The sequence below is a fragment of the Rhinolophus hipposideros genome, assembly GCF_964194185.1.
Source record: "Rhinolophus hipposideros genome assembly, chromosome: 17".
Lineage (NCBI taxonomy): Eukaryota > Metazoa > Chordata > Mammalia > Chiroptera > Rhinolophidae > Rhinolophus > Rhinolophus hipposideros.
The window spans coordinates 1,547,119-1,820,972 of NC_138063.1; the positions used below are offsets into that span (position 1 = coordinate 1,547,119).

The window sequence follows — 273,854 nt, forward strand, 5'->3', positions numbered from 1 at the left end:
GCTTCAGTGATACCTGTGAGCCCTTTGGAACTCGCAGTAAACTATGGCTCTGGGGGGACGGAGACGGTGCTTAGATGAGTTCTCATCTCCTGCTCAGAACAAACCTGACCTTGGGGTTCAATTAACATATGGGGGTTATTAATGTGCTGTGTCAGTGCATCTGAGACACCCAGCAAATGCAATTGTCTGCTGCGCCACGATTCGGAGTTGAGTCACGGAAGCCTTAGTGGTGATGAGTCATGCAGCTCAGCCATCATCTCTCCCTCCTCCCGCTCTAACCGCTTCTATCTGAGGAGGAGGAGGAATCTTACGGTGGGGACTGCCAGAGCAGGGAGCTCGGGAGAGAAGGGAGTTGGAAGAGACAAGCACAGAGGTTGGAGGCTGGGGCAGGGGTGAAGGAAATGGTGGTTTCCTTCCAATGGGAGCTGGAGAACAAGCTCATCAACAGCAAAAGTTTACCTAAAATGTTCAGAAAATGGCATCATTTCCCACGCTGCTGAGCACAAACAAGTCAGAACAGCAGAGAGAGAATCTCTCTAAGATATCTGCGGGGGAAATAGGAGAAACAGCTTTGCCCACCACATCACTATTTAGCAGTAGGAAATGGAAATCGTTGCTTATACATAAGAAACAGCGAGCATTTAAATATCCCAGAGCCTGTCTCCCTATGTGAAATAAAAAGGCCCAGAAAAATAACAGCTGCCTTGGGGCACCAAGGCAGCCAAATCTGAGTAGAAGGCATTGATTTTCTTTGAAGTTCACTGAAAACCCAGGTTTTCAGGCAGCTTGACTTCAAATGCACATGCAGTGTTTCTCCTGGAGCCTGGCTGCAGGAGGATGACGCATGCGGTGGGGAGAACTTCTGTACTTCCAGCAGGAAGAGAAGGTGCTTCTGGAGTGGTCACATTAATTCTGTACATTATTAATGTGCTGTGTCAATGCGTCTGAGACACCCAGCAAATGCAACTGTCTGCTGTACCACGGTTCCGAGTGGTCAGTATCAGGACATATGGACTCTATACAGTACCAGGAAAGTAGCAACCCAGATTGGCAGGCGTGCCCCAACACTTCTCGGGGTAATGAGTCTGCTATAAGTTCTTCTGGAACTCTGTGTTCAGAAAACTTTACAGGTTGAGATCCTTGCAGGACCTACGTTATCATCATATCAAAACTCACTGTAGAAGAAACAAGTTAAACTCTGATTGAAGCAATGATGGGAAGGAAGGACAACCCACCTGACTATGAAATGAAGCGATTTGCATTGACACTCGGAACACCTGGGGTCGGCAGGTCAGCTATCCCTCCAGTACTGAGCCTCATGCCCACAGCATCCCGGAGGGAGCAGAAGAAAGACATGGGCAAATGCATCCTGGAAGCGCATTTGCAATGCGTCTTAGAAGATAGCAGCATTCTTTTTAATACTTCCATTGGTGTGCGTAGGAATCAGAGAGGCGAACAGGGGACAGCCGCCCAGGGTGCAGGAAGTTATTCTCATCCATGCAAGTCCGGAGGCCACCAGGAGGCCCCTCTGTGCAGCTAAAGAGTCACACACAGCAGCTGCTGTGGCTTTGAAATGACACCTCCAGTTCCGCAAAGCACAGGAGGCTTCGTTGTCAGGAGAAGGTGTATCTGCCGCTGGGTTTGCATGAAGTGCAAAAAATGTTCCACGCGTAGGACTTCTGCTTTTCCTTCAAATACTTAAATAGTCATACACAGCTTCTTTCCCCGGCCACCAAACATGAAAGCTCTTGATTTCCCATCGTCTCTAACAATTTTCTCCTAGCCTAGCCAGAGAACCGTTGCAAACGTAAGCTGTGTTTGCTGCAGGAATATAATCAGTGAAAATAAATTGTTGAGCTACAGACGTCACAGTGCAAAGACTTATAATGAGTTTGTTGAGCTAAAATTTGATGTTTCCTATGGAGTCCTGATTTGACAAGTGTATGTTATACAGTCATTTTTTAAAAATCCTCCTGCTTTTGTATTTTCCTAAAAGATACCACAGTCTTGCAGTCAGCAAATTATTTTCTAATATAGAATAATTTGATCTTTTCATACCATTGTCTCCTTGTAAACATGAATAAACATAAAATTGTCATGAAAACTACATGTGAAACTCAAGTGGTGATAATTTTAACCCCATATTAACATTTCCAGAGGGAGTAATATTTGGGGTAAATGTGCATTAGACATCATTACAAATTAAGAAAAAAGCATTCTTTGTACAAGATAGGATTTCCTAGGTGTATCTATTCACAAGACTCGTCTTCTTCAAATATTCAGTTCACCCTCCTCCCCTAGCATCACTATCTCACGTGACGTACTGAGTTCTGACTCTTCCTAGGCCCCATAAAATTTATGATCCACCATCATCCTCCCTCACATTTTTTCTAATTCTCTCTTTTGGGGTAGGTTTCATTCCAGATGTAGCTAAGGTATCCGCCAAGCATATACCGAGGGTGCCAAAAAAAGGTATACACATGACTTGTATTCATCTTTTGTTATCGGTGTATAATGAGTATAACAATTTTAATAGAGCTTTTTCTTTTTTAAAAAATGTATATACATTTTTGGCACCCTCTGTATATCATTTTAATGCCTAGTTTCATTTTCAAAAGCTTGTTCACAGCTTCCACTATTAGAAAAGTTGTACTTGGCTTTTTTCCTTGTTTTCCAGTCAACTCTATGAAGCTTAAGTTGACAGGGTACGTCTCACAGGGCAGTGCCCTTGAGTAAGGGCCTTGGGTCTCTGCCTTGACCTTGGCTGACCTCCTGAGATGCACTCACTGAAGGACCTCCCGAGCACAGATGGATGCAGCACACCTGCAGCAGCCCGTGCTCTGTTCCGGACCAGAAGCAGGTGTGTGTGTGTGCAAATTAACTTGGCAAAGACCTGTTTCCACTGATTAGATGTCCCTTCATACGAATGACCACAAAAATAAAATTCTAGTAAAATGGTCAGTGGGTGTCCATGATCATGTGTTTAAACGTGGAGTTTATAGTATTACTGCTTTTCTTAAAATTGGAGAGCTGAAGCATAAATTGTTTTTATAAATAAATCTGCTTCTGAGCGTAGATTGTAAATATTCCTGACCATATTTATAGGTCCTTATTCTATGAAGAATTGAACGTATCTATGGAATTCTATTAACCTTTCATTTCTCAAGAGGCATAAAACTATGCAGCATTTCCTTTTTTTAAATAGAATTTTAAAATAATCTTCATGTACCTAGGGGTTTCCTAAATGGATGAACCTACCTTATAAACACAAGTGGAATTTAATTAAAATAACATGAACTGTTGCTAAGATAACAAGGTGCAGCCTTGCGTAATTCCTCACTGTACTTTTCAGTGTCTGGCCCACGTGTACGGAATCTACCATGTGAGTGCTCTGATGTGTCTTTCTTCACACGTGAGTACAATGGGTTGAAGGTGGGGTGTCGATTTGACTTTTATTTTCTTTAGTGTCATTGAGAGGTGACTCATGGCGCAGGTGGCACTTGAACACTTGCTTATAGGCTTTCCTGAAGTTTTCAGAGAGAAATCCGTATATGATAGGATTCACCGAGGAATTGCTGTACGCCAGGCAGTGGGCCAGGATTCTGAAGAGGAAGGAGGCAGGCGTCAGTGGGAACACTCCAAACTCAGCCCAGAGATGGATGATGTGGTGGGGCAGCCAGGAGATCCCAAAAACCACGACCACCACCAGGACCGTCTGTGCTGTCTGGGAGGGGGAGGGGCGAAGAGGGTGGGGAGGAGGGGAAAGAGAAGTCAGTCAGGACAGGAAAAGAATGCAGCATCCTAAGGCACCTCCTAACACATTCTGTGTATATTTTCATGGGATCAAACAGATTGTATATCTGTATTAAGTGTTGGTTTTCCTGTCGCATAATAGTTTTGTTCAAACTTCTTTGGGACCTGCCAGGACCTTCCACAGGAAAATCTGTCACGTGTGTGAAATGCGTGTGGATGACGGGAATGTGCTTTGCATCACAGAAATGGGAACATCTGGCGTTAACACTGTCACATACAACCCCGAGCTCTGACACTGGACACCCCTGAGAAGCCTTCCCCAGGGAGGCAGCTCCCAAGAGCCTTTGAATCCTGCTTCAAGCAGTCACCTCAGCAGACCTGTTCACATTTAATTTCTCCTCCTTAACCTTTGGCAAGTTATAGACAGGAGAGCCACTTCTGCTTCTGCCTGCAGACCAACGAGCCAGTGTGCTTGCATCTTAACCCTCTGTCAGAAACTCCTGGAAAGCAGAGGCAGGGCTGTGTGTACGTGTGAGGGTCCGTGCTGAGCAGGTGACGGGACGAAGTCTCCCCTAATAAGGACCCTACCCTGTGCCCCAGGCGCCCTCCTGCTTCCTCTGCCCCCAGCATCATGAACAGGCACGTTACCTCCTGTGGGGCTGCAAAGCCCAAGAGCTGGAGTCAAGCCTTACGCCACTCGCTTTCGCCTGTTTTCTCACTGCCTGTTTGGTACATGTGAAAGGAAGCAACTAGGGAGCTAACGTGATTCCCTGAAAACTCCGTCTCTGTGGATTCGGTCCAAAGATGGTTGTCTGTTCATATTTTCAAACAATAAAATGCAAAGCAATTAGCTGCTTCCTTCCTTCAAAGATTGCCCCCACCCCGTTCCCCCCAGCAAGTGCAGCTCAGGAACCAACAGGGCCTGGATGGCCGGTGATGAGGCAGAACCAGGACGCAGTGCAGCAGTAACAGTGGACAGTGGGTGACCCGGGCTTCCCGTTCTTCACTCAGTCCCCCGACACCCCATGGAGAGGACCTGCAAGTGATCCGTGGGTTGTCGATGAGGAAGCCGAGACTCAGAAAGGTGAAGACAAGTGCCTACTGTCCCACAGTTTCAACGCAAAGCTAGAGATGGAAGCCAGTTCTGCGTGATCCCAAAGCCAGGATCCCAACAGATCCGACCAAGGGCAAGAATGGCCGCAATCTTGGTAGCCCCTGACCTCCATCCCACTCTGCCTCTTACCCAGTGCTGTCCGTGGAACAAGCGTTGTGCTGGCCATGTGAGCAGTAAACGCCCACAGAGGACCAAAGGCGTGCAGCACATTTCCCCAGCCCCCACAGACGCTTCAGCTCCCCACTTCTCCTCCTCAGGGGGTCTCCTCCTTGTGGGAGGAAGCACCTGGCCATGAGACATACTTCACCTTGCCTGAAGGCTAGGAAGCAAGTGACCCCTCTTTTTTCTCAGATTTAGTCCAGGTTGTACTGTTTTAAGAGTGCGCTTGGATTTGTGGGGTGGACGCACGAATGTTTGAACCACGGCCTTACTGCACATCTCAGACAGGAAAGCGTAGGCTGTAGCTTTCCCCCATCTTCCGGCCATAGCCCGAGAGTGGAGTGTAAGATTTACCTGCCAGCTATCAGTCTATTTCCCTTCTATCCAGAAATAATCCTGACCATAATCCAGGAATCGAGGGAAGCAAAGTTGGGAGGAAAGAAGAGAAACGGAAGGAAGAAGATGAACACAAGTTCTTGAGGCTCATTTCCCAATGACTTCACACTGAAGGAAGAAGACACTAGAAGGGCATTTCAGGACGGAGAAATCACGGCTACACCACAATTCCCTGTGAAAAACGGGGCCCTTCCACTGTGCTGCATGTCAGGTGGGCAGACAGCGTCCCACCTCCACACAGCTATGGGGACATTCCCACGCGAGAAATGACCTTTCTAGTACTTGTGATGAATTAGACTCTTCCTGTGACAGAAAAGAACACCCAGGATACCACGAGTAGGACCCAGCTCTGGAAGGCTCGATGCTGGGTAGCAAACTGAGATGTGGGTGCAAGTCTAGCAGAGAGGGTGGGAAGGCAGGAAGTGTGTACCAGGCTGCAGTACACCTGGTGGAAGAGACAGTCAGACTTCAGGTCAAAGCCAGCACCAACGCACTGGTCAGAGGGCAGGACACGAGAGTTCAGCTCACTACCGAAAGGCACTGGGGGTTGTGCAGAAGCCTGGCTGACATCAACCATAAGCTGGTTGCACGACCTTCGAGAAATGGTGTAACCCCCTGAGCCCTGACTTCCTTGTCTGTGAAGACAATGACCCCCAAACTTTGCCCACCCCACTTAAACATGTAAAAAACCCCGGCGTCACCTGACAACAAGGTGGCAGGGTCACATATCATAGCTGCTTACTACATGACGCACAAAGGAAACAAGTCATCGGCTCACACATGTTACGGGGTGTCTGCTATCAATCCATTTCTCCATCAGTGCAGGTTGCTGAACCAAAACCATCCAGAGGTAATTATACCCACAAATCGAACAGAAAATCACCGTTTTCCGAAGACAATAAGACCATCTCTCCGCTTCACAAAATGAATACTCTCTGTGTTCAAAAGAAAACAGCTTCTTGTAGGACGCTCTCACCAAGTACCCAGCTTAAGGCAGAAATAGAGCCCAGCTTATTGATGAGATCCCTGTGGTATCTGGACGCAGAGGAAACGGCAGCGTTCTGTAAATGTGGGGCGTTGTCTCGGGAGTGTCTGCTGCTGCGGGTTTGCAGTTCATTAAATCTTCACACTTTTATTTTTCTTAATCCCACGGTCTTCTCAGAGGTATAAACAACATTATTTTTCTTGGTCTACCTGTAGCTTTGAAATGTGACTAGATTACAATTTACAATATAAATATGAAGAAAGAATGCTTACATAAACCCTGCTATTTATCTAGGGCTGTTCCCAAAAGAATTAAACAGAGCGCTGATCTGGGAGCCTGTGCCCCTAGCCAGGTGTCTGCAGGGCCCCTCTCTTTCCCGTCTCACAGGGGCTCAGCCCCACACAGGGCATTTCTGTTGGGCAGTACACGCTCAGCGCCCACACGCGGGCCCTGGCGTCTGCCCTCCATCCGTGGGCAGTCTCGGGGGTGGGCACAGTTCCTGCGTCCATGGGCCAGCCACACACAGTAGGTGATGTTCTTCATGTCTCCTCCAGGCCCAGGAACTGAAAAGCCAGGGGGGAGGGTAAGAGCAGAACACCATCCATCGTTGCTCGTGTGTCGGGTCCAACGTAAAGGTTTTGGTCAAAAGAACACGTCGTACAAACCCCAACTATGGGATTGAAGCAGATCCATGCTCATCACGGCCCAGGGCACCGTGTTTCAGAATTCAGGTATCTAGACCTCACCCCCACTCAGATGGTGATAGTGACCCCAGAATTGGCCTTTGTGAAAAGCTCAGGTGTTTGGAGAACCACTGAGAAAAGCCCCAACAAAAGCAAAGGAACTTGCCCTCCTCAAGTTACAGACAAATGTGTCCCCTCACTATCAATAACCCTTGAGGCTGATCCAGGCATGGTCCTCAGAAAGCCTTGGAAAATCCGTTCCCTGTCTTTCTGTCTGAAATGTTAGGTCAGCAAAGAAACCTCCTTTGCAGAGAACAAGGCTGACTTTCTAATTTCTTACAGATTTTGTGTCATTTCCTACAGTAGCATTGGCCCCAATCAGAGATGGAATTATCTGCAGAGTATCTGCTACTGTCCTCAGCTGTCCACGTGGAGAATCACGGTATCTTCTGACAGAGAAAAGCCATCATCTCAGTTACATACTGAATCTCTTCCCTTCATTAGCTTGCTTTCAGCTCCTTATGCCAGCAGTATCTGAATAATATCCATCTCCCTTTATCCTGTGAGATGCTCTTTTTCAAGTCATCTGACACACCTGGATTTTTCTTTAAAGACCTTATCTCACAATATGTCTAATGGAACGTGGCTAGAAAGAGAAAAAGCGACTGAAAGATGAGAGTGATGAAAAACACTGTAAATTGTATAAATGACAGCCAAAAAGCTTGCTGGATTACTCCAAGCCAGAGGGAAAGCGGCTGTTGAAAGAGCCCAGTGGTTAATAGGGTACCAAGAGGGCCTGTCTCTAGTTTCCCCATGGAAGGGACCATCCAGTACAGATGTGTGTCCCATTCTGAAGTCATCCAGAGATTATATAAGCACGTTGTTTTGGCACCGGGTCAGCCTTGGGCCAGCAAACATCCCTTTGTGTCTGTCAGGACTTGAGCAAAGCTCTTAATCAAGCATAGGGCTCTACACTGTGGTCACTGCTGTTTCTGCAGTAGAAATGGCCTTCTTCTGTAAGTCCCCAACGTGCAGGATGACAGCTCAGCTCGTTTGTCACCGCGGGGTACTACGGTAAGAGCCTGTTTTGGGAGCCCTTACATGGATGGACCCTGAGGGCCACTGCAGGGAGGAGCGGAAACAAGTGAAGCTGAAACGAGGGAACTGTCACCATCTGTGTCACATGGAGCCACTAACCAGCAAACAGCGACCCTGTCTGTGCAGCAGGTTCTAGGCTGAGACGGTACCAGGGCATTGAGCCGCCCATCCTGTGCCTTCAGGCTCACTCTACCACCTGCCCTGGCTCGCTGGTCCCCACCCCCACTCACTCCCTCACGCCCTCTGAGGCCTCTTTTCTCCTCTTCTCTCTCTTCCCATTCCCTCGCCTTACCCCTCCCCTGCACCTGACAGCTGTCTTTCTTACACATGTACACACACACACCAGCACCGCACTTTATTTGTTCTATGCAAACAAGGAGGCAATAAAAATATATGAAAAGAGGTCTGACATCTGTCCAGTGGCCATGAAGGGTCAGAGGCTGTGAGAATGCAAGAGAAACTCCACTTCCTGCCTCCAAATGCCGAAACCTTCTCCTAGGGTAAGAAGTACATTTGCACACACACGTATATATCCACGCATGTGCACACATATATGCACACACATACATATGCACACCTATAAAACTCATCACTAATCTCCACTCCGCACCTTTGTTGTAAAACAAAATAGAGGCTTTTCTCGTCCCTTCTTATGAGACTTATTTTCATTCTCTTCACCACTGCGTTCCTCTCTGAGACTTGCACAATTTCTGTCCAACACTTTTCAAACGTAGCGACTAAAAGTAGTCACGGCATACAAATAAGATCCATCTATTGTTAAAGACATGTTTTCTTCCATGCCTCTTGGTAAGCATGCAGTCTTTTGCAGCCATCATAAGTTGTGTCATGTATTAATGGCGTCACTTCCGTCACCTCCTCAAAACTCAGCCAGCCCCTCGCTCCCCACGGACGTTAACCTCTCCCTTTGCGTGACTAGCACGCTTCCTCGCTTCTGCGGTGTCGGTTGCTCCCAGAGCCCCAGGGTCATGAGCCCTGCGGAGGGCGCGTGTCCAAGCAGAGAGTGTAAGCAATCCCTAATTGTTTCCCATGAGACATTTTCTTGGAGACGACAAGTGTGGCTCAGGCGGCAAACTAAGAGATAGACTAAAACTGGAAAAACTCCAGGATAACTACACGTCATTGAAAACTGGCGGGAAACACCAGCTGTCACACCGCCTCGCACTTTGTCAGCTGCCGTGAAGAGGGATCGGTAGGCTAGAAATAAAACCTACGTGGTGTTGTTTATGTGGCGCCGTTTGTTTTTAGTCAGTTGTCCCCAAAACTGACTGTATTCCAAATACCAGCTAACTGGTGTGCTTTTTAACCAACTCTCTACGTTTCTTCTCATCGACTCTGGGAACTGGTGTGTTTTCAGCCACATCACTGTTTATAAATGAAGAAAGTCAGGAAGAGCTGTGCTTTGTTTAAGTGTTAAACTATAATTTCTGCAAATCGTATCATTCATCATAATAAATATTTAGAAGGAAAAACAATGTATTTTAAGATGTTATATCTAATATTTGTGGGTAGCAATGTCTGCTTATCCTGTCTTCCTCCCTAATCTCATTCTACTTTCGAAACTCCGCAATTATACAGATATTGTCTGAATAAGAGCTAAACTCATCCTCATTTATGAACAGGCTTTTCCTCAGACTGTGAAATGCGATCAATAGCAGGCCATCGGCTGCTTTAACATTACTCAGGAGAAGCGTGTCTAAATCAGGATATGTGTGATGAGAAAGACAATTACAGACAGTAGAATTCGCCTTGGAGCTGCCTCCCGTCTGTAATTGTCTCCCCTCTGAGCCGACACCAGTTCAAGTCTAGGAGGAAGAGAGGACAGTGTGTCTGCTTCCGGAGCATAAAGGAAAGATCTCCACAGTGTTCTCTCAAAAGACAGTTGAGCCAGGGCCTTCTGGAATCACATCAGAGATGGTAAATACACAATAAAATGAGTATAGTTTCATGCAAATTATGGTGTCAGCAACTCTACACTCTGTCTCAACCAACCTACACCCTCCTAAAGCAGCTCGGAACCCAAACACACGTTTCCTCACCTCCCCAAACCTCCACGTAAATGTTAACGCACAAATGGTGCCCTGCATTGCCCTCCAGAGCTGGCTGTCTGTCCCTTCCCTGTGCCTGAGGGTAAGAGGTCACTTCAAACATTGGTACCAAGGAACTGAAACTTCACAAGCATTGGATGGATATGAGGACAATTAAAAATAAAAGTAATCTAAACTGCAAACTGTGCCATAGATAATATATATACGTGAATATTACCTTTTTCTTGGATGCTTCTGACTTCTTGGACATGTTCTTCAACTTTTTATGCAAATAATTAAGGACCTGAAAAACACAGACTAATAAAACCAGTTTGCCTCATATCCCACAATTCATTGTCTACTTTGCATTGACAGTTCTTGACATTCTGAAATGGGAATACTGTTCTTTACAAAATCATTCAAATTGAAGTTTACCTAAAGTTATAAAATAACAAGTATGAATTGCCAACCACGTCTGTACCCAGGGGCAGTTTGCAGTCAGAGCTTCTGTATGCAGAGCATTCTGGGATGGGCACCTGTGGGCTTTCGTCCAGAAGGAGCCACACCGATACCTACCCTTGTTGGTCTTCTTCTCGCTTGACTTCTCCCGAGATTCTACATCTTAACAATCAGCAAGTCCCTATATGTGCTGGACACAATGTTAAATCCTAGGTACATGCAGAAGCTAGAGGCCTCCCTCCCTGCCTGATGGGGAAAGGAGGCAGGTGGGCAAACAAGGCCGATATAACCAGATAGATAGTTCCCCCATGGCCAGCGTTTGCTTTAGTTTGATCCTTCTGTTTTCCCTTTGGGGGCTATCTCTGCTGTACGTGTCCTTAAGGCAAATTTCTACCCATCAGGCCTCTTTCTTTCTTCAAACCCTACCCAGTAAGCTGTGCTCTCAGACAGCCTGCACTTGGGGAAATCAGCCTCACTTCTGATCTATAGACTGTTTAGCAAGGTGGACAGTCAGTATCCCTGTCAGGGAGTCTCCTGGAAAGACACTGGCTCCATTCATCAGAGACACGACTTTTGTGTCCTCTGGCCAGTGTATAGTCAGGAGAAATGATGTGGGATCTGGTTATATAGCATAGGAAATCACAACAGTCCAAGACGATTGATTGCATATACAGCACACTGGTATCTGATTTCATTTTTATATCCCACTGAGTGAAAATCGGAGGAAAATCCACCTCTCAATGACCAAGAATTTGGATTGTCCACCAATTGCTGAGCAAATCTCGCCAAGAATTTGAAGCCCCATTCCAGCCCCATCTTTGTTTCCCACTAGCAGGCACATGGACATAATTTCATAGAAGTGGGCTTATTTCAGAAACCTGTTCCATGTAGCACTTCCCAGTCACACTAATCTGGGAAACCCAGATTAAGCGGACATCACTGCAGTGGGAATTCCTGACTCCAGTTCCCAACTTTACTAAATACTTTTCATTTCCCACGGGGCTTAGCGTTGTCTAGAAGACGTGCTTTCACTTGCTACAGCAGCATTTGGGATCACCCTCAATACACCGACAATGGCTTAGGTTACTGTTTTGCCAACAGAAATTGGGGTACCATAAATTGGATGGAAGGCAAAGATAAAAGAGGAGCTTTTGCAGGCGTAAATGAGAAAGTCTTTCAAAGGGGAACAAAAGAGCTGGAAACAGGACCCTGCCTGGAGAGGACAGGCCTGGCGAGGCTCCTTGGTGGCAGGCTTCCCAGGAGACCATAGCTCACTGGCCACTGAGAGTAATGGACAGAGGAGAAAACAAGGGAGAGGCAGCCAAACAAAATCCAAGAGGGACTCCTGGAGATGAAGTAAAAGCAGAAAAATGAAACATCATCTGCTTCCTCATGTGTCCAGGGGGTCTCTTCATTCCTTCAGCAAACTGTTGGATCATATCTAGTCACTTCAAAACACCTACAGAATGTTGAGTGGTTAATGGAGAAAATAACCCAAGTGTATTGTTCTTAGCTCTCTTTTATTTAATAGCCCACGTATTGCACACATATTAATATATTATGGTGCATCCCAGAGGTTTGTCATCAAAGGGAGAAAGAAAGTAGTGTCGTGATGGGTCATGACTGCGTTTCTTTAGAAGGCAATGATGATGACACGGTGACATTTCTGCACTGTTGTGTGCATTAGGACTGCGTGTAGGAAGCCTGTACTCACACCTGGGATGAGCTCACCAGGACCATCAGAATCCCTGGGGATGTGGGGGAACTTGGCGGTGGGGGGGGGGAGGCATGCCACCTATGCTTAATGGCTGAACTAAACAAAAGCAACTTGAAATCAATTTTTATCTCCACTCTTCAAACCCTGAAATGGATTTGCATACATTACTTTGAATTCCAAAGAAATTTCCAGTTATGCTTAATAGCAAACTATTTCCATGTAAAAATATCCCAGTGATCACGTATTCATTGAATTTAAAAATAAAAAACACTTTTGAACTTTGTTCTCTGAGTGACTTATAAATTCTCAAATGATAGAAATGTAGCCTGATTTATTCCTAAAACTTGACCTTGTCATTTCCATTAAGAAGACTGAAAGACTTTTGGGGAAATGAAGGAAGGGTATGCTTTGGTTCTAATTTATGTAATTTTGAATTAAGAGGCACTATTTTAAGAATCCCTCTTGTTCCAAGCTGCATGTCCCTAAGGCCTTCACCAACTTCCCCCTCCCTCAGGAGGCGGGGGTCCCTGCAGTGAAACCCTTCCTGAACCATGTCCAGCGTCCTCATCTGACTCAGTTGTTTCACTCCTCCACACCCTGTTTTCTTCTCAATAAAACAGGGACGAGAGCTCCAGCCGCGGGGTTGCTGTGCAGGCTGAACGAGACAGTGCACATACCAGACCACTGTGCAGTGCAGAAAAGCTTGTGCATCAGCAGAGACCAAGTGAACAGACCAGCCATTCCCCACAGACCTAAGGGAGAGTTAGTTTCCAAATTCCCTACCATTGGACACAGGCCATCCTTTCAGATAATATCCAAAACTAGTGTTACCGATCAGCATAGATATAAGTGCATAGGTGATGTGGGGGGTGGGGTGCGCAAACGCCAGGGGCTTCTATTAAACATTTTGCTGGGAAAAATACTTTCTAAATTGAATGTAAGAAACTACTATTCTACATTCGCTGGTTTTTCAGGGCCCCAAGGTCACAGGCTTATCAGAAACAGAACGAGCGACAGAGAGGTGGAGATAAATTGGTGGATATTTCAGAATGTGGTCACAAGGGTGTCTTCCTGACGATGAGGGCACTCCCAGAGAGTGTGCTGGGGACCCCATGGGTCACGGTCACGAGGTTATTAGGCTCTTTATTACTGGATATAAACAAGTGGTGTAACCGTTTAAGGCTTTTTGATCACTAGGAAATCTTCAAACCCACCAGCTATGGGTGAAAGAGAGCATGCACAGTGCTGAGCTCTGCTGGGCGATGTGAAGGGACAGGAAGAAGGATTTCTCAGTAAGTAGGTCCAGGGAGGCTGGACCAGATGTGACAACACTAGGTCTCCCCACAGTCAGGGGTTCAGACGTGCCTACTGTTTACACGACCTCCATAAAGAGGACTGAAAGGGGAAACCCGTCCATCCCAAGTTCTCTGCAGACTCTGGGCAGGACTCTGAAGAAATGCTTTTACCACTGGGTTTATAAAGCTAGACTTGTGTGTGAAATAAAACTGAAGCTCTGTCGCCAGGAGCAGTGGCTTCACAGAGCCTCCTGTGTGCCCCGCGGGAAGGGGACCTCAGCGGAGTGGCCCCCTCAAGTCCCAGCTGAGTGCTGGGCAGAAGGCGATGGGGAACAGCCACCCTGGCAAAGGGCCCGCGCGCTCAGTGACCCGGCCTCCCCGCGACTCAGCTGTCACGCAGCAGGCTGATGGGGGGAGCTGCTAAAACTGAGTGGGGTTCTCCTCTCCCGCCTCCTGCCAGGACAAGCTCGGCTGCAGCTGCTGTGGCCAGCAGGGGGAGGAGAGGCGGGACGTCCGCGAAGGGACCTGCAAAACTTTCCCAGCGTCCCCCAAACTCCAGGTAACTTTCCCGGCAACCTCAAACCCTCAGTCCAAAGGTGAGGCGACCGCACGTTGCAGTGGGACCTTTCTCAACGCGGCGATGGCGAGGGGCGGGGCTGCTGCGGGGCTCCGCAAGGGGCGTGGGGACACACGGGGACGCTGGGGACACACGGGGCCCGCCGCCCGCCGCCCGCGCCCACCTTGGCATAGCAGAAGCAGATGAGCAGAAGCGGCAGCACGTAGCCGAAGACGAACGTGCCCACCACGTAGGCTTTCTTGTGGCGCTGGTTGGGCCAGTCCTCCCAGCAGAAGGTCTGGTTGCTGACGTCCCGGTGGAAGAGGCGCTGGTGGTACGCCACGGGCGAGGCCATGAGGATGGACAGCGCCCAGATGCCGCCCACGCCCAGCAGCGCGTTGCGGGACACCCGCAGGGAGGACGAGCGCCGCGAGTGCACGATGGCCACGTAGCGGTCCACGGACATCGCGGCCAGGGTGAAGATGCTGACGAGCATGGACACCGTGAAGAAGTAGTGGATGAACTTGCAGATGAAGGCGCCCCACACCCAGGTGGGCAGCGCGTACACCGTGGCCTGGAAGGGCACGCAGAACAGCAGGTAGGCCAGGTCGGCGACGCTCAGGTTCAGGATGAACAGGCTGGTGGTGCTGCGCGGCTTGCCCGGCGTGCTGCGCGCCAGCACGGCGATCACCAGGCTGTTGCCCAGCACGCCGAGCGCGAAGATCAGGCCGAACACCACCAGCGTGACCAAGTTCTCCACGCCGGTGCCGAAGAGCGGCGGCGGCTCCGGGGCGCGCGGCGCGGGCCCGCTCGCGTTCCCGTCGCTCAGATTGCCGGCCGCCAGCTCCATGGCCCGGGCGCGCCCGCCTGGGACGGGGGTGCCGGGGGCACCGGGGGCCAGCCCCGAGCCCCGAGCGCCCGCTTCTGAGCGCGAGCCTCCCGCGTGGGCAGGCGCCCGGGCCTAGTGGCACCGTCCTTGCGCGGGGCCCCCGGACAGAGGGCGCGGCGGGAGCCTCGAGCTGGACCTTCGTGGGCGAAGGCGACGGACCCCGGACGCCGAGGCCTCCGCGGGGGCAGGAGGGACCTGGCGCTGCAGCCCTGGAGGGGCGGGAGCCCCCTCTGCGCCTCACCAGCTCCCGACGCCCGCGGCCGGTCCCCTGGCTCCCGCAGTGGCTGCGCGCCGCACCTGTTGCTGTGAGCTGCTCCCTTCCCGCGGCGCAGCCGGGACGTGCGGGGCGCGCACAGCGCGTGGCGCCTGGGTGCGGACGGCGCCCTGTTGCTGCAGGGCTCCAAGTCGTCAACAGGGCGAGCGCTCTTTTCTGTACTTTCCCGGGGGTTGGCGGGGGCGGGGGGGGCTGCCCGAGGCCTCTCTGTGCAACCGAGTCCTAGTGAGCGCACAGCCGCGCTGACACCTGCGCCCCCGGAGCCTCCCGTGTCCCCGGAAGTCGCCGCGCGCCGACACTGGACGAATCCTAACAGTGAGTCGCCGCCCACCTCCTTGCCGGAATCAGCCGCGCGCTCCGCAAGGTGCGACCTGCCTGCGCCCAGCGAAGGCCACGGCTCGGCTGCTGCGCCCGCCAGCGGCCAGGGAAGCCCAGTCTCCACCGCGCGCGGCGGGGAGGCGCAGGGGGCGCCGCTCCCTCAGCCCGCAGCACCCAGCATCTTTCTCCCTCCTGGGGAGGCAGTCAGTGACAGCGACCCCCGCCCCCGTGATAAACCCCAGCACAGCACCCCCCACCCAGCACAACAACCCCAGCACGGCTACCCAGGGTTGCTGAAATCCCGAACCCCCACCCTGCCCACCGCCAGGGAGCAAATCAGCAGGAAAGAGAAATGAATGGCTTGTCTGGGTTTTCTTTCTAATCCTGCCTGAGATGAAAGGGGTGTCCCGTTACCATCACCCAACTTTAGATCGGTTCTGTATCACATACCTCATCTGAGTGAAGTACTGACGGGAAATATTTGCAGAGCGAAAAGAACATGTCCTGTGTCATCACTGCTGCAAAACATGGATCGGCCAACAAGAAACCGAGCTAAGAAGAGTCGTGCTAGTAACCACTGTCGTTGTTTATAATCTTGCTAGTTCCCAACTAGAGAGCCAGAATCGATTCATTTATTTTCAGTGTTTATATGATGTCTACACTGACTTTCAAAAACTCCAGCATGTGTTTTTGCTCCAAATGATGAGTGAGTGTGCACATGAGCCAAACACAGCACCTTTGAAAGGATGGGCACGCACAGGTGAGTAGCTCGGGAGACAAGACAGAGGTGCCACAGGGAGGGCAGGGCCATCGTTGCCTCTGGGAGCTTGGGGAGTAAGCAGTGTCTAGTCGTTTCTCTGTCATGTATCTCACTAGTTCTATTCTGAACTGGTCCATTTTGTCTCAGGAGTTTGTTTCCAGGAGTGTTTTGATGCAGTTGACTGTACACCTACTATGTACCACATGCTTCACCTGCACTCATCGTTTCACATAATACCGCTCCCTTGCAAGGAGCTCGCGGTGTAACAACGTAAGGGGGTTGTTTTAGCCACACATCTCCCATAGGACAAAACTGAGTTGAAGTAACTTGCTTACCCGAGTAGTTTGCTGTGTCCAGAATGTTCTCACCTTCCTCAAGTGGGTGCCTCGAAAGCCCCTGAAACTGCCCTGCCCATCGGTGTTGTTTTTCCAAGAGTCCCTGGGACATGCACTCCCATGGTATCCAATACAACAGCTCTGTTGTATTGACAGTTGTTCGTCATAAGATAGGCGACAGAGTGGGTTTTTTTATTGTTATGAACTCTGTTCAACCTGGAACATATATGAAGAAATTACATCAAATACCCATGTACCCACCACCCAACTTAGGATAATAAAGAATTATCAATAGACTTGAAGCCATTTTTATATATTTTAATATGCTCCCCCAATCACAACCTCCATCCCACCCCCACCATCTACAAGGAAACTTTGTTGTCTATCAGTCATTTCTTTATACATTTATGGCATATGTTCTTAAATAATAAACTGGCTTTTTGCTTTATTTTAATGTTACATGATGGGTCTTACAATCCTTTTTTTCCATTAAGGTATAATTTGTCTGGTTTTACTACAGATGACCAACATTCTTGGCTTTTTACTAGCCTGCTAGGTCGCTTGCAATCTCCCTTTGCCCTGTAATTTAGGGGAATCTCTTGGCAACAGCACATAACTGAATTATTTTAAAATCTAATTTGGCAGTTTCTAATTTTTTAACTGGAGAGTTTAGTACATTTACATTTATTGTTATTTACTGATCTATACGAACTTACTTTTAACATTTTATTCTGTACTTTCTATTTGTTTTCTATGCCCGTGCTTCTTTTTACTCCACTTGTATAGACATCTTTGGATTGCTTTTCAAGGTATTTTCTCACACCTTATAACGGGGGATGGAGGGAGAAAGGAACTTGTTACAGCAGCTTAACCTAGCAAAAGCTGGTTAGAGCATTCCTTTGGCAGGGGAGCTTGTATTGCTGACTCTCCCACTGATGAGGCAACCCTCCAACGTTCCTGGCAATTTATAACATAAGGGCCTCAACTCCATTTCCGCGTCTTGCCTGAATCCAAGACCTTGTCTCTCATAACAGAGTTTTAAAAATAAGTAACAGGTGTTATAGGTGTTCACCAAATGTTCAGTTCTCTCTTTCCAGGTTCATGTGAGATTGCACTTCTCAGCCCCACTGCTCTTGGGGAAGGCCACATGATTAGTCATGTCCATTTAAACATGAAGACACATGTCACTTCCAGGCGGCCACAGTAGAGGACCATTTTAATGACCTCTACAGCTGCCAGACCCAGCCATGTCTGAAGCCATTACTCCTACACCTCCACTCACGTGAAATAATAAACTTCTGTTTTTTCAAATGAACTTTACTTCAGTTTCTGCAGCTTAAGAAAGCCTGATATGCCTCTGTTTCATGGGAAATGTACACCACACATGTTAGTTATCTAGATACTTATGTTCAGCTTGAGAATGCAAATATGTATAAAAGAGAAGAGAATGCAAAATACGATATAAATTAAATGGCCAGACACTTGAAACTTGCTCTTTTTGGTTGGTTCTCCAGATTAAACATTTCCAATATTTAAATGTCTCATCTTTCTGTTTATTTATCTTTATTCAAATGTAAGGTGATCGTTATATTTACACTTAACATCTTAAAACTTCCTCCCCTGGTCTGGAGTTTCCTAAGAAAATAGGGTTCAAAGGACAAAGAGGGGCACACATTGGATAAAATCATCTCTTTGTAAAGAATTTTTCTTCCTCTGATGCATTCATTCATTCATTCATTCACTGCAGGAAACTAGTTAAACCATCACACAATCTTTCCTCTAGGAATGAAAAGCAGTACATTTACATCAAGAAAGGATTACTCTCTGTGCAGCTTTTTCTAAAGAAACATTTTCTACTGAATTGTAATAAATACACAAAAAAGTGTGCAAATTGTAAGTTTATAGATCGACAAATTATCAAGTCACAGAGTGCCTAATGAAAGCTATGTTTCTGTGCCTCCTAGAAAGTGCAAGTCATTTTGTTGGATGCTGCCAGGAAATGGAAGGTGAGAAAGCACGGGCCTTGGAATTAGAGCTATTTTCCCGTGTAGAAAGGGGATGGCGCTCTGAGACTCAAAACGGCTGTGAGGCAGAATACGCAGCATCCTCGAATAATGCCGGCCACTGTCCTGAAGCTCTTCATTAAACTCTTCAGAACTAAGCAAAATATTCTAGCAAGACCTCGCACAACGGACAGCGTCACTGGGGAGCTGGACCACTGATAAACCGGGCAGGTGCCACTGACATGGCCCCAGCCTCACGCACTCGCCCAGGCAGCCTGTTCCCTATTGCAACACACAAAGTTTTCATGGCTAATCGTGCTGGGAGAGGGGCCGGTCTGCATGCACACAGATGGGTTCTATCTGTATCACATTTGACCTTGTTCCTTCTGAATACATATATAACTTCCTTATATTCCTTCTTTAAAGGCAATTTGAATTCCAATACTTTAAAGGAGTCATTGGTTTTATCTATCCAGTATGTTCATAAATTTACTCCTTTTTTGTTTTCCATGAGGAGAAACAAATGTTATCTACAGAAAGTAACATGTACTATGAAACAAAGAGCAAAATACAATACATAGCAAAACTGTTTTTGAATTTTTAGAACATTATGCAATAATATAAAATAGCAGAGCTGGGGGAAATGATACATTTCTTCTTTGGCCCCCTCTGTTCCCTGCCTGCTCTCCCCCGACCAGCACACCTTTCTGCACACACACAGCCGTGGCTGAGTGAGTGGTCCCGGACAGGCTGTCATCTACTTATGACCGATTGGACAAGGTCACATTGCATCAGTGGCAAAGCAAAGGAGCATTACCATTTCCCCCATATTTTATTTCCTATTTTTGTCTCCAATTTGAAATAAAAACAGCTACCTAACTTATCCAGGTTGCTTCTAAACGGGCTTTGGAGAGTCATGATGCTTTTTCCAGCTCATATTCATCTACTGGAAAAAGCACTTCTAGATTAAGAGTCTCCAAAACCCTTTCTGGAAAGTTTAAGCCCTAAAGTCAATCAACCCATCTCCGTCATACGAAATACGACAGGTTAGTATTGGTGATAATTCCCAGTCTGCCCTCACCACGAGGCTCTGCACAGCATGTGACACTCACGAGCCTTTCCAGAAGTTAAGCAGGTACGGTGCTGAGGGTGGACGAGAAGTGCCAGGGGCTGGTAGCAGACAGGAGCAAGGAAGTGGTGGCCCAGAGTTGGGGGGCCAGCTGGAGGACTTGCTAGTTCCTCTGACATGTCAACCCTACAGAACCTGATGTGTGCCTGAGGGTCAACTCCAGGGCTTGTCTCTGTCACCTGCCTCAGGGTCCCCATGGCAAAGGTGGCTTCCTGGGTAGTGGCTGTTGGAAGCATTTAAAGGCAAGACATTACCAATGGCACCTGGGGCAAAGAACAGGGGAGCAGCCCCAAAAGGGAAGAGGCCCGGGCAGGAGGCCTGTGGCAGGAATAGGGCTCTGAAAAGCTCCCCTTCCTACCAGGCATCCAGGAGCCGTGTTCGTGCCCAGAACTGGACACGTGCTCAGAGAAGAACCGAGAAGACCCTGAGTGCTTGTCTGACTGACCACAGCCCCAGTCTGCAGGAAGCCACAGGGAGGTGGGGTCACAGACAGCCTGGCATCAGCCGGCAAGGCCCGTGGGAGGCTCTCTGTTTGTGATGCCAGGTTTGTAGAGAAGCCACTGTCACTCTCTAGCTGCTCACGCATTAAGGAACACAGGTTTGCCGAGCTAATTCACAAGCCAACAACACAACACCGCAGAGCAAGCAGCAGCAGTAAGCCTGGGTGACTTTGGGTGAATCTGAAGCTCTTCTAAAGCATGTTTATTTTTTTAATGTAGGAAAGGGATATGGCTCAGGAGACAGATTTGGCCTGTTCCTGCTCAGTGTTCAAGCTCTGAGCGGCTAACACGAGCCCATCCTGGGCCACAGGAGACAAGACGCTGTAACTCCAGGGACAGTTACTTTATTAGGCAGCTTAGAGGGCACACCTGGGAAGGGGTTACTATTGCATTAATGTGTGATGATTAATTAACTTGAACTTCACATAACTAGCTGATTAGAACATAGGTCATGAACACATGCCAGCTTTATTTTGATGGAATTGCTAAACTGCCTTGATAAATAAAAGCATTTGATGTATTACATTAACAGGAAACGCTAGAACTAGTTTAACTTCTGATGGCGTAATCACCACCACGTCTGCCGCGTATACTGTTTCCTCACGCACGCGAATGTTGAAACACTGAGCCACCAGCACATTCCTTCCAGGGTGTGACATCCCAGTAGGTCATCAGAAAAGGTTTGGACAGCGGGACCACCACGTTCTTGGGCAGTCTGCGCTCCGTCTGCATCTGGGGTGGTCCTGAGTACTACCCAGGGAGTAAGGGACCCTGCTCCAGTACACATCTTGTCACCTGCCCCCTGGGATAGTCTCAGCACCAAGGAAATTGTCTGGGAGCAGAACCTGAGGCAGAGCTTCAGGTGCAACGTGGTGGTCAGTACTGACATTTCTGTAAGGAAGGGCATGAGGCAGGGGTGGAAGAGGCAGACGTCAAACTGCAGGCCTGGCAGAGCCCCCAGCGAGCCCGCAGGAGCCCTGAGGTGGGGAGGACGGCCGTCAGAGCCTCCAGGGGCCCAGTGGCTCCTTGCTCAGCCCCAGGTGTGGACTGCCTCAGGAAGGCTGGCCTCGGGGGCTGGCCGGAAGGGAGCCGAGAGCTGGGAGCTGTGTACTGACCGCCAGGAGGGCCACTGGACAGCACCTGCTCCCCTGATGGATTCAGAGGTGCTTCTCCACCATCCACACCCTCAACTGGGTGCTCGCAGTTCCTGCCAGTCAGATGCCCCGGCACCGCTCTTGGCTCTGGGAGCTGCAAACCCGATGTGGAAGCGGAGGTGTCCTCCACCGGGGTCCAGCAGCGTCCAGACGACGAGGGTGGGGCGTGGCAGCAGCCAGCGACTTCCCGATCTGGATCTGGGATCCTGGGTCCCGGCTGTGATCTCGGGGGGCCGCAGGGGGGGCAATGGGGACCCGCACAGCCTAGCGCAGAGCGGGCCTCGAAGGAGGGTCACTGTTCTGTGGGCTCCAGGCAGGATTCATAGGTGGGCATCTTGGACCTATGGACCTCCTGAAATGCTATTCAAATTCCTGTGCCGCTGACATTCCCGCCCTCATCGGGTTCCCGGTCATGTCAGTGACTTCCGGAAGTTTAAGAACCCCTGAGTTCAGCAGACTCCTTAGTGACGCCCCCAAAGTCCCACATGCAGTTCCCACCCAGTCAGAAGCACCCTGTTTACGGGTAAGCAGCTTCTTTCAATGATGGCAATGATTTCAGCTCGTAATCAAACACCCCTGAAGGGTCTCGTGGGTTTTGTCATAAATCTTTTGTCACTATTTTAAATCATCCAGGAAAGAATGCCCCTAAAATAAGCAATGTGAGAATAAACCAGTCTACCAAAATTCCATCACATGGATTAATAGCTGCTCCAGAAAGGGCTCTGAAGATAAAGTGCTATAATATTTTAAATCTAAGCCTGATAATATGTATAATTGAGCATAAAATAAAATATTCTTAGAGGAAAACTCTGTCTAAATTACATGGTTGAAAGTGATCAATGAACAGTGAAATACCCCAAATAACCAGAACCTGAATAAAAAACAGCTTTCACAATGCGAGAACTACATTTACTTTGATGATCATTCTGTAAATCTTTCACTATCAAAAACCTTATTTGAAGATCTTAAGGTACTTTCATATAAGAAAACTACTACTGTTACATAATTTTCCCAAGTCCACATTTCCTGAGGAGAAAATGCAGGCAGATTACATAAAAGTCTCATTTCCATTCTGTAAGCGTTTCACATGAGATGTGCTATTCAGGCCACAGCAATTTCGTTGCAATGCAGTCCAATTTCCATTGGGAATGCGTCAGGAGAATTCTGTACTGATGCCAGCTCGCAAGACAGGTAAAGCTCGGGCTCCACGGCCGACCCCTTCCGAAGCAGATGCCGATCCAGTGAGAGGTTAACAAAGCTGAGTGGCAGGTAAGCGCTGGACAGGTGTCTCACGCCTGATCTGAAGCCCTCGAGCAAACCTTCCAGGTTCCAAAATGTCCCCATCTCTAAAACGTCTCCAATTTTCTGTCTTGGCAACCTTGTGATTTTCTATTTCAGTGTTTTGCTTCAGTGGTTAGAATATAGTATCCAAAACGTTTAAGTCTCAAAACATCTCAGCAGCTTTATTAAGGCAGAATCGACAGGCAGAATTTGCATATGTTTTCAAAGGGAGTGATTTCATAAGTTTTGACATTTAACTTGAGGTACCAGAGTTGGAGCTTCTAGAAATCCTATCGGATCAAAACATGGGTAACGGTGATTGCTGCACAGTCACAGATCTACACATTCCGTGGACAGTTAGAGCCCAGAAGCACACTAGAAATGCCTGGCCCGCCTGCGTCACACACGGTGGCTACAGCGCGGATGTGTGCTGCGACACACGTTTGCGTGGGGCTGCCAGCTCCGTCTTAGGGCTATGCAAGAAACTCGCCGTGCCACAGCACCCCGGGGGTCAGGTTTTCAGGAAATGATGCTGCCCGAGCCCCACAGCAGAGGCCCTACAATAAATCCTCCAGCGGCAGCCTCCACCCTGTGAGAGACCAGCACTTACACGTTTGTAAAATAGTCACAAACCCATGTAAATACTTCAAGTCCTCGACTGCGCTTTTCCCACTGCCAACCTGTCACCTTAGCCACCATAGTCTCTCACCCAGACCCTGCGACAGCCTCCAAACTAGTGTCCATGGGCCATTTATTCCCTGAAGGCCACTCATCTTCCAGCAGCCAGCGTGCCCTTTCTCATGATATGAACCAGGTCCTGTCATGCCTCTCAGAGCATGGCCACCTTGCACCCTGCCCAGTTCTCAGCCCTCCACCACTGCTTAGCACTTCTAACCACGGGGCCCTCACTCTGGCCACACCAGCCTCGTCCTGCCTTCCCACTGAGTGTCCCATCTTCCGGAAAGATCCACCCAGACTTCATGTGGGTAACGTATGTCATGGCACTCGGTTCTCAGTCCCCTGGGCTCAGGGTGGCTGCCGGTGCTCCCATCACCTCCCCCGTCACTGTCCAGCTGTCCTCCCCATCGTGTCTACCAGCACACGCTGGTACAGTATACTAGTTCCCGGGCCAGACCAGAGCCAAAGGTCTCAGCAAGCATGGGTGACAGGACAAACAGGGGCCTGTGCGCACGAGACGAATCTGACCTATCTTCAGACAGTGTTTTCTGAGCATTCGCTCCCGACATCTGTGTTGAGTGTTTTGTGCAGGCAACAGTTAGTGCTCAAGACTCAGAAGTTAGCAAACTCCTATAGGACTTACATTCTAAGTGAGTGCAATGGGTGTTTTGTAACTTTTTAGCGATAACAGGGAAATTTTCATTTACTCAATACTTATGTTTTAATTCTATACACAAATATAATCACTTGCTGTTCCTTCGTAACTGGGTAACTTTTGCCTGGTCTTCCAAGCAACTCCAGGACTCCACCAGATACCAACCCCCACAGCTACAGCTGCTCAGAATAGCAGAGGGCACTTCCGGTTTTCCAAAGTCCCCTGGCATGCCAACCTGCAAGCCCCGGAGGCTGTTTCAGACCATGGTTCAGTCACGCCCCGGTGAGTTCCTTCTGAAGAACTCTAGAGAGATGCAAGCACTCAGTTACCGACAGGTGGATGGTCCTGAAAACCCAAAGCCAGCCTGGAGCCTGTCCCCAACGTTCAAATAGTATGAAAATTACTTGAGGTTATTCTGTGAAAAGAATTGCACTTGTTTGACTTATTAATACAACAGTAGCAGTGAAACCACGACACTAGTGAGCTGTGGTGATGACAGGGAGGTTTCCTGCAATCGTGTTGTCAGCGGCTGCTGCGTGAGAACAGACACCAGGAACACGGCGGTCCTGCTGAGATGTGGGGAGTGCACAGACGGAAGGGGAAGTACTTTTGCTTTATGCTGTTAGGTCATCCTTGATTCTTCACTTTTAAAAATTCTTTTGTTTCTGGGAGCTGAAGAAAGATTGGGACATGGAAGAAAGATGGCGAATATGAAGAAATATAAATTGGATAGTAGCATCGTTCATTAAAATACTTCTTGTCAAACATCATAAACACTTGGCAAATGGGTGATCCATTAATGCTATTTTGCCGGCTACCAAGAACATATTCAGGGAAATAATAAGGTATTTGCCTGCTACCTACAATTAACACAACGGTGCCAGACTTTCCTGGAAGTGGCCCTTTCCAATATTGCATACGCTCTGATATTCTAATATTATATAAAGTCTAATCTTCCGAGCCCCAGTTTCCTCACACTGCCTGTCACAGCAGGGTCCCACTGTGAGGACAGTGGTCACCCTTCTGCCCTGCTGGGAAGTCTCTGCAGGCACGGTGACAACACCTCGGTAAGCTCCCCGTGACCTTACTCTTTGAAACCCCAGTGATCTACCAGCCCTAGCATAGCTCCTCGAACATCAGACACACTGAGAAGCGGGAGCCTTTGGCCGTGACCGTGGGTGATGAGCGTGGCACCCATCACCCTGACACCTCATTTTCCCACCAAGGCCTGGGCACCCCATTTAGCATCTCCTCCAGCCTGCAAAGGACACCTGACATAGAGGTGTGCCCAGACGCCGCTGCCCCTCAGCTGTTCTCTTCTTAGTGCACCCAGGGACATGGTGAGAAGGCAGCAGAGCCCGTGATACCTAACAGACCACGCGGGCGTCCCCACGTCCAGCCCAGCCTCAGGACTGCTTTCTGCTCACTGGCTCTCAGAGTGTGGCCCCCGACCGACAGCTTCGGCCTCCCCGGAGCTTGTGAGGCAGGTGGGTTCTCAGGCCTCACCCACACCCACTGTATATGCAACTCTGGGGGACACCTGTGGTTTAAGCATGGCTCCAGGTGCCTCTAGAGAACCACCTCCTGCGGCATTCACAGGAGTTCTCCGGCTTCCCGCTCACCGACGCTCCGCCTAAAACTGAGCACAGGCTGCCACCTGCCCCCTCTCCAGCCCACATACCAAAGCCCAGCCCCACGAATGGGCCATGTCAATGCAGCAGGCTCCAGCTCTGCCATTCCATCAGTTTGGGCCCAATCCCTGGACTCCACTGTGGTCACTGCCCGCATCCTGCTGGTAAAGATTGCTGAGGCACGCCTGGGTGAATAAGGGACCTTCTCCTGAGTGGACTTTTCCTGCTCCGAGCAAATCACGTTTGTGTGTCCAGAGGAATACAGGCTGCGGGAGGCAGGTCCTAAGGCTCAGAACTGCCTATGGGAGAATGCCACAGGTGCAGCCATTGGAGAGCTTCCACGCAGGGAAGAAGCTTGCTCAGGTGGGAGGGATCGCTGCCTCCACATTCAGGAAAGGTCCAGGGGCAATGAGAGGCTCAGAGATCTCATGTCCCCAAAGTCTGCCCACATGTCACCTGCCATAACTCAATATCCCCTTTCATGGTCACCGGTTCCTGACCTGAGCCTGAGAAACCTGGCCAGGTAGGGCCCTGGTGCTGCAATGGCGCAACCTACAACCAGGCTCTGGGCTGCCCACTCAGCTCTGTGCCCTGTAACCGTAGTAGATGGGGACTCCTCCAGTTTCCAGTCAGGTTTTCTGGTCGCCTGCACATTCCTGCTTTGAATTTCCTGTGTCTGTGCTCTCTGGAGCAACCAGGAAAATCAGTGGCCTCCCCACCTGTAGGAGGCCGCTGTCGTCATGGCAACCAAGAGCCCAGCCATCAGATCTCCCAACCTCTGACCAGCAATCTATCCAAGTCACCACCAGTGATAAGCTGCCATGGGGTACAGGGCAAGGGGTACAGAGTTTCTTCTGAGATGGGACGGCGGGGTGCACAGCTCAGGGAGTGACCTCCCCAACAGCAACCTCTGAAAGGCTGAATTTTATGGTATGTCAATTACACCTCAATAAAGCTGCCATTTAAAAACCAATTGGGAAAAAAAAAGTGATTGGACATGAAATAATAGTTTAAACATAGTTTATGTGAAAATCTTCATTAATGAAGAAATGTAATCAAAAGAGTGTAAGTGAACAAAATATCCATCTTTCATATCAGAGAATTAATACTGTCTGATGCTACAAATAAAATAATGTACATAGACTACTAGAGTTGCAAAGGTACCTTTCAATATACCTGAAAACAGAAATGGCTGCAAGCAGTGGCGCTGGATAATAGCAGGTTTGTGGGGAGGTGTGTGTGTGACTGTGACTCTTTGTCTTAAGTCCTTTTGTACTGTTTTACTTGTTACCAAGTGCATATTTCTTTGACCAAATATTTTAGTCACAGTAGAGTGAAATAGAATTATAATAACAGCTTGCTACATTTTCCAAGAAATGTGTTAAGAAACCAAGTTGCAGGAACAAAAAACACAAAGCATGATGCCTTGTTTTTAAAAAAAAAAAAAAACCAAAAAAAGAAGAAATTATTACTTAAGCATATTTCACATGACTGGGAGCTGTCTAGAGACACACAGAATGGCCGGTGGTATTTCCCTGGAGAATGGATTGCTTCACAGGACAGTTGGTGTTGCCTGGCAAGGAGCAGGCAGGGACACCCATTTTCACTTTAAACTTCCGGACTTCACACTGACTGTGCTGATTTTTATGCCACTTTAATATTTAAACAGACAATGGAAACAACTCCTTTTTAAGTATTTTAAAGTTCAGTCTGCCTTTCTATTGCCTTAGTAATACTAATCTTCCAATTTGTTTGAAGGGCAAACTTGAAAAGAGCTTGGAGGCAGATAATTGCATCCTTGGCAGGTAAGTCACACGTGAGGAGAGAAAGGAAGGCAAAGAGTTTGTTCTTTTAAGAAGATGGGGGAAAAACACAACAGAACAAGTCCTTGTCTTTGATCTAAATTACACTTGAGATGTGGGCACATTTCCTCAACCCAACCCCCCCTAACAAAATGTACCAAGAACTTGAGTAAAACAAACACTGAAAAACAGGAAACATTCTCTAAGTCAGAGCAAACACTTAGCCAGAGGATCGATGAGGGGGTCCAACCACGCAGCCAGGAGCAAAAGAAAACACAGTCCCTACGGACGAAATCAGACTAAGCAAACAAGCCATCAAATAAAGTACAAGAAAGAGTCAGCTCTTATTAGATTTCTATACAGATTTTAAAGTCTTAAAAAAGAGACCTTTTTCATTATCCAATTTCTGATGCCCATGAAAGATGCAGCACATCTAATTAGATTTCAAATTTGTTAATGAACATAAGATTTTTTAATAAACGACTTAGAAATGTGTAACAATCTCTATCGTCATACTCAACTAGCTCATTCACATCAGTCAACGATGTCCTTTTGTCACCAGTTCAGAGCAACATAGTTAACTGGTAGGGGCAGTTGGGAAGGAAACGTAGGGAGCCCTGACGCATCCAGACTGTTCCGTCGCTGATAGAGGTGACCACTTGATGGATCGAGGTAGAGTTCCACAGAGATCCCCAAGAACAGGAACATTATTTCAGACCCTCCAGAGTGATTGCATGTATCTGCCTTGGCTTTCTCAAAGATCAATCCATCCTTTAGCATTCTCAGGAAGAAAGAAAAGATGGCTGCATCCAGAAACATTTTAATTTGTCTAGCTACAGTAATTGGATTTTTATTCACAAGCCATATGTACAGAATCACAATGGAATGCACTTAAATTAGTTTAAAATATATCTTTGCAATGTCATTTGCAAAATTAGTTTACGATACACAATATTTCCCTGACCTACTGCTAAATGGATTTGGGATGATGTGTTTCAAAGCAATTTTCCATTTGAAATGGAAAGTTTTTAACTCTTGTCGTCCCCTTAGAGTCTCCTTTGGGCATCTTGTCCGGTACATTTTTCTCCGCTTCAGTTTTAATATGGAGTCTTCAATGCAGGACAGAACCCGGAAGGTACAGCTATGGCAAAGCAGGGAGTGACCCCTGAGTGTAGCATGCAGACTGGACGACCTACCTTCAAGGAAGGGTCCTTGATTCCAAGGACAAACCTGTTTATTAACCACTGTATTAGGTTCCCAGAGAAACAACCAAGAGGAGATGCATGTGCATGTATGTGTGTGCGTGTGTGTGTCTGTGTGTGTGCATGTGTGTGTATGTGTATGTGTGTGCATGTGTGTGCATATGTGTGTGTGCATGCGTGCATGTGTGCATGCATGCATGTGTGCGTGTATGTGTGCATGTGTGCGTGCATGTATGCATGTGCGTGTGTGTTTATAAACACATTTATGGTAAGGTATTGGCTCACACCACCTATTACACACGGAGATCTGCGTTTGCAAGCTGGAGGCCCAAGAAATGGGGGCAAAGTTTGAAGGTCTGGAGCCAGAGACAGGGCAGGAGGATAAGTTCCAGCTCCAGCAGTCAGGCAGAGTTCATTCAGCCTTCCTCTGCTTTTTGTTCTATTCATGCTCCTCAGGTTTGATGAGCCGCCCACACTGGGGAGAGCCGTCAGCTTCACCCAACCCACTATTTCCCATGCTAGAAACACACCCAGAAATAATGTTTGACCAGATTTCTAGGTATCCCTTGGTCCAATCAAGTTAACATGTAAAATTAATCATCACAACCATTTTCCATTCCTTAGATTCTAAGACAAAGTACAAGTAAGGAAAGTGTACAACACTGTTCAGAATTACCCAGATAGGACTTTTGTGAGTCCTTTGGGACTAAAATTGATGGGGTTTATACGGGTGATTATTAAATGCTTCTTACAATAACCCACACAGCACAGCCAGTGGAGGCCAATTTCCAGTTAGTGCCACTGGCAAGGAGAGACTCAGCAGCCGTAAGCCGAAATGCTTTCAAGTGTTCTTTTGTCCTCGTGTGGATAGTTGCTGAGCCAGAGACCAAGGACCGCAGGCCACACTGTCACAGAAAGCCCAAGTAGAGATGGGTGAAGAGTCCCCCAAGGAGTTCTCTTTCATCTCAGTTTGTTGAAGAGGAAGCTAGAAAGTCCAGCCACTAGGGAGAATGTGTCCTCGTTGCCTTGGAGTGAGACCCATGTCGGGACCAGAGGGCACGCCAGGGGCCATGAGTGGGGATTCAAGTTACTTTCATCATAATAAAAACAAATTGTTTTTCCAAAAACATTCACATTGGGGAATCACTGTGACGAAGACATTCGAAATTTGAAGAGGATTTGAGACATATTCTACTTTCACTGGATGAAAAAAATGTTCAGAAACATAAGCAGTTACCTCTTTCCCTCACCCCCACCTCCAAGTCCCGTGGATTCCTAAACACATGCAGAACCATTGAAGAATTCCACTCTAGCGTCAGTCACTGAGAGAGGCAAGTTATGAACCAGAAGAAGACGTGGGGGAGAGGCACTGGGAGTGAGGGTGCGGTGCCCGTGTCTTGCTCAGGGTCTGTGTGCTCGGTTCTGTCTGCCAACACCAGCCTCAGATGCCAGGCTGTCTGGGTAAGGACCAGGAGTGCCGGCCACGCAGACCCAGGCCATGGCCCTCCGAGCTCCTCTCTCACCAGGCCTGAGCAAACACCTAGGAGCCCCAGGTTGGGGACTGACCCGACTTGCTCGTGAACGTGCTTTATCTCAAGTTCAGGGTGGTACCGCGGAATGAACCTTGAGCTCAGAACCGAGACACAGTTTGAAGTCCACACAGTGACTATGCCGCGAGCTTGAATAGATATTTGCCTCTCTGAGCCTCAGTTTTCCCAATGTAAACAGACATATTATTACAACCTGTCCAAACTTCAGGGGGACATTTACTGTTACTATTATTAATGGTATAGTATTAACCATTAATTGTTCCTATTATTGATATAATTATGTTAATAAACTTGACGTTTATGGAGAACTTACCATGTGCATTATGTCATTAAATTCTCATCACAATGCTACGAACTAAATATTAGGTCGGTGCAAAAGTAATTGTGGTTTAAAAGGTTAAAAATAATTGCAAAAACCGCAATTGCTTTTGCACCAACCTAATACAATTATGTCCAATTTATAAGCTAATAGAGGTTAAGCGGCCGGTTAAGATAATTATGATGAATTTACCACTAAGTTGAATGTGTTGACTGTAAAGATAAAGGCCGGCCTGGCTTGATAATACTTCCCCTTAACGCCATCTGCCTGCCTGACTTTGGGTGACGTCCTCTGCACAACGCTCTGCTCTCACTGGAACCACCTTGCTCCACGACTGGCTAGCCTTGGCCAGCTGTCACAGGGGCGCTGATTCTCATCTCCATCCAAAGGGCACTCAGGCAGCGTTGCTGTGGCAACAACACATCCTTACGCCCGGAGAATGCAGACTGGAGATGCCTTGTGTGAACCCCACAGACGGCAGCTGTGGCCCCTCTGGCTTCTGAGCTCTACACTGCGTGCACTCACACACCGGGTGGCTTGGTAACAAATGAATCTTTGTGAGTCACAGTCATTCACCAGGATTAGGTCTCCTGTTCGTCAGCTTAGGAAGCCCCTTTTTCACAGCTACAGGACTGAACAAACCTCCTGGTCGTGCCTGAAACAACAACATACCATGCCCAGGGGTGTTCATGCACAGGGGTCCTCAAAGTGGAGGCCAACTTTATCCCCAAGGGACTTTGGTAGTTGTCACAACTGGCATGTGTGTTGCTGACACCCACTGGGTGCAGGCCAGGATGTTGCTAACTTCCTGTAAGTGCAGGATGGCTCACAACAGCGAAGGCCCCGCCCCAGAGGTCAGCAGAGCCTGGCTGAGATGCCCTGCTCTCCACGCATGCCCTCTCTGCAGCCATCTGGTGCATGCCAGAGTGACATCCACCTCAGCTGTCCATCACCGGGTTCCAGGGGGGTGTTTCGGGGGTGCACCCCACCTTGTGGGGGGCCTGTGTAATTCTAAGTCCATAGTGAGCCATCATATAGCACAATGTGTTGTCCAGATTGGTGTCTGAGAATATAAAGTGTGGTAAGAATGACTGTTCTATTACGTGTCCCTCTAATGTCAATACCATTAGGAAGAAATTGACCCACTGGTAAGATGAAGTGTCCATTCCAGGTGTGACTCAGAAGTAGCACACGGGTACAAGGTCAACATTCTACCCAAAGACTTGGAACCCTCACGTAAGGCATCGATTTTTAATTTTAAAAGGAACCTAAAGGATGATTATGAAAATGAAGAAATGGGTTTTAGAAAGGACATGTGAGCACTGCCAAGAATTTCCTCAGTGAGTGTGGGGACCTACAACCACCTCTGGGGCCAGCGTACAATGTGGACGCTGCTGCTGTCACCGACATCTGTGTCTCAGAGGAATGTCCGTGAACGCTCTCACACACAACCATTGTCTCTCCGCTGTGTGACTCTGGGGACTTATACGTCACCCTGTGCCTGCTGCCCACAGGGAGTCACATCGGAAAGCACAAGGCTGACCATTAGAGGACAGGTACATGCCACAGCAGGAGCACAGAGGTGAGTGGACCCCACCTAGGTCACCTGACCCGACCTGATCTCACCTCATCTTTAACGCGTGGGTAAGGCAGAAGCAGGTGGCAAGGAGACCGCTGCCATGCCCCAGGCAGGACATGGACATAGACCAGGCCGTGCCCAGGGGGCGTGCTGAGCAAGGCGCAGAGCCTGGGTCTGGCTCGCAGTCACTGTTGTCATCGGTTGAGCTGCTCTGAGCACAGAACCTTGAGGGGTGGACTCCCAGTGGAAATAGACTGCCCCGAATTGTGAGGCCAACTGCCAGGGTGACACCGCGCTCCGGCACCACAGCCAGCAGCTGTCCCCTGACTCACAACTGTGGCCGCGCATCTTCCCTAGGACAGGGGGACAGTTTCCTCAGGGGCATCCGGTGGGGTCAGATGCTCACGCTGCAGGACATTCTGACAAATACACAGCAGGTCACAATCACGGTGTGTGGTAAGTGCTCAAAGCCAGTAGCCACTTTCTCGTCTCCATGTCTAACCTTGTAACAGAAATCTACAGTGTCCGCCAGAATGGGTGGGGCCAGCACTCGCCCTTTCACTTGGGGCTCCAGGGCCCTGGGCATTCCGTGACAGTCCCCAGATGGACATCGTGATGCCCTCCCATCATGACAATTAAGCAAGGGATGTGTGCAGCCCTGGCACATAGTAGGATTTGACAGTAATGGTTTTAATACCTGTGGACAGGACAGGTCTACTCACCCTGTCACTCAGCAAAGCCAGGTACGTGCGCTCAACCAGCACTTTCCACCTCAAGGCCATGGGCACACGTGATCATACAAACAAGAGCGAACAGGAGTGAATGACCCCTCAGGGGAAGCATGAAATGGTTCAGACATTACACGGATTCTGAAACCAATGCTTACTTGGGCTCTGACCTTGTGTAACTTACCTGACCCCATTTTTCTCATGTGTAAAGCTCGCTTTGAAAATTAAATGAAACCACACTCATAAATCACCAAATACACTGCCTGGTACCCAGTGAGCATTTCGTAGCGTTCCCACAGCTATTACTATCTTTATAATTATTATCACAATTGAGGAATACAGTGATTGTACTAGGTAGGCCCCTTACAATATAACCGATGTCGTAATAGATTAAGCCACAAAGGGAAGGGACTTTCTGGCTTCTTTCAGCTGGTGAGCCCATGGTTGGGACTGGGGGGCTGGGGGGCTTGGCACAGCTGAATCCGGGCACCAAAACCACATCTCTGAGTCTCATTCTTGTTCCATTCATCCCTTTCTCTCTTGGTCTCTGCTTGAAGCAATTCTCTTATATTCAGACATCCTGTCTCTATTTTTAAAGGAAAATGACCTCTAAGAACCTCAGAAGTTTATCTTCCAATTACCATAATGCACACACAAAAATAAGGCTTCTCCCTTCTCCCACAGCCCCAAAAGTAAAGGCCCCGGGAAAGGCCGGGGAAGGGGGCCAGGATTGGACAGGCCCATGTCCTTGTTCTGGGGCCTCCCGGGGATAGAATACCACTATTGACAACCCACTAGAAGAACCTCCAGAATAGGGAGAAAGATCGGCTCCCCAAGGGAATGGGGGCAGCAGAGCAGTGATAGTCAAAAAAAGAGCCCCAATTAGGAAAGGACACAAATCAGCATAAAAACAGAAACTCGTACAGTGAGGTAACAAGCAGCCAAAGCAAAGAGCGGCAGCGTCTCTGAGAGTCTTCTGGAAAAACGATGAAGAGAACTCACCTAACTGCCACCCTTCAGGGCATCTGCCTCTCAACGTTCACAGTTTAATTTGAAAATGACGAGAGCTATCGACACCACTAATTTTACTCCCAAGAATATTATAAAGACTTGAAATCATAAACGTGTGGACAGCTTCTGCGGTCCGTTTCCTGGAAGACACTTTATAAGGGATGGGCCAAAATAAAGTCAATTGAATTCTTACCATTTCACTTAAACTAGTTTTCTATCTCTGTGTTTTAAAGTGTTCTAGTAAGTACGGAGTGGATTTATGAATTATCTGTGTTTTCAGTTCACTAATTTTCCCCAACTGCCCATGGACCATGGATTCTGCAGTGAAAACACTCATCCAACTTGAACTCTTTGGTCATCGCTACACCAGTCAGCTCAGCAGAGAAGAAAAATCAAACTACAATCCCAACACGGGTTTTACAGCTTTTGCAAAGAAATACGAAACATACCATCCCAGATTCTACAAAAGCACATAAGTCTCCAAGGACCTACTGACAGCAGCAAAATTTGGCATCCTGCCCAGTGCCATGATGCTGGTGGTTGAGGATGTCACATATTGGAGTGAGAATAGGGTCTATTTAAAGCAGAGCTCCTTGGTATTGGACATTCCGCTCCCCCGAGTGACAGTTCCAAATCTCTCCTTTGTTCCTGACTTCCGGTATCCATCACAGGGTCTGGATGTCTCCCTCCTGGGATCCTTGGGCACCTTGAATCCCACACGTCTCAATACCTTGGACTCTAGGGCTGGGGAGGGGCTGCCTGACCCCGTCACCTGAATGGGGTGGGACAGGTACCACCATCATTTCACACTGTGCACCATGCTCCAAGTTGTAAAATCACTCCTGTCAGGAAGGTGGGGGACAATTTACCTGTCCTTTGGGTAAGGCCAGCGGGTACACGCAGAGGGCCAGACCTCCACGCCTCCCACCCTTGGATTCCGCAGCGGTGAGCTCAGACTGTGTTCTGCCCATGCCCACCCCCAATAGTCAGATGCAATGTACTCCCTGCGGGTGTCACTTTGTGCAGTGATTTTGCTCTGATGCCTGGATGCACTCACGGTTGGGGGTGAGGAGAGGGTTCTCTGAGGCTTCTCCCGTTGCCTGCTCCAGGATGTTGCCTAAAAGGGCAGCGCACAGTCAGACCTTGCCTTCCCCCACCTCACAGGAGCACCAGGCTGCATCCCAGCAGGTTCTTCCTGCTGCCAGGCTTTCCCACGCCCACCTGTCAGTCACAAAAGCCCTCCTCTGTGGCCTTTGTCCCATTGCTGTTTATGGCAGAAATGTGTGCTCTGAACGTTCATGATGCCCCACCTTTTAAAACAACCCGTTTTCCTCTCCCAAGGCCAGACTGGTACATGGAAACTCCTCTCTCAGACTCTTAGCTCTACTATCAATCTCAAGAATCTATTTTTGAACTCAATTCCAAATTTGACTCTGACCTGAACTGTAGTTAACCCCTTGCAGGAAGTGGCCTCACAGCCTGAATGGTGAGGGAAGGCACAGGCAGAGGGCGTCCGGGAAGAGGCCCACAACCTTCTCCAAGAATGCCCCCCAGCTCAGAAGTGGGCCGGGGGCTGAGTAAGGGGGTGCTGGTCCCCAGCCCCGCCAGGCTGGCTTGTGCAGACACTGGTTGTCTGGCTTGGGGGAGACCCACAGGCTGTGGGACCGAGGCTTGAAAAGTGGGTCCTCTGAAAAGAGAACAGAACCTGTGGGTACCCAATCAAGTGTAGGCTTAGGAAGGGGCTCGGAAATGGAGGGGCCCTAAAACTTCGTTTGCTTTTCAGTAAAGCCACTTCGTGTGATTTCGAGGCAAAGTCACATGAGCCTCCGTGTTTCATCTGTAAGGTAGGAATGATTACACCTTCTTCACAGGGTACTCAAATGTTAAATGTAGTATTAAATGCCCAGCATTTGAAACAGAGTAAGGTGGAAAGTACCATTACAAATACGAAGTAAGCATAAGGAAGTTCATCACACGTTAGCAAGGGCTCACATGGAGAAGAAAAACACAAAATGGGAGTTGGATCAATGTTGGCGGAAACAAAAGACCAATAACAAAAAAAAAAAAACAGTAAACACAGAACAGTGGACAGAGCTGGGAGTGTTAAATCAGTTGAAACTTATGGGTCAGACTTTAGCCGACCAAACAGACAACTGGTGAGCAGGCCCGACAAAGACAAGACGATCTATTCTACTGCCTGTGCCTCAAGTTTCCTAGATCTCCCCAGCATGGGTCCGACCAGTTGTCCAGAGCGTTCCCGATCCTGTGAATCAGCAGAGCCACGGAACGCCACCCAACTGAAATGACATGACTGAAAGGCTAGCAGTAACTTTGGATTTGAAACCAGCTCTGCACCAGGAAGTGGATTTAAAACAGCAAGTGGTAGAGGTCACACACCTCAGGAAAGTACGAGGGGAACGTTCGGTTGGACAGAGGGTACTTCACCATCCACCTGTCCGGTGGGGGAGGGTGATACCTGCTGAGCAGGTGTTTGGCCATGAGGACCGGCTCACAGTCCCAATGCCTCCCCTCACCAAGGGCCCCAAGTCCATGAACTCAGGGAGAGAATCTCTGTTGTGTCTTTAATACTATCTTCTAATCCACCCCACAACACCCCCTTTTAGAGATGAGAGACACTCAGGCAAACAGTGGGTCACATTTGGTTCTGTCATTGCCAAAATATATCTAGAATTGGGTAGAACCAGGCAAGCTAAGTCTTGGGATCTTTAAACAAATGTCATAGAAATTAAGATTGTTTAGGACACCCCTGGGGTGGAAGGAAATGTGTCAGAATTATAAGTTCCCATTAAAACTGGAAATTTGGACTATAAAATCATGATACATAAAATTATAATTTCCTATTACCATTCCCTTAGCAATATAAAAAATTAACTCTTTTAATATCTTTTTTTCAAATTACTTTTGAATTTAAAAGTCTATTCACATTCACAGTCCTATGAAAGCTGAAATAACAGTTTAGGAGGAAGCTAAATTTCAAATATCACAGATACTATAAATTCCCAATCACAACATCAGAAGGACCCTATGTTTCTGAATAGTGTTTTCATTTGGTTCTTACTATGAATGAAAAATATAGATAGACATGACTTTCTATGTTGTATCGGTAGGCTTCAACTAAGCAAAATATTGACAATACTCCCATCTTTGAGAAAATTTTTCTTTATAAAAATATTTCTTCTTAAGGTCCAAGAAAATACATCACAACCTGTATTATTATGCACAAAACAAGAAGCTCTAAGTGGGTATTCATTCATAAATGCCCATTTCTGCCTCTGCCTATCCATATAATGACATTAAGAGAAAATTTCATGGAAGCCATTAAGTCAGAATATTTTTAAAATATTTCTCCCAGACATTTGTAGGGAGAATCTACATTCTGTGTGAGAAAAACATACTATACAACTCTAGCAATTAGCTCACAGATAAATGCAGTTCTTAGAAAAGTATTAAATTGTATTAGTTTGCTTCAGAAATGCAAACTTCTTTTTGCAAATCTCAAAACATCTAAAGTTTTGATGCTGGGCACAAAACATCCTTGAAGCCAAGTCTGTTTCTGTTCTTTAAATCAGGCACAACCCAGAAAAGGTCCATTTGCAAACACCTTTTCACTTATTTACACATCTGCTCTTTCAGAAAAAGCATACTTTGTGATGTCTCACGGTAAAACAAGTATAGAATAAGAAAGCAAAACAAAAAGTTTTAAAGTAAAAACAAGGATAAAATAAAATCATCACCTGTTACCCCTTCTCTCTGAATTTACTGTTAGTTCTCCAGAGGCGAGGTACAATTTTAAAAATGTTAAAAGAATTCCTTCCAAGGTAAATCTAAATTAAGTCAAACTGTAAAACATCCCTCTACTAAAAAGGCAGTAATTTGTTTCAAGAAAAATGCCATTTTAGTGAAAAAATAAAATAATCAACTTAAAAAATACAGTGAAGTTCCATAATCCAGAGGCCCATCTACTGATGAATGTGTAGCCAGGTAGCCAGGCACTGCCAAGAATGGGGGTGCCTGCTGTGGGAGAAAACGGGGTTCTGCAGAAAGTCACCTCCCAGGTGACCTGATCACAACTTCCTGACTGGGGCACGGGGGTGGGGTCACGGTGGGTCTTCATGCCCCATGCCTGTACCGTCTTCAGTAAAAGGCTCATCTTTGCCTTAAGAGGCCCTGTCCATTGTTCTCTGTATCTACATTCACACACCTTTGAAATGCCTCTCGTCAGACCCCTCAGAAGTAAAACCACCCTCAAGGGAGCACAGAATCTTAAGTATCCTGTAATCCCACCTGCCTTGCTTCCTCTCACCTCCATTAAGCTCCCACTGTGGGAAAGGCTGACCAGACATACATTCCAAGGACAGGGGAGGGGTGAGGAAACTCCCATTGTCCTGGACAGCGCTGGAGTCAGCCACGGTCACCTCCTCTCGGCCTCCTCCAACACATACCTCTGACCCCACAACTACCTTTCAAATATATTTACGTGTGTAAAATGACACAGGTATAAGGTATTCCAGCATGATTTGTTATAAAAGATAGGAAATGACCTAAAAGTTTCTCCCTATGGGACTGTATAAATCAAGCATGCATAAAATAAGATTCTATTCAGATGTTGAGAAATGAAAGTCCTCAAGTACTAATAGTTCACTAAGCGTAAAGTTGAAATAACTGTGGAACAGCTTATAGACTTTACATTATGTGCATAAACCTAATATAATATAAGGCATAAGGGCTAAAGGGGGGAAGAGAGAGAGAGAGAGGGAATATATATACTACACCCAGCAGCCATAACCGTGGCATGAAATATCTGGAAGGACAGGCCAGGAACTGACGATACAGTTGTCCTGGGGAACTTAACCTGGGATGGGTAAGGAGAGACTGACTGTGTGTCAGTGTGAGGATCTGATCTGAGAGCCCACGCACACTCAGCCAGCACCATTGGCAGACACACGCTTTGCCAATGACACCTTCTGGGGCCTTGTATTCTATGCCTCAGACCGTATTTTAGGCAGGCTTCCCAAACGATGAGTTATAAAATTATTTCAAACCATTTCACAACTTTTTGAATATTTAAAGCATCTCCCCAGACCTTTCTACACGCTGTAGTTATTCTCTGAATCATTAGCACTTAATGACATAGAAATGATACTGCAGTACTTATTTTTGATTTTTGATTTTTAAGAACATTTTGGTCATGTCTGTTTTGGATAAAGTTGGGAGGTAGGAAAGAGAGACGGCACGCAGTGCCTTGGGTATCCCCTGCACCCCGCCTCCCCGCAGACACACCCACTTGGGTCACTGGTCATCGTTCCTTCATCCTCGTGAAATCAGATCAGGGATGATCCAAGATGAAAACAGTCAATAGCGTCCATTTCATTTACCTGCCCCAATGGCATTTGTATTTTATTGTGAATCAAAGCTCCAAAATAAAGTTAAAGTGTTAGAACTTCCACCATCAGCCAGTAGAAAATTGATATTATTGGGAAGGCAGAGGGGGACATCTCAATGTCTCCTCATTCAAACCACATTCTGCCATGGTATAAGGGGACCTTGGCTGCACTCTTGTTGTCATGAAAGTACACATCTCCTAGATGAGTACACTGAAACTTTCATCAAACCTGTGGCCACATCCGCCAGGGCAGGAAAAGAGGTACTGAGGCCACGCACCTTGTAGGAATTTCCACAATGGGCCAGAGAGGATTAAATAATTTTTGTAGAACAGCATTTGAAATTTTGCTTTTATCTATATTTTTCATAACAGCAGAGAACTGATTGCATCCCTTCCAGGAAAGAGTAATTGGACATTATAAAGAAGTTCAGAGGCACACATTAGCACAAAAAGCCCATCGTGCTCCAGCGTGCGGGGCACACACATCTTAGAGGCCTGTCAAGTACCTTATCTTTCAGCTCTTCCAAATGCCATCTTCTAAAAGCATCCAGATGTCTACCCTAAAGGCAGTGATTTCCTTGAAGTTCAAAACGAGTCGGAAACAGAGGCAAAACTCATTTTAACATTTGTATGTTTGGCCCCCAGCAATATAAGTGAAATATGAAATTGCACTGCAACTCTAAAAGTTGTAAGGAAAAGGGACTCTGTATAATTTTTGTCAGTGACATTAGGAAATCCATGTTAGTCAAGGAAGTCGACACAAATTCCAAAATTTTCTTCTGAAACATAGTCAAAGCCTCTGTGATGGGTGGATTTTGCACGTCTGTGTGGCAAGGCTACATAGTTCCCAGTTGTCAGCCAAATACTAATTACGTGGGTGTCGCTGTAAAGATATTTTGTGGGATGACTGATACCTTCAGTCAGTTGACTTTAAGGGGATTACCCTTGATATTATGGGTGGAACTCATCCACTTGGAAGGCTCAGAGCCACTGCTGACGTTTATTGGAGAAAAAAGAATTCTTCCTCAAGATGGCAGCATCACGTCCAGCCTGAGTCTCCAGCCCCACAATCATGTGACCCAGTTCCTTGAAATAAGTCTCTTTATGGATGACAGACTAGTAGATAGATAAGATCTCTGCATCTCTGATTGGTTCTGCTTCTCTGGAGAGCCCTGATGAATGCTCCTTCCCACACCGGAACAGTAAATCGTTTGTGTACCACCTCGGATAGTTTCTACAAGGACAAAAGCCCTGGGAATGTATTTTGATACATTGTCTTTGAGAGCAGATTCTTTTTGGTGTTCAATCAGCTTTTTTGAGCTGCAATCCTAGTGCCTTAAACATATTGCCTGAGTGACTCATGTGGCCAGAGGAGCAGGCAGCTTCCAAATGGCCCTGTGTTATTCCAGGACTAACTAGCTTTCCCATCTTATTTCTGTTATGAACGCTGTGTGATTTAACTGGAAGAGTTAGAACCATGCAGATGGAATTTACACGCGACAAAACAGCACAAAGCACCAGGTTCATCTTTGTGCTTTCCTGAAGCTCCTGAAGCTCAGGGAGTATTCACTTCGTATTTCATAGCCTTTAATTACGCTTTTCTGCCAACTTGATTATTGCATATTTGTCTCATTTTCTAGTTTAAATCATCGCGGTTACAGTCAGATGCAGCCCAGAGCCGGAGGCTTGACGCAGCCGCAGCAAGGAGTATGGAGGTGGGGGGCGGGGGTGGGGGGGGCTCTCTTTGTAAATTTCTCCTGGGAGACAAACCAGCAGTCCACAGTTAATTTCTCATTATTCACTGGACTCAGTTTACCCAGCCCGGCACCTGCGGTCTCCTCTTTCTGCCCAGAGGTCAGGGTCAGCGGGTGGCCTGCAGTGTGAGCACAGACAAGGGGTGACTGGATCCTCTCCAGGAGCTGTCAAGCTGCGTCTCCTCTCACTACTGCAGCTGCATGCGCACCTTCTCCTGACCTGAGAGACGACATGTTGACAGCAGCGCTGCCGGTGCCAAGGGCAGGCCACCCGTCCCCACCCCACGGGCCCAGGCAGTCAGGCCTGTTTGTAAGACGGCATTGATGGGCAGATAGGCATATACGGGCGCATGCGGAGAGAGACAGATTAAGAGAGAGAGAGAGAGAGAGAGAGAGAGAGAGAAAGAAATGGATCAGAAAATATTTGGAAAGGCAGGGTTGAGCCAGCTAAATTCCCTAAGTGTTCAAAATGTAGCTTCTTTTAAACCAGTGAGTGGCCTTGTCCCATTGGCCTTGGATGTTGTATATGCTTGCAGCAGGTCTGCTCAGGGAAAGGAAAGAGGTGCTGTGAGTTCATTCTTCTCTTCCTCAGCTTCCTGCTGAACTTCTTGGTGACGTAAGAGTGCAGTCCTTTTATTCTCAGTTGCTAGTTGTTTTGGTTTTCTTCTACTTGCACCCAATAAATAATCTGGTCCAGGAGTGTGATGTTATTATGAATGACTTCTAAATGTGGAATTGGCTGAGTTGAAGACAGGGCAGTGATTGGCCATCCCTGACACTTTAAAGGTCGACTTACGGCTAAATTGCTCGGTTGATGTTGGCACTTGGGTGATGTACAGCGGCAGGACTAGGGAATGGCAGGAAAACTCCAAATGCAGGAGAGGTTTAAGGAAAGAGCCACGCTGACTCTGGAGCTGGCCGCCTTCTGAGGGCCGAGGAGAAACCAGCCACGGCTGGGTGAACAGAAGACCATTTTCCCTACAACGTGTGATGCAGGGTGTCTGCCGGTCTGGCTCCTTCGGCTAGTTCGTCACATCAGACCTGAGCACAGGGTCTTAGGGAAATCCATCACTGCTCGCGTCTGGAGTAGTGCACCTGCTTTTGTTTGTGCGCACCGCCCGTGTATGATGACGCCGTACAGATGGAACCGCTGCTGATCCATGCAACCCGCACTCACTCACACCGAGTTTAGCAGCCTGCACCACGCAGCCTTGCCAAACAGAGAAGTGTGCTCTATTTTCCTGACCAAATGAACCTCTGCTTCTGGTTGCCATAGGAACAGGTCTATAGAAATGCTCCATCCCAGAGACAGTGATACAGACGTTCAGAGTCCCTGGCCTGGCTTCTTCCACGGCCTCCCGTCAGATGCTTTACGAGGTAGAACATTAAAAGCCAGGAAGAACACTCACTTCAGTAAAACCTACTGGGTTCCACTTATCTTGTGTAATTTAGCCAGGAGCTCCAACGACAGGATCATTTTCTCATAATTGGTGGTGGCAAGTATATCACAAAACACATTTGGAAGTAGCAGTGCTCCCTGAAGGCTAATGGGCTTTGCAAAGTGTCAACTACTCCTGCTCCCATTTCATGGGGGCTGTGATGCCATGAGGTCAGAGACTCCGACCGCCTGGTCCAAGAAGAGACTCGTGACTATGCAGCCAGGAGAGACGGACAGGAGGCACACGGGTCCTCAGTTTGTACTTTGCGCTCTTACCTGCCACAGAACCACGTGGGCGCTGTTACCTGAGCTTAACCATCAACGTCCTTTTGGTACCACGTGCCTCACTGTGCGTCCAGTTCTTCTGTTCTGCTCCTTAGAAACGGCTCCCAAATGGGAAAGGTTGTGAGCCCCACAAAACTCAGATGCCCATTGTGCTCATAAGCACCAAAGAAGGTGAAAGTGGGGAGTTAATCATAGATATTTCCAGTCCTTAAGCAGCATTTCCAAATGTCACCTTGAAGACTAGGGTCCCTTCTCTCTAGAAGAGACCAGTCACCATTCAGATATGCTGCCCTTTCTGTCATCCTAAAAAATAACCACTTCTGGACTCCGCTAGCTGCCCTCAACCTCGGTTTCTTTTCTGCGTCTCCTCTGTCCGTCTTTCCATCTTCTTATGAGGATACCCATGACAGTGGGTCAGGGCCACCCTAACCATCTCATCTTAGCTTGAGGACATCTGCAGAGTCCTCATTGCCAAACAATGTCCCATTCACAGGGATCTGGTAGGAAGTGGACGTAGCTTTCTGGGGACTTTATTCAACCCACAATGGTGAGCTGTTCTCAGTAGAGGTGAAGCTTCTTCAGCATTTCAGGTGACCCGCAGGAAGAGTAAGCTTGCTGGAAATTATTTGGATTAATTTACTTCCTTCCATTAGTTTGGGGAATTTGGAGTTTAATTCAACTGAACAAAAACTTCCTGAGTGTGTATCACACACAAGACCCTGAACTATTTGCTGCAGTATGACATGCTGAAGGCTCCTGCCGTCATTATCTGCCGTGTGTGAGAGAGGGAGCCAAGAGCAGTACGATTTTCTTAGGAAAGTCCAAGAGACAATGAGGCTTGGATCACTTATCCTTTACTTGTCAAAAGACCCGTCCAGCGTTATTCAGCAAAATGAAATCTGTATTTTGCTAAAGAGTGCGTGCGGAGCCGTCTTCATGTGACTAAGGGGTGACACCCTGGCTCCTGTCCCGAGCCGGGCAGCGGGGCAAATCCCTCGCTAACACTGGACCTTCCATATGCCCTTCCGCTGCTCTTTTAAATAGTGTTCCTGACTCCCTCATGTACAATTTCCTTGGAGTACCCGTGAATTGCGGGGCGTTAAATCCCCATGAAATAGGCATGTGGGATTTTATCAATACTCGAAAAGGAGTTGTAACTGATAAGCCTGACATTTGCAGACAGCTGTTGGCCTAAGTGGAATTTCTATAGAGCCTTGAGAAACCGGCAGCAACACCAGCAGGAAGGAGAAGAGCTGCTCTAAAGGACTCCGATCAGCACCCTCACTGACATCTGTGGGCCAGAAACCCAGTGTCCTCTGTACCCCACTTACCCCGGACTCCAGCACCCTGGCCTGAGCTTTAACGAGTGCATGGGGGCATGGGGGGGGGGAGTAAGAGCTACTTGAGCAGGGGTAGAGTCACTGCCCACTGCGCCCTCAGCCTTTGCCTGGGTCCCTTCCTCCCACCGGGTTTTCCTTTCCTGAAAGTCAGCATGAAAGGACAGGGCATACAGACTGGGGACACATCGCTTTCCACTGCCCTCCTGACGTCTGCGTCAAACTCCAGGAACCCATGTCCTCTCCTCTCCTGAGAAAGGATCAGATTAAATATGTATATGATCATGGATGTATTTCCCTTAGAATCAGCAGCATTTGCATGCAGTTGATGGATTCCTGGGTCCGTGGGGATGGCTGGTTTGGGCAGGGCGCCCTGGAGCTGTCCCTGCACAGCTGGCCCAGGGGTCAGGGCTCACTGAGTCTTGCCAGGCACCAGACTGCCCCCTCCCCTAACAAACCCTGTGTGGGGCCAGGTCTCCTGGGAAGTGTCAGATTCCATCCCAGACCTGGAATCTGAGTCAGGAGGGTTTCCTGGTCTCCTGCGCCCTCCTGCTTGGCTGTCCTCAGGAGGAGGCCAAGGGTCCAGGGAAAGGCTCTCAGACTCCACCAACTCTGTGTGTCCAGATGACTAATGTCCAAACAGCAGCGCCTTCGGACCAAGAGATGACACCGACCACAAGCCAATAAATGCTGCAGAGCTGCGGGCCCCAGGGCCTGTCCCCAGCTCTGGGCACTACCTAGTGTTTCCTGGGTGCCCTCCACCTGCCTCTGTGATGGAACCCTGTGCTCTCCAGCCCAGCTCCTGTTGCTGGACTGGGGTCCCCGCAGAACTAACCCCTGGTGTTCCCCAAGGGCCAGGCTTTGTGGACGGCTGGCCAGTGGAGCACAGAAGACCCGGCACGGAACTGGCGGGCTCCTCGGTCACCGCCCCGAGAAAAGCAGCGTGAGGAGACGCTGTGTCAGGCCCCTGGGGCCTCACCTAGTGGTTTCAGACACTGAGGCAGGAGGATGGGCTCCCGGAGCCGCAGGTCCGCACAGCCGGCTCTGACCCCGCCCTCCTGGGCCGACCCGCGGGGTCCCCGCGGATCCCGGCTCCGCGTGGCCGTCCCCAGGGCCGTCCCCAGGGTCGTCCCCAGGGTCGTCCTGGCCCCGGCGGCGCCGGCGGGGGCGGCAGGTGCGGCTGAGCGCGTTCACCTGGCGCAGGAGGCCCGGGAGGCGGGGAGGGGCGGGGTGCGCGCCCGGCCTCCGAGCGGCGCCGGCGAGAACGAGCCTCCGGCCGGGCGGCCGCGTCTCCTCCCCGGAAGGCGGGGAGGTGAACGGGACCCCGCGGCGCCCTCGGCCCGGGAGCGGCGAGCGCAGCGCGGTGGGTGAGCGTCGCGGGGACGCGGGGGGACCCGGGGGGACCCGGGGGGACCGGGGGGACCCGGGCGCGGGCGCGGGGCCGGAGCAGGCCCGGGAGGGGGCTGAGCCGCGTCGCATCCCGGGACCTCCGCCGCCCTCCCCGCCGGCGGCCCCGGGTGCTGGGCAGGTGGCAGCCCCGTGGCCTCCCCGCGCGTGACGAGGGTCCGCGGCGGCTGCGCCGGCACCGCCGGGGTCCGGGAGGTCTCCGGCTGGGGCGCGGCCAGTGTCGCCGGGGAGCGCGCGGTCTGGGGTGGCGGTGGGGGGAGGGGCCCGGGCAAAGAGGTCGTTCTGGGCGGGGCGGGGGCGCCGCGGTGACCGCCCCCGGAGCCCCGGACCGCCGCCGACTCCCCACCAGACGAAGCCCCGCTTCCCTTGGAGCCCCGAGCTGGCGACACGCGCCTCCCTGGCTTCCGCCTTCGCAGGGCCGGGCCCGCGCCGTCGCCGGCGGCCACCTGTAACCGCCTGTGCCCCCCCGCGCCGCCCGCCCCGGGCAGGAAGGCCCCGGGCCCGCCTCCCCGGCCGTGGGGTCTCGGGGGTGGCGCGCGTGCTCGGCCCTTGCCTGGCGCCCGGGGCTCTGAGGCTCCTGGGCGCTGGCGGAGGCGCCTGGTTTCCGTGACTCGGGCTCCACTGAGCCCCCGTGTCGGGAGGGAGGCGGACGTTTGTGTGGGGATCTCAGTGAGACGCGGGCAGGACGTGGGCGCGCTCAGGTTCCTGGGGGTTCGGCAGTTACTACGAGGTGACAATCAGCACCATGTGTTCAGGGGGTCGCTGCGTCCGCGGAGGGCACTGGCTTCGCTGGCTGTGTCGGGACGGTGTGAACACAGTGCGGGCGCTGCGCGGCAGCCCACTCCCACGCGGCCGGAAAGCGCGGTTCAGACCCGGGAACTTTGGGGGCCGCCCGTTTAAGCCCCGTGGTTTTCGGAGGTGGCAGCCTGCCCAGCTCAGGAAGACACTTTACAGCCGGGGACCACCCTGGGTCCAAGCCAGGTCAGCCCTGTCCCTTAGGCCCACGGCAGGCTCCCTGTACTGAGGGGGCCTCCGCAGACACTGAGACCCCAGGTGTGCAGAGCTGGGGGAGCTGGGGACAGGATGGCTCTTCCAGGAAAGACGGACGAGATGACCTGAGAGAAGCCAGCAGCCTGAGAGCCATATTTCTACCGGCCAAGAAAACTGCTCATCAGTAGTTTTAGTTTTTTAAGTGGGATAAACAGAAACTTGAAGGGAAACAGTCCAGTTAAAAATTATTGTAAAATATTGGTTAACAGTTAACTCCCAAGGATTTAACTGTTCCGCAATGACATTCAAATCGACTTTGGAAATCTTTCTAAAGTATCACATTTCTGCCCAAAGATAAGAGAGTTTGAGAAAAGTGACTTGTTCTGTGACTTGGCGATGAATTACTCTGTCGTGGTTTTGAATGCAATGGCAATGAACTGAGAGAGAGCAGACCAATCTTCCTTGTGATTTTCCTATTTCCGCCTGAAGTTTGAAATATAACGGAAGGTTATCTTGTTTGAATTTTAGTTTAGATGGTTTAAAACTTGGACACAATATGAGCAGCTGCCTCTGTGCCTTTCTTTCCTACCCAGGTATCCAGGGAGTGTTTACTGACCCCTTACAAATTGCCAGGCTGTGTTCAGAGGGCTCCGTGGCACCTCATCAACAGTCATGACTACCCTCATTTGATAGGACGACCCTATTATACCGTCATTCTTCCTGGCGGAGAAACCAAGGCACAGAGACACCACGGGGGCCGCACAGGACTCGGCTCCTGGGGTCGGCCAGCAGCCCCGAGTGGCTGTCCTGCGTGGCCTGAGTAAATAGGACACCTTGCAGACCTGCCATCCTTTCATCCTGTTTAAAAATCCCACCCCAGTGAGAGGCCACCCCCACCAACACTATGCTTCCTCCCCACGATGATTTGACTATAACGGTGCTGTCATGTGTCTTTGTTAGTCACCCTCTCCTTCACTTCCTTAGCTGTCAATAAAGGAGAAAAGAAAGGACTCTGACTACTTAGTATAATTTTTAGTAAGTAATCATAAAGGACACATCTACTGGTCCGGTGGAGCCCCCAAAGGAAGCTGAGCAGGCCTGATTTGGGCGCTCCGGAGTGGCTATTAACACAGCTGTAGATGTCCTCCGAGACCCCATGCTTCCGCCAAACGTAGCCAATGAGCGATGAGCCACTGCGCTTTTCTCCCGATCCCCACCTGAGTGCAGAGCCTGGCTGTAACCAGAGAAGCGGAAACCGTGGGAGCTGCACACCAGAGATGGAGCGCGAGGGGCTGGGGCTGGGGCTGGGGAGGCAAGTGGATCCGCAGCCCAGAGACCAGCAGGGAGCCGGACCTCGCAGGCGTGAGTGGAGGCAGAATCTCCCTCACCTTGCAACCAGGTAACTGGCAACGCATATTCGGAAACTATTAGGAATGCCTCAGACTCGGTAATTGTTCAAAATCACAAAGGTGGATCTGACTGTTGTTTTATCCTGGACTCTGCGACCTCGAGTAGGTGTGAGGCTCTGTTGTCAAAAACAGGTGGCTGCCCAGAGGATGAAGACTCAGGTGACGCATCTGGAACATGTAAAAATCCTGAAACCCAGTAACACAAAACGAGACGCCCAGGAGAAAACTATGTGAGTCAACAGGCTGGTCCGGAAGAGAAAACCTCACTGAACTGATAAAATATGCGAGTTTAACACATTCGTGATCAGGGAATTGAAAATCACAACATCATTAGAGTAATTTTTATACCTATCATACTGGTGAAAAAATTGAAATTCTGATCACACCGAGTGTTGGGGAGATGTAAAGAGGTGAGAACTCACACTATTGTCAGTGGGGTAAAGAGGAGCAGGCCCTTTAGAGAATAATGTGGAAAAGCTGGAGATGAATGATGTGGAAACGCCCTGCGTGGAGCAGAGACAGGCGTACCCTCCCAGCCTGCGGTCTCTCTCGGTCTCACTCCCAAGTGTGTCCTCTGGGGACAACCTGGCCTCTGTGCAGAGGCACGGACACAAGGTGCTCACAGAAGCCATTTTTAAACCCTTTTTATTTTGAGATAATTGTGGATTTACATGCCATTGTAAGAAGTAATACAGAGCAATCCATACACCCTTGGTAACATCTTGCTAAACTGCGCAACAATATTACAACCAGGGAATTAACACTGATACAATCTATTGGCTTTACTGGGATTTCAGATTTCACCAGTGCACTTGCTCTCATGTGTTTGTGTATGTGCGGGTGTGTAATTTTGTCATGTGTGCAGAATTGTGCAACCCCCACCACAGTCACATCTTATCACAGGATCCCTCATGCCACCCTTTAGAGCCACAGCCAACTTCCCTTTTCTCCCTCCCTAAGCCCTTGATCTGTTCCCCATTTTCTATAATGTCATCGTTTCGAGAATGCTATACAAATGGAATCATGCAATGTGTAACCTTTTCAGATTGGCTTTTTTCACTAAGCACAATCCTTCTGAGATGTCTCCTGGTTCTTGAGTGTTGAGCTCATACTTTTTACTTGCTGAGTAGTAGCCCATGGGATGGGTGGGTTCTTTATTTCAATCATTCACTCTTTGAAGGGTACTTGGATTGTTTCCAGTTTGGGGTTATTGTGAATAAAGCTGCTAGGAACAACCATGTGCAGGGTTTTGTATGAACACAGTTTTCATTTCTCTGGGATAAATGCCCAAGAGTGCAGTCACCAAGTCATCCCATATGCACAAGTTCAATTTTATAAGAAATTGCTGTCATGTTCTCTTCCAGAGTGGCTGCACCGTTTTCCATTCCACCAGAAGGCAGGAGTGATCCAGGGTCTCCACAACCTTGACAGCATTTGGTCTGTGACCGTATTTTAGTTTAGCTGGACAGTAGGTCTGCGGTGACATTGCATCATGATTTCCGTTTGCATTTCCCTCCTGGATAATGCTGTGGAGCAGCTTTCCCTGTGTGTCTCTGCCATCTGCATATCCTCTCAGTGAACAACCTGCTCAGGTTTCATGCCCATTTCCTAAATGAATCGTTTGCGTTGATAGTTCTTTGTGTGTTCTAGGTACTAGTCTTGGTGGTTTGTAGTTATTTCCGGCCAGTTTAGCTTGTTTTTTCATCCTCTCCCCAGGGTCTCCTGCAGAGAGAAAGTGTTTCATGTGATCACATCCTTTCCTGAATTGTGATTTTGGTGTGAAGTGCAGAATCTCATCACCTAGCCTGGGGTCTTAAAGACTTTCAACTTGTTGTATTTCATTTTAAAGTTGTATAGTTTTACTTTTCACACTGAAGTCTGTTGTCTATTTTGAGTTAATTTTGGCGAGTTGTGAGATCTAAGTTGGAGGGTTTGTGGTTTGTATTTGCTCTTGCCGGGCAATATCTGATGGCTCCAGGACTGGGTTAAACATAGGACTCTTCCTCCATGGAATTGTTTTTGCACATTCGTCACAAATGGCCCCCACATATTGTATGGGTCTATTTCTGCGTTCTCTGTTCTGTCCCCTCGAGGAGGGGACTGTGGCTGTCCCTCCCCCAGGACTGCACTGCCTGGATTACGGTAGTTTCAGAGAAAACTTTACCATCACGCAGAGTGAGTCTTCCCACTTTGTTGTTCTTTATCAGAATCATGTTTGTCCTGTGCCTTTCCATAAATGTTAGAATAGGCCTGTTTATCTCTAGAAAACCCTTGGTGAGGTTTTGATAGGAATTTCATCAAATCTGTACATAAATTCGGGGAGAATGAATAGTTCTCCTGTGTGGAGTCTTTCACGCTATGATCGCAAGTTTAGACCTTTTTATTTCTGTCATCAGTGGCTTTGTAACTTTCAGCATACAGATCCTGAATCTGTGTTTGTTTGGAGTGTACCTGTTTCATTTTCTTTGGAGAAATTTTTAATCATTTTTAACTTCAGATTTCACAGGATTGTTGCTAGTATTATAAAAATGTGAATCATTTTTGTGTGTTGATCTTATACTCTGCACCCTTGCTGAATTCCCTCACTCAGTCTAGGAAGTTTTTTTGTAGACTCCTTTTGATACGTACTCAGCCCATCATGTCATCTGTAAATGGAGCAGTATAATTTCTTCCCTTCCAATGTCTATCCTTTTGTTTCATTTCCTTGTCTTATTGCACTGGCTGACACTTCTACCACTATGTTGAATAAGAGTTACAGGAATAAACTTCCTTGCCTTGTTCCTGATCTGAGGGTAAAGCATCCACTTTTCACCATTAAGTATGATGTAGCTATAGGGTTTTTTGTAGATGTTCTTTATTGAATTGACGTAGTTCCCCTCTATTCCTAGCTTGCTGAGGGGTTTTATCATGAATGGGTGTTGGAGTTTGTCAGTTTTTTTGTGTGTGTCAATTAAAATATCCATGGGATATTTCCTATTTAACCTGTTAGTATGATGGATTGTATTACTTACTTTTCAAATGTCAAACCACCCTTGCATATCAGGAATAAATTGCACTGGCTCACATGTATGATAGTTTTATATGTTGCTGGGTTCACTTTGCTAATATTCTGTTGAGGATTTTTGCTTCTAAGTTACTGAGCAATATTGGTCAGCGATTTTTCAGTCTCTGTCCAGTCTTTCCTAGTTTGGGATAACACTAGTCTCATAAAATGCATTGGAAATTGTTCCCTCTTATTCTAATTTCTGGAAGACATTGTGTAAAATTGGCATTAATTCTCCTTTAAATGTTTGGTAGAATTTTCCAGTGAAATCATCTGGGCCTGAAGAGTTCTTTTTTGAGAATATTTCAATTACAAATTCAATTTCATTAACAGTTATGGGATTATGTAGGTTATCTATTCTCTCTTGGTTGAATTATGATAGTTGGTGGTTTTAAGGAATTGCCCCATTTCTTGCAAGTTGTAGAATTCATGGATGTATCATGGATGTATCGTTGTTCATAGAACCCCTTATTATCTTTGTAACAACCACAGGATCTGTAGTGTTAGCCCTTATTTCATTCCCAATAGTGGTGATTTGCATCTTCTCTCTCTTTGTGTGTCAGTCTTGCTGCAGAATGATGAATGTTATTGATTTTTTTTCCCCAAAGAACTAGCTTTTTGTTTCATTGATTTTTCTCTGTTGTTTCTCTGTTTTCAATTTCACTGGTTTATACTCACATCGTTACTATTTTCTTCCTTCCTTTTACTGTCTTTGGATGTATTTAACTTTTCTCTTTTAGTTTCTCGAGTTAGAATTTAGATTATTGATTTAAGACCTTTCCTCTTTTCTGATGTCAGCATTCAGGTTATAAATTTCCCTCTCACCATTATTTTAGCTATGCCCACATATTTTAATGAGTAAAAATTTTGATGTTAAAGAAAGAGAGGAACAGACAAGTGGCCCATGAGGAGGGTTATGGGTATATACTATGATGTATTCACTAAAGTTAAGGTAAATTACCTAGAGCTTCAGGTACCAACATAGGTCAAATTTAAAGGAACAATGTGAACAGGAAAGAGCAAGTTTCAAATAAATACGGTATAATTCTATTTCTTAGGGAAAAAAAGGAAGTACACAAAAGAACACTACATGTTGTGCTCACATGCATATGTGATAAATACAGAACCCAGCAAAGTAGGGCTTTCCACCAGCCTGAATTACAGCATAATCTAGAGCAGCGTGCTGTTCAAGCCAGTGCATTTCCTAACACGGAGTAAATAGCTCTTGCAAATATTTTTGCATTTTAGCATTTACCATGCTTACCAAGGAGAAGCATTATGTTTTCAAGAAAAACTGCCCAGGAGCTCTGACTAGATCTCATTTCCTATGAGAAAGCTGTGGCTTCAGGCTGCAGAGAAACTCCCCCAGTGCCCTAAAGGTGTCACCCCTTTTGTCACCACTGATCAGCCACTGACCCCTTTTCAAAATCAGTGCCTGTTGTGATGCGGTGTGTCCTGTCACATTAAAATAAATGCATCCTTCCTCACTTTAAGTGGAGGCTCCTGAGAGCCTTGTTTGCTGCTTGCCCTGCACAAGAGGTGGCCCCACACTTGGGGGCGTCAGGCCACATGGGATCTCCCAGAGGGCAGCGGCCACACATCCTACCCACCCCTGTGGTTAGAACGGTCAGTGCCACCCTGGGGGCAGGAGCAAGGACAGCGCCACCCGGGAGGTCCTGCAGACATAGGAGGCCACCTGCACAGCAGCTACCAACCTAAACAGAGGAAGAAAAGCTCTCTGCTCTAACTCTGCTTCAGCCGAGTCTGATCCTGAAACCCAGAGGCAACACACACACAACAAACGCACCTGAATCTGATCGGAAGTGACGATGGCCAGCTCCCCACCAAAGCACCAGCCATGGCCTCCGCGTGTCCTCACCTGGCTGGGGCACGAGGTTGGCACTGACGTTCCCCTGGGGGGTCTGCCAACCACCTGCATACGTTTCATCCAGAATTCTGACAAGCCTCAGAGCCCTAGGCCCCCGTTTCTGCCTCCCCACACACGGTCATAGTTGTGGAGCTCAGATGTGTATTTTAATGAGCTCCCAAGTACACTCTGAGGACCCGGCTCTGAGTGAAAGAAGGGTGTGGATGAGAGTGCTGGATGTATGCCTCCATCTACACAGACTTTCCAAACGCACGTGCATGTGCTCACACGCGCTGTCTTACAATCGCGAAATTCTTTGCATTTCACTGATAAGCTGACTATGTGAGAGAGAATGGCTCGTGGAGGATACAGTTCCATGCTGACAGTATATTTTAATTTGCACGCTTATTTTTGATACTTTCTCCACCTTTGGAGAACAGCATTTGATTTCCTGCCTTGTGAGTGCCAGCATATCTGACGAGGAATATTTATAGACACTCATATTCCTCATCCGGCTTCTTGCATAGTTGAAACCTAACATGTTTGCTAAACTATGAAAACGAAAAACATGTAGTGCTGTGAGGCAGGCTCCCCCAATCGAGCAAATGCACGGTTGATATTTAAACTTCGCCGAGCACTGTGACGAGCTGCGCCACGCGTTCCCACGGACAGCAGCATGGGACGCGCTCAGTTCCTGCGCTGGATGAGCAGGGAAGGTGCAGGTCCACAGAGAAGTGTTCCCAAACAAAACATTGGCGGACAGCCCTGCGTTGCCACGCCAGAGGCTGCGTGACTTCCGCAGGGGGCACTGTCCCGCTGGTCGGAAGGGGACCCCGCTGCGGTCTCCAGCGCACTCCGGGCTGTAAATCTCTGCCCTCCTAAACCCACTTCATCCTCCCTCTAGGTCACCTCTAGGTCCCCTCCCTGTCCCGTGTTTATTCTCTTCCGAGTCCCAGTTCACGCTGGGCCTGGGCTGTTCCCGCACCGCCTTCCCTAGACGTCAGTCTCCCTGCCGGGCTCTTAGCCAACGGGGTTGGGAGCCTTTGGCCCCCAAGGGCCTTAAACGTCCCAGGACGCACTTCTTTCTGGGAGACAACACCCTGCACTCCTGCTGATGCGCCCGCAGCATCTGTCCGTCCTCCTGGGCCGGGTTCTGCCTCATCCCACAAGGGCTCCCTGCGCTCCGGTCCTTCTCCAGTCAGACCGTGGGCACCCTTACTGTGTTGCCAGAGAAAGCGGAAATTCAACAAAGTAAACCAAGATGAGTCTCACGTTTTAGGAGCTACGTTTCTCTTTGTGTGTGTGTGTGGGGGGGGGCGTTTTTACTCTGTTTTTTCAGATGTCTACAGATGTAATAACCTTGGAATAGCACAGACCAAGGATTTATGAAGTGCACACACCAGCTGCAGTTGTCTTCCTAGAAATATAAAGAGGATAAATTGTGTTTCAGAGACAGCATAATGCATACAGAGCTTCAATACATCATTTAATATTGCTGTGTGAAAGGTGGTGTGGTCTTAAAAGGGAAATGATGATTCTTTTATTTTGTCATTATTTTTCTATGTCAAGATTTATTTTTGAAGAGAGCAGATTTAAACCAGATATTAAAAGCTAACCTTATTCATTTCAGACCAGTGGTTGGAAATTGTTATGTGAAGGGTGGTAGGACACAGAAGTGTGCAAACCTGGCAGACAGCCTTTCTGACAATGCAGTGAAATGTCATGTGATACACACACACACACACACACACACACATTGTGTGTGTGTGTATGTGTGTTTACATAGGATTGGCAACACCAAAATAAAGTGTGCTATAGGAACTTGAAGTAAATTTTAATGTGAAAGTAGATTAAAACTTGGACAAAATTTCACACTATTGAAAAAAACACTGCATTGGTGCATAAAGGTAGAAAAGGTCCTAGGTGGAATTTTTGTGGGGCTAATACCATATAGTCGTCTCACTGAGTCCCGATCTGAGACTTCACTTGCTTTCATGCCACAGTTGAAGAGGAATCTGACCAATGTCCCCTGGACGCCACTCACGGAGATAGTTCCTGACTTCTCTCAGTGGGCCACACTTACTCACCACCATGCCTGAGGTCCTATGGGCCTGACGGGGGATGGTTTGGGTGTTCCAAATCCCAGGCGCTCCCCATCCTTTTCTTAGACCTTCCTAGTCACTTTCCCTAGAGTTCACCCCACAAGGATGACACAGTGGATTTCGTGACTAATTACAGATGTTTGCATAGTATGTTCTGGACACCCAGGGACAGAGTTCTGAAAGTGGGCAGAGAGGAGAGAGGCGGGATGCATTCGTTCCTCAGCAGGTGAAACCCAGACCCACACTGCGCCCTGGGCTTCACGAAAGAAAGAACACACAGGTGGGGTCTCCGTGGGGCGCCACCCTGGGCTTGCCTATGGTGTGTAGCCTGTCGGGGCAGGTGACCAGGCTGCCCTCTCTCCTGGAGGCTGGTGTCTGTACCAGGAGCCACGTGGATCAACCTGGTCTCAATGTTTCTGGTTTAACATTTGGATGAAGTTTACAGTAGAGTGCAGTCTCTGAATTAGCACTTTGAAACTGTAATGGTTCCTGTGAGAGCCCTCCCCACGTGAATGGTGGGTTGGTTCTGCTTATTGTAACTAGTGGTACGTGTGTCGAGCACTGCTGCACACTCATGTGGTCACAAGTGCCCCTTTCCTCTGAAGGGCAGAGTCCCCGCCTGCATGCTGGGTCCCCTTGTCGGCCCAGGTTAGGGTCTGCACTGGCCCTCCACCATGGGAACCTTGCGTGCTCGTGCATGGGGAGGGCTGCTGGTCCAGGCTCCAGTGGACCCCTTGCTTGGAGTCTGCTGCTCCGGCTGTCCCCGCGGCCGACCTTGGAGGTTCTGGTCCAGAGCTGAGGGAGGCAGGTCCGTCTGCAGGGCCAGCACCTCTGGCTTTGCCCACCACCCTCTGAGCTTGGCACCCACCATCTGTGCCAAGCCCCGTTTCCTCTCTGGGAGCAGTGCCCGTGGGCAGGGGTGCCCCGCCACTTCCTTTCTGCGGTGTCCTTTGTTCCTTCTCAACAAGGGCTTCTGTCTTCAGGGGAGATGCTGCCCTAGTTAGGCCTTCGCCCACCTGCTCCTGAGCACTGCTCTTGGGGTGCGAGGCTGCGGAGACCTGGCCCCTCTAACTGGCCTGCTGGCCCTTGCCGCCACGCCTCCACTCTGGCCCCTCCTGTCCACACGTTGTTCTGGTCAGGTGTGATGCCATGATCCAAGGATGGGCCTGGTGGCCTCGAAACATGCGTGTGCTGTGTGTGTGTGTGTGTGGTTTGGGTAGAGGTAATAGCTTCAGTGTTTCATCCCGCACTCCCGCGGTCACTTGGGTACTTATTGAGCACCTGCTATGTGGCAGGCATTGTCGTATGTGCTAGAGACACAGCAGTGGGCAAAGTGAAGGCCGGGCTTCCCCTGAGGACAGACCACAGGCACAGGTCTGCTGGGTTTTGCTTTCTGGTGATGCACTGTCTCCCTGTAAAGCTGTGTGAGGCCAAGGAGCTGAGGCATGTGGACGCTCTCCTGAGAGCAACAGGCCGCCGACGGGTGTTTACTTGTCGTCCCAGGGCCCCGAGGACACAGAAAAGGAATACAGCATGCACGTGTGTGAACGTGTGTGTGTGATCCCCCCTGCTCCTCACTCCTCTATCTGGCACCAAGCACCAGTAGACACTCACATAATGAGTTTTCATCGTCTCTCGTCTTGGCCTGGGCCTCTGGCGTGAGGAGGCAGCTGTCAGCAGTCGGACACTTCACAGATGGCTTTGCTCAACACTGGTCAGGAAATGCTCAGTGTTTGAAGGTCTCAGGTGGCTGGTCAGCAGATGCAGAGCAGGTGGTGGGTCCAGGCCCATCCCTGTGGGAATCAGAGTGCAGTTCCCAGCTACTGGGCCCTAAGCCCCCCAGTACAGACCCCTCCTTTCCCCAGGAGGACAGCACATGGGGGTCGGAGGCCAGGGGACACTTTTGAGGCTGCCGGCTGCTTGGGGCAGTGGGGACCAGAACTCAGACGTCCTCCCGACTGCTCACACGCTTTTGCAGTAAATCCGTCCCATATGGTCTTTGGATGTTGCCACCTGTCATTTGATTTCTGTGATTAGAGTCAAATTAGATAAGGTCAAATAAGAAATGTTGTGATTTAGGGCAGTATAAGTCATGACGATACTTTATTATAACTGTGATGTGTGTCAGGTAGGCACATTGTAGCAACTATACTCGGCAGAGATGTCTGTATTTTTCAAACCATGTTCTCTATTTCCTATAAAAGACATTCCTGAATAATCTTGATTTTGGTGGAGCAGTAAAAGGTCAGGCCTCAACCTATGGTGATAAACCATTGCCTTCTGAGAGGACGCTGGCCTTTTTCCTCCTTAAAGATACCACTTAGAAACTAAATGGCATGCAGAAACCCCTTCAAAAGTTCAAGTTCAAAATGCAAGCTCATCGCCAGCCTTAGGTTCATAATATATGTCATGTGCTCTAGATAGCTGTCATTTAAATATTAGTTTAAATACCATTTTTAATAACAGAGTTTTAAAAGAGACTTAATTTCATGGTATGTTTCTGCAATGCTCATTATTTCCTGTCAGTCCGCAAAAGTTTTCACGTCGGAGGAAAGAGGCATGCAGCCCTGGCCCGTGTTGGCCTGGAGGGTTTAAGTCTTCAGAGCATCCATTAAAAGGTGTGAAATGAAGGGCAAAGTGCCCTCTAACCTTTCCATGGAGCTCTGTTCCTTAATAAATGCAAGACTTAATGCATCGAGAAATCCTTCTTTTGAGGAAATTAAGCGCCTTGCCCAAGTCATCCAGTCAGGTCATGGCCGAACTTGAACCGGAACTCTGGAGACCGCATGTTGTGTTGTAGCCACACACACAGCTCAGACCGAGGCCCTGCCGATAACTGCTGAGTGAGCTCGTGTGACCGAATCTTTCTGACCTAAGCGTTTCGTCACCTGTAAGATGAAGGGCAGAACAGTACCTCAGTGGAGAGTGAAAGGATGAAGAGGACGTACTTCTGAAGCATTCACATAGCGCCTCACAAACTGCCATGGCCGCCATCCAAGATTCCCGACCCCCAATTCAGAGTCCTTCTCATTGCATCATACTCTCTTGGGACCTGTCTCCCTCCCTTTTCATTAAATATAATTGTCCTTTGCTAGCACCCTCTTTCTACTGTGTGTTAAGAAATGAGGACTTGCCTGGTAAGATGTTGCATGCCGTGTAAAGATGTGACACCCAAAAGCGTGGCTCGGAGCCACGCCTCCTGGGGGCCCATGGTGGGATTGATGACCATGCATAGCATTCTTTCTTCTGATTAGAATCTGGAAGGTTCTAGAAGATTCTGGAAGGAAGTCACCCAGTAAAATAGTGCACCCATTAGGAGATGGGCTCTGAGCCACGTCTCCTGCAGGACTGGCAGGATCGGTGATTGTAATTGGAGATGTCAGATCAGCAATTCTTGAATTCAGTGTGCTCCATGTTTTTGGAAAGGTTGGGTTTATTTTAGTCAGCTCTCAGACTGTAGCTCTTTTTGGCCCAGGCCACGTGCAAACCCGTACCTGAGCTGACACATCTCCCTACACACAACTATCAAGCTCCGTCATGCCCGTTGCTAAAGAAGGTATGGGCGGTTCTGGAGGTGGATTAAAACGCGCTGGGTGAAGCAAATGCTCTTGTCCTTTGATCACTGGCTGTGGCCAGAAGCAGTGCCCGAAGTGTCCGTGCGCCCTCTGTTCCCAGTGCCAGTATCCTGGGTCATGGGCTCACACGGGCCTGAGGTGATGACACACGCCTGTCCCCCTGCCTTGACAAAGGAGGGAGATGGGGTACAGGGGCCAGTCACAGAGGGCAAAGTGCCTGCTGGGGTTTATTACTCCTCTGACTAATGGCTTGTGTCCTCAGGTGCCTGTAAAATATTAACTATTTCCACAACTGCTCCAGGAAGTATCATTTACCCTCTGGGTGTATAGATAAGGAGGTGCATGGGCCCAAACCCTCCGAGCAAGCCGAGAGAGCACCTGCCTACAAGAGGGGGCATGCCCTGGGCACTCTTACCCACTCAGGTGCTTCTCTCTGGAGCTAGGGCCTATCTTGTCCCAGCTGCTGGGCCTCTGGGTGGGACAGTGGGAGGGGCACACCTGCTCTGGAGGCTGTGCACAGAGGCCAGGGGTACCCACCCTCACTGGCGATGACTGACAGGCCACCAGGGCTGCCAAGTCTCTAGACTCCCTGCCTGCCCGCCCGGGAAAGGGTGTGCCCTGCCTGCTGGGCCAGCTCCCCTCTCTGAGTCAGAAAGGCCCGTCCCACGTGACTGTAGGCCTGGCTGGCATGCCAGGTGTTCCAGAGCAAGGTCAGTTTCCTGTGACTTCCTATTTTTACACAGAGAATTTGGTCTCTCTCTGTGAGAGCTGAGGAAAGTCAGCACCTTGCCTAACCGTGGACTTGCGACTGTATTGAGACTGTCTACAGGTCAATCTAATGTAAGTGTTATGGAACTCCTGTTTGACCTGCTTCTCTTTTCCTCCAGGAACATGCGTTGTTGTAGTTGGCAGGTGATGTTAGAGCCATGCCGGTAGCTGGGATCTCCAGGACGAAATTTGTTGCCTTGTTTTGATGATGGCTTTATCTACAAAGTCAGCTAGCACGGTGAGGGACGCAGTCAGATTTCCAACCAACTTCATTTTTCTGCAATTCCGTAATTTTCTTTTAAAATGATTTTTGATAACTTTAAGGCAGTGTTCTGTGCTATAAATCTACTTATATCTTATAAGCCTGGAGAAAACAAATGATGGAGATAACTAGCTTATGGATATTATGTGCTACCCCAAAGCAAAAATTCCTATACCCCAAATCTAGCCGCCGGTTCCTTCTCAGACACTTGTTATGTGGTGAGTCCAGGCTGAATTCTGCAACTGCTTCTGTTGATCAGCGCCCTGAGAACTCCCACTGCCTTGAAGAAACTTCTTGGATGGACGGGAACTTCCAAACTGAGCTTTGACCTTGTCCTTCTCGGACCAGTGCAGGCTGTGTGGTCCATTCGGGCTGCTGTAACAGACCACAGTCTGGGGCTGACAAACAACACACATCTATTTCCCACAGTCCTGGAGGCTGGAAGTCCAAGATCAAGGTGCCAGCAGATTCAGTGCCCAGTGAGGACCCGCTCCTTGTTCACAGATGGCGTGTTCTCGCGGGGTCCTCTTATGGCGGAGGGGCGAAGGGGCGCTCTGAGGCCTCCTTAATGGGGGGCACTAATCCCATCATGAGGCCCCGCCCTCATGGCTAATCCCCTCCCAAAGGCCCCGCCTTCCAGTACCGGAGTCTTACTGGTTAGGTTTCAACTCATGGGTTTTGGGAAGATGCAAACCTTTGCTCTACAGCACAGGCTTTCAGAGAATTCTCTGGAGAGCTTGCTCATCACACTAGAGTCAAATCACCACCCCCAAATGGATGGAAGGACATCATTTGTCTCCTGCAGTATGCCATCTGACCTGACAGTATAGCCACCTGGAAGGTCCTGCTCTTTAGCACATTGATAGTACTCAGTCACTTCCACGTCACGCTCACACTCTGCTGATGGCCTCTCTTACTCCAGGGCCTTTGCACAAGCCATACCCTCGCCTGGAGCACTCTTCCCCTCCTATATGTCCCCCTGGTCTCTACCTGTTCCTCTGCTCATCCTGTAGGTCTCCCTGTGTGTGCCATTTTCCCTCTGTAATCGTTTCCCAAGGCTGCTGTAACAAAGGGCCCCACACTGGCTGGCTTAGAAAAGAAATGTGTTTCTCTCAGTTCTGGAGGCCAGAAGTCCAAGAGCGAGGCATAGGCTAGGCTGGGCTTCCTCTGAAAGCTCATGGGGAGGGTCCGTCCTGGCCTCTTCCAGCTTTGGTGGCTGCAGCAATCCCGGGCGTCCCTTTACTTATAGATGAATCACCACCATGGTCTCTCATCAGTTGTCACACAGCCTTTCCCCCCACGCTCCTCGCCCAGCATCAGTGTCCAAATCTCCCTCTTCTTTCTCTTATGAGGACACCAGTTATTGGGTCAGGCCACCCTACTCCAACACAACCACCTCTTCACTTGTCATATCTGCAAAGACCCTGTTCCCTAATAAGGTCATAGTCACAGGGTTAGGACCTTCTGTCATGTCTTTTGGGGGGACACAGTACAACCCACAACAGCCTGGGAAGGGTTCCCGGCTCCCATGGTGAGGGTCATGGCGCCCGTCCGTCCCCAGCACACAGTTGCTGATGAGACAAGTAAGGAGTTCAATGTGTGTTCTGGTCCATCTCCGTATTTGACTGTGCAGTGAAGGCAGTGGACTGGTTTGCACAGAGGGGCAGTCTGTAAAGATTTCATACACTCCACACTGGGAACAGTCAGAGAAAAAAGCTTTATAAAGCTGTCACCATTATGTTGTTTTCTAGTGGCTTCTGAGACAGTGAGAGGGGAAAAAATGTTAAATGACCTTCAAAGTGACAAAACTGTGTGCTGACATTTGCCTGTCATTGCCTTCAAAATGTGAACTTTCATGGGAGATGATATGTGAGTGCCCCTGCTGGGGAGTCAGCGTTTAGGTGTCTGTGGGTGTCTGTGCGCTGGCCTGGTGGTGAGGGGTTTCCTGTCTAAGTGCTTCTTGGGGACCAGGAGTGAGTCAGCAGCCCAGAGGCAGAGGGAGGGGGTCAGGACCAATGAGACTTTCCCTCAACTGATAAGAAACGGTTCTCTGAAAGGGGAGGAAGTGCAGGAAAACCACTGCCTTTCTCCGAGTCAGCGACCATGCTTAGGAAAGCCCCTCTCCTTCCCACCTCTGTTCTTGGGACATAGTTCAGAATCCTTGAAATCTCAGTGTCCTGGCTCCGAGAGCTGTTAGTACTTCATTTGAAAGAGTTAAACGGACCAGTGTGCTCTCGTTGAATGGGGCTCAGTGGTTGGGACCGGAAGGCAGGCTTTCCTGCATGTTCAGTTGGCCATATTGACAAACGGGGATTTGTGACACTTTTCAAACATTTCCAAAGTCGTCCCTGTGAATGTGATGGCAGGAGGGGCTGGGATGCTTGTGGATCTCAGAGATTGGCTGTCACATTCACTCAGAAACTAAACGTGACTTCTTCAGCACTGGCTGCTTGTTCCAGTCTGTGAAGTGGCCTCTTTCCTTTCATCTTGTGTGTGTGTGTGTGTGTGTGTGTGTGTTTGTGTGTGTGTGTGTGTGTGTGTGTGTTTATTTTCTTGGTTGCTGTTTTGGTGATGTTGATAGCTGTTTACTATGTTCTGAAAAAGGATGTTATAAGAAATAAAAATGATTTTCTACAGAAAGCAGGCATAGGCGCCTGGATACTGGTACAGAAAAAGGTAGACAATGGAGGAGGAGGGAGGGAGTGGGAGAGGGAGAGAGGGAGGAAGGGGGGAGGGAGGGAAAAAGGGAAGGAAAGAGGGAAGGAAGAAGAGAGGAAGAGAGGAGGGAGGCAGGAGGCAGGAGGGAGGGCGGAACAAGGATAGTGAAGGAATGCAGCCTGTCATTTAGCTTCATTTTTCTCCAGGTGTCTTTTGTTTTATTTCATACATGAGTTCCTTGTTCTTTTACATTTGCTGCTTGGGTTTTCTTTTAAAAGTCCAGCATGCAATCATCTGCCTGCCCTCCAACTTCATGCTGTCAACATCCTTCACCTTTCAGTGGAGGATTTGTTATCTGTGCAGGGAGGGCTGCCAGCCTTCTGGCCTCCTGCCAACCACACCCATCACAGAAAGCACCGGGCCTGGGAAACCTCACAGACCTGCCCGGGACCAGGCGCAGCACGAGGGTTCTCAGGGCCGAGGCAGGTCTGGTGCCTGAGGCCCGAGGCTGACGGGTGCTGGGGGTCAGGGGTGTCAGTCTGCGGCTCTCCAGAGTGCTTCTCTGCCTCGCTTTTAGCATGGAGGAGGACAGGCTGATGGCCTTGGAATTCTCGGTGTTTCCTGTCTTATTACCTTATCAGGTGATGCCACTTTCACGACACTTTGTCTACACTCTGTCAGTCTAAATTCTACACAGGGTCTCCCTCGGTCTTGAACACACAGTTCACAGGTCAAAGAAGCCTTTTCCGGCCTATGCAAATCCACAGTTTTCTTTCCCTTACTTTTCATTCTCCCAGATTGTGTAGTTAGGCCTCTCCAGAATACAAAACACACTGACCAGCGTTTGGGGGTTCCTCAGCCAACGCTAGTGACCCACAGATTTAATTGAAGGACAAGGTGTCCCTTTTCCGCAGCTATTTACTGCATGTTTCCTTGGGGCATCCAGGAATGAGGGGTGAGAGCCGCTGGGTCCAATGTCCGGGTTTCCTAGATGTCAGGAATCGCAGGGGTGCTGTTGGAATGACCGTTAACGTCTAGTGAAAAGCAGCAACTCCCAAGCAGGGGTGGCGAAGCACAGGGAACTGTGAGAACATTGCCTCAGTGAATTTCAAAATCACAGAAAACGAAAGTGACCACCTGATGGGAGTTCTAAATTCTGCCGCCCTGAGTCCACATTGATTCTCCTCTTGGCCGGGGATGACAGTAAACGGGTCCCAGTGCGAAGCTTTTCAGGTACTAACTGTGCTTTCTCACTTGAGAACCCTCTGGGACCCAGCAGGGACCTCACAAAAGACCTCCTACGGCATTTTTACTGTCAATGTTTGCACAAATGCATCAGGACGAGAAAAATTTACTCTGAAATATTATACGTAAATAATCACACCAGAGACTGATGAAAAAGACACATTGCCTTGTGGTTTGTGAAGCAGTGTATCTACTGATTATGAGGCAAGGTATTTACTGAAAGATTTTTAGGACAAGGTGCGTTTTGACAGTTAAGATGTATGTGGAAGATGAGTTCTTTGGGGTCCTAATGAGCTTCCCGTCTGTCTCCTGTGCACACGGCACCGTGTGTAACACAAGCCGTTCTCTGAGGGAGAGAAGGGGGTGATGACGTTGGGATGTGGGTGGGGCTGGTGGCTTTTGTCTGCTACCCTGTTTGATCCTAGGACCTGCACGCAGGGTGATCTCCCTGTTACAGACGAGCAGTCAGGAGCTGAGAGACGTTAAACTGGCTGAGCCCCACGATCAGTAATGATTGGCGGGCATGGAATAACACCCAGATAATCCTTCACCAGCTGTCATTGCAAGACGTCAGGTGGAGAATGAAGAAAGTCTGCAGTTTTCGTTATAAAACTCGTGTGTCCACGTACAGGTGTTCGTAAGGACCAGGCCCTCGTCATTCAGACATTTTTCTCGGGGCTGCTGCTTATTGGAGTGACGTCTTATTTCTCTTTCTTGTTTGAATAACTTAGAAATGTATGATATCTTAGACCTACCATAACACTTTCTTCCACATAACACATATTCATAATGGAAGTAACATCCAGGGAACCCCTATTTCTAACTAAAATATATTCCTAGAAGCATTCTTATTCTCATATATAGATTCAGTCTTCTAAATTTTGTTTTCTCAACTATAAAATGGGGATAAAATTTATAGGGTTATTCCTGTAAATATATAACTTAAGGGAGAAAGCACACCACTGTAAAATTAATCCTGTATCTCCATAGAAACATTAATTTTAGGAAGTATTTTCTTAAACATGGACTAAAAAAAAAAAAAAAAAAAAAAAAACATTGCGTAATCAAGAGTACCTTATGAAACCAAAGCCAAAAGAACCATAAGTCTGTAAAAACAATACAACTGTGACCCGTTTCCTACAACATGGGCATAAATACAGCCAGACAGGTTGACGGGTAATGAGCCCGGACGTACAATGGCGTCAGGTAATAGACGATGGATTCCACAGGCCATCTGCCTCATGGCGCCTAATGTTCCTGTCCATCTCCTCTCATTGTGGAATTTTGGGGGAGACACGCAGGGTGACCTGGCGACCACATCTATTAAGCCCTCTCTATAGGAAGACTTGAACTGAGGCTTCTCTAGCTTACACTAACTTATTGAAACAAAAGACTTCACAGTAATTCCATTACCTGGAAGAATGCACTCGGGAGGACCTCAGAGTGCATTAGCGTTTACGTCAGAAGGCTTCACCAGACTGGGGAGCGGCTGCCTCTGGAGCCTCCGAATCTCTTTGTCCCTCCTCTCACTGCCCCCACTTAGTATAGTCTTTATATATGTGTATAATGTTTCTTGTTATTTTTCAGTTAGGGTTGACAGCCAATGTGATATGAGTTCCAGGTGTGCCGCGTAGTGGTTAGAGGTTGATATGCCTGACACAGTGAGCCCCAGCTGAGTCTAGTGCCCCCTGGCCCCATGCAGGGTCATTACGATATCCTCAGCATGTTCCCTGTGCCGTACCTTCCCCGCTGAGTGTGGCTTGAACTTGCAGGAGCTGCGTCACTTCATGCACCTGGGTGGCCTGTGATGGACAGGGAGCTTTGTGTGGGCTGTTGTGTGATGTCACTGCTGACTCAAGGGCTGCTGCCTTTTTACACCTTTCCCATCCCTGAACTTGGCAGTTTAAAAGTGGGTGTCTATGTGTGTTCTCTGCAATATGGGTGTGATGGTGGATCGCTGGATAGCTGAGAGACGTTTGCTCCACTGCTCACCACCCACCCTGGTCACAGGCACCTGGTGGGAGGAGAGAGACCAGCCAGCCCCTAGGCTCACCTTCACCCTGGCCCTCCTTACGAGCCCCTAGGGTGCATTTCCTTCTCAAGGGCAGTGAGGGAGACGTCACTGCTTCTCCTGTATGGGAAACTGAGGCTCAGAGAGATGGAGAAACTTGCCCTAGGTCTCCCAGCAGGAGGCCAGATTGGGACCCAGGTCTCAAGTGCCTTATTTGCACTTTGAAGAGCTAGAACTACCCAAAGAATACAAGTGGTTGAACTACCACTGGCTTGTGCCCCCAGCATTTCAGTTCTGCCGCTCACAGGCATTCACTCACATGCTCTGTGGAATTTATCTGTGATTTCACCAGATAATGTGCAGTAATCTCAGACACAGTAGAGCATGTTATTAGAAATGCAGCCAAATGGCTACGATTCGATGGCTTTCCAGTCCGTCCTGATCGCTGACTTACTGCCCATACCTAATTTTCCCCTCTAGCTAGTGCAGCGCGAATAGATAATCGTCTGAACATGGACGTTTTCTCTAACCCAGAAGCTGTTTGGAAATCTCATCTAGAACTGAGTGTCAGCCTAAGGAGGGTGTCCTGATATAACCTAAAAGTTTTTCCTGCTCCCCACACATTCCTTGTTCAATATTTCACAAAATGCTTCTCGGGTTACCCGGGGAGGCTTCAGAGTCAGCCTGGCTCCCGTGCAGCTTTCCACATGTTGGCCCATTTTCTCTTGCTCTCAGTTTGATTAATTGCAAAATGAAGATGACCTCCAATGTCCGAGTCTTTTCTGGGCAGATGGTTCTTTTCAGCCCCTTGCAGAGCCCAGCTGCTGGTGCCGACTTGTCTGGCATAGTCACAGCAAGGGCGCAGACTCTGCAAGCCCACCCTCCCGCCCGCAGTGCTGCCCCTCACCCACGTGCATGCACGCCACATCCTTCTCACCACCGTGCTGCCCTGCACCACCGTGCCCAGTGAGTGCGTTCCGGAACCATCTTCCCAGTGACGAGGGAGGGGCGTCGCCATGCATCAGTCCTTGCTTTGCTTTTCTTGTCTTTCCCTGCCGCCATGTAAATTGTGCATTTAAGGCTAGAATCTGCCCGCTCTAAATGCCACCTATAAAAGTCTCTTTCTAGTAATCAGACACCCCAATCAAATCTAACCAGTTTTGTACACATTCAAAAGCCTGGCCCGAAATTTTGCTACTTCTGTGTCCAGGAGACTTGAGTTCTCCAAAGTATTGATTAAAATAGGGTTAAGATGTGAGTTGGAGTTGCTGCCCTGTGAGAACAGAGATGGTAACGTGAGGTGGTTTATGCCCCCCGCCCGAAAACCCAGAAAGTACAAGCTGTCAATCAACTTCAATGAAGAGAAGTTAAGTATTTTGCCTGCGTTAAGTTTAGAATAGACCAATTCTCATTTCTGCAACGGGGAGGTAGATCCACAAATGTTTGGTGCTCTGTTATTGTATGTATTATATACATATTGCAAGTTCTCAATATTTGGTTAACACCCTGCACAGAATCAGAGGGGTCAAACGTCAGAGTGACAGCTGTCTACCCCGCTGTCAGACCAGCGTCCCCAAGTCCACACATTCATGTTTTCAGACTGCAGGTTAGACCCCAAGAGGCCAACACAAATTCTCTTTCCCTTTTGTACCTGTTTCTGTCAAGCATACCACCATACGCGCCCAAACCTCCAATTTCCCAGTGAGAACACCCCATAAAGGTTTTTCATTGTTGTCTAATTTAAATGGGGAAGGTAGTTGCTAGAATCACATTGGATTCCAAAATTACCTGCAGAGGTAGACTTGCATTTTTGAAAGTGTGCGTTTTAAGATATTGTTTTTTCTCTGTCATGTCAGGAAACACAGGAGTTTGCACAATTCTTCAGGGCCTGTCGGGTGTTTATCCCCAGGAGAGCCAGCTTCCATTTGCAGTCATTCCTGCTGCTTTAATCATCGTTGTTTGAAGTCCTGCCTTTGTACAATCTCTCTGCGTGGGGCTCTTACTGGAATGTCACCTGTCCCAGTTTCCAGTGACATAATGTGAAGGGGTTGGCTGTTTACTCTCCACTGTGGTCACAGCTCACTTACCCCCCACACACTGGGAGGTGACACTGAAATGTCACTGCTCCTTTCTCGCCCATCCTGTGGACCATCTTCATGCCCACTGGGGACCTTCCGAAGATGGGCATTCATCACCATCATTAGTCACAGAAGAGGCACCCAGTACATACGGGCTTTGGAGAAACTCAGGTACCAGGCAATCCCATGTTTTCTGAACATGGACCACAACGGTCCTGTCATGCAGGCATATGCAGTATTTTAGAAACCCCCTCTTCCCATTTTAGGGGACGATTCATTTGTGACCTTTCAAGGAAAGCTATTCTGTGTTCAGCAGGAACTTGGGACTCGCACATTCTGTAAAAAGAGTATATCACGGAAAGTTAAGTTTGTGACTGTCCTTGGAGCCTGGTCTAAGGTGACCTGCTGGCTTGTGCAAACCCAGTGACGCCATGGGACACACAGTGTGTTTGAGATGGATTTGGCTAAATTCTTCAGTCTTATGCCTTTTGGGGGGAAGAATCATGAGTTTGCTGCTGACGTTTGGGTTAGAAAATACAAATGAGGAACATGCTTTCCTTAACCCAGCTTTATCGTCCCTGGAATTGAGCAGATTCCTGGGATACTTGTCTGACAAGCTGCCCTTGATCTGACCCCATGGTTTCTGTGCTCACACGGTTACCAGGATATGTTTTTTTTGGGGGGGGGGGGCAGCAGCCCTCTTCTGCATCTGGTTCTCCCCGTGACGTTGCCCCAAGGATGAGCTGTGCCGCCCTCTGCATGTGTGTATTTGTGTGGAAAGAACCCCTGACCTTTTCACAGATGAGGAAGCACGCTGACGTGTTTGTCACTAGCAGAATTCCCTGTGGCATGTGTCCAATTTTCAGCTCTGTGCGTGGAGCTGCTCAGAAGACGTGCAGGGTGCCTCTTGAGTTTAGGGTTTACTTTTCTCAGAAATGGGTATGGCATGTCACAGGGTCGCTGTTCTGATGGCGAAGCTGTGCGGGACGTTCTGAAAGTGCCTGTTTTGAGGCTAACACCTTCTCTTTTTCTTTTAGCTTCTGAAGCCTCATTGGTTCAGGATGGGAAACCTCGCCGGAAAGCGGGAGTCGAGTGCTGAGAAGGGCAGTAAGGTAAGGCGTGAGCCGGCTCACAAGCTGTAAAGCGCATGTTGTTTCTGTTATTAAACACAAGCTTGATACGCACTGGCTGCCGCTGCTTCCTGCTGAAACTGCTAGACGGTTAGAAACCCCCAGGCCGGTGCTCCCTAGCCTGGACTCCAGACCCAGGACAGTCCCACCACCCAGTGGCGGCCGCTCCACAGCCTTTTCCACACCTTTCCTGGGGAATGTCTGGGAAACGCAGATAAACAGGAAAAGTGTACACAGTGCTCACCCGCAGTTCCAGCTGCATTTCTAGTGCAGCATCGCCATTTCCTGCCGACGCCGTGGGCACCCATTACCTGAGCCTGAGTCTCCGCATGCCAGTGCTCCCCCAGGGGTGTCTTGGAACAGTGGTTCTCAGCCCTTCCCCCACAGGGCCCCATGCACAGATGACACTCCCGCCACCACCACCAGGGCACCTGGTGGCCTGCGTCTGTCCACCGCTTTCCCCACCACCCGACAATCCCTTCAGGTGATGAGGAACTAGGCCTGATGTTGTATCCAAAACTTGGAATTACTGTCCTTTATAGGCAAAGGGAAATTAGCTGCCTTCTTTGGCACTCTAACTCAGCATAAACGTATGTGAGGTAAGTCTAGATGAAGGGCAGCTCAGCGGACGTCACGATGCGGAGGATGGAGCCCCTGGCTGCACACAGAAGTGCTTTAGCCATGTCTACTGCATTGAATGGAACTGAAGTGCAGCCTCTGAACCCCTCGGCCGGGGTTCTGCAGCGTGCTTTTATTTCGTCATAACAAACTTTGGAGCTGGGTCCTTCTCTGATCTGTACTTGGACCCTATTTCAGTATTGGTCATAATCACCTTCAAATTATCTGTGGAAAGCAAATGGGTGATGTCATACTGTCTTTGTTCGTATTTGTTCTTGGTTAAAATTAGAAACAGGGTTATCGAGTCCCTTCCCCGATGATCTCAGGCCCCAGGTGACTAGAAGGGATTTCCATGTTTACAGTGTTATTATTGATTTGGGATTCTCCCCTCCACTGGAAGGAGGACCGATCTGACACATCATGTAAGCGGTTCTGGTAACTATCCAATGCGGCGTGACTGGTGGTTTTCTAAAACTCAGACAGCATCGCTGATGGTCTTGTTATGATGAGCTGAAAGCAGGTTCAGTTTCTGTGCAGACCACAGATGGGCAGTGTCCCCACCAGGAGCGTAGGTCTCAGCTGGACGTGAACATGGACAGACATCTCTGCTAACGAGCCCTCGTGGGCTAAGCCACATGCTGTGCTGTCAGAACTCAGGCGTGAAACCCTGTGTGTGGCGTGCACGTTTTTCCTTTCCTGCTGTCTCATGATACAAACACCAAACATGTTTGGTTCGTTGGATTCCACTGACCTGAGACCATGGAGCAGTGGCCAAGCCCATATGTACCTATTTGTTCTGAAATCTATTGTTTCAACCTTCTGATGGTTTAACGACAAAGGAAAGACTTGGAATTACCACATTGCTTGCTGCAGGCAGTTGTCACCTGGAAGAGCTCTTTCATGACGCTCTCTGTGACTTAATGGAAAGTGTGTTGCCATTCTGAGAGCGCTCTGACGCTCCATGGTGTGGCCCAGCATTAACCTCGGCCCAGAACAGAAAGCGGTGATGTGATTCCGTGTATCTCTGTATGTAATTCTGAGAGGAATCCTCCCCTCATGTCAGGGGAAGGTTCTGGAACAGGCCTGGTCTCCGGGGCCTCTGCAGCCACCTGCTTCCCGGTTTCCTGCCCACCTTGAGGGAGTGGGATGCCTGGTGCCCTTGAACTGTTTCTTTACATCTGGGCTTCTCCGCTCTGTGTTTGACCTCCGTGCCCGTGGGAGTGACCTTGACGAAGGTAGGTCCTGACTCTCCTTGTTTCCCTTCCCGTATGAGCCTAATGAGGCTGCCGCTGGTCAGAAGCATCACAGCCCGGACACGTGAGGCATAAAGACAACCAGCAGTTTATCTTGACACTGTATTTTCAAAAATAAGTAAAATCAAGTGATAAGCTATTAAAAATGTGAAAACGTAACAAATAGTAACGCTTTGGAAAACCTGCCTTTCATCTGTGGGTGACGTAGGAAACACTCATCTCTGTGCTTTGTGTGGTGTTGGTGTCTGGCTCACAAAGGTTCTCGGAACGTGCCTTGCCCAATTTCTAGATTTGTCTATGTAATCAGCCTAAGAAAAGAATTACCGCACTGAAAAATAAGAGCTGAATTTTACAATGGGGAGTAACTTCTTCGTCTGTTTGATTTTGTGTTTCAAATTAAACTGGTTAGTTTTTTAAGCTGTTCTTCAAAGCCAAGCACGTGCCAGACTCACCCCAGGTGCCAGCACGCGGCCTCTGTGGGAGAATCACAGCCCTGGAGAGGCTGTTCACGCAGGCATCATCCTTCAGACCCCAGGCTCTTGATGAGATGCTCCCGATAGCACGAGGGTGACGCTCTGAGAAGTGAGATGTTTAGTGTACAAATAGGCACAGAGCCATTGAGAACTCAGCTCTTCCCACCGATGCGTAGACAGTCTCCTTTTGACGGGAAGTACGTTTCCTTTAAAACCACCTGTGGCTTAATCCATCACAGCCACTCGTGGAGAATCCTAAGTCCTGCCATATCTCGTCCCAGGTAGAGAATTGTCAGGCTTGTTTCATGAAGCATGTCCTTCTCACGCCATCCTCAGGAATGAGAGCTTCTATTTTAACTACTAATTAGCCCACATTCGCTCCTTGCAATGCTCTCGTCTCCACAGAGAAATTAAGTACAGTGAGGGCCTGACTTCTGTCAGCTCCGCTCATGGGTGTGTCCCGCTGTTGGCACCCTAACTGCACAGCTTGTCGGTGGTGTGTGGCCAGCGTGCCCTCCCCAGGCCAGGTGACAGCTAGCAGGGCTTCCGCTGAGGACAACAGCCACAATGCCAGGGTGGGTACCGCCCATGCTCACCGGTGGGGCAGCGCAGCAGGGACTGAGCCAGGCCCTTCCAAACCCCAAACCCAGGCTGTTGTCATCTCTGTGCCTCACGCTCGTCTTGCAGTTCCTGTTAAACCCACCACGGTCACCATCAGAACATCACCCAGTGGGAAGCTGAGTCACAAGAATGCACTTCCTGCCGGTCTCCAGTCTCCAGCCTGGAGCACCGAGTGGTGGGGAGGCGTTGCCTCTGAGCCCCAGATGCACCTGGAGATTTCAGCTTTCTGAGTTGATTACAGTGTGTTGGCAACTGTTAGACCCATAAAGGTGTAATTTCCATTTTTGTAGGCAAGTCACATAAGCAAGTTTTTTTGAGAACCCAGGTAATTCTTAAGTTAGTCATGTAATATATATTTAAGAGCTTAAGGAACTGAAATGCAGAAGCCACTTCCCTATAGACAGATAGGTGCCAGCCTAGCCTGATATTTAGACACATGGGAACACCTACGCCGTGTCTCATAAATTCTTAGGCTGCAAGGTGCAGGCAGACTTGCTCATGGCACCTTACCTAACAGTCCTAGAGCTCACTGTCTTTCTCGCCTGTCATCTGTCTCTCTCCCTCTCTTTCTCCCTCTCCTCTCTCCCGCCTCGCTCTCTCCCCTTCCCACCCGCCCCCGCTAAAGAATCCCTTTTGACCTCAGTTGCAGAATCTGAGGCCACGTCAGTAGGTACCTGGTGCGTTGAACTGTCCACTGCCACATGCTGACTCCTCCTCGTGCAGGTAACCACTGCTCTGGAGTCCAGCAGAAGTTTTTGCCACGATGGGGATGCTATACGTGCGTGCTGCCCGGTAGGCCGGCCATCACACACAAGGGGCCAGAAGCACATGGAATGTGGCTAGTCCAAGCAAAGAACCGCATTGTCAATGTTACTTAGTTTTCAGTAATGTAGGTTTCATAGCCACATGTTTCGAGTGACAGCGCAGCGCTACTGGACACTCTGTATGTGTCATCTCAGGTCCTAGGAACCCAGAACCCTACCAGATGGGTATACGCTCCTTTTGGTCAATGAAAACTCGGGGCCTTTCCCAACATAACAATTTTGTGCAAAAGTTAATACCATGTTCAGAAGGCAAAATCCTCTGAGAAACACAACACACAGATACCAGGAAGTGCCGAGGCAGGCGCTGGTACGGGGAGCCACACAGAAAGATGTGCTCTGCTCACTCGCTCAGCGTTGAATCCCACCGCCCATGCTGCATGCGACGCGCCCTCCCTCCAGGGTGTGCTGTCCACCACTGGATTCTAACACCAGCACACGTGTGCACGCCTGCTGCTGGGTGTTGTGCGCACTCAGGCGTCCATGCCCCTGACACGCATGGCGCCCCCCAGAATGTCACCGAGCTGTCACAGGAAAACAAAAATGCTGCGGAAAATGTACCCTTTCTAAGAGGGCTTCCAGAATCTGAGAATAAGCAGCAGCTTATTCTGAAAAACTCACGGCAGGTCTGTCCCTGTCTTGAGAAGGAGCCAGAAGAAGGCCCTGGGAAACGTCAGGCACCACGTTGGTTTTGTGGGGCCCTGCATGCATTTGGGGACCTGGGCCCTTACTGCAGATGAAACAGAGTGGACTTCCAACTGCCAGGGCTCCTCGGGAAACCACCATGGTGCCCAGCTGGGACATCGGTGAATATTGTGGAGATGCAGGATTTCCTACGGACACTAGAGAGTCTCATCTAGCTGACACGTCACAGCAGACGTGAATGTGTGGGGTGGGCAGGGCATGGCTTCTGGAAGGAATGACGCACACAGAAAGCCTCCCATCACAGCTTGGTGGAGAGCAGAGCCCTGAGGCTGATTCTGGTTTTTAAGGAATGTAGGTGGTATTTTGTTTCATCTGATAAACCGGGAACACTCACATCTTTGTAGGTCTGGGCAGCAGCAAACCTCACAAAGCGTAATTATTAAAGACACAGGGTGTAATTAACAAGCAGAGCCTCCCCTCAACAATCCTTCATAAAAGTAACATGGGCCTGATAAAGTGTTGCCCCCGGCAACCTAAGGCCAGCAGCGGGCTGCACACCAGCAGGTGCCTTAGGAACTGGGCCTGAGGCGCCCTCCTCCCTCCACCCGTCTCCCTGCAGCTTGGAAATGACCCTGTGAATCGTGCAACCCCTGAGCAAAGCCGTCCGCAGACCCTGCTGTTCCTCTAACGTTCGGGGACAGCCAAGCCGCAGGGGGTCGGGGCTCAGGATGAGTTTGGGAAGGGCCCCAGTGTCTCCAGGTGTGGACCTCACGGCCTTGCTGGGACATTGCACCAGTGAGACCGACCGGGCAGAGGGCCCTGCTCGCGTGCTCACTCTCCCGCCCTGGGCCTGCTGCCAGGGTGCTTCCTCAGGTCTTGGGCGCTTCCCCCCTATGTGTTCTCCACGTGCTACTCAGCCCTTTTCCCCTCTCTGCGTGTCCCTGCTGTGCTCCTCTCCTCATCTTCACCCAGACCTCACTCACCTGGCGTTTTACAACCATTTAAAGAGGCAAGACTGTTTTGTTTGGATGGGATTTGAGAACAAGAGTTGAGGAAGGGGCACAGGGGCTTCAGCCTTGCCTGGGCTCGCACCTCCTCCGCCCACGTTGGGGTTTGGAGCCTGCGAGCTTGGCGGGAACCCCTCTTAGAAGAGGATGATATTGAACCCATCAACCAGGGCGGCCCTCAACCCTTCCAGGCGTTTCCATGGGCACAGAGTGGGGGCAGCCCTTGGGGACATGAAATGCGCCCCCCCAGGCTTAGCTCAGCGAAGGAAAAAAATGGAAAAAAAATTGGAGGCATAGATACACACATGTCATTTTCTTTGGAAAGTAAGGCTGCCATAGCAGAGCCAATATCCCCCAGGGAGGGTCAAGGGGGCCACCGTCCAGTGGTCACTTCTCATAAGCAGCCAAGAGTGTTATGCTTGGTGGTATGATTTCAGCCTTTCAACGGCACGTGACACATTCCTGGCTTTTGTTTGCCATGGCAGTGGTTCTGTGCATGCTTTGCATTCAAAGTCATGTGTCTTAGGTTTTTGTTTTTCATTTTTTCTATTGAATTAATAAAAAAGTTGTAGTGGTTGATGAAATATTTATTTTATGCTTTTCTAATTAACTGAATGAAAAATCGTTTTTTGGCCATTCAATTTACTTGCTGACAATTTTAGTCTTTTTTAAAGAGGTTTATTGCAATGTATTTCAAAGTGAAATATGACATGGCATTTGGAGATGCCATGTCATATTCCAGGGCCGTATAACACTTCCTGTTGATGACCATTCTTAACACCTAGACTTATCTCATTTCACCATTGGGATACAAAATACTTAGCTCCTCTGCTTAGGAACGCTATATCTCATGCCTTTCTTACATGCTCCGTAATGAGGTTTGGCAAAATATCAAAATATTTGGAAACTTCTATCTTCTTGTAACTATAATCTGACTTGACTTGATTGTCAGTTGTGGAACGAGAGACGGTCTGTAGCCTGAAACACACAATTTCTCCGAATGTGCAGAGAATATCATGTTCAGACTCCTGGTGATCCTGACGACAGCGTCTGTCAGCACTTGTAGGTATGAAATTCCTGAAGCCATTGGGTGTCTTGGTCAGATTCGGGTGACATGTTCTGGTGTGGACAGGGGACAAACAAGCTGCAACCAGATGTGTTGCCCAGGATTGAGAGCAGGTTGGGGCAGGCCTCTGTGCTGGGGCTGCGTCCCACTGACAGCCCACAGCAGCGCCGGGCTTTGAAGACAGGCCTCTCCCCGACAAGGGACGGCTCCTCTTGCAGGGCCCGTCTGTTCCTTTAGAGTGAGGGAAACGGAAGGCGGGTGCCATTAGAGGGCTATATGACATTACTCTCCTTTTCTTTTACTTCTTAGTCTTACTGCATTGGTAGGCACATTAAAACTTATTCTTACTTAAGATTTTATTTCCACCTTGTCTCAAGTATGGAAAAGAGTCAGAAGGTGAATAACAGTAAAATCCATGATGATGGTACATGGTATTGACTGTCAGCTGAGGGCCCGACCCTGGTAGCAGCCCTACACGTACGGCTTCCTTTAATACTCACACAGCCCTCTGAGGGGCGATGTCACTACCCCATTCACGGTGAGGATGGGGTGCACAGAACTGGCAGAGCTGGGTGTGTGTTCAGAAAAATGGTCACTCTGACATAGCAACACAGTTACTTTTGAGCAACGTTACATCTTCAAATAGTAGACCTGTGGCCTTATAGGAAGCAATTCCGCAACCATGTGCAGCCATAGGGTGACACGCTCAGGGACACTACGTAGGACAGGCTTTATTATGCAGAGCTGATGGCAACGGAATCACCTTCCCATTAACATCAGACTTCTCCTTGCTCTGTGGTCGGTGATGGAGAGTTCCCTTTTGAACTGACCAGGAGGTAGGAAGCATTTTCTGTGCCTCATTCGTAAATCCGCTCAAGTTCATGACTCGAGCCAGAAATAAATTAAGCAACCTAACAATGAGAGAGAATCAGCAAAGCCTTCCAAAATGTGAATTCCCCACCTTTCAAACCCCAGTCCCGGGCCTTGGCACAGAATGCACGCACCCTGCCCTGGGCCAGCCGGCTACGTGCGCAGCAGTGGTTGTCATCCTCTGGGTCACTTCTTCCCAGAGTGACACGCTCAGGCAGGATTCCACGGCAGCCTGGCTACTGGGTGCATGTTTCTTTTAATAGCTGTCTTGAAATATAATGCACATAGCATAACATTTATTCACAAAGTGTACAAGTCAATGTTTCTTTGCATATTCACAGGATTGTGCAACCATCACCACAACTTAATTTTATAACATTCCATTGCCCCTAAAAGAAATCCACACCCATTTGTAGTCACTCCCCACTCCCACGCCCCCCACTCCCAGCCCGAGGCAACAACTAATGAACTTCCAGTCTGTATAGATCTGCCTGTTCCAGACACTTTATAGATACAGCATCTCACGACGTGGCTTTTGTGTGTCTGCCTTCTTTCACGGCACATGTTTTCAAGTTTCTCCGTGTCGTAGCAGGTATCTGTGCTTTACTCCTTTTCACGACTGAATACTATTCCATTGTCGGGAATCCACATTTTATTTATCCATTCATTAGCTGGTGGACATGTGGGTCGTTTCCACCGGTTGGTGTTATGAATAATGCTCCCAAGAGCATCCATGTAGGAGTTTTTGTTTCTCTTAGGCATGTACCTGGGAATGAATCTGATGAGTCACGTGGTAATGCTATGATTAAGTTTTTGCGGGACCACCAAACTTTTCCACAGTTGGCTGCCCCATTTTACTAGCAATGTATGACTGTTTTGATTCTCCACATTCTCACCAACGATTTTTGATGGTATCCAGCCTCATGGGGTCTCATCAAGTTTTGAGTTGTGTTTCCTTAGCGGGTAACGGTGTCGGGATGTTTCCTGCGCTTACTGGCCATTTGCATGTCTTCTTTGGAGAGAAGTCTACACAGATCCTTGGCCCATTGTTTTAACTGGGTGGTTTGTCTTTTTGTTGTTGAATTGTAGGAATTCTTTACGTATTCTGGAAACTAGACCTTTATCAGATTTATGATTTGGAAATATTTTCTCCCATTCTCTGGGCTCTTGTTTTACTTTCTCGCTGGTTCAGTTGCAGCACAGTGGCTTTTCATTTTGATGACGTCCCATTTCCATTATTTCTTTTGTGGCCTGTGCTTTCAGCACATATCCAAGGTGTCGTATCTAAGAAACCATTGTGTTGGAGGCACTTGTTTTAATGACTAAATTAAATCTGATTCTCACCTTCAGTTAATCTCTAATCCTTGTCATGTTGTTCTTTTATTTTGATTTCTTTTTATTAGTTTCAGGTGTACAAAACAATGTAATAGTTAGACATTTACACCCTCACAAAGTGATAACCCCCTCCCCCAATCTACTACCCCTCTCACATCGTTTATATGTAGCTGTGACAGCTCCACTGACTCTATTCCCTGTGTTGTGCTCCACATCCCGCGACGAGATATATAGTATTGAATTATAGTTGACATTCAACATTACTAGTGTACTTGCTGGTAATACGTTTTTCACTCATTATGTCATGTTGTTCTTTTAAAAGTAGAGTTTTGATGATTTGAAATGTATCTTCATGAAAAATGTATTACCGGCAAGTACACTAGTAAATGGACTAGTCATGTTTGCTCCCTCGCTCATATTTCTCTTTGTCTAGACCAGTGGCTCTCCACCAGGCCTGTCCCCCCAAGCTCGGAAGCCCTGGCCTGGACAGGCTAAGCCTGCCCTTGCGTGTGCCCATCCTGTTCTGATGCTCATAGAAAGGGACGTGCCTGGGGGTGAGCCAGTTTCCACTGTCCTGCATATTCTTGACTTTGATCCTAAAAGCTTTCAGTGTTTTGCTAATATCTTTTGCTCCTTATCCAATCCCAGCCTAAAGCAAGAATAAGAATGATCCTTTTTTTTTTTTAAGAAACAAACCAAAAATGCTGAGTAACAAGATGAAGTTATAAGAACTGTTTGTATTACAACACACACACACTGGAAGGACTGAGCTTGGGCCCCAAAGACAGGCCACACCAAAGGAAGGTGAGGTTGACCCCTGCCTCCCCGGCATGGGCCCCTGACTCACTGGACCTTCTTGTTTATGACACGTCATGCCCCAGGAACAATGGGAACATTTTAACTCCAGGCTCCCAAAGCCGGGATAAGCCCAGCTGGGCTATCTGCTTTGACCTAATTAGATTTGTCTCGAATCTGAGAGAAGCGAGTCCTCACTGAGAGCACACAGCTGGCTGTGCCTGGCTTTGGTGGACCCTCCGCCTGGGCAGTGAGCGGACCCACTGCGAGCTGTTTGGGCATCTGAGCACGGCTGTCCTGCAGGTCACATTTGTAACCCCAATCAAGTCAGGAGGGGGCATTTGCAAGGCAATGTTTCTTCTGGAAATGCAAGAAATAGCCACTCGTATTTAAAGAGAACTTACAAACCCTTCCAACACTGAAGATATCCTGTGGTGTCCTGTCCAAGTCGGTCACTCAGAACCAGGGAGGACGAGCGAATGCTGTCTGCTCAGCTCACGCCCAAGACCCCTGCACGTGAGGAGGCCCCTCTGCCCATAAAAGAGTCGGGATAGAATGGAGTCAGGCTTCACTGCACTTCTGGGTGACGAGAAAGGGTTCCCACCGGACACTCAGTGGGCTTTGAACCGATGTGCTCCTCACGGCCTCACCCAGGAAGCAGAGAATGCAGAGCTAAATGTCGTTGCCATCACACACGAATGAAAACTACTGAGTGAAAAAATCAAGTACTGGGGATGCTTAAATTGTTTAATTTATAATGAATATTGTGCCAGTGTTTAAGGAGAAAAGAGCAATGAACTGTGTGTTGATGAAACACTGTATGTTACAACAGAGTTTTGTTTTTCCAGGATGGTGAAGCTAACAGAGGAGAGTCTGAGAAAAAGAGGAACCTTCCCGAATTTTCCCGGGAGACCTCGGAAGACAATGAGGTGTTTGGTATGTAACATAAAAATGAGAAGCAGAGATTTCATGGGATAACTGCGCAAATGCAGTTGGGGAAGGTTTTAATTGTTTAATTACGAGAGTCATCTGTGAATCTGTTCTCATTACTGAAAACATAGCCTCTATACAATGAGGAAGGTGAGCCACTTGTGACCCTGTTGCTCCGGTCGCCCCGACGTGACCCCTGGGTGCCTGTGGGGTCCATCTTTCGCCATCTTGCGTTTGCCTTTTTCGGTTGTTCTGCATGCTTTTGTATACACACAGACACCAGAGACTTCCCAGATCTTTCCTTATTATGTGACATTTGTCTAATCATCTACTTGCTCCTTTGTGTGTGGGCATTAGGAAGCTGTACAGCCCGTAAAAAATCACTAAGAAGGAAGGGAACTCATTCCAAAGCCTGGATACTGTGCTGCTTATTTTAACTAGAAAGAACGACTTGGGGTGCTGGAGGAGAACTGTTTGCTGTGACGGTTGGCTTTTCCCTGTGCCCTGGTGACGTAAGTTGCCTTGACCTGTTGTCATCCATCGTCACGTCTGCTCCCGGGAGTGAATGACAGGTTCTCGTGTGGTTTGTTTGTCACCACTCTTGGCTCCACTGTGGCCGCATGACAGTGACAATCAATGCCTCGCCCACTGCCGCTGGCTGGGTAGAGACTCGGAGCACACCTGTCAGTGCCTGCTTTCTCCTCATATCCTAAAAGAGCGAGAGCGACAGGCAGCATGAAACCCACTCGGGCCCTGAGATCCCACTGGCATATCTAACGGAGAGGGCACCATTAGGAAAATGTCCCTGTCACCAGGGCAGCTGGCTTGCAGGTCGTGGCACTGGGGGCAAACGCACCTCCTGCCATGTTCCCTGGCCTGGGTTCCACTTATTTGTGGGAAGGGCTTCTTTGTATGTCACTTGCCCGGCAGGAAAACCCACCCCAATTTCTTGTTCCTCACCTACTTCCCCTTCTTCAGAAAACCCTTCCTTTTCCATGAGTGCATCCTTGCCGAGCCGGCACACATACTGACCAGGTCCCGCTGTCCACCTTTTCAGTCTCTTAAGCTCCCGTGAAAATCAACAGAAGCCAAAGGCCCAAGGCTGAAGGCCGTGAATGTGACTGTGAGGAAATGAGGTTTGCGAGAGGAGCTCAGCTCCCCTGCTTCTGTGTGACTCATACTGATGCTCCAGCGTTTTCTTGGGGTGTTGTCTGAGGACAGTCACGGCCTTTCGGAGGTGGGGTTCCTGTTCCTCGGGTCAGGGGATGCAGGGAAGAGTAGAGGCATATCTGTGCCTGGTGAGCTCAGCTGTGCTCTTTAGAATTTCGGGGGACCTGGCATGTCAGAGTGGTGATGACTTCAGGAATAAACCCGTCCGTAAACCTAAAATAAAGGCTTCTTTCACTGTCTCTGTACTCCTGTATCCCAACATATGCAAATAAACACGTGAAGGGAAATAACAGAATGCTGACATGCAATGTTAGGTTTCATACGTGACTAACAGTAAGTTATTATTTTGGCTAAACATACTTATTTTTAAAGCAAACGTCATTTTTATCATTATTCTCCTGGTGATCGCTTTTGAAATTGCTCGTAACGATGTCAGCCATTCTATCAGATACACACACACTACATACATATGCACATATGTACCGTGTACCATGGAAAGGTCTATAATAAGCCTTTATCTTAAATTAGGAACATGGTTCAGTTCCTAAGACACTTTCCAGGGCAGCTGTCTTTGCCCTTCTCAAATAGAGATTTGATTTGGAGAATTATCATCTCGAGTTGACTGGGGAAGCCAATGGAAATGCATGTATTTCGATCACGCCACAAACTTGGGTTTGTTTTTTCATGGGAAGAATGATACCACCAGCCAGCATCTGTCCACCTTGTTCTCCATGGCTTCCCGGCCTGGAGCCCTGAGCCGCGCACGTGTCTGCTGGGTGAGTGGGCCTGGCGCCTGCCCAGCTCCCGCTGCACCCATTCCAGAGACAAGGAACCAGGTCCGTCACCGTCACCTGCGAGTCACACAGACCTGATGCTGGGTTCAGGGAGAGTCACCACAGAAGGGGCGTGGGAGGACTTCCTTCTGACAACGTCATCACTCATCTGACCAGAACTAACGTGGCTCAGACACCTTCAGGGTTTCCATTCCCTGGCCCAACAGCTGTCGGACGTCTGTCTGCATTTGGACTTCACAGTCTCCACTCCTGATGCTTTCCTGGAACGCAGGGAAACCCAGTCTGCAGGTGCAGAGTGGCCGTATAAATGGAGCTGAAATGACCTGGGCTCTCAATCTTGACTGTCTAATCTTGGGGAACATGCATGAGAATTCTCTTTAACTTATGACGGTACCACAGATGTGCACATGAAAGGCACTTTCCCAAAATGCCTTTTCTTGACCAAACAGCAACTCCCTGAGCATTATGAGAAGCCATGCTGTCTGCATGTTCTGGGAACCATGATCCTCAGCGACCATTGCCTGGCAATTGTCCAGCTCCTGGCAATCATTTTGTGTCAGAAGAATCGGGGCTTGTGAGGACACACAGAGGCCGCTATCTGTTATCCAAGGTGGGTCACACGGACTCCAGTTCTCTCTGGAAGTCGGGAAAGAGTGCTGTACTCCCACTGGCTAGATTCACGGTTCAGGATGGGATTGGAGGGGTTGGCAGGGTGTGTGGCCCATGACTGACGATGGCCGGCACAGCCACGAGCTGCTGGTTCACGTACCACACGCTCGAGACCACAGGCGGCAGGCCTAAAAGCAGGCACACTTCCCCCACGTCCATGGGAAGGCCAGAGCCAGCTCCTGCTCAGCAATGCTCTTAAAACTTTATTTGCCTTTTTGTTTCCTGGGGAAATCCCACTGGCGGGGTGCTTTAGAGCTAAGCAAATAGCATGTTAGGGCACCTTTTAAATCGCCTTCTGACAGCGCGTGGCTGCCTATCAGGACTTCTGCCTGACTAACCAAAGAGGAAGAATGCATTGGAAGGTTCGGTAGCCTGGAGAGGAACCATGGGTCGTGCCGTCCAAGCTTTGGGGAACCAGGTTGTTTATGGTGGGCTCGTCACTTGGCTGTTTTGAACCACACACACACACACACACACACACACACACACACGGCACAGACTGTCCTGTCCTGTGGAAACCAGGCTGGAAGGAGGTGTCATCGCCCCACCCCCTCCCTCTGAACTCACTACCCACTGGGCTAAAGCAGGCAGGCAGTTGAGGTAGGTGAGCGGAAGCCTTAGGTTTCACTAAGTTACGCTGGCAAAGCAGACAAGTGTCCAAAAGAGGGCGCTCGGCTTTTTCCGGAATGATGGCTTCCTTCCAGTGGGACCCGCAGCTGGGAAATCAGAGCTGAGAGGGTGGGTACCGTCTTGTGGGGTGAATGCTAATGCAGGTCTGCAGGGTAGAAACATCTTCACACGGACAAAGCCAGCACCTTCCTGCCTCAGCACTTTACATGGCTAAGTCGTGTATGAATGGCTTGTAGGGCAAAAGGCCATTGACATCCCTGGGAAGACATTCACCAGCTTATTACTCATGTGATGGAGGCAGGATTGTCCGTATTTAACAAAACACGTATTCATGTTGGAGACATTTAAGTGCAGAGAGTGTAACAATGTATTTATTAAGTGCATATAAGTACATGTACACATACGTGTGCCTTTACTGCACAGAGCTTGAGTTCACCTCTCATGAGAAAACACACGAGGAAACTTTGTACTATAAGAAAACATGAACTTGAGACCCAGGAAAGGAAGACCTCGCCTGGGTCAACCGCACAGCAGTTGCTGGAGTTGAACTTCTCATTTAACCCGGAGCTTCCAGCTGCCCGGGGTGGAAAGGGAGATCCAGTCCGTTTAACATTTCTCATTTTGCCCATCACCTGCCTGCTGAGTGATTTCGGGTGGTGCAAGCATTCTTCCATGTCCAGGTTTCCTGCGTGTACATGGGGTGAGAGGAGAATTGCCCCCTTGTCTGGGAGGAGTGCCGGGCACACAGAGAATGCACAGGCAAAACCGGACGGCTCTGGCAGAGGCGCTCAGGCTGGCTGGCCCAGTCACGTCGGCTCGTGTCCTGCCGGCAGTGTGGCTGTCCTCCCACTTCTGTGTCACCAGGGGGCACAGGGAGCAGCAAAGCTTTCCTGGCGCCATTGCTCCGGGAGAACTGTCCTGCCCCCTAAGGCGGTGGCATGTCCTGCCCTGCACGCCCCTGGCAAGGGTCAGAAAAATCTCTTTCCCACCTGCAGAGAAGGAGAAAGAGGATGTTCTGGGCGGAGCTCAGCGGCCGCCCAGAGTTGCTTCAGGGAGAACAGGGGAGAAGGGTCCCCATCCATTTCACAACAAACTAAAAACGATTGTGGTTAATGTAGTGTTTTATTATCAGTGTTTAATCAGGGCTGCGTCTTCTATTATCTTTTTCAATTGCACAATATTTCAGTTATATCTGGCTCGTTATTTCTGCTGTGGATGAAATCCCAGCTGCCTCGGTTTCCCTGAAAATGTGTATCTGAGTTTATAAGCTCTTACTGTTCGAACTGACCTCAAGAGTGCAGACAGCTACTAAGTTATCAGTAAGCTGTGTTGTTGAATTTTGTGTTCACGAGAACCCTTTCCAGCAGATGAGCAAACCCTTGGCGACAGGAGTGGTTGACGTGGGGACGTGGGTCCCACAGGGGCTGATGGGCAGCAGCTTCTGTACTGAGGCTCCGCCGTGGCACCTGTGTTCCTGTTCCCACATGTGTGGTCAGGGGACATTTGTCCTCACAGCCCTAGGCACACACGAGAGAGTGGGGAAAGGACAGGGACGGAGGGTGGGCCCCATTTCATTCTTTTCTTTGTAAAAATTCTCACTGCCACTATCAAAGACTTAGTCACTCCAGCGCAGCTTCTAGAACCAGAGTTTCAGGAGTACCTGGGTTTCAGTCAGCAGGACTGTTTGGAAAACGACTGATAGGTTCACTTCTCCTGTCATGGACCATGTGTGCAAAGGACAGGCTGATGATCCTTTGTTTTGTCCGAAAGCAAACACCTCCTTATTAGAGGAAACCTGTTCTGCTGCAAAAACAAGCATTTGGTGAAAGAGAAAACCAAGCCCATTTTCAGCTTGTTTCATGGGCAGCTATCAGGGGACAGTGGCATCAGGGTGGCACTGGGCTGGAGAACAGTGGATCATGGCCTGCCGGGTCCGTTCTGAGTTTTAAGGAGACGGGGTCATTCTAGAATTTCTGTGTTTCCCTGGCCCCCACTTTTGGGATTTCCTCCTTCAGTACAAGGCCTTCTCCCGTGGGGTGTGCTGGGGGAAGGCCCTCAGCAGGTCACAACTGGCTGCCTTTCGCTCTCTCTGGTCCTGCGGCTCCAACAGAGAGGAGCCCCATCAATGCCACCTCTGTGGCAGCCAGAGGCGGTGCCTGTGCAGGCGGCACCCCTCGCTGTCTCCCGAGCGGGGCAGGATGCCTGGGGCTCGCACCTGCTGTGTCCTGGGCTGACAGAGCACATCCTGTCCTTGGTTCACAGGACAGGATGACACTGTGGTCCAGAGGAGACTCACTCCAGGGCTCAGTGACTCAGCAGTGCACCTCGAGCTGGCCGGGCGTCCGCTGGATGGCACTGGGTCAGCGGCGTCCCAGAGGCCACTGCTGCCTGCCCTGTTCCCAGCCTTCGAAATGAAATACACGGCTGAGGGTCACTTGAGGCCGACAGAGCCACAGCAGGACAACAAAACGGCTTCCAGAACAAACGGAATCCAGACCTCGCAGTGGCACATGCAGCAGCTGCGAAGGGCGTGGCCAGTGGCCAGCAGCCTGGCCCAGCTTCAGACTGGGGGACTCAGAGCCCTCCTTGGCCACGGCCCCCCCAGCACACCCCTCCGCTGATCCCCTACCACACTCGTGATGAATGAGCCTGTGGGTCTCAGGTCCCAGATGTGAAAGCGTCTGTATTAGGTTTCCATCCTCAAAAGTTACCATTTCTAATGCACGCCGGCGGGAACTCGTAATGTGGCCCTGGGGCTGTCTCCTCCTGACTGCTCGGCCACCAGAGCTCATCCAGTGGGCAGGTCCCTGGGCCGTGGGAGGACATTCCCTCAGCAGAGTGCCCTCCAAGAGAGCAGTGCGTGCACACCTCCCCCAGCTCAGTCCTCCCCTTCCCCTGCACTTGGGGGCTGGCCACAACCCTCTTTCACTATTGCAGTGAGGGCAGGGGAGCCAAGCTTCCCTAGCGTGCCCTGAGGGCGAGCCTCTCCTCTGCCTCACTTCCACCCAGGCCTTCACCATCAGCATTCCCTAAATAGAAGAAACAAGTCTTTGAAAAGGAAAACAAGACTGCTTGCTGAGCTCTGCTTCTGGCAGAACTGGTGGCCACATGCAGCCAGTGTCACACACCTGCCCCTCCCCACATGCAGCCTGAGTCGCAGACCTGCCCCCCCACATGCAGCCTGAGTCACAGACCCGCCCCCCCACATGCAGCCTGAGTCGCAGACCCGCCCCCCACATGCAGCCTGAGTCGCAGACCCGCCCCCCACATGCAGCCTGAGTCGCAGACCCGCCCCCCACATGCAGCCTGAGTCGCAGACCCGCCCCCCACATGCAGCCTGAGTAGCAGACCCGCCCCCCACATGCAGCCTGAGTCACATACCCGCCCCCCACATGCAGCCTGAGTCACAGACCTGCCCCCCACATGCAGCCTGAGTCACAGACCCGCCCCCCACATGCAGCCTGAGTCACAGACCTGCCCCCCACATGCAGCCTGAGTAGCAGACCCGCCCCCCCACATGCAGCCTGAGTCACAGACCTGCCCCCCACATGCAGCCTGAGTAGCAGACCTGCCCCCCCACATGCAGCCTGAGTCACAGACCCGCCCCCCACATGCAGCCTGAGTCACAGACCCGCCCCCCACATGCAGCCTGAGTCACAGACCCGCCCCCCACATGCAGCCTGAGTCACAGACCCGCCCCCCACATGCAGCCTGAGTCACAGACCTGCCCCCCACATGCAGCCTGAGTAGCAGACAGGGCTTACTCATCACAGTGACACTGACCCCTCCCCACTTCTCAAGGAGACTGTGACCTCCGACCTCTGCTGTCCAGGTCATTGGAACTGCCTTGCTGTGTCTTTGGCGGTGTTAGCTGAGATGCAGCAGGAAGGCGTCACTGATCCTGATTTCTTATCTCTCCTTGCGCAAGGTCGTGCCAGTGCCCTGCCTCTCGGACACAAGGATTAAGTGCCGATCAGGTCCTTGGCTCAGCCAGGCTCCATGCACTGTGTCCCTTTTGTGTCACCGCTGTGTTACCGCACTCCATCAGTGCTGCTGGGCTCTGAACCCCCCACAGGAGACCTCACAGCACCTGAACTGTGAGGATAGTGGCAGCGGGCTTTTAAAACAGTCGGCAAATGTGACGCGGTGCTTGCAGGTTTAATTTTGTGATTGGAGATGTGACAGGCAGTTTTGAGATGTCTGTCGTTCACCAGCAAGCGAATGTAGGTAAACTGATGTAAAGCAGGCACGTTAAAATTGAAATGTTCCATAGTAGACGGTCTTCCCAGGCTCGTCTGCTCCGGGGCTGCAACACAGGCTCTCCCCAGTCGTGGCACCACCCACCGTCGTGGCCGCCTGTCTGTGGGCAGCGGCACACCTGTGGGCGGAAGTGTATGTTATTGATTTCATTTAGAACTTGCCTCTCGCTGACACTTTTTTTATTTAAATTGTTCTAAAATATCATCTTTTAATGTTCCATTTCTTCTTCCTGAAAACTTTGTTCAGAACCAAAGACACTGAGCAAATGTAATAACCTGTGGTCTCATCACTCGAAGGTGACACTGTCCCGAAATATCATTTGACACAGGTGGAGGGACATGAGTGACAGGAGGTCCCCTTGAAGTAGCAAGATGACACTGCATCCCGTTGATGCCACCAATGCCCCTGAACGCGTGGTGACCACCAGGGGACCTCGGTGAGAAGTGTCCCCATCTTGCCGAAGGCAGAGGCAGCTCCAGGCACAGAGAAATGGACATTGACACACTCGCTCTCTCTCCCACTCACACACTCTTCCACTCATGCTTACACTCATTCACTTACTCACATAGACACTAACACACTCGTACACACTCTCAAACACACACATTCACACTGTCACACTTACACGAGGGGAGGGAGGGCCACCACCACCGAGCCCCTGGGGGCCCCTCTGGTCCCCGTGCGCTGCAGGTGCAGATGCCCTTGGGTGGAGGTCGCTGCTGGTGTGCAGGCTCAGCGAGTGGGAGCCGTGCAGGGACGACAATGTGGGGACGACCCGTGTGGCTACTGTGTCTCCCTGGCACTGAGGAAGGCCCCGCACGGTCAGGCCCACTGCAGCAGCCATCTCGCTGCAGACACTTGTTTGCAGTAGCTGAGGCGAAAGGGCCTTCGCGGCTGCAGCGAAATCGAAGGGCGTGTGTCTCCTTCGGCTTCACTCAGCGCAGCATCTTATTCCTGGTTTTTCTGTGAAATGGCTGGAAAGCACAGTGATGGGCCTGTCCTCAGCATCTCCCGCAGGTGCCCCTCTGGGCAGCAGGCCCGGCTCTGGCTTTCCTGGCACATTGTGTCAGGGCTGCTGCCAATGCTCTGTCATCTCAGCCACTTTCATTACAACCGAACTAAAGAAAGCAACACCTGCGAGCTGTGGGGTGGGTAGCAGGCTGGGGGGACCCTGGGATAGAAGAGAAAGGTACGGGATTAAGGGAGCTGCCAGCAGGCGGGGAGCAGGTCTGACAGCCCTGGGGGTGGGACGGCGGGGTGCTCGGGCGGCCCTGTATCAGCCACTCAGACACACGCAGAAGCGGAAGGCGTGACATGGTCCCAGAAGCGTTGTGCCCTGTCCCCAGGCTTTTGTCACTGTCCCTTTAAAGCGTTAGAAGCCAGAGTGACCACCCCACTTGGACTCACAGAAACACCCCTTCGAAATGCTGTTCAAAGTGCCATAAGTTCTACTCAAAGTTCTTCAAAACTTGGCTTTTCCAAGCCATTGGAACAGAACCTTTTATTCAGTGGTGCCTGCGAGGTGTGTGCAGCTGGGTTCCTGTCACCAAGACAGAAGCACCTTTAAGAACAGAGAAGTGACTCCGTGGCAGCACCTGGGCCATACACAGCCTGCGTGGGGCCACAGCCTGCGTGGGGACAGCATACGTGCGGACACAGCGTGTGTAGGGACACAGCGTGCATGGGAACACATCATGTGTGGGGGAACGTGTGTGCGAGTGGCATTTGCAACATAAACAGAGCGCCAGTTTTGTGTTTCAGAATTCTATGTTCAAATCGATAAGTTATTTATACTGTTTCAAATCTTTTTGTGTGTTTGCAACCGCCTCTCTGCTCAGCACGATACCTGACCCGCAGTTTTCTTTGCCAGACAGACCTCAGGAATCAGCACAAGCGTGGAGGTGTTTCCAGGGACCGCTGGTGGTCTGGAGCCCTGCACCTTCTTGAAGTCAGAGGCACAGGGGGACGCGGGCAGGGGACGCGGGCGGGGCGGTGTGACTCTCGGGGCTACTGCTGTTGCTCTTCTAGGAGCAGCAGTAATGACAAACTGCACTTGGCCAAAACTTAGCTCGTTTTCATAGCTACAGCAGCGGGCCTCATTTGGGGAGGTTAAAACAGTCACTAGTTCCCCGGTGATGAGAACCGCTAATATGTCCACATAAGGCCGAGAGTAATGGCCCTGCAGGAGGCTGGAGCTAGCACTCACTCCTTCCTGCTGGTGAGCAGGCTGAGCGCTGGCGTCTCACATGGGCCGAGTCCTCCTTTCAAGCCCATCAGGTGTGACTTCCAGGTCCCCTTAGAGCCACCTCACAGAGCTTTTCACTCTAAACTTACGAACTTTTGAATCGATGGAAAATCAAGCCAGCCTTTTCTCCGTCAGGGTCTGAACATAGAGTAGACCCTTCCGTGCTGTGTCTTCATAATGCATCGGCCATAGATTGTTTTATTCACTTGGAATGAGAATGATTCATCCGGGCTGCCAGTGTGCGGGGAGCAGGTCCCCATGGGAAGGATGGGGATTTGCAGGTGCCAGCAGCAGAGCAAAGATTCAGAATAGAGACGCGTGTCATGGAGTGGGCAGTGCGCCTGCCACGAGTCTCTGGCTCTGAAAAGGTCGAGTGGCTGGGACAAGACGTGGGAGGGCCCACAAGCCGAGTGAGCAGACGCGCAGGATTCCTGCCTGAAGATCTGGGCACGTGAGTGGCACGTGTAAGCGGTGTGTTAGACAGGTGTGGACAGGTCAGCTTTTGTGTTCGGCGCCCCTCCTTGCTCCACTCTAGGCCCACATGGACAGCATGTGGGTGAACGACACCCCTGCCACGCAGCACCCAGCGGTCACTCAGTCTGTCGCAGTGCACGTGACCTGCAGAGCGCCCTCCCTCTAACAGTGACATCGCCGCACTGCAGTGGACGCTAGGAACTCTGCAACCCACGCAGCCCTTGTGTGTGATCACAGCTGAGCAGTGCGGTGACACCAACCCATTGCCCAGGGTGCCCGCCACGCTCCTGACAGGTGATGTCACCCAGTGTGCCCTTTACATATGCAGTAACCAGGACCCTTTGGAAATTACCCAAGACTTGTAGGAAATGACACCCGATTGTCTCTGTGATAAAAATTTAAAACCTTATAGATAAAAATTTGAAAACATTCAAGATCAGTTTTTCTTCAGTTTTGGAGAACTTAATAATACATACACATCCATATACATGTATGTATGAATTTATTTTCATGACATGCAAATGTTGGCCATCTACTTATGATAATTTCCTTATGAAATTATCCATTTATTCATGGTTCATGCAACAACACAGAAAAATAGATTGTTATCAGTATGCCTTGCGATTAAGTTAGAAGTTTCATGAATAAATCTTTTAATGTATGTACTCCACTAGATGCCCTGTAAAGTGTAAATGGTTCTGATTATATGATCATGATAAATTGTCTTGAAATGATTTCCAAACAAAAATAAACAAACCAAAAAAAAAACGAAAACAAATTTAAGACACTAGTGTGTGCATTACTGAAACAATGTGTACCTAGAAATAGTTAAAGCAGCACATAGAGTTTGCCCAAGACCGTTTTTTATAAATGATACCTTGGAATGTCTCCTTTATTTCCATTCATCAAATTGTTACATCGCCTTTTCTGAACTTGAAAAATCATGTTTTAATGCCTGAGGTTTTTGCAAGTATGTCACCGAATAGTCCTTTTTGAAGAGTTTTCAAGTTATTTTCACCCTTAAAGCACAGCGGGAGCTGCTACAGGCTGGTACCGAGCGCTGTGTGGCCGCCTCGTGGGGCCGGGCCGCGGTCTGTGAAAAGCAGACATTGTGTGGACAGCCCCCATCTCCGCTGCACACATTTGACACCATTGTTCCTGTGGTTTCCAGGGACACCAAGTGCTGCGTACAGACCCGCAACTGTCCCCAAGGGAAGGTCTAAACCTAACCCTGTCTTTACCGACGCCCAACAGGCAGTGCACGATGGGATTGTACCCATCCTGCAAAACGGAGCATGTATGTGAAATATTACCGCTTGGGACTGGTTTTTCTATTAACAAACGAAAGTATCCTCTGAATACTTACAAAATAACGTAAATGGTTTTAGAAGTAGGATGGTTAAACTTGACACTGTGTTTTAGCTGAGAGAAGTGATGCCAGTCAAAACGAGTAATATCTGGACTCGTGCTCCCTCCTCGTTTGCTGACAGCAGACGCCAGCCGCTGGGTGAGCTGGTCTCGGGACGCTGAGGACACCTTTCCTAGAACGCGTCTGGCTGTGGGACAGGAAGGCCACTCTCTGCACATCTCCCTCCCCTCCCTTCTTTACCTTGGAACAATTGCAGCTAAATGTTGGATATTCTTGTGTTCAACAAGCAAACGTTCCAGAAAGGGCGTGGAAAGTGGTACTCATTTCCGTTCGATTGTAAGCTGCTAGTTTTTCTTTATCTCTGCAGTGGTAGCTCCAGGTCTGACTTGTTTCTTATCCTGCTCTGTTCGTGACTAGAAACGGCACATCTTTCTGCTGGTTACAAGTAGATAGTGTAGGTTTTATTGCACGAATTCCTTTGCTTTTCTGCAAGACTTGTATTGGTAATTCTTCCAAAATAAACCATCTTCTGTGATTATTTAGCAAACAAACTTCAGAATTGAAAGGAAGGGTGAAAGATAACATGAGAAAATTCTACTCTCCCAGAGGGCCGACTGCCTTTCAGTAAGTGTGCACATACATTTTCTCTTTTAAAAAGAACTGTCGTTAACCCTATTCATGATGTTAACACTAACTACGTTTTATAAAACTGCCTTACACGTCCAGAGCTCCAGCTGTGCAGACCACAGCCTTCCATAGCTTCCTCCACTCTGGACTCACAGACTGACTTCTGCTATCACGCGGCGCTCATCTCCCTTCTGGGTTGTTAAGGCTGCCCGGACTAATGACTCCTGTTCTTACAGCTTAAAATGAGATTACAGATCACAGAGGTCAATGTGCTTTTCTGCCAAGGGGCAGATAGTAAACATTTTAGGCATTGGGGGCCCTGTGGTCTCTGTCACACCTGCTCAGCTGTGTCTGCCAGGCATCAGCTAATGGGCGTGGTTGTTCCCACCAGACTGTTGACGGACACTGGAATTTGAAACTTCTTGTACTTGCCACGGGTCATGAAGTACTACCTTTTCCTTTTTTAACTATTTAGGGAGGTAAAAGCACATTGTCAGCTTGCAGGCTGCACAGAAACCGGCAATGGGCCACGCTGGTCCTGGGCACACTGTGCTGATGGACACCTGTCCCATCACTGCTGACATGAGGGTCCTGCCCACGTCAGGACACCGGGCAGCCATCCTGGTGTCCGCACACACAGAAGGCCACAGAAAATTTCTGCCAATCAGCCAGACATGAAAGTTCTTGTACTTTAAAAGTATCACTGCAAAGCTAACAGGAGCACCCATCATGTGAATGAATTGATAAGTAATTCTTCCATTAAGCAAGTTGATAAGTAATTCTTCCATTAAGCAAGTAATATACATATATGTTGGGGGTGCTGGGAGCACAGGGGACAGTGGGTCAGAGTCAGGCCTGGGGAGCTGGCGCTTCCTTATCTGCTCCCCGGGACCCAGTTATGGAGCGGTAGGAAAACACACACCTTGGGTTGGCATTTCTGTCCCCTGTGTGCTGTGGAGTAAGACGCTCGGTTTCCTTTTGATGTGAAGTTCGGTTAGTGGCCTGTGCTCTTTGCTGGGTGGGATCCAAGGTGAAGGTGTGGCAGAAAGTTCTCTGTAAGCATCACCTCCGGGGTCATGTTGGTCCTCAGAGTGGCGGCCATGACGCTCCTGAGTTGTAGTGTCAGCACGTTGTCCTGTGTCCTGTTTGCAACCAGGAACACCTGTGGCCGCAGGACCTTGCCCCCTTCTGCAGCCACACACCGCCCCCCCTCCCACCACCACCACACTGCCTCTGACAAAGACATCACCTCTGCTTGGGCATCTTGTGCTCCCTTCCTAGAAATGGCTCTGTCTGGGATATGGCAGGGCCTGAGATGGCTCAGCCTGGCTCATGACGTCTGCCCGCCACCATCGTCAGCAAAGGCTCCGCACTGGGCTTTCCCCTTTGACCTGACCGCGCCTACTGCCCCCATGCTGCCCCCAGAGGCTCCGCTCCTACCCTGTGCCGTGAATGTGAATCCTCTGTGCGTGGGGCCAGGTTGTTGGGGTATGTGTCTGAGGTTTGCTTCGTGGCATTTCCAGCCACGGAAGGAAGCAAGAACCTTGCAGACACCCCTAGGTCTTCAGGGAGAACAATGGGGGCCGTGCCCGTGGTGGGGGTGGCTCAGAGACTACGCAGAGCCTGAGCCACGGCTGCTCACCTTGGGAAGCTCCCTGGATGGGCCTTTGTCCCATGGGGATCCTGGGACACGCCCAGAACTAGAGTCTGTGTCGAGTGGCCTTCCTGAGTGTGCGCTGGGCGGTTCTGGGCGTGACCCGACGGCTGGCAGAGGTGACAGCCTGAGCTCTCGGCCTGGAGAGTGATTCCTCCCAGCCCAGCAATCCTGGGTAGAGTTTCAGGGTGAGCTAACTCCTATCAGGTGAGACTGATGTTCACACACGTCAGAAATGAAGTCACTGCTTCCTCTCACACAGTAAAAACTGCTGTAGCTTGCAGATCACGGCCAGAGGGCCTTGGCGGCATTTGGAATGATACCAGGGACAAAGGGCTGCAATGAGTCAAAGTGAAGAAAATGACTGAGCACAAGGTGGGGACTGGTGGGGGCTAGCTTCTTGGTGGCCCCCGAAAGTCGTGGACCAGGAGACACGCAGGTCTTTCTCGGGACCTCAGCAGTGAGCCTGAGCACTGTGCCCAGCCAGCCCGGAAAGCGGGTGATGGCTGTGGCTTTGGATTCACCAAGACAGGCCTCGAGGCGACGCCCAGAATGCACCGTCTTCCTGTTCTCAGGGTCTTTCCACCTTCATTACAGTTTCCTAGAATGACTGCAGGTCCTGGCGCCCTGACCTTTGCCTTCTTGGTTGTTTTCTGGTGTCCTTACACTTTGGGGGAGAAAGGGAAATTTGGGAACTCAAAGGGGTTGGCTCCGCATTACCTCCAATGGCCGCTTTAAATCATATATTAAAATGTTTACACGCTAGGTCCTCTCAGGAATCTAACCGTGATGTCCGGGCCCCTGACCCACAGCGGTTGGTCAGAGTCACTGCTGGAGCCTGGGCTGGAGCACTGGAGGTTTGAGAAGCTCCCGGGTGATGCTAACATTCCCCAGGGAGCGCTGGCTGAGGTTGTCATCCGGTGGTGTCCCTTCACTCTGTGACGGTGTTAATCAGGATGGGAACAAAGATCAGGAAAACCGGGGAAGATGACAAGATAGCAGGCACTTCTGTGGCCCTGGGGGCCTATGGGACGCTCCCAACACAACTTCCCAGGGCTTCTTTCCCCACCACCTTCTCCATGCCCCAAGATTTCTGTTTAGTTGACCTGGGTTGGGGGGCAAGGGGGCCAGTGAGAGGCTGTGACAGCTCCCTGATGACTATAACGTGCAGCCAGGATGGAGAGCCACCATCGCCGCCTCTCGGGGCTCTCTATCCAGGGCTCATTTATTGAGCACAGGCCGAGAGCTGGAGCAGTGCCACTCAACTGTGAGCCGCTCCGTGGTTAGGACCCCTGCAGGGCTGGTCACGCACAGACCGCTGGCCCCCGGGGTTCCTAGCCCGCAGATCCGTAGCCTAAAACAAACCCATCTATGAGCTCCCACTTCTGTGGGTGAGCAGTCCAGGCGGGCTTAGCTTCCCTGGAACCACAGGGAAAGCCACTTCCAGGCTCATGCAGGTTGTGGGCAGAATTCAGTTCTGTGCTGTTGTAGGGGTAAGATCCCTGTTTCCATGCTGGTGGTCAGCAGGGGTCACCCTCAGCTCCTAGAGGCCACTCTGGACCCTGCATGTGGACCCTGCATTGCTAATCCCAGCAGCATTGCCCTCTCCTTCTCATGCTTGGACGGGCGACTCTCTGACCTCACTCTCTGCTACAGCTGGAAACAACTCACTGCCTGCAGAAGGCTCCTGTAGTGGTCTAACAGCCCAGATCGTGTCCTTTTTGCCATAGGACATAACATGATCACAAGTGACTCCTCATCATGGTCACAGCTTCCACACACTCTGGAAGGAGGGGATTGTACAAGGGTGAGGGTTACTGGAGCCAGTCTTAGAATTCTGCCTAATGCAAGGCATGAAAGGAATATTGGGTGAGTGGGTGAGTACATGGATGGGTGATTGAGTGAGTGATGGATAGATGGATGAATGGATGAATGGATGATGGATAGGGGGATGGATGGATGAAAGGATGGGTGGATGGAGGAAGGAAAGAAAGAAAAAAGATGGATGATGGGTAGATAGATGGGTGGGTGGGTAGGTGGATGATGGATGGATGGATGGATAATGGATGGATGGATGAGGGATGGATGATGGATGGGTGGATGGATGATGGATGATGGATGGATGGGTGGATGGATGGATGGATGAGGGAAGGATGGATGGATGGATGGATGGATGGATGGATGGATGGATGGATGAAGGAAGGATGGATGGATGGATGGATGGATGGCTGGATGGATGGATGGATAATGGATGGATGGATGAGGGATGGATGAGGGATGGATGAGGGATGGGTGGATGGATGATGGATGGATGGATGATGGATGATGGATGGAGGGGTGGATGGATCATGTATAGAATCTTATCCCTGTACAGGATATTACCAGATGAGGTTTATAAGTATAACAGTAGCAATGTCAGTAACCAGAGGCCTGCCCGAGCACTCACTACACCCCAAGGCTAAGAACACTTGATAAACCCCAAGTGCCCGTCAAAGCAGTGCTATGAGGGAGCCCCAACTAGTGGCTGGATTTTGCAGATGAAGCCCCCAAGGCTACAGGGATTAAAACACGAGTTCAAGGTCACACAGTCAGGGGTAGATCAAAGAATCAAAGTCCTCTGGGTTTGATCCCAGGAGATCTTTGGTCTTGCAGCAAATCGGTTTAATCCTACTGGCATTTATTGAGCACCCATAGTGTAAAACTGACTACAGATAGGAATACACTTCCTACCATATTTACTCTGCACTGAGAAGCACGCCGTGGTGGTGCCTGTGATACCACTTCCTGGGGGGAGTCTTGCTGCCTCCTGGATCTGTTGATTTTTGGCACAAAGTCACTTTGAGAATCACCAGAGGTTGTACCTGGAACAGAACCTGTGTGCATATTGGGCCCTTTTTAAAAACCTCATTACTGTTATGCCACCTATGTTTGGGGAGCCGGGCGTATGGAGGGTTACCCCCGTTTTACTATGAAGAAACTCAGGTCCCCCCAGGTGCAGACTCACAGTGAAGCCCCCAGCCCCGACCCTGCTCTATGCATGGGGCTGTGTCTCCCATGACCCAGACCTTGCTGTGGGAGGGTTCGAGGGATGAGCTATTTAGAGCAAATAAAAACTATATGTTCTGGGTACACAAAGGAGGCATTAGAGTGAGATGGGTGGGTTGATAAGATTCATTTGTGAAAATATTTTAAAGAAATCTCTGCGGGCAGCCAGGCGGGCGGCCGCATGCCTCTCATAGATGCAGAATTTCTGCCATAGCAAATCCAAGGCCACACCATGGCCTTTTTGTTTCCTCCCCCTCCCTGGTGACCCCAAGCACAGTGTGCCAGGGACAGAAGTGTCCCACAAACAAGGACAGTCCTCTTTAGCCCTAGCCTACACTGGCAAATTCCAGGGCCCCAAGGCCCAGGAACGCCACTGGTCCCTCTGCAGAGAGCAGCCTGCTGGCAGACTCACAGGCACCCCCAGAGCCCCTTCTCAAATCAGTGTGGCCAGCCGAAGCACAGCCGTGAGTTCTGAGTACGTCCCCCCTCGCCCCTCACCTGTCTGGATAGCAAGGTTGAGGTTTTCTCCAGGGCACTGAGCATCATGGCCCACTTCGTGGCAGGTAGATTTAAGGCAGGATGCTTTCAGGGTGGGGTCCCCACCTGTCCTCCTGTGAGGGGCAGGAGTTGAGTGCTTGGGCAGAAGCGCCGTCCCTAGGACACAGTCTGCAGCCAACACCTGGCTTCTCCAGGGAGCCCAGTTAGGGAGGCGCTGGGCCCACGCTCTGTGGCCAGCACGGCTGCAGCCCCCACCACAATGCCAAGATGGAAGGAGGCCAAATTTCAACCAGCAGGACTGGTGTGTTGCTTTCCTCGGGCTTATCACACCAAAGGGGACAGACAGTCTCCTATCAGATAACATGTATCCGAATGCTCAGTGTGAAGAAGTGCACAGAAAGTAACCTGGGAATTTTGTTCACATAGAAAATGGCCAGTTTCATACCTTGGACAAAAACAAGGACCTGGCCAGTCTGCAGGTCCAGAGCCAAAATGTCCACGTGAAGACCAGGGCTCGGGTGTGTACTCCCTTACTTTGCTCCAGCTGGTCCCGGGAACAGGCCTTAAAACGGTGTCATTCATGGCAATCTGCATTGTGCAATGACTTTCATGGTCTCAATAATCTTTAAGATACCATGTGATGAAAATATGGAGGAACAGTGTAAATTTAAAAAGCATGAATTTACAAACACCAAATGGAAGAGCAAACAAGGAACAATTCCCTCCATCGCATGCATTTCACCGCCATAGTTTCTTTACTCCAAGCACACTCCTGCTTGGAGTTAGGAACCAAGGATTCATCTGAATGTTCTCGTGCCTTGGGATACGTGCACCGATTTGGGTGACACATCCTAACGGACTGTAAGCCAGGAAGCCAGACAGTGAATCACTGTAGGAGGAGACCAGTGTCCTGGAGGACGGGACACACAGTTGTTCTGACTTCTGTCCCCGTGCATTTAGATCATGGCCACCAGTGCCCCAGCACCCACCTCCCAACCACTGTGCGCATGTCCTCGCCAGCCCAGGAGGGTGAAGGCCCCGTCGACAACTTTCCATGCGGGGTGCCTGCGTTTCCGTGTCTTCCAAGTAACTTCTTCCGCAGGGTCCCTTCCCAAAAGAGGGAAGTGGAGGAGACCACATGGCCTCTTAGCGCTGCCTGAGCTCCGAGGAACTGCTTCCAGCGGCTTGTATGCTCGCTTTTTCAGTCCCAACATTTCCTTGGACAGTTGTTGCTCCAGGTCCTGTAAAAGATAACCAGGGAGTGAGTGGGGCGGGGGGATTGTGGGGATCCTCTGCTTGTGCCCGGGAAGCCTGGGGTGTCAGGCTCAGTGAGGGGACAGGTGGCTGGTCACGTGTGTTTCGGAGCCTGGACAAGGCCTCATCCCTGAGCAAACGAGCACCTGTGACAGGACAGACCTGTCAGCTCAGTTCAACTGTGACTTTGGTGGGTTTGGGGGTTTGGGTTTGGTTCAGTAATTTTGTGGGAAGTTAGGACCCTCAGAACAAACTAAACTCTGCTCTGGGAAACCTCACGAGATATGCCCTCAAGACAATTGTTATTAAAACCAGGGTAGAAATGGGGGTCAAACCAGTGAGTGTGATCCCACAAAATGAATAGAGAAATTGTGTTTTCTGTCAGAATACCTGATGGATGAGTAGTTGGTGGCAAACCGAGAACTGGGAGTTCAGAGCAGAAGAATGTGGCTTGTGGGGTTGGGATTTTTGCAGAGGGTGGTGGTGGGGGTCGGAGGGGATGGGGTCCATCCACGTGAGGTCAGCTGGAGGCCTCGGCTTCCCAGTTCTTCCCAGCTGTGAGCTCCCCGGGAGGTCCCCAGGGCTGCACAGTGCGGCCTATGCTTGGGGTGGCCTGGAGAGGGGGGTGGGGACGGATGCAGCCTCTTGGCAGAAGAGTCAGGGAGTGAGCTAAGAGCATTCCAGCGCTGGCCCTTCATTCTGAGATGAGGGCTTTCCTGTCATTTTCATTCAAAAATTCCCTTTTTTCTTTACTGAAATTGTGGGGTAGTACATGGTGGTTATTTGTTTTCTTTTAATATCTTAGCTGGCAAAATAGAAACTTCTCCAAGTCCTGAGATGGCAGTATGAACACCCATCATCGTTACCCCCAATTTTTACTATGTTACTGGCCCGTGAAGTCTGGGGACCCCTGCTTAGATGGGAACAATGCACATAAATGAAATAAACCAACAGTGATGATTTGTGGTGGGCTAAGACTCTACTGCACATTTTTAAAGTTTAACAATTGGCGAAACCTCTGTTAACTGACTGAGGATCCTTTTTCATTGTTTCTAGTCTCATTAAAGATCTGATCAGCCATGAGTATGAAACTTTATTAAACTTCCCTAGTGACATTAGAGCTGGTGACCCCTGACATCTAACGTTTCGAGACCTCTAATCACAGAACAAAATGAATGAATTGTGGTGAAAAAAAGACGTGTCCCCTCCATCTCATCTGTAATTTGTAGTTCAGTTTAACAGCCACGTGCCTGTCACTCTGGTGTGGTGAGCACGATGGTAACGCTTGGAATCACAGTGCTCTCTATTCCTGTCGACCTGAGAAGCCCAGGCGCTCAGAGAAAAGCCGCCATGCTCGCAGTGCTCTCAGCCCTGCAGACACAATGTGTGGGCCGCCCCCCCAGGGCAGACAGCGCCCGCCCAGGCCTGCCCAGAGGTGTGACAAGCACTGAGGTCAGGCTCCAACAGTGGCAGCAGGTGTTGTCACCGCAAGAGGAGTGATAAGAGGCATTCCCGACACAGGGCCACCACAAGCTGGGATCCCTGGGCGCTGTGAAGCCCCACACATGGCGACAGGCTCCAGATCAGGAGCATCTCTGACACTGAACTTTTCTGAAAATCGCTGTGAGTGGTGTACGTGGCTGGTGTCTGACCGCGGGCGGTGCTGAAGCCGGGAGTCCGAGCCACAGCTCTGGAGAACGGCTGAGCTGCTGCCCATGGCCCTGCGGCCCATTACACAGCACGGGATTGGGGCGCCGTCCCCATCATTCTGCTTTATTGGGTGGCGGTGTCGGGGCATTCGTATGTTTTCTCATGTGCGGACACACACACACACACACACGTGGGCAGTTAGATGAGTTATTCATAGAATATGACTTCCATGGACACAATGGAATATATCATAAATGACGCACTCTAGAATAACAATAATGTTTACATATAGGACAGGATTCACTTAGCATCACAATTTTACTTGAGACGCACTTGTATGAATATTTGATGTGTGTCACTCACTTTCTGGGTACAGCACAGAGTTGTGCTCTGAGCTTCTAGACCGTTCCAGGGTGACCCTGTGACTGTCAGATGGCAGTGTCATCCTCAGCATTCCCGAACTCAGCCTTTGTGGTGTTTCGTAGTCGTTCATGCATTCTGTCCCGGCCAGCAGACGTCGTCAATCTTGAGTCCATGGTGAGTGGGTGAACAGGGCACGGGGCGTGCCATGGGACAGCCCCTCCTGCCTGCAGAGCTAAGCCCGGACGTGGCCTGAGCACCCAGCATCTCTGAGAGCCCTGGTGAGCTCTTAGGTGAACATGAGGGCTTTCTAGTAAAGCCCCTCCCTCGATCCCTCCTGGTCAGGCTCTTGCTAAGCAGTTGTGGTCCAGAGATGTCCCAGCCACCAGCTGCCTACAGTTAAATTTTACCCTGAGAGGAAAGCCTAGGTGCACTGAAAGCCGGTTAGAGCTGGAGATGGCCAGTGTGAGGCTCTAGACCCAGGGACATAAAGAGTCTGCAGTTTTTAGAAGGAGAGACCCAGGGACACGGAGCCGGGCACACGTGCTGGGATGTACAGGAGATCATAAACGAAGCAGGCGGGCAGGTTTGTCCTCGATGCTGTGACAGTGAGGGCCACTCAGGGGCGTGACCTCGGGGCCTTGTGCTGGGGAAGCTAATTTCATGGTCACCCCACAGCTGTTGTACGGTGGAACCCCAAGAAAGAACTGAAGAGAAGACTAGCAATGATGGTGTGACAAACCCAGCACGGAATGGGCAGAGAAAGCAAAGGGAAGACAATGGTTGTAGTCAGTCGGGTAAAGATTCCAGAGGGAGAAGCCACAGGACGTGGGGCGCCGGCCTGAGGGACCAAGTCGGTGGGAGCGGCCGACACGCAGGTGGCAGTGGGGCCCCACGGCCTTTCACTGCCACCCCCTCACTCATGACAGTTGTCAGTTTCTTTACATAGTCAGCACTGTCCCCCGATGTCACCTTCCTGTTTTGTGGGTGTCTCTCTGCTCCAGAAAGCACCACGGGTGAGTGAGTGACATCATCTCTGCTCCAGGAAGCCATTCTGTGATTGTCATGTCACCACCTATCAAAGGCCAGTCCATTTCCCACGTAGGTTTTCTGGAGCTCATTCTAGCACTTAGATTGCAGTGGGTCTGGGCTTTTTTACCCCCGTTTCTCAGCAGGTTCTGTAGAAGTTGAACAGTGAGAGTGTGGTCAGTGTGTGTTGTGCAGAGTCAGGGTATGCCTTGCAAGCTGGGCACCAACTGCTCCAGAACCAGAGTTCTAAAAACATCCGGGCGCTGGGCGTTGGTGTGGTTAAAGCTGATATAAACTGATGAATTGAAACCGCACTTATCCTTCCAAAAATGCTGTATGTCCACGGATTCCGACCACTCCCATCCTCCCTGTGTGCTGGGAGAAGCTGCTTTCAGGACACAAGTGCCCTTCTCTGCGCCTCACAAATAGCTGTATTCAGGGACACAAAACCCCACTGTGGTGAGAATGTTAGCATTCACATGGGCTCCTGTTTGGTTACGGCATTTACTCCTATACAATGCAGCGACTGTTTTCCTTCCCTTTGCATGAATTCCTACTAGACAGAATTGAAAGCCCAGCTAGATAGCCTGCTGCAGCCTAAAATCAGCACTGCACCCCTGCACAACCTGCAGCCCTGTGATGGGTGCTTTTTCCATGTTGCAAGGATGCAATGAGACACGTAAATATCTGTGTCCTCATGTGGTTGATTGAACCCGTGCTCGTGAAAGGTGTGCCGTGCTCTAAGAGATGGATTTCCAAACCACCTGACAACTGTGTGCACTCCTGGGGACCCAAGGAAGGTCCTGGGTGCCGGCCGTCTGCCCAGTGCTTTGTCACTGGACAACCTGTGTGGCGTCCCTGGGAGTAAGTCACTCTGCCTAGGAATACAGGCCAGTGTATGGACGGCCGGTGAGGGTCACTCGGGGGACAGCCTCTTGAGCCCTGTGATTTTGTTGGCAGAGTGTGGAACCCTTTGCCTTCTGTGATTTACGTATTTGTGAAAGTATATGTTGTACATACATAGACCTCCACAAATAGAGATAACAAAGGAAAACAACCCTGCCTTAACCCTCATGTGACATCGTCCCCTGCCCGCACGCCCCACCTGCATCTCTCCCTGGACAGCAGCCTCTCTCACCTGTGCTCAGCTGCAGGCCAAGCCATGTCTACCTGAAGTCTGGCCCCACCCACACCCCTGCTGGCATCTCCCCTTGCTCTGGGTGGGGGCAAGGGCAGCCCCTGGCCTGAGCTGCTCGATCGTCCCAGGATGACAGTGTCCTCGTCTTTATTCACAGACTGGCCTAGGTCCATGCTCCTCCCACAGCACCTCTGCCCTCAGGCTCAGGCCCTTCTGCTGGTGAACACACCGGGCCCTGCATGGGGCCTCCTTCCCTCGCAGAAGCAGCAACCGCGCCCAGTCCCCTGTGCCCACTCGCATTTCATCCAGATGTTCCCTCAGGCAGCCTTCCTGATGCCCTTCGCCTACTCTGCTTTCTCTCATATCGTTACTTGATATGAAATTGTACATTGTATCCATTTCCTGTGGCTGTCACAACACATTAGCCCAAACTGCAGGACATAAAACAACAGGAATTTCTTCTCTGTCAGTTGTGGAGACCGCCAGGGGAGAGTCATGGCTCTGACCTGCTGGTGTTCCTGGCAGCCCCGCCTCCCTTGTCCTGTAGACACGTGGCAGCATGGCCTCTCCCGTGTCTGTGTCCAAACCCCCTCTCAGAAGGGCGCCGGTCGTTGCGTCAGGGCCCATGCTTCAGCATGACCTCATCTTCACTCGATCACACCTACAAAAGACCCTTTCCCAAATGACGTCGCATTCATAGGTACCGGGGTTAGGACATGGACGTGCTGTTTGGGGGACGTTATTCAAGCCATAACACACATTTTCACCTGTGTTCATGAGACCAGGACCTCAGCCTGCTCATCATTGTAACCCAAATGCCTACAGGACATTACACTTCTTAGGTGCTCAGCAAATGAGGGCTGGATGGCTGGATCGATGGGTGGTGGCTGGATGGCTAGGGATGTCGAGGGTTGGGTGGGTGGTTGGATGAGTGGGTGGGTGGGTGGGTGGGTGGGTGGTTGGATGAGTGGGTGGGTAGATGGGTGGGTGGGTGGGTGCTTAGACAGATGAATGTATGAATGGATGCTGTTGGGTACATGTCTGTGAACAGATTGTCAGATGGCTACATGGATGGATGGAAGGTGTGACTAAACCCACATTTCCTGCATATAAGTAATAAAGTTTAGGGAGGAAACTACCTACATGATATTCATTTAAACCTAACTTGTAGCTTGAGAGCAAAATGCAGGTGTCGCCATTCTGGAGAGAAACGCTGCACTATTTTTTGGTAAAAAGCCATGAGCTGGTGGCACACAGCCTCACTACCCCGTTGGCACTTCAAAGGTTCTCATTGTTGCTGCTGCCAACTCGGAATGTCCTGAGTGAGCACTTTCTGGTGCAGGGGCCCTAGAATCTGGGCGCTGAGGAATCTAAGGGCCCATGTCTTTAGGGCAGGGATTGCAAAAAGGTGTGGGAAGTTGCCTCTGCACCAAGAACACTAAAAATGCCTTTTGTCAAATCAATGCTCCCAACACACTTAGCTTATGCACCAGTGGCTTTTTCAATAGCAAATGGCCCATAAAGGTGCCTGCCATCCTGGATTCTCTAAACGCAGTGGTGGCCTCACCCAGGGGACACTGGACGCAATCCCTGTGTGCTCCAGCCGCTCCATCAGGAAGCCCTGTGTGCCTTCTCTGGGGTCCCAAATCTGGAGTAGTGGCAATTGCCAGGCCTCAGGGACACGGAGCTGCAGCCTGGATATGCAGCCCAGGTCGGTGGTGCCCGGGAGGTCTGGGCTGCCTCTCGCCCCGGGTAACGGCACCGTCTGTGGGTTTGTAGGAGAGCAGTTAACCACCCTGGAAGAAAGCGGCATTGTCCTGCGCTGCTTTGCACAGCCCGTATTCATATCTCACTGTTGTTTGCAGGAGAGGCAGATGTGGAGCCGAACAATGAGACCCCCTCTCAGGACACAGCGGTGACAGACTCCAAGCGGACAGCGGACCCGAAGAATGCCTGGCCAGACGCCAGCCCAGCTGACCCCGGGGGCCGCCCCCACTTGATCCGCCTCTTCTCCCGAGATGCCCCGGGGAGGGAGGACAATACCTTCAGAGACAGGCCCTCGGAGTCAGACGAGCTCCAGACCATCCACGAGGACAGCGCAGCCGCTCCCGAGGGCCTGGATGTGATGGCGTCACAGAAAAGACCCTCCCAGAGGCACGGGTCCAAGTACCTGGCCTCCGCCAGCCCCATGGACCACGCGCGGCACGGCTTCCTCCCCAGGCACAGAGACACGGGCTTCCTGGACTCCCTGGGGCGCTTCTTTGGAGGTGACAGGGGTGTGCCCAAGCGGGGCTCAGGCAAGGTGAGCTCTGAGGAGTAGAGGAGCGCTTTAGCTTAGGTGGAAAAGGAAGGACGGTCTGGCGGCAGGTGAGCTAAGCCACAGATGAGACGCAGAGCGACCGCTTAGCTGCCTAGGGTGTTGTCCTCGCTGGACGTGCTTGCAGGCCTGGGAGGGGCTGGGGCTGCTGCTTCCCCTACTTCCTCTTACCCCGCTTGTCCTCTTCACAAGGGACTGCCACCAGGATGTGTCTCCGGAGTGCAGGGGCGTCCTGACCTCTGCCCCTCCAGGTGGCGTGGGTGCGGGCACCGCAGACAGGGCCCCCTGTCCTCAGGCCCTCGTGTCTGATGCTTGGCGTTTAGGGCTGGTTGCTCTCCTGCTGCCCATGGTTTGGGCAACATGCATGTTTTTGGACCCAGTGCTATATAGCTCCATGTTGCTTTGCAACCGTAATGCAATTGAGGACTTTGGGACAATCTCAAAATGTAAATTCGCCTTGAGAAGACATTCTCTCTTGTGTGAGTTGTTTAGGGGAAGGGGCTGGAGGGATAAGTGAGTAGGTTTGTGAATCAAAACTGTATCCTTTGTGATTCCATTGATTTGAATGCAGAGCCTGTGAAATTTTATTTTTTAAATGTTCTGTAGATAAAAATGTGTCAAAAGAAAAAAACGCCCCTACTGTGGGCCAGTTTCTGACAGTGTCTCCTGGAGTTAATTGTGAATCGTTCGTCTGTGGCCCGTGTGTCATTAAAGCGATAACCCCAAGTGGCATTCTGACAGTGGCAAGAGTCACGTGACTCCTCAGAGGGTTGGGTGGCGGGTGACTGTGGAAGGAGAGGTTTTTCAGAAAGCACCCGTGTCCCCACTCCCGGCTTATTGAGTGTGCTTGCAAATCACATAAAATGCAGCTTTTCTTCTGGCTGTGAGTCTGCTTCTTCTGGGCTTTGGGGAATGTAAGAGGCTTTTGAGTAAAGAGCAGGCAGGGGTCGGCCTCAGGGAGGCAGCAGCATGGACCCCGGGCTACGTGGAGTGAAGGAGTTCCTAAAACTTGCTTCCGTCGCTAATGACTGCGCTTCAAATAACGGCGTTGCAGCCCTGCCGGAGGGCACCAGCGTCGGGTTTGCCGTTGGCGCCCGTGTCGCAGTGCACTGAGGTTTCAGGCGCTGGCCGGTTACATCCGAGCATCTGCTCCGGGTGAGACCCCTTATGGGGACGCTGTCGTGACTTTTGGTGACTAACCCTTGGCTTAGCTTAAGTGCTCCCAGAATTCATCATCTGTCCAGTTCCTTCAGTGTCTGTGTCTGGAGCGTCTCCCTTTACTTTGGGCTGTGCTCCCTCACCCTGACCTACTCAATGCTCATTTCAATCTGGTGCTTTTCAAGCCCAGCGTCAGAGCCCCCAGCCCCGGCTGCCCAGTGAAGCCTGCACTTCTGCTTGGCCTCTCATAAGCCTGTGACATCGCAGGTGTGAAACCTTAAACTATTCTGCTTGACCCGGGAGCAGGTAAAATATATTGAAACTGCAAAAGAGATGAAATAGCTGGACAGCGTGTGTTATAGAACAAGCTCCATTGCAGTGGTCATGGTTTAAGGTAAAATAAAACTCTGGAAGCATCTATATCAATGATTGTGACTTCATCTGAAAGTGGACACATGCATGTCTTGTTCCTTTATGTAGTTACAGCCTTTATTGCTTTAAGTCTCTTACGCGCTTCAGTATTTTCGAAGATTGTAGTGTCAGAAGGTACCGTCCACTTTGCAAAACAGGTGTTGCCAGATGATCAAGGATGCAGAGAAAGCAAAACATATTCATGGGATGTTTAAAAATAAACACAATGTTTAAATGATTTAGAGTTTTTGGAGTATCAGTTGCGCTCACCACTGAATGTTGACTCAAGGTTTTTAAATGGTCAGCCTTGCCCTTTGGTGCCCCAGGGGTCAGCGCGTGGCCAAAGGCTGCTTGTCCCAAACACAAGCCACAGGTGTTTGTGGGCAGTACCTTTGCTCACTGCAGGAAGTGAGGACTCCTGGCACTGTTTGCTGGGCTCCCCTATGTGTTGTGGACCCTTTGTTGGCTTGCTTTCCCTCACTGCAGAGGTGAGCGTAACACTGCCCCCGCCCAGCGACACCCACGGCACCGGGCAGCCTGCCCTGTTGATTGTGTGGCCTGCTGAGGGTCACGTTGTGTTTTGGTTTTTGCTTTGCTCGGTTGATAAATCTGGAGAGCCCTTGTCTCACACTCCAGAAAGGTCATATGGATCAAAGCTTGAAAATAAGAGATCAGGAGGCGTGGCTTTTGTCCATGAAAGCCCATTTCATCATTTCACATTTTCCATTTCTAAGCTCATCGTCTGAGGTATACAGGATGTGAGAGGAAACCCACAGGTCTGGGTGGCAGCCCACTCCTCCTGCTGCGTGTCTGGGAAAAGCAGGTATTCCGCTCATCTGTCGAGAGTAGGAATTTCCAGTAGGATCTCGAAACACTGAATGGAGCGATGGCCCTGGACACAGGCTGTTGGGGGTCCCCTCTGCTGCCCTCCCTGCTCTGGGAGCACGTGGGGCCGCCCCCCCCCCAGTCCTCAGAATGCACCGAACTCCCACCCTCTGTGAGGCTGGGAGTTGACATGCAAGGAAAGTGCATTATAAATTCCTGAGGAAGCAGAATCTTTTGAGAGCCATAGATGAAAAGTGCACTCACGGAGAACACGCTCTTTGTTGGGAGAGGAAAGAAAGAAGGGCTGTGTTGTTGGCTTGGGGACCAGGTCTCCCAACTGCCTGGAACATGGGGCCTCGTGAGGCGGCCTGGCCCTTGGGAGGAAGGCCATATGCCCTTGGGCTGTTTGGAGCAGGTGGCTGTCCGAGGCCGTCGTCCCCGTTCCTGCACTGCCAGTCTCACTCCTGGGCCAGTACTGGAACCTGTGGCCACTCAGGCCTGACAGGCCAAAGCGGTCCAAGCATGCTTCCTTCTTTTTATCTCAGTGTTACGGTTTACAAAATGACTAAGCCGGACACAGAGATTGTAACTCGGGGCAGTTTCCAGGTGAGAGTACAGGCAGGTACACGGCCCTCCTCTCCACCCTTGTCCACTTCCAAAGAGGTTGTTAAAGCTAGATTCTGTCCTGACGATTTTACCTCGTTTTCTCTCTTTCCTTTACCTTCAAAACACCATTTATGGGGTGGAGGGGGGGGGCGGACAGCCAGTTAGCTCAGTTGGTTAGAGCGCGGTGCTCTTAACAACAAGGTTGACAGTTCGATCCCCACATCGGCCACTGTGAGCTGCGCCCTCCACAACTAGATTGAAACAGCTACTTGAGTTGGTGCTGATGAGTCCTGGAAAAACACACTTAAAATACTGAAAAGTTTAAGAAAGCAAAACACCATTTATAATGAACTATCCTCAGTGCTTCGTGTTACTTCTGTGCCCTGATGTGGATTGTGTGGGATAAAGACCATTGCTGTCACTTAATGTTTTAGGTAAATTCAATCTTGTAAATTAGTCACGATGTTCTGTTTCCTGTGTTTCCAGTTTCGTTTAACACATTTTAGTTGTACAGTAACTTAGTTCATCATTGTTAACATGGTATGCTGATTATGTACGGAGATAGACTCTGTAACCCTGTGGGGGTGTGACATCTGGAGGCGAAAGGAGGACACAGTGGGAGGCGTCTCAGGGGGGCCTTCCACCCCACGTGTGCGTCCGGCCCAGTCAGCGTCCAGTGGACCTGCACTCGGTCCTCCCAGCTCGGGTGCTGATGCTCACAGGAGCCCAGCCCTGCACATGGAACCAGATTAAATCTCAGCGTGAGTCTCCATGGCAACGAGCCAGCCACTCAGTGCCTCAGCATGCCCAGAGATTTGGCCACAGATCTTTCCAGAAAAAAGCCAAGCGTGGTGGTGGGTGTATTTGTTTCTACACCCAAACAAAAACATCCTGAGATTTCCTCCAAGAATTCCTTTTGAGGCGCCATTACCCTGATCAATGATCAGTGTTTCCCATGGATCAGCTACCAGCTCGCCCTGTGTCCTCCTGGGACCCCATGTCCCCAGTTGTCCACTGTGTTTAAACAGGCAATAGTTCGAGTATGTCCCTGCGTTGGTGGCGACTTCACTGTGTCCTCGTTATGAATGACACATTTATAAATTATGTTGATGTATTGAATGGTGATTGCCTTCTTGTGATTATATTCCAACTTGATTTTGTGATGCAATTTTGCTTTATATCTATTTCTTCCTCTTTATGCATTTATTAAACAATTTAACGGACTGAGGACGGTGTACTAATTGCATGTGACTTTTTTTAAGTTGTCCTTTTTGGTACCCCTCCCTTACTAAGTGCCTGTACAGCTGGTACTTTCGTGGCCTCCTGGTACAGCCACCAACAGGTGAGTCTGGGCGCCGGCGCCAGCCCTCCTGCACACGGAGGTCACGGTGTGTCACTTGCATCGCAAAGACATTTTGTTCATTTCTCTCCACGGCCGGTTTGGTGTCCTGGTCTATTATGAGTGTAGCTCTGCGTGATATTTCAGTGTTTCCCCCAAAGCTCCGGTCTGCACATGGAGGGGTGTGGGTCCTGAGGAGGTACTTGGTCCTGAGGTGTGTCTGCCACACGGTGCGCTCTGCAGCTGCTGAGCGACCAGCGCACAGAAGACCCAGCCTGTCCGCACTTTCCGGCGAGTGTCAGAGAAGCACTCGAGGGTCCAAAGGACAGGAGGGCTGGCTCTTCTGAAGGACGGCAGCGAGTGCTTGCACTGAAGGGCAAGGTCAGGGCTGACTACCGGAAGTAAAGGCAGACATGGAAATAATTCTGATCTGTCTTCCATTCCTCCGTCCAGGCTATACTGCGAGCAGACCCTGTCCCAACCCGGCTCCTTTTAAACACGTGTCCATTTTACAGCATTTCTTTTCCAGCGTCATCAATTTCCCTTTTTTTAACAGGATCAGCCATTTGGTGACAGGCAGTTCTGATGGGCTGATGGAGAGCTTAGCTTGACATCTGAGGGAATCTGTCATCTTAGGGACACACGGCTCACTGGCGCTCACGTGGAAATCATGAAGGAATCAATGCGGCATTTAGGAAGTGCAGCTACCGCTCATGGAAGTCTGCAATGATCTGTTATCTCAGAGATGTCCCCCGTGTCTGTCAGCACATCTTACATGCGCTGAAATCATCCTACTTCCTAAAAAGTAGTAAAAAGCGAGGAAAAGGTGAAGGAAAGCGAGGCATCCTGGGGGATCCCCATAAACGCGGCCCTGGCACGTAGGGTTTCCATGAAAGGCTACTCTCGCCGTCTCCTCCAGCATTGCTGGGGTGCTGTCCCCTCCTGTTCTCACCTCAGTGTCGCTGAGCACATCCCCACTCACACGGGTGCAAAGGAAGCTTGTCAACCTCTTCCTGCCACGTGGGGGACGACGGGCTGCTAGGGAGGTCAGGTTAAGGCTGCATCTCCTGCAGGCTGCTCGGCTCCAGGGGCCAGCCAGCCTGACTGGCCCACATTGCATGGCCAAGGCCAGACGTGTGCAGGTGTGACAGTGGGGACACTGAGCCACAGGCCAGCCCAACAGTGTCTCAAGGACACGTTCCTCCCGACCAAGGTTGCACTCTGTCCTAAGTAGAGGGAAATGACTTAGAAATCATCCTTTGCCTTTGCCTTTTGGCCAAGTGTACAACACGGATGAGCGTAACCACCTCCTGAGGGCCATCGCTCCCTATGGGGACGCCAGGCCTTACCATGGCAGAGATGGCCACAGGCTCATGCACCCACACACACCTTAAAACAAGCACCTCCTCACCTCACTCACGGGAGCTCCCAGTACCATGAATTGGCTCCTACCCACCCAGTGTGCTCACTTTACAGTATTTCGGAATGCAGTCACACTTTTCTACTGTGTCATCACTACTGTTTATTTCCGTGAATGACCAGCAGTTGTCCTCTTTTCTAAAAACCCATTTCACCCGTGGCCAAGACGAGGCATCTCTTGAAACCTGTTGATTTTTTTCTCTTGACCACTGCAAGGTTTTCCCTCTGCTCTCACACCCTCTCCCCCCGCCACCCCCCACGCCCCGCACACCCCTGTCATGCTGTGGACAGTCTAGGAGTCTTGGTCCTGTCATAATATTCCCAAGCACATCACTCAAAGCTGGATGGTGTGGCAGGGACTCTCTTATGGCTGATAGAAGAGGGAACACACTAAACCAGCAGCAAGTGCGGTTTAGGAAGCTTCATAGCGACAGAGTTAGGGCCGGTGCACAGCCCAGGCCAAGGCCTATTAAGTCCTGTAAGCATTAGGCTCCTGACCTCCCCCAACAGTGGGAAAGAGCGTCCGTGACCAAGTGGGACCCCACGTGGCTGGGCGCTCTGCTGCTCTGAAAACGAGTCCCTGGTACTCTGGCACCCTGCAAAGGCCCGACAGTGACAGCCACCGTCAACTGTGACAGACAGGGTGACTTCCACTTGTGAGCCCAGTGCAGCAGCTAACACACCTGCTAGAGAAGAAAAAACTTAAAACCACAGAAGAGCTGGATGTAGAGTTTCTCTACCCTATTTTAAGCCCCGAAAGCCCTCTTAGCATTTACACTGGACTGGAAGATGCTACCTTATTCTCCAGAAACTTCTGTCAGCTGTCTGCTACAATTGCAAGAAAATGTGGTCCCCTAAGCAGAAACAGGGCCCAGATAGGCTCTAAAGGACAGGCTTCCCTTTCCTCTTATTCCGTTTTCCGACCTACCTCCGCTCTGAGTCCTTGGGGCGCGAGCCACCCTCTCGTCCTCCCCCGTCCCTGTGCCCCCACCGCTCACTGTCCGTCATCGTCCACTTCCATGCCCCTTGTCCTCTCATCATCACCCCTGCCTGCCCCTCCTTGCCGCCGGGGGTGTTGCCAAGCCCACTCAGAGAGGGTGCCGCTAGAGGACTTGGGGCTCTGCCAGCGGTGCCCGCATGGACTCAATGGCCACTCTGTGTCCCTCTGGCAGGTACCCTGGCTCAAGCAAAGCAGGAGCCCTCTGCCCCCTCATGCCCGCAGCCAGCCCGGGCTGTGCAACATGTACAAGGTAAGACGTGCGCCCACCCCTCCAGCCCCTCCGGCGGCCACACCGCGAGCTGTGTTCCCACCGCCGTCCCCATCGGTGGGCAGTGTCTGGGGCACCTCTGTGTCCAGGGGTCACAGCAGGTCGCCTACCGCATCTGTAAGTTACGTTTCGCCAAGCTGGGGGGGGCGCCTGTGGTGGGAGGAAGGCACAGGGTGCAGGCACAGTGGGGCCTGCACAGGGTCTCTTTCCCCGCGTTCACCCTCACGTCTGGGCTGGGCCCCTGGGGATGGACCCTGAGCAGCCAGATGAAGGCCTCCACTCTTCGTTCCCATCAAACCACTTACACCGATTTCCTCTAAGAGTCCCTTCTGCCCCGTGGCCGCCCTGCCTGGGGAGAACGCTGTGCGGCCACCTGGGGTGGGAGCGCCCACCGCTTTCGCCCCAGTCTCCCCACTGGTGGCTCCTCCCCACTGGTGGCTCCACTGGAAGTGCGATGGGACTGAACGTCGTGGCGCAGGGCTGATCGCCCCGCGGCGCCCTCCTCCGTCTGCCCCAGCCCCTCGGCCGCCTGCGAAGCCTTAGCAGCTGGCTGCGCCCGCCGGGGCCCCCAGTGCTAACTCACAAACACCCGCAGTCTCTGCCCCTCTGGCCTGTGCCAACCGGGTCTCACCAGCTGCCTCCCTGTTGTCCTGCCCTGCGCAGACTCCAGGGACCTCCACGTGCTTCTTCTCAGGTTGATGAGCCCGGGTTTTCATCATTGCCAAATAAATGGTTCTGACTATAGTGGAGGGATGTTGGTGGCTGCACATTTTGGTGGCCCTACAGGTCTAGCCTTAGGGACCCAGAGCAGACCAAGGCCGTTGGGGAGCACGTGGACACGATGAGAGGCCGCTTGCTATCCTTGGGGCCAGCTGTCTACTCCATCCACGAGAGCCGCCACCCGCCCATGGCCTTCATGTGCTGGAAAGCCTGTGGCTTCTTGTTTGTTCCTTCCAAACGATGTTTTCCAGACCCACGTCCCTAAACTGCTTGCCCACATTCTGTACAAGGACACAGCCTAGCTCCAAGCTGAGAAAGAGGCAGCCTGGGGAGCCGTGTGGGTTTCCGTCGCGGTGGTGAAGTTACCTGATGTTATGGGAGAGTCTTCTGCACACACTAGCCACACTGAGGTCTTTGAAAAATGGGTGTTTGGAAGCAAAGGAAAAAATGAGTGTGGTTTAGGCCCATGTCCAACTCTGCTCCGTCCAGTTCCACTGTGGTCACTTTGGAAGGACACAAGAGAAAGCCTGGAAGACTCTGCGTTCCAGGAGAGCTGGACTCCAATGTCACAGTCACCACCAGCTCCAGGCATCCTGAGTCTGGGAAACAGGCAGCAATGAGCCTTTCCTGGGGGGACAATGAGCTGGGTCCCCTTGCTGTGAGCTCTCTGAGGCAGCCCCAGGCCAGCACTACGGACGCTCCTGCACTGACCTGTGTGCTGGCCGTGCTGCAGGCCCTGCTGTGGTCACTGCTCCTAACTGGAGAGCCCTCAGCAGGGTGGCTGTGAGCGCAGCTGAGCCCAGGCAGCTAATCCACGGTGGGCAGGCGATGCAGGGCTGCCTGGTGGAAAGTGTCCACCCAGCTTCATGACCTTCTCACCAAACAGTCAGCAGCCTCCAGCTTCTCCACCTCCCCACCTTCTCCACCGTCCGCTCCACTTAGCAGGAGGAGACAGGGGGAACCAAGCGTCAGAAACTCTTCTCCTTTATGATCGAGTGCCGGGTCACAAAAACGTAGTCACCGCAAGCTGACTTCACCTGCAGAAGCTCCAGGCTGTGCCATTCTACTTCTTCCGTGTTTTTCTCTGCCCAGATAGGACCTCATTTTGTCACTGCCAAGAGGTCTCTGATTTCACTGTTGCATAGCCCCAGCACTGAGGCGAAGCGTCCTCCCTAGGACACAGGGAGACTTTGCTCCCTCATTTCAGCAAAGACTCAGCAAGGATAGAGGCAGACGTGTCCCCACCGCGTCTCCCACGGCAGCCTCTGATCGCGGCCTGCAGCTTCAAATTTGCTAACAGTGGAAACTCTCCAACTTGGAAACTGGTCCCTGTCATCATGGGCAAAGGGACAGCCCCACCTGAGCGGGACACCAGGAGTAACACACAAGCCACCGTCGCCAGCAAGCTGCACCCCCCCTGCCCCCCCAGCACTCTCCTTTTCCATCATCTGAGGAGAAACCTAGCATCTGGGCAGCTGCCAGGTAACCTGAAATTTCCGTCTAAATCCAAGGTTCGCCTGTGGATTTTCCCAGCAATAGAGAAAAGCCTGCACAATTTTGATATAACACAGCTTTCTTGAAAGAAAGAAAAAAAGCCCACGGCTTTAATTAAACTCAACCGAGTCAGTGATTCAAAAACTTGCAAAGGGCAAAAACACAGAGTAAACTGCATATGTCATTCAGACAGAACAGAATTCTCTCCAGATTGCAAAATCTAAAACGTCCTGACCTTGCCAGAAAAAATCTAACACTCCCTCCTGAGGCATCTTCAAAGCTGCTTGACCAGTAATGATGCAATCACTTCCTCTGAAACACTGAGATAAACAAATGGTGGCGAGAGAACCGCGGCGTCTGGTTCTCAGAACGGCTCCCGCGTCGTGGGGTCGGCATGGGGGGAATAAAACTGCGGCCCTGGGGATCGGTGCTGCGTCTGTCTGGACCGCCCCTGAAAGGGAGACGTCACAGCTCAAGCAGCCTGCAGACCCACATGGCATTTCACCCCCAAACTTGTGAACTTCAAGACACACACGCTCAGGTAAATAACATGTATTTTACTGGCACCTAGTCTGCACCTGGGCTAGTCGCCGTGGGGTCAAAAAGATGTCACAACCGTTTCCTTCCAATGGCTTAAAAGAGGCAGGGCAGACAGAGGCCAGCTGTGTACCTCTCCCAGTTTTATCGTGGAGACTGGGTGGCCAGCAAGGTAGAAACTCGTTCGATAGAAAAGGGGCAGCTGTGCATGCCACTGCCTCCTTCCGGAGGGCAAGTCATTCAAACAAGGTTTCTGAGGCACTAAAAGACTTCATAAGCCATGGAAGAAATGCAAAGCAGGAGGAAAAGGGCAGAGACCATCGGTCCCATGGTGAATGACGTGTCACAGTGCCTACATGTAAAGAACACAATAGGAACAAGCCCGTTTGGTTTTATGAGCACTTTCACAAGGAAAAGTCACTTTATTCACTCCCAGGCTGGCTGTGCAGTGGAAGCTACAGTGAGCAGCCTGGAAAAACAGGACGCTGTTGCATTCTGTGCTTCCAAACAGGGTGAGGAGACCGAGCGCCTCACCACCGGGGTCTGTGTTTCTGAGGGGCCACAAAATGACAGCTTTCTCTGGGGGAGAAAGCAAAATGCAAATCCCTTGACTTCTGCCCTGTCAAGAGCACTGGCAAAACTGCCTAGATGAGGGGCAAGTGTCCTTAATGCCACTTTAGGGCTGTTTGCAAAATTCTGTCACATCCCACCTGTACATTCAAGGAATAAGCATGTGTGTGTTTTTTGGCCAGCTGGTGGGCGGGAAGGTTTTAATCACATTGACGAAACAGAATGGCGGGGCCTCCGCTTTCTCTCATGAGACAAGTGTTGGCTGAAGTCCCGTGCCCGGTACTGAGGGGACACATCGGGACTCGTTGGAGGGCTCTGTGCTAACATCCGAGGATACGGCGGTGACTTCTGTGATCATGCTCATGTGGACGCCGGGCTTGACGAAAGACTGACTGTAACCCCAACCCGGAAACCTCGTCTACACAGCCCCAAGTGACGGGGCGTGTCCGTGAGGGTGTGATGACATGAGGTCCCCTGCAGCGTCCGGCATCCTTAGATGCTGTCAGCCAGGCTCTGACTCCTGCTAGGTCACCTGCGTGACCACACAGTGCACTCTGACCCTCGCTTTCTCCTCTTTCACTGTGTGCGTGGGGGGAGCTTGGTCTGCACGTCCCCGTGTATGTGGTCAGGAGTGTGGGTGGTACGTGCCCCATCTTCCTACGTGACGGAGACAAGCTGAGCTCTCTAAGGAGTGCCCGTTTGGGAACCTCTGCCCTTTTATAAGCTTGACATCCAGGCACAGTGAATGTTACTGTTTACAAGATCGGCATTTTTACCGAGAGGCGGTGACCTCACGGGCTTGCCCCTGGTCAAAGCCAGAGGCAGACGACAGTGCAGGTGCCTGGTCACTGGGGAGAGACTCTGCCCAGTGTGGGGCCCAGTTGTGCAGGTGAAACTGATCTGCCATTACTTCCCAGTTGACCGTAAATTGTTAACAGGTTCGACTTGTTTTAAACCTCCCAGCTCTGCGGCAAATTGGAAAACAGGTGGAAACAGGTGGAAACCCCTTCCTGAGATTTTCAGACCAGCGAGCGGTCTGGGCCCGAACCAAGTGCACGCGCTCCCCCTGCTGGTGACAGCTGTCATCACACGTGCAGGGGATTGGAAGCAGCAATCCGCCTTAAAAATAAATGAAAAGGTTGTCCTTTAACCCGTGGCCTTCCTCCCAGGGTTTAAAACTTTTCAGCGTAATGGTGTTTTATCTGCTATCGAGAACTTGTTTTGTTAATCATGACGCAAACCTGTACTGATGTGAGAAGAGGCCCGTGACACGATTGAGTAGAAAACGAGGGACACGCCAGTGTCACGCGATGGTGTGTCCTGTGCCCAGGTTTCCAGGCGCTGTGCTGTTCTCTGTCTGCTGTGCCTGAGGCTGGGCCATCAGAACGTCAACGGGCCACCCTAGGTGGCAGGATTTCCTCTACCAGCTTTTAAATTTTCCTTGACATCTTTATATAATGCGTATGTATGGTTTTTTCAAACTTTTGCTCGTCCCGAACATTCAGCTCCACCTGTTGGACGGCCTCACCCGTGTGGGGACCAGTAGACACAGGGGCGGCTTCCCACGTGCACGGCCGGCTCAGGTCCTGATGGCTCGAGGCCCTGGCCCTCCATCCCAGCTCTGACCCGACTGCAACCGAGCCTCGAGCTCTTCTTTGTCTTTTTATCACCAGCAGAAGAAAAAGCAACTTGGAAGGGGACAGACCTGGACGAGGAGACACCCATCTTGGAAGATGACCATCAAATGTGAACAAGTTCAGCTTTTTAAACCTCGGTGGACACAGTTAAAAAGTGCTTCATGAGAGGATTGCCAAACTTGTGTCTTTAAAACTAAGCCACCAAAGTCCTGCCTCATTAAGGAGCCCGAGTTCAGTGGCCTCTCTAAGGGACCTTGTGTGTCACAAGCATTTCTGAAGCGGCCAGTGGCTGAGGATGTGGAGGAGCAAAGGGAGGACACCGAGTCCAGTGACGGCCCGAGGCCCGAGGGGTTAGCTGGGACACGCCCCTGCCTCCTTTCACCTGCGTCCCCACGCCTTCCGACAGCGGCCGGCCCAGTGGGACTGTGAGGCCCTGAAGGTCACCTGTACCCCCAAGAACCTCCCCGTCTTCACCTCTCCCGTGCTCGCCCTTTCTCCTCCTGCAGGCACAGCACCCTCCCGGCTCTCCCAGCCTAGGAAACGGGTCACCTGGTTTACAGTGAGACATGAGGAAATGACAACCACCCACTCCCCATAAATCATAACATACAACAAATAAGCCCAGACCCATAGGTTTTGAAGTACCTGGCCAGGCCTGTCCGGGGCTCCTGCAGCTACCTGGGCGCAGGCTGGCCCTGCTCTGACCATGAGCTGCTGGCCACCCTCCCAGAGACATGCTGGATCGACCGGCCACTCGCCAAGAAAAGGGCGTCCCCCTGAGCTGCGCCGTGGACGTCTCACCTCAGAGCAGCCAGGCTTTCACGGTGGTTCCAGTGCTATGACGGGCACCCGCATCTGCCCAAAGTGTCACTGCCAGCCAGTTTCAGTCCAGGCTGTTGGGGGAAGGAGAGCAGGGGTCTGGGCAACCCTCTCCCAGGTATCAGAGGCTGATATGCAAACTTGGCTGCGCATTCAGTGGAACACTGTCGAGCCTTAGAACGGAAGGGCGTCCTGACATTCATACCACACGGACGGACCTGGAGGACACGATGCTGAGTGAGAGAAGCGAGGCGCCGGAGGACACGCCCTGTGTGACCCCACTTCTGTGAGGTCCCTGGATGAGCCACATCGTACACACAGAAAGTAGACGGTGCCGGGGCTGGGGGACAGGGGGTTGTTGTTTAATGGGACAGAGTATCATTTAGGAAGATGACAAAGTCCTGGAGATGGCCGGTGGTGACGGTGGCGTGACCCTATGACTGTATCTAATGCCACTGCATTGAGCCCTTAGAAATTGTGAAGACGGTCACTTTTATATGCTCGTGTTTAGCACAATAAGAAAAACTTAGGGGTGACTCAGGTACAGCAGCCCCTCCTACCACTGTGTAAAGGCTTCTCGCCATGGCAACCGAGGTGTGAGCCGTAGCTTTTCTTCCTGGGCCCACCACAAAAGCTCTTTAGTGACACGTAAATAAACAGAGCAAACCCCAGGCCCAGCATCCCAGGAAACGCCCTGAGTTCTAACCACACTGGACCATTATCTTTCTTTCCTTGGCTGCTAGTCTCAGTGGCCCCTTAGCAACATTTTCAAGCTGAGACTTTCTCAGAGAGTCTGTTTCAGCCACATCCTTTCACACAGGAGGAAACAGAAGCCCCACACACAGAGTGGCTTGCTCAGGTCACACAGGTTTTGGTGTCCAAGATGCAAATGACAGGCATGTGTTTGGAGGGAGAGCAGCCTTACCTGTGCAGGTAGGAAACTTGTGTAATGCAGATATAACTGCCTGCATTACTCTCGACCATGCGAAATGGCCTTTTGGTTTTATGGTATTTTAGATGTTAACACACAGAAGCACTGGCTTGCTTTTGCTGTACCGTTCCGTGAATTTGGACACGTGTATAGTTTCCTGTAGCAGCCGCCACGGTAGGGGTACATTCCCCCAAACCCTCCCTCTTGCTGTCACTTCCTGGTCACATCCCCCTGCCCCCACCCCTGGCAACTGCCGCTTTGGCCACCTCATTGTGGTTTAGTCACTTGGAGGACGTCACGTAGACGAGATGGCACGTATGACATCCTCCTAGAAGGCCTCCCGTCACTCAGTCAACGCCATGGAGACGCCTCTGAGCTGTTGACACACCGAGTTGGTGCCTTTTTATGGCTGAGTGAGTATCCCCCACCACATGGACTGCGAGAAACACTCATGCACAGATTCTCTGACGATCCTAAGTTTTCATGGAAGATTTAAATTATTTTCCCCCTGAAAAAATTGCTAAGATATGCATTGTAAAAGCCACTTCCCAAAATATTTGGTTTTTCTTCTATCACTAAAAGCGGGGAACAGTGTTGCTGGGTCCTACGGTAAGGATCTGACCAGCTTTGTGAGAAACGCCTAATTGTGTCTCAGACGGACGGTATCAGGTTCCATCTCCCCGACGGTTCAGGACGCTGAGCTTCCCTTCGTGGGTTTCCTTGCCTTCTGCCTCTCTTCCTCTTTGATGAAGTGCTTATTTAAGTGTTTTGGCCATTTCTTCACTGGGCTTTTTTTAAAAAAAACCATCGAGCTTTGAGAGTTCTTTACTTATTCTAGCTTCAAGTTGTTTGTCATTGCTGTGATTTGCAAATATTTTCTCTCGTTCTGTAGCTTGTCTTTTCATTCTCTTAACAGTGTCTTTTGCAAAACAAAGTTTAAATTCTGATGAAGTCCAATTTATGGATCATGTTTTTGGCATCAGGTCCTCAGGTCATTGAAGGTTTCCTTCTAAGTTTTCTTTTAAGATTTTATAGTTTTGGATAGAGATCTATGATCCATTTTGAGTTAATTCTTGTGTGAGGTGTGACTGTTGGGTTGCAGCCCAATTTTTTGGATATGGATGTCCAATCGTTCCAATACCACTTGTTGAAAAGACTACCTTCTGTCCACTGCATTGTCTTTGCACCTTTCGTCAAAGGTCAATGGGTCGTACTCCTGTGGGTCTGTTTCTGCTGAGTCCCTCGCCCCACCGCACTCGGCGTCATCACTATAATTGTGCAGAAAATTATAAAATCAGCTGATAGAAACCCTCCATGTACCCTTCTTTCCGCCGTTTACCTATTTTGGCCCCACCGCATTTCCCTATGGTTTTAGAACCCCTTTGTCCGCATCTAAACACAAGCTTGCTGGTATTAAGTCTGGCGCTTAATTAAGTCTGTCGGTCAGGTTGAGGAGAACTGGCACCTTGACTCTGCTGACTCTTCCTGTCCATGAGCACAGTATGTCTCTCCACTTACTAACACCGGCCGTGATTTCCTCCACCAGCATTTTTTAGCGTAAAGATTCTATACCTGTTTTGTTAGAGTTACAACTAATATTTTGTTTCTTTGATACTATTATAGATGGTAGTGTTTTCACATTTTTCTCTTTTTAACTGTTCATTGTTCGTATATAGAAATGTGGTTGACTAAATGTCCTTTAAGTAGCAGACCATTACAACTATAATATAACGGAACAGTTGTAACTATGTGATGATATCCAATTATCTGTGCAGTGACAATTTATAGCCCAAAAGTTCACGTCAAAGCTGCATTTCGGTCACTCTCCCATGCATCAAAAACAATTGCGTGACTCCATAACAATTGTTTATTTACCTAAGATCTGTGCGTTAGGCTCTGTGTTAACAGTGACCTAAACAACTACACGTGAATCCAACAGTCATTCTCATTCTGTGCTTAGCTCTGCACGGAGCACCGGGGAGAGACCAATCACGCTTGGCGTGAATAGTTATGACCCCTGATTTCATAGCTTCAAGAGCTAAAATGCAACCTACCAACTTCATGTGTTCCTTAAAAGATTTAAATTTCTTTTCCCTCAGAAGACTGGTGACTGACACATTCGTTATAAAAATCACAAAAAAATATGGTTTTCTTTGGCATTCAAAGCAGGCATGCATAATTCATATGCGAAGCTTATTATTATCTACGTAACACTTTGTTAATATCTCACAACATAAATAAGTTCTCATGATGTGAGACCTACGTGATATGACTCGGCATTAATTTCTTCCCAAACCACCGTGTAAAGTTTAAGACATTTTTCTCATTTAATCACAGGATGGGTGAGAGAAAGGTACATGGTGATTCTAGGCCCCAAATGCAGTGCATAGCACGCAGAAAGATGGTTCACAAGCACCAAGGGATGAGTACAGCGCACTGGATTGGGGCCATTTTAACTACAGTAGTACCTCGGTTTTCAAATGTCTCCATTGATGAACATTTCGGTTTATGAACGCCGTAAACCCAGAAGTAAATGCTTTGGTTTTCAAACCAAACCAACGCCTCGGAAGTCAAACAAGTCACGCGGCTTTCACTGAGTACAGAATCCTAAGGCCTAGCTGTTGGCTGTTTTCAAATGTATCAGAACTCGAACGGTTTTCTGGAATGGATTACGTTCGAAAATCGAGGTACCACTGTATTTCAAGCTGTTAGAATGGTATTTAATAACCTCACCAGTCAAATTAGACACGGTGGGGCAGGGGCTCGTGGGGGAAGGACGGGGCAGCCACTTTGCAAACTCTGCTGAAAAGGGAAGAATCAGAGGAGCCACCAGCTTTGCGTCACTGTCCAAAGTGGGCCCAGGGGACGAGTGCAAGGGGTGTCGTACAGGGACACCTACCAGATGTGTAGCTGAGTGAGGAGGGGACGAGAGCAGAGGAAGGAGCCGCAGTAACATCAGGGTCTCAGACCCGAGGGTGTGCTGCAGGAACACAGCTAGGGAAGGTCATAAAGGTGAATGTAACTGAGTGTGGGGCCATCACCTATAACTGTCAACAGCCCACTGGGACGCAACTACCCCCATTGAATTCAGTCCAATAAATGTACCAAATTCCAGAGGGGCACCCTGTCCTCTAAAGGAGAAGATGTCCTCAGGACACTTGCACAGAGTTGAGGATGGAAGGTGCGCCTCCCCACCTCTGCACGTTTACCTGAGTCAACCAAATTTCCTCAGAAGGCACCGGGCCAGGCTGGCCCGTGAGGGATCCTGTGACCTTCCAAACGCAGTGTGGGGACAGAGTCCCGGAGAGCAGTTTCCAGGCTCCCGGCCTCACGTAGAACGGTGCTGGCTCGAGTAGTAGATGGCCTTCAGCTGTGACTAATTAGCCATTGGCCACTGATAGAACTGCCGTGGCTGAGCTAGCAAGTGCGGATTGCAGTTGGCAAGTGGGGTCGGTTGGCAGAGAAGCGGGCAGCGGGTTGCGGATCGTGTGGCTCCTGCTTCCTGTCTCCAACCCAGCCACCAGCGAGACTATAGTGGTGTGATTCCCCCATCTATGGCTCCGTGGGTGTTCCTGTTTGGCCTCACCACGTCCTGCGTTCTAGTGTGGGGAGCGGGAGCAGAGACTCCGCATGACAACCCACATGACATGCAGTCTCCTGCTTTAATCCACTCCCATTCCTCACCAGGCTCTAGCAGCAGTGACACAGCGGTGGGGACAACTCCAAGGCCATTCGGGCTCTTCCCTTGTTCCTTGTCAGCACTGAAGATGGAGCCCCTTGTCCACAGAAGTGGTCGGCTCTCCCTCCTCATGCTTTGCCTCCCTGGTGTCTTCAGGGTCCCTGCTGGTGGGCACATACCGTGAGTGGCCAGCCAAGGAGGGACATGTGGAGGCTGCGAGGACAGTGCTTCCTTCCCTGCCCTCGGAGGTGGTTTGTCAACACGACAGTTGCTCTTCCTCATTTGTCATGTTCTGGGCGCCATTTGTTGACCTAGAGGTTCTGGTTCTGTTGGTTATGAATGGGCCTCGCGCAGTCAGCCCACCAGTCCTTTCCTCTGTGGTCAAGATGTGGAAGTGGCCGCCCCAGCCTGGGCAGACTCAGCGCCACTGTGACCTGAGTCACTGATGTTGAGAACCAGGCTGGTTCTCAAAGCTGCTGGCTGGCCTGTCTTTGCTGCTCTGGCTGTTTTGTGTAATTCCTGAGCATTTTCCTTCATCCAAATCAGAAGGTCAGGGAAACGACACTTTCCTTTCGATGCCCTGCCTCCCCGGCCCCTATGTTAGATGGAGTCACACTTAAACAACAGCCTTCCCAATTCCTCGGCCTCCTACGTGATGTCGGGGAGCCAGACACAGACTCAGCGATCGGGACACCTCCCAGCACCGAGCAGTCTCACAGCCAGAGAGCCTGTGCGAGTCCCTCCCTGCCACAGGCGTGTCTGGTGGCCCCTCGGTGGCTTCCTAGCATGAGGCCGTGCCAGGGGGTGGAGAGGCAGTGCCCCAAGACGGGGGACAGCCTGTGCTGAGGCTACTGCGCCTGTGTTTCAGGAAGCACAGCACGCGGCGAGGACCACCCACTACGGCTCCCTGCCCCAGAAGTCCCAGCACGGCCGGCCGCAGGAAGAGAACCCTGTGGTCCACTTCTTCAAGAACATTGTGAGTGGGACACACACTGCGGGGGACAACTGGGGGGAGGGGAGGGGCTGGCCACGGCCACAGTCACGGGGGCGTGAGTGCCCCCAGGGGGCTCTGAGTTCTAACCCGTGAGGGACGTGAGTGCACCCAGGGGACTCTGAGCTCTAACCCGTGAGGGACGTGAGTGTATCCAGGGGACTCTGAGCTCTAACCCGTGAGGGACGTGAGTGCACCCAGGGGGCTCTGAGTTCTAACCCGTGAGGGACATGAGTGCAACCAGGGGACTCTGAGTTCTAACCCGTGAGGGACGTGAGTGCACCCGGGGGGCTCTGAGCTCTAACCCGTGAGGGACGTGAGTGCACCCAGGGGGCTCTGAGTTCTAACCCGTGAGGGACATGAGTGCAACCAGGGGACTCTGAGTTCTAACCCTTAGGGACGTGAGTGCACCCAGGGGGCTCTGAGTTCTAACCCTTAGGGACGTGAGTGCACCCAGGGGACTCTGAGCTCTAACCCTTAGGGACTCTGAGCTCTAACCCATGAGGGGCGTGAGTGCACCCAGGGGACTCGAGCTTAACCCTTAGGGACGTCCCCTGATGGCACTCCATCCTCCTCACAGTGGGTTGGCCTTGGGAGCTCAGACTTAGCTCCTGGTCCCAAGGTCCCAACTACGTCTGTTGCTTACTGAACTACACGTTCTACCAAAGAACTCACTCCTTTGAGACTTATCTACTATGAGAGCGTACTTTAAAAATAGAAGTTTGCAAACATGGAGACAGTTAAAAGCTCAGTCGTTGCCGGGGCTGGGGGGAGAGCGGGCTGAATGGGGAGCCCAGGACCCTTAAGGCAGCGGAAGTCGTCTGTTGGACACAGTGATGGTGGGTACACCTCGTTCCTTTGTCAAAATCCTCAGAATGTACGACAGAGAGTGAACCGTGGTGGAAACTGTGGACTTAGTTAACAATCATGTACCAATAAACTCTTAAAAACAAAAGCAAAACCACAAGCTCCTAGTTATAAACTTTCTGTTCAGCTGACATTGTAAGATGATAGTTTCCATGTTGACAAGTGACTTTTAGGAGCCACAGACGTGAGGGTGGTCCTTTGAATCTCGGAATATTAGGGGACACTTTACTTCCTTCCCGAAAAAAGGACCATGGTGACGTGAAGTTCACGGTCCCCACTAGTGTGTCACAAGGATACACAGCAAGATGGATCAGTTCCCTTGTGGTAGAGGCTTTCGATGAGTTTCACAAACTTTTTCTGAGTGTTCTGGAAGATCTGAGTAGCAATGGCTGTTTTCAGATTCCCAGAGCCTCCCTTTCTCAGTGGGCTGGGACTGAGAGGGGAGCCAGGCAGCGTGGGCAGGCCCTGTGCCTGACACGTGCTAGGCACTGTCGCCCCTGAGCTGCCCACAAGAAGCCAGGCCCTCACAAAGAGGGGCAGCGCTGCTCTGACGGAGGGAGACCCCCACCACCGCTCACCACCCTGTGTCTTTGCAGGTGACACCTCGCACACCTCCTGCATCGCAAGGAAAGGTAAGACCTCTGAATGTCTCGATTAATCATCACTTTATTTATAGACCTTCCCTGAAAAGTACCAAAAAGAGGGGTGGACTCTCGGCTGCCTGACTTGGTTTCACAGTGTTGTATCACGTGCACCCCTAGTAGAAGGCTGAGAGATACAGGGCATCCCCTCCTGCCACAACTGCAGACCGTGATAATGGATCCTAGGATGCTTTCCCTCTAAAGCCTGATGGAAATCTGCCCCAGAAGCTCTGCTGGCCATCGGCACCCCTTGGAAAGGGCACGTGTGACGAAAACTACCTACCACCTCAGCATACACTGTTTTGACTGTTTCTTCTTAATTACAAGAACTTTTTTCCTGCACTGATCACAATGTTATTATTTCTTTCTTTTCCTTATCCAGGGGCGAGGACGGTCCCTGAGCAGATTTAGCTGGGTAGGTGACAAATGCCTGTTCATGCAGCTCCCCTCCTTTCTGGTCCTCCGGCCCCGGACCTTTACGTTCTGCTGTGTCCATTGCTTAACGGTCCCACCCTCCTTTCCCACAAAGCCCGGCTTGCCCACAGCTGCCTGCCGCTTTCTCCTCCAGGGAAAAGAAGGGGCTTCCCAGGGCCAGGTCTTCCCTTCTGGCGTCCTTGCTCTGCTTCCTCCCTGCCCCAGAGGCACCCCTGCCACAGGGCTCCCCTGCTCCCACTGGGCCCCTCCCCAGGGAGGAGCAGGACCTCTTTGAGAAAATCCCTCATTTCCTCCCCACACCTGTGGGCCTGGGGCTGACTGACCCGCCGACATGGACAGCCCCACCACCAGAGGCTGGCTTTTTGTTGAGGAAAGCAATTCTGCTAAGAAGCGGAAAGGGCGGTCACCTCACTTGTTCAGTTCGTGATGACCTAAGTAACGCAGAAGAGTTGGTTTGTGTGTTAGTGGTAACTGAAGCTTCCAGGAAAACCTTCTTAGGAATTTCAGGCTGTGAATGCTGAGAACAAAGTTTTCATGAAGACGTAAGTGGGCAATCTGTTCACTTTCTAGGTATTAGTGAACCAACTTAAGATACCTAGGATATTCTAACCAAACTTACAGACCTTAGCGACTAGTAACTATTAGGTATGGTTCTTACTTTATGAAAAGTATAATTTCAGACTAAAAGGGAAGAATAATCACTGACCTACACGCCAGGAATAGGTCATCTTGGGAACACAACATCCTTATTCTCTAGTAGAGGCCTGTGGACTCAGGACGCTCAATTAATAAACATCGTATCAGTGAATGAATGGAGTTTTTCAAAAAGAAAGAGGAAGGAAGAAGCAAAGAAAGGAGGGAAGGAAGGAAAGAAGGAGGAAGGAAAGAAGGAGGAAGCAAAGAAGGAAGGAAGGAAGGAAGGAAGGAAGGAAGGAAGGAAGGAAGGAAGGAAGGAAGGAAGGAAGGAAGGAAAGAAGGAAATATAGAAAGGGATGAGAGGAAGAATGGAGGCAAGACGCCGCAGAGAGAGGCAGAAGAAAGTTTTCGTAAAGTTCCTACATTTCTCCAACAAGTTGTGACATTGAATTATGAACTGATATATTTGCTGGAACATTTTATACCAATACATTTGAGCTTTTCTTGACCTAAGGACTTTACAAAAAGGTGACAATGTAGAAAATTCACATGGGCTAGCACTCAGAGCCAATTAATTTGTGACTTTCTGTACCAGCAGGAGACCAAAATGAGACTGAAGAATGAAATGCATTTTTGACCCTGAAACCTTCCTTTAAGTAACCACTTGATCTGTCTCTTAGCTTTCCAGGCGTGGACGCTGGACTTCCCACAAAGTCCCCACTGCATGTGGGGATGGGGTGGGGACAGAAGCCTGCTTCCTGCCAGGCCACTTCAACCCAGCCACTAGCCAGAAAACAAGAGCTTTGCGTTTCTCCCCTCTCTCCCATTTCTGGTCCAACTCACATGTCTCAATGTTTTCTTTTCTCCAAAGCAAACTCCTCTGCTATAGTTCCTTTGCCTGCTCGTCTGCTTTCTGGAGCTGCAGGGTTCCCTTCCTGTTTGGAGTTCTGAAGTCCCCACTTCCGTCTTCTAAACTATGTTGTATGTTTTCTGGTAAATTCTAGGTGGTCCAAAGGTATGTGACCAGGAATGTGAAAGGAGGAAGAGTCCAGTAAATTATTAATCTGAAAACCATTCCTTGAATTTAATTTTCTCAGAATCTTTCTTTTGGGAGAAAAACAATAGAGTGAGGCAGAACGATTCAGCGTTTGCATGGGCAAGTGCGGCTCCTACCACGTCACGTGTGTCTCTCTTTGGCGCAGCTCTCTTTAACTGTCACCCGTCCCTCTGTGTGCCATCGTGGAGAGGCCATGTCTGTGGAAGCCTCCAGGATCCAAGGGCGGTGTTGGCTTTCCTCTAGTATGCAGGCTTGCACGTTCTCTGCCACACACCCCTGTCCCTTAGGCCACTTGATAACCTTGAAACCAATCTTCACATGAAAGTAGCTGCCTAGGACCTGAATGTCCCATGTGTGTCCCCAAGCCCAGACTGAACAAGACGGCAGCCGTGGCAGTAGCTTGTGTGGGGGGCCCTGGGCAGATGGGCCTGGTCCCAGGATGAGAGAGGTGAACCAGAAGAACCTGGAACCTTCTCGATTGCCTCTCCAGTTCCTTTAACATAAAGAGGGGGATGAGAAGGTTTCCAAGTTCCCTCCAGCCCTAAAACACTTTGATGAAATTTGAAAGAACTGTAAGCTGAAGGAAAGCGTTCTGGGGTCTCCATCAGGAGATGGTTTTGTTCCCTTTGCTAGAATTCTCAGGAGAGGACCACACAGTCTCCCATTTGTTGTTGGCGAAACAAAGTGACGTCTCAGACCTTGCCCTCCGAGTAGAGCTCCTGAGGCAGAGACCCCAGCCTGGGGGTGGCCGGCTGCTTGGCCCCCCAGGGGATGTGGCACCAAAGGCTGGAGCGCCCTTTACCCCGAGTGCTACCAGTCATGGCCACACACCCAGAGCTTGTCCCACCCCTTTGTCACACTGACAGTGGAACGTCCCATCGCAGGTACAGCGTATTAGAAAATAAACTCAGGACACAAGTATTCTTGTATTGCCACAACCATTTAATATCGCTATGATCCACAAAGAAAACTTGTGTCACCCTCTCTGAATGGGCGCTGGAAGCAGCAGGTGACGGCAAGCTCAGAGCTTCATTCTCAGAACAGGACGCCCACTGATGGTGTCCTCACAGCCACCCCGTCGGAAAGGGATCGCTTAGCTCCCCATTTTAGAGAAGAGGAAACTGAAGCTCAGAGAGAGTCCCACGCTTGTCCACGGTCACACGGCGGAGGGGAGGGGGCTGAGACCCATGCGGGCTGCTGGCTCCTGGGCTGTGCTGTGGTGCCCAGACCTGCCCCCTCCCTTGGTGGCCGCAGCTCTGGAGCCCAGGGCGCCTGCTCATAACCCCATATTCATGCTCAGACCCCAGGCCACGATGGTGCTCATGGTCGAGAGAGAATTCTCTAGGCCAAGGACCTCAAACTTTGTCCCCAGACTTTAGAAAGCTGTGACTGAATCTCACCAAGCCCACAGGCCTTGCCCCTGGGTCTCTAGGAGACAGAGTGGACATGAACACGGTCTGCGCAAACCACCCGAAAACAGGCCGCACACAGCCTAGGTGTTCCCCAGGCCATCTCCTGTGTCCCCTTCCTCCAGTCCCGTGCGGGCAAAAGTTGTCTACCCTGTGTGGCCGACGTTTACTTCTCTTGGAAACCACACAGCGTGAAGCAGGGAGGCAGCTGTTGTAGAAAAGACACTGACCTTTGGAACGAGAGAGTCTGGGGAACATCTCATAACAGAGCCTGGCCCAGGCCAGCATCTGACAGACGTGGAGGGAGGGCACTGAGCCCCCCGGGTCACCAGCCACTGGGGGTGGGGCTCCTGGGGACAGGCTGGAAGCAGAGCACCGTGTCCTTGTCTTGCAGGGAGCCGAGGGGCAGAAGCCCGGATTTGGCTACGGGGGCAGAGCTTCCGACTACAAATCGGCTCACAAGGGGTTCAGGGCCGACGCCCAGAGCACGCTTTCCAGAATCTTCAAACTGGTAACGTGGCTAGCCAGGGTCTGGGGCGCGGGTGCTGGTGGGTGGGCAGCCTCTTCGCTGCATTCTCTCAGGAGTTCTGAGCCAGCACTGCACGGGGCCAGCTCCGAGGGGAGTGTGAGGACAGCTGGGGGACATGACAGCTGTGCCGGGGACTCAGCTGGAAGGTCAGGTGGCTCCTGGCCCTGGTGGCGGCATTTTTGCCCCCCAGGAAATGAGCAGGACAAGGTGACAAGATGGGGATGGTTGGCCCAGGCGAGGCATCCTCAGAAACACTCAGGTGGCCTGTCCCATTGGTTATGATGCTGGAGTGACACAGAACCAGGCCCAGATTTGTTGGCAGAGTGTCCTTGGCCAGAGACCTCTCTGAGCCTCTGTTTCCTGCTCCATAAAGTAGGGTGACATGGACAAAAACCATAGTGACGGTAAAGGACAGCGTGATCACAGGGTGCCTGCAGGTTCCTCACAGAAACAGCAGCTGATATTATTCTAATAGTGAACAATTGTGCTGAGAAGCCCGGAGATCTCAGAATGTCCTCTGGTCATCTGTACGCCCCCAGCACGAGCTCCGGAGGGACAGGCAGGAAGGGGCTAAGAGCGCCGTGTACCTGTGTGTGTGTGAGAGGTGGTTACCATTCCAGGAAGGGTGGCCAGAGAGGGCCTCCTGAGCAGCTGGCATTCTCTGGCCACACCTCGGGGACAGTTCTCTCCAGACCAAAGGAGAACAGAAAAGGCCTCAGTGGGTTTCAGGAGGAGGGAGGTGAGGAGGGTGAGTGGCATGGAATGACCAGCAGCAGCCAGAAGGACATGGGAAAGGTAAGGGAAAAGGTAAGCCCTGTGAGCCTCCTGAGGGCTTTTGACAGTGACTCTGAAAGGTGGAGTCACAGGGGCTCCAGGGAGAGACTGACACAGTGTGACTTATAACTTAACATTTAGTGTTGAAAAACCGGTCGTGCAGCCCCGGCAGAGATTAGCAAAAATGGGAACTGGATTCTGAATTCCTTAGACTGGACGGACCAGCAGGGAGACCTGTGGATTCTGTGGCCGCAGTGCCGAGGCTCCAGCAACACGTAAACACTTCAGGGCTTAAAGGTGGAGGGCAGTGGGATGGTCCCTGAGTGGTGACATGGTGCCCTTTCCATGTGGCATTGGAGTTCCCACACTGATTTCATCCAGAGGAGAGCACATGTCACGCTGAACACAGAGCGGATGTTCGCGGCAGCAGGAACGATCACTCGCTCATTCCATGTCCCCGTTGGAACAGCCACCTGAGGCACCGTGTTCACCTCCTCTCAAGCCAAACAAGATCACCGACTGCCCTGCCCAACAGCCTGGGGCTGCGTTAGCTGCCGCCACGGTCACGACTACGCACAAGGTGTTCCAGTCAACCCCTGTCCAGCCTAGAGAGACGTAGGGAGGAAGACAGACGCAGCCCAAGAGTCAGTGCGTCTGTTCTGACAGGGAAGCCACTGGGAAAGGCAGGGAAACGCCATGATGCCCAGGGCACCCAGTCCAGAGAAGAGTCGTGGATGATTTCGTCTTTATCTTTCTTGGATGAGAGATTAGCATTCCTGTCGGATTTCCCCTGCAGAAGAAGGGAAGACGAGATTGTGCAGATGGGGGGTGGTCTGTGCGTGGTCCCCAGACAACAGCTCTGTGGGGTCCTGCTGTGTCTGTCCCCGGCCGCGTCCGGTGGTCGTGGGCACATGCGTGCTGGGGTTTTACCCCGAGAGTGTGTCTTCACCTGTGGCTTGTAGGACAGCGGTCTCGTTGTGGGGAAGGCGTGCCTTTCCACACGGCTCGTGCTCCAGGTGCTCTTAGTTGCTGACAAGGACAGGAACATTGAGAGGTTCTGCTGTAAGAGGCTGATGGCATCAACCTAGGAGATGTGACAGCTCCAGGACAGGACCCGTGCTCCCTGCAGGTTCCAGGTGACCCCGGGTCCAGGCTCACCTCCACCAAATCACCGCCCATCGCTGGCAGGAGGTCTCTGGCCTGTGTGAGGTGCTAGTTGGCTCATTAAAACATCAAGAGTTTACAGTCTGTGGTGGGATGACTGGGTACCTCACCTTTAACTCAGTGCTGAGTCACATGTGGTGTGTCCGGTGGTTGGGACACACAATGCCGACAGACTCAGTGAGCACGTGCGTGCAGACCGTGCACGTGTAGCTCCTGTGGTGCTGGCAGGACTCTGCTTTGGGGGACAGTCAGAACTAGTCAGGAAAAGCCTGACCTACGCGACGTAGGTCTTCAGGTCCTTGAAAATTCAGAAGGCTGGGCGGAATGGAAAGATCGCTTCACGTGGCATCATTTCTAGCAGCAGATCCAAGTGACAGCCCTTGATGGCTGGCGCCAGGTTTCCAGGAAAGGGGACTGGCGGGGGGAGGGATGCAGGTGGCCCAGCGCTGACCTAACGCTGTGTCTTCTCCACAGGGAGGAAGAGATAGTCGGTCTGGATCGCCCATGGCGAGACGCTGAAGCCACCCTCCTGCTCCGGAACCCTGTCCTCAGCTTCTTAATATCTCTGCCTTACGATTTTAACCAGTGCCGTAAATCCCCTACTTCTAGAAATGACCTCTTCCTATCGCCTTGGACTTGAGCACGCGAGGGCCAGCCACAGCGCATCCCCGGCAACGTCTGGCCAGCAGCTACATGGAGAAAACGCAAACACGAAACGGTTAAACCGTCACTACTGTACATCTCAAGATAAAGTTTCCTGGGGTCTCAGACCACGGCCACGTCCCTCCATCTCACCCCTCCGTCCTTGGCTTCGCGCTGCGTGCTCTCCCGCCCTCGGCTTCAGGCACTCCCAGGAGACACTGCTGTGGGCACAGGACGCGTGCGGGTGGTGGGGCTGGCGATCCGCGCTTCCTTTGGTTTCTTCTCCTGCCCCTTGTCTCCCCCAAGGCACCTCATCTTCCTAACAGGATCGGGCAGTCAGGAGTGGCTTCACCCCACGGGGGCTTCGGTACGTGAGATGCAGGCGGGCAGCTGAGGACAGTGTGATGTGGTGGACACAGGGCCGGTGGGCTGCTCCCACCCCCTAATTGGCTAGATTCGTGTGTGACAGAGGGGATGAGGAGACAAAGGGGCTGGGCGGTGGCCTCGAGCAGGAAACGGGATCTTGGAAATCAGGTGATGGCACAGTGGGAACCAGAGCGGCCTCCACAAACCACCTGTTTCCTCCTCCCCAGAGCCGGCCGGCTGGGGGCTCAGGGAGCCCAACACAGAGAGAGCGGGACTTGTAGGAGTTTTCTGGGTAGCCGCGCGGTGTCACACTGGTCATGTGGGGAGCCGAACGTGACCGGTGGTGCGCTTGGCATGGCAGTGCACATGGCAAACACTAACCTCCGTCTGCTTGTCTCCTAGAAGCGAGCGTGCTGAGTGACTAGGCCTAGTGGGGGCCTGCCTTTGCCCCGTCCCTGCCCCTGACCTACATGCATGGCTGGGCCTGGTCGGCCATCCGAGCATGGAGGAGCTGTCCTCTGAAGCAAACTCCTTTCTAACAGGAGCTGACACTTCCCCTGCTCCCCTCCATAACATACTGACGGCCTTGTGAGTTCAGCGTCTCCTGGCACCCTGTCACCTTCCAAAGAGCCCCCAGGGGCATAGGTCTCCCGTAGATGGAATAGCCCACGTAATGCCGAGTGCACCCCTCTAATCCCGTTCTAACTCTGAATGTCGAGTGTGGGTTTAACACAATGTCTATTAACACATAGCCTCAGTGATAAGAGAAACATAAAGAACATTTCGGAAACAAAACCTCCAAATCGCTGGACACAAGCCCTCTGCATCGGAGCTGATGCTCAGTGGGCACTGCTCGAGACGTCGCGCAGCCGCGAGGGCTGCGACCGTGGGTCTCACGGAAACTGCCCTCTGTTCTTGAGTAGTGAAATCAAATAATAAACTTTTAATGACATTGGCGCCGTCTTCCTCTCATTGTGGTCTCTAGAACGTGGCCCCGTAAAGCGACTGTCCTGTCTCAGAGTGATGTGTGGACGTAAGCCTCCCAGCAGGTGCGCGCTCACCGCACGGTTTACACGTGAGCAAGACCAAGTGCACGGGGTCCTGTCGGGGCATCGACTCCGGCCCCCAGGAAAGGACTCCTCAGGTTACCGGTAACGATGTTTGCAAGTCCACTCACCTCTTAGTATCTCGCCAATGTGAGCGCCTGGCTGGTGTGAACTGCAGGGTCTTTGAAAACTTACTTTGGGCCCCACGGTACTGGCAGGAACATTGACAGAAAAGGGATTTGGGAAATCTTTGTTCCCAGCTGCTTCGGCTATAAGAATTCTCCTTCAAGGCTAACTGAAATCATTTTCCGTTTTGTTTTGCTTTTAACAAAACCACAGGTTCTTTTCTGTCTCAATTACGGCTGTGAGAAATGGTCTGAATTTGTGAAACTTAGCAAGGGAAGGCCCCGTCTGAGACGATGGTGGGAGGGTACCAGCCCATTTCTGCGGGCCCCCCGACCCTGGCCTGCTTCTGTTTAACAAGAGCCGGACGCTGGGCAGTGGGCAGCCCCCACGAGCAGGTGCGACTCCAAGCCAGTGCCGACACCCCTTCCTCCTCCTGTCTCTGTCCAAACCCCCCCGGACGGAGGAGGCTGCAGCGTCCTGCAAAAATAATTGCATTTTACAAATGGTAGGTGCGGGCTACGCTGACCTGAGATCCCGAATCACCCTGCCGCGGCTGGATGGCGCCCAGGGGGCTCAGCAAACTCATGCCTTTGTGTTTAAACACAAATGCTCTCACATTGTAACACAGCCAAGCATTCTCGAAAAATTCATCTGAAGAAGCATTTTCAATAGTTAAAGCAATCCACTGTACAGCGAACAAACTTTCCATCATCTGATAAAGAACAAACCTTTCTCTACCCACCATATTTAAAACAGTAGAGCGATATTCCCCTACGGACAAACAAGCAAGGAGGTGGAATCAGCTTCTTCCCTTTCCCTCTGAGCAAAGCCCAGGGAGGAGTCAGATCACTTGAGCTACTTCAGTCCAAAAGTGTACGGAGTCCCCAGTCTGTGGTAGAAATGAAGTGAACTAAGAAGAAAGAGATCCTTAATTTGTTATTTCGACAGGATAATGGCTCTATAAACTACGAACTTACAAAAGTTTGAAAACATATCTTTACAAAGAACTAGATGCTATAATATGAGCTAACTCCACTGGTATTTCCGGGAAAGTCCGATACCCCACCCATCTCAGGAACAGATACTGGTCTTATGATTGATTTTCACTTCAAGTCACTTTCAAATGTCTTACCAACAAGACAGAAAGTGTAAAATACCCTCAAGGAGAGAAAATAAGACGTCCTCACACTATTCCAACCCAGGGATCTGAATTCATTGCCAAGGCAGCAGCTCTGTGAGCTAATTCACTCTGAAAATGGCACGTAAAGCAAAGACCCATCTTTAAACAGTTACAACTCACCCAAAAGCCCAAACAAGTAAATATACAGGAGCTTTCAAATAATACAAAAACTAGTTTTATTATTCTTAAGGCCGGCACAGTGGCTTTTGGCATAACTATCCATTTCTAATACAAAATTGGATTAAATAAATATCATCCAACGTATAAACAGACCATGAAACAGTTCTGAAGATAAAAAAAATTCTTCTGTAAATAAAAAAATTAAAATTTTTCTTTAGTGGTGAATCGAGAATGAATCACTCATTTTAGAATTTGTCAAATAGATTACAAATCTTGATTTAATACAAAAGTCTCCATGCTGTGAAGCATTACACATAAAAAAGATTAGAGAAATCTTTTATGATTACTGCCTATTGCTCCTGCCACTTAGTCTTCATTTTTTAGTGCTGAAGTGTTTTATTCGTCACCCCTGTAAATAACGAGCATAGCGTCTGCGCGCTCACGGTGCCTGCGTGTGACTGAGGAAGGGGGGTAAGTTCAGATCACATTAGCAGTGACCAAACAGGACACTGGCTTTAGGAGCCTGTGTCTTTCCTGGGGAAACTCAGGGCGTCCAACCCCGTAAGAGTCTGACGGCCCCACTTTTTAAACAACAAAGACACAACTAGATTTTAAAGTGCTGATCTTCACTACAGTAAGGTAAAGTCACAGAGGCCCCAAACCTGTATGCAGGCACTTCTGAAATTCTAAAAATTCCAAAACACCTGTTACATAAATAGATTAGCTGCAAACAGAGAAGACATCTAGATTCAGAAATATCAATTGTACAATTTCATCTCTGCTTCATTCGGTACAATAGATTTTTAGAAAAAGGATATATTAATTAGCAGCGATCCAGCCTTGGGTTAACTTTTTTTTTTTTGGTGGTGGTGGGAGCATAGTATTGACTTTGAAATAAACTCCTGGGGAAAAAATATGCATGAGAAAAACAGGCATGAGATCTCTCTAAAGTACTAACCGGAAAGCCGTTCCACATATCTTACGTATTTTCTCAAAAACGTGCCTTACATAAATCTGACGACCACTTTGTTAAAAATGTGTCTCCTTGTGAGTTATGAATATTCTTCTGCAAAGAGGAAAATCATGTGAAGAACAGAAATCCACTTCTACTTTTCTGAGTCTCGTACTACCGCGAGTGTCTCTTGCACATAAATGGTGTTAAGAGTTTAGAAGTCAGAGAACACTCAATGTCATTGTGAAACTCAGATCTACATTCCCTTAAACATGACAATGGGCAGGGGAGCACAAAATATTGTCCTAAAGCAGTGTTCCCTAGTTCAATGCTGAAATAGGATGGTACTAAAATTTTCCTGTGAAAAGGGACATCCTCATTTGGACAGGTTTCCAGGACCCCATGTCACATGGTCAGAGGACAAGAGGCAGTTTGATGTGCTGCACCTTTGGGCCGCAGGCTGGTGTGCACGTGCGTGGGGGCAGAAGGACAGGGGGGTGTGTGCAGGAAAGGGGATCTGACTTTCCATCTCTGAAAGGATGATTTTGTTTTACTCGCATGCCATTTTATAGACTCTCCATGCACTGATCTATAAACTACACCCATCGGGGTTCAGTCTCTGTGGGAAGGTGTTTCATCCTTTCAGGTTGGTTAAGCACTGCAACCCACAGAAGTGGGTCCCAGGCAGGAACTTTCAAAAGGGACCTAAACCACCAGGGCGTGTGTCACCGGCCCCTGAGAGAACAGCTGAGGACAGGGAGGAGCTTGCAGCACATGCAGGCAGCGTGCCTGCTTCTGAGCAATGTCCTCATTTTTGAACTTGGAAACTCTTCAAATAGACCTTGCAAGGGTAGGCTGTCATTGCCTGAACTTCACAGAGGAAAAGCAAAATACTAAAGTTCTTTTCTGTTAAAAATTATCTGAACCTGAAATTAATTCGTATGCCAAACTTTCTTAAATATTTAAGAAAAAAAAAAGAATTAATCACACTTCCTAACTTCATTTTTTTATTTATTGTTATTCCAAAACAGATATGCTAGGATGAGATAGTTCTAAAAATACAGTTATCTATTCTCAAAATCCTGGCTTTGCAGAAGGCTTCTAGAAATCTCATCAGAAGACTGTTTATCAACCACTAGAATATAAAGATCAGCCTGTACTCCACTGAAGATCCAAAGTGAAATTATATCTTTACAAAACTTGATGTTTTCAAGGACTGTTTTGCAAAGAAGCAGCTTTTATAATTAGGAAGTAAATCAAGATAATACAATAATGTCTTGTGTTTGCCTGCTAATAAATTCAGAAAACTCACAAAATTAATTATTGGCAAGTTTTCTTTTTTTTTTTTCTTTTTCTGTAACCAAAATAAAAGTAGGCTTTCGACTCACCTGGTAAGGCCTTTTGCTTAAACAGGCAGTTCACCAATACAGTTCAGTGAACTATGCTTTCTGTGCAATTAGGAATTAAACAAACCCCTTTTAGAGACCGTCCTGAGATGACATTTAATGCCAAAACCAAAATAAATAAACAAGAACAAAATTTGTAAAATTTCAATAATTGCAACTTTGCGGATATTTGTTCACCAGAATTAATCAACACTTCTAAAATATTTTAATACAAAATTATAAAAGAAAGTGCATTAAAAGCAGAACCTTTAAAACTCTGGCAAAATTACAATTATTTTGAATACACTGACGACAGCCAGGTACACACGCTGACATTCAGGAAAACCTCAGGATATATATAACAAGTCCAGTATCACAAGGATAAGTCAAATAAGGCTTTTTTCCCTTAAAAAAATATACAATACACAAAGCAGTTTGAAAAAAAAGTAATATTATTTAACAGTTTTCTGACTTAAATATTTTCACATAACAAAAGTTTTTATATCACCATCGATATTACTTATATACATATCCGAAAGTGAACAAGAACAAAAAATCAAAGATGCCCTTTCAAAAAATAACAGTGAAATGTCTCTATTTTCAGGAATCTGAAACGAGCTCCTCTCTTAATATACAAAATCCATACAATATTTATAATAAAACTGCTCTCTCGTGAAACCAGGGAGGCAATGAGAGAAAATAAAGGCAATTATTTTTCTGGAAAACACAAACAAAACAACCCCAGCTCTATGTTACAAGGAAAAGAGATCCATTTATTAACAAAATGAAGAGAATACTGATCTGAAGTGCTCGTGGAGGTAAGAACTCTGACGCTCTCTGTAACTGGGTCAGTGCTTGTATTTACAAAATATACTGCTCAGCCAGAGGCCCACATACCTGTGTATGTACATATGCATTTATATAGAGAACATATAAATATCTTGGGGAGGGGTCACACGAAGGACGGACGCTCCATCTTTGGAATGCTGTGGGAAGGACACACACACCCCCAGCGCGGGGTGGGTTTCGTTTGGGACGTTGAACGTGGCACCATTGATGATAGATACTAAAGAATTCCCTGAAATAAAAACCACACGTGCTTATGCACGAGGGGACGATCGTGGGCCCATGTGGGTTCCCACCCTGCAATACAGACGCACGTCTTGCTCATGAGGGGCAAGGGGCTTCGGCTCCCAGGAGCCCCGTCTGCAGCGTGCGGCTCCCGCCGTGTGCAGGGGTCTGACCCAGGAAGCCCAGGGCCTGCTGTCGAGGCGGGAGTGGCATCACACGGCCTTTCACCCTCATCGTGTCGGGTTCACTGTCCCCCATGTTTACGCTCCAGACGCTGTCTTCTTGTAACTAATGATTAGGTGTTTGTAATGGAGAGAGAATTGGTCCAGCCATCTCTCACGGTTTTAGTTCTACTAACTTACTATTGACTAAAAAGAGTCAATTTCTACTGATTTCAAAACACACAGAGAAAAGAATGGAAATAACTTCCCTGTGTGTTCTAACATTTTTTCTGGGCTTCATGCACTTTATCTTATGGTTGTTTTATAAGCTGTGCTTCTTATAACAGAAAGCACGAAGGAAAACCTATCTGGCCGTTTCCATGCTACGCCTGTCTTGGCTAATACAAAGGAATCCCACCACAATGCAGGTCAGGCCGTTAACCTCCTGACTAGACGCACTGGCCACAGGCGAAGGCGGAGCTACTGGCTGTAATACCTGAGTTCCGTGATCTGCAGACGAACCACAACGGCGTCTTTACACCCCCAGTTTCTTTCCTGTAAATTTCTGAAACACAATGATTCTTTAGATAATTTTAGAGCTAAAAAATTATCGTGGTAACATGTTTGACACGTGAAGCTTCCCAGCAGAAACCCCAAGCGCTCTGCTCTGCAGTTAAACTGGAGCCTCCCACCCCCGACGGTCCCTGCGGGGGTCAGAACACATGGGCCAGCGCCTGCCACTCGCTCGCGGCCTCGGGCACCACCTCCTCCAGGTGCAGCGTTTGGCTCAGCTCCTCGCCTCCCTGCTCCTGGCGGCCGGCGGACGCCTGCAAAGTTCCTGCAGTGTAGACACACGAGCACAGTCTCAGATGGCCAGCAGCACAAAATGCGTCACACAAAACAGATGAGAAATTCCTACACTGACGTGCTTTCCACCCCAATGAGAAGAGTAATTGCAGCGGCAGATTCAACAATTCTGTCGGTGACGCCGGCTGTTACCAGAACACCGGCACAGGCGGCTCACCTGCGTTGTGCCCACTCCCGGAAAGGCTCTATTAATACAGCCCCGGTGAGAGGGTGCCCATCACAACCTCCCCTCACAGACACTGGAGCATTCTAACATCTGTATGGGGACAGCAGGGGCCTGCAGTGGCACTAGCAAGTCACTGGGGACACACGCAGGCCTGTCTGTTGGTCCACACCTTGTCTGCACCTGCTGTCTGGGCTCGGAGCCCAGCACCAGGCCCCTGCACTGCAACACGGCCCAACTGCATGCTGCGGGAAAGTGGACAGGACATGGCGCTGGCCACTGGGGGGACACGCACTCCCTGCCTGGGGACATCCCAGGCGCTGGCCGCCCCGGCCCCCGCCCCCGGCCCTCACCCGTGCCGCTGTGCGCCCGCCTCATGTGCAGCTTCATGTTGCTCTTCTGGGTGAAGCCCAGGGCGCAGACGCCGCAGCGGTAGGGCCGCTCGCCCGTGTGCTTCTTCATGTGCACCTGCAGCGCGCTCTTCTGGTTGAACGCCTTCTCGCAGACAGCGCAGGGGAAGGGCCGCTCGCCTGGGGACAACGTGACCTCCTCAGTGCCAGGACATGGCACAGGGAGGACGTCTGCAAATGTCCCTCCTGCCACCATCAGCCAGATCGCCAACTCACGCGGTCCTAGCAAACCCACTCCATGGTGACACACAGGGCAAAACTAACCCAAAGCTGCTCAAAGGCCTAGAAGCATCCAGAAATTAACGGAGAGCACAGATGGTTTAGACAAAAAAGTGTGCTACACTTGGGTACTAAAGCAAAGACATCGAGGACCTGAGAAGATCAAATCCACTTAACTCAAAGCAGGATTCATACAATACTTTAAAAAATGCCACTTCATTGCTTTCAAGTCAGCGTGGAAACTGAAAAATTCAAGGACACGTTGCCCAACTGACGTCTGCCAGGAGCTCGCCCCAGGAACACCCACTGGGCGCCCACTTCCAGGATCCAGTGCTGCGTTCCCCCTCCCAGGCTGGCAGGCCGCCTCCCCTCACTATTCCTCACCCACCTCTGAGCCCCCAGGGACCGAGTCCTGGCCTGTCCCAGGGCCTTGCACCAGTCTCTCCCCTTGGCCTAAAAGGCGAGACCCTGTGTGCTCTGCTGGGCTGTGTCCTGGTCCCCTCCCGTGAACCTGGCTGCACCACGCGCCAGTCAGCACGAGGCCCCACGCAGTAGCTCCAGGAGCACCCACCCCTCACCCTCCCAGGATGTCCCTGTGTCAGGCTAGGTCTGTTCCCCCTCCCAGCCACTGGCCACGACAAATCCCTGGGACGTGACAATGAGGACAGCTCAGCGGTGACTGTGGCACGTGGAGAAAAAGTGCAGGCACGGATGTGGTTAAGGTCACAGAGGACGCGGGCTGAGTGCAAAGGGCACGTAAGCTGGCGGGCTGGCTCCACCCACGTGTGCCTGACAGGCGCAGGGCTCAGGCGGAAGAGAAGCTGGAGAGACGAGAAGCTGGCAAGGGCCTTTGCTGGTTTGAGGACGGAGCACCCACATGAGCAGGGGTGGGCCGCACGCACAGCCAGCCACGTCACAGTGGCGTGTGTTCAGTGGTCTCTTCAAACCCTTCATATGCACCTATTTATTATAAAGGGCAGTTTCTCTCTTACAATTACGTCCCGAATAAATACGAGTGACAGCACAGTTGTTTGTTTTTCACTCAAAAGCTACTTGCTGAAGACCCAGTGAGTGCTGCATGTGCTGACATCGCTGAGAATGCGTGAGCCCCAGGGCCGGGCAAGGGCTGTGACGGGCAGTGCTCTGCCGGCAGCACCAGGAGGACCCTGGTGTCAGTGGGGGTGCCAGGGTGTCCACGCTGACATCGGGAGGCGAGTCAGAAGTGGCTGGGCAAAGGGAGGGAGGGCTGTGGAAAAGGTAACCAGCAAAGGCAATCCTGACAAGGGCCAGGGTGCTGCAGGGACCAGGACGTGGACAATGAGGGCTGGACGGGTCACAGGAGGGCTACGGGGTTGCACACTTGTCTCTGGGTTTTGGTGACGCTGCTGTGTGGACACAGGGCTGCAGGGCCCGCGGGGAGACCAGACCAGGAGGGGCCACCGTCAGGGCCACGGGGCCGAGCAGAGCTCTGGGCAGAGGCAGCCTGCAGGGTCCCCGGAACGTGACGGTGCTGCAGGAGTCATGAGCCGCTGCGACAGACAAGGGCTGAGGGTGAGGTCACAGAGGTGAGCAAGGGGCAGAGGAAGGGGCGGGTGTTTTCGTTTTGTTGGTGTTTTCTCTGAGATGAAGGCCTTGGGCAGACTTAGGCAGAGACAGGAAAAGCCAGTGAGGAAGTCTGGAGACACAGGAAGGGGCAGGGTGAAGCCCCGCGAGGCCCGAGCACGTGCGGTCAGGGCTGCGGGCCGAGCAGCAGCCTTTGCCTGCCAGCTTCCATGTCCAATAGTCATGATGTAAAGAGCACACTTTCTACTTGACCTGATGGAAAGGTAAGGATACGTGGAATGCATGGTGCCTGCTTTCTAAATACGCGCCTGTTGTGCGAGGACGTCCCTGCAGAGCGCTCTTCGTTCACTCACTGGTGGGTCGCTGCAAGGGGTCCTAACCCACAGCCCCACTGCACACGTTACCTGTGTGAATGCGGCTGTGTCGCTCCAGCTGGCTGGGTTTGGCAAATGCCTTCTCACAAGTGTCACATTTAAACACTCTCGGCTTCTGGGAGCTTAAAGACGGGCCAGCTTGGTGTGTCTGCATATGCTCCTATCAAACAGTCCACAGAAATGAAGAGACACTTAAGATCATACAGCAACTTTACAGACTTGGCAGTCAAGTTAGAACAACAGGGGATTCAGGTCAGTGGCAACTGGAGCGAGGCTGGTCTCTTATTGGCTTTCCCACGGGTCCTCCTGGGTTAGCCTGCAGGGTGGCGTGCGCAGTGGGAGGGGCCGGGCCTGGGCGTGGCGGGTAACCTTAGGAGCCAGGCACCTGGGCCATCTCACAGGGGCAGTTCCTCAGACCTCCCTTGTTGTGGATGACCTTGACAGCTTCAAGAGGACCGCTCAGGAACGTGTGGGCCTTCCTTCCCTCAGCTGAGACGTGTCTGACGTTTTTCTCATGATTAGACCAGGCTTATGGGTGTCGGGTGGCAGAGGCCGTTCCGTCCGATAATGTCAGGAACAACCGCAACACGCTTCCTGACTGCTGATACTGACCCGGTCACCTGGCTGCAGTTGGGTGGCATGAGTGTGTCCACCCCGCCCCGTGGGCACTCCAGGGAAAGATGGGAGTGAGTCTGCATCTCACACCTAAGGAGCGGGGACAGCCGCGTCTACAGAAATCCCCTCCCCGGGAGACTGGTCTCTTCTTGGGCATTTAGTGATTTATTCCATCCACCAGTTACAGCAGTAAGAACTCACAGAGATTTATTTTGTACTGCAGGTTATAATCCAATGCTACTTGATTTTCTTGCTCTAATTGTCCAGCTTTGGCCACCAGGAGCTCTTTCCATTGGCTCCCGTGTCCCTTTGACATATTCCTGTTAGTGTGTGTGCGTGTGTGTGTAACACTTCCTTAATTATTTTCTGGCACAACGTAATATTTTTTAATTCCCAATTTCTGAAGGTCATCAAGAAAAAGTAATTTATAGGTATCAAAACGCCAGATTTAGTCTTTACAACATCCTTACCATTTCAGAATGTTTAAGATATGCCTTATATATAATAAGTAAAATATGGTATCTAGAAATCTTAAGAAATGTCTTTATTTTCATTTATTGCCTCTTCACAGGGTTTACTCTCTATCAGACAACATATATGCCGTGGCTATGATTTCTGTCCTCCCTACTACAAGTGAAGCATGATTAAGCAAGCACTTTCCATTCCTCCAAACGAGCACAAAGCGTAAGCACCGATACTCAGTTACACATCAGGACACTGACGCTGCAGGCACTGCGTGCGTGACCACATCATGGACATTCTAGCGGCAGCCAAATTCAAGCCGAGGTAGGATGGGGATGGCTCAGTCGTAAGCGGTGCACACACACCCGTCGAGAAGGGTTCATTTTGTATTTGGAATTTGAAAAATGAAGTCGAGTCCTCTTCCAACTATGCTAATACCGGGGCTCCTCCACTCAGAGAACTCAGTAGGAAGAACGGGTGGCCCTGCCGGCTGTCAGCATGGACAGCGGCCCGCTCGGTCGGTTTGCTACTGACTGACTCCGTCAGAGGTTGGAGGAAGGAAGTGTGGCACTGCCTCCTGATTGGCTTACGATGTTTTCGGTACCTAAGAAGCAGCCAAGGGCACAGTCACACATCCCCTCCGAGCAGGCGCTTCCCTACGGGTCATGGAAATCCCTCAGAGCTCGCCCCATTCCTTCGTCCTCGCTGGGTGGGTGTCTCACCATTAGGTCAGGCACTCAGGTGGTGCTCAATGTCTGCAGTCACCAGCAGTGCCGTGGGGAACAGTCCTGCCTGCAAGTATTTTTGTACCGATTCCTGGTGGGTACAGGCAGGGTCTGGTTAGCTGTCTGTCACCTCGTTCCCCTACAAAAAGGTGCACCAACCTGCAGTCTCACCAGCAGTTAACAGGGCTTCCAGTTTCCCCACAGCCCCACCAACAGCTGCCGGCAGGTTTTTAACATTTGCCCCCGATAGGTGAGAAATGGTGTCTCAATGTCATTTCAATTTGCATCAGACCCTGACTGAGAATTGCACATGGATATGCAATCTGCTAATAATGTCCACCCCACAGGCCTAATAAAACTAAAACGACCACTAAATACACTTACCTCCATTGAGCTTTCCCTCAAAACACCTGTCCAGTAACATTGTGACTAAGGGTGGCGGCCCACTGAGTGTCCAAGGTGGAGCGGCCGGTGGCATACCTACCTTGAGGTGGGTGGCACGCTTGAAGGCCTTCCTGCACGCGGGGCACACGTGGATGCGCTCCCGGCCGTGTGCGGCCTTGCTGTGCTGCAGCAGCATGGCAGACGACGCGAAGGTGCGGCCACACTCCAGGCACTGGTGCAGCCGGCCCTCCTTCTCGGGCTGGCTGCCCTGGGCCAGGCTGGCAGAGACGTCAGTCACCTGGAGTGGATCAGATCAGCGACTTTACTGACTGGAGCAGTCTGCGAACTGACAGGTGACAAATGACAGAGAAGACAGAACAACACGGCCACGCCCAGGCCACCGCTCTGCGATGCCTCAGGGGCCCTGACTGAGCAGGGTTCAGACAACAGGATGCTGTCACCTGCACAACAGCGCCCCCCGCTGCAAATCCAGTGCCAACACCACTGGCTCAGTTACTCTGGGCCTGTTTCCTCACCTGGGAAACAATAACCAATCACAGTACCTGCCTGTCAGGACGTGGTGGCACTTAAATGAGGTGACACAGAAAAGATTGCAGCCAACAATCAGGAAATGCTCTTACGCAGCTGCTTTGCGCTTAGACAAGTATAAACAATAGAGCGGAAAAATGCCATAGCTTCCTCAGCAAACCGCACCACAACGATACTTTGGGGCAGGGGTTTCAGCTTTTGACTGGATTAAAGCATTCTCCCAAACTTTGAATCTTTCAAGTCATTTTAATGGGGTGCCATTACCACCCTAAAAATAAAGAAATAAAGCAGAAGGACTTTATTACTCCGCTTTATAAACAACAGAGTTCAGTTTTGCAGACTACATTTTCTATGTGATGAGTTAGTGAAAGAAAATTGCAAACAATTATAAAGAAAATACATGGAATTTGTCACTTATTTCCAATTTATCAAATACTTTTTCATAATACTAGAATATACAGAAATGGATAAAATTTAAAGAAAAAAAAAACAACAAAACAGGTTTCTACAAGGTTCTCTAATATTAGTAATCAGTGCTGGGATACAAACGAATGGAATGAAAAAAAGGAATAAAATAGAAAAGAGCAGAAGAGCACAGATAATACAAATATGTCACATGTTATAAGAGTTGGAATTACTTTTGTGACGCCTATGTCAGGCATGCATGTGTCCAAAAGTGTCTGGGTGTGTAAACAAAAAGAAACAAAAGAACATGTGTGTTCAGGACACTGAGTAAAACATATAATATTTCTTGTAAGTCAAAGAAAGTTTGAAAACCACAGGAATAAATGATACTCCAGGCTGCAGAAAAAAAACCACGATTAAAACAAAGGGCACATAAGGAAAGACAGTAACTGTAACGAACCCTGAGGTCCAGTTGCTAATATTCTCATTAATGCTTTCAAATACTCCTCGGCAGTCGTTATACTAAAATACACCTGGAAAACTGCTGCTGACTCTCACATTCCTTCCACGACAAATAAGCATTCGCAATCTGTGTGCATTCACTGTCTCCACGAGTGTCCCAGATTGTGCTGAGTCCTCTGAGCCTCCCAGTGCATCACTGAACTTGAGTGTGGTCTTGGGGACCATGAGACGAGGAACGTTAAAGAAACTAAAACTCAGCTAGTTACTTAGGCCAGACTGGGGGACATTCCCAGTGCTGGTCACGTCTAACGTCTCTGTGGAAAAGTCCTTGCCCACTGAACGGCACTGAGTAATTTCCTTAAAACTCATTTGGTAAAACTACTTATGCATAAAATTTAGTGCTTCTTCCATTAAGAGATTATTACCTGCTCTTTACTTCTAACTGTGAAAAGTTTTAAGGAAAGAGTTTTTAGACTTCTATGTTTAGAACTATCATTTACTAAATGTGTTGGTCTCCCAAAACATGTGTTTTAAGAAGAAAGACTAGTCAGACGACAATAGGTCACACACACACATATGTATGTGTATAAGAAAAGAACAGCAAGATGTAAAAGAACCAGCAAACGTACCTCAAGGAAACCTACCAAAAGCACTAAAAGCAAAGGGCTGCCTGAGATCTGGTCAGCAGGCAAATAGAAGACAATACTAACAAATCGACAACTAGGTTGGCACATTACTCGCTCTACATCTCATTCTATAGTGCTAAGTCCCTACCCACCGAGACACAAACCACACGCAAGGGAAAGGCGCTGGCAGTCGTTCAAGCACGCAGCCCTGACCCCCATCACACCCGCTCTTCACTCAGGACGCACGGCAGAATGTCCTCAGAAGTGCCCCAGGCCCCCGAGCCAGGCAGCCAGGCGCACCCCTGACCCTGCATCTCCATCTAGGTTTCTAAAAAGCCACCCACGGTGGGTGAACATGTACCCTGTACCTGGTAGGTGATCTCCTCGCAGGTGGCCGACGACGGCTGTGACGTGTGACTCACTAGGATGACCTGGGGTGAGGCTGCTCCTCCGGGGCCCGAGAGGGAGGGGTCGGTGAGCAAGGCTGGGAACTGCTGGCCCTGGCGGAGAGTAAGGGTATCAATCCAGTGATAACTCAGCACTTTAAGGCGGCAGTCACTGTGGGAAACGGGCTGCAGGTGCTGCAGGGCAGCAGAGCATCACTGGGTGACTCCAAACTCCATTGAGAAACCACATGCGCGGGGCGCCTTGCACGTGAATGTCAGAAGGGGAACCTCAGGGCCCACTAACCAGAGATGGAGGGGTGCAGTCGTGGTGCAGCTGTGACGCACCACTATCCGAGGACAGAAAGGCCCCACACGTAACACACGCTACAACACAGAAGAGCCTTGCGAACAACGCACTGAGTAAGAGAGGCCGTGGCAAAGGCCACATGTGCTGAAATGTCCACAACAGGCAGATTCATAGAGAGGAAGGCTCAGTGGCTGGAGGTCTGGGGCTGGAGGGACAGCAGCAGCTGGGGTGGGCCTGGGAGTGACTGCTAATGTACGGGTTTCTTTTCGGGGTCACACAATGTTCTAAAATCAGATATGGTGATGGTCACACAACTGTGTAAATATAGTAAAGACCATTAAATTGTACACTTGAAATAAATGGGTGAACTTTATGGTTTGTAAATTATACCTCAATGAAGTTATTTGATATACATATATGTATATGTATGTGTATATAGATGTGTGTGTGTATATATACATATACACACACACACATACCGGGGGCACCAAAACAATGTCTACAAGTGGACACTTTGGTCAGCATTACTCAAGCAGTAGTTCAGTGCAATCAGAAGTGTCTGGACGCTGATGGGAACCACTTTGAGCACCTCTTGTAATTGCAGAAGTCAAAAATGACTTGTTTTCATCTTTTGCTTTCAATATATATTGAGTATTACAATTGTAATAGTTTTCCTTTCTTAAAATGTGTATGTACTTTTTTGGCACCGTGTGTGTGTGTGTGTGTGTGTGTGTGTGTGTGCGCGCGCACAAGAATGTTTACTTGTTTAAAAACACACACAATTTTGCTATCCAATACGAGGCTACTCTCAAGCTTACTACCACTCCAGCATCCCTTTGTCTACTGACTGTGAACCTGAGACAAAGAGCGAGTGGATGTGCTGGGGTGGGGTTGGCGGCGGCGGGCAGAGGAAGCTCAGTGAAGTGACCCTCCTGTGGCTGCAAGCACTGACTCTATGTAAATAAGACGGTACAGAATCTGCACTGCTGCAATCGAAGCTGATTCTAAACACATCTTCCACATAACGCAAACACTTGAAATACGTGAACTTGAAGTGTGAACATCAGGCCTGATGGAGAGGGGCGAGGGTCACCAGGCACCCCCGGGCTGACCACCGAGCCCGTGGCCCATGCGCTTGGGGCCCTGTGGCTGAAGGTGAGGCGTTCCTTGATGTCTTCAGAAGAACAATAGAAGCTGCCTTCCAACAGGGAAGGTGAAGAACTGGGGGTGGGGAGAGGACGGAAACCAGGACTGAGATGGCTCTAACAACACCTCATCCACCAGAGAACTTCCTGTGGGAAAGGCACCGCCTGAGGCACAGAGGGAGACAGGGCCAGCCAAGGGCAGCCTGAGGGACCCTGTGGGCATGGGCACGTCGATGTCTTCTGTCGGTGACAACACCTGCTTGACACCGTGCTACAGCTTTGCAAGATGCTACAAAACTGGGTGAACGTACACGGGGTCCCTGTATTATTTCTTACAATCGCTTGTGAATCTACACTTAACACAAAATCAAAAATGTGATTAAACCACCCCTGTGACGTGTGGCCTGGTACCCACCTGGCACTGCACATCGTCATTACCTTATTACTGACTATATTCCCTGTGCTGGACTTTGCACCCAGTAGCTACAGGACAGTCCTGGGATGTCACTGGGAGAGCCCTTCATGAGTTCCGTGGGTGTCTAACCACCATGCTGCACACCTGAAACTAACATAATATTGAATGCCAACTATAACTGAAAAATAAGAAGTATTTAAAAACCCCCGAATACAACGTAATCTACTAGAGTATTCCCGGGGTGTCAACTGTTAATGCAAATGCCCTGATTCAAACTGCGAATGTCTCCTAAAAGAAATGCTCAACAATCAGTTACACTCCTGAAGTGACACTCCAAACCCACCGAAACAACGTGTGGGAGCCGTTTATTTTTCGATTGTATTATTACTCGAAGCCACCTATCCCTTTGCTGTTTGCTTTACACTGAGGTGCAAATTACAATAATTCTCATTCCCCAAGTAGCCATGAACTTCACAAGCGCCCATGTACTGGCCGAGGGGAGCTGGGCTCCAGCTCAACGGCTCGATGGGCTCAGGCGGCCACCTCAAAGTCACAGACTTTAAATCTACTCATTGGAGGTTCGCTTTAATTATGAGTAAATTATAGTTAACCAATTTATCACAATGATTTTCTACGTACTCTGCCCGAGGCGTCACCTCAGACGCACACCCCTGACCCAGCCCGTCTGAGAGCAGGAGGGACTGAGGGCACGAGGAAGGCCATGTACATCCTGAGACGACATGATGGCCTCAATACACTCATGTCTGGGACTAACTGCTCAACAGCCAGTCAAAACCTGGGGTCTCGGAAGCGCTCCGCAGAGCAGAACGGGGCTGCACAGCTCCCACACATGGGGGCTTATTCCCGCAAGAATGTCAAATCCGCATCAGTCTCCAGGCCCACGGGGGCCAGGAGGGGCTGTCACTAACATGTAGCCGTACTTCCCTCTGGTGGTAGCTTTAAAAAAAATACGTTGACATATTATCTCAAGTGTCTTGTTTTCCCCTTTTGCACTTAACATGTGACTTTTTTGTAAATCAGAAAAAAAACCCACTTGAACTTTGAAAGAAAACGTTCACAAGAGATATCAAGGGAAGAGTCAATGAATAAAGTTCCAAGGTCACGCCGTGTAGGGGGCTTCAGCTGCACCGGGACGGGACAGGTGCGCACCTACCTGAGAAGCGATGTTGAGTGTGACCGTGTCCAGTGCCCCTGAGAGCAAGCCCTGGGTGTCCGCCAGAGTTAGTGTGACGCTGGCCTCCCCTCCCACTCCTGCTGATGACATGACCAGGTTCTGAGCAGCGACAGCAGACGGAGACGTGGGTGTCGTGGAGGAAAGGCTCCCCGCCGCGGAGCTCAGCTCTACAAAAAAGGCAGAATGAGCAGATCAGTGGATAAGATGGGTAAGATCCATTTTATGGGTGGGGGAAGAATGACTTTCATAAAGGAACTAATCTATCATAATCACATTTATACTCCTAAGCTTCTGAAACTGCATAAAAGAAAGCACAGAATCTTTGATTCCAGTTTTATGGCAAAGCTGTCATGTCACATTATCTTTATACTTAAATATGCTCTGCTTCTTAAACGTAACCTAGAGGAAGAAACAGTGAAAGAAGAGTAAAAACGTGACCCGCCAGTCCCTGTCACTGCCACCAACGCAGAAGGGAACACAGAATCTCCAGGACACGGTCCCACCAGGACCAGAGAGCAGCCTGCAGACAGGAACCAGCCGTGAGCCACCTCTCCGGAACAGCCAGCTCCACAGACTAAGAGTCGCCCTCTGCGTGTGTTCCCACTATCACCACCTTTCCATCCACTTATTCTGAAACACAGGCAACCAAAATAAGCCCATGCAAATCTTTGGATACTAATTTCTCCTGCATGGCACCTTAACTATCTTTGGAAAAGACAACAAAATGTTTTAACTATTTTCCCCTATAAGCCAGCGATAAAAGGAAGGAAGGTACTAGGACAGAATCAGGCCTTTTCATCTACAAATCAGAAACTCAGCCACCCCACCAACAAAGGAGATCGGCTGAGTATCCAAAGCCTGGGGTGGCACCAACAGAAATATATTTTTAAGTTTTCACTTGTAAGCACAACACACACCCACACCCACAGACAATCACAACCTACCATTCCATTCACCTGACAAACACGATTTACCATCCACGGTGCCCGCACCACAGTACCAAGATGACAACTAAAGCAGGAGTTCCAACAGTCTTGCCGGGTGGCTTCAAAGACAACCCAGAAGCAGAGTCCTGTGGGTCCCTTGCTGCAACTTGGGCCCCACGCATCACAGCCTGTCTGCGTCGGGACCAGTGGGCATGCAGGTTTACCTGGAGGGCGCCAGGTTATGTGCCTGTACCTGAAGCCCTCTAAGTAAAAAGCATCCACAGACCCCACTGCTGGAGTCCCAGAGTGCTGCACACACCGGGAACTTCCCAAAGCCAGGTAACCATCAACAAGGAGGCTGAAGCAGCCACCAGGCCAGGCCCCTCCCACCTGCCCCGCCTGGCACAGGTGGCTCCTGGGCACACAGGAGGGGGAGTGCCGAAGCTCTGTGCGTGCCACATACAGCACGCCAGCCAACGTATGTCCTCCTCCCAGCACCTCCATGCACGCTGACAAACGAGTCTGCAGGGTGACTTGAACGTGAGTGGAGGATGAGCTAAAGGAAGAATGCAGCGGAGCAACCGTTGACCAGCTACAGGAATGGCTGTTCGAGCCAGGGGAGCCTGGCTGGGCATCGAAACACCCAGTGGGGCTGCACTCGGTGTGAAGAGTTGACAAGGAGCAGAGCCAGAGCTGACGGGCTTCACTGCAGCTCAGATGCAGGACTGCCAACCTCCCCCGAGCTCCTGATGTCAAGGAACCACATTTCTCCTCCCCCACCACAGAAATGTCCCTGACTCTCTGGTGACCTCTCACAAGGCCATTTCTCAGTTCTCACTGGTGTGACCTGAGCCTTGGTCTGGAACTGACTGACTCTAAGGTAAACACTCCCCATTAAGACCGCAGGCTCCTGACCAACACTGTAGACAGGCCCAGCTACTTCATTACAACCAGTATTAATGGAATATGCAAACTTCTCCAAAAATTGTTGCCTAATGTCAAGGCTCGAGTGGCTGACATTAGGTCCTTCTGCAGGACTCATGAGAGGTACCAGAGGCATTTAAATGGGAGCACGGAACAAGCGGCCACTCACATAGGGTCCTGGCTTTACAGCAGCTGAGACTACATTTTTCAAACAAATGGTATTGATTTTGAGCTCATCTTTTATTTTATAACATCAACAAATCCCTTGAAAAACATTTTTTAAAAAAATAAGAGACCAAATTAAGCCAAACAGCATCAAAAAGAGAGAAATGTCCTCAGCTGTCTGTAAAACAGTAAGTCTAAAGGAAAGAAAAAAACTTAAATCAGAAAAAGGAAGTATGTTTGCCATTTTTAAAGAAACATCAGTGCTTAACCTGGGAGCTGTGCACACAACTGACTGTGGCCAGTTACAGCACACCGAGACCCCTCACTGTGTGAGACCCCCGCAGTACACCATGGAGGCAGGCTCTCCAGCCAAACAGGTGGAGCCTGCAGACCCACACAGCAGAAGTGTAAGGAAGAGTGGAGCCGGAACCGCCCTCCGAGTTCCCATCCACTTCCCCCACTCTGACCACAGCACGCCCTATTTGAAATTAGGTAATCTGGCACACCAGCAAAACCCCAGATCACCATGTAGCACCAAAAAACCACTCCATTTACATGAAAGCCTCGAGAACTCTACTGTCGTGTCCATCGATGTGCTCAGTCACTAGAGAGGTCCAGCAGTGCTTCCGGGGAAAAGGTTGTACTGCTGTGGCCAGGCTGTTCCTTGGTGGGGCAGGTGGGGAGAGCCCGCATATGTCCCTAACTTCCCAGGGCAGCGATCCCCCTAGGGCCTGATGACCATTCACTCGGGCCCACGTACAGGAAATGCGTCTGCATGTCCAACACCCATGAGTGTGGGAAAGTGGGTCAAGTTCACCGCCTATGACCACGAGACAATCAGTCAGCAAGCACACACTGCCTCGCCCTCAACGAGAAAGACAAATCATGACTTCCAGAAAGCTGGCAGAAGCAGTGTGCTGTGTAACTGTTTAATATTAATAGTACATGATACACTTTAGATGTCTTACCTATTGAAGACTACATTACATCCTGAAAGTCCGAGCTTGGAGCAAAGTAGAATATAAAACAAGATTCCCCTTAATTAAAAAATAAACAAACATCTCTCATTTGAAATTAGTAAGTAAAAGAGTTAAGTTCTACGATAGTTTTTCAGAGGCCAAAATTAAACGCACCAACAGATAAAGGAGGAGTGAGTGAGGTTACCATCACTGGCCAGAAGTCCTGATTTTGGATCTGCCATCATGTGACTCAGTTCCTAACTACTCAAGCCTCTGTTTACCCTTCAGCAAATGAGAGGGGTGGACAGAGAGCTCCTCTGAGGTCCTGAGTGACTCATGCCATCCTTGGATCTCCAGCCGACTCTCACACCACGTCCCCGACCTCAGCTCAGTGGGCATCCAGGCCCTGCACACCGTGCCACTTGCTTGCGAGAAGTACTCCCCATACCCAGAGCGCTGCTTAGCTCAGCCAGGTGGCCAGAGAAGTCCCCAACTGGGTCACATCCGTTATGACCTGCTCACTGGCCACCAATCTATTTCCCCTGTATGTCATGAATGCTGTCATTTTATGTCACTCTATTAATTCTTCAATTCACGGCTGTGCTCTATTAGTTTCTGGGATCCCAAATTCAAGGGGACCGTGTCTGCCTTGCTTCAGTGTAATAGTCTCAAATTTAGTACAATTCTTACCACCTAGTACACACTACAATCTTTTATTGAATAAATGAGTTACTGGGTAAGAAAGCATTTCAATTAAGCATGAAAAAAGTCTAGCTGTGGGTACAAATATACCTATAGATTAACTTTTTTTCTCAAAAGATGATACATAGAGTTGGAAAACAAGAGGGCTAAGAAATTAATGAAATTCCAAAAGGTAAAGAAAACCAGATAGGTATGGCATCCTAAACTGTTGACACTCACGCAGCGTGACTTATTTTACTGGCGCTCATTTACTTCTAATAGTGCTCTTTTGTTTTTATTTTTTATAAAAGTCTGTACTTCAAAACCTTTGAAAGATCCCTCTTAATTTTGTTATCCTACTCGGCTAGTGCCAGAAAATTCTCATTGCAGGGCACAGAGTAATGAGCAAGAGAAACTGCCAGCCTAGGTGAGAAGGGGCAATAGTGTCATGCAGCCACCAAGATGGTAAGTTGTGTAAATGCACGATACCTTGTGTATTTGAATACGATTACTTAGTTATGCCTTAAAAGGTAGAATTATCATTGGTTGATAGCTCCAGAGAGAATTCTGTATCCTAGAATTGTATACAAGCCACTGATCACTATGTCTTTCCATTACGTGTGACAGAACAAGCAGGGACATTTGTCCGCTAACAGATGGCTTCCTGCCTTCCACTGACCAGGTGCACAGCCCTGTGACATCGTACAGTGTGTCCCGTGGCTAAGTCGTCAGTGGCATACCTGAAGAGTTCAAGGTCGAACTCTGCGAGAGAAGCTGATCGTTGCTTATTGTTAAGGTGGCACCTGCAGGCTGATTATTGATTGCGGGGGCTGACAGCCTTATGCTTCCGTTTAGTTCACTACTTCCATTAGAATTGTGTTGAATAAGATCTTGACCTAAATGGAAATTAATATTGTGATATCCAGAAGTAACACATTAATTTACACACTGGCAGGTGTGCTAACCATATAACACCATCTTATTAAAAATAAAAGCTATTTTACTGTTAATAATATTGATAGAAAAATGGAAATAAAACCAGGAAATACTTTCCTAAATGAAAGTACATATTTGTTCACACGTTTTAAGCTGTAAAGTATTTTTAAGTGCCTCTTAAAGCTACACCTAAGAGCAGGTCCTCCAATTTCTCACATATATTAAAAGAAACAGACATCCTAAAATAGAAAGTTTCTGGTTTCCTTCTAAATAACTTTGCTTTCCTTTCTATTCCAATAATAACTGCAGAAATCTGACTGGAACTAAAGTAGCACTGGCCTGGGTCGCTCCTGTGGTCATGTCAGCAGGTTGCTGTCTCCCATCATTCCCGTGGTCTGAAGGGAAAGGTGGGTGTACCCCAGCATCACACCCAACCCGCAGGGAGCTCACTTGGACCCCTAGCAAAACTTCTTCTTATGGGATTGTTATGAGGCTAAAATGAATTACTATTAAAAGAGTTAATATTTGTAACCGTTACGAGACTAGTACCTGCTGCATAGTGAGAGCCATAAAAATTGTTGCTAAATTTAAAAACGACAATTAGCATGAAGTGTTCACAGCTAAGAATCACGTGGGCAGAGCACACTGTGACATATGCTGAGCTAACAGAGCAGAATATACTGTGAAATTAATGACACAGAGGAAAACCTGACAGTTGAATATGGCAATGGAATCAGGAAAACTGTCGGCTGGGTGGCGGACACGTGGGTTCATCTGCCAAGTTCAAGGGACCCACACGGCCACAACATGGTTCTTACCCAGTTCTCTGCTTCTCAGTGTTCTGCCACAGTTAGCATTTTCCTCCACAACCTGAGGAGGGTTGTGAATAGACCAGGAGAGTGGACCGTCTATAATGTGATAGGACAGTTTATACCAGCTCTACTCCTGCAGTTTCATAGAGCAAAGCAAGAATTGTGAAGCTACGGTTTTTCTGCTCTTTGCCAAACAAAAAACGTGAGAAAAATCACTGGCTCAAACTGGAAGCGACGTGAGGGACCATCACTTCTAATTCCTGGAATTAGATGTGCATGGTGACATGACTCTCACTACACTTGAATTTCTCACCTGAACGACAAACACTTCCTGAGCTCTGGCTCTATCAAAGGCCAGTGAGCAGAACAAGACACGAGTAAGACACTCAGATCGTCAGTCAGAGGACGTCTACCAGGGGGTATGATGGGACATGACTGACCGGAGATAGTCAGGGTGATTTCCTGTGGGGACCCTGAGGAGGAGACGGCGGGCCCAGCAGCTTGTGCCAAGACCTGGCTGAGACTCGAGTTGTTAATGGTCAGGGTGATCTCGTGGGGGCCACCGGAGGGGGATACCAGGCCTTGCGATGTCATCACCTGAGAGAGGTCTTGAGTCCCTGGTCAACGTTAGGAAACAAAACAATAATTTCCTCTTTTTATATTAAAAATATTTCAGCGAAACTGTTATTTCAGACAGAAAATTCAAAACGAAATATCAGTCATCTCTAACTAATGCCTTCATGGAAAAAGGTAAGGAAGCCTTATGTTGCAAGAGGAGGCCCACAGGACCAAAGCAATTCTACGAGGGTTGTGATTTCTGCGCACAGGCTGAAGAAACACCGCGTTAGCACTGGTATTCGCTGAGCTTTCTAGAGAGAAGTGGCATCGCAGCATCCCAAGACCAAGTCTGTATGGGACCTGGAGCACGAGGCCGCCCTCCCTCCAGCTGTCCCAGCTGGCGGAGGGACTGGCTCTTACCCCCGCTGCTGGTGGTCAGCACGGAATCCTGCTCAGACAGCGGGCCGATGGTCAGATTGGCCGACGCTGCTGTGGGCTGCAAGGACAGGCCAGAGATGGGCTGGATGACGACACTGGCTGGGCTCGTGCTGTCCGATGTCTGCAGAGAGCTACTCTGTGGGGCCAAGCCTGGCTCCCCTGTCAGCTGCTGCGTCACCAGGTTGGTCTGCTGTAACGTTTGCTGCAGAATAGTCGGATCAATCTGAAAAGCAATGTGGATCCTTGTAAGGAAAATGTCATAGTCACTGTGAGTCAGGCCACACGAAAGCGCAGAAACACAGCAGGTGTCACACCTGTAAGGTGATGTTATTGATGCTCGAGGCGTCGATCCCAGAGATCTGAACATTCGGCCCGACCAAGTTAGCAGCCAGCTGTAACTGGATGCCTTCCAGGGCGGCCAGGCTCCCTTCGGTCAGAGACACTGTCCAGTCACCGCCAGCTGCACGGGAAAACAGCAGCAATGAATGGGGAGCAGAAACGCTTCGGAAGCAGAAAACACTCACTGGTAAACAGGGATATTTTAAATACCCAAGTCCCACACATACAAATCAACATGACCTAGCATTTACTTTACAACATACGCGTACCTGCCTGATTTAATGATCACAAAACAAACCCATTTGTTTCAGACACATCAGAAGCGAGGCTCGCAGACATTACACTGCTTGGCCAACACTGCGCACGACTAATAACGTGCTCTGGGCTTGCATCCCGCCGCGGGTCACGGAAGCAGCGGCACAGCAGTGTGGGGTCTCTCGGGGCGCGTGCCCTGCCCGCTCACCACATGGGCGCTCACCTGACATGGAGGCCGGGAGCACGGCCTGGCTCACCAGTCCCTGCTGGAGCAAACTCGGATCAAACTGGCCCGTGAGCACCGAGTTGTTCATGACAAACACACTGGGGTCGGTGGGGGAGGGGCTGAGCAGGCTGGCGGGCGGGAGCGCTTCCGACGGGCTGCGGGGCACAGGCTTTCTGGCTTTCTTGGGGTCCGGTTTGTAATGAAACTGCATGTGCGTCTTCCTTCGTCCCGATGTCCGGAACCGTAACTCACAATGTGGACATTTGAAAGGCTTCGCTCCCGTATGCAAGCGCATGTGCACTTTCAGGCTTCCCTTCGTAGAAAAGGTGTTGCTGCAGACGTGACAGCTGAAGAGCTTCTGTCCTGTGAAAAGGCCAAGACTCACCGTTACGTTGACACCACTGTCGACGCTGAGCCCGCGGCCCCAGTGCCCCGAGAAGCCCTCTGTCCTGCGGGCTGCTGCGGACGGGCCAGGGGGCTGCTGGGCAACAGAAACGCGAGCTCAGCACGTTTCACTGGGAGGTCGGTCTCTCCGCCACACTTAGCGTCTCCAGTCTCTACACCAGTGCGTCACACTGGAGTCTGAGTGGAGCGGAGCGCCGGGCAGTGTGACAACGCCTCAGATCTCAGCACTGCCCTTCTCTGACTCACGCCTCATCCTTTCACTTCCTCTTCTGTACAGGGGGCACCCGAGACGCCAGTAAGGGTAGGAGCCGCCTTGGAGCACGTGCTCTGGGCTCGCAGACCCATGGCTCCACCATCACAGGTCAGCTCCTGGGACACAGGTTCTCTCTCACGAGGCCACACAGGCATACCCAGAGCCCTGCCACGAGCAGTCCTGCCCTGCCTGGGGCATCTCGGGAGCAGAAAACGTCCTGGCCTATGTCCCCCCTGCTCCCAGAAACCGACACTCATTGTGAATAGGGACGGGCAGGCTGGAACACACACTGGACGACAAAGTCCCATTATCCCCACAGTGCTCAGGCCCCGAGACCACTGGTGATTCCAGGATGGAGGAGGCGGCCGGGGGACGTGTCTTCCACAGACTCTGCCCCCCATTCCGAAGTGTGCAGGGAGCCCCATGGGGACCCGGCACGCGAGCGCCAGGCCCAGGAATACTGCTGCCTCCCTGTGGAGTCAGCGCCCTGGAGGGGGGGTCGCAGGGACAGGTGGGCCGCTACTGCTCCTTGGCGGCTCACAGCAGGTCCCAGGAGGGACAAACACTCAGCAGCTAACGGAACAACAGAAAAACTGTCCACAGAGGAGGCATATCTGTTTACTTAGTTCCAAATATTAACCCATCAGAAGAGTCATAGGGCTTTATAGAAAAGTGTGAAATTCCTCTTGTACTCTTTCGGTTAATTCTGCTTATAACCGAAAACTAAGACTATAAACTAGTTGAATAGTTGCAATCGTACGAATCATGGCAAGTCTAATGTTTACTGAGAGCCCACTGGGCTGCGTGTCTAAGGGACTTAACCCCCAGTGGGGAGGGAGGAACTGTCATCAGCCCATCTTCACACGAGGAACCACAGGCTCAGAGGCGGGGTCCAGGACTCCAGCCAGAGCCGCGTGGAGACACCGCAGAAGCGAGAAGCAAAGGTCCATCTGTGTTAATCAGGACAACTACCCTTTGTCCCTGAGTCAGATGGAGAAGATAAAATGGCCATGGAAACTGTATGTGAATTTTTCCCTTTATCAGATGTTCCCCGCACATGAACAGAATTACAACCTGAGAACTGTCATGAGATTTGCTAAATCCCCAGTTTTTACACAACCTCAACAAACCAAATCTCTTTGGCCTAAATGAGACTCAGAGGTGACCTTGTGAACAAAGGTTATTTAAGTCTGAGGAAGAACACACCCTAGAACCCTGCTTTGAGACCTAGTCCCTTTTTCTTAGTATCATACACACCATTTCCCCACGTCAGGAACCTAAACCCTTTCATAGCTATTGCTTCGGAGTTCCTGATTTTTACACTTTCTATGCAAACGACGCAGGAGCACATACGAACGCTGCAGTGAGGTGCCCCGGGAGAAGGCGGGGCCCTTACCTGTGTGAGTCTTCACGTGGCAGTCTAGGGTGGACTTGACAGTGAAACTCTTCCCACATTCGTCACATTTATACGGCTTCTCGCCCGTGTGGATGCGGACATGCCTAGCCAGAGAGTGTTGGCAAGTAAGTGTGTTTCTTTTTAAGTTTACACCCAAACACAAACCACTTCATGGTTTTACACTTGTAAATGTCCATATAAATAAGCTCTGCATTACTATGTAGCGAATAACAGTTCAAACAAAACTTTTAAGCTTCACTCTATACAGAAAATACCATAAACAAATCCAAAAGACAACAAAAATATATGCAAGACCAATGAAAACAGGACCAAGTTCCTTAAAAACCAAAGGGCTCACAGAAATCAGCACTAAGAACAGAACTATCGGGGGCAAAAGGGCAGTGCGGGCGCGGCCCAGCGACGAGCACAGGCACAGCGAGAGCCTTGGGAGTCATTCGCCCACCCTGACAACTAGAACTCAGAAGATCAAACTGAAATGACAACAAGGCTTCCCCCTGTCAGTCTGATGACACTGTTGGCTGGTGGGCTGGGACGGACCCCCAGAGCCCGAGGAATACACACGGCCCACCCTGCTCGGTAGCCGGCTGGCAGTGTCTCAGCAGTGACAGCTAATACTTGCAGGTGCACACGACAATCTAGAAATGAACCTGAAACAATGGCCACATAGGGTCGGTGACCTAAGCTGTGGTGTGAGCACGCAGCCCAACTGTGTGGCCACTGAAAAGGCTGGAACAGCTTTGCAAGTACTGACTCAGCAAGATGTCTCACACCCAATGCCATGCGATTAAGCACAATTCCAGGATGTATGCTGACGTGACAAGAGCTGACAGTGGTCGTCTGTGGGGGCAGCTCGAGCTCCACTTAAAGACTCTGGGCTGAGTTCTGTTTGGCTTCGCTTCATCGTGACCTTGGCCTGTACTTCACAGGGGAGGCTGAGCCTCAGACAGTCATTGAATGAAGGACAGAATGAGAAGGTGAACCAGCAGGCCGACTGCTGACACTTTCTGTTCTCAGGCCCTTTTCATCCTGTGACGCAGACATGATGGCACGTTCTGAGGACCTCGTGGCACCTTGCTTCCTCCATCCTGTCTTTACGGGCCACTCCTCCACCCCAGCCACAGGCACCTGAAGGGGTGTGAGGGCCTAACACCTCCACACTAGCACCCCTGCCCAGCACCCCCATCTCTGCCTCACCCATTGACCCTGACTCTCCTACCAGCCGCTTATCAGTTCCTCTTGGCCACGTGTGACAGCTAGCCAGGCCGGACTTCTATGTACAAAGCATCAAGCACTGTCATCAAACCTCGCTGACCCCTCCTCAGGCTAACATCCTCCTGACCCGCTGAAGGTGCTGCCGGGGCCCAGCAATTGGCTCTCTGAGGCCCCCTCACCCAGCTCAGGGTCCGCCTCCCTGACCCGCCTCCCCTCCCACTGGGGTAGAAGGCAAGGGCCAGCGTCACCACCTGTGCTCCCACATGGCACTTCCCACCCAGGTGCTCCCCACCCCTGCTCGCCCTCCACCTCACGTGGAGTGTTCTGTGGAAGAAGAGGACAGCCAAACAGCCCGCCCTGTCATTACAACCCTCAGACTGAACATGTCTGCATTTTATTAAGTCACCCTCGACGCGCTTCACTATGCGTCCTGTCTCCTTAGCAACACCCAAGTGTCCCCTTGTACACAGCACCTTTCAAATGTTGTGCGAGAGGGTGAGGCTTCGGTCTCCTTTTCTCCAGGCGCAGCATTCCTACCTTTTGCCATGTGGCTTGGCACACCTTCGTCATCTGCTGCTCGACTCCACGTCACGCCAATCACTGCTGTTTGGCGGTTGGGCCTCATTCTGCACGTGTGTCCTAGTCATGCCGGCTGTGTCTCATGGGGAGGGTGCCCGCGGCCGCTCTGCCCACCCACAGAGCATGACACTATGTCATCCTCAATGAATAACTAAGCTCCTATGTTTCCCTAACACCGCATCACGAGAAACAAGCACAAGTAACCACAGGAAAAAAGCACTTTCTAACTTACACTCTGAATGAGCTAAAAAGGAAGCCTCGACATTTGTACCAGCTTAAAGCTGTAGCTCAAGAAAGAACCACCACTGAAGTAGCTCCAGGCTCCAAAACGGCCCCCCTTGCTGCAAGGGCATGGCAAGACGGCACCAGACCAGTGTCGGTGCCCGCAGGTGAGGCAGCCGTGCCCACCTGACCAGGTCGCTGGGCTTCTTGAAGCTCTTGGGGCAGTAGGAGCAGCAGTTGGGGTGCTTGGGCTCGGCCTCCAGCTCCGCTTGCCGGTCCTTCACCTCGCTGATGCGATCCTTCTCGGCGGCTGACTGCACCAGGACGCGCTCCGACACAGTGGCGCTTTCCTGTGGCGGGATCTTGGCCAACTGCGCCGTCTCCTCCTCGGTGAAAGTAATGACTTCAGGACGGGCCTTTCTAGATGCATTTCTTTCAGAATTGTCTTCCTCTTCCTCCATACATATATCTAAAGAAAAGGGTGAAATCCTCATCAACAATTAGGTTCTAACAGAACAAGGAAGTTACAATGAACTAACTAGTGTGCAAGGTGAAAATTCCTTAACTCAACGGAGCTACCTCTGAGACGGTGAAGGGATTTTCCCACCACTGTTCTACTGAGAAACTAGCTGGGCTGTCGGCAAGAACACAGCCCAGGGAAGGACGCGCTTTAGGGGACATCAGGGGACTGGGCACTGACAGAGGAAAGAGCGGCTTCTTCCCACAGCTGTGAACCCTGCAGTGAGCTCTGAAATTGTCAGTGTCCACACAAGCCACCATGTTCATAAATACACACATCTGTTTATTGATACAAACAGGAAATGAATTATCAAATAAAGAAAATCAGCAGCACAAAAGAGGAGAGCAAACCTCTAACTTAGCAAACAGACCCCAAGTAAAAAGACTTAAAGAAGAAAACAACTTTATATCTATGTTTATGTATTCTCTTACTGAAATGAGAAGATATAGTTACATGATTAAATACAAGAATAAGGTGCTATTAAGATGTAACAGAAGGAAGGTAAGCTTGGCTGGGAGCAGGTCTTATTGCACAGATGGCTGAAATAATTTTAAAAAAACCTCAACAGAAACATTAAATAGCAAAACGTACAACGGCTAAAACCAAATTCGTGAATTAAAAAAGAACTGGATGATTTCTCCTAGAATACATGAGAAAAAGGTGACAGAGACAGGAAAGAGGGAAACAAAGGAAAGAGAGGGGTTGAGAGACGGAAGTACGAGCAGGAGAGTCGTGGAGGAGAGAGCCATTTAGTTGGACTTCCAGAAAAAGAAAACAGGATGAACTTGAAATTCCACATATGTCAATAAACTGGCAAGATCTGGGGGCCACAGGTTATGGATGGTGGCCTGACAACATCATAAGTATGGAGATAATTGCATTAAACACCTGAAAGTAACCAAGAACACAATCAAAACAGCCAAAGTCATGAAGGAAAAAAGGACAGTAAAATGGAGCACAGTAAACAGAAGCTACAAACAAGATGGCGGTGCCAGGCCAGGTGGGCTTCCTGTCCCAGGAAATGGGAAGGAATCCACTCTCCAGCACATGACTCTAGGTTTAGGTGAAAGGAATCAGTTTATAGAAATCGGTGACTGCTTTTCTCTGGACAGGAGATTCCCATGAGGCTTTTGTCCTCAATGACCCAAAGCTGGAGAACGCCAGGACATGAAGTCATGTGTTGTGGGCATGCAGCACGTGGGGAAGCCTCCCGGACACCCAGGCCCCGTCTGGCAGCACTGACCTGACAGCATTCCCTGCCTTGTTAACTGATCGGAAGGAACAGCCGTATTACACTTAGAGGTCATTTGCATCGGCCGATCAGTTAACACTCTGCCAGCTACAAGGCTCTAGAAATAATATGTGGACAGCCTATATTTTTTTAATTCATTGTAAGGAAAAGAGTTATTACTTATTTTCTTTTTATACTACATTAAATCACATGACAACAAGAAAATGGAAATTAAGAAACGGAAGGAGATTTTACTCCGGGTGGTGAACACAATGCAATATGCAGATGATGTGTCAAATCCTATCATACAGAATTGTATGCTTTAAACCTATGTAATTTTTATAACCGATACCACCCAGATTAATTTAATAAAATTAAAAAAAATTGATTTTTAAGACACTGATATAAAGGCTTTATTCGGTACTATCAACTGAAAACTTGGAGCTATTGACTAAGTATAACAGGTCAGATGCATGAATACTCCGAATTAGCTACTGAAGAAACGGGAGGAACAGCTGTCCTAGTGGAGGAGTCAGTTTTTGTTATCTTCAGGGAGGTAAGGCACACTTTAAAGCCGTATCCCCCGAAACATAAGAGAACAGTCTGCTGCCCTGAATCCAGCAACACAGACATGCAGACGGGGAGTAAGCCATCAGGGAGGGACACCCCCCACGCTCACGGCCACCCCACGGATAGCAAGTGTGGCGCTGCCATGGCCCAGAGGGCTGTCCAGCCCTGTGACACATGTCCCAAAGCAGCATGGCTCACGCTGTGTATGGACTGACACTGGTTAAACACTGAGTGCTGTGCACTGGTGTCACGTGTGAAAATGCACACTGCACATTCCCAGCACCGCGAGTCACTGTGGAATTTCCTAAAAGAAATCATCTGCTACGTATAAAAGTATAAGCACAAAAGAACACTCTCAGGGTTTCCACGTCACCTGCTGTGGGAATTTGGCCCATCAGCTTCTCAGATGTCTGGCTGGCTCATGTCCAAGGTGAGGTTAAACTATCTAGTGTTCCGTCCAATTAAACGAGAGAATGCAAGTGGGGAGCGCAGGTCTTTGGAGCACTAAAGCACTCGGCAACACTATTCCATACAGTGAACAAGTGGATGAAAGGTCCACGTCCATCAACAGAAGTTACGTAATAAGACAGAAACCCGTGGAGCCCTTCGAACTGACGTACCCGCATTTCACAATGTCAACCACGTCTATAATACGCTCTGGGGAGGGGGACCACGGCAGTGCAGAGAGCAAACGGCCAGTTTCCTGTGTAGCAAGAAGCTGAGCCCTCCGTCTACACCAGAGGCGCACATGCGGGGGGGGGGGGGGGGGGATTGTGTCACAGCAGAGGCTGGTGTTCTGGGGTGTGGGGATAGGGACATGAGGAGCCCTCTTCCAGCCTCTGTGACTCTGCTCTACAAATAGCATGCACTGTTTTCACAATCAGAAAACAAAATCAATTAATTTTAAAGGTGATTTGCACAGTAACTTATCACTAAGTGAGCGTCAGCCCCAAACGGACTGTACCTCCTCCCCCGTCTGCCTCTCCGGTCGCTGGTCCCGCGGAGGGGACCGTCTGGTGCCTCTTCATGTGCTTTTTACAGTGGACGGTGGTCCGGAAGCCCTGCTCACAGAATGGACACTTGTACGGCTTCAGGCTCAAGTGCGTCGCCATGTGCCTGGTGAGGCTGCCGTTGGTCGTGAATGAAGCGCTGCAAACACTGCAGCTGAACGCCTTCACTCCTGCGACAATGGGAACAAGGCAGGACATGGACTTCGTTACCTTAGAATCACGTTGTCAAAAGCAGACAAAGATACGTTCAATAAGCCACAGGATGAAGGGCTGTTTCCTTGCTGCGGCCGCCAGGTGTTAGGAGCTGATTACTGTCAGGACACGGAAACTGACAGCGTGTCTTACTACATCCGTGTACTACAGTCCCACGGCAGCTCTCTCGAGCGGCAAGCTCTTTGCCCTGCAGTCTTTTACATTTAACCAGGCAACGTGTTTGTGGATTTCACCCTAGAAATATTTTTTAAACCCATCTTTTTTCACATTCCCATAGCAAATGACAGATTAGGCCCCAAGGAACAGCCTGTGATGCCTCTGAGCAGCTTTATTTTCTGACACAAAGACCCTCTCTTCACTGGACTGATGACAGAGAAGCAAGCTAGAAACGGTGTTTTCTTCCAGCCTGTCTTTTCTTCACAGAATAGCCACCTTGACTTTCTAAAGGAAAAGCTGATTAAGCCACCGCTGCCTGGAAAAGTCCAACATGGCTTCTCTCTGCTATGGGTAATGCTGCCGCTTGGCGGGGCCTTCGAAGCATGGAACCTGCTCTCACCATTCAACCCACTGCCCCACCGCCCACTCAGGCACCAACCCACAAAGCCTCTCCTAGTTGTGTGTGTGTGTTCTTGAGCAGCACACCTTGGTTCTCAAATAAAGCTTCATTCAAAATGTACATCAACATTAAACACGTATGGTATTAATATAGTATTAAGTACGTACATTAAATGTATAAAACACATAAAAGTGATATATTTAAACTACATTTAATTGCAAATTATATATCTCATAAATATATTTAAAAACTCCGACAACTAAATAATGAGAATATAAACAATCTAACTGCAAACAGCACAGGATTAGAACAGAATTTCTCACTAACTTCATGAAACTATGCTCAACAGCATTTGTCATTAGAGAACCAAATTAAATCCACGATTAGATACCACTTCACACTCCCAAAGACAGTCCTAACGAAAACAACAGGGATAAGTATTGATGAGCAGGTGAAACGGAACCCTCTTACACTGCTGGGGGACCAGGGACACAGTGCAGCCACTGTGGAAAACAGTCTGGTCAACTCAAGGTTTACACAGTGCTACCCCAGGACCACGCCACTGCACTCCTAGGTAGAGAAATGAAGACACACATCCACACAAAGACTTGTGTGCAGATATTCACAGCAGGGTTATTCTAAGAGCCAAAAAATGGAAGCAACTCAAATACCCAACTGATGGATAGATAAATAAAATGTGGGCCACTCCCACAGTGGAAAAATGTTGGGCTGTACAATGAATGAAGTTCTGATCCAGGCAATAACGTGGCTTAACCCTGGACAGCGCCAAGTGAAAGAAGCCAGTGACAAAGGCCACAGGTTGTGACTTCATTTATGTGAAATGTCCGGAACAGGCACGTCCATAGAGATAGAGAGATGAGTGGTTTCCCAGGGCTAGGGCACCGAGGGGAAATGGGGAGTGACCGCGGACAGGTAGTGTCCTTTGGGTGTAATGAGTGTCCTAGAACTGGGCAGTGGCGATGGCTGCATGCCTCCCTGACCACACTGAGAACTACACAATCTACAGTGCAAGGTGGACAATGACCTGTGTGTGTCTTCTCGTGGGACTTGAGGACCCCGGAGGAGACGAAGCCACGCCCGCAGAGCTTGCACTTGTAGGGCTTCTCCCCTGTGTGCGACCGCACGTGCTGCTTCAGGTGGCTAGACTTCTTAAAGCCCTTGTTGCAATAGTCACACCTGGAAACACATGGAGAGGGCAGAGACCACATGAATTTACAGTGCAACTATAGATGTGATATCTCAGAATGGAAGAGAAGCAAACAATCTCTACCCACAATCATGAAACAATCACTGTTCTAGAAACTGCATGTGCTCTCCAACATTTAAAAAAGTATTAAACATAAGGTGCAATAAAAAAATACGGTGAATGTTGCTACCGCGTGTCATCCAACAGAACAGCAGGAATCTTCAATATGGGAATCGGTGTGTCGAACCTCAGTAACAGTGTGTGACAAGTTTCAACTTGTCTGGTGCAGTCAGTTGGGTGTGAGCTACGGTTGAGAGAAGGTGTGTTTTACAATCTGCCGCAAATCATCCTCCATCATGACAACGCTGTGTGTCACACTTCACTTCTGGTATACGGTAATTTCTGTCAAATATTATAGAAACATTATGGTGTGTCCTTACCCACCTTATTCACCAGATCTGGCACTGTGCAACTTCTGGCTCTTCCCCAAAGTCAAAATCACTCAGGACATGGAGGCAGCCACGACAGTGCCACTAAAGACACTCACAAAAGAGGACTTCCAGAACTGCTTCAGAAAGTGGCAAGAAGGATGGGATTTGTGTGTTCAAAGCGAGGGGAGGTATTTTGAGGGGGATTAAGGGCAATGTGTCTTTTACTGTAATAATGTTTTTTAATTTAAACATTCACTGTATTTTTTGATCACACCTCGTATTAGCAATAATAATTGGTTAGAGCAAATTCTGCTCAGAGTATTTGTAGTGTTAAACATGGTTTATTATTTCAAAATGAGTAAATCCTATAGTAATTCCCCAGCAGGCCTAACATCTGATTCAGCAGGAACTCTTTCTTTAAACATAACAAGAAGAAAATGTACTCAGTGCTGCTGTCTTAACTAAGCCAGTGAGACACTGTGAACGCCTCCTTTGCTTCACGGTCAGAATCACTCCTGAGTCTAGGCACCTAGAAATGCCAATTCATATGCTCTTCTGGTTTATAACATAGTTTGCAAAACAGATTTTACTGGAGCTATGTTGAATCTATAAATATGCATGTTTCAGAATCTATAAATATGCAAATATTAATGTTTCAGAATACATTAAAATTACTTTAGGGAAGAAAATAGTTACAAATTTCAAAATTCCTATTCACATATTATTAAAAAGTAAAAAATGAAAAAATGTAGAAAGCTTATTCCATTATAGTTCCCTGTTTTTTCCATTTCCAAGTTTCAATCTGTAGTTGGAAGCCAGTGAAGTTCTGAAGCATAAACTCCCTGAGACCAGCTACAGGCAGATGGGCTGAGTCCTCTGGGGTCCACACTAAAGTCAAAGCGACTAAAGATAAACACAGGTTGGAACTGCCCTCTGACATGCAGGTGTGATTTAGTAGGTCATCTAGTAAATACAGAAAAGCAAACAAGCAAGCAGCACCACCATCTTGTTTTACACAGATAATTCTGCAAATGAAATGGGACTGATTCTGTCCACATGGCAACAGAAGAAAATCATTTATTTGGTGGAACTTAGTTCTGATATTTGCTGAAAAAGTTCTCTAATTAGGGAAGCAAACTGTTCCAAATCGTCACATCTATCCATTAAAATGGCACTGGCAGCACTGTGGGGAAACAGCCACCATGGAGGAGCAGTTTGAGATTAGATCTTCCAGATTCACCGCAGGGCCCCTGCCAAGCTCTCCCACCATGGGGACCACGCTCTGGCCACGCTGAGACGGGACCCCTCTGTCTGTGAAATGCCATTTTCTCTCTCCCCAGGTGTTACACCTGCCTGCTGTGTTGACCAGTTATTCTTCCAACGTGTTTAGCAACCCAAATTATAGGAGCTAACGCTTAGGGCAAGGCCACTACAGAGAACCTCATGGCAGGGGGGGTGTTCCTTGAAAGAGATCAGGTAATGTGTCGAGTCCCAGTGGGCTTCTGAAGCGAGTTTGCCCAGGAGTCACATCTCCAGGGAACCTGGCTAGTCCCCACTTTTTTCACACTTACGGGACAAGTAATATGAAAAGTACTAATGCGATAAAATTACAGGTGCCATGTTTTGAACGTCTTGGGGGAGAAGCCCTGACCTCCATGAGAAGCCAGTGAAAGCTATATGTCCCCTCCTCACCAAAGCGCACGTGCACATGGCCGTCTCTCTCACAGCTCGTCCACCTACCTCGCTTACCACGGAGTGGAGTGCCCGAAGTGTGATCTATGAGCCCCTTCTCTTTTTTATAGACATGCACCGGGGCTTTAAAGATTAGGCTATTGACTGATAACCTCCATATGTGTCCTTCCAGCCCGGACCTCTCCCCTGAATGCCAATCTGGTATAACTAACTGCCCGTATTCTCAAACAGCAACCCTAACGGCACAACGCCAGCTCTTGGTATTGACACAAAAAGCAGCTCCCCCGAAGCTCTTCCCTTTTCCAGGGAGGGCAATCCTATCTTTCTAGCTTATCCAGTGGCGACCCCTAACTCTTCTCTTTCTGTCATATCTTTACCTGTAAGAACTCCTGTAGGTTCTACCTTCTAAACAAATCCAGAATTGACGATCAGTCCCCTGACGGCAGCAACTGCCTTCCCAGCCACTAACACATGGTCCGCCGCAACACTGACCCCACTGTGCAGCCACTCATTATTCTGCTTACCATCTTTTCCCACTAGATTGTCAACGCCATGAAGACTGGGTTTTTTTTCCTGATTTGCCCTAGTGCTGGCACAGAACACATTCTCAATAAGTGTTGAACGAATGAATGAATGGCAGAAGGCTAGAAGCCCAATTGCCCCAGGAAATGTCACAAAGGATTAATCAGGAAAGATGAATCTCACTTAAACTGCCAATGCAAAATCCAAATTAAACATAAGCAAACAAATACTCGTTGAACTAACAAAAGTGTGACTCAAATACTGGGAGAGTCCCAGAAATCCTGTGTGATCCCCTCAGAGTCCACAGATTACCCCCAATTAAGAACCTCTTCTCTAGTACAGGTTTGAATTTGCAAATTCATGCAGACCTCAGGATAACACACTTCTGAAGGCCGAGAACCTAACATATAAGAACACTGGTTCAAGACAGTTGAGACCTGGTTGCAAAACAAATCCTATGACAATAAAACCAAGGAGTTACTTGGCCTCTGAAAAATTATGTGCTTCATATTAGCAAAACTCATCCATTTTCAAAAATTTAATAAAAACCACTCAGTTGAGGTAAGGTAGCTCATGTATTCTTTAAGAGTAACTATACAGTAAGGAGGCATTTTTTTATTTTTATTTTTATTTTTTGGTTAAATGGCTATGGAAAAATAAAGTTTAAATAGTATTTTAAGCAAGTAATAAAATTATTAAGATATTATAAACTCTAGACTGTCTCTATAAAGACAATACTCATTTTGTTATTACATACATATCCATATGTAATTGTATAAAAACACATGTACTGTATTCACTGTAAATGCCCATGTCCCAGAACAAGCTGAAGCAGAAGCCCTGTCTATTCTTCCTACCAGGGTATTCCTAGCGTCCAGAGCAGTACGTGGTCCCCAGAGAGCACTCAGGACACACACATACACTGCTGGATGGATGGGTGAGTGGGTGGGTAGGTGGATGAGTGGATGGGTGCGTGGATGGACGGGCAGATGAGTGATGGATGGATGGATGGATGGCTGGGTGGGTGGGTGGGTGGGTGGGTGGATGGATGGATGGATGGATGGGTGGGTGGGTGGGTAGATGGATAGATGGATGGATGGGTGGGTGGGTGGATGGATGGATGGATGGATGGATGGATGGATGGATGGATGGATGGATGGCTGGGTGGGTGGATGGATAGATGGATGGATGGATGGATGGGTGGATGCATAGATGGATGGACGGATGGATGGACGGATGGGTGGAGAATGAGCAGACAAATGAATTTAAGAAACTCTATAATCACGTTGTACCCTGGCACACAGGTTGTTACATATAAATAGAAGAGCCTTGGACAAAAGGCACAATGTAAACTGAAGTTATTTCTGAAAATACAATGATGCCTGATACTGGTAACAGGAAGGTACAGCAGAGTAGTTGAAAGGCGCAGGCCAAAGAGAGGCTGCTGCACCCAAATCTTGGGTCTGTCACTCCTCAGCTGTAGAAATTTTAGCAAGTTAGTCTCTTCTGTATCAGATCTTTCATAGTGGGGATGACAGTGAAACCTGTTTCAGAGTTTTGGGAGAATCACACCGCAAAGCCCTGTAACGGGGAAGGCACAGCTCTGTCCTGGTGCCACTGCTCATCAAGCTGGGTCTGTCTACCTGTAAGAGCGCCGGCTCTGGTCCTCGCTGTCCTCCAGGAACTGGGAACGTGGCGCCGGCAGGTCCAGTTCCTCTTGGGATGACTCTTGAATCAGAGGAGTTGTCTGAAATTTAAGAGAAGTATAAAGCAGACTACTTGACTATCTATGAATGAACACAGAACAACTAACAATCAAAGACAATAACATTTACAAATAGAGATTTAAAAGGAAGACTCCCCAAGTAGTTCACTGTAATCAACTGGGCCAGATAAATAATAAAATTCATTTGCAGTGATTTTATTAAATAAATGTTTATTTTATTTCCTATTAACTTACTTTACTACAAAGTTTAATCGAGCATGAAACCGACCTTTCCATATTTTTTTATTTATCCTAATAAGAGATTAGTCTTTCATGTGCTTGTCTCTTACTCAGAGTGAGTAAATGTCCTACATTCTGAAAAAATTAAGTCTGCCTGTGCGTGAGAAAACCACCAGGGAGAAGGAGAGCATGTTCTCCGTCCCGGGCAGTAGCATGCCTACGGGGAACAGTCCCACCAGCCCCAGGCCTTCCACTGGGCAAAGCTACCAACAGTGGCATTTAAAGCGACAGAACAATTGATTGGCCAATCATTGTCGTAACTATTGAAAATTTTCCAAAAATGGAAAAATTAAAACCAAAATTTGTCTTCAAGTTGACAGATCAAATTTTAAAATTATGCATTTAAACATTAATTTTTAAGATGTAAGCATTCATTGTATTTTCATTCTGACACATTTCTTTTAAGATTCCACACATAAAAATGCTTGGTTTTGTGACTAAAGCAACATAGTATCCTTCGGATGTTATCACACAATACTCTACTGACCATCCTGATGCTTAACCAAAAGGTAAAGCCATGTCATGGTAATGAAATCCTTAAATAAAATCAAAATGCTTTTAGGGATAAAGACAGCTCTATACGCTACACAATTAAGTTTTCACAGGGGATGCAATAATCTTAAAGTTATGAGAAGTTAGCAAGGCCTTGTAAGCGGGCCAACTCTCAGTGCTGACAGTGAAGAGTGACAGAGCCTGCTTGCCGAGCGAGGACAAGCGTCCTGTGGAGGTACTCACAACGGCAATGGGCTCGGACCCCGGCACATGCAGTAGGTCCTGCTGCTGGAAGCTCGTGGACAGCGCTTGAGACTCCAGTGTACTTGAGTCTTGTAACTGCTGGACAGGTGGGAACTGGGTCTGCTGATTGTATGTATCTGTCACTGTAAAACCTAAAAGAAATGTGAGTTCCACAAATAATATTAAAGATACACAAAATAGGCCAAAAAAACAAGTTAGTTTTATATAAAAAGATGTTTAAAGGGGCATGTCTACTTTCTGAGTTAGAATTAGGATTGGTTCTCATGAGCAGGCTCTAAAATGCTCTGCCAACAGGCAGGCAGACGGCCGTGCTCAGCACACACCATTGTACTGCAGGCTTACAGACCCACCACAAACACCCAGTTACCCCGACGTCCCAATTTCTACTCAATCCCTTTTCTGGGCTAGAACGTACACATAGAGTGGTTTTTAAGGTGGCTTTCCAGAAAATGAGATCACAAAATAGAGCTCTCTCTTCCTCTTCCCCTCTTCTCTCGTCTCTCTCTCTCCCACACTCTCTCTTTCATGCCAAGAGTTATTTGGTTTGAAACCATACATTTCAGAAGGCTTAAAAGAAACATCTGAGCCAGAGCTCACAACAACCCCACCTGGGACCCCCCACTGACCCTGTGACAAGCCAGCCGGTTCGAAGGACTGCTGTGGGGGAGCCTGATCGTCAAACTGGTCCATGTGCCCCGGGAGTGCGTGCTGTGCAGCCACAAACCTATCTGAAGACAAGAATGCAGAAAGTGGGGAGACTCATAAATGTGCAGGTTATTTCCAATCTACCAATCTGTCCAAAGGGTACTTCAGAGAGTTTTCAACAATTGTCTTCCTTCTTTTGAAGGGACGGTGGGAAGGTACTTTTTACGTATATGACATACGGTGAAGACATTACCTTTGTACTTGCAGAGTATCACTTGAGTTTATCTGAAAACTTTCCTGTTCTTTTATAAAGCAACATGCTAAATGCAGTTACGTTCAGCAACTATTTAAGACCTTTCAGATGAGCACTGTTCCACGTATCAGAGAGGGTAAAAACCACAGAATCCCGCCCCTGGCCAAACTTGCTAGGGGCAGCTGCAGAACAGCCCAGCACACAGGCGGCAAGCTGCTGGCAGGCACGGACGAGACTCGCAGCCAAGCCGACGCGGGTCGGCGGCGTCACTAAGCTCACTGCCCACAGCAGTGCTGCCTTTCTTCGTAGCAACTCCACATATGGATGAAGGAAGCGGTGCGCTGGACGAGGCCCTCCGCTCGCTGCAGGCCTGTAGGCGACAGTCTGCAGGCCTGAGCTGCACACTGAGTCGCTGGGCTAGAACGCCACGGCCTCACGAATGCGCACGCCAGGAAAACGCAGGGCATTCGCAACACAGGAAGGGAGAAAAGTCGGTCAAGGAAAAGGTCCTACTTCTCTAACCCCATATGCACATCACATGCTCGCTTGGTACATGCAGAGCACACAGTGCGACTCAGAGTCAGAGACAAGGACACCAGCAGGGACTGGCACGAGTAGGAAGGGCTGCAGCACTGTATGGAGAGTTCTAGAAGTTAAAACTCCGGAAACATGTACCGTCATCTGCTTCCAGAGGTGGGTCTGTCAACTGCTGGCCGAGCCCCGCGTCTTCTGTCCCCACGACGTGCTGTGGCTCCAGGTCCAGCATGGCTGCGGGGTTTGCTGTCACGGCATCAGCCGTCGGCTGCAGCTCCGGGCTGCCCATGTCCACCGGCACCTGCGTGGACACGGACACGCCCTGCTGGCCCCCGGTGCTGTCGTCCATCGAGGCGGCCTGTGGGTGCTGCTGCAGCTGCTGCGCGAGCTCGTATCTTCAAAGCAACCAACGGGAATTCCTCGGGTTAGGAGCTATGGGCAATCAGCAGCACAGAATGCTGCTGTGCAAGATGTAATTCACTCATCGTAACACTCTTACTATAAAGTAATAACACATCGGTAAGCACATTTTTATTTTTAATGTCCCCATTTTGAAGTCACATTAGATCTGTTAACAATTCTGAAGACATTGCGCTGCCTTCGTGCTCTCAGATTACAGCGACACAAAGGCAGCAAATGGAGGACGAATAACAACACATTTCTAACTTAAAAAAATATAAAAAACACCTCCTGCTTCCTAGTAAAACTGTCCCTACTCCAGTTCTGCGGTGAGTTAATTTAAGAAAAAGAACTGTATGAAACGAGACAGTGCCCCTAGAAAGTGCCTTTAATGTAATCATAAACGGATGTGGTGCCGTGGCAGGGGACAAAGTCCCATAACCTGCTGTCTCTCAGCCTGGGGGTGCAGACGTCGTATGTGACCGAGAGTCCGCTGTGTTACAGGACACAGACCAACAGGCATACGGCCACTCTGATTTTCTGCAAGATCGTCATTCATGTTAATGTTGCTTTTACTATAGAGTCTGTCCCGTACATTTTCATCAAGGTCAACAATTTATCTTTGAAAGAGAAAAATGAACAATGAATTCAGTAATAAATCAAAGAACTTAACAAAATAGCTCAACCATCTGATGACCAGGCTGCACAGTATTTGAGGTCTGAGTGAGTGGCCCCACGAGACATCATGGGCACACCACATAAGTTCCACCATGTAGCTGATTCCAGAATCTTATCAATCTGCCAACTCAGAACTCCATTCTTAGCTCCAAACACAATCTCTTCATATTGTGGTTATCAGAAATAGACTCTCCTCAACTAGTTTCGGTGAGGAAAGGGGAACAAAAATATGATTGAAAAACAGCAGGAATGATAAGAGGCACTGTCACAGGTCACCATCATGGCCTGTGTAGTGACGTCGGTGTTCACGCGTCTTCTCCACTGCTCCCCAAAGGGGGGCAAAGGCGTCTTGCAGGATAATGTGTGGCTCGTTTTCTGTGTTTGCTGGGTTTTTTCCCAATGACTTTCACTACAGTAACCTTTTATACCTGTTTTCAATATAAGTGCTATGGTATTTTAGGAATTCTCAACACTTCAAACAAAGGGATGAAACACTGGACCTACTGTGTGCTTGCAGACAGGTTCAAAGTACACAGAACCTATGAGAGAAACACCTAGCTCCGCAATATGACAGACCTACTAGCCTGTAGACTGTCACCTCAAAGTCATAAGTTCATCTCCTAAAGTAACTGGCACCTATGCCTGAGCATGACCCATGACAAGCAGTGGCCGATGTGATACTCCACCTAATAGAAGTGACCCAGCTGAAAGCAGCTGGCCTACTTCCCGGAAATGATACCAGCAGCCAGGTGGTCCACAGATGGTCCTGGATGCCGCAGCCCACCACAAAGCTGCCGTAAAGGCGGCTTGGCAGAGCTTTTCCATGCCGCTGAGCAAGAGGGCGCCCGGCTGCACCCGCATGGGGCACATCAGGCTCCTGGCTCCAGAAAGCAGGGCCGCTCTCCTGGGCCTCTGTGCATGCAGCAAGTTCTTTTCCCTGAATGCACGTGAAGTCTGAGATTTCCTCTCCAAAATGCGGTAATGCAGAGGGCAGGACTGGCAGGAGTCCCCTCTATTGTCACCACTCACACTGTATTCCCTAGATGGTCTCAAGAAGCAGTTAGACTTCTCGACTAAGTAACCAACTGTGCCACAGTCAGGAAAGTCAACTCTGTCCAGTGTGCGTGGGCACCCCGTGGGTCATACCCAGACGACTATTTCTCACAGTTAATGTCTTCCAACGTCTGGGGTTTGGTGTTGGAGGTAGTGTCCACGCAGAGACGTCCGGGTGAAAACGCTGTCCCCAAGCAAATGTTCTAAGGCAGAAAGTATAACCTTCTTGCATGGTAGGTAGGCCTAGTGACTCCCATTTTCAAAGTCTCCTAGGAGGGAGGGGGCACCTCATCCAGGCTTTCCATTCCAATATGGAATTCTGGGGCTTCACGGAAATACCCCGAGTCAGCAATGTGTGCCTGCAACAACGCTGAGCGTCACCTCCATTCAGACATAAGAGAGCATGTTAACCATGTGAAACTGTACATCCTCTTTAAAAGTGGATTTATGTGAGAGCTAACACACGTCCTTCCAAGTCTACAACACAATGCTTACCATGCAATGCACTAACGCTACGCCTAGAAAGCACAGGGTGACTACAGTTTTCTCTTTTGAAACCTTCACTACCTAATTATACTAGATACAACCCATTTAGCATTCCATCTATTATTGACTATCAGTTTTAAAAGAGACTTTAAAGCATTTAAGCCCAATATAGACTACATTTCAGTATACTATTAAAAAATAAAAATAAAAAATAGAAAAGGTCTGTGGTTCTCAACAGACCCTTAAGACACTGATACAGAGTTTTCTTTAGCCCACACACCTTAAGCTACAAGTAACAATATAAGAATCAAAGACAATTATTTCTTACAAACACTCTCCGCCACCACGTGGGAATTATGAGGGTTATGAAAAAGCGGCCATCAGAACGATACCTACCTATGGGTTTTCATGTGCTTTTTGCAGTTCAGCGAGGTCTTAAACGTTTTCTGGCAGTAGGGACACATGTAGGGACGAAGGTCATTGTGGATGCCCATGTGCCGCCGCAAACTACCGCCCGTAGTGAACGCGCCGTTACATATCAGACACTTGAAAGATTTTAGTCCAGTGTGCGTTCGGACGTGTGCTTTGAGCACTCCCGCAGAAACAAAACCTCTTCCACACTGAGAACATTTAAAAGGCTTTTCACCTGTGTGTGATCTAGAAAGAATACACATTTTAATAAATGAGCAAGCTTCTGACACTTTGGTAATCTTTATAATTGAGAATGCACCCTCATACATCATTTCACTCCATCATCACTTTCTTAAGCTATGCGGCAAAGACGCGGCCCTCCCTGTATTCCCAGGGAGAACGCCTGGGACGCCAGGGTTCACGTGCCCTGCCTGGAGTCCCAGAGCCAGCACGCCACTGAGACAGGGGAAGCCCCGCTTCCCTGAGCTCCACACTCTGCTCACGGCACCTTACTGTCACTTGGGGCCAAGGTTCTCCTTTCTTTGTTTGCTGTTGTTAGCACCAGGAATTAACCTCCACTCTGATAAATACCTTGAAAAACTGTTCAAGAACATAAATCTAATGAAACTAAGCAAACACTTCTTTGGCACGTCCTAGAAATTGTAAATACTGAAATATAATAGGAGTGGCCATTTCTGGGTAAAATATTTTAGTCCAGGCTCTAAAGAATAAAACTGTAAATTACCAATAAATATTTTGGGGTCAAGTGTGACATTTTAAATACCACAAGCTAACACCAATCATCCTTAATATTTCTACAAGTCACCAGATCACTAAATCATTGTAATTATACTAAATTTCCATCTCTGAATGTACGGTACCTTACCTGATGTGTTGTTTAAGGTGGCAAGATTTTTTATATGCACGATGACAGTAAAAACACTTGTATGGTCTATCTGCTTCATTTACAAAATTATTATGAAAATAACTTTGAAAAAACTGGTTTCTTGGAATGGGCTGGATAAGACCTACAAACCAAAAGAAAATCAGGAATAATTCACTCTCAGTGCTACTAAAAAAGTTAAATGTCAAAAGGCACCTGTTGTACCCAGAAGATGAAAATTCCGAGGAGTTCAAGTAGAGATTTCAATGTGGTAACTAAATGCTACTTTAATGTATCAGGAGCTAGCTAGTTAAAGAGCACGTATCGGGAAGTACTTATAAAGTCGGTATAAAATAAACATTTTCTCAACATAAGGAATACCTACTTTGTCCCGGTCCCATCCCTTCGTTCTAGAGCCGATTTTAATGGATTTGTACATCTAGTTTCTACACGAGCATTTATTGACATGGCATTTACATAACTTTATCCAAAATTTAAGTTATTAATACTTGGGATTTTAAATCCCTTATTTGTTCAGTATGAAAGCTGCACACTAGGTACTATAATAAACTCAAAACAGAAACGATTCTAACATGATCTTTCATTCTAAAATAAGTCAGTGCTTTCACAGGAATTTTATTAAAGGGGTATGTGCAAATAGCCAAATTACTAACTTAAATAACAACTTAAATAATTCAGGTTTTACATAATTTCAATAAATAACGAATTCCCTTAGTTGACCATGTAATAAACATGCTTTGATCAAGCTACTGAGTGATATGTGCAATTCAGGACAAACGTACACTTGAACCTTTTGCACCACTTAGTGATCAGCTGGAACAGGAAGAGGAAGACACACTGTCGCTTCTGTCTTGGCTGGTCCCCCTCCCTCCACGACAAGGCAGCCGTCCCATAGACCCTCTCCTCCCTCAGCCGTACCACCCACTTTATGCCATGACGATTAACAGGCATTGTCTTCTAACTTTTCCTAAGAGCCAGGTCAGTTCAATTCTTTGCCTTAAACCAACTTTTCCCTCCCAGCTCTCCCAGTTGTACACATGGACACACTCTCCTGGTCACACAGGGCAGATGCTCCAGAACCTTGGAGAACTTTCCTCCCTGTGTCCTCAAGATTGCCGTTGGCCAGTCCTGGACATCCACTTCTCCAATGTCTCATATACCTGCTGCCTCGTTTCTACTGACACTGCCAATCATGTCAAACAACAGAGAAACAATGACAAAGTGAAGAGACCTCAGACACTCTGCTGAGTCACGTGGCTCACATGTTAGACTGGAGTCGACCGACCTGCATTTCGTGCTGCTGGCATCAGAGGGTCGCTTATATTTCAGAGAATCCAGCACGCTCCCTGTGACCTGTGCAGAACGCACATGGCACAAACCCTGAGCGCTGCCAAACCTTCCCCATCTCACACATTCTCTGGACAAGCTGGGCTGTAGCTGCACCACGCCAAGACATTCCTTCCAGGCAGCTCCAACATCATTCAGGATTCATGGTGACACCTCGCTTTTCCTAGCAACTCCTCTCTCCCGCTCAAAAGAAAAAACTTCAGTGATTCAGTCCACCCACCACCTTCCCCGACATACCGAACCTGACACAGACAGAGTGACGGCTGTAGAAGGGCCGACTGTGAACCAGACGCACTCGCGCTCTCTGCCCGGCACAGCCCAGCGAGGCCCGGGGGCCCCAGTGACGGTTCCACTCTGCCTTCTCACTTCACTGACGGAAGCTCGGATCCTGATAGCCTGCGTCGAAGCCCTCCGTGGCCTCCTCTCCAGAACGCACTGACTGCAGCTGCTCGGCTGACCCTCCAGCACGGGCCGGCACACTCTCCACCTGCCTACGTGGCCACCCGTCTACGCACAAGACGCATGTTGTCCCTCTACACCCTGTGCGCTCACTATTCTCTGAACAAACCCACACTTTCCCATCGCCACGCTGTGACTTTTTTCTAGTCCAGTACCTGTCACTGCTTGTTTTTGTCTCTTTTTCCCACCCCACTGGCCACAGCTTCTTGAGACTGGGACCTGTCCCATGGTCACGGACACAACCCTGAGCCAACACAGCACCTGCCAAGTAGGACACCTAAATACGACCGAATACAGGAAGGCCCCTGTCCTCGGTGTCTAGACAATCAGGGAAGAAAGAGAAGCGGGAACAAATTCAAACCCAGCTCGTTCATTCAGTCTTGTGTTCAGCCTTAATGGGACATCTACGGGGCTCAGGGAACCACGTTAGGTTCTATGAAAAGGACATAAAACTCATGTGCAGATTCTCCCAAATGGCAACTGAAAAGAGTGACACCTCTGGTAATTACTAAACATGGAGAAGGAGAGATCAGATACTCCCCGCAGAGGGTCCGCTGGTAACACACCCAGCACAGCTACTCAGTAACTATTAGCATAAAAGTATCGCTAACGAAAAAGGTGAACTCCAAATAGTATCTGCTAAGACACTTTGTTGCTCTTATTGAACTAAGTGGAATACATGGTTTCCAACAAAACCGCTAATAAAGAAATTTTTAAATTCTCCTCACACAACTAAAATGAACTGTACAAATGTGAGAAACTAGTTTTATCTGTTTTATCAGACAAGATATACACTAAAAAGCAACATGAAAGAAAAACAATGTTAAGCAATTAGTTATATAAATCCATAGAAGTAGGTAAAATTAATGAAATTCATAAGGTATTTTTTAGAAAGTAAAAGACTGCTTCACAAGGGAAAAAATAAGATACTTCACAAATAAGAAAACATATTGCTTGTGCCATTTCCCACACCAAAAAAGAAGAAATGCCTGGGGTTGGCAGGGGAAGGGTAGCTGTTCAAAAGCTTACCAACTAGTCAGGCTTAAGGCAGTCCATAAAATGAGGACTTCAGGGGCTTTCGTCCCTAGCGCTCTGCTGTACAGACACTTGGCCCATCAGGGATCTCCACAGGAGGACTTGGGCGGGGGACACGCATTCTGCACTTTGCAGAGTGACAGTCTTAATACAAAACATATTGTGTTTTCCGTAAGCAGACTGAACTGGAACATGTCATCTCCCAATACAGTCAAATAGATTACACGGAAACCCTCTCTGCCATGTTGTACCAAGTCTGTCCCCCAAGCCGATTACAGTCACATCTTTTCTCCATAGCCCCCAAGGAGCTCAGACTCTGAGAGAAGAGACAGACACAAGTATCCATAACAATGAAGTTAAGCATGACAATGAATATTCACGTTTTCCGGTTTACAATGTGAAGCCACTTCTTTAAATCTTTCCCATCATGCCTCTCGCTCAGCCTTCACTAAGGGAGAAGTCCACTTCTAATCTGGTCTAAGATGCAGGCATGTGAAGCCAGTGAGCAAAACGTGTCCCATTTGAATCCGGGAAAGAAGTCTGGAGAATTAGGATTCTACTTTCACTCGACTAAGGATTTACACACTTAAAGCCAGGAAACACATGGGTGTTTGACTGGCTCCATGCAGCCTGAGAGAACTGGTAATTTGAGAGTAAGCTTCCAGCATAAAGGAGAATCCCAGGGACACTAAATGAATGTTTAATGCTTAATCAGTCTTGACTTTTCCAGATTGTTCTGCATTTGGAGAGTAACGCAAAGCACTGAGAACCTGCAGACTATGGTGAATACTACACACAGCCAACAAGTGTGGGCTCCCCACACCAGACAAGGACATCACAGGGTTCCAGCGGGCCGTGGACACTCGATCGGTTTCTATACTCTAAACAATACCCTGAGGATTACAGCTGCTGTAACAGAAAGCTCAACGATAAAGCGGCCCGAGTCTATCACGCACCAGGCAGGGACGCCGGGATGAGGGCAGCGTGCGCTGTGGGCGTCTCATAACGAATGCCTGTGCGTCTGTGAGGGTTCCCTTTAGGCAGACATTTTCCTTTCTGAGAACTCCCACACTGAGACCCTCACGGACACATCATTTCTCTCTGAAGCAAGAACATAACGTGAGCAGCATTTTAACAGTGCGACATCGCGGTCCTGGTGGCACAACAGGGCTTGACAAGAACTTCACTGACTGCAGCCTGCGACTAACCCTGGGGCCTTAACACCCTGCACCCTCTGCCAGCAGCACAGGGACACACGTCTTACCCACGTCGGTTATGAGGATCGGCTCCTGCAAAGGAATGTCGGGGACCGGCGTGCTGGCCTTGCCCACGCGGACCTTGGCGGGTTTGCGCTGGTGCCTCATCTTTCTCAACTCTGTGTGTTTAAAGTGCGAAGCGATGTGGGTCTTCCTGTGGCCTGAGGTTCGGAACTTCTTGTCACAGTGAGGACAAGCAAAAGGTCTGACTCCTAATAAAAATAAAAGCACAGCATATAATTATTTCGAGGAAATAGATCTCAACAATGAATGCCAACATAAAATTCTAGTATTCTGAGTTGAATATTCAATTTATCTTTTCATGCTTATAATTTTGTGATTATTATAAATGATTTCCCCTTGTTTGCATACAGTTCATGGGGTAAGGCATGTGATAAGAGCATTTGAAGTAAAAAGCTAAAGACATCTACTATGTTCCGGAGAAAGTAAAACCTGGCTCTGCGAGGTACTGGCGGTCCTCCAGGATAGGCGTGTGTAAGACGCAGCTCGCCCCCGGGGAGCTGCTGTCACCACAGGCTGCCCGCAGGCGCGTGCGGGGCCACCAGCCAGCCGTGCGCGGCAAGAGCCCCGCGCAGGCCCCGCCCCGAGGACGGCCACGTGGGGGCCGCTGAGGGGGTGAGGCCGCCAGGCGGCGGTGGGGACAGAGCCGCCGTGCTCTCAGCGCCCGACTCACTCCGCCTTCCCTTTCTGGAGGGCATCGCCTTCAGGTACAGCGCTACTGGTGACCGAGGGCGCAGATTCCAAAGGACACGGAACGGAATCCACTGACCAGCCGTCCCCAACGTGCGGTCGGTGGGGCCGGGAAGCCGCGGGGGCGGGAAGTTACCGCAACCTGCGTGGGCCTGGGGGGCGGAGCGTGCTTGAAACTGCACACCATTCTTTAAAACCGGAGAACTGGGCGTGTGGGGTCTGTGCGTGACATGTCAACGAAGCTGTTACAATAGAGTCGGCGCCCGGACGTGGACGTTTTCGTGCCCGGATACTGACTGTCAAGTATGTGACCGGAGGGGGAGGCGTGAGGCTTGCCCTTCCCGCCTCGCACCACGGTCCCCGCCCGGCGGGGGGGCGGTGTCGCTCACAGGCCATGGGCCTGCCCCGCCACCTGCCGCCCCGGAGGCTCTGCGCCTGTGTCGCCTGTGTCGCCCGTGTGCAGCGCGGAGTGCGCTGGCGACGTGAGCCACGTGGCCCAGCCCGGGACTTCCTTAGGCAGCGGGGCCCCCAGCGCGCAGGCTCAGCGCCCGGCCCCCAGCGCGCAGGCTCAGCGCCCGGCCCCCAGCGCGCAGGCTCAGGGCCCGGCCCCCAGCGCGCAGGCTCAGCGCCCGGCCCCCAGCGCGCAGGCTCAGCGCCCGGCCCCCAGCGCGCAGGCTCAGGGCCCGGCCCCCAGCGCGCAGGCTCAGGGCCCGGCCCCCAGCGCGCAGGCTCAGGGCCCGGCCCCCAGCGCGCAGGCTCAGGGCCCGGCCCCCAGCGCGCAGGCTCAGCGCCCGGCCCCCAGCGCGCAGGCTCAGCGCCCGGCCCCCAGCGCGCAGGGGAGGCGGCACCTGTGTGCAGGCGGACGTGAACTTTGAGGCTGCCCGACGTGGAGAAGCTCTTCATGCAGTGCGGGCACTTGAAGGCCTTGACGCCCGTGTGCGTTTTGATGTGCGCGGTCAGCGTGCTCTTGACCGCGAAGGCCCGGAAGCACTGCGGACACTTGAAAGGCTTCTCGTGCGTGTGGATGCGGATGTGACGCACCAGGTCGCTGGGCTTCCGGAACTCCTTGGCGCAGTAGGGGCACACGTGCCAGCGGACGCCGTTCTCCTCGCGGATGGAGCCTGCGCAGAAGGAAAGCGGGGCTGTCGGGCTCACCTGCACACGCGGGGCCGCCCACGCGGGGCCGCCCACGCGGGACCCGGGTCGGACGGCCGCGCGCCCCCGGCTGTGCGAGCGCACGCTCGGCCGCAGCACGGCGGTCTGAGCAGTGGCGGAAGGACCTGAAACTCCCGTCATCACCGAAATTCCCGGGGACTAGTATCTGAACCTGCAGGAAATCCTCCCAGTCCCACGAGACCTGAGTCAGCCTGTGGGAGAAGAGCTCTAACCGGACCGGGGAGTCCAGCTCAGGCGGCAGACCAAGACTTGGCGGTGCAGACTCCAGTTTAAAACTGAGAAGGTAAATTAAAAACAGGGGTGACTGAATGACTCCAAAATGAACTCCAAGCACAAGAGAAGGAGGAGGAATGAAGTTGCAGTAAGTACTGTTTGAACCTGTCTGATAACACTCACAAAAAAAAAAAAAAAAAAAAAAAAGATGCAAATAATTAGGAAATGGTTAAGTTCTTATGCCACCAAAGGGGATTTACAGATACATAAGGCAAAGGAATACTATAGATGACACAAACAAGTTCACGGTCAAAATAAAAGATCCTTTTATAACTCCCTTATTATGCAACTTTTAATCAGGGTTAAAACTATCCCTATCAGAAAAAAAATCACAAATAGAATTTATGGCAATATAATAAGTAAAATGACTTCTAAAACATTTTTTTAAAAAAACCACATTCAGCATAACTCTTTCTTTAACTGTCTGTCCAGTAAGACTTCACTGGATGTTGTCCATAGGTTCCTGGAACCTGTGACTTTAAGCGAATTACCATAAAACGAAACCAATTTTCACGTAGGCCAATTGATTTAAACAACAGCTAGGTTGCTATGGCATATTTTGGGTCATAAAAGCCTCCCCAAACTCCTAAGGAAAGACCCCAAACACTTCTAACATTAATCACTGAAATAAATGTGAGCTACACAGACGTTTAAGGAAGATGAACAAAAACAAGGAAGGTCATTTTCTAACCCACTTCTCCAGGTCAGGCCGCCAGGCTAGACCCACCCTGGACATCCGCCCTCCACCGCAGCACCACTCACACACACACTCACTGGCTCACGGGGACAACGTGGACAGGCCACTCACATCACCGCACATCTTTGGGACACGGGAGGAACCCAGAGCACCCGGAGAAAACCCTCGCAGACCTGGGGACAACGTGCATACTCCATGCATACAATGGCCCTGGCCAGGTATCGATTTTTTTTTTCTTACTGACTTTATAATGAAATGATGTTACTGGAGAACCTGCTGCACGGACATTTTCAGCAGGAAGAAGGTAATCCCGTCCTTCTCTTTGGTTCCAGTGAATAAGGAATTCTCAGTTTGTAAAGCGGCTCTATAAGGAAAGGAAATGTACTTGCCTGACAGAATGCTCTTTGCAAAACTCACTAGCATGGGGAAAGGGGGTTCAGAAACCGAATGAAAAGCAACAGGAGAAGAATACAAACCAGGAGGAAAAAAAGAGTAGGAAATAAGGGAAGTGGTTTTAAAAGTAAGAGAAAGACATTTAGTTTATGGTGATATTTCTTATATTAAGAGAGTTAAACTTGAGACTGCTTAATCAGTAAAAATTCAGAAAAATGCAACAATCACCTAAAGGTCTCATCATGACAAATCCAGAAAGTAAGGTATATAAAGTTGATAGGGAACTATGACGTCTGTGACCTTTCCTATGACCTAAATTAGTAAATGCTCCTCAAAAATCAGATTTCTTTCCAAACAAAAATGAAATCTATCTGTAATTACGTAAGATAACATAATATAAAACTGTCATCAGGTTCTAATTATTTCTGGGAATGGATGAAACAGATTACAAACTGGCAGCCCTGAAGCCACCTCCAAATCTGGCCTGCGTATGTTTTGTTTGGCCCATGCAGTGACAAAGGAAAAAGTGAACCCAGATTCCGGCCCTTTGAAAAAGGGAAAGATCTGGAAAACCAGACCTGCATTCCCCACAGCAACCTTCCCTGATACTGGGCAACAGCTTTTCCCTTCAAACATACTAACAAATTTAAAAAGAAAAAACATATAATCATTTTTAATACTGAAAGGCTTCTACTGTGTTTCCCCGAAAATAAGACCTTGCTGGACCATCAGCTCTAATGCGTCTTTTGGAACAAAAATTAATATAAGATCCAGTCTTTTTTTACTATAAGATCGGGTCTTATATAATATATAATGTAAGACCAGGTCTTATATATTAATTTTTGCTCCAAAAGACACATTAGAGCTGATTTTCCAGCTAGGTCTTATTTTCGGGGAAACACGGTACTAAAATTCAGCATGTAAAGTATCAAAAAATTGTCTAAAAACAGGAGGAGGTGAATAAAACATCTCAATACACTTGACTTAATAGGCCAGTACGAAAGGCAATCCTGTTGAAGTCAGGAAAAAGTCATTACCACTGCCATTAATTTATAGTATTTAGAGATACTAGCCAATGAAATTAGGTAAGATAGAGATATATAGTACACACTATAAAGGAAAAGGTAAAAATCATTACTACAAATGATATGATTATATAACTAAAACAACTGAAACTTAGAAAGAGGCCCATGTTTTAATACATGAAAATCAATATCCTTCATATCCACAAATACAATTCAGAAGAAAATTTTAAATACTACCAAAATATGAAAAAAAGGAAAGAAAATCTGAATAAATGGAAATGCATAGCCTATTCTTTAGTACAAAGATTGAAAATTATAAAGACCCCAATTCTCCCTGGTTAAATCACTTATATACTGATACCAACAGGACTGTGGTAGAACTAGAGTTGTGGAAGTTCAGCAGATAATTCTAAAATACATGTGAAAAAGTAAATATGTGAAAATAGTCAAAAACACACTTTGAGAAAAGTGCAAGAGAGGGTGAGACTCCCTATTTGTGAGAGCATTATAAAGCTACAACCATTTGGTACCAGAACACTCGGATCAAAAGGCAGGTTAGTGGAGCAGAATCAAATCCCGAAAAGACCGATGTAGGTTTGAGAGTATAATGTGTAATAAAGGTGGCTTTGCACTTCAGTGGGGAGAATATGACCTATTCAATAAACAGTGTTTGGACAGTTGCCTGTCCATCTGGAAACAAAATGCAATTGAGTCAAAGATTCTGTTTAAAATACGGAAGTAGGTAAGAGTTAAATGAAAGGTTTTCCATAACGTAAGTATTGAAGTCTAAGATACTATCGAAGTACAAGCATCGTACTCACTGACCAATTAGCTTTTTATAAAAACAAAGTCTCCCTTTTAACTCAACAGGGCACACAGATAAGGAAAATACACGTGTCACAAACACAGCTCAGAGGCACTACCATCCTCGGATGACCACAGGGCAGTCTAGTGCAAACGGTCCTCTAAACATGAAAAGCTGCTCAACCCAGATCCTTCTCAGGAAACTGAAATGAGAGCTACGAGAGGAAACCCTTTTTAACCTGTCAGAGGATTAAAAAAAAGTCCCAGAGTTTTGGTGAGTCTCTTCCAAAGGCTGTGAACAGACAAAAGCTCCAATAAATGTTGCTGGTCGTAGAGTCGATGTGACTCCATGGAAGGAAATCAACAATGTGCCCCAAATTTGAAAGTCCGTACACAATTTTTTCTTTTGTTATCAAGCACACTGGTGAACCAAATAGTGAGTGAGGTCTGTAGGCCAGATCAATTTGAATGCCCTGATGTTGATGGTTGTACTGGGGTTATGGAAGACGGTGTCCTTGGCCGTAGGAAACGGACACTCACATTTTTAGAGTTTCAGGGTTATTATATCTGCAGGTCACTCTCAGAAAAGTCAGGGAAACTACAGGTAGAGAGAAACCAAATGTAAGAAAATGTTCATACTTGGGGAATCTAGATGAAAGGCATATGACAATTCTTTGTATAGTGTTTGCAACACTTCTTTTAAGCCTGAAATTATTTCAAAATTAAAGCCTTAAAACAATCTTTACAGAGCTTATGCTTTGAAACCTTGGACACTTGCAGAGATATACCCTACAGATACATTTACATGTGCGAAATGACAGCTACAAACATCCCCACGGCAGCACTGTCTATGTTAGCAGGAGATGGCAAATCGTCTGAATACTGTTTATCCCTAAGATGGAATGCTATCCAGGCATTTGGTAAAATTCCGTATCAGATGGAAATAACTCCAACATAACATATACAGTACGCCTCCTATCCTGCTAAAACAACAGGAACATATATGATATGTAGTGTCGCCCATGCAAGTTTAAAAGACCCGTGACGGCGGCTGCCCGGGGAAGGGGTGCGCGGAGCACACGGAGGGCCAAGGGGACTTCTCCCTTCGCACTGGACCTGCTGTCTATCTTGAATTGGGTGGCACAGGCAAGTTTCACTGATTTAAAAATAATTTTTGGATGCATGTATTCCTTAAGCATTTATATCAGGCACCAGTCCACATACTCGCCATGGATTTTCTCATTCAATCCTCTTCCACTTATACTACCATTGCCCCTTTTATAGGTGAGAAAGCTGACATTTTCAAGGTTAACTCACTTGCCCAAAGTCAGATGTCAGTAATGAACAAACCAAGGAGCTTGCTGAATTTGTGTAACTTCTCAGGAAGGTCTGCCACCAAACTCATCAGTTCCAGGAGAGCTAAGCACGCACTCACCGTGTGCCAGGTGCCACTGCAGGCACACACCTTCCCGTGACCGGACCCTGGTGTGCCAATAGAACCACACTTGTGGCAGAGAAGCAGGCGTGATACATACGACAGGCACCCGCACTCGTGCACATGGGCTGCAAAGGCCGCAGGGACCCACCCCACAGGAGGGCACTCAGAAACATGTGCACGCATGACCTGACCCTCTGGTGCACTGAAAGGCAGCCATCTGAGCGCCAGAAGGACCTGGTCTCCGGTACATTTACCAGGCAAACGAAGCAAAAGTCAGGTGTGGAGCTAGTGCCAGAAACTTGAAGCCCCACTGGCCAGTGCTACGTCCGCTGGAAGTCAGCAAGGTGGAGCCTGAGAGGCAGATGGGTGAGAGGATGGGGAAGGCTTCCAGCTGCGGCAGCCCAGACGTGTCATCCTCATTCTGCAGTCAGTTTCCACACGAGAAGGATCCTGTGACACAGGAGTTCTGCTGTCAGAGGTGACATCTTCCCACTTGAACCCAAACACATTCCTTTCATGCTGATGGCTCTCCTGGATCACGGGCTCTGAGGCATTCTAGTGCGACAGTACGGAGTGGAACCAGTAACCTGCTTTCTTCTATACTGATCAAATCTCTCAAAAAACAAAGGTATCCTTCTGTGCAGGAGGTTCTGGATAGAACACAGATGTGTCAGGGTTTTCCCCACGGCGGGGGCTACCAGCCCTTTCTGGGCAGCTGTGAGCAGCTGCTGTAGAAGCCGGAGTGCTGGCAGTCGGCAGAGGAGCCGGCGGAGGCCAGCATCCACAAGGGTTCTCTTCACGTCCACTGCTGGGCAGGCTGCAAATCCTGAGAAGATCTAATGCTAGCACAAGATGAAGAAAGGCAGGCCTCTCGAGCAGATGTGTCAGCCACACTGTCGCACGTGCCAGTGGCACCTGCAAAGCTGTCACCAAGGCAGACGGTGGGCCAGGCGGCTGTTCCCAAGTGACCCTGGACCGCTCCCACACATTCGTACCGGCCCACATGGTCCTCCACAGCAGGACTTCCAGCCTGGGGGTGGCTCTTCTGTTCACCCCATCCGCCAGAGGACGCACGCCCGGACTGTGAAGCTGGGGGCCCCCAGGAGCCCACCACTGTCCCCGCCACACACAGCCACACCCTGCGTTTACAGCAAATGTCCCCACCTCTGCTTCACGCGGTATCTGAAGTGTCGCTCCGACGAGAAGAAAACGACTGGTCTGCTGCTTCAGACAGCACTTACTTTGCTTCTGGCAAAGTCACAGGCTGGGGAAGAGCGAAGTCCAGCAGCACAAGGCTCTGAGAATGTCACTGTCACCAAGGGTGCCCGCAGAAGTGGGAGCAGTCAGGACGCGGGGACGTGAAGCTGGGCTGGAGGGACTTGCGGGTCCGCCAACAGGCACGGCACCTGCGCACGTCTCCAGCCCCCGCAGCACCCAAGGACCTGGCACACGCACACGCAGCACCCTCCCCTGCGTGAACGGCCCCACAAACCGGCCCAGTGTGCTCAGTACCTGCAACGAGAGCACGTGCCCTCCACGCAGGCAGCTCTGGAAACAATCAGAGGTCCTGGCAGGCAGTGCCATGGCCTGATGCTAAGGGGCTTACACGTGACTGACAGGTAGGTCTCTCAGACGGCGAGCCCTGCGGCCTGACCCTGTGCGCCCACGTTGCCTCTGGAACACCTGTGATTTACAAGGAAGCAACTTCTCCGTGCCATCCACACCGGTCTCTTCCACACTGCTTTGAGCTCGTTGCAGTCTATGCACTGGGACTGTGCTGCCTAAATGCAGCTATGGGACAAGAGGCTGCTCTGTGCCGACTCGAACTGTTCTGTAAAATGCTGCTGCGACATACAGCCCAGGTGTCCTGGTACCTTCATTTTTTTTACTTGAAACTTTAAGTGAAGTCCTTTAGAAAGACCATGGGTATGGAAAACAGTGTAGTTTTTAAATTACTGAATATAAAATGCTTAAAATTTTTAATTTTCTTTCATGTGTACAGACACAGTATGAAGGAAATACAATAATTAAAACTAGTTTTTGTCTATAGCAATTACATTCCTATAAATTGTTCCAACACCAATGTGTAGTCTACCAAAGAGAGTGGTCTCATAAATTAACTGCCGGTGTTATACATTTTTTTAATAAAAAGTGAAATTGAAAACAAACATACTGGCCAAGCAAACTCAAAAATGGGTCATAAATAAAAAATAAAGGGAAGAAAAGTGAGACAGAGAGAAATAAAAAAAAAGTAATCTAAAATTCACTAGAATTGCAAAAACGTGCTCAGTACTCTACATATGTATTTAACTTACTCAAGTATTTCAAAATCTTCACAAACCCTATAAGCACAGAACGCCACAGTGAGGCCTGCATAATAAGGCCAACTAGAATCCCGTTTTGAAATCTCCGTGGGATCCTAACACCCACAACGTGGCGGGCGAGCCACTGCTACTGACGCTCCACCAAGTCAGGTCTGGCCTTTTGGGGAAGGGCCTGTCGCTGTAGCCATGTGAGAGCACATGAAAAGGTGTTAGCAGGATGGGTGCAGACAGCAGCAGCGGTAACACGTGTGAAAGGCCTCACTCAGGCTGCGATGGCCACTGTTTAATAGCAGCCAATATTCAGAAACGCAAAGCTGCCCTGTAAGCTGGGAGGCTATCACATGACTAACAAAATATGTGGCAAGAGCCCCTTTTTTCCTCTTGCCCCCCGGACACCAGGAAAAGCCTGATGATAAACCACTTCAATTCCCTCATCCTATCTTCACTTGGGTGGGGGCGGGGGGGCAGACCCAGGGGAAGAGGACAGCAGGACTGCAGTGCTTTGAGGGTTGAGCCAAGGATGTTTCCTAAGTCCTGTTCACAGAGAGAAAAGATGTTCTCCGAAGCGCTAACAGATGACACGTGATCCCATGCTTTGCAACAAGACAGCCCTTGTCTGCACGACACGGGGAGCCAGACCGGCTGTACCCGCTAAGAAAATGTCCTTACAGGGACACTTGCCCAAAAGACAGGAATCTCCCTTATTCAAGAAAGACATAGCAAGGCTGGCTCCATGCAAAGAGCCATGCTGCCCGTGGGGGTCTTCGGAAGTGAACGGGTGTATTCCAGCTGCGCACCCACTGACACGAGACACGGGAGAGTTGAGAAGGGGGAGGGGGCGTTCTTCGGGGCCTGGCCTTAAGTGCCCTCCAGAGTGTGGCAGGAAGACCACGTCCTGGATGCAGCCGGCCCATGGGGCAGCATGGCATTCAGAAGAGGTGGCGAATCCACAGGATTCCTGCTAGAATCAGCAGGAACCAAACTTTACCGTCATGCCAGTTGGCACCAGAAAAGCAGGGCACGAGGACTGGAATGCCTGCGGGGCCAGTCACGGACGCTCCAAGGCCAAGGAACGGAACGCTAAGGGTTTCAGGCTGCGGGGCTGCGCTTCGCAGGGCACCACTGGCAGCACAGGTGGAAAGGCAGGCAGAGACCTCAGGAGGAAGCTGCAGCGGTGCAGCCAAGACGTCTGCACAGGGCGGGACAGGAAGGACTGGAGCACGAGGGTCCAGGGCTGGTAGGAGACGAGGTCCAGGCCTCGGAGGCCCTGGGAGGCAGCAGGAGGAGACTGGCACCGGGAAGAAGTCCGCCCAAGCACAAGGGACTTTACACACTGATCTCGTGGCTTTTAATTTTAAATGCCTAACAAACACTGTTAGGTAGATACTGGCAACGGTCCACAAACATCACCATTAGAAGAAAAAACAAGGCATGTTTCTTCAAAACACGCACTGTGCCCTCCCACATGTCTAAACATGAAAGCACGTGGCAATTACCAGGTAGGAACGGCGACTTCTTCTTGAGGATTTTCTTCTCCTTTCTGTCCAGTTTCTCTGGGCTCTCCTGCCCCGTGTCCTGCTCGGCCTCTGGAGGCCCGGGCGGCTCGCTGGGCACGTCGGCGATGTCTGGCTCCTGACCCGGCATGGAAGTCTTGGCGAGGCTGGCGTCGCTGGGGTGTGCTGCAACTGGAATTGAAGACAGCCCACTGTTTTCTAAGGCTTGCTAAGACAGAACAAAACTAGAAGGTTAGGAGATCCGACGGCGTGAACCTGCCTCCCAATTCAGTTACAAAGATCGAGCTAGCCTCACCACCAGGACACTCATGCCACCCTCCCAGAAATAAAGGTGCGCACTGCCAAGTGTCATTGGAAGCCAGACTGCCACTGTCTGGAGGCCGACACGTTCCTTCTGATACCTGACATCTCACCTCCACCCAAAATACGGTATGGCAAGCACTGATATTTCTAAATTACAGGGAGTTGAAATTAATTGTTCTGACTTTCAGATATTTTACTGAAGACCATTCGGGTTGTGTCTGACAGATCTGGGAATCACTTAAGTTACACTGGGTTTACCCTTAAGACACCAACTGCAGTGATCCCAGGCCAACTTGTCATCACAAGGGCAGAGGAGACAGGTTAGTTTCACAGTAAGTAAATAAACACATAAATAGAGAGGAGGGGCAAGGCTGTCTGTTTGGAAGTGAAGCCTGAATGTAAAGCTGGACTAGACGAGGAACCAGGAAAGCGCTCTGCGCTCCGGTCCCCAGCCCCAGCCCATGTGCAAGGAACGGCACTTGGACAAGAGTGGCCGTGCTGATTCTATGAATGATTACAGCAGAACTTCGAGAAAGAATAAATATGCCCTATGCCTCTGTCCACAGAAGTAGATACAAGCCCCTTCTTTTCAAGTAAATTCACTTACAGAGAAAAATGAGGGTTTTAACACAATTTTTAAATGTACAGATTAGTAAATCATTTAGACTCTGCACTGTCCATCAGTAACTTAATAAACTTATTTTGTTGCACCATAACTTTTCAGTCGGGAATGTTCATCCGTCAGTCATGGCGCCGGGCTGTGACCCAGAGAGACGAGAGCAGGGACGCGCCTCACCTGTAAAATGTCCTGGCTGATTCCCACGGTGATGCTCAGCTGCTGGCCGGGCTGAGTTGCCTGGCTGGACTCCACCGTCCCCGGGTCCGAGAGCTCCAGGAGCTGCTGGATGACATCGGTCACGGCCTGGGAATTCTGCTGACTGGACGCCGATGTGACCTGGGCTTCCGTCTGCTGAAGAGGTAAAGTCTGGAACAGCGTGGCCTAAAACACAGCAACATTTCATTAAAAACGTCAACAGTTACATAACTTGAACTTCGATTTTAAAAAGGAAGGAAACAGGCATACCTTCCCTATGAACATTAAAATCTAACTATCCCAAACACAAATTTTAAACATGATGCCTTACTAATTTTCACGTTTGGCACAATACTGGCTCTTCAAACATAATCGTGAATTTTTTTACTACAACTTTTTTGAAGCTTTTTAAGTAGTAGCAGACACTATCAATTCAAGATGGGGGACAGAGCACACAAACCTCGTACTCCTGTTAGCTCATTAAAATGAAGGAATAAAAAAGTTACAAAATAAAGAAAATTAGAAAGAAAGTACCGTAGTTAAAAAATTTAAAAGTTTTCTGGAAAATAGGGGCACTGGGAGAATCGATGGTCTGCAAAACCAGAGCTCAGACTGTCTCAGGGGGGCTGATCTGTCCTCAGAAATGCGGGAACCGGAAGTGCTGTATGAACAAGATGGTGGTGAGCAGGGCAACTGTTCCATGTGACACGGTCACCGTGGGCAGAGGACCCTGCACATCTGTCAAAACCTGCAGGACACACAGTGCAAAGCGTGAGCCCAAACATCACCGGTGGGCTGCAGTCAGGAGTAACCACTCAGGGTCTGTTCGTGGACAGCAGCAAACGCACCACCAGAGGCAGGGTTAATAACAAGCCAGTCTGAGCTGGGGCGGGGAGCATGTGGGATTCTGGGGCTTCCTAATCAGTTGTTCTGTAAATCTACAACTGCTCTAAAAGTAAAGTCTATTAATGAAAGAAAAAAAAGACAGTGGCAAAAATACTTAGGACTGACACTTGTAACAACCCCTTGTCTTCCTTCATAGAACAGATAGCAGTTAAGCACTTACCTTCAGGCAAAAAAAAAAAAACGGAGGGGGATTGCCTCTAAAGTGATAAAAATAAACTATCTGGGAAGAAGTTGGACACCTTTTGTGGCACTTAATTCCCCAAACTAAACAAGAAATCTTTTATATCCTGCCACCAGTGACCCCAAGTTTAAGAGCTAGTTCCCTGGCTAATCACAGTAAAGTGACCCTGGAGATGACCCAGCTCCACTCTGCATGGGAAGGTCACACACAGGTTTACTGCTGTCTCATTCTGACACACGAACAGGCACCAATAATTATATCTGAACCACAGAGAAGTGGAGAGATTACCCAACGTGGGTAACTCAAGGAGCAGAAGAGAACTTTTAAAAGGAAAATGCTAATTAGGTTGCAGAGGAAAGTACATCAAACCAGAAAAGAATGTCTTGAAAAAGAAACAATCACACGTGTCTTTATGTATAAATGTTTTCAGATTTTTTGGATAGATACCCAGGAGAGAGATTGCTGGGTCCTATGGTAATATTTTCAGGAACCTCCACACTGCCTTCCATAACGGCTGTACCAGTCTGCATTCTCACCAACACTGTATGAGGGTTCCTTTTTCTTCACAGCCTCTCCAACACTTGTTACTATTTGTCTTGTTGATGATAGCCATTCTAACTGGGGTGAGGTGATATCTCATTGTGGTTTTTATTTGCATTTCTCTGATGATTAGTGATGTTGAGCATTTTTTCATATGTCTATTTGCCATTTGTATGTCCTCTTTGGAGAAATGTCTCTTCAGGTCCTCTGCCCATTTTTCAATTGGGTTGTTTGTTTTTTTGTTGTTGTTGTTGAGTTTCATGAATTTCTTGCATATTTTGGTTATTAGCCCCTTATTGGCGGCAATGTTTGCAAAAATCTTCTCCCATTCAGTTGGTTGCCTCTTTATTTTGTCGATGGTTTCTTTTGCTGTGCAGAAGCTTTTAAGTGCTCCAATGTTCATTGCAGCTTTGTTTACAGTGGCCAAGACATGGAAACAACCAAAATGTCCTTCGAAAGATGAATGGATAAAGAAGTTGTGGTATATATGCACAATGGAATACTATTCGGTGGTAAGAAAAGATGGTATAGGAACATTTGTGACAACATGGATGGATCTTGAGAGTATAATGCTAAGCGAAATAAGTCAGAAAAAGCAGAGAACCATATGATATCACTGATATGTGGTATATAAACCAGAAACAACAAAAGAACAAGACAAACAAATGAGAAACAAAAACTCATAGACACAGACAATAGTTTAGTGGTTACCAGAGGGTAAGGGGGTGGGGGGTGGGTGATGAGGGTAAGGGGGATCAAATATATAGTGATGGAAGAACTGACTCTGGGTGGTGAACACACAATGGGATTTTATAGATGATGTATGACAGAATTGTACACCTGAAATCTATGTAATTTTACTAACAATTGTCACCCCAATAATTTTTTTAAAAAAAGAACAAGAAACAATCAGATCACAAAGAAGAGCCCCGAGAAATTAAAAATCGTGATAGCTAAAAAAAAAAAAAAAAAAAAAAAAAAATCAATGAAAAGTCATAAGATAAAACCGTACGACAAAGCTGAAACCTTTACGAATAGAGCAGAAAGGCTAAGAGTGAGCAAAGTGTGGGGCAAAGCCAGACCTAGGCCAACAGGCTGTGCCCAGATTCCCTGCCAGCCCAGCCAGACAGCACACAGCCTGGCCAGTCAGGGCGAGGGCAGGACAGACACAGGTCTCCACCCAACACTGCACTGCAGTTTCTTACTGAGAATACAAAGCTTTTAAATCACCTGGATTATCATTCCAGGTCTCCACGACATCTATGTATTTGATCTGCATATTGCCAAAGAAAATGGTGAAAATTCTTATTTGGTGATTTACACACTGAAAATTTTATTTAAAAAAATTCTCAGTCCAAAAGAGAATTTTAAGACTTAATTATTAGGCTCTAATTATTCTCCCGTTTTAGGACTTATTTACAACATTTTCACTGATTGAGACTAAGCTGAGGAATCATCCCAAGCTGCAAATACTGTGAGAAAAGAAAAAACAAACACTGAAACGCATGTTAGGAATGAACACTGAGCAGGCCTATTTTCTAGGCTAGAAGGCGGCAGTGCTGCCATAACACAAACCACCAAGTAACTGCTTTCATGACCACACTGATACCTCCAAGACACCTGCACCCAAGGTCAGTGGCTGCTAAAAGTCTCTGCTTAGATTCTGCCATTCACTAGCAATTGAGAGGCTGAGCTATGAACCCCTATAGGACAGAAGTGTTTGTGCTCTGAGTCATCCAACTTTAAATACGTGTACTGGAAAATACAATTTCGTTTGCCAAAAGTCCAAAATCTCAGGAAAAAATTATCACTGTCATGTGAGACATGGAAAAGTATATCTTAAAAGGATAACTGATTTTTCAATTATAACAATGATATAGACTATTCAATAATAATCATCAATAACGCTGTAGGAATTACGATTTCCTAAATTAATGATTACATTTGTCTTATTTTTACTGGTCCAGGTGACAGTCCATAAATCAGGATCATCTAATATTATTCTAAAATTTAAGAGACTGATTTTTTTTTTCACTAATTAGAAAAAAGTAGCACCTTGCCTCTATATAAAAAAATTCCATAGCATCTTTATGGTACTCGATCACATTCCATTTTAAAGGTCACAGTAAGTGACCGACTTTGGTAAAAGAACACCCTTCTGTCGCCAGCTTACTAACTCACCGTGAAGACGCGAGCAGTCTCCGCAGAGCCCGTCACGTTCTGCGGCCCGCCCATGTGCATCTTGCTGATGTGCGTGTTCAAGCTCCCCAAACTTTTAAATACACAGCTACACTCTGTGCAGTTATAGGTGGGGCCATTCTTGACCTTAAAGAATGAAACAGAAAAAAAAAACGATTTTACAATTAATTATTAGATAAAAATATTTCAATTGTGACAAATCATAATTTACTGTGCCATTACAAATGACAGGAAAAATAATCTAACCCTTTAACATTACTTTTTCTTTTAAATTGGGTAACTCTAGAATCAATGACCCATCTCTCTTTAATCAATATTGCCAGTATAAGATTAACTGAAATATTAGTCTTTTCTATATTAGAATTGGTTCAGGAGTGAAAAAACATAGTTTGTAGTTATTATAACTTAGGAAAAATGAGATGCCTGGCGTATGTTCTCAGTTTCCTAAGCAGGTAAGCACACTGCCCAATAGTGAAGGCTAGAAGTTAGATACAAAAACACCTCTAAGCCTTTTTTGAGCTAAAATATTCAAGTCGGAAGGATTCGTATGTGTACATTTTTCATCAGCAGTTGCAGTATTCCACATCAGCGGCTACTTCTCCAAACTGAGAGGCAGCCCGATTTCAGGCTTTCGATTCATTGCAGGATCAAGTGGTATTTAGCCTCTAATCTTTGCAGGCCGATTCCGGAGCAGCTCAGTCTGTCCCACCATGGGGTGTCTCAGGGACTCCCGGAGGGGGTTTCCCAAAGTTGGGAGCACTACTGAGCACGTGTCTGCAGCCCGCGCGCCAGGCTCACCTCCGAGTGGACTCTCTGCACGTGGGACTGGAGATTCCCTTTCTGAGAAAAGGCAGCAGGGCAGAAGGCACAGGCGTGAGGCTTTTCACCTGTATGCTTAATCATGTGGGTCTGCAGCGCCCCTTTCTGGTTAAAGGCTTTTCCACACTCGCTACATTTAAAGGGCCTTTCACCTAGAGAGGGAGGAAAGTGGTCAAACAGAAGTACGTTTGATGAGAGCATCTGCCGGATTAAGAGGAATACGCACGCTACACACATGCACGACCCGAAACCATCCCTCTGGCCAGAACACCTCCCGCAGCTGTGGACTCATCCACCCGACCGCTCAGCCCAAACCTCAAAATGAACACCAGGATAAAGAGCAAACGATGGAAAGCCAGGATTAAGTTCCAGGCACACTTCCTCCCATTGAAGCCACATCGTAAACCTTCTACAGGGAAGCACATTTCATACCTGTGTGGATCCTAATGTGGCGAGTTAACTGACTCGGCTTCTGAAACGTCTTTCCACAGTGTGGGCAAGAGTACGTGAATCCACTCCTGTCCACATTCCGATTGTACGACCGTGACACCCTAATGTAAAATGGGGATGGGGGTGCTCATTAAGTCGTTTCCCTGTATCACAGTGTCAAAAGTAAAGTCCCACCAGAAAGGTTAGTTGACTGTCACGAGAACATGCTTCAGTGAGAAATTGATCCCATGTGTGTGTTCTACACGCACGTGTGAACACACACACTACTAGTTTTGTGTACGCAGTATCATAAAACGTCATCTTTTCCGTATCTAACGAAAAGAGAAACGTAGTCTGTTTGAGCCTCTTGGGGGAAGGAAGGTGCACCCGTAATTCTGCATGGGCGTGAGTCTGGGCTACCCCTCACCCCATGCCTTGCTCTCAGCATTGTCTAGATGCGGTGATCTCCCCAGTGCCACCGCCAGCAGCCCTGACTCCACCTCAGAGCACCAACCCCAGCCCTCTAACTCTGTTCAACCTCCTTCCTCGTGGACGGCTGCGCAGTCACTCAAACCTAGTGGGCCACAAACAGAATTCTTCCTTTATTCCCCACCTACTCCTCTCTATGATGGGAAATGGCAATTCCCAGCTGAGCAAGTTTCAGCCTAAGGAGTCATGCTGGATTCTCCCTCAGCCCTGACCTCAAGTCCATCTCCAAGAGCTGCTGGTTTCACTCCAAAACACCCCAAAGAAGATCCTATCTTGCCTACTGCAGCCACCACCACGGTCATCGAACAGAGTCACCTTCCCGCTCACTGGTCCACCGGTCTGCCCAGCATACCCCAGCAGCCAACCCTGAGGTTTGGGCAGCACATTCCTGTGTGTAAAACCCTTTGACGGCTTCCACTGGACCTGCAATGGAAACCTCATTCCCAGGGTGGTCGCCAAGGTCCTAAGCCCCAGGCCCGCCTCCTTCAAACTTGGCCACAGCACCTCCCTCCTGCCCTGTGGGCTCCCTTCAACCTGCACCAATGCAATTTCACCTCCTCTCACCACGATCACTAGCTGAAACGGTCACAATGACTAATCCGTCCACTCGGTCACTGTCTGTCTCCCCTACTCAATGACAGCTCCATGAGCATGAGGCCATCTGTCTGGCTTGTCCCTTGGCCCCAGAGAGCCAGAGCCAGTGTTGTCTAGTACATGATGACCACCGAAATATCTTCAGTCACCTCTCCAAAGACTGCAGAGATACCAAATATGCCTGTTAAAACTTCACCAAAAGAAAAATCTATCATGTACTGTGGATGCATTATATTTAGGGTTTAAAAATGACTGAACTAATGAAGTATTAGAAGGGCTCCATCTCAGTCAACAAGCTCAATGAAGGGGCTAAGAACGCTGATGACATGGAGCTGCTCAGCCCCCACGCCCACGAGCGTGAGTGGGTCGTGCAAAGCCTGCTAGCGCCTTATAAGCTTTATTAACTAACTGGCGTGGCACTTGTGCTGTTGTTGGGAAGTACTGACGTGCTGGAATGATGCATGCCAAATTGACACGGCAGTGGTTAAAAAGGGCACCAATGCTGGCTTTACAGCTTGCCAAGGAAATCAGCTCAGGAAGCGACAAGTGACCATCAGTGGTCTCTAAATTGAGCACGAGGGCTCTGCATTCAATTTCATGAAGAAAAGGAAATGTCAGTAACAAGATAGTATCAGGACTACGTCAAGTATGAAATTCTGAAAGGCACGTTACATTGTGCTAGGAATAAATGTATATATGTATTGAAATATAGGAACAGTTGTTAATATTATGAGCTCTAAAACCAGACTATTGGGGTTTAAGCCCCTAATGCTATAAAACCTTGGGAAAGTTCTTGGTCTCGCTTTTTCACTTAGTTTTTCTCATTTCCAAAATGGGAACATGAGTTCCTGGCCTGCTAGGGTTGTTTTACACATACATTTACATACAGGCTAAGCAGTGTTGGGCACATATGCAGTATAAATAAACAACCCATTAAAAAGGGAGCTAATATGGCCCACTTTACACAGTTACCTGCCCATAAAAACATACTTCCTGTACTTTGTTCTACAATCTTTAACCTTCAAATCCAGCTAAAACTTTCTACCTTTACAGCTTGACAGCTATTTTTAGTTGCTGAGATCATCTTTGCTACTGTAGACATGACAACATGTCATAAAGGACATCCTGGCACCAGGTGGCGTCCTACTGTAGACCTGATGTCACAAAGGACATCCTGGCACCAGGTGGCAGTCCTACTGTAGACCTGATGACACGTCACAAGGGCCATCCTGGCACCAGGTGGCGTCCTACGGTAGACCTGATGTCACAAAGGCCATCCGGGCACCAGGTGGCGTCCCACGGTAGACCTGATGAGATATCACAAAGGCCATCCTGGCACCCCAGGTAGCGTCCTAGTCCTACTGTAGACCTGATGACACGTCACAAGGGCCATCCTGGCACCAGGTGGCGTCCTACGGTAGACCTGATGTCACAAAGGCCATCCGGGCACCAGGTGGCGTCCTATGGTAGACCTGATGACACGTCACAAGGGCCATCCTGGCACCAGGTGGCGTCCCACGGTAGACCTGATGAGATATCACAAAGGCCATCCTGGCACCAGGTAGCGTCCTACGGTAGACCTGATGTCACAAAGGACATCCTGGCACCAGGTGGCAGTCCTACTGTAGACCTGATGACACGTCACAAGGGCCATCCTGGCACCAGGTGGCGTCCTACGGTAGACCTGATGTCACAAAGGCCATCCTGGCACCAGGTAGCGTCCTACGGTAGACGTGACGACACGTCACAAAGGCCATCCTGGCACCAGGCGGCAGTTGTGTTCTTGCTTCGACAGCAGCCATGGCGTCCAGCGTCACAGCAGCATGCCACCCGCAGCCCCAGCGCAGGTGTGCACCTGACTTTGTAGTGCGTCTTCGTGTGCTCCTTCAGCTGCGCGGACGTGGCGAACTCTCTCCCGCAGGCCTTGCACGTGTGCACGCGGTTCTTGGCCAGCTCCTGCCTGTGCTCCTCCATGTGGATGGCCAGCTGGCTCTGCAGAGTGAACTCATCCCCACACTCAGAGCAGATGAGGTTCTGCAGAAGGAAGACACGAGCAGAGCAGGCATTCCAGAACCACGCTGCCAAGGGTCCACGCACATTATACTTCCCTCTGGGACAAATACTACTTTCACCTCTCAAAAATATATTATTGTGTCCAAATATGAATATGTACAAATCATTTCATTGTTGGCAGAAAAAGATGGAAACACAGGCAAGAGGATGAGAGAATAACACAATTTTTGAGCCAAGTGAATTGTTACAAGTTGGCTGTCAGTGACTGGCATTTTTGTCCATCTTTGCTGTGACTTTAGAAGCAGGATGACTCCAATACCACAAAAGGGTCAGGAAAGAATTTAAGATTATAGTTTGATAGACTACCTCAAGAACATGACAGCTGATAAAGTTTTAAATGGAAACACCTATCATTCTTTCAATTTAGCTCATAGGCAGTTGATGACAGAAAAGTCTAGGCCTTTGTCCAGACAAGGCCAGCTGCGCACCAGAGATGGGCCGTCTGAATGGAGCTGCGCAGGAAGTGTGACCTACACAGAGAATGCAAAGTCTTACTGCAAAAAAGAAAGAACATAAAATAGCTCAAAGACTTGTCGTATTTGAATTATAGTATTTTGGGTATATTTTATTAAGTAAAATATCTTAAAATTTATTTCATCTGCTTTTTGAAAACCTTTTCAGTGTGGTTCCTGTAACATTCAATTAATTCCTTCTCTTTCCGATTAGATGCCCGACCAGATGTTGTGGAGTTGGGTCAGGATTCCCCTTAAGGCTGCCAGTTACTTGTTGCACATCCAGGTGAGTTAGTCATTCCAAGGCCGTGGAATGGGGACGTCAGTAACACCTGCCGTCACTTAACACCTTAACTACAGTGACGTCCAATGAGGCGTGAGGGGGCCGAGTCACGCATGGCACTGAGGAAGTGCCCAGTAGGGGCTCTGCCCAGTAGGAACTGCTGACGTGGTACACGGCTCAGTGTGTTCACCCATTTGGAATTCCACACAATTATTTACTTAAATGGTCCTCAAAACATGTCCAAACATGAAGATGAGTGTAATGTGCCAATGAACATAACCATTATTCCCAAATAACGAAATGGACAGCTATTTCTTTCCATCGGACTCTCTTCTAATTACTGTGCATAGCAGCCTTGGACATGTAGGAAATGTACTAACATGAGGTGTTTTACTCACACTACTCAGAGCATCCTTTGCAGAAAAAGATGAGGATGAATGGAATATTTTGAGCAATCTGATAATGATTTCAACTTAAATAACTTTAAATGAGCTTTAACATATAATAATTTAAGGAAATAACAAATGACTAGATTGTCAATATCTTGATTAAGAAAATTATTTCTAGGAAACTGTTAAAAAGAAAAAAAGAAAAAGGCCTAATGTAATTTGCTGCATCTCTTTAAAAAAAAAACAAAAAAAAAGACCTCTGCACTCCTAAATTTTTAAGGCAAAATGTTCATTTTTCACTAACAACTCCACCAAGTCCCCATTCTTGTAGATATGAAACAAACCTGACTTTTTACCCTCCCATATCCGCCCCGTATTCTTTGTTGCTCCAGCTCAGATCTGTCTTCTTTTTATTTACTTTCTTACCAAATGATCAGATTAGTATATTCCAGGAGGTATCTACATGAATAGTACTTAGATATTTTTCAGATCTTCTGAGTTACAACTCTGGGTTATGTACAATTTCCTCATACAGTGAAAGCAAAGTTAAGTATATCCTGGGCCACAGCCAAAACAGGCCACGAAACAGAAAGTTTCATCACTGTCACCTGCCTTCTGTCCAGCAAGCCAAGGAGCATGAAGCCCCCCCTCCCTCTCATGAGCTGGCAGCACCTCAGAGGGGTCGGGTGAAGGGCACCAAAGCTCCAGGCAGCTGACAGCATTCCCACCTTTCCATTCTCTGCACTCAGAGCTAATGCCAAGCCCTCTAGCTGGAAGCAGTAGCTTGCTTCTCCCCTAGGCAGGGTGTGCTGAGTGTTCTCTCTGATTGCTAAGCGGCAGGCAGAAGCCAGGGAGGGTCATGCATGGAATTTTTCAATTCTCTAATCAGATTCCACCCTGCATGATACATACTGTCTTGGTTCCTCTATGGAGCACTCGCCCTGTCGTCCGCACTCCCACAGGGCCCAGGCCTGGCCGTTCTCCGGCTCCACTCACTGATAGGCACACTTTCCCTTCTCCTGTCTCCAGGGCCAAAACACGCTCCTTCCTCCGCTCCAGCATGGAAAGGAGCCATGCTTCCTTTTCTTCAGCAGTTTGCCTCTGTAGACGTCAACCCACAAGGTCAACGGAAAGCCCAGCCCAGAAAGCCGCTCTTCTCCGGCACCTTCTGCACCTGGCCCTGTCACAGTCCATATGTATGAGCCACCACAACATCCAATAAACAGGGACAACAGCCTTCCGTGAGCACGTGTGTGCCTGCACCATGCTCCCAAACATCCCTCAAGGGAAGAGATTTACTCAATAAAAGATGGGAACTCCAGCACTTCTGTTTATTTTAATAAAATATTCCCAAGTGATTTAAAGCCTACAGTAATTTTCCTAGTTTACTTCCTTTGTTTTGAGATTTATTTTTATAGACTAGGGACCACTACAGACATGGGACAGTTAATATCAATTGAGCAGTAAGGAAAAAATTAGCTTACAGTGTTTTATAAGTAAAAATTCAAAACTGGAACCTTAAACTAAAAAGGTAATTATAGTTCATCAGTACACATAAGAACATGTTTAGAAATTACTTCTAAATCAATGTTAGTAAATGTTACATACAACATCTCGTCTAAGCCTCCAGGTCACCATGGTACCCACGGCAACCCCTCAGGCCTCCAAGCTTTGTCCCACCCACTGCCCCAAGCTGCTTGCTCAGCTTAGCTTCCGAGGGTTCTCTGACAAACAATAAGCAGTGAACACTTCAGAAAGGAACCCTTTCAGCAGCTGCCACATGCTGAGTTTCTGCTCTATACCGGGATCTGTGTGGGCCATTTCACGTTTCTTGGAGACAATGTGTCATTAGATCGTGCTGTTTTCAAGCACTTCCAATCTGTCTTGTAGTTTATGTGGTCAGACCATCCGTCTGTCGTCACGGTAACTTCAGAGGTGGAGTTGGCCATTTGATTCTTTTCTGGCTGCTTACTCCATTCCTTATTCCTCTACTACTCTTTTCTTGCCCTCCTGGATTCATTTTTAGAATTTCTCAGAATTTGCTGTGGTTTATTTGTACTATTTTTGAATGCATCGCTCTGTATGGTTTCCTCAGAGGCTTGTCCAGGTGTTACGACACACCTGCATGACTAGCAGTCTGCTGACATCACACCACCCACGTTTCAGGGAAGGGCAGACACCTTGTTTCCACTCAGGTCCTGATATCCCTCCTCTCTCCCCCAAATATAATTCTCCTCAGTATTTCCTCTATGCACACTAAGCACACCAGATAATTTTTGTTTCAACCATCAAGTATGATGTAAGAATCCAGGAGGAAGAATAATGTATTATATTCACCCCAGTTTTCATTTTACTCATTCCAAAAGTTTGTATTAGTCAGCGTTCTCCAGGGACACAGGGAGAAAACTGTTATACGGAATTGGCTGACACAAGTGTCCCACCATCTGCGGTGTGGCAGTCAGCGGGAGGAGGCCAGTCCTTCTGTTCTACTAAGGCCCCCAACTGACTAGTTAAGGTCCACCCACAATACACAGGGAAGTCTACTTAAACTTCACTGATTTAAATATTAATCGCATCCAAAACCATCCTCCAGGTTGACCATGGAACTGACCATCACACTGTTCTCTGCTTTCTGGAGTTCGAGGCGTCCTTCTGTTACCATTTCGGTTCTGTGTACATAACTTCCTTCAGCCATTATTTAAGGGGAAGTCTGCTAGCAACACATTCTATGAGTTTTCCTTCATCTAAAAATGGCTATTTCTCCTTCATTCCTGAAGGCTATTTTCACCACATACAGAATTCACGATTGACAGTTCTTTTCCTCAAGAATTTAAAAATGTGTTGCTTCCTTCTGGCCCCCATGGATTCAGATGAGAACCTCACTGTCATCAGAATTGCGGTATCCCAGAGGCAATCGATCATTTCTCTGCAGCATCTTTCAAGATCATTTCTTATCTTCAGTTTTCAAATGTTTATGATGTGTCTTGGTGTAGATTTCTTTGGATTTATCCTATTTTTGTATTTATTAAGCTTCTTGAATGTGTAAGTTATGCCTTATACCAAATCTGGGTAATTTTCTTCAAATATATTTTCAACTCCACACTCTTTCTCCTGTCCTACAATTCCTTTGATACAAATGTGGGATCTTCAAATTTCCCTGAGGCTCTGTTAATTTTTTTCAATCTATTTTTTTTCTGTTGTTTGCCTTAAGTAATTTCTATTGATCTGTCTTAAGGTTCACCGATGCTCTCCTCTGTCTTTTCCATTCCACAGTTGAGCCCTTCAATTGAATGCTTTATTTCAACCATGGGATTCCTAAGTTCAATAATTTCCCTTTGGTTCTTCTATCTTCCATCTATTCTATTTTTCATTTGTTTCAAGACAATCCATAAGGCAGTTTTACAATGGCTGTTTTAAAGTCCTTGCCAAATAATCCCAACATCCAGGTGATCTGTTATCTTTTCTCACTGGAGTTGGGAACCACTGGTTCTTGTCATGATGAGTGATTCTCAGTTGTATCCTGGACATTCAGGGTATTATGCTGGGAGACTCTGGAGCTTAGCTTATCTTTCAGTTTCAGTCACCTGTTTAAATGCAACACAGAGCCAGGTGGGGGTAGAGGCTCACCTCACAGGGTCCCATGACACCAGGCAGGGGAAGTACATTTTGCTTGCATCACCTGGTTACGTCTCACTGCTGCCAAGTGGGCTGGGGCTCAGCTCCCCATGACCTACGGACACTCCTCTAGCTGGGGAACAGAACACCTACCTGCTCCTGTGGACGGATGATAAAAGGTCAGCTCCTAGCTTGGTTCTGCTGACGCCATTTGTGCAGGGATCTGGGTGCTGCCTTCTTCTGCCAGGAGACGGACGTGCGATTAGCTCCTGACTTAATCCCATAGGGATCACAGGGCCGTCTGCTTCTCAGGGGCAGGGGCCAGGATGTGATGGGAAACCACTCTCCACTCAGCCTGGCCAAGTACTTCTTCAGTTGGTATTTGGCTGGAGTAGGGTGGGCATCATCAAAAAGATTTTGTTGTTGGACCATATTTTCAGCACTTTAGGCTGAGGGGAGCCTGCTTTCCTTACAGCGTTTTCACCTATGCCTGTTGGCAGAAGGCCACACGTTTCTCCAGTACCCTGTCCAGCTGTTCAAGAGGAAAAACAGAAGCCCAGGGAACTCACTGCCACGTTGTCCATCAGCCGTGAAACCCTCAGCTGCCAGCCTTCTTTCCAACTTCCAGAGTCTTTCTCTATCTGTTAGTTGTATTATCTCTACGTATTTTTAGTTGTAAGAGGGGGAATCTGGGATAAAGAGGCTGCTCTGTCTTAGCTGAAATCTTTAGATTTTTTTTAAATGTGACTAAGACCCAGTAATTATTCCTGCAGTTATTACTAATATACCGTATTCAAATCAATGAACTGAGAAATAAAAGCATACAAAATAGACAAAGATAGCCAAAAATGTATCATTGGAACATATGTGGGAAAGACTAACAATTGTGCTCCAGTATCTAATCTTCTTTTCTCACACAGTAAGAGATCTCTTAGCTGAATACATGGCTACCCAACGACAAGCTCTATTTCCCAGCCCTTCTAACTACAAGGTGACCCTGTGTGATGACTGTGTTCTGTGCAGTGAGAAATCAGCAGAGCTGAAAGCCAACTTCTGGATCATTCCTTAAAAGGGCAGAAGTGTGTCCCCTTCCTCCATCTCTGCATTGCAAACCATGTCACAGAAGTAACGTTCAAAGAGACAGAGCAAGTGGAGTCCTGGACAATCTCAGATAACACCAGACCAGGGTGAGAGGAAAAACTAAACCTGCACCCTAGTACAACCACTAAAAAGAAGAGAGAGCACCCTGTTTCACTACTGTCAACACATTTTCCCATCTGAAATAAGTACAGCAGAGGCTTTTCTGAACTCTGCTCACGTAAAATGCCTGCTCCTGAACCTCTATTCAGCGTGGGGTTGCTAAGGTCAGCTTACTGAATCTCACATCCCGACTTCCAGAATCCTTCTCCCTGGTATGGCAAGCGCTAAAGCGTGCTCACCGCTTCCATTACCAGCTTCAAACCACAGTTATGAAAAAGCCTCTTTTCTGACTATTCCACTCTTTTCTTCTCCTATGATTATTTGGTGATCTGAGAAAGAATCTGTTATAGTCAAAGAGAGGAAATAGAAGATGGATTTGTAGCAATAAAAATGTAAAGTCACCTAATTTCAGGAAACACACTTCTCGAAGGCCTTTTGGGGGGATAAAAATGAGTCGAAAACTATGGAATGTTTACATTCTTACAATCACGATAGTGAAAGAACAAGACAGCTGGAGTTTAACCAATAAACCAAGAGCGCAGCCAAGACCAGGCTGCATAAGTTCCCATCTCAGCTGCCTGACAATGAGGGGGCCCCCACCTCAGGAAATCACGTCAGAACAATGCTAGACAACAACAACAACAATAAAAACAGACAGAGGCAAATGAAGTAACTAGTAGGCAGTCATCAGAGGTGGAAGGACTATGAGCTCCATTTTGGGAAACAATCTGAAAAAGAATTTAGACAAAAGAATTTAGAAGAGAAACATATAATGAAGGATAAGAGTTTGAAAATAATGTATACAAACCTAAAAACTTCTGGAAATGGTAAATTATGCTATTTCTCTTTTCCATTATGGAGGAAGTCAGAGTACCTTTTTAAAGGTACATCTGAAGAAACATTAGAATGGAGCATGTGAACCCACTGTCCTGGTGACCTGTGCAGATGGGCCTGAGGCTGGAACAAGTGAGCGGCCTCGGCTTAAGGGCCACATCTGCTCTTTCCTGTCATCCTAACACCAAAATGTGCAGTGTGTGCAGAGTTGCTTCAGCCTTCTTCACCGTGTGTGCTCCCACGGTCATCCTGACTCCTTTGTTATTCCACAGCATACGCTTCACACGTCCTAAGCTTGATGCAGACAAGCATCTCCACTGGTACCCTGGAGATGGGCAAGGAAAGGAAAGCTCCACACACGCCCCGACCCACGCATTTATTTCATGTAATACAACCCATCATTTGTCCCATCAGGCTCCACTCCCATTTCCCAAAACAGGATCCCATTCCCATCTCCAACCCCCTCATCCTTCTGAGGAGACAGAGCAAGGTCTCCATTTCACAGGGAAAAACCAGGCTATGTACCATGGTCCCAGCCTGCGAGCGAGGCAATCAATGCTCCATGAAAGTGACAGACACATCAGCGAGCCTGGGGATGGCCAACCTTCTCAAGGGAAATGCAAGACTCAACAACTGTTCGATGCCACACAGACGACTAGCTTGACACAGCCCAGTTTCGATAACATCACATTTTTGTGAAACTGGGTTCCAATAAATGCTGTTACAAAGCAGGGGCTGAGTGAAAATCGTGTGGAACAGGAGATTCCAGGGCTTCAAGAGGTGTGCAGTATCAGGCCATGTGTGTAGGGCCTCAAATGACCAGTAAGTTAATAAGACGTAAATACTTCTCAGGGTGCTTGCATCTGATGACTTCATAAACAAAACTCTTAGGTTTTGGCCTCAGTGAAAAACTGACTGAGACACTAAGACTACAGAAGCTGGGACTGAGAGAGAAATCTGCTCGAAAACAGCAGCAGTGCCTCTGCTCCGCCATGAGACCTGCAGGCTCACCCCCGCCCGACCGAGCCCATTGTCACCCTTCTCCTATCCTAGGGTCACAGGGAGAGCGAGCACTTCAGTCTGAAACTCACTTACACTTACTAATCACCTGTTGTCTCTCTGGATAGAGACCTCTGAAGATGGATTACTGCAGCCAATGCTCAATTCTTGAGCGTAAGTGATAAAGGGGAAAGTATCTTTGTTTTTAGGGGATATATACTAAAGTATTTGGAGTTGAAGTAGGAACATGATGTCTGCAACTTACTTTAACTGGTAAGAAATGGGAGGGCGGGGTGAGATCTGGGAAATTTTAACAGTTGGTAAACCAGGTAAAGGGTTCATTGTCTTCAAGTATTCATTGTACCATTCTTTCAAGTGTGAAATTTTTCAAAATAAAAAAGTTAGAGGGATATGCTATCACTACATATTTTAATGGCAATGATCAAAAGGTGACTTTATTTTAAATCACCCATGTGGTACTTGAAATCAAAGCACAACAAAACAAAATCTTATGACAGAATTACAATTTGTAGATAAGGTTGTATCCCTGAAAACCCAAAGAAAATCTCTGGCAGGCTACAAGATGGCAGGCTACAAAACAAATATGCAAAATACACTGCTTTCCTACAGTCCAATAACAAACAATATAAAACTGAGAGACCTCCCAGAATGATATTAATAAAAATCTTAAAACATTTAAGAATAAATTTAAATAATGTACTGAATTCATAAGAACAAAACATTACTGAGTGATGTTTTGACAATAAGATTCAATTTTGTAAACACGTTCAATTTTCCCCAGGAACAATCTAAAATAAAAACTCAATGCAATCAAAATAAAAACACTAACTGAATTTTAAGCAGGCAAAATTCTAAAGTTCACATTCATAAAGCAGAAAACGAAAGTAAAAAGCATGAAAACATTTGCTTAGCATTACAAAAGAGAAAGCAAAGACAAACCAGAAAAACAAGGTGTTTTGGTCTCCTCCCCCAGGCGGCCCAGGAGAGTGGGTTGGGGATGTCTCCCTGAGTGCTTCTGGTTTCTATCATTCTGTCTTCTAAGAATAAATTAATATCCAAATATTCATAACCCAGCTGCACAGCACGCAATCCCTCCTCTGCTTTGGGCTGTCTCTGTGGTCTCACTAAGCTGCCCAAATGGAGGGCAGTTACTTGAGGGCTGTGGTTCAGGAGAAAGGAACAGGGGAGAGGCCTGGCACAGCAAGCAAACTGGATCAAAGGCCCCTGCACTCACCTAAAACCCGGCCCTGCAACATGAAAGGATTTCAGAGGAACAAGGATTGAGCAAAGGGTTCGAGGAATGCGCTGCCACTTTGGGAGCAGGGTCCTCACTGTGGGGCACCAGACATGCAAACACCAACGGGGGAGGCACACGGGATCCCCAGGGTGGGCTGGCACTGGAGGTGTCAGTGTGACCTCGGGATTTCTGAAACGGGTGTGTGCACTGCACTGCGTGTGTGTTGCTCTAGAAGACACAGTGGATTTTAAAAAAGAATCACTGTCGACTTGGGAGTATTTCTAAGCAAGTTACAAGAACCAGAATCTGTCAGTGAATAGGTTGGAAATTCGAGTACTTGACAATTTAAAAATTTATTGCCAAGAGAAATAAAAAGTCAGGAACCAGAAAAGACTTCTATCACACAGAGCAGAAAAGCCAACTTCCCATGTATGGAAATAGCTAACACAAATCTACAAGAATAGACTAATAATCCCGACCCACTCCCTCAAAATAAGGAAAGAAAATCAAAAAACAGAAAAAACTACTAATGGCTAATAAACATGAAAAGATGTAAACTTCACTCATAATTAAGGAAACACAAATTAAAACAACAAAAACATACCATTTTACAATTACCAGATTAAAAAAGACAAGTCTTATAACACATATATTGAAAATGGCATGAGGAAATGGGCATTTTTAGACATAATTGGCTGGAGTATAAATTGATAAAACCTCTTTGGAGAACCATTCGACAATACCTATCAAAATTCTAACTTTACATATGCTTTCACCCAGCAGTGCCATTTCTAGAACCAGATCATTCTTCATGGGGAGCGGGAGGGGGTACTGTGCACTGAAGGAAGTTTCAGTGTATCGCCAGCCTCTGGTCCCTAAATGCCACCTCAACCCCTTCCCACAACCAACAAAATTGCCTGCCTTGGGAACCACTGCATTAGAGGTGCCCAAACGCATAGGGAGATTTGCTCACTGGTGCTTTGTTTGTAGATGAAAACAACCCGTGTGTGTGTGTGTGTGTGTGTGTGTGCGCGCGCGCGCGCAACAGTGAGTAATGACCATGACACAGGCATACAGGACTTGACACCTTGTGACTGTTACAAGAAGACTGCTCTCTGATGAACAGGTGTAAACACACCTGAGACAGGTAACTGAAGAAAGGCACAGATGACCCACTGCCTCAGCGGGGTGCAGAGGAGGCGGATATGCACAGAGTTCCCCTGAAGGGCTACGAAAGGAAGGAATTCCAGAACTTGATTCCGGGAGAACCGGAATAGGCTGGTGGAGACTTAACTCTTCCCTCACAACACCCTTCCCTACTGTGTGATGTTTTACTGCACATGCAGTACTTATTTCAGAATACTTTATCGTGCCAGTATTTAATGCAAACATTTTCTGTTCTAAAAACAAGACCGTGGCCATTTCTGACAAGTGCTGTAGTGAATGGTAGATGGAGCACATGCTTCTGGAACAGACTGTGACATTTATAGAGCTTAGGAAACAAGTCTTATTAATTCCATAAATCCAGCTGTAGGAATCTATCCTAATGAAATAAGTAGATATATACAAAGTTGCAGTGTTTGCAATACTGAAAGGCACAAACAACTTAAAGGTTAAATAATAAAGGAAATGATTAAATATCATTATGCAATGTCCAGATGCTGAAGACGTTAACAAAGTAATGTAAAAAACATGGCATGGGGGAAACAATCATGATATAGCAAATACAAACGGGAAGGATATAGTTACAATATATTAAGGGAAAAGGACAGGTTACAAAACAGCTTGTCCAGTGGCATAACTTTTTTTTAAATTACAAAAGCTATATTTTTAAACACATAAACAATTATGGAAAGCACGCATAGTAAAAAAAAAACTTTGAGAGACTACACTACACTCTCTACAACTGGTGTGATTACTGGTTTTTTTAATGATGTTACTTGTTAATCTTTGCTTTCTAACATTTTCCAAAATAAACACACATTACTTACATAATAACATTTAAAAAGATAAAAATCTTTTATATGAAAAATTAAAGGCATATATAAAAATACACAAACCTACATGAAAAGTGTGAACTCAATTTTTAGGATGCAAATTTTATGTATGCAATTTAAATACTGTATTTGTTTTTCTGTCTCAGGAAGAAAATACACCAAATAGTTATGTGTAATTAACCCTGGAAGGTAGAATTAGAGGTGACTTTTATGTTCTCCTTCCCTTTTGAATTTTCCTAATTTTCTACAATAGTAATCCGGGTGGGGAGAGAATATTTTCAAAGCAAGTCATTTATACTTTAAAATAGGTCCTTGCACCCCAAGAGGCATCTTTTTCACATGTCCTCAATGTTGCCCTGTCCCCCCTTAAAGCTGTGCCGAGACTATGCCCGTGGCCTTTCAGGGTTGTTCACCTGTGTATAAGCTGCTTTGTGTCTCATGAATTTCTTCTCGTCTCCCAAATCCCCACATGTCAGGGGATCCAGAAACCAAGCAAGCAGATTCTGCCATCTCTGACGGCAGAAATCTACTTTTGGCCTCTACAGAGTCCTACACAAGTTATTTTCTGTTGGGTTGGGGTGGGGGGCTCTTCTAACCAAGGTAGACATATTTTGATCCTCCAAATACACTACACGTGCAAACGTCTGTACTCTAATTAATATGGCTGGAAAAGAAAACATTTCATGGGCGACCTGGAGATTAGCCAAGGCAAATTTAACGAGAGTGAATCCCTTGAGAGCTATAGGACAAGCTTTTTAAACTAGTTGGTACTAACATCCTCCTAAAGCAGGGGTGTCCAAACTGCGGCCCGCGGACCAACTGCGGCCCACGATCCATTTTTTATTGGCCCGCAGCAAATTCCAAAAACATATTTAGTTTACTTAAATAAACCAGGTGAGGCAATACGTACTTCACCTCGAGTGAGTGGCCCGCCTGTTTGTGTATTTTACCGCATATGGCCCTGGGTGAAAAATGTTGAAAAAAGTTTGGACACCCCTGTCCTAAGGGATAGATGCATTTTAAAAATCCGTTAACAAACTACAGGCCGAAATAGTTACCTCTTCCTTCTCGTGCAGCATAATATGTGCTTTGAGACTGGCCACTCTGGAGAACTTCTTGTTACATACAGGACAGGTGGGGTCCTCCCCATTGTGGGTACACTTATGAAGGGTCAGGTTGAATTCAACGTTAAACGTTTGGGGGCACTGGTCACATCGATGTGGCTATTGGGAGAGAAAAGTCAAGAAGCCCCTGAAAGACAATCTTTCCACAGTGAAAGGCACCCAAATATGAACAAGAACCACAGTCTACCATCTTCCCTGGGCACTTCAACGTCTGTCGTGGAGCCCAAGTCAGTAACTCCAAAACCCACACACCAAGCTCCTTGGGGACGCTTCCAGGGACTGTCAGGACGCCCACACACCTGTGCAGGGGAGACTGCACAGGAGAGGCTGCGTGCAAACGTGTCAGGACGCCGACTCCACGGAAACAAATGTGAGACTTAACCACCGGGCGCGATGTCCCCTTTGCTGACCAGCCACTGCTGTAAACAGAATTACTTCCCGTAAACTAAGTGATCGGGAACATGGAGGTGCACAGAGTTGCTGAGGTCGCTCTGAAACGTGCCCCAAATGGAAGGTGCTCTGTCACTTCCTTGCAGAAAGATAATCCCTGGCATTTACTTCTATCCTAAAATGAGGAAGAAGTCCGTGTTTTCAGACTTCAGCCTGGGAGGGGGAGGCCAGTGGTTATGCTGTGAGCATATATGATTACAGCTACAGCATCGTCACTCACTGGAAGGAAAGTGGAGCTGGTTGTATCCTGGTCTCCAGACGAGAGTTCCCCAGTGTTTTTCCGCCCGCAAATGGCTCACCTACCTAGAGAAAAGCTGGCCACCACTTTTTAATTGTGGTTTGTCCTGCCACTTTCCATCTATCAGGCAAATAAAGCATTCCTTCCAGACACTACCATTCCCCGCCTATCTCCAGAGTGCACTGCAGCAAAGGGTCCACGTCTCCACCTAAGACAGCCGTGCTCACTGCTGAAATCCAGCCAACATACTGGGAACAGCACTTACAGTGCATGGCCACTGAGGGTCCCACCCCTGCCGGAGAAAGGAACATCAAGACAGACCAATTCTGTGCTGAGTCAGAGAGGAAATCGGAACTACTGAAAAGTCAGATTTTAAGACTATTTGTTTCTCCATCATAATTCAATATATGGGCTCACTAGACAAGCTCTCACTTTTTCTCATTACCTAATAATAGCTCAGAATACAGTTACAATGAAAAACAAAATGTCAAAATATTTATATGATTTAAAATGCTTCACAATTTAGGAACCGAAATTATCGGAAAACATCGTCTCCTGCATGTGGACTCGACACCTGCAGTGTCAATGTGCAGGTCTGACGCCCTCTGAAAAATACGTACCTTGTCATTTCGCTCATGGTCCCTCATGTGGCGTTGAAACTGGGACTCTTTGGGAAAAGACAGCAAACAGATCTCACATTTGTGGAAGTTTGGGACTTGGTACACATAATTAGTGTTGTCCTCATTCAATGTTAAAACTCCATCTATAAAATTGCACAAGTACAGACAATAAATACCAGTGGTTATTCACATGACATAAATAAAACTCAATTACGTGGTTATTGTTTAGAAACCAAATCATGTCAGAGATTTATGAGCGAGTTCAGATGAAATGAATAGTATCTGAAAATGTTAAATGGACAGGCTTGTAAGTTAAAAACGAGAAATGCTGAAATGACCGAGACATCGACCAGAGTCCTAAACTCTTCTCAGTGGGACTGGCAGAAACCTGGAACTCACGCCTGAGACTGGACTCCACACTCACACGAAGGCCCAGAGGTTCGTAACCTGCCTGCTGGTTGCAGTCATTTTGAAGTCACTACAGACCTTGGAGGCGGTCCCCCGAAGTCACTTGGGGGTTCACCAGTAATCCACGCAGGTGCCTAAGTCACTCAGTAAACAAAACTCAGGTGAAGTATAAAAGCTACCTCACACAGAGCAAGGGCAGGTGGCAAAGAGAAAACCTGTGTTCTCTCCGGTAGATAGTTATGGCTGAGGGAGGGAAAGGTGGCAAGGCTTTGGACAAGCCTCAGATTTCACCCATTTAGGTAAGTGGCTAAACCTGAAAAGCATTTCCAAATAAGAAAAACAGCGTAATAACCAGAAAAATCTGTCAAGAATGTCATAAAATAAAGATGCCCAAACTCACTACAATTCTTTAAAATAAGTAAATACACTCCAGGCCTATAATTTGGGTATACATATATAACACATACCAACTCCACAAAGATTAGAAACACGTCACATACAACTCTGTATCAAATGTGACCAAATATTAGAACTGAGAAATTTGGAAATAGGGTAGGATTAATTTTAAGACTCAAGAAAGTCTTCTATTTCTCAAGCACGTCCATGTGCTAGTAATAATAAACCAGGCATTCCAAATTTCTAGACCTTTCAATCCCTCTTGCGAAAACGGCCTGTAGTTCCCACTCCAGCCAGCAGTCCCCAGAGCCCACAGTGCAATCTGGTCAAAGCATGAAGCCTGATACCCCACAGATGGGAGAGGGGTGCACACCCTGTAGGAGGTGGAACAGGCACTGGAGAGTGCTGGCAACAGCTTTAAAAATTCTTCTGGCACATGCACAAGCAAAGCCAATTCCAGTTTCGAAAATACTAATGTAATTCAAAAGACTGCAACTTCATTCATAAATAAGATAGGTCTACTAAGGAAAAGATATACATATTTTTTATTCTATTCTTAACTATATCCACATTCTATTTCAAAGACCATGTTTTCAAAATTTCTGCACTAAACTAATAATGAAATGTTTTATGACTCCCCAGGCCCAAATAAAATGATTGTTGGGACCAATTCAATTGATGTATTATGATTCCCTTTGGAAAAGTCTTTACGATGGTAAGAAATAGTTTAGAGGTTAGGAAAGTACAAATAAGATATCTGTTGAAAAATGTGTTTCAAGAACTCAGTAGCAAATGTTTTAACCTGACGGTTGAATACAGCAATAAAAGAGTGCCTCAAATTAAGATCTAAAATGCAAAATTCAAAAGCTATTTCAGCATGCAGAATGAAACAATTTTCATAGCCTCTATGCTGAAACTACTGATGTGTTACTCAAAAATGAGAAGGAATTTAATTAATTGCAATTGACAAATAAAACCCTGAGAGACAAGAAACTATAAATTTAAAACTAAAAAATGGCATTGTTTTGCTTATGAATTAAGACTTTTCCGCAAAAATACTTTTTTATCTTAAGGAACAAGATTTCTCTCCTTAACAAAGCTCAAAATATAATAATTTTTTTTTTATGTAAGTCCCTTCCTCCAGTGATCAGATAATACTAATTTTGTTTAAAGAAAACTTGAAATAATAATTCAAAATAAAGTTAACTTAAGGGGAAAAACACGTTCCACTTTCCCCACTGCGCATAATTTTAAAGCACACAGCATCTTCGGAACACCACTTTGCGCTGGGGGAAGACACTGTCGAAATCGAGGCCGTTCCCTTTGCACCGAGAAAGTACAAGGCCTTTCTCCCGGAATGAGGTGGCCGTGTCACCCACACTTTGCTTTCTTTCTGTGCAGAGCTGGCCCTTCTGGGCAGCATCCTCAGCCTCAAAATAGGCTCTTCTGTCCATCACACCTTTGTGTTGATTCAAATTTCTGGTCCCCAGAGCATTTGTTGTTCAGAAAGAGGTCTATGAAATGACGTATCCCTAGTTGGGGGTTCTTAACCTAGAGGAGGCCACAGGTAGGCTTCAGGTACCCACAAACCCTGCGAAACTACAAGCAAATACTAGATGTCTGTGCACACGTCCATTGTTCTGGGGGCCATCGGGTCACCTGACGGGGTCGGCACCTAAACGAGGCTTGATCAGAGGAGCGGCGGCCTCTGAATGGCCAGCCCTCCTGAGACGCTGCATCTTTTTAAGAGGCAGCTACACGTGCACAGGACATTGGGCCGCACAGACTCCTGCCGTCGTCCAAATCCAAATAAGCATATTCTCTGCAGCTCCCGCCTCCACACACGAAACCAGCACAAAGCTACGTGCACCGAGCAGTGCTCAAGTCCTAAAGTCCACCCCGACAATGGTTTTCCACTATGCGTTCTGTCCCCGAGAGGACAGGATGAACCCAGGTTTCACTGATGCAAGGGAGACTCGGGACACAGAATTCCACGCAGTTTCCCAGACAGTCACCTCACGGACAAAGATGTGACCATTCTCTTTAACCAGTCACCCTTCCTGCTACCAAGAACTCAAATTCACTGTCAAAACGGATCACACACTGTATGAAGATCAGAAATTGTTTGAGCAGTTTCGCTTGCCGTGAGAAAAATTTTGAGATTTGTTTCAAAATCAGTTTAACTCTTTACGTTAATAGAGATCCTAAATAGTATATAATGCCTGTCTGTCTACCACCCCCCAAACAGTAAAGCTTATCTCACAGCTGCGCAGACTAAATAAGAAAACGTGTCCTGACGCTCTAGGAACAGGGCCTCACAATGATTCAGAAGCTCGGCCATCTGTGTAATGCTCACCGTGGATACTCCAAGGCCTACCCATCACTCCCTAAGCATATTCCACAACTACACTCAGGCCTGCTCTGCATGGCTGGGACTAGACGAGCTTCTGCGCAGATCAGGCCCCGCAAGTCAGGCCAGTCAGCTAAATCCTAATGGCCAAAGTCTGTCCTTCTCCCCAATCTAAGATACCTAAGTTGACCTCTTAAACAAAAGGTCTTGCTATGATACACGTATGACGCCAAATTCCAACAAAACCTACTGCATTTATAGCACCCCATGGGTTTAACTCAAATTTGCATCTCCTGCCTTAAACTCTTAAGCCTGTGCTCGTAAGAGCTCAGTTTTCCATAAACCCTGAGGAGGCCTTTTTAGTAGTAAAATGAGAGGTACACCAGTTCCACTGTCTAAAGTAACTGAGCTACCCCCAAACTTTTGTTTTTATGTGTTGAATAAAAATCTTCCCAGAATGCAGTTGCTCTCTCTTCCTTTGCTCCACAGGCACTGTCCACAGTTCCCCTTTTCTATTACCTAAATAGAAGGGGTAATAGCTCCTCTAAGAACCCAGCTCTGAACCCTGTAACCATGCTGCACCCCCTTTTCATCCTGTGACGCCATAATGCTCTCTGAAGTCACCAGCGAGGCCTTTGGGAAGTCGGACAGCCATCTCCCGACTTCAAATCAGTACCACTTTGGCTAATCTCTACCATTCTCTCTCTTCTTTTCTCTTTTGTACCATTATCATTATTATTCCCTTCTACTTTCTCTCCTGTTTCCTACATCTCTGCACACTTTGTCAGCATTCGGGGTTTAGCACAGCTGGACGTTTTCTGAGGCGCTGGGGCCCATGAACCCTTTCTGCTTCCTCGCTGTACCTTCGATGCCTTGGCAAGGTAAGGCACATCATGTGTGCCTAACAAATACTTGCTAAATATTTGGAGAGGAGATAAAAGCTAATCTCCCAGTTGTCTGAAGCCCCCAAGACCAGTGCATCTAATTTCTACGTTTCGCCTCATTGCCTCATGCCCTTCACCTCAGAGTTACCTAAGTCAGATCTAACATTGTTTTCAGCTGGTTATGTACCCACTAACAGCTCTTATTGTGTACACACCTCAGCCATTTGGTTGTTCCTAAAAGCGAGGTGAAATGCGCTCATTGTTTCTTTGTAGAATCTCTCAGAAAATTGACGACTGAGCTAACAGCACCAGCCATAGCACTTGCTTTCCTCCAGGAAGGAGCAAACAGCGCTCAAGTCAAACCTGCTGGCACCTAGAGGAATGGGCAGGACCAGGGAAGGCTTCTGCACTTTCTGCATTTTACCTGTTACCAATTCAAATGTATTTACTATTTAACAGGCTCTCATCTGGAAATAAAATAGACTCATGTGGAAAAATAATCCTCAAAATGTAGTCAAGGGAAGAAGCAGTATGTTCTAGATGCCATCATTTCTTTACAACAGGGAGGGGCAGAGATATCCGACACAATTGCATGTATGTGTGTATTACTTCCCTGCAGAAATGAGAAAAAAATCAGTTGGTTGCCTGTATAAAAGGCAACTACCAGATTGGGGAACAGAGCTGGGAAAGGGGACTTCCATATTTTTAAATTCTGAACCATTATAATGTGTCACCTATTCAAAAAGATTTAAGTTAAAGAGTAAGAAATGAAATTTACTTGGGGAACAAGGTGAGCCACACACTCCACCCCCTGGTTGTATAGCTGAGGAAACTAACACCCCAGAGAAATTAAGCTCCTTGGCAAAACCGCACCATTAGCCAGTGGCAGAACTAGGAGTAATTTTCAGCTCATAATTCAAGGCTCTTTCCTAACCAGTCATGCTCCCATGCCTCCCAAGGTCAAGGCTTCTGAGACGAGACCCCAGGTTCTGCCTCATGTCTAATGTGAAGACAGCTGATGAGCTTGAATTTTATCAATAGCATTTTATCCCAACTGCAAGCCTAAGATTGTTCAGGTTCCTTCAGTATAAAATATACTCAATTGAGAGCCAAGCCAAGTATGCTAGTTGTCAAAAGCATGTATAGTTTCAATGAGACAATTATGGTCCCAAACGATGTTATTTGAAGACCTGTTGTAGCACAAACAATGAGAACGAGAATAAACAACCTACTGCGATATGCAGTGACACAGTGAATCTCACATATTGACCAAAAGAAATCAGACCTAAGAAAACATTTGTATGGTTTCATCTTGTCAAGTTCAATAAATGGACAAAGGTAATCTAGGTTGTCAGACATCAGGATAGTGGTTCGTCTCTGACTGGACAGAACATGATAGGGACTTCTGGGGGCTGCGAATGTCCTATTTCTTGGAGAATGACACTGCTGGATCATTCTCTAAAAGGCCTGTAACTTTCAGACCTTGAGCCTAGAACTGTTTTAGCTGGAAAGTGACTCTATAGACACTTAAGGTTTTCTTCTGCTATTATTTTAATATACTGTGGTTTTGTTACATTTAAATAATGTGTGTAGTGGTTGACTATACATCTATCTGAATTTAAAGTCTTTTTTTAGAAATAAAAATGTACAAGTAATAAAAATAAATATTTGAGAAAATAAAACAAAAACAAACTTCAACCCAGTAAAGAAACAAACTTCAAAATGCACACCAGGCACAGGAGCTTCACACAGAGGACGAACGGCTGTTAGTGGTAAAGCCTTACTCACACAGAACTGCGAGTTACAAGTCCCAATGAGACAACATGACACATACCGGGATGGCCACCCTGAAAAGGACAGATTACACTCAGTGCTGCTGACACTGCAGAGCACGTGGACGCCCGACACTGCTGGTGGACAGTAATGTGGTCACGCGAGGAAGCTGCATGTCCACCACCACCCAGAAGTGCACGGCGTCCACAGCAGCTCTGACCCGTGACAGCTCCAAACCGGATGCTATCCGGATACCTACCGCAGGAAGGGGAACCTCAACGACAGTACGACAGTACAATGGGGTGCCACACCACGATGAAAATGAACACCTCTGCTATATAACAGGGATAACCCCGTAAAAACCAATGTGAAATGAAGGAAGCCAGAGACAAAAGGGCACATACTACGAACCCAACTCTGTGCAGAAACAGGTCACACTAATCCATGGCGTCAAAAGAAGATAGTTGGGAGGTGGGGGTGCAGCAGCAGTAACTGGGAGGGAATAACAGGAACTTCTAAGGAAAGGCTCACGGTCCAGCTCCTGGCTCCTTACGAAGCTTCATGGAGCTCTTCACGCAAAACCTGCACTTTTCTGTACAGACATTTGAATCAAAGTAACCAAACACATCCCTGGCTGCTCCTGAGGAGCCCTCAGCAGTGGCGACAATGACGTGACACGGGACGCCCAGCCTTGCACCGTGCCCAGCCAGCTGTGAGCGGCACCTTTCCCCTCTGCATCAGGGGTCTGACCTAGACGGCTGAGCTTGACTTGTGAATTGAGGGCAGTCTGTGCATGCAGTTCAGCAAGTTACACAAATTCTTATATTTGATCCACTACAAAAGTTTTCACCTATGCCGAGGTTTTAGAGGAAGGCACCTCACAGGTGTGGGCCACCTGTTCCCTGCCCACCCTCTCAGACCGGAAGAGCCCTGCCCCAGGCTCAGGCCTCCCAACCCTGACCGCACAGTGGTATCACCAGGAGCTTAAAAAGCACTGATGCCTGGGTCCCACCCACCTCACAGGCTCAAATGTCATCGAACCCCAGGCGGCCAGGTCACAGGGATCTTCAAAAGTTCCCAGGTGACTCCTGAATATGCAGCCAAGGGCGCAAACCAGCACCTCGGCCTTGCTGCAAATATGCACAGAAAAGTTCTAGGACTAGAGAGTGCTTAGCAAATACTGCTATTCCTTCAGCACAGACATGGTCTTCATGTACAGAGACAATGTACAGACCCTGATATCTAATAAGATTACAAAACAACAGAATTGACATTATCTAATGAAGAATTACGGACAAGTGTGCTTTCCCAAGACTAGTTTTCTGTCAAAGACCAAGATTTTGAACCCACGTTAACTCACTACTGACTCCAAGATCACAAAACCTTTAGAATCTAAGTGTTGTCTAATCACACTTTCCTTGGTCCTTCAGGTTTCTGCCTACCTAAGAAAGTTCAGTTACAGACAGTGAAGGGCGCTGCTTTATGAAGAACTGTTTTCTTATTTAGTACCTGATATGGTTCGAAACTTAGGATTTTACGCAGAATCCGTCTCCCCTGGTTACCTACAAATAGTACCCAGTGTTGCCGATGAAGCCAATGAGTGACCTTAAAATCTGGGGGCGCTATATCTCCAGCTGCCTTGTAAGAAGTTCAAATTCCACCACTCCTTAGCCCATCCTAGTATCCCCTCCCTCGGAGGGAAGAGTATAGAGTTCCCAATTCATCCAAGAAAATCTAAAATGGCCTGAACTGGTAATCTGAGCAACAAAGGACTTGTTTATTCATTTGGCTCAAGTCTGCCTGTCTCTGCTCTCTGGAAATGAAGAATTACAAATATCCCTCCAACAGAAAACAGGAACTTCGCAGACAGCCAACGAAAGGGTGCAAGCTGGGGAAAAAACTTTCACAGCATTCTACAGGAAAAAACAGATGGAAGCCATACAAGATCCCAAAATGTGGTTCCCATCAAAGTCACACTACTGCTCATTAAAACTAAAATAACTATGACACCAAAAAGTCCTCCCTCACTCATCTTTCTACCCCCAGGATCGTGCCAGGCACAAAGCAAGGGCTCAGAAATGCTATCCCGTCAACTTACAGACAATTCCTTCTTTACTTCTGTCCTGAGCTAATTAGTACTTCAAGAAATGTGTGGAGTATGCCTACTCCTAGTCCTTTCTTGAGGTTTCTGTTTCCACTTCATTTGCCCTGGAAAGCTGAGACGTCAAGTGGCTGTTACCATTTTTCCCCGAAAATAAGACCTAGCTGGACTGTCAGCGATAATGCATCTTTTGGAGCAAAGGTTAATATAAGACAGTCTTATTTTACTATACTTATTTTACTATATTTTACTATTTATTTTACTTATATTAATTTTTGCTCCAAGACGCATTAGAACTGATGGTCCGGCTAGGTCTTATTTTCGGGGAAACACGGTACCTACTGCCACGAAGAGCTCCTGCCACCAAGGGACACACAGTCCCGGCAGCCCAGGCAGAGATCACGTCTCTGTTGCTGAGTTCGTCTCTCCGGCTCCTAGCAGAGAGCCCCCCACCACAAAGTGCTTTAAAATATTTGTTGAATAAACAAATTAACCCATACGTGGGACTTAATGTTTATCAAGGCAGAGCAACAAAATGCACACTTGGAACTCAAATGTAGATTCAAATCCCAACTCCAACACTTACTAGCTGAGTGGACTTGCCAAATCATTTCCCCTCTTTAAGCCTCATTTCCCCACCTCCCTTCCATGTGTTTCTTAAAGTTCACCATGGGAGACATAAAAAAATCAAAATAAGTTCAGATCATGAGAAATGTTACTAAGAGAGTAAACTGGCAGACAAGGGTCCTCAAATGTTTGTGTCTCAGGACCCCTTTACATTCTTAAATATTAATGAGGACCCCAAGACCTTAAGTTTGTGTAGGCTATCTCTACTGATATTTGCCGTTAGAAATTAAAACTGAGATTTAAAAAATATATATTCACTAAAAAATAAATCTATAACATTTAACATATTTTTAATGAAAAAAATGTATTCTCCCAAATCTAGTAATAAGCGTTTTCACTTTTACAAATCTTTTCAACGTCTGGCTTAATAGACGACGGGTGGATCCTGGTATCTGCTCCTGCCTTCTCTGTTGCAAAGTGTTGCTTCTGAGTGAAATGCGTGAGGATAATGGGGCCTCACACAATTTGGTGCCACCATACCCGGATCTGTGCGAAGGCCTCAGCAGTGTCACCCTAACTGCGTTCGTGTGATGAGTGCAAATGTTGACCAAGTAAAAAAGCCAAATAGTGTATCACCATGAAGATATTTACCTGACAGACCCCGAAAGTGGCTGGGAACTCCCAGGGGTCCGCCAGCCACTGAGACCCATGGTGGGCGGAGAACGTCTGGTGTCAAGTGGGGAAAGTTCCTTTGAAACAGGTTTGGGAAGGTGTCTCTAGGAAGCTGAAGCTGAGACATGCAGAATGAGCGGCAGGGGCGTCCTCAGCAGAGAGGACAGCGAAGGCCTGGAGAGCATGGAGGAGCGTAACGGAGTCCACGGCAGAGCGAGGAGACAGCTGAGGGACAGGCCAGGCCAGTGTGGACCCCAGAGGCCTGTGGATTTTGCATTAAAGAGATGGGGAGTCCACCCAAGAGTTTCATCAGGGCCGGGCCATCTGAATGACATTTTAAAGAGCTCCTTCAGGCTGATGGGTGACGGATTGACAGCACAAGACCAACAGGGACCAGTGAGCAGGCGGGGACAGAGGTCCACCTGAGAGATGACCGGATGGCTCGGCCAGCTGCTGGCGACATTGGACATGGATAGAGTAGGGCCCGACGGAAACACACCTTTGAGGTAGAAGGCACAAGACTTGATTATGAAATGCTTGGGGAATAAGAGAATTCTTCTTTCAGTTTGGGACTTTAAAAACCAGGTGAACGGCGATGCCATTTGGTAAGAAGGGGAAGATGGGGGAAGAACAGGCTCCCAGCCTCCGGTCAAGGCACATTTCATATTCTTTCTCTGGCCCAAGGCGTCTTCCAAGTACCCGGGACACACTGCGCCTTCCGTTTGTGTGACAGCCGCGTAGTAACGGAGACAAACCCTGAACACACCAGGCTGAGGCCGCAGCGTGACAGCGGCCTGTGAGCCCGGCGCAGACACATCGCCAGCGGTCACAGCTGGGTGCGCACCCGCCCGGCACAGGCTCCCCCGCACCCGCCCCGCACCGGCCCCGCACAGGCCCCCGCACAGGCCCCGCAGCACAGGCCCCGCCGGTCCAGCTCCGGCTGACGCCCGGCCGCCGCCGCAGTCCCGTGTGTGTCCGCGAGGCTCCGAGCGTCCGTCCTGCTCACACCGGGACGGGTCCCGGCGGGCGTCCCGGCCACGCCGCTTCGCTCCAGCGCTTCCTCCCAAGGCTCCAGCGGGCGGAGGACGGGAGGCCCGCCCGACCCCTCGCTTTGAAAGCCAGGCGTCTGCCGGCTCCAGCCGCATCTTGGCTCTCTGGGCACAAGCTCCTCCCGGAGTCACTGCACTGACTCACCAGGGAGGCGAGCAGCTAGCGACGCACACAGCCGGCGGAGCCACGCGCGGGCCGCCCACGCCCACGCCGCCCACGCGTCCTGTCTAACGAGTGCCTTCAACGCCCAACGCCAGGGGCCTCCGCCGGGCCAGCGTCCGTCCCGGGGGCCTGAGCGGCCGAGGCGGCCTGCGGGTGGGCGGCGGGGTCGCGCTGTCACCGCCGGCCTCGCACCCCGAGGCCGCGGAGCCCGCGCGGCGCGGACGGCGCCCTGCTCAGCCGGCTCGGCGGCCGGCGGGCACCTGCGTCTCCCAGGGGCGTCCGCGGCCCGCAGCGCGGCGGGCGGAGGCGGGAGGGCGGGCGGGGAGCGGGGAGGGGGGAAGGGGGCGGGGGGGGGAGGGGGAGCGGGGGAGGAGGGGGAGGGCGCGGCGCGCACCTCGCCCCCGGCCCGCCGCCGCCCGGCCCAGGAAAGTAGGCCCAGCCGGCGGAGGGGGCGCCGCGCCGCGCCCGTATCATTCCGCCCGCGCCCGGCGGCCCCTCGGGCGGCCGGCGGCGGCTGTGGCGGCGGCGGGCGCCCCTCCGCGGCCCGCCCGCCCCGGCCCGCCCCGGCCTGCCCGCGCCGCCGCCCCCGCCCGGCCCCGGCCCGCTCCCGGCGCCCCCCGCGCCGCATCCGGGGACTATATTCGCGCGGAGCGGCACAGCGCGGCCGGCCGGGCCGGGGCCGCTTACCGGAGTCGCCGCGCGCCTTGCTCTCCTTGGGCTTCGGGGGGCGGCCCCGCGGCATCGTCGGCGGCGGCGGCGGCGGCCCACCCCTCGGCCGCAGACACTCTCCACACACATACACTCGGCGGAGCGCGCACGCGCGGGGACCGGCCGCGGGGACGCGGCGCGCGCCCGACCGAGCGGCGCAGGCGGGCGGAGGGCCCGGGCAGCCGGGCGGCCGCCAACCCCGGCCGAGCGCCCGAGGGCCTCACGGGGGCGAGGCGCTCGCACGAGCCGACCGGCGCGCTGGAACCGCGCCGACTTCGGCGGGTTCCATGGCCCGGGGCCGCGTGAGGGCCGTTGGGCGCGGGCGCGCGGCGGGGGCGGGGAGCGGCGCGGGGCGCATGCGCGCTCGGCCGGCCGGGCCTGCGGGGCCCGAGGGCGGCGGCCGTGGTCACCTGCGGGCCCGGCTCCCGGCGGCCCTGCCTCGCCGGCCGCGGGCCTTCCCCAGCTGGCGGACGGTCGTGGCCTGCAGGCGCTTGCCTCCGAACACGTGGCCGGACCGGCCGGCCCGCTGGGAAGGCCGGCGGGGAAAGCAGTAGGAAAGACGCCCTTTCACTGCGGGATAACGGGGTGAACGTGGAAGACCAGCGACGGGTTCCCTGTGTGCCAGGGGCTGAGTATGTGCGAACATGCTCGTTTTAATTTCAGGAATGATTATTACACGTCACGTGACTGTATCCTTTCAGAGCACCCCTGTGCACTGTGTTCATAGTGGGGGGGGGGAGGCACCTCAATTAACAATCAGAACAGAATCCTGGACTGAGGAGCACATACTCAGAAGTCTCTAATGTTCCTGTCATCTGATGCGACATTAAAGTTGACAACTTCAAGTTTGTCGACTTGGTAGGTGAGGTTAAAAGGCTAAGTTATCAAAGAAGGAATAATCACTCAAGCCTAAAGAATACTCAAGTTTAGTATCCTCAGAAAAATGAATTCAAATCAATAATGATGAATGATTACCAACTGAATGCAATGTATTAGGCTGGTGCCAAAGTAATTGCAGTTTAAAAGGTTAAAAAAATAAAGGCAAAAATGGCGATTTCTTTTGCACCAACCCAAGGGAATACAAAGATAAAACAGTCTGTTGCCCCCAAAAATCTTGTAACCAGGGGGCAGGGAAGACACAAAACTCAAAATATAATGGAGGTTTTAAAAATTCAGAGAACCTTGAGAAGGACAAGATTAACTACAGTTAAAAAAAATAGTAAGTGGTTGCGTTCTAACAGATGATAAGAAAGGGCTTTCAAGGTGGAGGCAACAGGTAAAGAAGGATAAAAAGTAAGGAAACATGTCATCTGTCAGGTGCTTTACATGTGTTCACTTGTGTTTACGTATATTCATCCAATTCCTGAAAAAAATTAGCCAGATAATCATTTTAAAAGCAGCAAGCTCAGACAGCTTTTCTAACTAACATCAGCCAGCCAATGGGATTTAATAATCACTAACACCTGCCGTTTTTAACTGCTTCTTATGTTTCAGTGCTTTACATAAAATACTACCAATCTTTACAATTCCATAAGGGACCGTTTTACAGGTGATGATACTGACATTCAACGAGTTAAGTACTTTGGTTCAGACTAGTTAGGCTGTAGGCAAATCCAAGCCTACCTATTAAGCCCATGCACCCAGCTGTATCAAAGCAGCAATCCACACAGTAAGTTCAGACGAAATACACATATCAGGGCTGGAGTAGGACAGCCCTAAGAAAATAGACTGCAAGCAGATCCTAAGAATACTTGTCCATTTACGAGCCATTCGGACCATGATGTGTATATGAAGGTATACCCTATTTTGTTCTGAAAAGAATTTGAAGCAATTTACATCAGAGTAAAATAAATAGATGAAGGAATCACAATGAAGTCAAAAAGTACAAAATCAAAGGGGGTAAGTGCCCAAACTAAATGAAGACCTATGCAGTTCTAAAAGGTGAATGGAAAATTGAAGTCCAGGTTTCTTAGCCAAGTAATGAAGTAGACCATCAGTCACAAGATTCTCACCCATAAGAGATAGCTGTATGCCTTTCACTACATCGCTGTGTAGTTTCTTTTTTTACTGTACATAATACCATCTGCAAACAGACAACTTTACTTCCCTTATGATATGGATGCCTTTCTTTTTTTCTTTTTCTTGCCTAATTGGTCTAGCTAAAACTTCCAGTTGAGTGTTGAGTAGAAGTGGTGAGAGTGGGCACCCTTGTCTTGTTCCTGATCTTAGAGGGAGAGCTTTGAATATTTCACCAGAGTATAATGTTAGCTATGAGTGTGTCCTATGTGGCCTTTATGATGTTGAGGTACATTTTTCCTATACCCGACTGAGTTTTTATCTTGAAAGGATGATGATTTTGGTCAAATGTTTTTTCTGAATCTATTAAGATGAATATCCGATTTCTACCATTCTATTAATGTGGCCTATCACATTTATTGATTCACATTGCTTTCCGGGGTAAATTCCATTTGATCATGGTGGCTAGTTTTTGTTTTTGAAAAAAATTTAATATATATTCATCAGGGATATTGATCTATAGTTTTAGTGTCCTTATCTGGCTTTGGTATAGGGGAACTTGGCCTCATAAAATGAGTTGGGGAGTGTTCCCTTTCTTCCATTTTCTTTGGAAGAGTTTGAGAAGGTTTGGTGTTAATTCTTCTTTTAAATGTTTGGTAGAATTCACTGGTGAAACTATCTGGTCCTGGGCTTTTCTATGGTGGGAGGTTTTCAATTATTGTTTTAATCTCCTTACTCATTATTGGTCTGTTCAAATTTTCTATTTCTTCATGAGTCATTCAGTCTTGGTAGGTTGTGTGTAGGTTGGTTTCCCACACTTACCCTCCTGGATGTCTCAGAGAGTTCCATGGAGGGCTGCTCTTCTCTTCCTTTTTGTTTTTAAGTCAATAACTACATCAGACATAAAAAGGGGTGGCATAAAACATGCTCCCCAGAACCACCACACAAGGCACAGCAGAGGACAGGGCCCCGCCCTGGAAGCCCATATGTACCCCAACCCTAGGACATCCTCCTAGAAGTTCCTATTCTCCTGACACGACGTAATCTGCTTGCCTGCGTGGTCGTATAGTCTGTTTAGATCTCTTTCAGAAAGTATTGGTCAATTGGTCCAACTTTTGAACTTTTTCTTAAAGTTTTTTCAAATTCTTCTGTGTCTTGTATCTTATCACTGTGCTCGTGAGAATCATTGACAAATGTACATTGTGAGGGTTTTTTTGTTTTTGTTTTAATGAACATACTATGCAGTCTTGTACTTGTCTTCTAGTGTTGATTTTTTTTTAAAAACAGTATGAAAAATATTTGTATCTGTTCTAATTTTTTGCTTATGATTTGTCCCAAGTCATCTAAGTTTACTTTTCTCTACTTTCGTGCCTTCCTTTGGATTGATTTTTTTTCTCATCCTACTTATCCCCTTTACTAGTTTGAAAATTATATGTTCTATTAAGGGTATGCCAGAAACTTCAAGATAATACTTATGAAAGTAGAATGTTAATATCTTTACCCTTCTCCTAATTTATATACTATTGTTCTGTCTTTTAATTCTACATTTAAACTGCAGAAGATATTTTATGCAGTCTTAATTTGTGTAGATACACCTACTTATGTTCCATTTTTTTCTATGTTCCTTATATCTCAGACCTACTATCTTACTTTCTGTCTCATAAACATACTTTACAATTTCATTTAGAGAGCGTGACTAATGGCTATCATTCTCGGGTTTTGTTTACCTGAAAATGTCTTTATTTTGCTCTTATTTTTAAAGACATTTTCTTGTAATTAAATAATTCTCGGTTGACAATTATTTTCTTTCAGTCCACTGAAAATAATTCTATTTTTAGCTTGGTTTCTGTTGTAGGTGATAAAGAATCAGTTCGAGTGTTTGTTGTTTTGTAGGTCATCTTTTTCACCAGAAGCTTCTGAGACTTCTCAGCCACTGGTGTCTTGCAGACTTATCATGGTGTGCCTATGTGTGGGTTCTTTTCATTTATACTTTCAGGGATACATTAGGAATTATTTCTGCAAATAGAGCCTTAACCCCATTTTTTCTCTTTCTCCTGGACTTCCAACCAGATTTTTGATAGGCTCTTTCATTTTATTCTCCATGTTTCTTCACTTTTATATTTTTGTCTTTTTCTCTCTGTACTGCGTTCTGGATAACTTTTTTAGATTTATTTTTGCAATTCACCAATTTTACCTTCTGCTGTGTCTTCAGTTAAACCTATCCATTGGTTATGATAATTCAGTTATTTTTTGTTTATCTTTTGTAATTTGGTGCTCTTTAAAATCTTGGTAAAATTTTCCAACTGTATAATGATAAAATTATCAAACACACAAAAAAGTTGAAAGAATAGTATAATGAACTCCTGTATACCGAACAGCTAGATTCACCCATCTCGATATTTAGCCATATTTGCTTTATTCGTTTTTCTCTGTTTTCCAAACTATTTGAAATAAGCTGAAGACATTATAATATTTTACCCCTAAATACTTCAGCATGAATCTTTTAAGAATACTAGCATTTTCTTACATATCCACAATACTATTATTATACCTAAGAAAAGTACCAATAATCTAATATAGTTAATACTTTGTCGACATTCAAATATTCCCAATTGTCCCTAAAATTTCTTATTGTCTCAATCAAGATCCAATAAGAATTCACATCTTAAATTTTTTATTTTTTATTTTATTGAGACACAATTGACATACAATAAATGACACGGATATCTTAAAAGGTGAAGTCTGATCATTTTGACACATATACGTGGATGTGAAACCATCAGTACAATCAAGGTATGAACATAGCCTATCAGCCCAAACACTTCCTTGTTCCCCTTTGTACTCCTTCCCGCCTCTACTCTCTGTTCCCCAATTCCCAGGCAACCACTGATCTTTTTGTCACTAATGATTACATTGCATTTTCTAGGGTTTCATGTAAATGGAATCATACAATATATACTTATTTTTGTCTAACTTCTTTCACTCAGGATAATTTGAGATTTATCCATGTTGTTACATTAATCAATAGTTCATTCCTTTTTATTGCTGAATAGTATTTCTTTTTTGGAGATACAATTGATATCAATTATATATTAAGTTTCAGGTGTACAACATAATGATTCAGTATTTGTCTTTATTGTGAAATGATCACCGCAATAAGTCTAGTTCACATCCATTGCCTCATATCATTACAGTTATTTTCCTTGTGGTGAGAACTTCTAAAATCTACATTCCTGGCAATTTTCAAGTATATAATACAGTAGTGTTAATTATAGTCACCATGCAGTACATTACATCCCAGGACTCATTTATTTTACACAAACATGGAACGCTTCACAAATTTGTGTCATCCTCACCAGGGGCCATGCTAACCTTCTCTATATCACTCCAGTTTTAGTATATGTGTTGTCAAATCCAGCAGACCAGTATTTCATGGTATGGATGCACCACAGTTCTGTCCGCCCTGCAGATGGGCATTTGGGGTGTTTTCAGATTTTGACTATGATAACAGCACCTCAACTGGGGTGAGAGAAACAAGGAACCTTGTGCACAAAACTTAGAGAGACACTGACTCAGGTTGGTGCAGATATCCCTCTTGCCTCACTCTTGTCACGGCCTGATGACAGATGAAATTGCTAAGAACATTTGTGTCAAGTCTTGGTACAGGAATATTCCACAGGGATCCTAAGCTCGGCACACTGAAAAACATGTACAAGGGAGCAAAGCCTGCGTTTCCGTGCGTGTCCTCTCCGAGTGTCCCTGTCGCTGGCCAGATGACACTAGGCACCCGTCATTTCCTCCTCTTCAAGCTGGCACCGGACACGCCACCTGGAGCGATGAATGAGCAAGGAGGTTAAGCTTCTTCAAAGGAGATGCCACAGCCCATTCAATAGAGAACACCTCTGGAGCTTGTTGCTTTTATTCTGGTAGAACACACACAGCATAAAGTTGACCATTTTAAATGTGGAGTTCAGTGGCATTGAGTACATTCCAATGGGAAAGTAATTTTCTTCCTCAGGGTTCATGGACACAAAATAGGACTGTTCTCCAGAGACCTTCAGTTCCACAGGCAGGGCTCCTTCTTTGTGATCTTTCCCCAAAGCAGCTCCATGCCCGTTGTCCGTGTCCCAGCACCTTCCAGCTTTAGGCGCCTCTGACTGCATCTTGTTTCTTTAATCCCCACACCAAGGATTGAGGCAGAAGTGCCTAACCATGTGTGCAACAGCTCCACTGCACTCGAGTGCAGCAGACAGAACAAGCTCGCGCCTCACGTCAGACAGCCACCATGGAGCAGTGAGTCAGCGATGCTCTTTTTCATTTTGTCACTAGGGCTTCACACTGGTGGGAAGCTGTGTTAGGTCATGAAAGGAACTGCCCAGCATATGTGTCCTGTGGCCGCAGACTCACCAGCAGCTGAACCTGGGAAAATGCAATAAACCTTGAAAGGGACAACTGAAGATACCCCTCCTGACACAGCTGTACAGACTCTTGTCCAATCTCTGCAGCCAGCAACCTGTTTAGTGAAATGAAATTAGATTTATGTTTAATTGCACTCAATAAATCTTTTGAATTTCCATTTCCAGAAAACATCACAGGGCAGGGTGCAGCATGCATGTGAGTGACACAAACTTTCATTCCCAAAGTACAGTGTGTGTCTGCACTTGCACTTGAACCAACCGAAACATACCCTGGGCCCGGAAGTCCACAGCAATGTTACCCCGCAGCAGCGCCCAGGCCCAGTGGCCTCCAGTTCCTTCTCCCAGAAAATGAAAGAAGCTGTTGGCATTCTGTGCTGGGGACACCGGGGTGATCGCTTCCCTCCAGAGTGGATAAAACACAGAAATACTCTTAACTGTGTCTCATATCGGAGACACATTTGTGCAATTCCTCCCTAAAAAATGAGGTTTTATGTAAACTGGGCCTTTCTGCCACCCGTTAACCTCAAGTAACCACCTTGAACCCACCCAGGTAGGCCACGAACTACCCCTTCTAGACACACACTCACCCGGCTTACAAACACACTCCCCAATTAGTGTTTTGGGGGGTGACAGTTGCCCTGTGAAACTTAAAACCTACAACAAAAAGGACAAAAACCTTCCGTCCCATAGACTGCTCAGAGCTGCAGATAGTAAGCTTTTCATTTCATGGAAAATGCAGGTGTCAGGCTGTGTGGGTCCAGGAAGGTCATTTCGCCTTTCTAGATCTCAGACTGTAATGCGAGAAACTTGGCCTGGCGTCTCTCTGAGGTCCCTGTGCAGTGTCCATATTCTGGAACTGCTTGTGCTTCAACCATAAAACTGCAAACACTCGTTTTGTTTTGTTTTGCTGTTTTCAGGAAGAGTCTGTTGGATAATGGTTAAAGCCAGGACCCTGGAGCACACCCTCCTGGGGCTGGCACCCCTGCAGGCCTGAGTGTCACACGGCGTGAGAGCCAACCTGGGAGTAAGGAGCATGAACATACACTGTGGGGCACTAGCAAAGCCACCCGGCTCCGTCCTGCAGCTCCTGACCCCCCGCTACCCACTCCGGGAGGTGGGCGCACAGAGGCACCGCATGCATTTACAGAGACGACAGGCTGCTATTCCCCTCCCTAAACCCGCTTTCCATCCAGAGCAGCCCAGCCGTGCACTAGTGTGCTGTGCAATCACCACCGCTCTCTGCTGGTGCCAAGATCCCAGAAGGCCTAGAAGTGCTGCTCTGGGCTAATCCCAGAGGCAGTGCACCTGAGCTGCTGTGGCTTTGGCTGGGGGGGGGGGGGCAGGAGGGCGGTGGGGAAGGGGACTCATCTGAAGGAGTGGGCTGGCTCCCATGGCATAGGAAGCTCTGACAATTAAGTTTGCGAACTTGTTGCAACGATGTTGCTAACCTTTTTTGATATGATAGGGATTAATCATTATGAATTTGTACCAACTAGACACACAGGTAACCAAGTTTACTGTTCGGAAGTGCTGAAAAGGCTGCATGAAAAAGTTAGACGACCTGAACTTTTGGCCAATTCATGGCTCTTGCATCACGACAATGCACCAGCTCCCACAGCACTGTCTGTGAGGGAGTTTTTAGCCAATAAACAAATAACTGTATTGAAATACCCTCCCTTCTCACCTAATCTGGCCCCCCGACTTCTTTCTTTATGCACAAATAAATAAAGAAAATATTAAAAAGAAGACATTTGGATGACATTCAGGACATCAAGGGTAATACGACGACAGCTCTGATGGCCATTCCAGAAAAAGAGTTCCAAAATTGCTTTGAAGGGTGGACTAGGCATTGGCGTCACTGCATAGCTTCCCAGAGGGAGTACTTCAAAGATGACCGTAGTGATATTCAGGAATCAGGTATGTAGCGCTTTTTCTAGGATGAGTTCGCGAACTTAATTGTCTGACCTCATATTACCACATCTGGAATGAGGTTTGAGGGCAAAGGAGAGGGAGGAGGGAGATAGATATTGGAGCGCCACCTGGTGGCAAATCATGCCACCAGCATGTTCCCAAGAGCAACGCAGACTGGTGCCATTTATTATACATGCCTGACCTCCAGTGCTGAAACAGTGATTGGCACATACTGGCTGCTTATAATAATAGGTAACATCTATATATTGAGCAACAACTCTCTTTTTAAATCAATGGACGTTTTGAGATAAACTGAAAAACTGAGCAGCTGGTACAGAGTTCCCACATACCATTCCCCCCATATACACTTTCTCCTATTAATAATATCCTGCATTAATTGTAGTGCATTTGTTACATTTAATGGAGTGACATTGATACATTAGTATTAACTAAATTCCACATATTAAGAATTCACTCTTGGTGTTGTACATTCTATGGGATATGACAAATGCATGTCATGTGTCCACCGTTATGACCATTATGGTATCACAGAGAACAGTTTCACTGACTTCAAATTTCTCTGTGCTTTGCCAATTCACCTTCGCCCCCAACCACCCATTCTTGAAACCCTGGCAACCACTGATATTTTTACTGTCTCCATAGCTTTGCCTTTTCCAGAATGTCACGTAGTTGGCATCATACAGTATGTAGGCTTTTCAGATGGGTGTCTTTCACTTGGCAGAATATATTTAAGATTCCTCCATATCTTTTTTGTGGCCCAGTAGCTCATTTCTTCTTCGCACAGAATAATATTCCATTGTCTTGATGTACGACAGTTTATTTATCCATTCACCCACTGAAGGCTCCCTTGGTTGTTCGCAGTTGTTGGCGATTGCTGCCATATACATCATGTGTAGGATTTTGTGTGGACCTAAGTCTTCAGTTTCTTTGGGTAAATACTAAGGAGCACAAATGCTGGATCACATGGTGAGAGTGTGTTTAGTTTTGTAAGAAACTGCCAAACTTTCTTCCAGGGCAGCTGCACCATTTTGCATCCCCCCAGCAGTGAGAGTTTCTGTGGCTCCAGGTCTCCGCCAACACGGGTATTGTCAGTGTTCAGATTGTAGCCCTTTTAGTAGGTGTGGAGTGGTACCTCAGTGTTGATTTAATATGCATTTCCCTAATGACACAGGAGTCAGCGCACCTTCTCATACGCCTAATTGCCGTCTGTATATCTTCTTTGGTGAGGAGACTACTCAAATGTTTGTCCATTTTTTAAAAATTGGGCTATTTTCTTATTGAGTTTTAACTTTGTATATTTTGGTTCCCAGTTATTTATCAAATTTGTATTTTGCAATATATTTTAATATATATGAAATAAGTACACAGATATTTAAATGAAACATTTTATTTAAATGAAATATTTTATTTAAAAACATTTTAATTATTTTCGGAGACACCACAAATATGTTGGGGTGTAACCTAAAATCATTTCCTATACCACCTGTGGTATGTGTACAACATTTTGTGAAATATTATTTAAATCTCTCAATTAAAGTAACATAGCAACAATGGCAAAATAAGCACAATAACATCCATGGACACTCATTTCCCATAGGCTGCGCCTCGACAGACATCTCTATTTTAAAACGAATGAACTATTATGACCCAGGGTGTAGGAGGCTGAACACACCCCGACATCTGTCCAACACTAGTTGCCTTTGGAACTCACTCACATGTAGATTTAAGTTATATTCATTTCTTAATTTTCTGGATACCTGTCTTAGTCCATTTGGACTGCTCCAACAAAGTACCACAAACAGGTGGCTTATAAACAACAGAAATTTATTCCTCAGAGTTCTGGAGGCTGGAAGGCCAAGAGCAGGGTACCAGCGTGGTCACGTTCTGGTGAGAACTCTCCTCTGAGTTGCAGATGGCCATTTTCTGCTGTGTCCTCATATGGTAGAAGGGGTGACGGAGCTCTCTGGAGTCTCTTCTATAAGGGCGCTAAGCCCAGTCAGGAGGCCTCTGCTCCCATGAACTAATCACCTCCCAAAGGCCCGGCCTCCTAAAACCATCACATTGGGGGTTAGGTTTCAACACACAAATTTGGGGCGACACATACATTCAATCTATAACAACACCTTCATAATAACTACTGCTCCCAGAAGTAGATCTTGGTAATCGTGTGGTTCCAGACATGCTGCCTATACCAAATGAGCTCTAATTTCGAAGGATGTACAGAAAGACTATGTAACTTTCTATTGCATTCCAGGTCTTTCCAAGAAAGACTCTGTATAGTGACACCACAGAAAGAGAACTGGATAGGAGACAGGAGGCCCGAGTTCTCATAGTGATTTGTCATTTACTTGTAGTGTGTTAAGTCACTCAACTTCTCTGTGGCTCAATTTATTATCTAAAGCAAGTGATTGCTAATGTTCTTTCTAGTTCTGACACTTTCATGATTCAATGATTTTTGAAGCTTACCCTTAAGACACAGGAAATTGCGACATAAAAAAACTACAAAGGTAGCACAGTATCTCTGACATTTAGCCACAAGAGGAAGAAAACGGGCGCTTTTGCTCTATCTTCAGCTGAGAACTGAAACAAACAACAAAGTTGTAGGTGGAAAAATCACAAGGCTGTCTTATTGTGACAACCACGTGACCAACACATTGTGTTGATGTGTTGTGCTAAAACATTCAGCAACAGAAATGAAGATGAATAAAACAGTGGGAAAATGTTCAATGAAAATTTCAGTCTACAATGAGGCAATGCCTTCACTTGAGGACAATGAGCAGCCCCAGGCAAGTTTCATCTGCAAGCCCAGCCCCGGGAGCTGCCCCGCCAGCTCTGGGCACTGGGAAAGCCAAAGGTTGACGGATGCCCTGCCTTGCCCGCCTCCTCAGAGCTTGCTGTGAACTGTAAGTGGTGCAATACAACAGCCTTCAGTAAAGGTCAGCCATTGCTGTGCCCACAGGCCCCCCTCAAAGCACCGGAGTTGTGTGGTGCACGTGGGCTGCTGTGCGGGGTTCCACACAGACCCTGCCTCCCCTGCCCGGCTCTCTGGACACCTCCCTGCACCGCCTTCCTTCTCATCCTCATCCCCTCTTCGGAAGCTTATGCTCTTCAGATCTCCAAAGGACCTCATCTATTCAGTGATAAACAATTTCTCTGGAGGCAGAAGGACAATATCAAAAACACCAAACCAGACGTGGAAAGGATGATGAGAGATTTGTTTTCCTCCATCAATGAAGCCCAAGAGAATTCCTTCAATTACTCCCGTTTTCTACAAAATGATCTTTTTGGGAGTACTGATGTCTTAGCTTGATTCAACTAAAACTACAAAGGCTTGTGTGCAGGTGGTGTATTTGGGAATGAGACCTCTGGGAGCCGAAACAGGGAAGAAAGGCCAATGGAAGGATGTCTTCTCCAGCAGGGGCCACCGGGGACTATCTGAAGAGCCTCATGTAATGCATTCCAGAATTATCTTGCAGGCCAATGAAATGAAAGCTCACAGGGGCATTATCAGCCCTGCACTCCTGAGTGGCACATGTCTGAGGACAGACTGGGCTCTGCAGAGGCCCTAGCGTGGTCCTCTCTGGAATACGGGTCCATTCCAGGAAGGACAAGTTACTGCCCTGCCCGGGAAAGAAGGCATCTGGTATACCCGAGCTTCCAGCACGCGGCTGCAGGCTTCCCTGCGGAATGGTCCCTTGTTGAGGGCTCAGTACACATCTTGCAATCAGCCATGTGTATTCAGCAGGGGCAGGAACTAGCTCCACCTTGGTGAAAGGGAGGCCTCGCTGTCCTTCCTTGTCACTATGGCTAGGCTGTGTGTGGCTCACTGCATGAGTGGGGCAGCTGAGGAGAGGCTGTATCCCCTTGGTGAAGTTCACACTTGTCCATCACCATTCGCAATACACCTGTGCTTTGCCTGAATGGAACAGATGATTTGAGCAGGAATGTGATGGGACCACTTGCCTGCCTCCTAGCTTTGGTAGTGGTGCTCGTCTCCCGGAAACGTGGTATCGCATCAGATTTACTTGATTGGGGGAAGGAAAGGAAAAAGGTCAGTGTGAGGGGCTTCTGCTTGGCCCTTCGTACCATAAACATCTTCTCTTAGCCCTCAGGACGAGGAGTGGGCCGATTTCCCGGCCACTCACCTCTGAGAACCAGGGCTCAAATCCACCACAGCTGGCCTTGACCGAGAGCCTGTGTCTGACCCTCTCGGCCCGCACTGCTGGGCTGTGGATGAGGAGGGTGTGTGGTTTGCCCGAGGCACAGTACCGGCCAGCTGCAGCTCTGCGGAGCCCATCGAAGCCTGCTGGCACCGGGCAGCTGCAGCGTGGCTGGAGGAAGAAGTGCGGCCTAGAGAACGATGAAGTGGGGGTGGGAGGCACCCCCAAAACAGGTGCCGCGAGGTTGTGGATGCGTCGATGCCACAACGATAATGAGAAATACTTCTCAGCACTCAGCGGTGGCTGGCACCGAAGAACAGATTCCAGATGACACGTGGCTACTCCCAGGGGGCGGGAACCTGCTTGCACTGGTCTGGCTCAGGTGCAGGTGACCATGCGGAAGGTAGAGGCTGTGAGTTAGAGTGAGGATTCAGGGAGAACACAGACCAGCACCCAGAACCCAGAAAGACCCGGACACCAGTGGACAGTCAGGCTACATGGCTGAAAACCTATTAGAGCCAGGACACATAGATCCCGAAGGGCAAAGCAGACAGGGCAAGAGGGAATGCAGGAAGTGTCAGGATGGAAGAGATGCTGGCTTCTGGGTTACTGCTTAGCCAGAAGTTTCTTACATATATGCCTTGGGCCTTGGCACAAATATGTTAGAACCGTGTCAGCCTGGAGCTATGACAGAGGTCAAAAGTGCTGGAAGGTGGAAACTGAGGGGGGAACCCTGGCCCCAAGAGGTGAGTAGTCAGTTCTTAGTGTTTCATTTTAACTGGGTAACGCTCGGCCCAAACAATGCGCGGACGCAGGTAGAGCATGACTCTCTTTCTGTTGACCATGGGCATCTGAAACAGGACCTCAAACCCAGAGACAAAAACAAAAACCCAGTTTCTACCCGAAAGCTGAGGCTTTTTACTCTGAGAGAGGGACATAAGTTTCCTTCACACAGCAACCACCTGAAGAGAAGTAGCAGGGCAGACAAGTGGCAGTGCTGCGACAGAAGAGCTGGCCGTGGAAAAGGTGGCCTTGGTACTGGGGACGCGAGGAGCAGCGGGGTGACTCAGGGGTCACCAGGGGTAGCATGAGCCTCAGAAAGCAGCAGCTTGAGGGGGCTGCCAGCGGTGATTCACCCTCTGTGTGGTGGGGGGCAAGTTGGGTGGGCAAGGTAAGACTTTATTTCCTCAATTGTGAAATTCCATCAGTTGAGGTTTGATGTCTAGGCTCACGCAGGTGAGAGGACCACTGTGACAATCTGTGGGAAATGTCACACAGCCCGGGACATAGAAGGCAGACAGTATGTACCTACTGTGCTTGATGAAGCCCCGTCTTCCGGGCCATCCTGGAAGCCCAAATGTCTGAGTCACTGCTGGGTTGGGATCAGGTAAGCCTAAAGGACCCCTTGCTCATGGCTTGACCTTCCTGGGGGACCCTGGACTCTGGGAGGGACTGCAGACCGTTAAACTGGCCCCTAGAGACACAGGGAGCATACAGGACGGTGGAGGACAAGGCAATCTCCCAGGGAATCTGGCTCTCACCTGCTGAGACCGGCACAGACCTCAGGTCAGGCTTCCTCATCACAGCGTCCCCTACCTGGTGCTGTGTAACTAATGCCTGGCAAACAGACCGGAAAGAATGATGTCACAATGGCCTATACACACCAAAAGGAAACTGTAACTGTAGCTTATACCCAGTGATGACTGCATTGGGGGAAAACCAGCTGGATGGCTTGTCCCCAAATTTGGTGGGTATATTTGGCTCTATGACATCTAATTGCACTTTGGGGATCCCTGGGGTCCTCATCTAGATGGGCAATTGTCCTCCTAAGCAGCTGAACCGGAGGGTCAATGCCAGGCCTGTCATTGTTAATCTAGAGAGAAACACCACACATACTAAAATGCTGTGTGCAGACCCCCCAGCAGTGGATTGAATACGAGGCCCTAATTACAAGTCCTAAGAGCAGGCGGTCCACATGCCACGTGTTGAAGTTTTATTCTAGCTGCTTGTTAACGAACCAGTTGTGCAGCTTTCCCGGGTGGGAGGTGTGACAAGATTTGGTTATATATTTATTTGCTTACTGAGCATTAATGGCAAACAATTCTTCCAAAAGACATAAACAAATATGTGGTAAATCAATTCTCGTTAATCCTAAATGCTACCATTTTGCAACATGATAGCATAACATCACTACGACTGATCTATACAATCTCATCACGTCATAGTGTGTGTACCCCCGAGCACAGTCAAGGCACTGAGTGGTTCCAACACCACAGAGGTCCCTTTAGAGCTCATCTCCATCTCCAAGCCCTGACAACCACTAGTCTGTTCTCCATTTCTAGAACTGTGTCATCTCCAAAGTGCTACATAGAGGAGTCAGGAATCATCAGGAACCCCAGAGGCTGGGAGACAGGAAGGACATACCCGAGGGCTCTGCCCCAGCAGATGCCTTCATTTCAGACTTCTGGCCTCCAGACTGTGAGGGAATGGATCTCTGTTGTTTTACACCGGAAAAGTTTGGCACTTTTTCGTGACAGCCCGGGACACTAATATAATAGAGAAAAGTTGCAAAGGTGTAGCAGCGGGTGTGTAAGGAATGCTGTATGAGTCTCAAACAGCAGTTCTGTCTCAGGAGCAAAACCCTAGAAGCATTTCCCATCCTCATCATTTGGAACACGGATTAGTACGACACACTCCGACAATAGAGTGTTCCTGTTATGTGACATCTAGGCTGTTTCTGGGTTTTAATCTTGTCCGCACAAGCATGGAGATGGAGTCAGGCTCATGTACTCATCCGGGCCCACGAGCCCTCTCGGTAACCAAGTTCATGCTCTTACGATGAGCTTGCTGGAGCCAAGGAAACCACGTCTGTGTAGACGGCGACACCACTCCTGCTCCCTCCAGCAGCACAGTGTTCCCACTCTCCAATCACTAACACTCAGTTTTTCTATCTAGGGCAAAACTCCTTGCAAAGCAACTTGCAAAGCCCAGAGAGGTATGTTACCATATTTTTGTTTTGCATTTCTTTAACAACTTGTGAGGTTGTGTATTTTCTATTCACTCTTTGACCTTTCAGTTTTTCCTTCCGTGAATATTTGTTTGGATTTTTGACCATTTTTCTACTGGGTGGAGTTGTTGGGTTACCTTTTCCTTATTGATCTGTGAGAGTGTTTTATATATTAATCATTAGGGATGTTGCTAAGTGATCAATTCGTAACTCATTCAAACCACTTCCTTGTCTGTGATCATCAGCTTGAGGACATGGGGCCCCACTTCCTTTATTCTCGCTCCTCTGGGAAGACGCGTGTCTGTCCCCAAGTGTTCTTGGTGCCACAGGGCATAATGGGAGACAGGAGGGGCCTCTGGACAAACGTGCCCTTCTCACTCCCACCCTGCTTCATTTCTAACTTCTTCACAAACGCACAAAGGGCATTAAGACACTTGCAGGGATTAACAAGCCACACATTATGCTTTAAGAATTATTTGACATTTCAATTGCCCTGAAGTGTGAAAGGGTTCTATTGTGTATAGATTCAGATTCATCATGAGCTCTCATGATGTCCTGGTTAGAAGGCTGTTTTTCATTTTCATCTCTGTAGCACAAGCGATTTCCTCTTGGAGTTTGAAGACAATGTTTCGGTTATACATCCAGAAAAGAACAATTTGTGCGTGGTAATCAATGAGTCATTCATTCTGCTTAAATGGCACTTCGTGCCCGTGTAAAGATACCCCCAAGGTTTCCCTCCGCACACACTAATACTAACTGACATCTCCAAGCGCCAATAACCGAAAGGAGGCGCGATGCGCAGAGCATGGGCGGTGCGCATGCGCACAGAACCGGAAAGGGGGAAAGGTCAGAAGCCTGGGAGGAAATCCCCGTCTCTCCTTGGGGCCAACAGATGAGCCTTTTAAAAGAGAAAGCCGTAAATTTTCAATAAGCCCAAATCACTTTATAACATCCTCTTTAAAAAGACTATTTGGTTAAAATATTTATTTTTCAAAGTAAACCAAGGTACGCGTATCTATAGGGGACTAATGGATGTTGTTAAGAAGTGAAGCGCTTTTACAACATGCTCTACACACGTAGAGACCTGTGGGCAGACTGCAAATGAGGGGACTCTCCCCTTTGTGTGGAAATACGCTCTCCGTCTCAGTCTTCCTTCTTATATTGGCCAATCACTGAACAGGAGAGTACAGAAACCTGTTTGCTCCAATTATGCTGCCCAGCCCTGGCTGAAACAAGTTCTGGAGAAGATGCCTGAGCAGTTGGTAGGACAGAGAGGGTGCTGGAAGAAAGGATGGAGCCAGCGAGGGAAGGAGGGAAGGAGGGAAGGAGGGAGGGAGGGGCGGTGCTGGGTACCTGGACGGGCAGCGGCTGGAGGGGGGGTGGGCGTGCTCCCCAAGCCCTGACCATGGCTTTGGCACAATGCACCGCAGTCAAGCCAGGGCACACCAATGGTGCTGGCTTCCCGGGCACACAACCAGATTGACTAGACTCCCCAGGTGCAAAAGCACATCTCTCTCTTGCAGATTCATCAGGATGGTGCTGACCTTTCGGATCCACTTGCAGCACCCTGCGAAGGCCTGGCTCTCTGCAGCCACTATGGAATCAGATCTGGCTGAACCCACATGCTCCAGCCTTTTCCTGGTTCCTCAGCTCCTACACAACATTCAACCATAACACACAGGGTCACAAATCCGCTGTTCCCGTCACTCTGCCCAATGGGCACCACCTGCCTATTTCTTCCCCTTCTGTAAGATCCCTCGGTCTGGATGCAGCCTCATTTGTGGGCTTCGGAATAAACACCCACTTCTCTGTCTCCCAGCGCCTGGCCTCTGCACTGCCGCTAATGCGTGTGCCACTGGGATACACTGCTTTGTGTTAGCAGATCCGGGTCTACGTGTGTCCCCGCCTAAAATGTCTGTCTCGGCCACAGCATGCACACTCAGGCCCCTGCCAACCCCTTTGGTGGCCTGTTCTACTGTGGCCCACCCCTTACGTGACTGTGCCTCCTAGGTGACCAGGGGCTGAGAGTCACCCAGGGAAAGGAGAAATGCTACTGGTACATGCCTGTGTGACATTCAAACGACTTGGAGGACAAGCAGGCTCATCTTCCCAGGGGGCCTGGGCTAGGTTAGGGAGGAAAACACACTTCATCTGGCTTGTAGTAGTACCACGAGGTTGATGAACAATACACACGTTAGAACAAAATGGAAATAAATGTAAAAGTGCAACAACAATTAGGTACCTGTCGTGTGGGGTGTCCGGCGGGGCGGCCTGCGGGGTCTCTGCTCCCGCTCCCCACATAAGAACGCAGGACATGGTGAGGCCAAAAAGGAACACCTACGGAGCCATAAGTAGGGAAGTCATACCACTATGGTCTCACTGGAGGCTGGGTTTACACGACGTGCGACCTACTGTCCACTTTGCTGCCAACCGACCAACTCTCCTCGACTCTCCTTACTCTCCTTCAGTCTCCTCCTTCAGTCTCCTCGGCTCCCCTCCGTAGCCGCGGCAGTTATATCAATGACCAATGGCTTAATGGCTACAGCTGATGGCCAACCAGCCACAGCTGACGGCCATCCACTATCTGAGCCAGCACCTCTCCACATGAGGCCGAGAGCCTGGAAACTGCTTTCTGGGGCTCTGTCCCTACAGTACCTCTCGTGAATTCTTCACTACTGTGAACCCCAGTCCTGCACCCCTTTCTCACAGCTAATGCTTGAAGGTGCATACACATTTGATGAGCCCGACTTGTCTGCAGAGTGTGGCACGTCAGGAACACGAAATCCCACGAGAGCCATTTCCCATCAGAAAAAGTGCTATTCCAGCTCCACTCCCTGCAAACTAGCTTCATTCCCCTCGCCAGTTTGCACGTGTTATTTCATTCATCATTACAAACATTTTTAAAGTACTAGGTGCCAAATGATTCCAGAAACTGAGATAAAGCAGTAAACAAGCAGGCATGATCCTGTGGCCAGGTGACTTGTGTTCTAGGGGACGGACACTGAGCAGAAGCGACCAACCAAGCCAGTGAATGAGAAGTGTAGCATGGCAGCAAGTGTGTGCAAAGAATTAAAATAGAAAGAGACCATTAGATATGAGTGAAAAGGAGGAGCCAGTGTTGTGCAAATAAGGGGAACTAGAAGACTTAAGACACTGCTACAGTCAACATCACCACAGTGATACATAGATTCAATGCAATTCCTATAAAAATCCCAGTGGATTCTTACATATGAAACCAAAGAAAACGAGCAACCAAAGAAACAATAGATAAGTTAGACTTGATCAAAATTAAAGCTTTTGTGCATAAAAGGACAGTTCCAAGAAAATGAAAGGAGCCTACCGAATGGGAGAAAATATTTCCAAATCATATGTCTGATACGAATTTATTATCTAGTGTATATAAAGAACTCGTACAACTCAACAACAAAAAAAGACAAAACGATCCAACTGAAAAAATGGTAAAGGACTCGAATAGACATTTCTCCAAAGATACACAAAAGGCCAATAAACACAAGAAGAAATGTTTAACATCAAACTACAATGAGACATCACTTCATACTCCCTCACATGTCTATAATCAAAATAGGAAATAAATATTGGCAAGCATGTGTGGAAATTGGCACCCTTGTACTTTTCTCGTAAAATGGTGCAGCTGCGGTGAAAAACAGCTTTGTAGTTCCTCAAAAAGTCGTAAGACCCAGCAATTCCACTCCTAAGTATATACCCACAAGAACTGAAAACAGGTGCTCAAACAACAACTTGTACACAAGGGTTCATAGCAGCACTATTTACAACAGCTGAAAGATGAAAACAGCCCATGTGTCTAACACCTGATGATGGATAAACAAAATGGAGCCTATTGTACAATGGAATACTACTCAGCCTTGAAGAGAAATGAACTTCCGACACATGCTACATCATGAATGAGCCTCAGAAACATTATGCTAAGTGAACTAAGCCCGACACTAAAGGTTACATACGGTACGATTCTATTTATACAAAATACCCACAATAGGCAAATCCACAAAGACTGAACACAGCTTAGTAGTTGGCAGGGGTAGAGGGATTGAGGATCAGCTGCTTAAAGAACTTGGGGTTTCACTTTAGGATGATGTGAAGGTTCTGGAGCTAGACCGTGGTGATGAACCTACGTGATGTCACTGAACCATACAGTTTAATGAAGATGGGTAAATTTATGTTACGAGAATTTTACTTCAATAAAGAGGCCTCTGGGGGAAGGTCAGGGGGTAGGAAAAAAACTGTGTTTGAGAATCAGAACATCCCTGATGTATATTCCACGGACAAGGGGGGAAGAGTGCCAAGTCGGGCTGTGGCTGTCGCAGCACGCTGTTGCAGCACGCTGTGACGTTACCGTGGGTGTTGAGCACGCCAGTAACACACTGGCTGACGTTCTGAGCCACCACTCGGCTGCCCTGGCCATGTGGTTTGAAGGAGGCAGCACACACCTGAAGGTGGTTGGTGCAACACTGGAAGTAGTGAGAACAGACTCTGGACATTTAGGGGGAGGCGTGGTGGGATTCACAGCACTTGGTGATGGATCGAATGCAGGGCTGAAGGAAGAAGACCAACAGTTTGATGAACAGTTCAACATTTGCACATAATAGTAAGTGTATTAATGAAACCTCTGACCGTGTAATCTTTCTATAAAACAAGTCTATGTTCTTTTTCATAGAAAATAATTTAGGAGAACAACTGATCACAATAAAGTCCACAGATGATGAGCTTGAATTGCAGGATTTTACAGCTGGAAAGGATCTCAGAGACTACCGGGCTCAACCTTCTCGGGCTCCAGACGAGGCAGCAGATCCAGGATGGAAGGCGGCCCCCCCAGAGGCCTGCAGCAGTTCAGCCACTGAGCCCAGGACCCTCGGAAAGGCTGCAGTGGACTTAGGTCTTCAAGTGTCAGGAGGCACCATTCTCTCTTCCTGCCTCTTTCATTTTCAGCGCTCGAGGAGCTGAGGCTTTGGGTCCACTACCTCTAACCTCATGAAGCCTGCACCCAAAGCCTACCTCCTGGGCTCAGATACTGACCCCATGACTTTCTGGGGTGACCCTGAGCAAGTCGGTAAACGTCTCTGGTTTTAGTGACCTCGATCATAAACAGTGAGTGGGTTCTGAAGATTAAGTGAGGTAGTCCCTTCCTTCACGCTTGCCCTTCTGGTAACAGCCAGTAAACCCCAATGTCATGCGGAACTCTTTCACTCACAAGCAACGCACCCCGACCACACACCACAGGAGCGAAAACAGCCTGCAGACCTTCCCAGTCTCGCTGGGCTCCTCCCCCTCACCTCTGGTCACCTCACACCGTGAAGTTCAACAGCTTCTGAGTACCTATTCCAACGTGTCTCCACAGCCACTTTCCACATACACTAGAACTGGACATTATTTCAACCATAAATCAAGTAATAGAATTTGGCACCAGGGAAAAACAGCCAGTTTGGGGTGTGCGTGCATATGTGTGCACGTCTGTACATGTATGTGCATGTGTGCAATGGGTAGAAGACAGAGGTGGGCTGATGTGCTGCTATGCTTTTGTTTTGGGAGCATTATTATTTTCTCTTCTTTGTCTAAAGAGCAGCACTTTAAAAATTCGTGACTGAGTTCTGGAAGAGCCCCATGGCATTCTAACTGTAAAATTAGTCATGAGGACATTGAATCCAGTTCGGGAAGCTTTCAGATGAACCATGTGCTCCTTCCAAGTGGCTGGGATGATGCTGCCACCTTGGCAGACGGCGGTGGTAACTTAGGTCATCTGGAAGCAAGGACCACTCTGCATCTGATCTCAGTGCGCTTCCCACCTTAACGTGTCCCGGGCAAAGGAAAAAGAGGCTGCTATCCTGTCAGAAATAATACTGTCATCAGAAGTAACAGTCTCTGAGAGTCGTATTTCACGTTCATTAGGGTTTTTTGGCTTTCTCTGAGTGCAGACATGGAGAAAGGGAATTAGAGTAACCTCTATATTTCAGCTCCAGTCTCTAAGGCAAAATGTGCCTCTCGATGCTATTTATTATTTCATTTCTTACTTTTGTTTGTTTGTTTGTTTCTTTATGTTGAGATAATGAAGGCTAAAGTAAAAGAGGTTTTAACATTTCATTGCTCTGTGATTAGAGGGGAAAAAGCAAAACTTAAATTTGTTTTACTTCCTGGCCTCCATCCTCTCTCCTTTCCCATTTTGTTTTCTTTTCTTTTTAAACTTTCCCTTCCCCTGACCTCATTCTCCCCATGATCTTTGTAAATAGTTCAGAACTTCCCAGGAGGAGTTTGGTGAAATGAGCATATTAAACACACATGGTATTTTGGCATCCTCCTGAAATCCTACCAAAATGACCAGAAAGGGGAAAAATTGTCACAAACTCCTAAGAACAAAGAAAATCCAAACAATACATTGATAATACAATTTGGGGAGATGGAAAGTAGATGTATGAGTGGCCCTTGACTTAGTAACAGGAGAAAGCTAAGTTTGCTTTAGGCGACGTCAGTCAGAAGCCAGCTGGTATGGGAAATCCTTAGGACCTGGCGGCACCATCCACCTCTGGAAGAAGAGCTAAAGAATTCACCTGCACACAGGCTTGGTGTTTACAGGAACTCCCAGTCCCACTCCCTCAGTTTGTGTGCACCAGCAACCACGCACCCAAACATACACTCCACCCACACCCACCACAGCCCCACAGACTGGAGAGACATTCTGTGGAGGAACTGACTCAAGGAGGCTCTGGTCTCAAGGACTCTAGTCTCAGACTCTAGGTACCACTGAGGGCACAGGCAAGACACTATGCGAGTTGTGAAACCTGGCCCACTGCCCATTTTTGTATGTAAGTTTTATTGGAACACAGCCGCACTCATTCATTTTCATGTTGTCTGTAGCATCTTCCACATTACAGCACACTGGTACAACACCGTGGAGGTGAAGTAGGTGCAACAGAAACCCTGTGACCCACAAAGCCTAAAATTAGTACTACATGGCCCTTCACGGGCAAAACTTGCTGATTCCTACCTCAGAGTGAGAACCCAGTCAACCACAGAACTTCCAATCAGGTTTAGCTCTCATTCTTCCAGTCATGACTGTTCTTACTAAACATGGACAATTAAAGATCTCCAGACATTTGAGGAAATAGTTCAGCACAGAAGACAGACAAAACAAGCAGAGCAAAGGAATGCAAAGGAAAGAAAAGACAGTGCAGGGAGCAGAAGAAATTTCACACAAAAAAACTGTTTCTATAATTATTGTCCTTCAGAGGTGGGAGAATATATTTTCTCCATGCAACATGAACAAGATACCATACAACAGGGGCATAGAAGAATAGAAAAAGAGCTCTTGGAAATTAAAATATGTAAGCAGAAACAAAATAATTCAGTAGAAATATTGGAAGATATAATTAAAGAAATTCTCAGAAACTAGAACAAGAAAACAGACATAAAAATAGAAGACAAATTAGAAGCTAAATTTAGGATGTCCAACTGCTGATAAATAAAAGTTCCAGAATACAAACATGGAGGAGGAAATCACCGAAGAAATGATACCCGAAAAGTTCTCCAAACTGAAGGACTTAATGTTTCAGGTTGAAGGGACCCACCAAGGACCTACCCAATGAACGGACTTACATCAAGTGCACCACGGAGCAATTTAAGGACGGCAGTGATAAGGGTCCCAGTATGTGCCAGGAAGAAAAGGGGGGAAACATTACTTTTAAAGAGTTCAGAAGTCAGAATGACATTGGACTTTCTGAAAACGAAATTAGATGCTAGAGAGTAATGAGCCAGTGACTTCATCCATTGCTCCCCTATTTATACGTGTCCCTTTTGCAGTGTGGTCAGAGCAACCTGCACGCCAGTGGAAGCACTGCCTGCCATTCCCAGGCCTGGCACATCAAACTCTGCCCCGCGCATCTTCTGTTCTTTCCTTCTCAGCTGCCCTGGAGGCCACATGTTGAGAATTGTCGCACCAGAAGACTAAAGGAGCCTGGCTCCCTGAGCCACTCCCTAGGCAAGAGCAGCCTGACTTGCACTGCACGAGGATGTGAGTGAAAAACAAACTTTATCGTGGTGAGCCAGAGATTCAGAGATGTTTATCACAGATGGCTTGCACAGCACTCCATGGGAAGGATAAGGCAGAACGTTCATGGCTCAGCCAACTGACAGGTGTTTCCGGAAGGTCTTCTCCGTACAAGCCCTGTGCCCTGAGGCACGTGTAGTCTGTCAGAGTGCGTCAGGCAGGTCACACTGTACCTTGTGCTGCCTGAACATTTTTGCAGCTGTTCCATAGCCTGTGCTAGAGGAGTGGGCATGGAGACCACGTGGACGTGACGTGGGAGCAGAGTGTGCCAGGGGAACACCTGCCATGGTGGGTGCAGCATTCCAATGCTTCCAGTTAGGCCCCTGCGTCTCGCATTTAATTCCTGCCATTGGAAGCTCAAGCTGTGAATTGTGCCACATGTGCCACACTGCTACACTAACGGTCAGTATTAATCAAGGTGCGTTGTATAAACTCTCCCTTAAGTGAAAGGGGATTTAATACGAGGGTGTGTTAGTCCACAGAACTACGGACAGCGGAGTCCGGCCTCAGGTGGAGGGAAGGTGGGAACTGTAGTCATTCCCTGCCCCCTTCTCTCTCTCACACACTGTCACACATTCCTCTCACGTTCTCACAATTTCTCACATACACCCTCACAGCCACTCTCATACTCACACATATGCTCATATTTTCTCTAATTTCCACATTCATACACACTCACACACAACTCTCACACAACACTCCGATATTCTCGTTTTCCTCATTCTCTCACACTTTTTCATACATCTCTCATACACACTCACCTTATTTCACACACAATCTCACAACCACTCACACTCAACGTACTTTCACACTCACATCCTCTCATACGCAGTCACACACACAATCCCTTACACACATTCTCGGTCTCTTTCATACACTCTCGCACAACTTTCACTTACACACATTCTCATAACCACACTCTCACACACATGCACTCATGTAGACATTTTCTCACACCCCAAATCTACAACACACACACACTCTCATACATACTCATTCACATATTTTCACAAACTTTACCACATACTCTTACACACATTCTCACACTTTTGCACATTCTTTCATATACTCACACTCACATTCTCTCACATATTCTCACAGAAACTCTCTTAACTGCCTCTAACACACACATTCATACATTCACAAAACCACTCATACATTTACTCATTTTCACACATACACATCTCACACACAAATACTCATACACACATACTTTCTCTCACACTCACCATTCTTTCAACACACACAACCAACTCTCTCTCACACATTCCCACATACTCACACACACACTCACACTGTCTCACACTCTTACACAACTGTCACATAAATCATCTCACAATACTCTCAAACATTCTCACATCCTTTCACATATATACTCATACACATATTCCCTCGCACTCACACACAAGACCTCACCGTCTCCTATATACACATTTATCTCACACATTATCTGTACCATATACCCATTCTCTCAACACTCTCACACACTTGGGCTCCAATATACACTCACACATATTCCTTCACACATACTGTCACACATTCTCACACTCACTCACATACACACTATCTCTCACTTTCACACATTTTCTAACACACATTCTCACACACACTCAGTTGTCTTTCTCTCACACATTGTCACAAACATTCTGTCTCTCTCCTCTCATGTCAGATTCCCATATGTCTGCTATTTTAGAGACTCCATAGCTTTTCAGTTCAAATGTGACATTCCCAGTCACATACCAGAACTAATTTGAGTCTTTCTGTTCCAAATCAAGGCCTTGAGGAGTGACTTTAATTGGTCCCTCTTGGGTCAGGGGCCAAGTCCTGGTCCAATCAGCTATAGCCTGAGAGTTGTGGTTAATTTTTAACAAACAGGGACTCTGTGAATGAGGGGGCTGTTCTCTGAAAAGGGGAGGTTGCTGAGAGCTAAGGAGATTTCCATAAAGATGTGTACTGTAGTCACCAAATATTTACTGAGCTCCTATTACATACGGGACATGTGCCAGGACCTGTGAATACTTAGACCTGTTTTCAAGAGACTTACAACCCATTTGGCAAGACAAGATGGGACAAAACAAACAATTCATAGAACAAACTAGTCCAGAGTTTCAGTTTGGGATAATGAGAAAGTTCTAGAGATGGATGGTAGTGATGGTCATACATCAATGTGAATGAATGCCACTGACGTGTACACTTAAAAAAGGTTAACATGGTAAATTCTATGTACATATATTTTACCACAATAAATAATACAAAAAGAAAAATCACTAATTAAAATGTATATGAACGCTGCAGCCCAAAGTATTACTAGTGTTTACAGGCCAAAGTGACTGCCCAGGTTTCAAAGAGGATGGCCATCTTGCTCCACGATCAGTACGAGAATTAGGACCTGGTTTGTCTTCTGAGATGCTAAGAGTCACATCCAGAAAGAGAATGTGTGAAAATACCACTGACAGCAAAAGTGCCACAGCTCACACCACTGAAGCTTCTAGAAAATGGATGCAGCTGCAGCACTACGTCACCCCTCAGGGCTCCACTAGTTGGTCAGCTTCTGCTGTGCCCAGTCAACTCACCTGTCTAGGCTGGCTCACAATCTGGGGGTCCCTGGCCAAGGCAGAAGCCCTAGAGCACCTTCCCTCTTGGGGGTGCATTCTAAAGCAGTTTCTAGAAGCTGTCTTATAGCTCTCAGCCCAGCGTCTGGCCAGCCAGCGGCTCCTCCCAAAACCTTGCCAGTGCCAAGCTGCCGGGCTCCTGAGACACCGGACACCGAGCCTGCCTCGGGGTTCTGGCTAGTCCTCTAGTCCCTGATGCACTGAGAGCCCCACACTGCCCTCGCCTCCTCGGGTGGGTGCGGAAGCACCTCACAGCCTCTTCCTCCATGGGGAGACTTTCGGCTGCAGGTGAGAAAAGGGGTCCTGTGCAGGAGCGGCCCCCCAGAGAGGGAAAGGATGATGAAAGGAACCTGAGGGTGCTAACGAAGGTCTGTGGGTTCCACACTTTGGACCCTCATTCCCCAATCTCAGGTGATGGATAGATATGACCCAGTTTCTTTGACAAAGAAACTAAAAAGATGTGCTCCCCTTCTGCCACCACAGAATGGACTCCAGAAGTTTTCTAGTTGGTTTGTTTAGTCAAGGAGATGTATGTCTCTCACACTAAGGCACTTTCGGAAATAACACATGACAATTATCACTAAATGGAACGCTTGAGGATTAAAAGCATCTCTTTCCATAGGAATGCCTAACATGTATTTCAAGGGCAAAAAGAAAGAAGGAAGGACAGCCATACCAGAATTTCAGAAATATTTATAGCAGAGCTTTCTAGATCAAGGTAGAACTGACATTATATTGAGACTGATAGCTTCATTCTGAGAAACAGGCAGTAAGAAACCAGCCTGGAAAATAAAGCGAGGATCTAATTCACATTCCTGCACCAGGTGAAATGTCTTACTCCACAATGCACACCTAACAATAAATAAATGGCACTTTGGCAGTAGTGGCTGCCCGGAAATATGTATAAGCCGCCCTGGCATTTTCCAGATAATATCTTTTTAAAAATCCCCATCAGTCTACCATTAAAATGAAATGCTCATGAAAACGTGGCATAGGTTATCCTGTAGGATTTCAAAGACGGACTAGAAAGTGCAGCCATTTTGATTACATATATTTAAAAATTGAAGAAGAATATTTTTATCATTTCTGTTCTGTCTGTACTCTTACAAACGAGCGATCTTAAAGCTGAAAATTTGCAGGTCAGTTTTTGAAACTAAGGAAGCTTTGCCAGGATTTGCAAATGGCCACAGCAATGACAATGACAGCAGTGCAGTCAAGGATTCTTCTAAATCGGTAGGCTGGGCAATCCTGCCCAGGAAAAGAGAAGTGACCCAGTATTTGCATGATGGGAGAGAGCACAAACCCGCTTGTCTTCTGTCCATGAAGGTGGAGAAAAAACAGATGGTGATGCCTTCCACAGCAGCCGCAGAGCGTGGAGGAGGAGGGCAGAGGCAGGTCCGGCTGGGGGTCTCAGGGCCAGGACCGTCCAGCCTGCCCATCTGCAGCTCTGAAGTGTCGCTCCTGTATTGCTCATTTCTGCTGGGTGACCGGCTGCCACTGGTTTTGATTTTATTCTTGGGCCTCTCTATATTTCCCAGCTGTTCTGAAATGAGTAGCGTCTAATTTTTAATCAGAAATCAATGAAACAGGCAAGCAAACTAGGTAACACAGAGGAGGTCAGCGAGTTCACCTGTGTTGTCACTCTCCTTGTCGGGTGTCCTCTTCTCGTCTCTCAAGTGACAGAAGAGGGGGATGCAGCTGGGCCTGTCCTGACTCCAGGTTGTTGTGTGCGGCCCGACTTTCCAGTGAGGAACAGAGGCACCATCACTGCAAATGTCCCCAAAGTTCCCTCCCGGCTCCGGGGAGGCTATGCCCACCTCCCCTCCATTGGGACTGGGATTCCCCGGTGTTTTGCACCCAGTAAAAGTTCCAAGTCCACCTCCCATGCTATTCCCAGAGAGCGGACAGACTGGAAGGCAGCTTGCTAACGAACTCATGGCCAGTAGCACTAATGCTGTAGGGAGGTGAAGACCTGCCTTTTTAAAAACAACTGCATTTTTAAAAGTATGTCTGGGCCATTCCCCCAAGGAAGGGACCATAGATGGGATCTGTGCCTCAGGAGGGAGGTGTTTCCTGTTCATGTGGCCTGGCCGTCCTTAAGTTGCTTGAACGTTACCACAAAGACAGCCCCTCGGAGGAAGAACTAGCTGCTTACATATCCCCTGCTAAGTAAGTGTTCTAAAAATGTTTTCATCCTAACTTAAAACTAGAAAAAGGGAATGAAAACATTTAAAAATTATTTCTGACCTTGTTACTTATGCTCATCTAGCAACCATCCTGGGGGGAAAAAACCCACGTAATTTATTCTAAAGATTATAATTGCTTGTGATTCTGTGGGAATCTGCTCCCCTCTCTTACTAATTCTGCCCAACCTTCCTATTCTTTAACATCATCATGAGAAGTCTACAAATTAAGCTACTGTAAGTTACCTTAGTCCTTGCTGCTCCCACGTTACGATATCATGAGTTACTGCTTTGCCTATAAATGAGTGAGACTGGAATTATGCAATTAGCAGAACCGGAAGAAAATCATTGCAGGTCTGTCCTGGGAAGCTGGGCTTTACATATGTTGAAGGAAGTGGGTCTGATTTCTGAGGGCTATTCGGTGAGTAATAACCACTCCACTGAAAAAGAAGTTTTCAGGCAGATAGCTCAATGAGATGGCAGATACCTGCTCTGTAGGTAGGTCTTAGTTAGCAGGAGCAGTGGTATCTTGGTAAGTAGTGGTCCCAGTAGAACCATGACTAGTGGTGGAGCTTTCTCTCTGGGGGTGGAACTAATTCAGCTATAAAGTTTAGTATGCGGTATTTTGTGTTTGTTTAGGGATTAGCTTTCACATGAAGCTAAACCCTTTTCCAAACACAGAAGATGAATGCCTGTTCAAAGAATTTGTAAAATTTATGACAAAATACATAATGATATCTTGCAGTAAACTAGGTTAGCAAACATTTTGTTTTGTTTTGTTTTTGTCCATAAAATTTTCCAATGTAGAAGAAATAATAGCTATGAAACCATACGTTGTGAATGAACTTATGAGCACAGTCCCACAGATGTGGTCTTGGAGAGAGTATCAGAGATGTCACCATGGGTCTGAACCTCTAGCCATACATACCCTAAATGGAGGACTATGCCCCAAATAGTGAGCTCTGCCCACACGTGACTCCACTGGATCACTTTAAATCATCTCTAGATTACTTATAAAACCTAATACAATGTAAATGCTATGTAAATAGTACTCATACTGTATTGTTTGGGAAGAACAAGAGAAAAATGAATGTCTGTACTTGTTCAGTGATAACATAGCAACAACATAACATTTATTCCCAAGTATTTTAGATCCACAGTTGGTTGAATCTGTGGATGCAGAACCCATGGATATGAAGGGACGACTATTCAAAGAAAGAACTTGTCAACCTAGAATTCTGTCCCCAGTAAAATAGTCTTTCAAAAATGGAAGACTGTATGGAGCATTAACTATGAACACGAAATAGACTAATAATTCCGATAGTTATGTCAGTCACAAAGTAACTGTCATGCCAGAGCACCCCATGACAGGCGTACCCTGTGAACGCCCTAACCAGGTAATTCTAGGCGCAAGATGGAGTGTGACCATCTGACAGCTTTATGGGATTGCAGATGGGGGCACCGCACCCCAGTCTTGAGCATAAGATCAGAGCTCTCTGATGGCTCTTGCTCAGGTCTCAGCCGACGGACGAGCTGATAGCCACACCTGCACTCGTCCCAGACCCAGCGTTTGAAGCCTCACCTCCTGACCAGCTCACCAGCCCGGCCTGACGCCCGATACTCCGCACCCCAGCACCAGAGGACTCACCCTGCACACCGGACTCTCTCTCATCCTTCTTTCCTGAGCCTCCACTGACCTTGCCTAACTCTACTGCTTGCAAAGCTGTGTGACCCTCTTGTGTCTGCCTTGACTAGTGGAGACAATCCTCTGGCCGGAGCCTTAGTTAATGCCTCTGGGAAACCGAGTCAGTAGGACTAGATCCATGGTTTTATTCTAATAAAGTCTGACATTGTGGAAAGACACAAACATGTGTGAGACTGCGACTTTGATAGTTATATCCCATTCACGACAAAGGCAAAATACTTTCTCAGATATATAAAAGCTGAAAGAAATAACCACCAGTAAACCAGCTCAAGCACTGCCAAGGACATCCTTCAGACGATACCAGATAGAAATCTGGACATACAGAAAGCAAGGAGGAGCATCAGCAATGGTAAATACGTGATCAATAGAAAATACGATTTTTCTTATTTTGAAGACCTCTTTAAATTGGTAAGGATATTTGAGAATTTGATTCCTAAAAGAACTGTTACAGTTTGGCTCTGGGCATGATTAATAACCAATTCTGGGGCCGGCCCGGTGGCTCAGTCGGTTGGAACTCCGTGCTCCTAACTCCGAAAGCTGCCGGTTCGATTCCCACATGGACCAGTGGGCTCTCAACCACAAGGTTGCTGGTTCAATTCCTTGAGTCCCGCAAGGGATGATGGGCAGCGCCCCCTGCAGCTAAGATTGAACACGGCATCTTGAGCTGAGCTGCCGCTGAGCTCCCAGATGGCTCAGTTGGGTGGAGCGCGTCCTCTCAACCACAAGGTTGCTAGTTCCACTCCCGCAAGGGATGGTGGGTTGCGCCCCCTGCAACTAACAATGGCAACTGGACCTGGAGCTGAGTCTGCGCCCTCCACGACTAAGACTGAAAGGACGACAACAGCTTGAAGCTGAACGGCACCCTCCACAACTAAGATTGAAAGGACAACAACTTGACTTGGAAAGAAGTCCTGGAAGCACACACTGTTCCCCAATAAAGTCCTGTTCCCCTTCTCCAATAAAATCTAAAAAAATAAATAAATAAAAAAAATAAATAAAAGAATAAAACAACCTTTAAAAATTAAAAAAAAAAAAACAAAAAACAATTCTGAAACTTCCAAAGTTGGCTGTTAGTAGTTGAAGTCCTTCCATGGAAACGAAAAGGTGTCTTGTCATTTTCAAATACCCTGTCCACAATGCTTCAATAATAGTCTATTATAATAGCCAGAGCACAAAGTCAGACAAATTGGACTTGGGTTCCAGTCATGTCTCCTTCTAGCCTCATTATTTGTAAACTAGAGAATAATATCACTTTGATTGAATATAGTAAGAACAACAAAGACAATTTGTGTAGGCAGGCAGTATAGATGTTAATAATCATTATTAGCCCATGCTGTACGATCAGGTTAGAATTAACATAAAGCTCAGTCGAGAAGGGAAAGAGAAATGACACACTTCCAACGTCAGTGGTATGTGAGGAAGGAGAGCAGAAATCCCAAAGTGTTTTGTCTCTTCAATGGTGGGGTGGGGGTAATGTGGAGTCTGGGTGACAGGCTCAACACTATGTGTACAGAGGGCCAATCTGGGGAAACAGGAGGCAAAGCCAGCCTCGAAATGACATCTACCATACCAAAGCAGGACTCCTCAAGTCCATCCCCTAGGGACAGTATTCGTATTTTTTAAATAATTTTCATGTTACTTATAGGATAGTCTCCCACAGGAATGTGGGCTGACACAGGCAGTTTCCACAGTGTTTGCAAAATAACCTGTACTTTCCATTTTGACATTTTTGTGAACAGAGATAAGTTTCAAACATTTCATGCAGCACCAGCTCCATAAACCACACAGCTTTCTTTGTCAGACATACTGTCATCTATAAAGGTCTTTCTGAGTCACAGGAATTGTTCACACAACTGTGGGTTCTGTCTCTAGTGTGCCAGCCATTCCCACCAGTGACTCCATCAATTAGCAAGAGAACGTAGAGCTTCCCCAAACTTGTCAAGTCCCATCAGCACCATGGAAGTAGTGTTCTTCTTACTTCCATTTGTTGCCACTTACACGAACCACTGACTTTCTCTTACACAGGAAGATGGCACCATGGACACGCGGTGCAGATGTCCCTGGCATTGGCACAGACTTGCTTTCATCTGTCCACACTCTTCACCAGGCTTCTTGAAGAAAGGTGACACACTCTGCCAGGGGCATGCATCCTTAGATGAGATTTCCAGTAACAGATGGAAACTCAAGGCCTGACAAACTTGTACGCATCTATGAAAATAACAGAGTATCTGAAGTTATGACTGTCCCCCCAAATATGGGATATACCGTCACAGTGCCCGTAAGAACATCCCACCTGGGACCTGGTGCCATGACTGTCCGATCCTAAGCAGCCAAAGGGGCTACTGCCTGTGACTTCCTTTCCATCTTGCCCTGTTTCTTCCGCGGCAGTCCAGAATGGCCTGGATGGACACTACTGGAGTAGTGATAAGAAGAGCAATAACAATAGGAACTGTTAGCATTTATTTTCTAACCACTTGCAGGTAGCATCAATCAAAATATGGTAATCTCTTGATCTGAAGAAAAAGTCCTGAAGCAGAGAACTACAAGACACTGGCATTGTATTGAAAGGAAAGAGACTGAGCCTCCAGATTCCTAAGTCTGGCTCTGTCCCTTCACCTTGGAACATTTCAGGCTACAAATGCTGCCAGCGTTTGGATCCAATACCTTGGGGAAACCGGCCTTTTGAGAACACAATTTAAGCAGCGAAAAGAAAAACGCTGAAGTTTTGGCGTCTATCCCGGGTAGTTTGCTGCACACATCCTCAGAGGCCAATAGTGAGCTGGCTTTTTCAATCTTCTTTTCTAAGTGACAGCAGCATGAATCACGGTGGGTGGTTTGCATTCAAATAGAGAAACTTGATCCTAATGAACAGAATGTCTCTTTAATTTCTCAAGAGACCCTTTAAAATACCTGCCAGGCAGTTAACTTGGACGTTTGTTGGTCTCAGAAGTGCCACTCTTCGAAGAGATGTTCCCAGTCAGGAGGGATCAGGGGACAGTTAAAAACACAGCAACAGAACTTGCATATATGCAGGCCACCAATCACTGGGTTGGGTGACAGACAGCCCAGACACACTTCGGGTCCCCCATCTAGAGATCCCTGAAGGCCTTTCTCATGACTGGCCATTCCATCTCCTCTGCCGGTCCTCTGTTGTTGCATTCTCACCCTGGAGAAAAGCAAAGTGGCCAGGATGCTCCCCTCGGCTCCATCAGGACCATACTGTCAGGACCACACTCTCCAATTGCTACATCTTCCCACCCATACATATAGTTCAGCAACTTGACCTGCCCTCCATCGCCCAGCCACCACTGAGGTGCCTTCTCCATGTTAAAAGAAAATAAAAAGCACTTGAACATCAGAAGATGCTGGGATCTCACCAAGGAATGTCTATCTTTGGTCTGTGTGGTCCACACACTGGGAGCTTGTTAAGATGCAGAGTCTTGGGCTCACTCTGGGCCTACAGAGACAAGATCTGCATTTTCACAAGCCTCACTGGTCATTTGTGGGCACACTGACTGGACCAGGTGACTCTCCCTAGCCTTGAGTTACTTATGGGACCTAGGTATATCCCACAGTTCTAGGAGGGAAGGGAAAGGAGAGAGAGAAAGGATGACGGGAAGGGAGATAGAAAAGAGAGATGGAGAAAATCCATAGGAATATGATTTACAGTGGTACCTCAGTTTTCTAACATAATCCATTCCAGAAGACCATTCGAGTTCTGAAATGTTTGAAAACCGAGGCACAATTTCCCCATGGAAAGTAATGCAAAATGGATTAATCCATTCCAGACCTTTAAAATCAACCCCTAAAACTGCAAATTTAGCATGAATTTTACTATCTAATGATACCATAGATCCATAAAATTTATGGTGTTCGTAAACTGAAATGTTCGTCAATGGAAACGTTCGAAAACTGAGCTACCACTGTATATGAATTTGATTCATGTAGACAAATAGAATTCTAAATGAACAAGTGCTGTGAACAATGAATAAGACGTCAGATCTAACCAAAAGATACAATCAGCATTAACTTGTATTCTGTTATTCACTAATAAGGAGCTAAAAATAAGCTTAATAATTGAAAGAGTTTCGATTGACATGCATTTCCGTTCTGCCTCTTTGCAAGAATTTGGTGTGTTACAAAAACAGTGGGCCTTTACCCTGGAATTCTTAGTATTATTTTCAGAGACTATATTTTTCCCTAATACAACCTCAGGTTTGTAAGCTTATCTTTCCTTTCTATTTGAATAAAAAGAAGGGGCATGGCATCTCAAAATATTGTACGGTACCTAGAAATATTGCTTCCCCCATTATCTCACTCCATGTATTTTGAAACAAAAGATAAGAAACTTGCTGTGCTTTGGCCTTTCACTCTCAGAATTGCTATTTCAACAGGCCCAGTAGTTCCAAAGAAAAGTACTTTGTAATTCCAAAGATATGAATTGGCACTTTTAAAATTGATTAACTTAGGGCATTTTTTGTGGCCATGTGTGACCAAACACAAATTTAGTCATTGGAAGGAGTGTCAAAGAATGCCTCTCCCCACTGCTGGTTTTAAGATCACCAATGAAGTTTACTGGGGAAATGAACCAACGGACTGCATTTCACACACTGCCGTGATGCTCACGTCCGAGCAAAATGCATCGAGTGAGCTTCTGAAGGATGTGTGTGTAATCACTCTGCACGGCACTGCACACCACACACAGCTCTGTGACCCCGCCAAGGGCAGGGGGCACAGTCTTCTCTGCCACTGTGCTTCTGGTACTAAGATGACTTACAGAAAAGGGGCTGAGCCTGCTTAACTTGGGAGCATTGTGTACTGGGCTGAACAGCGTCCTCTCAAATTCACACCATCCAGAACCTTAGAATGTGACTTCTTTTGGAAATAGGGTCTCGTGCACTGGATTATAGTGGGCCCTGAAAGCAATGACTGGTCTCTTTCTAAGGAGGAAACCTGGACACAGACTCGGAGATGTCCATGTGAAGACATGAATGCACAGGGGAAGAGGGAGGCAGAGGCTGTTGTGATGCAGCCACAGATAAGGGACACCAAGGACGGCTAGAAGAGGCCAATAAGGATCCTTCCTCAGGACGGAGCCTAGCTCCTTGGTTTGGGCTTCAGGCCGCCAGAATGGTGAGAGGATCATTTCTGTTTTACACCATCCAGTTTGTGTAATTTGTTCCAGCAGTCCTATCATGTTTCCCTGAAAATAAGACCTAGCTGGACCATCAGCTCTAATGCGTCTTTTGGAGCAAAAATTAATGTAAGACCCAATCTTATTTTAATATAAGACTAGGTATAATATAATATAATATAACATAACATAACATAATATATTAATATAATATAATATAATAAATACCGGGTCTTATATAAGATGGGGTCTTACATTAATTTTTGCTCCAAAAGACGCATTAGAGCTGATGGCCCAGCTATTTTCGGGGAAACACTGTAGGAAATGAACCGGCATGGAAACCTTTGTTCTGGAGGTGTCAAGGCTCCTAGGTCTTTACACAAAAGGCCTGCGGCAGTGCACGTGACAGTGGGGGCTTGGTGCCACAGCCAGCATGGCAGCAGGTGGGCACTCAGCCATGTACAGTGGTCACATAGCTTCCCAGTCCCCAGACAGTGGCTAATCAAACAGGCCAGTGAGCCACAGACCCAGCAGCAGTTCAAAGGGCACCAGAAAACATGTTTGATTCCTTTGAAAGATAGTACGACTTCTTTTTTTCCTGAGGGCTTGATGGGGAGGAAGGAAGTAAACTTTGTCAGATCTTCTCAACTACAGTGGGGTCACTGGACTCAGTAAATTAAAAGCTACGAAAGTCCCAGGGTGCCATTCATCCTGCACATGGCTGGGCACCAGGGCTGCCAATGTGTTGGGCAGGGAGGCTCATGGAAGACACATGACCAACAGGCCCATCAGCTGCCAGGCCTGGGGCCCTAGGGGAAGACAACATCTGTTCCCAATGGAAACGGATTGATTCCCTCTTGAGTACATGAAACTCATCCTCTGGTTTGGGGACACAATTGGCTTCGTCTGGTTGGTACTCCAACATTTTAGAAGAAGAATTTCCTTTCACCTCAGCGTGGCAGGACTCAGAAATTCACCATGGAACAAAAAATCCGAAAGGCGGGTTTACACTCCCGGGTCCTTGGTGAAAAGTCGGCTCTGGGCTGTTCACAGTGACAGTTGCACAAAGACGATTTTCAAATCCAGGTACACACAAGAGTATATTTTAGAGCAAACCCTCCTAACTGACCTCAGACCCACATCTGTCTCCTGGAAATTTTCAACAAAGTCTGCCGAGGACCAGGCCAAATCTCCTGGGATTAGTACAGACTTCACAAAATCCTAATTTCGCACACATTCGCATGTATGTAAAATCCTGTTAGACACAGCTCCAGCTTGAGGGGAGGGGTTCCTGGAAGCACTGCCACGTGTCTTTGCCAGTTCATAAACCACTACAAGCCAATACTGTGACTGGACCCTCCGATGGCCTGGCAGAGACAGATTATTCCTGGCTGTGGTGAGAACACCGAAGCTCGAGAGGGTCAGATTAGACGTGGAGTCAGTCTTCCCTCTTGTCCTCCTTCTCCGTCCTCCCTCTCTACTGCCTCCACAATCGGATCCTCTTCCTCCTGAGGGAGGAGTCCACCTCTGCACCAACGACCACCTCACCACCCCACCCCAACAAGAGCCCCAATGAAGTGATGGAAATGCTTGGTGCTAATTGCTCTTTTGTTGTCACCGGTGCCATTATGGCATACTCCCTCAAACCGCACTACGTCATCTCTAAAACGAAGGGGGGGAAGTCAGTTTTGGTCTGCGTTGTTGTTTGCTGCTACCTCACGATGATTCTGCAGAACTGACTGACAAGGATGGAACCTTAGACTGCTGATGCAAACACCATGTCATTTGTCAGATGTCTGCAGGAACATCTGGGTGCAGCTCGTCACCCTCGCAGTCTGGGCTACACATGAGACAGTTGATCCCTTTACAATGTTCTTACCTCCTCTCAAAGTTGCCATTTCTGAAGTCCTCTTGGTCATTTCCATTTCTAGCATTTGCTCCTTTTATGTCTGCCTTTGACTTTCTTTTTCAAATATCACCACAGTTCCATTTTCCCTTTATTTCCCGAGTGTTTTGTTTTTTTTTTCTGAACTCGAGAGGTTCTTTCTCTTCTACCCTCACGATGAAATCTTTGGCTCACATTTTCAGCACTGCCCTTTTTTTATTGCTTGACCTTCTTTTTTCATGAGGAAATTCCTAAGAATCTTCTCCCTGGACCACCCTGAAAACTACAGGAGGACTTGAGATCTTCCACGAACTTCTGGACAAATGTGTTTCTGTGTTTCACCCACAGCTTTGAATTTCAAGATAATTCAGCTTAGAAAATGGGCAGCAGAATGTTTGTTTGGATTTTCAGATTTTCCTCTTTTCAGTACTGAATTAGGAATTTCCTTTTCATCTCTCTTCAGTGACCCTTTCTGTAAGTATGGAGAACGGAGTCATACACCTCACGGGGTGTTTGTACAGACTGAGGGAGGACTGCCTACAGGACTAGGTGAGCATATCAGTGTCCATTCACAGGCCAGTCCATGCTGCGGGCAAACAGGCCACCACCCACTGAGCTGTCATTCCTTCGCCAGCTGCAGTTTGAGGTAAGCATCTCTGCTTATCTCCTCACCCTCAGGCCTCCATTCCCTCTCCACCCACCATCCCTGCACCCCCCAGCCTTCTGTCCAGACCTCTGTGGACTCCCTCCCAAGGTAAGACACATTCGCTCACATTCCCTTACAGCATCCTTTTCTTAACTAAACCTACTTCCATTTCTTGACTTAACGAAGTCCTGGCTGATCCCTACAAACAGTTTCTCTTCCAGCCCCCTCAAAGGGTTCTTGGTAAGGATTTTGGTAACCAACCCCACACCATGACTGGTGAACCCCTTTTAGGGTCCTCATATAAGCTTACATTAAATGTAAATGGTTTGAATATCCCAATTCAAAGAATGCAACAGAGTGAATTAAACAAACATGACCCAACTATATGTAAAGATATTATGACCATGAAAAAAACAATGTCAAAAATTCATGTAATATATGATTCCATTTAAATGACATTCTTAAAACAGAAGTACAGAACAGATTACTTGGTTTCAGGTGTTAGGAATGGTGGGGGGCAGGAGCGCAGGTGTAACTCCAAAGGGTAGTGAGAGAGAGGTCTCCGTGTATCTTGACTGGTTTCCATGGTAGTGGTTACATGAAAATACATGGGATAGAATGGGTTAGGACGCTACACACACATGTGTGAATGTTGGTGTCCTGCTTTGGATATTGTACCACAGTGGGTACCAGACGGTATGATACAACCATTTGGGAAAACAAAGTGAAGGCTACGCAGAACCTCTATGTACTGTCTTTACAACTTCTGGTGAATCTCAGATTATTTCAAAATAAAAATCTTAAAAACACTACAAAATTCTATACATGATTATGAGCTCAACCACACAAAAAACTGTATTTGGATAGAACAAAATACCAGAAATAGATACACACTTTGTATTTTTTTTTTTTTTTTTGCCTTCCATTGTGGCATCAACATCAGGTCGACTTACACTGCGTCGTTATTCAGCACACATGGAATCCGTCTCCTGCTCTGGTTCATAAGATAACAACCCGGCATGAACATGGGAATTCTTAGGAAGCAGCGAAGCTACACAAGATGTTGTGAACTATTTTTGTCTCCTCTTTGTTAAGCAAACACTTCCCCTTATTTTAAAGCATGTTTCGGAGCACAGTGGAATTAGTACAGAAATACGCCTCTTGTTTGGTAGAGATCATTTTCTAAAGAGGCGGTGATGTGGAATCAGATAACAAGTAGGTCAACTTTACCCAATAGGTTACAACTCCACAGGGTCAAGGAAGATTTCAGTCAGATTAGTCTCTTACAGGGAAAAGTATCACACACATCTTGGGGTATATGAAATTTCAGATTTACCGAGAAGTAATTTTTGTTCCTTGTGCCACAAACATTTGTTTTCTGGATCGTATGATTAAGAAGGATGTAATGTATTAGAGTTGACAGTGTGGATTCAGCCTAATTCTCAGGCCATCATCTTAATGGCATTTACACAAAGTACTACCCTAATGCACTATTTGATTATCCATATTGTGTTTCTTCTCTGCATATGAAGCTAAGTACCAGGTATCCAAAGATAAATGTGACACTGTGCAAGCCCTTGATGGATGGTCTCCCTGTTTAGTTCAGGGTAAAGAAGAAATGGGTACCATGTAACATGTGACAAGTGCCACAGAGAGAAAAATGGAGGACTTTCTAGACAAAGAGGAAAGCACAGAAAAGGAGTGGAGATGTGAGGGCTGTGGCTCTCCCAGGAAACCATTAGAATTGAGAGTGGGAAATAACAGGCAAGGAGAGAGAGCCCAGACAGGGCCAAGTGGAACACAACTAGCTGCAGGCTCAGGTGGATACACTAGGACACAGAAGATCTTAGGGACAGGACAACTCTCTTATACCTTGCCTGGGAAGGTTCTAGAACACCCCCCTCTCCCCCCTGACACACACCTATGTGGATGTTTCTAAAGCTCCATCTCCCCAGACCAAGATGTGTCTCAGAAGGGAAATGGAAAACAAGGACCAGGTATCTAAACATCTTATTCTCATTTTGTCTGTTCCTCTTCCCTTTTGTACCATCTCACAGGACTGGAAGAGAAAGGCTTCAGGATTGCTTCTCTATGCCACATCTTCCTTCCAGCCCAGAAATCAAGATGGCTGCACAGAGGGCAAGACTCTGATTGCCATTCTTCAAGTTTGGTTCTTCCATGCTGAAGCATCCCTAGAAACTGGTATTTTCCATACACCACTATTCTTGCTTTCTCTCTAGCTCTGTCTTAACAAAGCCTGGCTTCTAAGATCATCGTGTTGCTACATAATCAACTAAATCTAAATTGATGTCAAAACTGGGGAATGATTTGGGGTTCTTGGGGGGACCCATCCTCCTTCTGAAGCTCTACAACCAGGACAACACAGTTTAGAAGATATTTAAATACTACTTTTATTTAGTTTTAAAGTTACGATCACCTCTCAACCCTCTCCCTGCACCCCACCTTTATAACACTGCCTGTAAGTCCATCAAGAATAGAAAGAGATTCCTCACTTAGCCACTTCCTCTCATCGGTTTCTTCCTTTGGTTACCCAAAACTTTGAAATAACGGCTTAGAAGCACTCACTTCATTCTTAACCAAAACCTTGGGACCAGTTTCTGTTTGTAAAAAGGGAAGGAGTTGAATTCCATTCTTGGGTTTTTGTGAAGAAACCACTCAGCATATGATACATACTCATAAATTGTACCAGTTATTGTTATTTTACCAAATGAAAGCTCTATCCATTACCTTCTCATATAAAGTCATCATCTATTTCCCACCCAGATGGTTAACACTCTTTACCAGTTTCCTCAGGTATAAAATTGGGATTATAATACTATGGCCTCATAGGATTACTGTGATAACAGGTAATACATGTAGATCATGTAATACAGTTCCTAATACAAAGTGTTTTAAAAAGTTATTACTATTAGTCATTTTTTTTAATTATTGAAGTGAAATTCACATTTTAAAGTAAACAATTCAGTGTCATTTAGTATATTCACAATATCGTACGACCACCACCTCTATCTAGTTCCAAAACATTTTCATCACTTTAAAATAAAACCCTATGCCCATTAAGTAGTTATTCCCCATTGCCCCTTCCCCCTGGCAACCACCAATAATCTGTGACCTGTCTCCATGGATTTACCGATTCTAGACTTTTCACATAAATGGAATCATACAATATGTGGCATTTTGTGACTTGCTTCTTTCACTTAGCATAATGTTTATGAGGTTTATCCACATTGTAGCATGAATCAATACTTTTTTTGTCTGAATACTATTTCATTATGCATATATAGCACAATTTGTTTATTCATTCATCAGCTGACAGATATTCGGGATGTGTCCATCATCTGACTATTGCGATGACTAGTATGGTTATGAACACACACATGCATGTATTTGAGTTCCTGTGTTCAGTTCTTTTGGGTATATACCTAGGAGTGTAATTGCTGGGTCATACGGTAATTCTATGTTTAACTTTGTGTGTGTGAGGATATATTTTTTGGCAAAATACACATAACATAAAATTTACCATTTTTCAGTGGACAGTTCAGAGGCATTAAGTACATTGTTTTACAACCACTACCACTATCCATCTCCAGATATTATTTATCTTCCCCAACCAAAACGCTGTTCCCATTAAACAATAACTCCCCATATTCCCCTTTCTATTTTCTCTGTGAGTCAGACTGCTCCAGGTACCTACCTCATATAAGTAGAATTATACAAAATTTGTCCTTTTGTGACTGCTTTCACTCAGCAGAAAATCTTTGAGGTTCACCCATGTCACAGCAGGTGACAGAATTTCATTCCTTTTAAGACTGAATAATATTCCATTGTATGGACAGACCAAAGTTTATCCATCCAACCATAACTGTACATTTGGACCATTTCCAGTTTGAGTTCCTGTTTTCAATTATTTTCCGTATACAGTCATGTTCCTCCTAATGACAGGGACAGATTCTGAGAAAGACATTGTTAAGCAATTTCCTTGTTGTGTGAACATCATGGGATACACTCACACAAACCTGGATGGTATAGTCTACTACACACCTAGACTCTGTAATATACCGCTGTTGTATATGTGGTCCACTGTTGACTGAAACGTCATTATGTGGTTCATGACTGTATACCCAGAATTGGAATTGCTGGATCATACAGTAATTCTATTTTTAATTTTTTGAGGATCTGCTATACTGTTTCCACAGGGGCTGCACTATTTTACATTCCCACCAGCAACATACATGGGTTTCAATTTCTGTACATCCTTATCAACTTTTTTTTTCTTTTCAATTATAGCCATTATAGTGGGTATGAAGTGTACCTCATTGTGCTTTTGAGTTTCATTTTCCTGATGACTAAAGATTTTGAGCATTTTTTCATGTGCCTGTTGGACATTTGTACATTTTCTTTGGAGAAATGTCTATTCAAGTCTTTTCACCATTTTTAAATCAGGTCATCTTGTCGTCAGGTTGTAGGAGTTCTTTATATATTCTGGATATCAATCCCTTATAATATATATGATTTGCAAATATTGTCTCCCATTCTGTAGGTTTTCATTTCACTTTCTTGGTAGTGCACTTTGTGTTGTACAACTTTTTAATTTTGATCAAGTTCAATTTACCTATTTTTTGTTGTTGTTGCTCATGCTTTTGGTGTCATATCTAAGAATCCACTGCCAAATCCAAAGTCATGAAGATTTACCCCTGTATTTTCTTCTAAAAGTTTTACAGTTTAAATCACGTATTTAGAACATTTACTCATTTTGCATTAATGTTTGTATACAGTATGAGACAGGGTTTCAAATTCATTCCTTGGCAAGTTCATTCATTTCTTTTGTGGATATCCAGTTGTCCCAACACAATTTGTTGAGGAGATCATTCTTTCTCCATTGAAAGATCTTGGCACCATGTTGAAAATCACTTGGTCACAGATATGGGTTTATTTCTGAACTTCCAAGCCTATTCTTTTGATCTATATGTCTATCCTTATGCCAGTACCACACTGTTTTGATTACTGTAGCTTTGTAGTAAGTTGTGAAATCAGTAAGTGCAAGTAAGTCCTCCAACTTTATTCTTCTTTTTCAGGACTCTTTTGGCTATTTAGAGTCCCTTGTAATGTTGGAATTTTGTTAGGGATTACATATGAATTCATAGATCACTTTGTCATCTTAACAATAATAAGTCTTTCATTCCACGAATATGCATTGTCTTCCCATTTATTTAAGTCTTCTTAAATTTCTTTCAGCAATGTTTTGTAGTTTTCAGTATACAAGTCTGTCACTTTTTTAATTAAAATTATTCCTTAGTATTGTATTTTTTATGCTACTGTAAATGGAATTGTTTTCTTAATTTTCTTTGCAAATTGTTCATTGGTGGTGCATAGAAATACAACTGGTTTTTGTGATTTTGTACCTGCAACTTTGCTGAATTTGTTTATTAGCTCTTGTAGGGTTTGTTTTTGTAGATTTAGAATTTTATATAGAGGATCATGTAGTCTGTAGTAGAAATAGTTTAAATTCTTTCTTTCCAATTTGGATATCTTTTATTTCTCTTTTCTTAACTAATTGTTCTGGCTAGAATTTTCAATACAATGTTAAATAGCAGAGGTGAAAGTGGTCATCCTTGTCTTCTTCCTTATCTTAGAGGCAAAATTTTCTCTCTTTTTAGCTACACTTTTAACAACTTAATTCTTCCCTTTCCTAGCTATGTACAGCTTTCATGAAACCTTTGAAAGCAGTTCCACACAGCTTTAATTATCCCTGTAACAGCTTTTTCACTTGGCAAAGACACAGGTTTTGATATAAAAATGGCACTGTTGTCTTCTTTTTCTAGTTTTATAAATATTTATAAATAATGTTCATAATTGTCCCATCTCTACTTCCTGAGCTTTGCAGTATTTGAGATAACATGCCTAATACAGCTCCTTCTTATCAGATATTAACTTGCCCTGACAGAGATTCAAGCAGCAACTTGACCCAGTTCATATTCTAAATAACTAAGTACTGATCAATGTCATAGTTAAGAGTTCCACCCATCTGAATGCGATCTATTTTTTCCATCCAAATTCTCATTTCTCTGATCAGTGATGTGTTCCAAATGCAGATATTTTAGTGAAAAGTTGAGCCATAAATTTAGTCAGTTCTGTTTCAGTTATCTGTGCCTTCCAAATTTTCTTTGACACAAACTGCCAAAATAGCAATGTTTAGAACATGCTGGGATCTTTTATTGCCTGGCTCTTATCACAAATTTCTGCCCAAAAATGTGCTTATTAAGGGCATTCCCATAGAACAAATTAGCAGTGCTCCAGCCCTCCTTAGATTTGGTACATCTGTTTTGGATTCTGTCATAATTTTAAAATTTTAGGCTAGGCAATGTTCTGGTGTGGTGAAATTGCCAGGGTACTCCACACAGCCCTGAATGCTGCCAGACAATTTGAAATAACATGTCAGTGAGTTTGGAAAGATCTACTTTTAGAATATAAATAGAATGAAAGACACTTCATTCACTCTGAGTCAGGTCCAACAAATGAGGCAAAACATGACCATCCAAGACTCTGAGGGTGACAGAGCATCAGGGCCACCTATAGCTGATCTACCACAAGAAGTGGGGGTATTGTGAAGGCCAGCCTCATGTTTATGATATGTCTACTCTGTGCCATGTGGTGTGCTAGGAGCTCTGTATACATTGTTACAATTCTAAGAAGTAAATATTATTAACCCCTTTTTACTAATGATGAAACAGGCTCAGAGTTAATTTGCCTAAGGTCTGGCAAAGCAGGAAGTAGATTTGGGGTCTTATGACAACATCTCTGCTCCTTCTCCCATCCCCAGGGCTCAGCAAACTAGGCTCCAGGGCCCAATTCCACCCACCACCTCATTTTTGTAGATAAAGTTTTACTGGAATGCAGCCAGGCCCACTCATTCAGGCATGGTGTGTGGCAACTTCTGTGCCATGGGGATGGGGTGGGGGGTGGGCGTTGAGGAGTTGAAACAAACTGTAGCTCACAAGGCCTAAAATATTTATCATCTGGCCCCTTTCAGAAAAAAACGTGCAGGCCTCTGCCATATACAGTAAGACATTTCACACTTCTGAGGTTCTCCTCCACATATCTTGTCCCCATCCAATAGGAATCCCAGAAAAGTCTGTGGTAAGTCCTAAGACAGTGGCTCTTGCACACTCCCAGATCCCACAGAGGCAGACTAGAGAGGGCCGTTCTTCACCATCACCAATGAGCAAGCACCTGCCACACACAAGTCTTAAATTCCCTGCGAGGCTGCTGCCCAGCTATCTGACCTCATCACAACCACCCTCGATGACCTGTTGTCAGGGCAACCTGCACTATGGAAGCATCTAGACCAAGGGCAGAACTGCACAGCTAGGTGCAGCTGTCCCATCAGGTGTCCCTTTCTGCCCAGATCACCATGACCGGAAAGCATGGCTATCTGCCTCAAATGCCCAAGGCCATTCCTGTGTGTGGATAGACAGTGGACTTGAACAGCCAAGGCCTATCATGCTCTTTATTTATGGGTCATTCGCTCCTGGCTTGGTTTTTGGTGGCGACTCACTGCTGGTGTGCAGAACCCTTTATGTGTGAGTTTGGAGACCAGAGGTCTAGAGATTGGTGGCACTTAGCAGTTAGAAGAGGAAGCCGTAAAGTGCCTGACAGAGCAGCTCTAAAAATGAAGATGTCTGAATCCACAGGCTGAAAATTCTTAAATCCTGCTGCCTGGCTTAGCTTTCCTCCTCCTGCACTGACTTATTCATGCATGAGATTGAAAAAAAGGACAGGCTGAATTTAACGCAATCTCACCTGAGAGCCTTCTTCACTCTTCATTCCTGGGATGAAGTAGAATATTCCAGTTTCCTGGGAAGTTTAAAATGAAATTGTCTGAAAAGGAGCCGGGAGCAGGGAAGGAGCCAGGCATCCTGACCACAGTCCAGCATCTTAACAGGCTGAACACATGCTTGGCAAGAGTCTGTTCTTTGCATTCAGGAGGTCAAGGCTCACATTTTAGCCTCGCCATCTACTTGCTGTCTAACATGGGCCATGAATAAATTCTGTCTTGGTTTTTCACTTCACAGCATTAAATGAGAAAACTTTGGTAAGTATTAGCACACTGGGCCAAACCTACCACAAACACACTTCCCTTTCTTTCTTCATCTTCTTCTCCCCTAAACTGGCTTAGCAAAGGGTAAAGCCAAAGGCCTTGAGAAATCCGAAATAATAAAGTATAAACTGGGGAGTACAGGGCTCTGAAGAGAAAGGAGACATTTATATAGAGACATCATCTAGTATTCAGCTTCATCAGCATCATGTAACCTGATTTTTTGAAGTACAGATGACACTGTGTGGAATACTGTTATTTTCTGGAGTGGGAGAGAGTATTATATTCTTTGCTGGCTTGTATCTGATCAGAGTCTGGCTCCCTCCAGACCTGTTCACAACAAGGGCCAGAGTTCAAGGGTGGAAGCATGGAATCAGGTCAGTGTCACCTGCATTTCAGTGTACACATAATAAACGGGCTGATTGAAAGGAACTTGACATTGAATGAAAAGAAAGAGTAAAACAGACATTCCCAAGTGAGATTTAATACAAATAACTGATATATCGTCTTTGGCATGTTGTGGTTTTTTTCATTCTGGGGGCATCTGATGTGGGAAATCAAAACATTTCAAAGTGACTATAGTTCTGTGAAGTCCAGAATCAGTAAGCCCTCGAAACCGTCCAACTTCCCCATCCTGTCTGGACACTCACTGCTTCCTTTCCCCTGCCATGTGTTTTGAAGCTTAACAACTGCAGGCTCACATTTTCAACGTTAGAGGGGATTTCCTTCATCCTTTGAAAAAAAAACAACCCACAGAAACAAACGGTGGGATTGTAATTCGGAGGTGTGGCCACCAGGTGGCAGTGGTGCCTAAATCACAGGCTCCTGGCCACTTCACGAAACCCGACTGCGGGTAGGGCCCGGGGCCGGGACGTTATCCTCAGTTCTTACAGACTTCACAATACGTTTCTGAGTTGGCTGAGCCCCCACGGTGTGAGCCATTCATTCAGGGTCACGTGGCTGCTCAGTGACGCCTCGGGATGCAGACCCGGCACAGGGCGACGGACGGCTCAGGGCACAGCGCTGGGCCGGCGTGCCCTCGCCCTGCTCGCCGCTTGTTAAACGCGTGGTAACCCTCGCAGGTGCTCACCTCCTCGTCCCTCTGCCGCGGGCCGGCTGCTGTGCGCGGAGCCGCCGTCCAGGGGCCTTCGCCTCCCGCCTTTCCGCCTCCGGGCTTCAGGAACACGAGGGCGCGGCCTCCTCCTTCCCTTATGCTTTACCTGAGACCAGGTCACGGGGAACCGATTCTCAACACGCGGCAGCTTTTTCCAGAGCTCGTTTTATACAGCAGTTCCAGCAGCAAGCTCCTCGGAAAGGCTTGCTCACTCGCCTGGGAGAGTCTGGCTGGGTGTCGCTCTGCGGGCGTATTCTCCTCAGTCACCGTGTTACACGCCGTGGCCGGCTCTCGTCCGCTCCTACGTGGCGGGGACGAAGACACAAGCCTCCGCCAGCCGAGTCCACGCGAGAGCCCCGGGCCTGGGGCCTGCATCGCCGCGCAAACCACGGGTGACCGGGCTCCTTCCGCTGGATCGCCGCCTCGGGTGCATCGCCTCACAAGGGCCTGCGGACGCCGCGGCCACTGGCACGTCTGCGTCTTGTGGCCGGTGCTTCCGCCTCACTGCGCAGCTCGCTGATTGGAAGACGTAGACGGTCACATGACGGGAACTAGCCAGTAATGTGGCCGCTTGTCAGCTTGTCACATGGCGTATAGCGTGGTTGCGTGACCGCATGTTGGCCGCCACGTGACCATGCAGAGCACGGTGGGTAAACATGGCGCCTGCCTCACCGTCACTAAAGAGCTGAGCGTGGCGTATCTTCGTTTCAAAGAATTTTCCTGCAGCTTCTTCCGGGACGCCCCGAATGGAGTCTGGGAAAACAAGATGGTGCTGCCCAATAGGTTCTGCTGAGCAGAGGAGGCCATAAATCTGCAGGGTGCACTGATGCAAGACCTCAGAAAAGGGAGATTCAGCAAAGAGGCTCCCCATGGGTCCGCTGGGAAACACAAGAGTCAATGAAACCGCTGTTTCGATCAACGCTGTGGCTCCGAGGCCTAAAAATAAGCCTGTCTGTGAGCGCTCCGGGCCAAGTGGGAAAGGCTGGAGGGGGCACCGGAGAGGCCTGTGGGGGGTAAAAGAACCTCAGTGGGCTGACGAGCCCCGTAATGGTGTTCAGCCCCCGGGGAGGAAAGCGGCGCGGGAATGACAGTTCCGAGAAGAGGAGGGAGAACCAGCCAAGCTCCCGTGGTCTGGTCCCGCTTCGTCCGGGGAGGTCCCAGATGGTCCAGAGTGATTCAGGGTGAACCTGGGTGGTCCAGACACAGACAGCAAGGCCTGGTCCATCCAGGGTGGCTCGAAAGCTGGTTCTCGGGTCATCCCCCCAGAAGCTGGAGCCTCTCCTGGACATTCGGAACACAGACTCGTGGCTCATGGTCCTGAGGCCCCGTCTCCTGTAGGAACTAACACTTGCCACATAACACATCACTTTCCCTAGCACCCGGCGTCAGGCCTCAGTGTCACGGCTGGGCTTCAGCTGTCTCCCTAGTCCTGCCTCCAACACTCCAAGAACAGAGAAATGGAAGAAATGTCTGAGGGGGTGTGAGAAAAGAATGGCCTGGAGGCAGGAACTCCTCCTGTCTGATGTGCACTGGGGGCGTTCGGAGTACAGGGAAGGAATGGATTCGTACTTTGAAAAAAAATCAAATCTCTCTGGGGGCATTCCCACTTTCTACCACATTTAAGTGCACACTTTAACCCTTTACCACCCTTGCTTCAAATACATGGCCCCACCCCTCCTGTACTTCAGCGTTCTCAGGGCCCTAAGCATTCTCTACCAGTCCAGGCCTCTTGGGTTTTCCTTTGCCATCTTACATTGAAAACAATGCCTTAAAAGGGAGACAGCTGAGATTTCTGCAAGACCAGTTTCATCTCAAATTTCTTGCCTGCAAGGAAGGAGTAGGGGAAAGGGGCCCCCCTTAATGGGCTGGAGCTGACAGTGTGACTTACTTTAGTAAGTCCAGACTGTTCTTTAACAGAAAGCTAAATGTCCTCCTCCAGCCCAGAGCACTGCTAGCCTGAGACTACAGCCCAGAGTTTTAGGAGGGAAAAGGAAAGCAGACAGCCCGGTGGATGGTGGTAATGTTATCTAAACATTTGCACTCTGTTCTTATCAGCTCCAGACCTCGGAGTTTACCATGCCACACTGGCTGTGCGTTAACAATTTAGCACAGAGCTCAGGGTTTTCTAAGAGGCAAGGACTGTTGAAGAGAACCCAACCAGGGAAGGGAATCAAAATTCCAGTCCACTAAGCAACTTCGGCGAAGGAGCCCTCCCTTCCCTTTTCAGGAGCAAACTCCGCAAGCCTGCTCAAAGCCTGTTTCCCAGCCAGGGGACCCCCACAGGGGCCTCTTCCATAGCCTGGGTAGAGCCCAAGCCATGTGTTCCTAGGGTCAGGGTTTGTAAAAGTTGCAAAAGTAAGGTGTTTTGTTTTTGTATTCTTAAAGCATTTCCTCAGAAAGTGTAACAATACCAAGTTCCACAAAACCTGGATCTGAGCCTACTCTTGTTTTAAATATGCAATACA

General features: G+C 48.3%; 3 protein-coding genes across 12 annotated transcripts; 1 reads left to right on the top strand and 2 right to left on the bottom strand.

The window, feature by feature from the left end:
* Positions 1 to 2,144: 2,144 nt before the first annotated feature.
* GALR1 (galanin receptor 1) lies at positions 2,145 to 15,110 on the bottom strand (the record flags this gene model as incomplete). Its single annotated transcript, XM_081078310.1, has 3 exons — positions 2,145 to 3,724; positions 10,472 to 10,537; positions 14,445 to 15,110. The coding sequence occupies 3 exons, from the start codon at positions 15,108 to 15,110 to the stop codon at positions 3,407 to 3,409; spliced, it is 1,050 nt and encodes a 349-aa protein (XP_080934436.1). The 3' UTR covers positions 2,145 to 3,406.
* A 30,410-nt stretch (positions 15,111 to 45,520) lies between these two features.
* MBP (myelin basic protein) lies at positions 45,521 to 132,314 on the top strand. Of its 7 annotated transcripts, XM_081078086.1 has the most exons (12): positions 45,581 to 45,639; positions 59,557 to 59,675; positions 67,470 to 67,862; positions 68,729 to 68,803; positions 79,174 to 79,261; positions 103,987 to 104,423; positions 111,369 to 111,446; positions 122,720 to 122,827; positions 124,306 to 124,341; positions 124,733 to 124,765; positions 128,282 to 128,398; positions 130,829 to 132,314. In XM_081078086.1, the coding sequence occupies exons 4-12, from the start codon at positions 68,753 to 68,755 to the stop codon at positions 130,871 to 130,873; spliced, it is 993 nt and encodes a 330-aa protein (XP_080934212.1). In that variant the 5' UTR covers positions 45,581 to 45,639; positions 59,557 to 59,675; positions 67,470 to 67,862; positions 68,729 to 68,752; the 3' UTR covers positions 130,874 to 132,314. The 7 variants fall into 7 exon arrangements, with proteins under 7 accessions (XP_080934211.1, XP_080934215.1, XP_080934217.1 ...); XM_081078087.1 differs by lacking the exon at positions 59,557 to 59,675 and having other exon boundaries at positions 45,531 to 45,639; XM_081078085.1 differs by lacking the exons at positions 59,557 to 59,675; positions 67,470 to 67,862 and having other exon boundaries at positions 45,521 to 45,639.
* Positions 132,315 to 136,274: 3,960 nt separating this feature from the next.
* Positions 136,275 to 224,487, bottom strand: ZNF236 (zinc finger protein 236). Of its 4 annotated transcripts, none has more exons than XM_081078697.1 (32): positions 224,367 to 224,487; positions 213,317 to 213,459; positions 211,943 to 212,107; positions 199,640 to 199,818; positions 196,705 to 196,823; positions 196,252 to 196,424; positions 195,436 to 195,579; positions 191,610 to 191,813; positions 190,493 to 190,718; positions 181,715 to 181,987; positions 180,164 to 180,367; positions 176,041 to 176,182; positions 175,140 to 175,400; positions 172,269 to 172,522; positions 171,322 to 171,423; positions 170,675 to 170,826; positions 169,578 to 169,681; positions 165,128 to 165,279; positions 163,268 to 163,483; positions 160,169 to 160,451; positions 157,949 to 158,052; positions 155,892 to 156,257; positions 155,389 to 155,534; positions 155,057 to 155,297; positions 154,519 to 154,695; positions 153,071 to 153,226; positions 148,655 to 148,842; positions 145,596 to 145,727; positions 143,286 to 143,483; positions 141,030 to 141,159; positions 138,787 to 138,963; positions 136,275 to 138,241 (listed from the first exon to the last, which is right to left on the bottom strand). In XM_081078697.1, exons 1-32 carry the CDS (start codon positions 224,419 to 224,421, stop codon positions 138,117 to 138,119), a joined length of 5,691 nt encoding a protein of 1,896 aa, XP_080934823.1. In that variant the 5' UTR covers positions 224,422 to 224,487; the 3' UTR covers positions 136,275 to 138,116. The 4 variants fall into 4 exon arrangements, with proteins under 4 accessions (XP_080934823.1, XP_080934825.1, XP_080934822.1 ...); XM_081078699.1 differs by lacking the exon at positions 224,367 to 224,487 and adding an exon at positions 223,662 to 223,944; XM_081078696.1 differs by lacking the exon at positions 224,367 to 224,487 and adding an exon at positions 222,447 to 223,312.
* Between the last annotated feature and the right edge of the window lie 49,367 nt (positions 224,488 to 273,854).

Bases quoted from the DNA above. Each gene is read 5' to 3' on its own strand.
- MBP (XM_081078085.1), top strand. From the start codon at position 68,753: ATGGGAAACCTCGCCGGAAAGCGGGAGTCGAGTGCTGAGAAGGGCAGT. The intron at 104,424-111,368 runs GTGAGCTCTGAG...TCCCTCTGGCAG, and splicing joins CCAAGCGGGGCTCAGGCAAG to GTACCCTGGCTCAAGCAAAG. The intron at 111,447-122,719 runs GTAAGACGTGCG...CCTGTGTTTCAG, and splicing joins GGCTGTGCAACATGTACAAG to GAAGCACAGCACGCGGCGAG.
- ZNF236 (XM_081078696.1), bottom strand. From the start codon at position 222,594: ATGTCTCAGCTTCAGCTTCCTAGAGACACCTTCCCAAACCTGTTTCAA. The intron at 199,819-211,942 runs GTAACTATTTCG...TTCCTTCTGCAG, and splicing joins TGCTGCACGAGAAGGAAGAG to AACCTCATCTGCTCTGAGTG. The intron at 196,425-196,704 runs GTATGAAATGTG...CTCCCTCTCTAG, and splicing joins CCACATTAGGATCCACACAG to GTGAAAGGCCCTTTAAATGT.